The sequence below is a fragment of the Lathamus discolor genome, chromosome 4, assembly GCF_037157495.1.
Source record: "Lathamus discolor isolate bLatDis1 chromosome 4, bLatDis1.hap1, whole genome shotgun sequence".
Classification (NCBI taxonomy): domain Eukaryota; kingdom Metazoa; phylum Chordata; class Aves; order Psittaciformes; family Psittacidae; genus Lathamus; species Lathamus discolor.
This window is the reverse complement of record NC_088887.1, coordinates 126,414,446-126,625,634: the sequence shown is the minus strand read 5'-3', so window position 1 is coordinate 126,625,634 and position 211,189 is coordinate 126,414,446. Positions and strand designations below refer to the sequence as shown.

At 50.9% G+C, this 211,189-nt stretch overlaps 3 protein-coding genes across 9 annotated transcripts; 1 reads left to right on the top strand and 2 right to left on the bottom strand.

The window, feature by feature from the left end:
* Window positions 1-5,325: 5,325 nt before the first annotated feature.
* Window positions 5,326-18,266, bottom strand: PLEKHB1 (pleckstrin homology domain containing B1). Of its 7 annotated transcripts, none has more exons than XM_065678930.1 (9): window positions 18,137-18,266; window positions 17,758-17,824; window positions 11,889-12,891; window positions 10,714-10,776; window positions 10,089-10,241; window positions 8,861-8,963; window positions 7,287-7,326; window positions 6,330-6,435; window positions 5,326-6,164 (listed from the first exon to the last, which is right to left on the bottom strand). In XM_065678930.1, the coding sequence occupies exons 4-9, from the start codon at window positions 10,748-10,750 to the stop codon at window positions 6,028-6,030; spliced, it is 576 nt and encodes a 191-aa protein (XP_065535002.1). In that variant the 5' UTR covers window positions 10,751-10,776; window positions 11,889-12,891; window positions 17,758-17,824; window positions 18,137-18,266; the 3' UTR covers window positions 5,326-6,027. The 7 variants fall into 7 exon arrangements, with proteins under 7 accessions (XP_065535002.1, XP_065535001.1, XP_065534999.1 ...); XM_065678929.1 differs by lacking the exons at window positions 17,758-17,824; window positions 18,137-18,266 and adding an exon at window positions 14,983-15,738 and having other exon boundaries at window positions 11,889-12,260; window positions 12,681-12,891; XM_065678927.1 differs by lacking the exons at window positions 17,758-17,824; window positions 18,137-18,266 and adding exons at window positions 14,983-15,122; window positions 15,316-15,738.
* Window positions 18,267-18,522: 256 nt separating this feature from the next.
* Window positions 18,523-201,856, top strand: FAM168A (family with sequence similarity 168 member A). Its single transcript, XM_065678926.1, has 9 exons — window positions 18,523-18,638; window positions 65,816-65,906; window positions 107,828-107,915; window positions 173,574-173,654; window positions 185,075-185,200; window positions 190,353-190,495; window positions 192,349-192,523; window positions 194,511-194,641; window positions 196,588-201,856. The coding sequence occupies exons 3-8, from the start codon at window positions 107,846-107,848 to the stop codon at window positions 194,621-194,623; spliced, it is 708 nt and encodes a 235-aa protein (XP_065534998.1). The 5' UTR covers window positions 18,523-18,638; window positions 65,816-65,906; window positions 107,828-107,845; the 3' UTR covers window positions 194,624-194,641; window positions 196,588-201,856.
* On the bottom strand, window positions 201,547-207,878 carry RELT (RELT TNF receptor). Its single transcript, XM_065678925.1, has 10 exons — window positions 207,821-207,878; window positions 206,628-206,717; window positions 206,391-206,551; window positions 206,220-206,305; window positions 205,805-206,041; window positions 205,539-205,619; window positions 205,386-205,461; window positions 205,114-205,299; window positions 204,915-205,029; window positions 201,547-202,870 (listed from the first exon to the last, which is right to left on the bottom strand). Exons 1-10 carry the CDS (start codon window positions 207,863-207,865, stop codon window positions 202,832-202,834), a joined length of 1,116 nt encoding a protein of 371 aa, XP_065534997.1. The 5' UTR covers window positions 207,866-207,878; the 3' UTR covers window positions 201,547-202,831.
* Between the last annotated feature and the right edge of the window lie 3,311 nt (window positions 207,879-211,189).

Genomic DNA, 211,189 nt, shown 5'->3' with positions numbered 1-211,189 from the left:
AAGGGTTCACACCCTGTGGAGACGAGGCCTCAGTGCCATGGGGCAGGGGTGGCCTTGGCAGTGCTGGGATAAAGGTAGGACTGGATGAGCTGAAAGGGCTTTTCCAACCTCATTGACTCCATGATCCAATCAATTGGTTGGGAAAATTGACAGGCCAAGGAACTTGGAGCATCCTCGTGCGGCTCTGGAGATGCGCTGGGGTTGGTGACATGGGAACAGATGGTGAGAGGTCACTGGAGAAGGGTTGTGTCACCACAAGGACCTTCCATTACCCACGTGTGAGAGACGGGAGCACTGCGAGCCCCACCTGCACCGCTGGCAGCGGGGGGATCTGTTGGAATCATGGAATCCCAGCCTGGTTTGGGTTGGAAGGGACCTTAAAGCTCCTCCAGCTCCAACCCCTGCCACGGGCAGGGACCCCTTCCACTGGAGCAGCTTGCTCCAAGCCCCTGTGCCCAACCTGGCTTAGTGTCCCTGGGCAGCACTGGCACGCGATGGTCTCAATTCCTTCTGCTCCCTGTTGCTGTGGAATGACCTCAGTGCTGTCACCTCGCAGACAGGAATCCCAGTATCCCACCTGTAAAAGGGGTTGGATTGAGCTGTGGGGAAGGTGCTGAGCGAGGCTCAGGCTGGGGACACCCATCAGGGTGCCCGTGGGTCCAGCTCTGCTCCCGACCTTCCTGGTTTGCACTGAGCTCCAAAGTCAGACAGGGAGCATCGGGATTAGAGCCTGCCTCCGCCTGGGGCTTGCCCCACTGGGAGGATCAATCCTGCAGGAGCGGAGGAGCCGCAGCATCCTCCTGGAGCAGCATCCGCAGCGCTGCTGCAGCACCAGCGCCATCCTCTCACTGCACAGCACCCATCCTGCCTCCGGCACCCGAATCCCCAGCAAACACCCAGCGAGAGGGCTCAGGGCGCTGCTGCAGCTCCTGGGCATGTGCCAGCCCGGCCGAGCAGGGATTGTGTCCCTGTGCTCCCTGCGGCGCTGGGGAGCAGCCTCTTCCATCTGCAGTGCTCCTCCTCCTCCTGGCAGCGCCTGGGCCTGGCTTCGCATCGATTCCTGAAGGGATCTCTTCTGTTTCCCTCTTTTTCACCCCTTTTCCGCTCCCTGAGCGTGTGCCAAGGTCGAACGTGGCTTTCGGGAGGGGGTTTGGGATCCTCTTGTAGCTGGATGTGACAGCGGCTCAGAGGATGCTCGGGTGCGGCAGGAGCTGAAACAGGGACGAGAGCTGCTCCCTGCAGGATCAGCTTGGAACTGGATGATCTTGAGGTCCTTTCCAACCCAAACCGTTCCATGAGTCCGTGAGGACAGGGGCAGGGCTGACGGCAGCAGCCGGGCGAGGAGGGATGCGATTTCCCGGTGTTTCCAACCTGGTCCCAGGTTAATTCCAAGTTCATGCGAATGAAAGCCTCCGATCACCTCCCATCCGCCCCGTCAGAGCCCACTGCTGCATCCGCGGTGCTGCCCGGCCTCGGATCCGGGTGCAGGAGGCAGGAACTGGTGTGGATCGATGCTCCCAGCGCTGACCTTGGCCATGTTCACCTGGCCCCGGGCAGAGGGGATGGGAGGGAGGGCAAGGCTTGATGCCGACTTTTCCGGCGCTCCGTGACCTGTGGCGCTCCGCTTCCGGACGAGTGGGGCTTGATCGGAGCGAGATTCCGGCAGCTCCAGCTGCTTCCTTCGCTCTGACGCACCAGGACTGATGATGCCCTGGGGCTGTTTGGGCAGAACTGCTTGTGCCTTCTGAATGCAGATCCCCCCGCGTTATTGCAGGGTCCTACACCTGGGTCGGAGCAACCCCAGGCACAGCTACAGGTTGGGCAGAGAAGAGATTCAGAGCGGCCCTGCGGAGAAGGACTTGGGGGTGCTGGTCAATGAGAAAATGAACATGAGCCGGCTGCAGTGTGCGCTCGCAGCCCAGAAAGCAACCGTATCCTGGGCTGCATCCAAAGGAGCGTGACCAGCAGGGCGAAGGAGGTGATCCTGCCCCTCTGCTCTGCTCTGGTGAGACCTCACCTGGAGCATTGTGTGCAGTTCTGGTGTCCTCAACATAACAAGGACATGGAACTGCTGGAACAAGTCCAGAGGAGGCCACGAGGATGATCAGGGGCTGGAGCACCTCCCGTATGAAGACAGGCTGAGAACATTGGGGCTGTTCAGCCTGGAGCAGAGAAGCTGCGTGGAGACCTCAGAGCAGCTTCCAGTGTCTGAAGGGGGCTACAAGGATGCTGGGGAGGGACTCTTCATCAGGGACTGTAGTGACAGGACAAGGGGTGATGGGTTCAGACTGAAACAGGGGAAGTTTAGATTGGATCTAAGGAGGAAATTCTTTACTGTGAGGGTGCTGAGGCACTGGAATGGGTTGCCCAGGGAGGTTGTGAGTGCTCCATCCCTGGCAGTGTTCAAGGCCAGGTTGGATGAAGCCTTGTGTGGGATGGTTTAGTGTGAGGTGTCCCTGCCCATGGCAGGGGGTTGGAACTGGATGATCTTGAGGTCCTTTCCAACCCAAACCATTCTATGATTCTATGATTCTGTTCCTTGGTTTGGAGTTGTCCTGGGATGTGAACAGCGTTTGGGCCTCCAGCTGCTCTCGCTGCTGGGAGAGAAGGGTCCTGTTGGCTCTCTGTTGGGTCGGGAATGGAGCAGCTCCACCCCAGTCGCATCCCATTGCTCTGCTCCTGCTCAGCATCATTCCCATTGGCACCGGGAAGCCTTCTCCATTGGGTGAAGCCCTGAGTGGAGCAGAACCCCAGCCGGGCGCTTTGGGGGACGCTGGTTTCTGTGCCCCCAGGTCGATTTGGCTCTGTTACCGCTGCTTCCTTTGGCTTCCTCGCAGGGAAGGGAGGGTCTGGCTGCCACCGACGGCGAGGACACCCCAGGAGGCACGTGCCGGGCCGTCACTGCCCTCCTCCTGCCCTTACCCCATCACCTGGAGGCCCTGGGTCCTCAAGAGCCCGGCACAGCCCCGCTTGGTGGGAGAGAAGCGGGATCAGCCCTGGGATGTTCAGGTACCGCAGGGATGGGGAGCGGGGGGGGGGGGAATGGGGCTCCTGCAGGCCAGCAGCCGGCTGTGGCACGGGAGCAGCGCAGCTTCCAGGTAAAGGATTCCAGGTGTTTCCATCTCCCCCTTGGGATTTGCACCTTGTGTGGGGAATGCTGCTGGTGGCTCCTGTCCAGGGAAAGCTCCGGCTTTCCCCAGACCATAGAATCATGGAATGGGTTGGGATGAAGGGACCTTAAAGCCCATCCAGCCCCAACCCCTGCCATGGGCAGGGACCCCTTCCACTGGAGCCGCTTGCTCCAAGCCCCTGTGTCCCGAACACGTCCCCGCTGGGTTTGGTGCCATTGGCAAACTCCATCAGGGAACGCTGGATCCCATCACCCAGGTCACTCGTGGAAGACCTTGACCAGGGTCGGGCCCTGGGGCAGCCCGGGCAGAGGAGGAGGTGCTCAGCCCCAGCCTCAGGACTGGCCCATTCCCTCACCACCACCCCGTGGAGCACGCGTCAAGGCCACGACACATCCATGTCTTTAGGGTGAGGCTGCGGGAAGCCATATGGAAAACCTTGGAGAAATCCGGACGGACAACGTCCAACACACCCACACCGACCGCGAGGGCTGCTTGGCCATGGATGGAGATGGGCGCCATCCCTCCATCCCTCCCTCCATCCCAATGCCCTCACATATCCCCAGCCACACGCAGGGAGCAGCCGTGGCTCCATTGGGATCAGGGCTGGGAGCACCCTGCAAGGAGCCCTCTGATCCCGAGGGACAGGTTTAGGTGGAGCTGGTGGTGGAAAGCAGATGGGAAGCGGCGAGGCGATGGGATGGATGCTCTCGCTCCTGGACCTGCAGGGATCCTCACACACCGGTCCCTTCCCGACCGGAGCCGGCTCATCCCACACGGTCTGGATTTGGGAATGGAAGGGAAGGAGCCGCTCTGCCACTGCAGGATCCTGGTTCTCCAGCACGAGGGGTTTCTCCCTGCCCCATCCCATCAGGGCCCTGGAGCTGCTCCCGATGGACAAGGAGGGAGGAGAAGGGGATGGGGAGCAGGGGGCACCCTCACAGCTCCAATGGGGAGCAGGACCGAGCCCGGAGATCCCTTAGGAAGCGCCTGCCCCGCATCCTCCCTCACCCACTGACCGGGGCTCCTTTTCCGCTGCCTTTATTCACGTGCAGAGCTTTGGTTTTCCACGTTTTCCCTTTTCCAGACCGGGCTGTAGGGAGCGGGTTTGCAGGCGGGGAGGATGAGGATGGAGTTTGGGATATCCCGATCCCATGCCAGGCGCTGAGGATGAAGCGATCCGGGCGCTGCCGTCGCTGGGGTCTCTTGGGGGGGTTCCAATGCAGCCATGGGATTTCATTGGAATTCCTGGTGTTTGGAATCAATGGATAACATCCTGCCTCTGAGGGGATGGCGGCAGAGGCGCCTCTGCCCCCTCCATCCACTGATCCCCAATGCGCGTCCGTGTCCCCTCAAGCCACCCAGAGGGACTCCGTGCCCCCCTCATTCCCAGATCCCTGCTTCCCAAATCCCTGATCCCGGCTTGGCTGCCGGGAAGGGTTTAAGGAAAACTGCTCTGGGCCCCAGGGACTCCTTCCCCTCCCAGACCGCAGGGTGCAGCAGAGGATGCTGCCTGCCCTCCTGTCCCGTATTCCATGGGCCCTTCCCAGCCCTGTTCCTAAGGGTTTACCCCCAATTCCCATAGGCTTAGCTCCACTTTCCAGGGGTTTAGCCCCCCATTTCCAGGCCTTTAGCCCCAATTCCCAGGGGTTTGGCCCCAGTTCCAAATGGTTTCGCCCTAATTCCCAGGGGTACAGTCCCCCTTCCCAAGGGTTCAACCCCAATTCCCAAGGATTCATCCCCACTTCCTAAGGGTTTAACTCCTATTCCCAAGTATTTAGCCCCAATTCCCAAAGGTTTAACCCCCATTCCCAAGGGTTTAACCCCCATTCCCAAGGGTTCAACCCCCATTCCCAGGGATTTAGCCACAATTCCCCCCTTGAGCAGCCTGGGGGGGGGGGGGGGGGTGCCTCTCATGGCAATTCCCGTTCCATGGCTCCCTCCCCAGAACAGCCCCAGCTCCCTGCTGTGCCATTGGCTTCACTTGGCCAAGCTGGGGCTGCCGAACCCCCATCCGCTCCCCCCGCTCCGAATCCCGGGATTTCCGCCTCCAGCTCCCTGCGGAGGTTTGGGATGCGGAACTGAGCCCGTTTCGGGGGGGGGGGGGGGGGGGGGGCAGTGTGCCCCCCCTCTGCTCCTGATCCTGTGCCCTTGGCAATGGGAATGGGGTTCTGTGGGGTAGAGTTTGGGGCATCTCCGTAGCACAGGGGGGTTGTTTAATGCACAAGCTGGAGCTGGGAGCAGGGGATGGGATGGGGTTGGGGCTGGAAGGAGGATACAGGAGGGGGTTGGGACTGGGAGAGGGATATAGGGTGGGGTTGGGGCTGGGAATGGGATATGGGATGGGTTTGGGGCTCGGTGCAGGACATGGGGTAGGTTTAGGCTGGAAGCAGGATATGGGATGGGTTTGGGACTGGGAGAGGGATATAAGGTGGGTTTGGGGTTGGGAATGGGATATGGGATGGGTTTGGGGCTGGGAGTGAGATATGGGATGGGTTTGGGGCCTGGTGCAGGATATGGGGTAGATTTGGGGCTGGAAGTGGGATATGGGATGTGTTTGGGGCCAGGAATGGGATATGGGATGTGTTTGGGGCCGGGAATGGGATACGGGATGTGTTTGGGGCTGGGAATGGGATATGGTATGGTTTGGGAATGGGATATGGTATTGTTTGGGGCTGGGAGTGAGATATGGGATGGGTTTGGGGCTGGAAGTGGGATACGGGATGTGTTTGGGGCCGGGAATGGGGTACGGGATGTGTTTGGGGCTGGAGCTCTGTCCCCAGCAGGTCAGGGGTTCCGCGCAGGCTGTTCCAGGTGGGCACCAAGCCAGGGGCGAGTTAAACCAGGCTGGGGAGGTGACAAGGGACCCGCTGGGGTCACATCCTGCGGGAGGAGGCTGCTAAAACCAGCAGGGCATCCACATGAAGGAGCCGAGGGCAGCGCCGGTGGCGGCCCCCGCCAGCAGCCCCAGGGCCATCTGGTCCCCAGAGACCCGGTAGGGATCCTCGCGCACGATGACGTGGGTCACCCCCGGAGCTGCAAGGCAAAAGAAAGGGGGGGGGAATGGGGGGGTGCCGAGGGGACGTCACCCCCATGGACCCACCCCCCCGGTGTCACTGGGGTGGGAGGCCCCGTTCTGAGCCACCCCCAAATGGAGCCTCAATGGGAGGCTCTGGTGGGATGGGGACGGGGGGCACCCACCTCCATGCTGGGGGCCGTAGTGGCCGGAGCTGATGTAGGCGGCCTGGTGCGAGTCGAGGGGCACCGTCTGGTAGTAATCATCGTCATAGGGGTCATAGACATGAACCTGGAGCGGGGATGGAGGGCGGGGGTGAGCATTGGGGGGGGGCTTTGCCCCTGTCACTGCCTCAGTTTCCCCTCTCTGTGTGTGGTGGGGGCCTGAAATGGGGCCCTGGAGCATCTGAAATGGCTCAGGCGCAGGCACCTGAATCACTTGCGTGTGCTCCTGGTACCTTAACCCTGCCTCCATCAGCTTAACCCTGCCCCTGGTACCTTAACCTTGCCCCTGGTACCTTAACCCTGCCCCTGGTACCTTAACCTTGCCCCTGGTACCTTAACCCTGCCCCTGGTACCTTAACCTTGCTCCTGGTACCTTAACCCTGCCCCTGGCACCTTAACCCTGCCCCTGGCACTTTAAACCCTGTCCCCATCCCCTTTGCTGTGTCCCCCAGCACCTGGTGTCCCCATGAGCCTGTGCCCCCATTCCCTTCTCTGCTCCCATTCCCTGTAGCTCTGCCCCATCCTCCTACCTGTCCCCTGTCACCTCGGCTGTGTCCCCTCAGCACTGTGTGTCCCCCCATACCCCTCTGGACCTGCTGTCCCGGTAACTTTGCCCCCATTCCCCTTAATCCCACCCCTGTCCCCTTGAGTCGTGTCCCGTTTGCCCCCTTGACCCTGCCCCATCACCCCTGAGCGCCGCACAGGGTCACCCTCAGCTCAGCGCTGGCATCTTCAGGACACCAAGGTCACCAGCGCTGCCGCCCACTTTCCTGGCTGGCTCAGCGGGATTCCCTGAGGATGCCCGGCAGGCACAGGGGCTCGGGGAGGGGATGTTGGGATTGGCTGGGACCTTCTCCCGCATCCTGCCCGGAGCCCAGGCTGGGATGGGGGCTGCTGCTGTGCGGGACGGAGCCTCACCGGGGTGGATTTAGCCTCCAGCACGGCCATCTTCCAGGCACTGTGAATGGAACAGAGGGGCCTGGGTTAGAATGAGAGAACACAGCGGGGTTTGGGTTGCACAGGACCTCAGAGCTCATCCAGTGCCAGGAGCTCCTCATCTCCAACCTGAACTTCCCCTGTTTCAGTCTGAACCCATCACCCCTTGTCCTGTCACTGCAGTCCCTGATGAAGAGTCCCTCCCCAGCATCCTTGTAGCCCCCTTCAGACACTGGGAGCTGCTCTGAGGTCTCCCCACTACCCAGCACCATGGGGATGGGCACAGGGCTAAACGCTGTCCCTGGAACATGGGCAGGGGGGAATTCGACACCAATTTGAGGGGGAAAGTGGGAAATGGATGATTTTCCATTCAACTGGGATTAAGCTCAGCTTGGCCACAGCTGAACATCTCCCTCTATGTTCAGCTGAAGGTTTCCTGCCTTTTATTTCCTGTATTTTAATATATAAATTTAAATCTATTTTTATAAAAAAAAATCTTGATTTGTATAGAAATGAATAGAAATGAAGCTCGATAGACAGGAATGGAAGGGGAACAGTGCTAAAAGTGGCTCTTTCCCCCTCCTGGGCACAGCCTGCAGCCCATGAGGACATCACATTCACACTGTTGATCCCCAAATGCCAATGAAAACCCCTCCCAGTGATCCTCAGCCCGGCCAAGAGGAAAACCCACCCTGCAGGAGACCAGCGGCTTCACAATAACCAGTCTGGCTCTAAGTTATTCAGTGGGAAACCCAACAGCCCCCAGTCTGTGCCCATTGTCCTGTAAGTGAATGTGGATGTGCCACAGAACAGGGGCTCGTGTGGATTCAGGGCTGGGGTGGGAGCGGGATGGGGCTCTTTCCACGCTTGGATTTAAAGGATGAAAGATTGGGTATGAGCCGGCTTCAGTGAGCGCTTGAGCCCAGAACCCCCCCGTGTGCTGGGCTGCACCCCCAGAGCGTGAGCAGCAGCTCAGGGAGGGGATCCTGCCCCTCTGCTGTGCTCTGGGGAGACCCCCCCTGCAGCCCTGATCCAGCTCTGGGGCAGCAGCACAAGAGGGACGTGGAGCTGCTGGAGCGAGGCCAGAGGAGGCCACGGAGCTGCTGCGAGGGCTGGAGCAGCTCTGCTCTGGAGCCAGGCTGAGAGAGCTGGGCTGGGGCAGCCTGGACAAGAGAAGGCTCCTGAAGGGGAGACCTGAGAGCAGCTCCAGTGCCTAAAGGGGCTGCAGGAAAGCTGGAGAGGGGCTTGGGACAAGGGCCTGTAGGGCCAGGCCAAGGGGAATGGCTTGAACCTGCCCGAGGGGAGACTGAGCTGAGCTCTTAGGCAGAAGCTCTTCCCTGTGAGGGTGCTGAGGCGCTGGCCCAGGGTGCCCAGAGAAGCTGTGGCTGCCCCATCCCTGGCAGTGCTCAAGGCCAGGTTGGACACAGGCGCTTGGAGCAAGCTGCTCCAGTGGAAGGGGTCCCTGGAACTGGATGAGCTTTAAGCTCCCTTCAACCCAAACCAGGCTGTGACTCTGACTCCGATGACAAAGCCACTGCGGCGGTTTCAGTGCTTACACAGCATCGTCCTCGCTCTCCGCACACAGCGTGGTCTTGGAGCCGTCCCGCAGCACAACCATCAAGAGGCAGTCGCGGCTCTTCCCCTCGGGCGGCTGCACGTCTGGAAAGGGAAGGGGCAGGATCCAGCCTCAGTGATAGGGAGGTACCCAGGTCCCTCCCCATGCACCTCTCGGGAGAGGCCGGGCTCCAAATCACCGCTGGGAGCAGCTCCCACCCTGTGTGCTGCCAAAGGATGGAACCATTCTGGACCACCAGGACACCATGCTTGTAACTCGGGTTTAATTCGGGCTCCAGCTCCACTTGCAAGGCAATGTCAGAGCGATTGTGATCCGAGTTGGGATCTCAAAGGTTAAAAGCCAACAGGAGCTCAGAGCTGACAAGCAGAAACCTCCACCCCCACAGCAGAAAGCAAGTGGAAATGCAGATAATGGCCCCAGATGGGAGGCCAGGAGGCTGAGCTGCGCTGCCTTTGAGCGTGCCCGATTGCAGCAAGCACCCAAATTAGGTAGAACTATGAGGTTTGTTTGTTTCCCCCCATTCCCAAAGTTGTGTGGGACCCTCTGGAGAGTGGGACCCTTTGGGTTTGTGCTCCCAGTGCTGCATCCCAGAGCTGCCACTGCCACTCACAGCCCAAGAAAGGCGCTTTGTGCGCAGGCCGTGGGCTGCTGAGGCTGAGCTGAGCTGCTGCTTTGTTCTGCTTGTTTGTGCTAGACAGCGATGGGAGGGCTGTGGGATGGTGCTTAGAACAGGCACAAACCAGGAGCAGAGGTTCCCCTTCCTTCCTTCCCTCCTTCCTTCCTTCTTCTTCTTCATTAGGCAGAAGCTCTTCCCTGTGAGGGTGCTGAGGCGCTGGCACAGGGTGCCCAGAGAAGCTGTGGCTGCCCCATCCCTGGCAGTGCTCAAGGCCAGGTTGGACACAGGGGCTTGGAGCAAGCTGCTCCAGTGGAAGGGGTCCCTGCCTGTGGCAGGGGTTGGAGCTGGATGGGCTTTAAGCTCCCTTCCAACCCAAACCATTCCATGATTCCCCATGGAAAAGCAACAGAAGATGCAATGTGCATCTTTCTGGTGCTGGCTGGGAGCTAGAAAGGGGCGAATTAGGCAGCCTGGATTGCTTGGACGTGTGCAAGTACAAGCAGAGCATCGTTTAAAAGGTTACAGCTCCATGGAGACCCCTGCACGGGGCGGGTCTGGGGACACAGGACTGTGGACATGGGTCTCTGCTCACCTCTGCACTCGCGGCCGGTCCTCACGTCCCGGCAGCTGTACTTGATGTGGATCCGTCCGTCCATGTCGCGCTGCGTCTCGTCATGGTAGTACACCAAGCTGCCGTCCAGGTACAGCACGAACCAGTTTCTCTTCCAGCGGCGCAGGATGGAGCCTGGAGGGATGGGGAAGAGGGAAAAGACCCCACTGAGGCCCAGCACCCAACACCATCCCCTTAATTTGCGGCCGGATCCCACTGCCCCATCCAAGAGCCGCTGCATCCCGCAGGCCACCCGTCCCTGGCACGAGGAGCTGGGGCAGCGTGACCAGGTGGCTTTAAATGAGATGGGGCTGCCAGGAAGAGCCATCAGGATGTCCTGGTGCTGCCCCGCTGTGTGCGGGAGCAGATCCAGCCCCGGCCATGGAGCCGCGCGTCTGTGTTCATGGCAGACGGCCCCGCTCCGCGCTTACATAAACCCACGGGCGGCTGAGCCATGATTCCCTCGCTGCTGTGGATTAAGCACCCGGGATGGGGGGTGTTGTCCCCCCCACCCCATCCATGCTTCCTCCTGGCATTCCATAGCCCAAACCTCTCCAGGTGTTATTTGGGGGGCTCCCAACACGGGATGCTCAAGGGTTGTACTTACTCTGCCGCCAAAGCCAACCGCTCTTCACCAGCGCCATGGCTGCGGGAGGGATTTCCGGACCTGCTGCTCTAGGAGAAATAATGGAGTTAGAACAGCAGCTCCCGGCTCAGCTCCGGCTCCTTTCCCAGCTTTCCCCTCCCCACAGCCCCATGGAGTGAAGCGGGATGGGGATTCACCCTTGTTGCTCCTGGGTTTTGGGGGGGATGAGCCGGGCGCGTGGGTTAATCGGGGTTAGAGAGAGATGTGGGATTTCATCCTGTGGGAGATGTGCAGGGGGAGGAGGAACTCCAGCACCTTTCTCTCTGTCATTAATCTCATTGGGATTTAGGGATTATCATCCCGTGGAGGTAAAAGGGGGAAATCCAGGCCACGTATAAAACAGGCAGCAACTCCCCACGGCCCCAGTAACTTTCCATGGCAAACCACAGCCCTGCTGGTGCAATATTGCCATGAAGTCCCCTGCTCCCCAAGCAGAGCCAGCACCCCAGGGTGCTGTTCCCCGGACATGGCACCCATCAACCAGGGACCCCAGCGCCCTGGTGGTGGGACCTTGGCATCCCACGATGGATCCAGCACTGCCTGGCTGGGTCCCCTCCTGGCCTGGGGGCACAACAAGGCTCAGACATCCCCCCCCAGGTGCCTCTGTACCTGTGTTACCCAGCACCCAGCTCCTTGGAGACACACGTTCCCCTGGAGTCCTCAGCTCTGGTGCCTGTGTCTCATACGCTCCTGGTACCCCTGTCGTCCCCAGATTATGGCCTCTGGGTACCCCATCCCCTGGCACCATCACCCTCCTGTCCTCACACCCCCAGGTACCCCATCCCTTGGTATCCCCATCCCTCGGTATCCCCATCCCTCAGCACCCACACCCCCCGGCACCTGCATCCCCCTGTATTTGCAGGTCCGGTACTCACATTTAGTGCCCTCATCCCACATCCCCTTATCCCACATCCCCTTGTCCCACACCCCTGGTACCCCCCTGCCTTGTACCCACGTTTTGGGCCACCCCCTTTCTGCATCCCTCTGGTACTCAACTCCCTCAGTGCCGGCACCCCCCGGTACCCTCACTCCCCAAGTACCCCCATCCCGGTACCCCCATCCCCTTCCCCGCCGTCCCCGGTGCTCGCACCCCCCTATTCTCACCCGGGACCCCCCCCCCAGCCCCGGATGCTCACCGGGAGGAGGCGGCGCGGCGGGTCCCGCTGCGGGCAGCGCTGCGCTCCGCTCCCGCTGCCCGGCGCTGCCCGCCCGCACGGCGCGCCGGGAGCTGTAGTCCGGTACCGGCAGGGGCGGGCAGGGGCGGGCAGGGGCGGTGGAAGCATCCTCAGGTACCGGCCAGCGGCAAACGGCGCTTTCCAGCCATTCATACCCAAAAAGCAGACGCCCGGGGTACGCGCGGCCCGGCTGGTGGTGGCCGGGCTTGATCCAGACGTGACCCGCTGAGGATGCAGCCCCTTCGAGCCCCACTTTCTCCCCTGAGCCCCGCTTTTCCTCTGGAGATGGAGCGCGGCTGGGAGAAGCCAAGTGATGAAGCGGGACTGTGGGGGCTGCAATTAAGCCACACGGTGGAGGCAGAAGCTTTGGGAGAGCTCAGCCCAAACGGGAGCCCCAGAGCCATGCCCAGGGAGGTGAGGGGGTGCCATGGGGTTTCCTGCTTCACAGAGCAGAGGGACCAGGGACATGAGATGCTTGGAGGATACAGGATCAGGTTGGACACAGGGGCTTGGAACAAGATGCTAAAGTGGAAGGGGTCCCTGCCTGTGGCAGGGGTTGGGACTGGAGGAGCTTTAAGGTCCCTTCCAACACAAACCAGTCTCTGATTCTATGACCCTCGGCTGGTGCTGGGAGTGGTTCTGAGGAGCTGTTTCATATCCCAATGGGCTCTTGCTGGATCGAGCACCAGGAGCATATCACTGGCAGGAGTATGAATAAGGCACAACCCCAATTTTAACCAGGTAAATGCTCACCTGACTTAAGTTTCTGAGTGGAGTGAGTTTTCCTTTGGGATAAAATCAAGCTCTGACCTGGCTCCCGCTGGAGTTAAAAGCAAAACTGTCTCTAGATCTGGATATAGATGGGCTCACGTCACAAGTGCTCAAAGGACACAGGGCTGGAAAAGTGGCCGGAGCTGTGGCTGTACATGATGGGAACCCTTCACCCTGACAGAGACGGGTAAACCTGTTGGGAGAGAAAGCACAGGGAAGTCAGGAGTGGAGGAGAGCCTGGGACACATCCCTGTGTCTGCTGCCAGCCCTCAGGCAGCTCTGGAAGTCACCACCTGGGAGGAAAACACGAGTGAATTATCCAGGGACATCAAGAGCCAAGAACCACCCAACCCCTCATATCCACTGCTCTTCCACAAAATGAAGAAGTGTGAGCAGCAGATGAAGGAGGTGATCCTGCCCCTCTGCTCTGCTGAGACCCCACTTGCAGCACTGTGTGCAGTTCTGGTGTCCTCAACATCAGAAGGACATGGAGCTGTTGGAGCAAGTCCAGAGGAGGCCACGAGGATGAGCAGGGGCTGGAGCAGCTCCTGTATGGAGCCAGGCTGAGAACACTGGGGCTGTTGAGCCTGGAGAAGAGAAGCTGCGTGGAGACCTCAGAGCAGCTTCCAGTGTCTGAAGGGGGCTGCAAGGATGCTGGGGAGGGGCTCTTCATCAGGGACTGCAGTGACAGGACAAGGGGTAACGGGTTCAGACTGAAACAGGGGAGATTTAGGTTGGAGATAAGGCAGAAGCTCTTCCCTGTGAGGGTGCTGAGGCGCTGGCCCAGGGTGCCCAGAGAAGCTGTGGCTGCCCCATCCCTGGCAGTGCTCAAGGCCAGGTTGGACACGGGCTTGGAGCAAGCTGCTCCAGTGGAAGGGGTCCCTGCCCGTGGCAGGGGTTGGGGCTGGATGAGTTTTAAGGTCCCTTCATCCCAAACCATTCCATGATTTTATGATTCAATGAAAATAAGGGCCAGCAAGGCACAGCTATCTATTTCATACCTCTGCATACACAGATGTGGGGGCATGCACAGGGAACTGTGCAGCATTGTGCTTGGGCAGGGACATGTTCCCATTGAGACAAACCCGAGGTGGGAACCCAGAGCCTCTCCCAAAGCTGTTTTTGCTGCCCAGGGAAGGAAACAGCACATTTCCTATAGCTCCACATGAGCACCGGAACCAGTCAGGTCTGAGACAACCTTGGGAGCTGGTGCTGGCTGGTGTTACACTGCTTAAAATACACATCAGGTTATTTATAGTCGAGGCAGAGCTGATAATAAAGATGTTTATTAAGCATATGGCAGCACTTAATACAGCAAAACCTCATCTACTGCAGCAGGCTCTTAATGTAGAGTGTCTTCCCTCCCCTTCCTCCAGCACCAGCTTTGCAGTGGCCAACAGCAGAAGGAATATGATGCAGCCCAGGACCCCCCCGTGTGCTGGGCTGCACCTCCAGAGCGTGAGCAGCAGCTCAGGGAGGGGATCCTGCCCCTCTGCTGTGCTCTGGGGAGACCCCCCCTGCAGCCCTGATCCAGCTCTGGGGCAGCAGCACAAGAGGGACGTGGAACTGCTGGAGCAAGGCCAGAGGAGGCCATGGAGCTGCTGCGAGGGCTGGAGCAGCTCTGCTCTGGAGCCAGGCTGAGAGAGCTGGGCTGGGGCAGCCTGGACAAGAGAAGGCTCCTGAAGGGGAGACCTGAGAGCAGCTCCAGTGCCTAAAGGGGCTGCAGGAAAGCTGGAGAGGGGCTTGGGACAAGGGCCTGTAGGGCCAGGCCAAGGGGAATGGCTTGAACCTGCCCGAGGGGAGACTGAGCTGAGCTCTTAGGCAGAAGCTCTTCCCTGTGAGGGTGCTGAGGCGCTGGCACAGGGTGCCCAGAGAAGCTGTGGCTGCCCCATCCCTGGCAATGCTCAAGGCCAGGTTGGACACAGGGGCTTGGAGCAAGCTGCTTCAGTGGAAGGGGTCCCTGCCCGTGGCAGGGGTTGGGGCTGGGTGAGCTTTAAGGTCCCTTTAACACAAACCATTCGGGGATTCTACAGTCTGTGAATTAAATTCCCCCAGCTGCACACAGATTGATTACACAGGAGTTAAGCTGCAAGTACCCATCAGTCAGGGCACACTCACACAGCCCTGTGCATCCCTCCACACTGGTTATCAAGCTACAAAACTTCCTAAACATTTCAAAGACACACATTTGGCAGTCAGGGGCAGGGCACAGAGTCTGTTCTGCAATGAGGTAATATTAAAGTTCCCTTAGGAAGGGATTTGGGCTGAAATTTGGGTTACTCACTGGTATTGGGCCTCCCCTCTGCAGGTAGATGCATGCCATAGTTTGGCACAAACTGTTCTTGAAGCTTTTCTGCCACGTTGTCGTGAGCTCTGCCACAGGACCTGCATAATTTGTCTCCTTGGCAGCAAAAGGACACACTGCTGAGGGAAAGAAAGACATGTTCTATTTCAAATAGCAGTACATTTTCATGGGGTGGAAAACCTACAGCTCTGCACTAATGGGTTCTGCTTGGCTGCAGCCCTCGGTCGCTTGCAGAGAAGACATTGAGCTTAGGACAAGGAGGAGAGGAGGGAAACAGCAGCGACAACAATGAAAGAGCAAAAATCAACCCACCAGGGAACAAACATTGAGGCAGCCACGTGCTTGTGAGGGACAGGGTGGAATGGAGGTGCTGGGCATTGCAAACCAAAGCAGTAAAGCATCGCAGCATCACTCTGCTTTCCTCTGGAGGAGACAATGGTGCCGGGGTGGGATCTGGGCCTTGCTTTATTTATTTTGTGTAAACTGGGTTTTCTGGGCAGTTAGATGGGATAAATGTAGGGCTCACCGGGGGGAAATGGTAAGCTGCAGACTTAGGAGGTTATTTCCAGCTAGCAAAGCTGTGCAAGTGGGAGAAGGCAGAGGATGTGACATGGGAACAGGCTCAGCTCCTCACCTGGGGGAGCCAAATCATGGATTTCCCAGTGTTTTCTTAGAACTATGGAATCCCAGCCCAGTTTGGGGTGAAGCGACCTTAAAGCTCATCCAGTTCCAACCCCTGCCACGGGCAGGGACCCCTTCCACTGGAGCACCTTGCTCCAAGCTCCTGTGTCCAACCTGGCCTTGAGCACTGCCAGGGATGGGGCAGCCACAGCTTCTCTGGGCAGCTCCCACAGCAACTGGGTGCTGCTCAGCAAGAGATGGAGTTGAAACTTCCACCTTGGTTTTCTTCCACCTGGGCTCTGTCCTTGTCTCACCCGGGCAGTTGGTACAGGAAGGAGCTGTCACCGAGCAGTGGCTCCGTGCGTGGTGGAGAACTCCCCCTGTTGTAGCCAAAGCTTTGGGTTTTGTGTAGGAAACCAAGGATTTTGGAAAGTCTTTGCACGTCTCACATGATGCAGGAAACCAGCATCCCCTGGCGGGTCTCCCCTGTGTCCATTTGCTGTGGAGGCAGATGGGTGAAGCCCTGGGGGTTCAGATAGAATCATAGAACAGTTTGGGTTGGAAAGGACCTCAAGATCATCCAGTTCCAACCCCCTGCCATGGGCAGGGACACCTCACACTAAACCATGGCACCCAAGGCTCTGTCCAACCTGGCCTTGAACACTGCCAGGGATGGAGCACTCACAACTTCCCTGGGCAACCCATTCCAGTGCCTCAGCACCCTCACAGTAAAGAACTTCTTCCTTAGATCCAATCTAAACTTCCCCTGTTTCAGTCTGAACCCATCACCCCTTGTCCTATCACTGCAGTCCCTGATGAAGAGTCCCTCCCCAGCATCCTTGTAGCCCCCTTCACACACTGGAAGCTGCTCTGAGGTCTCCACGCAGCTTCTCTGCTCCAGGCTCAACAGCCCCAGTGTTCTCAGCCTGGCTCCATACAGGAGCTGCTCCAGCCCCTGCTCATCCTCGTGGCCTCCTCTGGACTTACTGCAACAGTTCCATGTCCTTTTCATGTTGAGAACACCAACACAATGCTTGAACCTGAGGTGAGCTGCAGGTGAGGACACGCCATCAATGGCTCTTTCTCTTACTAACACACGTTTGCTGTTGGGACAGCTTGGTACCTGGATTGCAGGGGTGATAAACCACCAATATAGCCTGTTAGAGACCCCAAATCGTGCTGGAGGCTTCCCTTACTGTACAACACTGGCCATCATAGAATGGTTTGGGTTGGAAAGGACCTGAAGATCAGCCAGTTCCAACCCCCTGCCATGGGCAGGGCTGTGGTGTATTTGACATGGTTTTCACAACAACTTCTTCCTATCAGTATGTTAAGCAGTGAGAAATGAAGTGAGCAGCTCGGGTACAGCCCTTGCTACCCCTGGGACCCTCCTGTCCCAACTCCCTCATTCCCCGGGGGGGGGTTCCCATTGCTTGGGAAACAAGCGTGAACCTTGACAAAAAGCAAACGGCTTCGAAGAGTGAGGAGGGGACATGGGATAGAATCAATCAGGTTGGAAAAGCTCTTTCAGCTCATCCAGTCCAACCTTTATCCCAGCATTGCCAAGGCCACCCCTGCCCCATGGCACTGAGGCCTCGTCTCCACGGGCTGTGAACCCTTGCAGGGCCGGTGCCTGCAGCCCTGCCCTGGGCAGCCTGTTCCAATGCCTGAGCACCCTCTGGGGCAGGAATTGTTCCTCAGCTCCATCTAAACCTGCCCTGGGGCAGCTTGAGGCCGCTTCCTCTTGTCCCATCCCTTGTTCCTTGGGAGCAGAGCCCAGCCCCTCCTGGCTCCATCCTCCTGGCAGGCACTTGTAGGGAGCCATCAGGTCCCCCCTGAGCCTTCTCTTCTCCATCTGAACCCCCCAGGTCCCTCAGCCGTTCCCCATCACACTTGGGCTCCAGGCCCTGCCCCAGCTCCATTCCCTTCTCTGGCCCCGCTCCAGCCCCTCAATGTCTCTCTCGCAGTGAGGGGCCCAGAGCCGAGCAGGGGCTCCGAGCCGCTGTGCCCGGCGGGGTCAGGCCCTGGGTGAATCCCACTCAGTTCTTCCTCGCAGACACCGGCACGTCCCAGGAACGCTCACTTCTCGCCCCACACCGGGGCCCTGAGCTGTGGGACTCAGCCTGCACCCACCTTGGAGCCGTGCGCACCCACGGGTGCTGCTCACCCCTCCGAAAAGCTCCGTTCGGATTTATCGCGCCTGTGACAAAAGTTCCCGCATTAAAACGTAAACCACTCGTTTGTGCTCCCGGAGAACGGACCTTCCCCCCCCCCCCAACCCCGGCCTATGGGGGCCAGCAGCCGCTGCCCACTGAGGGGGTTGTTCCCCTCGTTGGACGAGGGCTTTTGGCAGGGAAATGGGGGTTGTTTTGGGGGGCCAGGGCCGGTTTGGGGCACGGGGGGAGGGCCGGGGCCTGGCCGCGCTGTGAGGAGGAGGCCGGGCTGGAGAGGGGCAAGGCCAGGCCCCGAGGCCGCGCATCCCGCCGCGGGCACGGCTGCTGCCGGAGCTCACCGGGCGGCCCCAGGGCAATGTCCGGGAGCCGGGGCCGGGCCACGGGAACCGCCGGAGCCGCGCTTGGCTCATCCCGGTAGGGATCGCGGCCGCGGCCTCCGCGTTCCCCTCAGCCCGCGCGGACTACAACTCCCAGCATGCCCCGCGCTACTACAGCTCCCAGCATGCTCCACTCTACCCCGCCGCACTACACCTCCCATCGTACCCCGTGCCCACACGGGCCCTGTCTCCCTCCCCGCCCGTCGCTTGAACTACATTACCCAGCGTGCCCCGCGGAAGGCGGCCAGGGCCGAGCCGCGGCAGCCGAGCGCGGGGCATGCCGGGAGCTGTAGTTCTGGCGGCCACTGTAACGGTCCCGCTGGTGGTACACCCCCCCCCCCCCCCCGCCCCTTCCCTCAGCGGCTGCGGGCAGAGGCAGGAGCCGCGGAGCGGGCGGAGGGCGAGCGGGAGCGCTGCCGCCGCCGCACCGGCTGAGGGGACGCCGCCGCCCGAGCAGCCGCAGGTGAGGGGGGGGCACGGCGGCGGGACAACGACACCCCCGGAGGGCGCTGCGGGGGACAGCCGGGGGGGGGGGGCTGTGAGACACCCCCCCCCCCCCCCCCCCCTCCCCGCCGTGGTGGGGGGGACGGGGCCTGGGCTGCGATGGCGGCGGTGGAGGGGGGGCATCCTGTCAGCGCTGTGGGCCCCCTCGAGTGGTGGAAGGGGAGAAAGGGGAGACCACCGCCCTGGGGGGGCGAGACCCGGCCCCGCTGCTTGTGCCCCCCCCCTCCGCCTTAGTGACGGGATTTGGCTTCACTGTGATGGGCACTGGGGCTCGGTTCACCTCAGCCCCCCTTTGCTTGGCGCCGGGGGGGGGGGGGGACACCCCGCTGAAGACCCCCCCCTCCATCGTGGCCAAGGCAAGTTCTGTTGGTGTGGAAGAAGGGAAATGGAGCGACCGCGCTTCCCTCCTGCCCTGAGCCCTCGGGAGACGCCGGGGTGGGGGCACCCCAAGGGGGGTAGGGGTGGCACCGCTTCACCCCATCGCCACTGCGAGCAGCGAGAGGGGCACGTGGGGATGGCGATGGGGATGATGGTGATGAGAGCGACAGAAGGGAATATTAAGGAGCCCGGCAGCAACTTTATGGGATGGGAAAGGCCGAGTTGTGGCCGTGTCCCTCATCCCCGCTCCCTTTGGAGCGGGTTGAAAATGGCCCAGGTTTGCTGAGAGAGAGGGGGGGGGGGGGGGAGATGTCGGGGTGCAACATCGGTAGCCTGAAAGCAGAGAGCGCAAGGTGCCGAGACGTGAGGCGGCGTTGTCCTCCCTGCCTCTATAAAATAGTGGGTTCTGTGCCTTTTCATCAAAGGGCTGCTTGTTTTCTTCCCTTTCCCTTCACTAATAATTGCTTTGAATACTTTGGCGTTGGGGTTTTCGGGGCGGTGAAGTCCGTTGCTCTACAGCGGGTTAATAATACCCCCAAAAAGATGCCTTTATGGAAAGCTGAGGAGCCCTCAAGTAATGGAAATGAAATAAATACTCAAGAAAAGGGTTTGTGCTGCGTTGGGTTTAGGGGGGGATCCCCCCCCCCCTCCCCCCGGCTCCCTGCACGTAGTGATAAGCTTTCAGGTTATGGCTTGGATTTCCATAGCTGGAATTTCATTCAAAAGGCATTTGTTTAGTGCTGAATTCTGACAAATGCAGAAAAATGAGCAGGTTGAAGGAGGCTTTTTTTCCCCTTCTCCTGGACAAAGGCATGTTGTGCTAAGCAGAGAGAAACCCCCAGTGCTTCTATCCCTCTTTTAATCCAGATATGATTGAAGACGCAGGGCTGTGTTTGTTCTTGCTGTTAAAATCAGGATGGAGGAAGCGAGAGCTTTATTTTTCCTAAGGAATGGGAATGATGGAAACATCTTTAGGGAGACGTTTTGCTGGACTTGGTTGCATCGACTGCGTTATTTCATGGAATGTGGGCTGTGAAGTGGTTCTGGAGGAGAACTCCAATTGAGGAGTGATATGGAGCAATGTAAAGAAAAGGGGAATTCGCACTTGGCAGCCAAATGCTTTATTTTATGATGGATTTTTTTAATCCGTTTTGCTAGCGAGTTTGGGTTTTTAACTGTTTCATGGCTTCTCCTGACCTCTTTGGTTGGGTACATTAAAAAACCCTCCCCGAACAGCACCTATGGTCTGGTTATTTCTTCTTTCTACACACATGTAGTCATTAGAAGGACTGGTATCACTTAGCAGTGTATTTTTTGGTTGAAATCTATATTTTTTTTGGTTGAAACCTGTATTAAATCTGATTAACTTTTGTGCTGGAAGTTGCAAATATGAACTTCGCTTCTTATGCTTCTTAACTTTTATATTATTGTAGTCTTCCTAAAGTAAATGTTCCCGTTTATCAGAAGGAATCTCTCCCACCTGATGTGCTTACAGTGGCCTTTGGCTTTAGTGAGTGTGTGCTGAGTGGTTCAGATGTTACTGTTCAGATTTAGGGGGGTGTTTTTATACTCTTTAGTTGATTAAAATCCCTGGCTGTTAGGAAGGACGCTTTTGGAGAGGTACATATATAACCCTTTCCCTTTGGAACAAAGGGATCCGAAGCAACCTGATTCCATGCCGTGAAGGTGGCTTGAATTTGTTGTAATGGGAGTGGGAACCAAAACGAAGCACCCACGCTGTGTCCAAATGAATGTGAAATAATTATGGGATACGGTGCTTTAGGGAGAGTATCTTGGAGAGGTCCTTTGTGATCTTGGGTGATACTCATCTGTCAAGTTCAATGCTAAGTCTGCATTGCAGTAGGTGAACTATTAAGGACGTTTAAAAGGTTGGCAGTGAAGTTTTCGTGCTTTCCTATGGATATGGGTTCCCCTATGGAACCCACCACATGGAAAATGCGGAAGAACAGGAAAGAAAGGCGATGCTGCTCTTACTGTTCCTGAAAGCATTTCCCAGACCAGTGAAAATGCTTCAGAGAAGCATTTCTGCGTAATTATAATGAAATTTGGTCTAAATTTCATTAGGTGATCTGTGCAGAAGAGCTTCTGAACCTCACTTTAGGAGTGTAGGTGCAAATGCAGCCACTTCAGTGAGGGAAGTGGGTGTCTGATGCAGGAGAGCATCTGCTTTTGGGAAGCTTGCAAAGGCAGCCGCGGTCAGATCGGCACAGATCTCCTTTTCTGGGAAGTGGGACATTCACAGCTGGAATGGAGCTCCTGGATCACCGAGGCCTGCCCACCGTAAATGCCAGCAGCTGTGGCATAAACAGGATTCAGTCCTGGTTTAAATCCAGGTGGGTTTCTGCTGCTGCCTGTGGCACAGGAACGGTTTCAGACCTTTCTCCCCTGGTAGTTGGAAACCTCCTGTTTCCACCCAGAGCTCTCAGCCGATTTGCAGCTCTCAGGTGGTTGGTAGCAGTTGATGAGGCTGTCAGAAGGGAAACACAACTTTTATATCTTCCTTTCTGAGCTCACTCTTCCCTTCAGCCCGGGTTATGATCTTCATTTGTCTTCCACTGATGCCTTTTGGGCTCGATTGTATCTGTAGAGGCCCTGATTTCCCTTTCCGCAGCACAAGTGCTCCATGTACTTTCTGTTTCCTCTGCAATTCATAAACTCTCCTTAAACCACCACGTTCTAACTGTGCATTTCAGCCCTGAATTAGCTCCCTTTGTGCTGGCTGGACGATGCTCTGCTTGCTTGGCTTCTCCTCGGGGGTCTGTGGAGGGTTGAACACCATCTCCCCACGCTGTGGAGGTGCTGGGTGACCCTTGTCATGAGGTGACAGACGTGTGAAGTGCTGCCAATCTCCTCCTCCCAGTGCTGGGCTGAATCAGAAGTATTTGAAGCATCCCCATGAGAACTGTGTTCTTAGCCAGTGTGCTCAGGGAGGAGGGACACTTGCCTCACTCTCAAAGTGCAAGTGAGGTCATTTTTGTGCAGCACCAGCTCTGATTTATTTGCTGGTGAGATCGTGTGAGATCTGAGAAGAAGCTGGGTGGGAAGTGGAGGTTCATAACCAAGCGTGGTCTTGTTTGTTAATGTACTGTGATCTTTCTAATTAATTAGACTCAGTTTTGTTGCTTAAAATGTCCAAGTCACCATGGTCAGCTTCGGTATATGAAGGGTGGGCTTTGAGGGTGCTGGAGAGGGACCATTCATCAGGGACTGCAGCGATAGGGCAAGGGGTGATGGTTTCAAACTGGAACAGGGGAAGTTCAGGTTGGAGATAAGGCAGAAGCTCTTCCCTGTGAGGGTGCTGAGGCGCTGGCACAGGGTGCCCAGAGAAGCTGTGGCTGCCCCATCCCTGGCAGTGCTCAAGGCCAGGTTGGACACAGGGGCTTGGAGCAAGCTGCTCCAGTGGAAGGGGTCCCTGCCTGTGGCAGGGGTTGGAACTGGATGAATTTTAAGGTCCCTTCAACCCAAACCAGTCCGGGATTCTATGTTCAGTCCATAGAAATAGTCGATGCAAAATAAGTGAATGTGAAAAGAGTTCTTGTTATATTCTAAAGTATTTCCCAAACTATGTAAACAGCATTTTATTGTTGATTTCAGAGTCAGATTGATCAGTCCCATCTGACATTCTGAATTCTTGTGTGCTGTCGTGCATCTCTTCAATAAACAGATGAAGATTTTTGCTTTGGTGACCATAAATAAAGTCCACCTCTCCATTTTTTGCCTTTTCACAGTCTTTTAACTCTTTGAATTAAAAAATATTGCCTCTTAATCTGTCACTTTTTAGAACTAGGAATAAATTTTTGAGAGTTATTTCCACACGGCTCGACTACCTGTCAGTCATATGGATGATGCTGTGCAGAGGCATCAAGTGATGTTACCTTTTTGTTCCTTCCACTCCACTAAGTCATAATGTTCCTATTTTGGGGTTTAAAACACTGATATCACTAAATATGGGAGGAAAATGGTGTCCCAAACGTAAGAAGGGTGTGGAGCTGTTGGAGCAAGTCCAGAAAAGGCCAGGAGGATGATCAGGGGCTGGAGCAGCTCCTGTATGGAGCCAGGCTGAGAACACTGGGGCTGTTGAGCCTGGAGAAGAGAAGCTGTGTGGAGACCTCAGAGCAGCTTCCAGTGTCTGAAGGGGGCCTATAGGGATGCTGGGGAGGGACTCTTCATCAGGGACTGCAGTGACAGGACAAGGGGTGATGGGTTCAGACTGAAACCGGGGAAGTTCAGGTCGGAGATAAGGCAGAAGCTCTTCCCTGTGAGGGTGCTGAGGTGCTGGCACAGGGTGCCCAGAGAAGCTGTGGCTGCCCCATCCCTGGCAGTGCTCAAGGCCAGGTTGGACACAGGGGCTTGGAGCAAGCTGCTCCAGTGGAAGGGGTTGGGGCTGGATGATCCTTTCCAACCCAAGCCATTCTGTGTATTCTGTGTGTGGTCTTTTGCCAGACTAAGAGGGGTTGCAGGACTGAGTTTGGGAGAAGTTTTGAGTGGGTGGGGAAGAGCTTGGAAGTGTCTATGGGTGGTTGTGTAAAACTTGATATGAAGTAAGTGCTTGTCTTGCTGATTTTGGAGCAAGGTGTATGTATTTTCATAGAATCCCAGGCTGGTTTGTGTTGGAAGGGACCTTAAAGCTCGTCCAGTCCCAACCCCTGCCATGGGCAGGGACCCCTTCCACTGGAGCAGCTTGCTCCAAACCCCTTCCAACCTGGCCTTGAATGTCTCCAGGGCTGTTTTGTGTTATGATCTGATATACTGATGCTTTTCTTAGTTGAGGGCATTATTTTGATGTGGGATTTTATGTTTATTGACTTATGAATCAATGGCAACAGAAGAAGTGAATTTTCAGGGCTTTCTGTTGTTGAGAGGCAGGTGCTTTGTGATGGGTGTTTGGAGCAAGAATCCCAGAGCCAAGGTTAAGATCCCATCAGGGAACGTCCAGCTCTTAAGGTATACCCAGCATTTGCACATCATCTGGAATTTATGGAAGCTCTTGAGTAGGAAGCAGCTTTTAGGAACCAGATTTCTTTTGGGACTTGGGCACCAAACAGGAACATGAGCACACAAATCTGATTCATTTCCAGGTACATTTTTAATACAGAACTTCACTAATTATGAGCATTTTGTTCTTTATCTCTTTCTAGAATCTCTTTCTCAGTCTGGAAGCAGATGACACAGTTCATTGTGCTTGTATTGAGCTAAACCTTATATTTCATTCCTTATTCCTGTTGGAACCCTGTAGGGAAGTGATGATGAGGATGATATTCATGGCATAATACTGTACTTTTCAGTGAAACATAGAAGGAAAGAGGTTCCTTTGAGACACGTTTGGTTTCCTCACAGTGTGAGTAATACTTCAATACTTTTTAAGAGTTCCTCTGAGTTGTTTACTATGGATGTGCTGGAAGCCCTGTGCACTGCAAAGGAATTTCAAGTGACTGTGTGCTTTCTGTGAGGAACAAAATGTGGCTCTGTGGACTCTCTCCAGCAAGCCATTTAGGAGGCGATCGTGAGAGGATTTGGAGATGCTGGTTTGTATTTGGCTGTATTTTCCCCTGTCTTCACTTCCTCTCTGTGGGTGAAACAGTCACATGGAAAAACTGGAAGGTGGGAAAATGGAAAGTGAGAGCAGAAAAATGGGTTTATCATAGAATTCATACAATGACTTCCCCAATAGGAAGATTAATGCTGAAGTGTATTTGTAGGCTGAACGTTCTTGCCTTTCTTGCCTTGGCTTTGGGAGGATTATGAAAGACAAGCTTAGAGTGTTTTATGAGAGAAAAAGTACTAAATTGGCAAAAAAAGCAAGCCTAGATGCCATCGTGCCTGCTGGGCATGTCTAATTCTCTGATAACATGGATAAGGATTGCAGACAGCAGCAAAAGTTGAACTAGAGCAGCGCATCTTGGGTTCTGCAGGGTTTTTTCTTGCTTCTAATTTAATGTGGAGCTTAATATAGAAGATCTGCCTCTTTTATGGCATCAGACACTTTAGTTTATCTGCCACGAATTAAAGCAGTGTTTGAGCTTTTCCTTTCTTTGGTGTTAGATACTCAGCTCTCTCAATTTGATAATGTGTGGAATTTGATGTTGGAAATCTATCCTGGAGACAAGTGAGTGTTCTGAGCACAGTTTGCTATTCCCTAATTTTCCTTTTGGTGCTTTATACTTGGATTTGTGGGTGATGACAGCTCGCTTCTTGAATGGACAAGGGAGTTTATGTGGTTATTCAGGTTATTGTCTTACTCACTCCCTACTCTTCCTAGAGCAGGTTAAAGCTCAAGCTTGCTCTTGATTCAACTTAGATTCACAACAGGGGTTTTGAAGTCTTAAAATGAAGTGCCAGGAATCTGAGAAATGGTTTCTTTGTCTTTACTGTAGCATCTGAAGCCCAAATGCTGAACTTTCCTGGGTAGCCGAGTTTCTGCATTTGGACTGATCTCATTTCTTTCCCTAAGAATTCTTTCTCTGTCTGTATATAACGCACACACATGCAAATGGAAGTTGTAGAGAAGATACTTGGTTTGAGTTGGCTACTTCTGTGATAGTAGCCTTATGTTGTGGGCTCAGGAGATAAATGTGGTATCATCATCTGTTCTCATCTGAGCTTAAGCTTTCCTTGCGTAATTCCTGGAGCTGGATTTCACATATGTGTTTGTTGGCATTCACCATCAAGAAATCATGTCTTAAAGTGCTTTAGGCTTTGTAACACAAAAGGCGAGTGCAGGGTCCTGGCCCTGGGGAGGGATAACCCCACACACCAGCACAGGCTGGGGGCAGACCTGATGGAAAGCAGCTCTGTAGAGAAGTAAATGGGGGACCTGGTGGACACCAGGTTGTGCATGAGCCAGCAATGGGACATTGAGACCAAGGTGGCCAATGGTGTCTTGGGCTGCATCAGGAAGAGCGCTGCTGGCAGCTGGAGGGAGCTGATCCTCCCTCTGCTCACCCCTGGTGAGGCCTCCCCTGGAGCAGTGTCCAGGTCTGGGCTCTCCAGTATGAGAGACCTGGAGCTCCTGGAGCAAGTCCAGTGAAGGGCTGTGGGAGCGATGAAGGGTCTGGAGCATCCCTCCTATGAGGAAAGACTGCGGGAGCTGGGCCTGTTCAGCCTGGAGAAGAGAAAGCTCTGGGGGAATCTGGTCAATGTGTACAAGTACCTGAAGGGAGGGTGTCAAGAGGATGGAGCCAGACTCTTCTCCGTGGTGCCAGCAATGGGATGAGAGGCAACGGGCACAAATTAAACCACAGAAATTCCACCTGAACACGAGCAAGAACTTGTTTACCATGTGGGTGTCTGAGCATTAGAGGTTTCCCAGAGAGGCTGTGGAATTTCCTTCCCTGTAGGTATTCAGGAGCTGCCTGGACACAGTCCTGAGCAAAGTGCTGTGGGTGACCCAGCTGGAGCAGGGAGTTTGGATGAGATGATCCGCAGCCTCAGCCATTGGGTGATTCTATGAAGATGCTGTTGTGTGTTTTCCAGCAGATGGGTGTCATCTGGAGGTTTTGTCGTTGTGACTCCTCATTTGATGGTACAAACAACTTCTAAAGAAAAGGCATAAACCCCACAGAGCTCTTGGTTGCTTTCACATTGCCATTTAGCAAAGTGTTCAGCACAGCTCATGTTGTCCTCTCCTCTTCCGCAACACCACTGCCAAGGTCAACCAAGAGATTGCCTCTTCCCTTTCTGATGCTGCCTCTATCCCAGTGACCTGTAGCTGTGTATGTACCACTGGGGCTGCTTCTGTCCAAGCTTCTTGGAAGGTCTTTGGAGACCTCCGTAGGTTAAGCCTTGCAAGATCCTTGTGTGTAGATGTGCAAACTCTGTTTTCACCATGGAAATACGGAGCCTGGAGACTTTCTCCTGCCATTGCACAGCAACGTTGGGTCAGATGTTGTCCTGCTTCTCCCCAGTGGAGGAAGGGAGATTTACTTTGTATGCTGTTGGGATGATGCTGTGTTGGTGGCTTTCTGTATGGACTTAAGAGGAGAGTTCCTAGAGCTTAAGGCTGTATCAGACTGACCCGGAAACCACACACTTAGGTTTTCCCTGGTAAAGGAGCCCAATGACTAGTTTGGATGCTCTTTACCTTCTACCAGGACAGTGAGTTTGAATTTGAAGATCTCAAGTCATTAAGAGGCCACCACTTTTCTTGTTATATTTTCAGCAATTAATTATCTTCTCTGATTAAAAGTTGAGGTCTAATTTGAGTTAGTTTCTGTGGCAGAGGGCTGGAACTGCCTGAGCTTTAAGGTCCCTTTAACCCAGACCAGTCTGGGATTCTTCCTTGTATCTTCCCGTTGTTTGCAAGGGGAGTTAAAGCTCTCATTTACTTTAGAAGCTTTTCCAAACTCTGCTCTGTAGCTGTTTCCTTTTTGATCCCAAAAGCACTTTGAAACTTCGTGGTGAATAGAAGTGGATCATCTATATGCAAATTCCTTAATTTTTTCCCTCTGCTAAGTTATATTTGTGAGAAACCAGCATCTCAAGTGATGCCTATTTTCATTACGGTCAGACTTGATTATCTTAAAGGCCTTTTCCAGCCTCAATGATTCTGTGATGCTGCTGATACTTCATTAAGATGATAATTAAAAAGTACAAACATCACACAAGTTAAAATCAATTATTCAAATCAAGGCATTTTGCAATCCTGATTGAATTACTAGACCTAGATATATTTAAATGTGAGTCTGTTCTTTCTCTCTGCTGTCAAGGCTTCCAGTCCAGTGATTGCCACAGTTTTACTGGTTATAATGAGGTCCATAGAAGTTACTTTGTGTTTTTACTTGTCCCCTGTGATTTTAGGAAACTAATCCCCTGTCATCACTTGCTTCTCAGAGTTTCTGTACCCATCCTGTGTCCTCCCCATGGCTTCCATGCACCCTCTTTTTTTCTCCCTATGGAGTCACGTACCCAGCTCTTTGTCTAGTGGAAGGTGTTCCTGCCCATGGCAGGGGATTAGAACTGGATGAACTTAAGTTCATTTCCAACCCAAACCATTCTATGATTCTAAGTTCCCCTGAAAATCCAGTTCCTCTGCAGTACTGATAACTGACAGAGTTGAGGCTTCCCCCCCCAACCTTTTTATAGGGCCACGTTGCAGCCATCACTTCCTTTTCATTTCTGAACACCATTGAACTAATGATTTTAAAGTCCACTTGCTCATCACATCAGATTTTCCTTCTCCTTACTGGTAAGGATTTGCTTTGTGCCTGTTGTAATTCAGCCTCCTCACATCCCTAGATAGCAACAGAGCATCCATTTTATCCATGGATGCTCTTGTCTGACTTTGAACCTCATTTCCCCTTCTAAGTGTCCTTCTCTTGTGTTTAGCTTATTCCTTTCCTGGCTGCATCAGCAGTTTCAGCTGGGAAGGTGTCTTATTAGTTGGAAAGATGCTGCCTTTGCAATTCCTGCTCTCTCTGTTCCCTGCAGTATCATTCCATCACTCAAATCCAAATATCTCATCAGTCGTGCAGCCTTGTTCAGTTCAGTGACCTTTTTGTGCCTCCTATTGCATCAAGCGCTGAATGTGTGTTACAGCTCGGGGATCAGCTGCCTGTGGATGTGCAGTCAGACTATGATGGGGTTCAGGGCTAAGGACATTGGTGTTTTGAGGCACTCAACTGCACTTTCTGGCTCTCCCTGAGCTCTGCACTCAGGAAAAGCCATTGTCTCTTGTAGAAGATCCCATTGACTGGCAGATTCCTGCCTGTTTCAGAGGCAGCTTCTGCCAGATCTTCGGAGCTTCCTCTTAGTATACTCAAGCACAGGGAAGAAAAAGCCTGGCATGGCACCACACAAAGGCTGCCAAAACCTCACTTAGCCTTTCCCTTTCAGTTCTTTTCCAGGATCCCTGAAAGCTTTCCTCATCTGCTTAGCTCCAGCTGATGCTGAGTTGCTGCTCCCGGTCTGTATGGTTGCTTGTGACCAGAGTTTAGCCAGTATTTGTGATCGTATGTTGAAAGAGGAAATCGATGCCAGGCAGGTATTCCTCGGATGCAGTTGTGCTGATTCCCAGAGCATATTTGCAGAGGCTGCTTTTCCCCAACACAGGCTGAAGCAAACAGCAGGAGACAGGTCTGCTCCGGATTCCAAGGTCGTTCTTTCCTGCCAACGCTACATCCATGCACACGTATGTGTGTGACTTACACCGTGGGGGTTTGTTTCTCTGCCTGTCTTTGACTTTCTTCTGCTTTCCAGATGCTCTTCCCTGTCATTCTGGCTCTGTAAGTGCTCAAAGGTGTGGGTATCTCCTGTTATCAGTGATAGATACAGTATCTCCTTCTCCCAAAACAAAGCTGGGTGCTCTGTTTTTGTGTTCAGCCCTTGGGAAGCTTGTTTTACTCACATCTGCTTTAGGCCAATTTGTGACTGGCCTTTTCATCCAAAACTCCATGTAACAGAATTGTCTTCTTTTAGGTCCCTTCCAACCCTTGGGATTCTGTGATTCTGTGATTCTGTGATTGGGAATGGATTCATAATCTGCTTCAGCCTTGTGCTTTCACCTCAGGGGAGATCTCCCTGCTGGAGAACCCAAATCATGGAATCCCAGCCTGGTTTGGGTTGAAGGGAGCTGCGGTATCTCCCAGTGTTTAATCTGTCTTGGGAAGTATGGGAAGTACAGGCATTACCAAGCCTTTTTTGCCATATTCCAAAGGGGAAACTGAGGCAGTGCTTGTGCAGTTGGTGAACTGAAGGGAAATTGCGGGCGTGAGAAGAACCAGATTCTGGTCTCCCATGATCTGACCATGAGATCGTCATTCATCACTAGCAAAATACCACTCATAACAAAAAAGGTTGGTAGATATCTATGAGCTCTTAGGCAGAAGCTGTTCCCTGTGAGGGTGCTGAGGCGCTGGCACAGGGTGCCCAGAGAAGCTGTGGCTGCCCCATCCCTGGCAGTGCTCAAGGCCAGGTTGGACACAGGGGCTTGGAGCAAGCTGCTCCAGTGGAAGGGGTCCCTGCCCGTGGCAGGGGTTGGAGCTGGAGGAGCTTTAAGGTCCCTTCATCCCAAACCATTCTATGACTATGATTTTGTATGGAGTTTTTCAGCACCATATTATTCCACTTCCATGGAAATGGCTCTCCCAGAAAGTGCTGCAGAGACTGTTCTGGTGCCTCACTCGTTTCGGTTCCCACTTCAGGCTGGTGCCTTTGATCTGAGAAACTCCTGATTTGAATCTTATCTCCTTGCGAGGCTCTGTCCCCAGGCCCATGCTGGCAGCCAGGATTGGTTGGGCTTTACTCTGTTGACAATCTTGGTTTTAAATCTGAGAGGACTTTCAGCACAGCTTTCTCCTGGGGCAGGGAGGAACATTGATTCTGGAATATGTTTTTCTCAGTGTTATCAGGATTTTCTGGCTATCAAGATAAGCTGCAGAGCTTATGAATCACGGAGTTTTCTTCCTACAGCATCAGCTGGAGGAGGTTGTGTGTGTCTTTGGTGGGTTTAGGTTTTATCTGACCTTCCTATGGTTTTACCTTTTTATTATGTCATATTTCTTGCTTTGTGTGTTTGTATTAATCAAAAGACAGTGGGAAAACATTGAGGAAAACGATCCCTTATTCTTTGGCTTTTGGTTTGTGCCCTTCTGAGATGCTGGAGAAGGGACCTTAAAGCTCATCCAGTTGCAACCCCCCGCCACAGGCAGAGACCCCTTCCACTAGAGCAGCTTGTTCCAAGCTCCTGTGTCCAACCTGGCCTTGAACATTGCCAGAGATGGGGCAGCCACAGCTTCTCTGGGCACCCTGTGCCAGGGTCTTGCCAAAGTCGTCTTTACTCTTGGGGAGCTGAAGAGCTGCCCGTAAGTTCTTGTTGATGCTAAAACAGTCCTCTTGATACCAGAAGATGCAAGCGCAAGTTCTGAGATCCTCCAGGGCAAAATACACTTGAAAACAAAGGGACCCTTGGCTGTGATCTGCATCTACATCTCAGCAAAATAAGAATCATGGTTGTATTTCATGACTTCAGGTTCCTGAAGAGAATCCAGAATCCCAACTCCAGCAATCCTGAGCCTGTTCTTTGAAGGCAAGAGGTTTTGTGTAGGTGTCTTGCAGTAATTTTAGCTCATCCCCTTGATACAGCACACTCCGAAGGCTTTTGCTTGCCTCCTGGGAAATACAGTGTGTTCTAAAGGCACTGATAGCCAAGTATCAGGAGATAGTATTTGATGATGGAGCATTTAGACTATGTACTAAAACCACCTGAAGTACGTTTATGGCTTCCTTCTCACTTCTGTAGTTAACATAACAGTGCTTTTAGAGGTAGAGAAGTATCATTTAGACCTGTTCCTCCTCTGTTAAATGTGCACCAGAAGGGCTGAGAACCTGGTTTCATTGCTGGTTTAAGTGGGTGCAAGTCTTTGGTCTATGAAAGCTGCCATTCTGCCCTCCTCCTGCTGCACACTAAAGTATCTTGTGTCAAAAGCATCCTTTCAGGAGGTGCTGATGGTGCTGACACCTTCTTGGAGCTGCCCAGTGATGTTTCCATCATGATGTTTGGGGACACACGGCCAAGGAGAAGGGAGGAGAGGTGAGACCTCACCTTCTGGTAATACCATGAATTTATTGACTTAAGCGAGCTTAAGTTTGGCTTTGGAAACTGAAACAGCATCCTGGAGGTGTGGTTTCACCATGTGTTTGAGGTAAGGGAATGGGACACTTTGCTACTCCGTCTGTGTTGCTTCTCTGTGTGCAGAGGTGGCAGGAAAATAACTGACATGGAAACCTTGCAAAGCGTGAATTGGAAGAGGAAGAGTGAGTTCAGGGATCGTTTCTGGCCAGGTTGGAGCAAGCTGCTCTAGTGGAAGGTTTCCCTGCCCATGTCAGGGGTTGGAACTGAATGAGCTTTAAGATCACTTCCAACCCAAACCAGTCTGGGATTCTGTGATCTTCTAGGACTTCTAGAAGCTGCACCTTCAATCCTGTGCTCAGCTCTGGGCCCCTCACTGCAAGAGAGACATTGAGGGGCTGGAGCGGGGCCAGAGAAGGGAATGGAGCTGGTGCAGGGCCTGGAGCCCAAGTGTGATGGGGAACGGCTGAGGGACCTGGGGGGTTCAGATGGAGAAGAGAAGGCTCAGGGGGGACCTGATGGCTCCCTACAAGTGCCTGCCAGGAGGATGGAGCCAGGAGGGGCTGGGCTCTGCTCCCAAGGAACAAGGGATGGGACAAGAGGAAGCGGCCTCAAGCTGCCCCAGGGCAGGTTTAGATGGAGCTGAGGAACAATTCCTGCCCCAGAGGGTGCTCAGGCATTGGAACAGGCTGCCCAGGGCAGGGCTGCAGGCACGGGCCCTGCAAGGGTTCACACCCCGTGGAGACGAGGCCTCAGTGCCATGGGGCAGTGCTGGCCTTGGCAATGCTGGGGAATGGTTGGACTTGAGGGGATGTTGGCTCTATGACTTGAGCAGGACAACTCCCTTTTATTTATTTAGTTCGTTTTGAAGTGTTTCTTTTGTTGGCTTGAGAAGACACCAGGAGCTGACTCAGTTTTGTTGTGCTCTTGGGGATCTTTCCATTTAGTAAAAAGGGGTCAGAAGAAACATCAAGAGAGATAATTTGCTTAAGATGTGCTCTCAAGACGAAACCCTGATGCTTTGTTGCAGATCAGTGGCCTCTGCAAATCTTTTTATAGTGAAATTATTGAATGGGAGTATCCATTTTAAGATTATTGGGGAGTATCCAGAGTCTATTCCTGATACGGAGAGGGGAAATCTGCTTCAATTGGAGCTGTGCTTCCTGCCACAGTGGTAACGGTAGACGGTGATCAGTAGCATGAGAGCTGGTAAACCCCTCAGGCATTTTCCATCCATTTCAAGCAGTACAGTGAGAACCCACAAAAATACTCAGTGTATTCCAAAGTACCTGAATCAACTGGGACTTGTTCCTGGCATCACCTTTTGGGTTTGTTTTCTTGAGTATCTCCTATTTAGAGAGAGGAGAACAATCCATTGCTGCCAGAAATTCCACTCAGGATTTCTTTGTTCCTTCCATATAATTAACCCTGAGGATTTTTTCCTGATTGGATTCATTCTGTATTTGTAGGCACCACACAAGAGTGAAGAAACAAGAACAGTTAAAACCAGGAAAGGAAGCCAAAATGCTCTCAGATAAGGCAGGGATGTTTGATAGCTGGGAGCCTTTAAAGATAGGTTTTGAAGATAACTGTATCCCTCTAATTTCGGGAGATAAGAGGCTGCAGGTACCTGATTTTGAAAACCAATTCTGTTTTCCAGGAGCTTAACCATGAAAAGTGCTGCTTCTTCAACATTTAGACTTACAAATACTGGTTTTCAGGGCTAATTTCTTCCTGTTTGACACTGTAATACACATTACTAACAAACCCTCAGGATTCTGTTGCCACTTGCTAACCAGGAGAGGAAAATGAAAAGGCTCTATTCAAAAATAAATAGCTAATCTGGGATGGCAGACACAAAAATATCTCAGCTCTAAACATGTTTGTTGCCACAGCAGGAAAGGCTCTGTGCTGTAATCTTTAGTTTCATACCCTAAGTATAGCTTGAGTCGTAAAATTTACCTCTTAAGTTTCCTTAACTCACTGTTTGTTTTCGGGATGATTGCACCATCTCTACTGTATCAGACCTGAGTTTATCTTAGTGCTGATTTTCATCTGGGTGACTGTCTTAAAGGCAACTATAGTGCATTATGTTCTTAGTCCCTGAATCTTCAGCTCTTACAAGTGACGTGATTGGACTCAATTCAGGAAGTGATACAGCACAGAGTCGCATGTTCTTGGACTAGAAGCATGGAATCGTAGAATCACCATGGAATGGTTTGGGTTGGAAGGGACCTTAAAGCTCATCCAGTGCCAACCCCTGCCACAGGCAGGGACCCCTTCCACTGGAGCAGCTTGCTCCAAGCCCTTGTGTCCAACCTGGCCTTGAGCACTGCCAGGGATGGGGCAGCCACAGCTTCTCTGGGCACCCTGTGCCAGCGCCTCAGCACCCTCACAGGGAAAAAGAATACATTCTTTTCATCCATCAGGTGTCTATGGTAGCTGCACTCTGACAGAACCTGCAAGCAAACTCCATAGATAGATAGCATTTATCTGATAGCTGTTTAGATAAGATGTTTGTCTCAGTAACAATGTAGTTTGCAGGACTCAGATTGCTGTGATTTGATTCTCATAGAAATAACAACATGTATTTGGACTTGCAGGACGTTTGTTGTGATGAATTTTGGTGGCAGGTTGTCTGCTGTGTGTGTGATGCATGTGTTCAGGGCCAGGTTGGGCAGGGCTTGGAGCAAGCTGCTCTAGTGGAAGGTGTCCCTGCCTGTGGCAGGGGTTGGAGCTGGATGAGCTTTGAGGTCCCTTCAGCACAGACCATTCTATGCTACTCTTCATCCTTGGTGGTGCTGGACTTGTTCCTTCAGTAGCCCTGGGTGATCAGTTTGGTCACTCGGTAACTAGTTGGTCTTTGCAAAAGCACACAAAATGGGTGAGAATCCATCATTAAATGTTAAAGACACCACTATTTTCACTTCAGGCTCTTTAGCTTCTCCAAACTTACATCGATTAAAGCCATAGATCAGGAAAGTTCTGGAAATCCACTTTTCCAAGGTTATTATCAATTTATCTGTTTGGGATTCTGTTTTAAAACTTAAACAGGGGAAGTTTGGATCTAAGGAGGAAATTCTTTCCTGTTAGAGTGGTGAGGCACTGGAATTGGTTGCCTAGGGGGGTTGTGAGTGCTCCATCCCTGGCGGTGTTCAAGGCCAGGTTGGATGAAGCCTTGGGTGGGATGGTTTAGTGTGAGGTGTCCCTGCCTGTGGCAGGGGGGTTGGAACTGGATGATCTTGAGGTCCTTTCCAACCCGAACTATTCTATGATTCTGCCTTGTATCCCATGGCATGCAACAACCATCCCTTAAAAATACCTTCATATAAGAACATATATAACATCCCATATAAAAATACCTTCATATAAGAGACACAGCCAAACCTCAAACAATGCGATAGCACTTAAAGTCTTGAACTCAGTCTTGTTAGAGCTCATCTACATTATCACTTATTGTCAAGTTTATATGAAGTTAAGTTAATAATGCCTAAATAGGTTTATTTTCTCTCTAGGAAATTAAATAGGGTTGACTGGGCTCAAATTGCTGTTTTCAGATGAGTAGCTCAGAGGAGAGCAGCAGCACTGAGAAGAAACCTCAGCCCTGCAGCATCTGCAGACCTGGTGCTGTGCTGAGACCTCAGGGGATGTATCACCAAATGAAGCTGCTCTTTGAACTGTGTTCCATGGAACTGTGACTTCTGAGCTGTTGTAATATCATGTGATGCTTTGATAAAGCAAATTGGCAGTGTGTTTGCAGAGAAAGATGGTATTAATCAGATTAAAACCAGGAGGTTGTCATGGGCAAGCAGATTGAGTTTGGAAGGGTTTCAGCGGACCAACAGTGTATTTATTAGTCACCAGCACATATGTCATACAGAGGGGCAGAGCAGTAAGGGATGGCCCATGAAATAGAGCAGCTGATGAACACCTTGGTGTCTCCTGGTCCCCAGCTGCCCAGCCTAGAGGGACAGTGCAGTGTTCTCTTGTAAGAAACCCTACAGGGTGCTGGGGAACATCAGCAAGTGCATTACCATGGGGATAAAGGTGTCATTGTCCCACTCTGCTGGATGCTGGTACAGGTTAAGATTGGGCTGGACAGGGTGCTGGGGACATCTAGTGTAGGTCATGCTTTGCCAGAAAGGTTGTAGTAGGTGATCCTTGAGGTCCCTTTAAGCTGGGATTCTGTGGTGTGGAGACTGTTTATCTCTCCCCTTTAGACGTGCTCATCAAAGGCAGGTATCATCACACGAGGTGGTTCCAATAGCTTGGTACCTTGAGCTTGTCATCTTTGTGTTTGATTTAGGCTGCATTCAGAAAGGAAACTAGAATAGACATGAAGCAATGCTGCTGGAGGTAAGAGTTGCCTCCAGAGCAAGAGTGGAATTACTGTTGAGAGGAGTCATGCTCAAAGGGATGACAGTGGTGTGCAGAGCAGGTTTGTGTGAACATGAGGGTTGACACTGTAGCAAAAATGCAAATGCATAGTTTTGATCTTTGTTAACTTTATGAGCAAGGAAATGTTTAGAAGAGACCAAATCCCATTCCTGTATTTGGGACTCGTGACTTTCATAGGGGAAGATTGTGTATGAGTTCCATTGCTTGAAATAGCTCTTGGGTAAGTCGTAGGGGAACAGAAGAAACGCAAAAATAGGCTGAGGACAAGAAGAAACACACAGAGAGAAGCTCAGAGTGCGGTCTGGTTTGCTTATCAGAGGGAGTGCTTGACTGCAGTAGCATCATGGAGTGAAAATTCCAGGCACTGAGTGTTCTTCCAAGGAAGTTGTTCCTCAAATCAGTGTTTTAAAGGGGAAGGTGGACAGGGCAGAGAATGTGAGGCATTATTAGGGAGGTGGAGCACCCCTTGTCATGAATGAACAGAGGAAATAATAGCACTTTCCATCACTAGAAATCCCCCTATTTGATCATTTTCTTTTAAAACTGTGTAGGCTAGCACAGAGGGTATGTTCTTGTTGAGTATTAGGTTCAGTTTGTGGGTGCTATTTAACAGCATGCGGTAAGAGAAGGGGAATTTCATTGCAGTTGTGGTATTTTTTTGGCCTTTACGCTGATGAAACCATGAAAAATCTTTTCTTCTCAGGCAGGAGGAATCACGGAAAGGCCCCAGGCACCATTAGCCTGTGGCTGCAGTGCAGGGGATGTGATAGAAGGTGATGGAGTTCGATTGAAACAGCAGTTTTTACTTAATGGGTCAACTTTTGCTTTAGGTAAATGGAGCTGGTGCAGGGCCTGGAGCCCAAGTGTGATGGGGAACGGCTGAGGGACCTGGGGGGTTCAGATGGAGAAGAGGAGGCTCAGGGGGGACCTGATGGCTCCCTCCAAGTGCCTGGCAGGAGGATGGAGCCAGGAGGGGCTGGGCTCTGCTCCCAAGGAACAAGGGATGGGACAAGAGGAAGCGGCCTCAAGCTGCCCCAGGGCAGGTTTAGATGGAGCTGAGGAACAATTCCTGCCCCAGAGGGTGCTCAGGCATTGGAACAGGCTGCCCAGGGCAGGGCTGCAGGCACTGGCCCTGCAAGGGTTCACACCCCGTGGAGACGAGGCCTCAGTGCCATGGGGCAGGGGTGGCCTTGGCAGTGCTGGGAATGGTTGGACTGGATGAGCTTAAAGGGCTTTTCCAGGCTGATTGGTTCTATGATTCTATGGTTAAATTGAGTGCTTCATTCCATTAAAAACCCCGTGCAGGATGGCACTCTGGGAAGGCCAGCTCAAATTAACTGCAAGCAGAAGACAAGCCCTAAAAATGTTGTCGCGCACATGGTGGCCATGGGAATGGAATTGTGTTGCTGAGAGTTATGGTTAAAATCTGGTATTTATTTATAGTAGAGAGTCTCTAAAAGCTGTAAGTCACTCGCGGCAATGTGGTCTGCGTTGAAGTGAACTACTGGTGCCATGGACAGTGGGATAGAGCACCATCAGTAGGTTTGCTGATGACACGGAGCTGTGTGGTGCAGTGACGCTGGAGGGAAGGGATGGGATCCAGAGGGACCTGGACAGGCTGGAGAGGTGGGACCTTGTGAACCTCATGGAGCTCAACAAGGCCAAGGGCAAGGTCCTGCCCCTGGGTCGGGGCAATCCCAGCACAAACACAGGCTGGGGGAGACTGGATGGAGCAGGTGGATGAGCTTTAAGATCCCTACCAACCCAAACCAGTCTATGGTTCTGTGAAATCTGACGATGCTCACAGGGCAGTGGACGTGATCTCAGTTTAGTATCAGTTGAGGGGTGGATTTATGAAGTGCAACCACCTGTATAATTACTGTTTACTGTAAACTCCCTTTCTCCCCAAACTGATCTCATCCCGAGCATTTACCTTGGACTGTTCCGCCTTTGGCAGCTAATTCAGAAACCTTTATAAAATGGATTTGGATGTGCATGTCAGCTAAAACGATGCAACGAGGATACTGGAAGGCATGTGAACTGCAAGACAAAGACCCTGTTGAAATCCTCTGGCTCCAGGTGATGTATTGTGGTATCTGGATGCCTCCAGATGATCTGTTGTGGTCATTGAAGCCCGGGTATGACTCGGACTCTATTCATAGCAGCTTTCAGAACACGTGCCACATGCATCGATCAGGCTTTGTCTGCATCTGAAACTTGCTTCTGCCAGTTCTGCCTCACAGTCCAAACTGCTGGTTGGAGTGATGTTTGATGTGATCTAAGAATACTTTAGATGTATTGTCAAGGGATTCAGAGCTAAATAAATGACAGGAAAGATGAGATCCTCACAAGCGTTTGGATAATATAAGCAAGACTAATGGTTTTTAAGCTGTTGTCTGTACAGAGGGACAGGATTGATCAAAGAAGTAAAAATTGGCTCCATGGCTTCTTTGTACCAAAAGCTGAATATGAGCAGCTGAGGTGAGAGATTTAGGGCATAGGGAAGAACCTGAGCAATGCAAGAAACTGGGGTGGGAGGTTGTGAAAGTGCAGGTTGACAACTGTGTCCTCTTTACCCACATGTCCTTGTTGGGATTGGCTGTGGAAGACTTTGGAGAGGCTGGTGTAGCCTGGAAGTTTTAATCAAAGCCCTTTATTGTGCTATAAAGAAGATACGGGTTTCTAGAAGGGTGGTCTGCTTTGCCATCTGGGGATACAAGAGATGAAGATGTGGAAGGCTGGTGGTCAGGGGGACGTGAATGTGCTTGAGGAGCCTGGGAAGAATGGGAAGAGGGGATTTTCCTGTGCCTCCCTCCCTGCCTTTCCACTGTCTACTGCAAATACCATTTCTTTGCAATTCCTGCCCCTGAAGTAGGAATTGGAGTGTTTGTTTCTGTGCCTGATGCTCAAGTCAGCAGAAGGCATTTAGAATTTCCCTGTGTTTTAGTGTTCCCTGCAGCAAATTATGGTCCAATAGTGATGAAGCTCGTTAGGAGAAGGAAGGATGAGAAGAAGGAAGGCTCCTTAAGGGGAGCCCTTAGAGCAGCTCCAGTGCCTAAAGGGGCTGCAGGAAAGCTGGAGAGGGGCTTGGGACAAGGGCCTGTAGGGACAGGCCAAGGGGAATGGCTTTAACCTGCCAGAGGGGAGATTGAGATGAGCTTTTAGGCTGTGCTGGCACCAGATTAGCTCATCTGTCCATATGTTTGGAGCAGATTATTGGGTACAGTCTCTCTTCTGTCTCCAGATGCAGTGAGGTGTGAAAGATGGGACAGCTTCACTTCGTCTGACTCTGTACTGTCCATCACTACAGTCCTGTAGGTACATAGGTCAGAGACAGCAGATGTGAAATATGGTCTTACATGGTTTTGTTTTAGTTGGTTGAGGTGATGTTCTAAAATACACTGAAAAGCATCTGCTTAGGAATAAATACAAGTGTGCTCATTCCATACCAATATGAGGGATTGGCTTTGGAAAACCAAGGTGATTTAAACCCATTTGTGAAAATGGGAATAACAACGTGCAAACTGTGATCACTTGGAACCTCTCCTTCACTCCAAGTGTCAGTTGTAATCCTTTAGAAACCGCTTCCTTGTTGAATAGTACAAAAAATATAACCCCCTTGGAAGAAATCAAGGAGAATCCTGCTCTTGAGTTAATGACATCCAAATTCAAGTGTGTGTTGTTAATAAAGATTAAATGATCTGTTCAGCCATTTCAGGCTCTGCTTGAGCTACACACACCTGTGGGTTGCTTTGAGAGGGTTTTCCTCAGTAATTAAGAGCTCTTTGCGTGTGGTGGTACTCAATTGGGTGTCACAGGGAACCTGAGGAGACAATGAAATGCTTTTAATTGCAGGCAGACTAAATGCCTGCTACTTCACGTACTGGAGTATACCATGGCATGACCCCCAGGTTGTTATCACCTCTAAACAGCAAGAGTGATTGCTCAGGAAGGAAATGTAGCTGCTTCATTTAGGATAGTGTTAACGAAGCCCTTTTCTTACCTATAGTCAACATTCACCATTTATCAGACTTCTTGAAGATGATTTCTAAGGTTGCCAACGTAGAATTGAAACATCTGAATGATCTCGACTGCTGGTTTATGTTTCAGAAGAGGGAGGCGGATGTTTCCTCAGGAGCTGCAAAGGTGAATGAGTAACTGATAAAATTGTATGAAAAACTTGCTTTTTGTGAGTGTGTATGCGTGTGGATGAGGACAGTTGCCAGCCAGGGGCTTGTGTGCAAGATGGTGTCTGCGCTTGTAGGGTACAGGGAATGATGCTTTAGTCAAAAGACCCTTTTACCTCCTCAGCTGCTTTAGCCACGTTTCATGTCATAGAATCACCCAGTGCTTTGGGTTGGAAGGGACCTTAAAGCTCATCCAGGTCCATCCCCTGCCCCGGGCAGGGACCCCTTCCACTGGAGCAGCTTGCTCCAAGCCCCTGTGTCCAACCTGGCTTTGAGCACTGCCAAGGATGGGGCAGCCACAGCTTCTCTGGGCACCCTGTGCCAGCGCCTCAGCACCCTCACAGGGAAGAGCTTCTGCCTAAGAGCTCATCTCAGTCTATCTCTCCCTCTCCATAGATATATATGCTCAGGTTTGCTTTCCCAGCCAGTTGTCTTATGTTGAAATAGGAACAATTTTAAAGGGGTTGTTGAAACTGTTATTGCTGTGGTTTCTAGTCAGGAGAAATGGAGAACTGCTGGAAAATAGGGAATTGCTATCTGCTCTGCGTAGTCTGTGTTGCTTTAAGTCCATCTCTGGCTGTATTTTGATATATTTTTAGAACATAGCCGTTGCTGTGGTGGGATCCTTTGGCTGATCCCTGTTCTCTGGCTTTGCCTGTGATGCACAGCTTGATATTTCACACACTGAATGAGTGTGAAACCATAAGCCTAAGATGCAAGAGGATGTAGCTGTGGGAGCCAAAAGCAAGAAGTCTCACTGGAATACCTTCTCTTTTCCATCCCATGTGTCCCTTTTGACTATTGCCAACACAGGCAGGAGTTACAAATCTCCTTAAGGCTTGCAGCAGCCACAGACCTTCCTCTGCATCCCCTCTCCAGGGGATGCTCCTCAGTGATGCTGCTCCTTTGGGAAGGGTACAAGTTATTCTTCCTCCTAGCAAAATCCATCAAAGATGAAAACTGGTTGTGCAAATACTGAAGTAATAACCTTGTCAGGGCAGCTCGACCGCTTCTATTTTTAGGACTATTATATACGAGAAAGGGCTGCACAAGGCAGAATGTACTTTAAATATTAAATTTCTCTTAAAATTTCCTATTCATTTGGCAAAAGGGATCTTGGAGCCTTGTCTGTGGGAATGGGAGTGATTCTTGTTGCCTGTCCTCCCTTACCCACATTTATAGAGGGGTTCTGTATATATCAAGCTTGCCATTTCATTGATGCCTTCATCTTTCCTTCAGAATCAGAAGCACCTTCAGTTGTTCCTGGAGAGAGATTAGTTTTGCTGGTAATTAAAGAATATTGTGGGTTTTTGGCCCAAAAATAGGCTGCGCCTGTGAGAAAGCTGCAGGAAACAAGGAGTGTGCCTGTCACAATATACAGGTAACCCATGTGAGAGTGGAACAAAGGCTGTTAGAACAGAACAGAGCTGGAAACACACGCTGGGGCTTTGGAAGGACCATGGCTCATCTTCTAGCTAAGGAGGTACCAACAGGGCAGGGTGCAGCTTCTGTTGTGTTGAGGTATTGGCTGTAACAAGAACAACTGTTCGAAAAGACGACCAAGATCCCTGTAACTTTTAGGCTTGATTTGCAGTAGCCATGTGTTTATTTAGTGCCCACACATTGTTCTTGGGTGTAAATTCATAGAATCCCAGCCTGGTTTGGGATGAAGGGACCTTAAAGCTCCTCCAGCTCCAACCCCTGCCACGGGCAGGGACCCCTTCCACTGGAGCAGCTTGCTCCAAGCCCCTGTGTCCAGCCTGGCCTTGAGCACTGCCAGGGATGGGGCAGCCACAGCTTCTCTGGGCAGCCAGCTCCTGCAGCATCTCCATGGCCTCCCCTTATGTCTCACTGAAGCAGGTGGTTTGTGATGTGCAGGAATTCCAAGGGAAGTGCTGCAGAATCTCTGTATTGAATCTTCTTGTTTTGTATTTAAAACAGGAATAGAATTTTGTTGTATCCTTGAAAACCCACTGTGCCAGTGTGAGTCACGGCTGTGCTGCTGTCGGCCTGAGCCTGCAGATACAGGTCTCCATTTCATCCATCCCAGAGCTTTCCTGGTGTGCAAACAAGTCACATAGGTACAATGAAACAGTGAAAGCTGTGTCTGAGATGAGGAGCATGACCTGGGAAACTGAGAGTGCACCTATTCACTAATCCAATTAGTTTGAATCAAGTTGATGTTATTGCTGATTTTAATTGCATTTAAGCCAAGGATCTCAGATCACCGATTGCAAACACTTGGTTGTAAACTTGGGTTTATTCTTTCTGCTTCTGCTTCCCTAAGTTTTTACAGCCTTGGTACAGCCCTTCTGATATTAGTCCTAAATTGTTGCCTTTTCATTACAATGAGAACTCCTTTGTTGTGGCCATTGCTTCTGTGCATGCTTATGAGTGACATCTAATCAGTAATGTGAGAGTCTTTAATATTTGATGATGTAGGAAACAGAGAAAGGTACATTTCAGTGATGACTTGAACTGATGTCAAGCTTCCCTTGGAAACTGGAATTCAGTTTAATACAGTGTGGGATATCTTAATAGAGCTACTTGGGATGGATTCCCGAATGAAACAACAGACCTTTCCCAGAGCAGATGTGATGTTAACAACATGTATCAGTTGACAGGGTGGTTCTTGTCACTGGGTTTTCAAAGCGATTGTGTGGTGCTGTTGCTTTGCTGCCCTGCCTCATCCCCAGGGGCAAGGAAAGATCTCAGCTCCATCCTGTGACTGCTCATTGGATCAGCATCCTCATCCTCACTGCTTCCACTGTGTTCTGGGCTGCACCCCCAGTGCGAGGAGCAGCTCAGGGAGGGGATCCTGTCCCTCTGCTGTGCTCTGGGGAGAACCCCCCTGCAGCCCTGATCCAGCTCTGGGGCAGCAGCACAAGAGGGATGTGGAGCTGTTGGAGCGAGGCCAGAGGAGGCCATGGAGCTGCTGCGAGGGCTGGAGCAGCTCTGCTCTGGAGCCAGGCTGAGAGAGCTGGGCTGGGGCAGCCTGGAGAAGAGAAGGCTCCTGAAGGGGAGACCTGAGAGCAGCTCCAGTGCCTAAAGGGGCTGCAGGAAAGCTGGAGAGGGGCTTTGGCCAAGGGCCTGTAGGGCCAGGCCAAGGGGAATGGCTTGAACCTGCCTGAGGGGAGACTGAGCTGAGCTCTTAGGCAGAAGCTCTTCCCTGTGAGGGTGCTGAGGCACTGGCCCAGGGTGCCCAGAGAAGCTGTGGCTGCCCCATCCCTGGCAGTGCTCAAGGCCAGGTTGGACACAGGGGCTTGGAGCAAGCTGCTCCAGTGGAAGGGGTCCCTGCCCGGGGCAGGGGTTGAAACTGGATGAGCTTTAAGGTCCCTTTAACCCAAAGTACTCTGGGATTCTGTGATTCATCCATGTGAATTCTGCACAATGCAGGTGCTGGGAAATAGCAGGTCCCAGTGAGAAGTGCTGTCTTGGGGCTTGTTTAAGAAGGTCCTGTGGGTAAGCAGAACCAGGACCTGATGCTGATATCGAAGTGTTTGGAGTCCTCAGGTCCTGTAAATAAGCCTTTTCTCCCTCATCATTAGGCAGATGATATCTTCAATAATTGCACTGTTTTAGAGAACTAAAGGGTATGTAAAAGCATCAACAGGTCTCAGCTTGTTTGCTGTAGAAGATAAACATCACACTCACTCAAAGGAATGATGCTTCTTTCTCTCTGTTCTCCTCAGATGTTTAAGTGCTTTCTTTGCACTTGGATTTTGCATCCCCAACTATGCCTGTATCCATTTTAAGGTTTTTATAGCAGGCTGTGTGAGCGGAGAGCTGAGCAGCACAGCAGTAGGACTGAGGTAGGAACACAAGGCCGGATTAAAGCCCCATGCTTTGTCAGAAGCTATTTTTCTTATACAGCAGCAATAACGACAGCTAAAGAAGGCAAAATAGTGTTGCTGTTCCACTTTATTGACACCAGTAACTCCTGGGAGTCAAAGTAGAAAGCAATTCCAGCATCTGTTTGAGATGCAGCCTCCAGATCTGTTTGTCTTGTGATACATCAAAACGCAGCCGGTGAGTTTGTCTACGCTGATGACTTGTTTCCTCTGTGGGGAGATGCTTCAAAGGCTGTTGTACAAGTGGTTGACATTCTTCTTCACATGATGTGGTTGTTCCAGGAGGTTCATTAATGCAACACTACTTACAAGCTTGTTGGGAATTTAAGGGGCTGATTCTCTTATTTACACCAGCGCGGAACCAGGTAGGAATTGTAATGACTTGACCTCTTGTAGTGTGTGCGCATAGCCAAAAGGAGAATTAACTTGATGGGGTTTGTGGAAATTAAGGTCAGAAGGGAAAATTGTATCATCTGTGCTAGTTATGAGGAAGTTGGGGCTTTTCAGCCTGGAGAAGAGAAGGCTGCGTGGGGACCTCAGAGCAGCCTTCCAGTACCTGAAGGAGGCCTATAGGGATGCTGGGGAGGGACTCTTTGTCAGGGACTGTAGTGACAGGACAAGGGGTAACGGGTTAAAACTTAAACAGGGGAAGTTTAAATTGGATATAAGGAGGAAATTCTTTCCTGTTAGGCTGGTGAGGCACTGGAATGGGTTGCCCAGGGAGGTTGTGAGTGCTCCATCCCTGGCGGTATTCAGGGCCAGGTTGGATGAAGCCTTGTGTTGGATGGTTTAGTGTGAGGTGTCCCTGTCCATGGCAGGGGGGTTGGAACTGGATGAGCTTGAGGTCCTTTCCAACCCTAACTATTCTATGATTCTATGATTCTAAATCAGGTGGTGTAAACTATATGCGCACAGTCAATCCTTATGGGCTGAACTCTGAGAAAAGTAAGTGATGTGAGAGAAAAGGGTAGTAATTCATAGAATCAGAGAACAGTTAGGGCTGGAAGAGACCTTAAAGCTCCTCCAGCCCCAACCTCTGCCACGGGCAGGGACCCCTTCCACTGGAGCAGCTTGCTCCAAGCCCCTGTGTCCAACCTGGCCTTGAGCACTGCCAGGGATGGGGCAGCCACAGCTTCTCTGGGTACCCTGTGCCAGCGCCTCAGCACCCTCACAGGGAAGAGCTTCTGCCTAAGAGCTCATCTCAGTCTCCCCTCGGGCAGGTTCAAGCCATTCCCCTTGGCCTGTCCCTATGGGTCCTTGTCCAAAGCCCCTCTCCAGGTTTCCTGCAGCCCCTTTAGGCACTGGGACCTGCCTGCCCTCATCATCTTGGTGTCTCTGTTGGGTTTTTGTTGACTGGTTGAATGTTAGTCTTGGACAAGGATGTCCACCACCAGCCAGGTGCTGCCTCACCAGTGCCAAGCTGGGAGCAATAATGACTGCTCTTGACATGAGGAATGTGATAAAATGTGAGCCTGTGGTGTCATTCTTGTCATTGATGAAGCTTTTGGACAAACACTATCCCAAGTATCAGCCCCGCTTTTCTAGTTACTGGCTGCCAAGTGGATGTTGAGCCGTCAGTAGCTTTCTGAGCACCAGTGGTCCAGACTGTTTTATGCCCATTTAGACACATATCTTTGATTGGAATTACTGCGTTAATATATAGCTGCAAGATTTTTACAGACGTATTCAGGGCCTCCAAAAGCGAAGGAAACGGAAAATGATTCTGTGATTCTATGAAAATGGATTTACAGGTGCCAAGGTAAGGAGGAACTGACATGGACATGTGGTGGGATGAAAAACCCTCCTAAGGCTCGGAATAGTGTTTTGTCTTTTGGAAACACCGAATATTCAAGTTACGACACAAAGCAGTGGTGAGCCCGTCATGATTCCTAATACATGTTCGCAAGGTTTAGTTTCTCTGCCTCTTCTTTTTAAGGAGGTCCCCATAAAGGAGAGGATACCGCTTCCGGAAGGTCTGAAACAAGTGGAGGCTTTGCAGGAGTTGTCTTTCAGACAGGAGGTCTGCAGGAAAGGAGCTTTCACTTGCACTGAACCAGGGTGGAGGAACAGGGTATAGCCTGATGCTGATAAATACTGGGTGGGAAGCGGGATAGGGTCTGAAGCTGGCTAAAGGGTTGGGAAAGGAGGAGAGGAAATGTGAGTGGCTCCGAGATGAGTGAGGAGCTATGTGGGGGCCCATCTTTGCAAGGGGAAGGCAGCCAAGCTGCCAGTGCTCTCCACCAAGCCAAGTTTCATGTAGAGGAGAGGGGAGAAAGGTACGTGCCTTCACCCTGCTCCCTCCTGCCTGCTCCTGGGGAGGGTAGAGTGGTCCAAGCTTCATTAAATCCTGACAGGTCCTTCTGATGTCCGCTTGGGAAGCTCTTCTGTGTTGGCTCAGTCTTTTATCTGCTGAGTCCTCAGATACTCCTGTGTTATCTACTTGTGAACCTTGCAGCACTCCAGGAAAGTCTTTGACGCCGATTTAATATGGACTAAAAGACAAATGCATGGATTGATTTCAGCCTGAGTCGGTCAGGCAACGGTTAGTGAAGTATAATTAGATTTGTAACTGGGATGTGTCTGAGAGAATTAGGTTTAGTAAATGGTGTCATTTAGTCCAAAGTAAAGGGTCAGGAGGAACTTGCAGAATTTCAAGGTCTTTTGCTGCTCATGTCTCACATGGCTGGAGGGGAGCACGTCTGTCCCCTCAGTGACAACAAAACCCAGCCTCCAGAAATGATAGTGGTGGGACAAGGGTGATGAGTTCAAGCTGAAGGGAGGGAAAGGTCAGGTTAGACCTAAGGCAGAACCTCTTCCCTGTGAGGGTGCTGAGGCGCTGGCACAGGGTGCCCAGAGAAGCTGTGGCTGCCCCATCCCTGGCAGTGCTCAAGGCCAGGTTGGACACAGGGGCTTGGAGCAAGCTGCTCCAGTGGCAGGGGTCCCTGCCCAAAGCAGGGGTTGGATCTAGATGAGCTTTAAGGTCCTTTCCAACCCTAACATTTGCATGATTCTATGAAACTTGGAGGTGTTTGTGTCCCAGTATCCATTCCAGTATCCATAGGGAATACCATGGCAGCAGTGATTTAGCAAATCCCCCATTAAAAAGAGAAATAAAAAGCCTGTCTGTGAGGCAACAGGGACCTGCTCCATGGGAATCCATTCAGTTTCAGAGGAGAAATGGGTGTATGTAAGGGCCTGAGCTGTGCTTGCCGCAGTTGGATCCCATCTTATCCCCCCACCACATGATGTACATTCTTTATGCCAAAGGGATGCAGGCTGTTTCCCATGTGGTTACATAGCTGCAGTCGGGATGCTTTATTCCCTGCAATCCTTTTGTCAGGAAAGGGGCAGCCGTTGAGCTCAGAGGTCAGCTCAGGAAAAGGTTCTGCTTCCCACACATGTGTTCCTCATTTGCTTGGCATTTTTTACTCCACTTCTCACAACCCCGTGCAGCTGCTGGTTCCCAGACTCTTGTTTTTGGGGGTAGCATTGAATGGGGAGAGAGAAACGTCAAAACCTCGTACAGGAATCTCATAGCATCGCGTGCATATGGAGCGGGGTGTGCAAGGAATGTGTTCCCAGGATTTAACATCATTATGCTTTGCATTTAGAGCTTTACAGGAACAACTCCCAAGTGTGGTTTGAGTCCAAAAGCATTCATTGATCAGTGGTGCTTGGGAGCGGCTGCACCTGGGTTGTACCAGCATTCTCTGCTTGTTATTTATGGGGCACAGTCTGCACTGTGCATGACCCAAGTTTTGTCTGCACATATGGTGGGGCTTGGGATGTATTTAATGGGTGATATGTGCAACGGAGCCTCACAACACGAGGTAAGGGTAGGTATAGTATCAGTACTGCATTTTGCAGTGCTAACAGTAGCAGTCTCCCTCTGAAGGGAAGCCCCCAGCATCCTGGCCTGGATCAGCACCAGTGCGGCAGCAGGGCCAGGGCAGGGATTGTGCCCCTGCACTGGGCACTGGTGAGGCCGCCCCTCGGATCCTGTGCTCAGCTCTGGGCCCCTCACTGCAAGAGAGACATTGAGGGGCTGGAGCGGGGCCAGAGAAGGGAATGGAGCTGGTGCAGGGCCTGGAGCCCAAGTGTGATGGGGAACGGCTGAGGGACCTGGGGGGTTCAGATGGAGAAGAGAAGGCTCAGGGGGGACCTGATGGCTCCCTCCAAGTGCCTGCCAGGAGGATGGAGCCAGGAGGGGCTGGGCTCTGCTCCCAAGGAACAAGGGATGGCACAAGAGGAACCGGCCTCAAGCTGCCCCAGGGCAGGTTTAGATGGAGCTGAGGACCAATTCCTGCCCCAGAGGGTGCTCAGGCATTGGAACAGGCTGCCCAGGGCAGGGCTGCAGGCACCGGCCCTGCAAGGGTTCACACCCCGTGGAGACGAGGCCTCAGTGCTATGGGGCAGGGGTGGCCTTGGCAGTGCTGGGAATGGTTGGACTGGATGAGCTCAAAATGCTTTTCCAACCTGGTTGATTCTGTGATTCCTTCAAAGGAAAGCCTCAGCTTCACATGATCATGAAGCCTGTGCGTGAGGTAGATGGAGCTTCTGGCACCAGCGTTGTCTGTGACCTGCTTGAAACTGGATTCTATAAAAGACTGTTTACCCCATACTCAATTACTATCTGTTTTAAAATCCTATCCCATTTTGGTTTAATGTGATGCTCTGAACAGGGATTGGCAGACCAATGTTCTCCACAGACAGTTTAAGCAGTTCCTGTGTCTTAATTTTCCCTGCTATGAGCACTGAGGTTTCCCTTCATCCGTTGCACAAAACTCCCACCCCAAACCCCCGTAACCTTTTCTATCCTGTATCTCATATTTTACAGAGCCATCACAAAGCATAGCAAATTGAGTAAAACATCTACCCTTGCAGGGATCTCCCTTATGACTGCCTTCAGTCTGAACAAAGAGGACAAGGGCAAAGAACTTCACTTATTCAGGTCATTTTTCATCAGGATGCTAAAAGTTAGATAGAAAAGGCTTATTAGATGATCTCTCTTCCATCGTGGAGTTCTGGGTTGTTCTCTTCAGTAACCTTGGCAAATCTTACTTGTCCGTATGGAACAAAGATGATTTGCCGCCTGATCATTATTTTTACAGTGGGAAAGGATGGATGGGTTCCTGTCTGGGTTACCAAATGCTTCTACAGGGCTTGGTGTTAATACCTACAGCTATCTCCTCTTCAGTACTTTTATGATCCTCTTCTGGAGCACTGTGATCATGTTTTGAAGCCTGATTCCTACCCTTTGGGCCTCTCTTTTGAATTGCACCCCGTTATTCCAGTTGTTCAAGTATTGGAATAACCCTGAGGCTGCTGTAACAATTTCACCCCATTGTGTATCTGCCCTTCAAGTGCTTGCCAGGATTAACATAGGAACAGCAGCAGATTGTTCTTCCTGTAGAGTGGGAAATGTGTCTAGTGCTCTGCAGATTAAAATGCTCTTAAAGATAGGGGGTTTTAAGATAGCAGCCCCTAAGAGAGCTGCTAAGGAAGTATATGTAAGATGAGTTAAAAGCCCTCAAAACAATTCAAACAAAGCCTCTTAGCAGTGGTAAAAGAACATGAATAGTTGGATAGAAGCTTGTCAGTGCTGTATCTGTGAAGCTTGTGCTGTGTGGCTTTGTCACAAGCATAGACTGGTTTATGTTGGAAGGGACCTTAAAGCTCACCCAGCTCCAACCCCTGCCACGGGCAGGGACCCCTTCCACTGGAGCAGCTTGCTCCAAGCCCCTGTGTCCAACCTGGCCTTGAGCACTGCCAGGGATGGGGCAGCCACAGCTTCTCTGGGCACCCTGTGCCAGCGCCTCAGCACCCTCCCAGGGAAGAGCTTCTGCCTAAGAGCTCAGCTCAGTCTCCCCTCGGGCAGGTTCAAGCCATTCCCCTTGGCCTGGCCCTACAGGCCCTTGTCCCAAGCCCCTCTCCAGCTTTCCTGCAGCCCCTTTAGGCACTGGAGCTGCTCTCAGGTCTCCCCTTCAGGAGCCTTCTCTTGTCCAGGCTGCCCCAGCCCAGCTCTCTCAGCCTGGCTCCAGAGCAGAGCTGCTCCAGCCCTCGCAGCAGCTCCTCTGGACCCAGCACCCCCAAGTCCTTTTTCTCAGGGCTGCTCCATCCGGTCTTCCCCAGCCTGTGTTTGTGCTGGGCTTTGATTCACATTTAGCATATTTACCTCACCACGTGTGTTAATTGCTGTGCAGGTGACAAGCCTGTCACATAGGTGAAGAGAGAAGTGGAATGTTTTTGGCATTTGTTGCTGTCAATGACAGTTGAATTTGTAGCATTAATGTGTCCAAACTAATACTGAAATTAATATGAGGGTTTGGAAGGAATTCACATGTGAGAAGTGTATCTGCTTATCTGCCAGCTAAAAAGTCAGCAAGCCAGTCAGTTCTCCTGTGATCACAGTTATGGTCATAGAATCATAGGATCACAGAACAGTTTGGGTTGGAAAGGACCTTAGGATCATCCAGCTCCAGCCTCCTGCCATGGGCAGGGACACCTCACACTAAACCAGGTCATACAGAGGAGCTGGTGAAATGATAGCTCTCACCTTGTGTTCACAAAACATCTGGCTTGTGCCTCTCCAGCAAATTGGGATGTGTCTCATGTCACCGGGAAACAGGGAATCTGGGTGGTTTGATGTAGGAAAGTCATTTGGCACAATGCTGGAGCATAAAGAGTTGTGATCCTACACAGGAGTTCCAGGGACCACACACAGGGGTCTGCATCTCTTCAGCACCTCTACCGGAAATCACTGGGGATTTGATTCTGGAGGGACAATAAGGGAAAGGAAGGAGGCCAGCGTGGTCTGGGGGAAATTAGGTGCCTTAGTCTGTTAGCATCCTTAATGAAGTCCACCATGTATCCTTAGCATCTTAAAAACCCTCAGCAAGCCAGTGTGTGGATCTCTGCAGCCTCTGCTGAGTTCCTGCGTTACTGTAGGCGCTTGGGTGATGTCAGGAAATCAGGCAAGTCCATAATTTATGAATGCGGGATGTATTGAATGTGACAGGGAAAACAACTGAAAATTAGGAACTGCAGAATGAACATTAGTGAAGGCAACAGAGGGTTCTTGGAGCTGGCTGTGTGTCTTAATGGAGCTGATGTGCTGCTAAAACAAAGAGAAATAAACCTTCAATGTCTCCTTTTACCTGGAGTACTGCAGGACCTGCAGTCCTGATCCTACTCAGGGGCAGCAGCACAAGAGGGACGTGGAGCTGTTGGAGCGAGGCCAGAGGAGGCCACGGAGCTGCTGCGAGGGCTGGAGCAGCTCTGCTCTGGAGCCAGGCTGAGAGAGCTGGGCTGGGGCAGCCTGGACAAGAGAAGGCTCCTGAAGGGGAGACCTGAGAGCAGCTCCAGTGCCTAAAGGGGCTGCAGGGAACCTGGAGAGGGGCTTGGGACAAGGGCCTGTAGGGCCAGGCCAAGGGGAATGGCTTGAACCTGCCCGAGGGGAGACTGAGCTGAGCTCTTAGGCAGAAGCTCTTCCCTGTGAGGGTGCTGAGGCGCTGGCACAGGGTGCCCAGAGAAGCTGTGGCTGCCCCATCCCTGGCAGTGCTCAAGGCCAGGTTGGACACAGGGGCTTGGAGCAAGCTGCTCCAGTGGAAGGGGGGTCCCTGCCCGGGGCAGGGGTTGGGGCTGGATGAGCTTTAAGGTCCCTTCCAACCCAAACCAGGCTGGGATTCCCTGATTCTTTATACAACAATGTGGCTTTTTTGTATAATGGGTTTTCATGATACCTGAGTGTAGCTGTATTTTAGTCTAAGAAATGATACATCCTGAGGCTGGGTCTCCTCATCAGACACTTAAACCCCCAACATCTTATGCTTAACAACATACATAATATCCCTTCCTCCATCTCCACATCTGTATCTTGTGTCTTGATGCCAATCCCAGCATCCTGCACTCCACTCCCCATGTAGAGCACAGTGCTGGGGAATGTTGTCCCTGTTCTCTGTGGCTCTGTGAAGATTGTCTTTCAGAACAGAAGAGGGGCCAATGGTCCATGGTAACACACAGGGATTTTTACTTCAAAATCCTTATTTTTTGGGAGAGTGGTTTAACTGTAGGTTGGAGTGCACCCCTGACATCCTTTCATTCCCTTCTCCATCAAATACCTGGTTGGAAGCGTGACCGTGTACAGGCTTGCAGTAAATTAATGCTGTTTGCAGAAGCACTGGAATTACACACAGTATTCCTGCCAGCTTGGCACAGGAAGACAAGTCAAACCTCAAGTGGAATGTTTTCCCCATGAAAACTCCTTCTGTATGGGGTTCTTTTTCCCCTTGTAGCTTGAACATAATAATCAGATTGGCAAATCTTGTTTAAAGTGAATTGCATAGCTTATAGCATGAAATATTTACCTGCACAGGAATTATCCACTTTGCATCCGTGGGGAAATAAAAAGCCAAGTGTGTGCTGCTGAGCTCCGGGTTGTCCTCTTTGGGATGCTGCAGTGACCTGGAAGGCATCCAGCCGCTGTGTCTCCATTGCTGCCAGCAAAGGAGATGTATTTCTTCATCTTTCAACTCAATTCCTGCGCTTGGTGGCAGCTGTTTCATTCTTCTGCCAAACAGAGTTCCAGGGGAAAAAGAAAAGTGCAAAGGAAGGAATTGTTTGGAATGTTGGGTCTAAACATAGATGATGTTGATGATGGCAGGTTCTGTTTTTAGCCTGGCTTCCTAAAGAAAGGAGGTTTGTGCTGCAGGAACATCTGTTTGCCTGCTGCATCCTCACAGGTTCGGAGTGCACGGGGCAACTTTAGCCAAATAGTGATGAAAACGTGAGGTTTGCTCCAGGTTTTGATGTTTGCTGGATGGTGACAAGTGGGAAGGAGCATTGAGCTCAGCAGTGATCTCTGACTGCTGGACTGCAGGCACTGGCAGTGGGACACAGGAGGGGGGTTAAGTCACCACTACTTTGACTTGGTAGGTCTTGCAGTACATGGGGTATTGCAGTGCAGGGGAGCAGGAGAGGTGGAGGAGAGCTCTGTGCCTCACAGATGGGTGAGCTGTGGTGCTACTGTTGGGGTAGAGAATTAAAAGGATGGGGAAAACCAGGTTGCGGTAGCTCCCTGGCTCAAAAAGTGGCTTTTCCTGTGTCACTACATAGGCTTCCACAAGAGCGAGCTGTCTTGTACTCTGCTCCCACCTCCCCATGTGCTAGTATGAACATTTGTGGATCATTGTTCATTCTAAGGTGGAAGTTGTTCCCTGTGAGGGTGCTGAGGCGCTGGCACAGGGTGCCCAGAGAAGCTGTGGCTGCCCCATCCCTGGCAGTGCTCAAGGCCAGGTTGGACACAGGGGCTTGGAGCAAGCTGCTCCAGTGGCAGGGGTCCCTGCCCTTGGCAGGGGTTGGAGCTGGATGGTCTCAAGGTCCCTTCCAAACCTTTCTATGATTCTACTTAGGAAATGTTTTTGGCCATGTTCTTTGGAGTTTAGACCAGCTTACAGCAATGTGGAAGGGAAACTCAGCGAGGCAGTGATGGGGAAGCCTCTTTGTGCTCTGAGTCATTCCTCCCATCCCACAAAGCTGCTGTGATGTGAGGAGCCTGGCTTTGGGCAGGATTAGTCCTGCTGGCTGTGCAGGTTGTGGAAGGTCCAAGAGAGGCAGCAAGTGGCACTGGCAGAAGAGTATCAGCCAGCAGCTCAATGTCAACCGTGCTGGTTGAGCACAGAAGTGAAGGTGGTGAAGTCCAGCAGAGCTTCTCACCTTGAGTCCTCGTGTTTTTACATTGGATACATGGAAGAAGTTCTTCCTTGTGAGGGTGCTGAGGCACTGGAATGGGTTGCCGAGGGAAGCTGTGAATGCTCCATCCCTGGTGGTGTTCAAGGCCAGGTTGGACAGAACCTTGAGGTGTCCCTGCCCATGGCAGGGGGTTGGAACTGGATGATCTTAAGGTCCTTTCCAACCCAAACCATTCTGTGATTCTTTGTTTTCTCTGCTGCTTTAGAATAGCCTATGCCAGTTGGAAGGGACCTACCTGCAATGATCATCTAGGCCTGATTACTTCAGGGCTGACCAAAGGTTTAAAGCATGTTTTTAAAGGCATTGTCCAAATGGCTCTTAAACGCTGACAGGTTTGGGATGTCAACCACCTCTCTAAGAAGCCCGTTCCAGTGTTTGACTACTCTCTTGGTAAAGAAATGCTTCAAAATGTCCAATATAAACCTCCCCTGATGTAGCTTTGAACCATTTCCATGCATCCTATCATTGGATCCCAGGGAGAAGAGATAAGATCACTTCCCCATCCACTTCCCCTCGTTAGGAAGCTGTAGAGATCCAGGAGGTTTTCCATCAGCCTCCTCTCCAAAGCAGACAAGCCAAGGTCCTTAGGCACTTCTCATTGGACATTCCTTCCAGCCCTTCCACCAGCTTCGTTGCCCTCTTCTGGATGCATTCAAGGACCTTCCCATCCTTCTCAAATGGTGAGGCCCAGCACTGCACACAGTGTTCGGGGTAAGGCCACGTCAACGCTGAATGCAGCAGGAGAATCACCTCTTTAGACCTGCTGGTCTTGCTGTGCTTGATGCACCCCAGGATGTGGTTTGCCCTCTATTGAGCCTGCTGTCAACCAGCATCCCCAGATCTCCCTCTGCAGGGCTGCTCTCCAGCCACTGCTCTCCCAGTTTCATAGAATCATGGAATGGTTTATGCTGGAAAGGACCTTAAAGCTCATCTAGATGGGGACTGGAGCAAGCTGCTCTAGTGGAAGGTGTCCCTGCCCATGGCAGGGGTTGGAACTGGATGAGCTTTAAGCTCCCTTCCAACCCAGACCCTTGTGTGCTGCTCTGCGTTCTGTGTCCATAACCCATGCAGAAGCTGGTTATTTCTTTTCAGCACTAGATAAATTGATGAGAGAAAAAATACACACTATTGATTTGCCTTTTCCTGTGGCTTTGAGAGGCTGTTAATGCAGCGAGTCCACAAGAGCACTTGCGTCTGCCTGCACAGTCCGCTCTAATAAATTGACTTTGTAAAGAACCCTTTTTAGTCTGTAGTCTCAGTGACTTGATTTGTGCAGTAGATGATATCTCCTGGCACATAATTACTCATTTTGGGTTGTGGAAAGGGTTGGAGGAGAATTGTTGATGCATTCTCTGCAGCACTAAACGTCTCTCCTATTACTCATACAAGTGTTTTTCTCTCCGTTGTCTTCTTTATTGGAGCTGCGTGGAGAGGTTCTTAGGGATATATTTGTTTTCAGTGTTCAGATTGATAGTGCAGACACTGTATAGAGGCAATTCCTGCACATCATGATATGGAAATGGTCAGGATCATGGCAAAGGCGATGATTTATATTCAGGACACCAACTATTTCTCTCTCTCAGGGTCACCACTGCGTAAACAGGTTATTTACCATAATGAGTTGTGACCCTTTGCTTCTTGTTTTAGGACAGAAATAATAACCTGCAGCAGGACACGTGGTGATAGTTGCATTAATGGTGGAATGAAAGCAATTTGATAGCATCTAAGGGAATAGGATACTCAAGGAGCTGTCAGTCTGGTGGTGGTCGTGATTGGAGGATGCCAAGGAAGGCAATGGGGAGATGCTGACATGCAGAGCCGTTGGATGCTTGTCAAGAAGTTTGCTTTTGTGGAGAGGTGCTTCATGCAAACACCTCTCTTATCATGGTACTCATGATAGCTCCTGGATTGCTCTGGTAGGGGAATGACCATCTCTGCAGATGATGAGGGCACAGTGTATGTCATTAACTTATATTTACCAAGGCTCTCCATGTCTTTGTGGCCATACTGGGGAGCAGGAGGCTACAAGATGGGTGGAAAACTGGCTGCAAAGGCCAGTGGTTTAACGTGTTTTGAACACTGGAACAGTCTGCTTGGTGAAGTTGTGAATGCCCCATCCCTGGCAGTGCTCAAGGCCAGGTTGGACACAGGGGCTTGGAGCAAGCTGCTCCAGTGGAAGGGGTCCCTGCCTGTGGCAGGGGTTGGGGCTGGAGGAGCTTTAAGGTCCCTTCATCCCGAACCAGTCTGGGATTCTGTGATTCTATGGTTGTGAGCTGGCTGAAGTGATGAGCTGGGTCTGCTCAACCTGGAGTAATCGCAGGGAAAACCTTACTGTGGCTGTTATCTTCATCTGCGCAAAGGGGAGATCACACGGGAGGTGGTGCCTGATTCTCGGAGGTGTGTAGTGATAAGAGGCAACAGACACCGGTTGGATTTGGGTTACATGTGGTGGGGGAGGATAAACAACCCCAAACCCTCAACTATTGCCTGAGGAAACATGGGAATCCCCATCAGGAAGATCGAGATTAGAAAGCCAGGAGTAGATCCAGTATTGTTCTTGCTTTGCCTCTGGGACTTCATGAGGGAAGTGTCACCTTCTCTTCTTATAAATTAAAAAAAAACCCCAAATCCAACAAAAGCTATCCTGGAAATAGGTTTTGTGAGTGTATTGTTTGTGCTGCTACAACTAGGCATCCTCCTGCAGTCCATCCGTATCTTACAGGATCATATATAGAATCCCAGCCTGGTTTGAGTTGGAAGGGACCTTAAAGCTTATCCAGCTCCAACCCCTGCCACGGGCAGGGACCCCTTCAACTGGAGCAGCTTGCTCCAAGCCCCTGTGTCCAACCTGGCCTTGAGCACTGCCAGGGATGGGGCAGCCACAGCTTCTCTGGGCACCCTGTGCCAGCGCCTCAGCACCCTCACAGGGAAGAGCTTCTGCCTAAGAGCTCATCTCAGGCTCCCCTCGGGCAGGTTCAAGCCATTCCCCTTGGCCTGTCCCTACAGGCCCTTGTCCCAAGCCCCTCTCCAGGTTTCCTGCAGCCCCTTTAGGCACTGGAGCTGCTCTCAGGTCTCCCCTTCAGGAGCCTTCTCTTGTCCAGGCTGCCCCAGCCCAGCTCTCTCAGCCTGGCTCCAGAGCAGAGCTGCTCCAGCCCTCGCAGCAGCTCCATGGCTTCCCCTTGGCCTGTTCCTATTTGCTCTTATAAATAGTCCCTGAGATGGGCACTGGTGTATTTCATGTCCCAGCTTGTTGGAATCAACTTGAACATCACTGGGGAAGGTTTTGCTGCCCGGTTTTGCTGCTCAGTGCAACACAAACGACCCCTTTTCAAGAAACATTCGAGTCTCATTGGAGGAATAAAAGTGCAGTGCCACATTTAGTCCTAAACTGAAGATTTCCAACACCGTGTTGACTACAAGCATATGTTAGTGAAACGTGTCCCTGCTTTGCAGATGCTTTTTGTACTTCTGTGGCAAGCACATTTAAAACAAGCATGGAAAATGTGTTGCTGGAACAACCCAGCACTGATGCTTGGGTCATGTCCATGACTTAATAGGTCTTTCTTTTCCCTTGCTATCTGTATTAAATCAATGATTCATCTAAATGATGCTGAAGGGAGTTAACTGTTATTACATGGGATCAAAAGCTGCCAGACTCAAAGCAAAACTTGCAGTGCACGAACTAAAATGGAGTTTTGAGTTCTGAAAGCATAAAATGGAAACCTTCACCCCAACCAAACTGCATGAACTGGAATTGCCATGATCACAGCCAAGGGATTTTGGAAGCAAAGGTTACGTGGTTGTGGCATCTTTGGAGGCTTTGGCCCATTTGGAGGCTCTCCAGAACATGCAGTTGAATGTGAAATACCAGCTCAGGGAGAATAATTGTGCTTCATTGCCCAGATCTGCAGAGGAATTTGGGAATTTAACACCATTGCTCCAGTGGGAGTTGAGCTCCTCAATCTCTTTGAGAGATTAGACTCGTGTCTATGTAATATGGGTTGTTTCTTATCTCTGCAAGAGGGAAACAGCTCCTCTCTTGGCGTGATGTTCTAAAGCAAAACACTTGAGCTATTCCTTTTTGTGGTCAGAGGTATCTCAGTTGCACAGCTCTGGGCAGGGTGATGGTCTTGGCTCACAACATGTTCTCCAAGCACGTTTTCAGGCCTGTTTGGAGATGAATTGGAGCCTCTGTGAGAGAGGGTGCATCAAGGATGCTTGAGCAGAAGATGATAAGCTTTGGTGGTGGCTCTCCCATGCTATTGCTTTGGAATATGTCTCACTTTGGTGAGTGGAGAGGGAAATATCTGTCATGTAGCTTAATTTTGCTGTGTGCTTCGCAGAGAATGTGATGTGGCCCTTTGCAAGTGGCATTTGGAATGGCAGAAGAGATTCCAATAATGAGAAGAAAATGAGAGAGTGGAAGCACTGGATATTGTGTAAAGGGAAGTGGGTGAAAGGTATATTTTTAGGAATTCTTTAGAGGAAAGTCCAGGATTTTTTGTGCAAGGAAAAGTAGTTTTCAAAGCAGGAAAGAACACAGCAGAAAACAGAGGAGGAGGTGGAAGGTGTAGGGTAGAGAAGGGGTCATGGGTGGGATGGAGAAGGGCAATTGCAGTGGACGTGTTGGTATGGCAGAGCTGCTGAGAGCAGCCTGCAGTGACTTGGACTGAGTGTGTATTTGTTAGAGTTGATGTGGAAGTTCAGGAGTACCAGGACTCACCAGAAACAGGAATTTTATCCAGGTTGGATGGGGCTTGGAGCAAGCTGCTCCAGTGGAAGGGGTCCCTGCCTGTGGCAGGGGTTGGGACTGGAGGAGCTTTAAGGTCCCTTCCAACCCAAACCATTCCGTGATTCCATGAAATGCATTATCAAACTGGGGAAACTCCACAATCTCCAGTTACTAACCAATTACAAACAGATAATTTCTGGCCCGCTTAGTGAGCTGACCTGATTGCAAGACGTGGGATGTGTGGAGTGAGGATGAGAGTGCTCTTAGGCCTAGCTTTTGCTGTGATTGGCCAGCAGTGGAGCAGTAAACGATTAAAGTCCTTTACAAAAGCTGATACAGGGCTGGAAGGAAGTGTTTTGTTTCTCTCTAATATTATAAAGAATTTCTTGATCCATCTGCAGTGTGATCGCTGTAAGAATTGCTGGATATTGCTCTGAGTTTTGGCTAGCTTTTCCACTGGTGCTGCTGTAATACAGAATCATAGCATCAAGTGGGTTGGAAAAGCCCTTTAAGATCACCAAGTCCAACCATTCCCAGCCCTGCCAAGGCCACCCCTGCCCCATGGCACTGAGGCCTCGTCTCCACGGGCTGTGAACCCTTGCAGGGCCGGTGCCTGCAGCCCTGCCCTGGGCAGCCTGTTCCAATGCCTGAGCACCCTCTGGGGCAGGAATTGTTCCTCAGCTCCATCTAAACCTGCCCTGGGGCAGCTTGAGGCCGCTTCCTCTTGTCCCATCCCTTGTTGTGTGGTTCTATTACAAACTCCAGACCTGGAGCAGATGTGGATGTAGGAACATTTCCTTGTGAGCTGGCACATTTGAAAGGTTGGCCTTACAAGAATCACTCCTTTTAAGATAGATGTAAATATGAAAGCAAACCAGATCGCACTCTAAGTCTGTCTTATCTGCTGATGTGAGTTCAGGTTGCAGTAGCTGACTTGAGTATCTTGAATCCACCCATCCTGCTGCTGTGTCAGCTCCAGCTCCGTACGTGGATCCTCCCCAGGGGCGAAATCCAGAGCTCAACTCAGTAACTGGTCAATAAGTGAAAGTATTGATGGGATTTGCTGCTTTTCCTCATCTTGCTCTGCCCTTCTAGCCTTGATGCAGCATCCTTCAAGCAGAAAAGTGATTATCATGGAATCCCAGCCTGGTTTGGGTTGGAAGGAACCTTAAAGCTCCTCCAGCTCCAACCCCTGCCACGGGCAGGGACCCCTTCCACTGGAGCAGCTTGCTCCAAGCCCCTGTGTCCAACCTGGCCTTGAGCACTGCCAGGGATGGGGCAGCCACAGCTTCTCTGGGCACCCTGTGCCAGCGCCTCAGCACCCTCACAGGGAAGAGCTTCTGCCTTATCTCCAACCTGAACTTCCCCTGTTTCAGTCTGAACCCATCACCCCTTGTCCTATCCCTACAGTCCCTGATGAAGAGTCCCTCCCCAGCATCCTTGTAGCCCCCTTCAGACACTGGAAGCTGCTCTGAGGTCTCCACGCAGCTTCTCTTCTCCAGGCTCAACAGCCCCAGTGTTTGCAGCCTCTCTTCATCTGGAATCATAGAATCACAGAATAGTTTGGGTTGGAAAGGACCTCAAGATCATCCAGTTCCAACCCCCCTGCCATGGGCAGGGACACCTCACACTAAAAATCCCTCCTTTGTGATGCTGTGAAGGTTTGTGTTGCAGTGTTTGTCTTAGATTTAGTTTTTATATAGACATAAAGGTCAAACTGAGGCTGCTGTCAATGAAAGGTGAGTTTTTATTCATAAAATGATGGCTGTGTATCATTTTTTAACACTAAAGCTTTCTGAAGGCTCAGTATTGTCACTAGTGCAGTCAATTGTTTCCTTCTATCAGCACTAATCTTAGATAATGAAATTGCTTTCTTTTGGATGCAAAGTCATCTGGGACTTAGAAACCTCCAAGTGTCTGCTAATAAATGAATTGCTCAAGTGAGAATAGCTAATCCAGAATCAATACTTGAGGAACTGGCGCTGAAATATGGATGAAGCAGGAGGTGAACAACTTCAACATCTACTTCTGAAGGATTTCTCCTGCTGGAATTGAAAACAAAGCGGACTACATCAGAAGGCGCATGAGCAGGAGGTCGAGGCAGATGATTCTCCCCTTCTACTCTGTTCTGGTGAGACCCCACTTGCAGCACTGTGTGCAGTTCTGGTGTCCTCAACATCAGAAGGACATGGAGCTGTTGGAGCAAGTCCAGAGGAGGCCACGAGGACGATCAGGGGCTGGAGCAGCTCCTGTATGGAGCCAGGCTGAGAACATTGGGGCTGTTGAGCCTGGAGAAGAGAAGCTGCGTGGAGACCTCAGAGCAGCTTCCAGTGTCTGAAGGGGGCTACAAGGATGCTGGGGAAGGACTCTTCATCAGGGACTGCAGTGACAGGACAAGGGGTGATGGGTTCAGACTGAAACCGGGGAAGTTCAGGTTGGAGATGAGGCAGAAGCTCTTCCCTGTGAGGGTGCTGAGGTGCTGACCCGGGGTGCCCAGAGAAGCTGTGGCTGCCCCATCCCTGGCAGTGCTCAAGGCCAGGTTGGACACAGGGGCTTGGAGCAAGCTGCTCCAGTGGAAGGTGTCCCTGCCTGTGGCAGGGGTTGGAGCTGGATGGGCTTTAAGGTCCTTTCCAACCCAAACCAGTTTGGAATTCTGTGCTTTGTCTGTCATACAGAGGAACATGTGGATACAAGGACAAGCCCCCTGTATGAGGCTACACAAGCTCAGTGTTGTCTCTCCCTGTTACCCAAAGGGACATTTATCTCCAATCTCAGCCAATTTAATTGTATTTATTGGAGCCCAGAAGATCCCTTTCCATGTTGCTGGGTTTGGATACTCAAAGGATTAAACTCAAAATTCTGCAGAATAAGATTTAAAGCAAAGTGCCCAGCTCCAGACAAGCATCATTAGACTTTGTCCTACTGGATTTTAGCTCCTAATGTTTTTTCTTCCTTAAAAAATCCCAGTCTGAGTGAGTGTCCTGATGGATGGCTGTGCCATTCGAGGGACTCAAGCGATACAGAAGGCTTTTGAGACAGAAAATTGGCTCATAGGAAAGTTTTGCAACTGAATCAAGTTATTTGCTCAGTGGATCATGTTTAGTTTTACTCTCCAGCATGTCAGACACTTAGGAAATGCTTTTATCTCCTCTTGATAAGTAGTTGTGGAGTGTATTTGTATTGAATTCTGCTAACACTGCTGTATCAGAGCGATCTGCAATCTACCAAGGCAGGTCTTTAATCACCACATTCTAATTAATTCTTAATCTGTTTTATAATGTGTGTACCCAGCTCCTACCACTGGAGCCCACTTGTGCAGAAAGAACGAAAGTCATGGATAAAAAAGGGGAATTACAGAAGAATAATGGTGATAATGGGTTGAAATTTGAACAGGGGAGCTCTAGGTTGGATCTTAGGCAGAAGCTCTTCCCTGTGAGGGTGCTGAGGCGCTGGCCCAGGGTGCCCAGAGAAGCTGTGGCTGCCCCATCCCTGGCAGTGCTCAAGGCCAGGTTGGACACAGGGGCTTGGAGCAAGCTGCTCCAGTGGAAGGGGTCCCTGCCCGTGGCAGGGCTTGGAGCTGGATGGGCTTTAAGGTCCCTTCCAACACAAACGGGGCTGGGATTCTGTGATTCCATGAACATGGTGGTGCCAGCAGAACCTCCCAATATGATATGTCCCTAAATTTTCCAGTCTGATACCTCCTCCTGTTTTCCCTCTGTGACATGTATTTTGTTTTCCTCATTCTCTGATGAATGTCTGTACTTCTGCTCAAAGGCCTTGCTTGGGAGTAGCTGTGTTTCTGCCAGTCCATCTCAGTTTTGTGGTGGTTGGCATCACTGTGGTCAGCGAGCGTGGCAGTCCAGGGCTGCAGTTGAAGAACGGTAGGATATTGGGGTACAGCATGAAGGAAGCTATGGCAGCGGCAGCAGTTAGATCTGCATCCTGCATCTTCTCACTCACTGAAGTGGAAAATCCGCTTGAAACTGGATTTCGTATAGGATCATGGAATGATTTGTGTTGGAAGGGACCTTAAAGCTCATCCAGTTCCAAGCCCCTTCCTAACCCCTTCCGCTAGAGCAGGTTGCTTCAAGCCCCTGTGTCCAACCTGGCCTTGAACACTGCCAGGGATGGGGCATTTCTGTTGTGTTAGTACCTGTTTGAATCATTTCCCTTATATCCTGACCATTTATGACTGGTTTTTGAATGGTGATGGAGGGCGGCTCAGTGCAGCTTCTCTCTGCAGTCCAGTCATTATGTACCTAATAGTTTTGACTCCTGGTCAAGCTAAAGCAGAAAAGGGACCAAAACCCACCTCCAAAAGGGTGATCTTACTGCGCTTCTGCGTGGCAGCACAATACAAGAAGCTATTGATGCTATTGCAGCTAAAGAATGATCCCACTGACAAGGTTAATGGGAGCTGGTACAATACTTCCCTCTGTCTCTTTAGCAGCTAGAGATGAACAAAAGGTGAACTTCCTGATAATCCCATGGCATTAAGGTTGTTTCATACTGTCCTCCTGCTAAATTGAGGTGGTGCCTTGAAACCCTCACGTATTCAACCCACGTAGCGGTGTTGGATGCATCCAGGGAACCTTTACTATTTGCTGAGCTGAGTTTATTGACTTCCTTCCAAGTGTAAAGATGTAAAAATGTTCCAAAACTTGGACTTGAGAAGCAAATGGAGCTGTCAAAGCTGCTCTGCTAAATGAAATCATAATGGCAAAGGCATTGGGAGTGTGAAAGCAGTGGAAGGAATGATCATCGATGCCGTGCTTGATGCCGAGTCTGGGGTAGCTGCACGTGGTGCTTATCCAAGGTCACTAAAGGTGGAGGAAGACCTGGAGGAGGTGGTTTTCTCCCCCTTTTCCTTGACCCCAGGTTATTTTCTGCTTCTTTCTTGCCACAAAAGGAGCCATTTGTTTGATTACATCAAATGTTACTGAAGCTTTTGGAAGTGAAACTGCAGCCCACGTATCCTTGAGAACTGGCTGTGTGTATTCCTGGAAGGGAGTTAAAATGGGGCTGGGTTATATTTGGTACCTCTCGAAGCACTGAGGCTACTTTGGAGTACAGAATGTGCTCAAAGAGACACTAATTTGCCACTGCAGAGCTTGATGTGATGGGATCTGTCAAGTCCTTGTTTCTGCTGGAATTCTCTTAGTCTTTCCTCTCTTTCCTAAGGATGTTTGTTATCCATTATAGAGTTATGTCTTTGTGTTGGGGACCAGAAAGGGGAGTCAAAAAGCTTAAAACCAAGGTGAAATACAGGGCTTGGAGCAAGCTGCTCTAGTGGAAGGTGTCCCTACCTGTGGCAATTCAATTGGAACTGGATAAGCTTTAAGGTCCCTTCCAACAGAAAATTCCATGGTTCTATGGAATTGCAAGTACTGAATATGCTTTTCATAAGGTGGAAATACAGAAGTCAAGCAGCTTTGCTACAGGTGGAAATGTTGCTGAGTTGTTTTCCCAAGTGCATTCATGCTCTTGGTAGCGAGTGTTGGGATTAATTGGACTTTGGAGCATCAGTGTAGTAAGTTCCTCTTTCTCCGCAAGGATGCCATCTCGGGTGGTGGTTTCCTGCAGCAGGAGATTCAAGAAACTTCAGTAAAAATGAAGATTTATCCTTTTATTAATTTTTGATTTCATGCTGTTTCATTTGCTGGGCTTGAAGAACCTCTCTCTTGATGTTCTGTTGCAGGGAAAGGTGGGATGGATCAGCATTCCCAAAGGAGCTCAGCATTTTCATTGACATGCAACCAAAGGAAGGCCATGGAGCTGCTGTGAGGGCTGGAGCAGCTCTGCTCTGGAGCCAGGCTGAGAGAGCTGGGCTGGGGCAGCCTGGACAAGAGAAGGCTCCTGAAGGGGAGACCTGAGAGCAGCTCCAGTGCCTAAAGGGGCTGCAGGAAAGCTGGAGAGGGGCTTGGGACAAGGGCCTGTAGGGCCAGGCCAAGGGGAATGGCTTGAACCTGCCCGAGGGGAGCCTGAGCTGAGCTCTTAGACAGAAGCTCTTCCCTGTGAGGGTGCTGAGGTGCTGGCCCAGGGTGCCCAGAGAAGCTGTGGCTGCCCCATCCCTGGCAGTGCTCAAGGCCAGGTTGGACACAGGGGCTTGGAGCAAGCTGCTCCAGTGGAAGGGGTCCCTGCCCGTGGCAGGGGTTGGGGCTGGAGGAGCTTTAAGGTCCCTTCAACCCAAACCCTTCCATGATTCTGTGGTTTTCTGTGTCCTTTCTTCTCCCCAGGGGTGTTTCTGAGGGAACACAAACACTGGATCTGTGGTTCCAAGGAATGGAATATATATTTAATGTAAACCTTTTGGTAGCGGGCTGATTAAAATAAACAACTGTTAGAAGGAGCAGGGGTCCTGCCTTGTGAACAGTGGGGTTTCTGTTCCCCTCTATAATGCATAAAGCATGTGGAGCTGCTCAAGAGCTTTTTTTGTGCTGTACTTATTCCGAGGTGTTTGTTTTCAGTCCTTTGAGCTTTTATGTCAGCTGGGAAGGGAGGTGTAGGAGGGATGTGTAAAACTTGGGCTAAATCCTGTTCAGTCCCAGATCCTCATTAACAAGTAGGTAAATGGAAGCTTGAGCTTTGTTTTCTCCCTTTTGAAAGCTGAGAGGACCCTTGTTCTGATTTCATCCCCTTCTGATGCTGTTTGCTGCTGGTTTCTACTCTGTTCTTCAGCAGAGTGTAGGCAAAGCATAGTTGGGGTAGTCTGTGTGCAAGATGCAGGGGTGAGTGTTGCCCCCGGAGTCACTGAGCTGTAGCATGGAGCTGGAGGAGGATTCTGTGTCGTGATTTGAAGGTGCTTGTGTTGAATCTCATAGAATCCCAGACTGGTTTGGGTTGAAGGAAGCTTAAAGCTCATCCAGTTCCAACCCCTGCCACGGGCAGGGACACCTTCCACTGGAGCAGGAAGGGAAATGGAGATATTTGTTTGCAGGAGAGGTGCGGCGTGTTTGTGTATCTGTGTTTAATGGCAGCAGGTAGGAAACAGGAGCTGCAGACCACTCACATCAATCATGCTGTCTTTGTCCAACTGCAGGTCTGGTTGCCAGCTCCGGAATCCCTTCCCTCCCCTCCTCCTATCCTTCATCTCCATCGCTCCTCCTTTTCTGACTGCACTTCTTACATGTGCCCATTGCTCCTTCTGCTCTGGTGGACATAAAGACCTCTCATTGCTCCAGGAGCCGAGGTTTCCATCTGACAGGTTTGTCTTTGGATCCTCACGGCGTTCTCTTCCTCTTGTGTCTCTTGCAGAGCTGTGGAATGCTGTGAAGACTCTGCCCTTCAGCCCTAGGCACGCTCCTCTCCGGATTATCTCCATCCAAAGGAAGCTCAGATCCAAGAGGTATCAATCCCTGTTTTATGTGTGCTGTTCATTTGAGTTTAGATACTTCTCCAAACACCTTTTTCCCTCCACAGGCAGCAAAGCTTCGGATGCTGTGGAGGTTCAAATGATGATTCTGAAGTGTTGGTGTTTGCTGTGGGTTGGACCCTTCTTTATGTTAAATGACCTTTGGTACAGGATCACATGTTTTAAAAGCAGCAAGTGATTTTGGGGTGAAGAAATGCATAAACTGAAGTTCCAGCAGCAGTGTCTGGTGCGTTGCATTGTGTTGATTTCTAAAGTTAATGAAGCTGAGGTGCTCAGCAGGCTGGAGTGGAGCACACAGCACGAATGTGCTGCTCCCATAAGGAGCTGTGAGAGTGAAGGGGTTTGTAAGTGTTTATGAGTCTCGGTATCTTCTTAGTAAATGATTTAGTCTTGGTTTGTAGTAAGAAGAAGGTGAAGAGCACCGTTGTGTTCACTGCCTGGGTCAGAATCCCTGCCGTGGCAAAGGCAGGATTCTTGGCATGAGTTTGTGCCATGTGCCTGTGGACAGGGAAATCCTTTGCGAGTAGTTTCTGTTGCAGCCTTTTGTAAAGGAAAACTAGAAACAGTTTTTCTTTAAATACCAGCTTTCAGTGTGTTGTGCTCTGCAGAATGGTCTGAGCTGCTTCTACCTTAGCCATTTATTTCTGTGTATGGTGTCTAGTGTTGTAAGACGTGAAAGCATTTATATAGAAAACAATCAAATACCTTAATGTAGTGGTGTAAAATCATGGAATCGCAGAATCCCAGCCTGGTTTACATTGGAAGGGACCTTAAAGCTCATCCAGTTCGAACCCCTGCCACGGGCAGGGACCCCTTCCACTGGAGCAGCTTGCTCCAAGCCCCTGTGTCCAACCTGGCCTTGAGCACTGCCAGGGATGGGGCAGCCACAGCTTCTCTGGGCACCCTGGGCCAGCGCCTCAGCACCCTCACAGGGAAGAGCTTCTGCCTAAGAGCTCATCTCAGTCTCCCCTCAGGCAGGTTAAAGCCATGCAGCTGATGGCTAAAAATGAACATACACTTGAGGAAATCCCTGTGCTGCACACAGTTATGGGCTGGAGAGTTTGCTCAGCAAATGGCACTGTATTGCTGCCCTGGGCTTAGCTTTTCCCCTAGGTATCCACACTTGCTGCAGAGAAGACACTGGGATATCCAAAGCATCACTGACCCAGTCCAGCTGTTCCTGTGCAGGAGGATGGGAAAAACAGGGTTGACTTTTATATGATTTGCTTTCTGCTTAGTCACATGAACTTTAAATGTCAGCAGCCAGGATCGCCGCTGAGTGCTCTGCTCCCACTCAAGGCAGATTTCCTGGAAACCAGTTGCAGGCAGACAGCAGCAGTGTTGAGGGGTGCTCTCTGCTCCGTGATCCACCACATTGCACAGGGATGGAACGTTTGGGCATCCTGTGCTCCTCATCCTTGAGTCCAGAGGAGGCCATGGAGCTGCTGCGAGGGCTGGAGCAGCTCTGCTCTGAAGCCAGGCTGAGAGAGCTGGGCTGGGGCAGCCTGGACAAGAGAAGGCTCCTGAAGGGGAGACCTGAGAGCAGCTCCAGTGCCTAAAGGGGCTGCAGGGAACCTGGAGAGGGGCTTGGGACAAGAGCCTGTTAGGAAGAAGAATGAGCTTGGAAAAACCTGCTCTAGTGGAAGGGGTCCCTGCCTATGGCGGGGGTTGGAACTGGGTGAGCTTTAAGGTCCCTTCCAACACAAACCACTCTGGAATTCTATGATTCTCCCAATATTTTAGCACACAGAAGCCCTTCAGCCCTGCTTTGGGAGCAACCCTGCCCTGATTAGGTGCTGCTCTTTGGTTATGGACAAAGCAGACTATTGCTGCTGTTTCTTCCTCATCCTACCTCAGCGACTGAACCCATCTTGGGTGGAGGGGACAGAAAGTTCAAAGGGCTTCTGCTCCAAACAGGGGTTGGATCTGGAAGCTTTTAAGGTCCTTCCCAACCCAATCCATTCTATGATTCAGCTCCAGATTAAGAAATATAGGTTTGTATGTGCTGGTTTGTGAGCTCCCAGCCTGCTCCATGGAGACCACAAGTAGAATTGATGGAGCCTGTGGAGATGGGGTCCACCAGCTCCTGGTTGTCCTCTTCAGGCTCATCAGGGTTGCTCTGCAGCCTGTGACTGTCCTGCTTGGGATCTCCACCAGCCACTTCAAACATTTATTTTCCATGTGTCTTTATCTTGGATTGAGCTTCCTCCTTTTAGACTCATAATGATGAGCAGTGTTCAGAAATCCTGTTGAGGTAAACTCTTTGACTGTGGGTGTGTGCCTGTCCTCCTCACTTAGTTTATCTAAGTTAGGTTATTTCCTGCTTGGGAAGTACCCCACTCCCCCAAATCCAAAGTGGAATTCCAGCTATTAAATAATCACTCTGTGTGTGTAAAATCCACATGTATCTAAAAATACCTTCTTATCTGTGTAGTGGTTTGGGTTGATGTAAGCGTTTCTAAATGAGCTTTTACATTAGGGTGGGTTTATGCAGTGTGTGTGACATGAGTGGATACCTGGGCCTGGACTTTATATTTCTGCTCCATTCACCTCAATGTTTCTGAATCCATATGGAAAATCCCAGATCGTTAGTCTCCTGATCATTTATACTGGGTTGGTGGGGTCCATTTGGTGGTCTTCAATGGTTGGGAATGCACCAAATCCAGAGCTGAAGGGAAGCAACTTACCAGCAGCTGATGGGCATCTCTTTGCTGTTGGAGCTTGGGTACATTGGGGGATGTTTGTAGCGCATGAGCAAATGTCATGTTCACAGATCTTGAGTTTTCTTCAATTGCCAGCTCTGCTTTAGAGATTAGATCTCCTTTCAGAGAGCATGGGATATGGAAGGTGATCCCTGCCAAGCCAAGTTACGTGCAGCATCCAGCTCTGGGGTCACTGATATAAGAAAGACATGGATGTGTTGGAGCAAGGCCAGAGGAGGCCATGGAGCTGCTGCAAGGGCTGGAGCAGCTCTGCTCTGGAGCCAGGCTGAGAGAGCTGGGCTGGGGCAGCCTGGACAAGAGAAGGCTCCTGAAGGGGAGACCTGAGAGCAGCTCCAGTGCCTAAAGGGGCTGCAGGGAACCTGGAGAGGGGCTTGGGACAAGGGCCTGTAGGGCCAGGCCAAGGGGAATGGCTTGAACCTGCCCAAGGGGAGACTGAGCTGAGCTCTTAGGCAGAAGCTCTTCCCTGTGAGGGTGCTGAGGCGCTGGCACAGGGTGCCCAGAGAAGCTGTGGCTGCCCCATCCCTGGCAGTGCTCAAGGCCAGGTTGGACACAGGGGCTTGGAGCAAGCTGCTCCAGTGGAAGGGGTCCCTGACTGTTGCAGGGGTTGGGGCTGGATGAGCTTTAAGGTCCCTTCAACCCAAACCAGGCTGGGATTCTGTGCTGCATGCGAGAGGGTGTGACACACTACAGAGATGCTCCTGAAGGGCCCATCCAAGTGGGTGATGGTAGGAGATACACTTGAGGAATGATTTTCTGTTCCTGCTGAACAAGTGTGCAGTACAAGTGTGCTCAGTCCTTGCAGTCTCTGTAGCTGAGATGAGATTAGAGGAAACCATCCAGTATGTTCCCTACACCCTTACTGCCTCCCTGCAGCGTTTGCTCCACATTTCCACTCTCACAAAGCCACTGGAAGCGGTGGCCTTTCTTTCAGATGTATAATTTACCACCTCCTCCCGGTGTGCCAGCCTTGTTTGTATTGATAAATGCATGTTCTCTGTGTACACCCTGCAGATAATTCTGCTCATGGAGCGCAGTGCCTCCTAAATATACCTGTTTCTGATGAAGTGCAGTTGAATTTGTGGGTCTGGTTAAGCTGCACCTTGCATAGATCCTTTGTTAGCTCATAAAAGCTGTGTATTCTGATTTATAGTGCCAAAAGGGGTAAACTGACATTAAAAGCATTAATTGCTCTTGGTTGCCTGCATAAAGAATAGAGTTGGTGTGAGCCAGCTTTTGATCTAGCCCTTTGTGGGCTTTTGATTTTTGCCTAAGCTGGTTCCAGGGTCTGTATCTGTGGTTTATTTGTGCTGGAGATTGTATAATGAGAGTTTAGTGTGAGATACAGTGACTGGGCTTGAAGAGCAAGAGCCCTGGGCAATCAGAAGCAATAGAGTTATAAAGGAATTGCCCAGAAATTTATATATATATTAACAGAGAAATACTCTTTTTCACATCTGGATGGGATGCATTGGTGAGCGTGAAGGGCCAGGCCAAGGGGAACGGCTTGAACCTGCCCGAGGGGAGACTGAGATGAGCTCTTAGGCAGAAGCTCTTCCCTGGGAGGGTGCTGAGGCGCTGGCACAGGGTGCCCAGAGAAGCTGTGGCTGCCCCATCCCTGGCAGTGCTCAAGGCCAGGTTGGACACAGGGGCTTGGAGCAAGCTGCTCCAGTGGAAGGGGACCCTGCCCGTGGCAGGGGTTGGAGCTGGAGGAGCTTTAAGGTCCCTTGCAACCCAAACCATGCCATGATTCCATGATTTTTGTGTGCACTTCACAGAATCACAGAATCACAGAATCCCAAGGGTTGGAAGGGACCTAAAAAGATCATCTAGTCCAACCCCCCTGCAAGAGCAGGGTAACCTACAGTACATCACACAGGAACTTGTCCAGGCGGGCCTTGAATATCTCCAGTGTAGGAGACTCCACAACCCCCCTGGGCAACCTGTTCCAGTGCTCTGTCACTCTTACAGTAAAGAAGTTCTTCCTGATGTTAACGTGGAACTTCCTATGCTCCAGTTTACACCCATTGCCCCTTGTCCTATCACTGGATATCACTGAAAAAAGCCTAGCTCCATCATCCTGACACCTACCCTTTACATATTTGTAAACATTGATGAGGTCACCCCTCAGTCTCCTCTTCTCCAAGCTAAAGAGACCCAGCTCCCTCAGCCTCTCCTCATAAGGGAGATGTTCCACTCCCTTAATCATCTTTGTGGCTCTGCGCTGGACTCCTTCAAGCAATTCCCTGTCCTTCTTGAATTGACTGAGTATCATCCTCTCACTCATTGTCATCATTGTTCCTTCTTTCTTGTGCTTTCTCTGCCATAATATAAGCATTTCCTGATGGTCTCTTCCTTCCCTGCTCTCAGATAATGGGAAAAGACATCAGTAACATCTGAAAACCTGTTTTTTGTGAGGTGGGCTGACTTTTAGAATACAAATGGTTTCTCCTTGCTTGCTCAGTTGGATTGTGATTAATGGTAATTGGTCATCTCTGCAATATTTGCTTTTCAGAAAGAGTTTAAAGCATTTGCTTCTGCTTTATGGCTCTCAGTGTGGCACAAGATGTGTGCTGTGTGATGGGGACTCTCCAGGGGAAGATTCCCCTTTCTTGGGAAGCTTGTAACCTAGAGCAAAAGAGGTGAGCTAGGAATTTGGGCTCATTTCATAGGCTCATAGCATCAAAGAATGGTTTGAGTTGGAAAGGAGCTTAAAGCTCCAACCCCTGCCGTGGGCAGGGACACCTTCCACTAGAGCAGCTTGCTCCAAGCCTTGTCCATCCTGGCTTTGAATCATTGGTTTATTAGAGTTTGGGATTAAAAACAGCCTTTAACAGGGCTTGGGGAATGTGCTCACTCAGAGGAGGACTGTGTGGACTGGGCAGGTAGAGGATATGGGCAGAAGAAGGGTGAATAGGACCTGGGACTGAGTCTTGGCAGGAGGATGCTTTGATTTTCATGAGCCTTGTCAGCATTGCTAACCTACTTTCCTCAAATACATCGCAGAGCTTGGTGGTAGGGAAAGCAGAGCAATTCTGCAGGGAGCTTAGTCTGAGATTCATTTAGAATCAGGAGGTAAATGTAAAGCAATAACTAGGATTTAACCATTTCCTAACCCCTGGTATTTCAGTGAGATCGGGTTTATGGCTCATGCTGTCTGCGAGCAGTTCCATCTTGGCAGCTTTGGAAGTCTGGTGAGGGAAGGAGAGGTCTTGGAGGTGATTCAGTTCTTCTGGGTTTCATGAGTTAAAGGCACAAGAGTTCTTAGTGGATAAAATAGCACAGAAGGTGCCAGAAAATCTTCAGTGATGTGATAGTGCCCCGCTCATGGGAGAAGCTTCGAGCTTCCACTTGATCAGCGTCACTCGACATAAGAAACAGCTCCTTGGGAAACCAGGGTTCAAGTTGCTCCTTGTTTTCTGTTTTCTTTAGGAGTTTTTGTGTCATTGAATCAGTGCAAATCTGTCTCAAGCCTGTTTCTCTAGGGAAGAAGGTAAAAGGATATATTGAGTGATGAGTTATCGTTATGAGGGCCGGGCTGAAGTGGAGCAGATGCATGTTGTTTCAGAAGTGGTTTATCTGTTCGCAATGCACTCTCCAAGAAACCTTAAAATAGATGTTTGCTATCTCCTTTCCTGCAAAAACCCAAACTGAGACCTGCTGCTGGGCCGTTTTTCAGGAAGGGGTAGTGGAAGCAGAATTCCCAGAGTTGTTTTTAATGGATTTAATTAGGCTTGGGAAGATGTTGGTCGATGAGAAACTGAACATGAGCTGGCTTCAGTGCGCACTCACAGTGCGGAAACCAGCTGTGTGCTGGGCTGCATCCAGAGGAGTGTGAGCGGCAGGTTGAGGGAGGTGATCCTGCCCCTCCTCTCTGCTCTGGTGAGGCCCCACTTGCAGCACTGGGTGCAGTTCTGGGGTCCTCAGCATCAGAAGGACATGGAGCTGTTGGAGCAAGTCCAGAGGAGGCCACGAGGATGATCAGGGGCTGGAGCAGCTCCTGTATGGAGCCAGGCTGAGAATCACAGAATCACAGAATCACAGAATCCCAAGGGTTGGAAGGGACCTCAAAAGATCATCTAGTCCAACCCCCCTGCAAGAGCAGGGTAACCTACAGTACATCACACAGGAACTTGTCCAGGCGGGCCTTGAATATCTTGGGGCTGTTGAGCCTGGAGCAGAGAAGCTGTGTGGAGACCTAAGAGCAGCTTCCAGTGTCTGAAGGGGGCTACAAGGATGCTGGGGAGGGACTCTTCATCAGGGACTGCAGTGATGGGACAAGGGGTGATGGGTTCAGACTGAAACAGGGGCAGTTCAGGTTGGAGATAAGGCAGAAGCTCTTCCCTGTGAGGGTGCTGAGGCGCTGGCACAGGGTGCCCAGAGAAGCTGTGGCTGCCCCATCCCTGGCAGTGCTCAAGGCCAGGTTGGATGCAGGGGCTTGGAGCAAGCTGCTCCAGTGGAAGGGGTCCCTGCCCATGGCAGGGGTTGGGGCTGGATGGGCTTTAAGGTCCCTTCCAAAACAAACCCTTCTATGGTTCTATTTTGGTTTCCACTCTCAGTCAGCACATCCTTAGACATAAACCCAACGTGCTGGGACCACCAGTGCACAGGGACTGTTGTACCATGTGCTGGGGCAGCCAGGGAAATGTGAGCCCATCACCTCTTCACAGCTACAGCCTGAGGATGGCTCTTCACAGCTACCACAAATGGTTCAGTCTTTGATTTGCCATCGTTTGTTTTCCTTCCCCACTTGAAGGAAGTGGCTTTTTCCAGTAGGAGAAGCATTAAATTGACTCAACAGCTTTGTTTGCTGAAGTAGGGCTTTGAAGTGAATCTTTGAAGTTTCTCCTATGATCTGGGATTCGATTAGAGCACTTTTACCCAGCAGTCTCATAGCAGGGATTTAGTTTGGGAGAATCTCACCAGCAATTGCAGCTCCAACAAGTATAAGCAGCCCTTCCTTCAATTTTGAGGCTATTACCTGCTCAGATAGTGCAGTAATTGAGGGAGTGGAATCATACCGGTGGCTAATAAAACCAAGTTCGAGCTCCAGTGGAATTGAATCAAATAGAGGAGAGGCCCTGTGTCCTGAAATCTATGTAATGGCCACTCTGTCCTCCTACCAGAGGTCTGTGCTTAGAACTGAGCTTAGGATTTGGGGTGTTGGGTGAGGAGCAGCTCCCCATGACCCGGCTTCAGTGAGCGCTTGAGCCCAGAACCCCCCCGTGTGCTGGGCTGCACCCCCAGAGCGTGAGCAGCAGCTCAGGGAGGGGATCCTGCCCCTCTGCTGTGCTCTGGGGAGACCCCCCCTGCAGCCCTGATCCAGCTCTGGGGCAGCAGCACAAGAGGGACATGGAGCTGTTGGAGCGAGGCCAGAGGAGGCCACGGAGCTGCTGTGAGGGCTGGAGCAGCTCTGCTCTGGAGCCAGGCTGAGAGAGCTGGGCTGGGGCAGCCTGGACAAGAGAAGGCTCCTGAAGGGGAGACCTGAGAGCAGCTCCAGTGCCTAAAGGGGCTGCAGGGAACCTGGAGAGGGGCTTGGGACAAGGGCCTGTAGGGCCAGGCCAAGGGGAATGGCTTGAACCTGCCCGAGGGGAGACTGAGCTGAGCTCTTAGGCAGAAGCTCTTCCCTGTGAGGGTGCTGAGGCGCTGGCCCAGGGTGCCCAGAGAAGCTGTGGCTGCCCCATCCCTGGCAGTGCTCAAGGCCAGGTTGGACACAGGGGCTTGGAGCAAGCTGCTCCAGTGGAAGGGGTCCCTGCCCATGGCAGGGGTTGGGGCTGGATGAGCTTTAAGGTCCCTTCAACCCAATCCGTTCTGTGACTTTATGATGATTCTGTGGTTGCTGTTCTCCTGCTGAGATGTTGGATAACCTGATAATGCCAGGTATGCAAAATAATGAGCTGTTTTTTTCTAATAGATATGTATTTAAGACAAGGGGAGGGAAGGAAAAGGCACTTTTTTGTCGTGCCATTTTTGATCCTAACTCTCAGCATTCACTTCTAATTCCTGACCCGTGCTTGAGCATCCTGATGTGATGGGGTCATCCCTGCCATCAGCAGAATCTCCCTGGTCAGCTTTTCGAAGGCTGTCTCTAGCATTAAGCCTCAAACTGAAAAGGTAATCCCCCTGGAGCCTTGACCTACTCTCACAATGACTTCCTCCCGCTCCTTTGAGCCTTTGGGGTCTATTCCAATGTTTTTTAACTCTTCATCAAGGCAGCTCACTTAATTGCTGTGACTGCTGGGCAGGAATCTGCTCTCTTGTCTCACAGACCTCCTTTGCTTCAGTTGCTTCAGAACAAAGTAGTTTCTGGAACCAGGCCAGGCGTTTGGTCCAAAGAGTCTCCCAGCTTTCATGTCAAACCAGGAGCAGCGCAGCCGGATTGTGTCCTAATTCCCCTTCGCAAAGACAAAGGCGCTGCCACTGTCTAGACATCGGGGTTGGGAAGATTTAATTCCCTTTTCCCATGTGTTAGTTCAAGGCTGAGGGTTCCCTCTTTCCCCTTTTCATCCCACAAAACCCTTGCCAGAGCCTCTCAATCTCCCATTGCTCAACGCATGAAATCCCACAGACCATTTGGGACAGAAGAGGATGATTTGGGAGTATGTGGTCTGTGCCCCTTGGGAGTGGAGTCTATGAAAGAAGATGAGTGAGTTCTGGCTGGTGGCCCTTGGTTTTAAAATGTCATCTTAGTTTTCACATCCAGTGCTGTATTCAGGCACAAAATACAGCACAGCAGCTCCCCTTAACCTTATCCACTTCTTTTATGGCTTTACATTCAGCAGCCTTTCCTTGGGTCCATGCTGCAGAGCTTTTCAGTGGGGAGTGGATCCTTGCAAGCTATACATTCTGAGCAGGAAACGGTATCAGCTCAGCTGGTTTCCTGCTCCTTTGAAGTTTTCCTTCTACTGAGGGCAAGTTTTGACCTTCTTTTTCTTTGGAAGTGTTCTGCTGGGAAGTTCAGCTCCTGAGAGATCATTGGGATCCTATTTACCCTTGGATGTGGTGCAGTTACGTGATGAAGAGAAGGTCAGGTACAAAAACGTTGGGACAAATTGGTAGGGGAGCAAAAGCTGCCTTCGGAATGTTGTGACAAGTTCTTTTTGCCCGATGTTCTCCCTCATTTTGGAGATGGGTTCCGTGCACATATTTAGTTTCCATGGTTCGTATTAAAGTGTGGAAATCAGAGGATCATGGAATCCCAGGTTGGAGGGACCTCAAGGATCATCTGGTTCAGCCTTTCCTGGCAAAGCCTGACCTAGACTGGATGCCCAGCACCCTGTGCTGCCCAATCTTAACAGTGTCCAACGCTTGGGAGTCACCACTTCCCTGGGGAGATTATTCCAATGGCTGCTTGTTCTCATTGGGAGAAATGCCTATGTTGGTGGCTATTACTGGATATACACATGTGCTTATTGAAGGTATGTAGTGAAAATTAGTCTCCTTTATAGGAACCTAAACCAGGTGTTGTAGATGAAGTGATCTATCCGGGAATTGTACAGTGATGTGAGGAAGAAAGATTTGTACACTAAGGGTGGTAAGGCACTGGCACAGGTTGCCCAGAGACGTGGTGGTTGCCTCATTCCTAGAGGAAGCCAAGGCCAGGCTGGATGTGGTTCTGGGCATCCTGATCTAGCTGAAGGTGTCCCTGCTCATTGCATGGGGTTGGGATAGGGTGAGCTTTAAGGTCCCTTCCAACCCAAACCCTTCTGTGACTCTATAATAGGCTTGGAAGCAACTTTGGGCGGCCAGTATCCTATTTACCTTTCCTTAAAGGAGGCACTGATTGCACTTGGATCTTTCACAGGGAAGGAAAACTGATCAAGGGGATAACGTCAATGCATGACCCTCCAGAAGTTGTCCAAGACACATCTATTAGCACAGTGCGAGCTTCAGTCTTACTTCTGAAGGGGCTTCAATACAGGCACTTTGGGAAGGAGCATGGCAACACTGCATTCACAGAGGTGCCTTGTCCATGGGTAGGTCAGATTTGAAAGGAATTTCTTCGGGACAAAGGCCTGGAAAAGGACTGAACCCTTTGCTATGCATCACTGCATAGCAATAAACCAGTGCGTCAATGGGCTGTGAGGGTTGTTTCACAGGTGCTGCCTGAGGATTATGTTTGTCAGTTCATTAAAAGTTTTGATGGGGATTTATGAGCTGATAGCTTCAGTTGCTCGGGTGGACTTGGTTTGGGGTTCATAAATATGTTGTATTTAATGTTCAAATAACAGGGATTTCAGGATTGGTAAGCAATTCTCTTGTTCATTTAAAAGGGATTATAGGTAGAAAGCTTGCAGACTCTGGAAAGTAATCGTGGAATCACAGAGCGGTTTGGGTTGAAGGGACCTTAAAGCTGATTCGGTCCTAATCACTGCCACAGGCAGGGACCCCTTCCACTGGAGCAGCTTGCTCCAAGCCCCTGTGTCCAACCTGGCCTTGAGCACTGCCAGGGATGGGGCAGCCACAGCTTCTCTGGGCACCCTGGGCCAGCGCCTCAGCACCCTCACAGGGAAGAGCTTCTGCCTAAGAGCTCAGCTCAGTCTCCCCTCGGGCAGGTTCAAGCCATTCCCCTTGGCCTGGCCCTACAGGCCCTTGTCCCAAGCCCCTCTCCAGGTTCCCTGCAGCCCCTTTAGGCACTGGAGCTGCTCTCAGGTCTCCCCTTCAGGAGCCTTCTCTTGTCCAGGCTGCCCCAGCCCAGCTCTCTCAGCCTGGCTCCAGAGCAGAGCTGCTCCAGCCCTTGCAGCAGCTCCATGGCCTCCTCTGGCCTCGCTCTAACAGCTCCACGTCCCTCTTGTGCTGCTGCCCCAGAGCTGGAGCAGGACTGCAGGGGGGATCTCCCTGTAGCGCAGCAGAGGGGGAGCTTAAGTGTAATGATGCTGGATAAGAAAACCATTGCAGCTTCTTTACCATCACTTCCTTCCTCTGCTGCCTCCCCTCCCCTTACCAGTCTCTCCATACAGAATGATGATGCCAGTATGTGCCTGTAGCATCCTCACTCTCCCTTCCCCCAGCTCCCAGCATGGAGCAGTGGCGAGTTCTCCACTCGCTGCCTTCCCGTGCATCTCGCTTCAATTCCGTTAGGAATCACGGCTCTATTTGTCACGTCGGGCTCCAGCAGGCTGCTGTAATGTGCTTTTCGTCGGCAGCAGGTTGAGGAATGCTGCCAAACGTTCCATTGCTGTCGGAGCCGGCGCTGGCTGCAGCTGATCCGATGCTGAACGCGTCCTGACTGCAGATTCCTGCCGGAGCAGCGGGAGGGGAGTTCAGTTTTCCATGTACAGGCAATCGGAGCTAATTAACAAGGCTCTGAATTTGTTGGGGTTTATCCCTAGGGATTACAGAGGGGGGGAGGTATTCCCAAGTGTTCCTGTCCGTGTTTCACTGTCTTTTACGGCTTGCAAAATTCATTTTCCAGAGTTCTTTTGCGCTGGAAGTCTATCAGCACAATATAGGTCTCTGTAGAGCAATCAGTGTTTTCCACACGAGAGGAAATGTGCTTTCCATTTTCCTCCTCAAACAGAAACTTGCTTGAAGGGAAAACCAAAATTACTCCTTTTGTTGCCTTGAAATAATTTGCTGGGGAAAAAAAATGCCTTTTTTTGGGGGTGAAGGTTTTGTGTCTGCAGGATCCCAGCTTAATGCCATACAGGAATGGGAATGTTGATTTCAAACAGGATTGCTTGGGAGCAGGTTATCACTCAAATAGTGGTCAGAGGAGCAGTTGTGATGGGCTGCCTCACCAAGAGGGGATGGATGGGCAAGTAGCGTGAGTAGTGTGAGCTACAGTGATGAAGTCATTCCTTTTCTCCTGATCATTTGAGTAAATCCATGTATATTTAGGAATATTGAATTTAGGAATATGTAGTTTGTATTTAGGAATATCTGTGCTGGGAAAATGAGAGGAAACAATTACCCACATACCTTTGTTCCTCCTGTTTTCATCCCCTGGCTCCAGAGATTGCTGTGGATGCAAGGGGAACATTACAGGATTCCTTATGGCTCTGCCTTCAACAATATGTATTTGTTAAAAGAGTTCCTTCTCCTTTCTGCTGCTTTAATTCTTCTTTTCCCTTTGAAAGGCAGACACGGAGCTGAACCTTCAGTTCTCATCATGATTGGCATCTTTTGTGTGCATCTGCTTCTATTTCTTTCAATCCCACCTGCGAAACCATAGAATCCCAGCCTGGTTTGGTTGGGAAGGACCTTAAAGCCCATCCAATCCCAATCCCTGCCACGGGCAGGGACCCCTTCCACTGGAGCAGCTTGCTCCAAGCCCCTGTGTCCAGCCTGGCCTTGAGCACTGCCAGGGATGGGGCAGCCACAGCTTCTCTGGGCACCCTATGCCAGCACCTCAGCACCCTCACAGGGAAGAGCTTCCTACTGCCTGTCCCATCGGACACTGCATCTCTGAGCAGATGTCAGCGGCTGCACTTCCATCAGGGCTCTCTGAAACTCCCAACTTAATGGTGACCATTGTGGGTAATTTCACCTCTGCAAACATCGCTGTATCCCTTTCACTCTTTCCCACTTTCAGCACCATACATGCAGTACTGCTGGGCCTTGTAAAGGAGCTTGGAGCACCTTGCTGTGACCCTTTTGGGAGCCTCAAAATCCAGTGTTTAATACTAGGCTGTTTCCTACGGCTTCACCGCTCTCTAATCCATGACAGTCCCTTGTCCTCTTATCTTCTAACTCTGTGTTTTAATAGTGTCTTGATAAGGCTTTTATTAATAGCTTTCTGAGGTCCTCCCCCCAGTTTTGCGCCTTTTAGGCATTACTGTATAGCCACAAGCAGAGGATTTAGCCTGAGTTCTTTTGCTTCTCGTGCTGTGTGTGTTTATCTGAGCATTGTGGGACAATGCATCGTTCCAGCCGGTTCACTTCGTGTGAAATGAGACTTTGGGTAATTCCATGATAATCCTTAATACACTTATTAACGATAAGTACAATCTCCTGCTGTTCTGTAATGAGCAAACTGAATAGAACAGTGGATTTATGAAAACATCATGGACGGGTCATTCCAAGCTTTTCCTGAAGGAAAGAAGCTCTGGCTTTGTAGCCTTTAGTATGTATTTACTCTTTCTTCCACCTTGTATTCCTCCAAGAGCTCTCTGGAGGTGCCTGATTTTTCTATATCTGGAAAATAGGACCTGTGGAGTAGATCTATATCTGATAGAAACATTTTCTGGGTAGTTTGTGGTGTTCTGTGTGTGCTGCCCTTGGTTTGGACTTTGACTCATTTGCTCCCATTAATCTTGTTTCCTGAGGACCTTTCTCCATCTCTTCCCATTGGAGGTTCTGGTGCATCTCCTCAGGCAGAATCTATTGTCTTTAATTTCCTCACCTTTTCCCTTAAGGCTCTTGCATGCTTTTGTCTTATGTTAAAGTCCTCCTGGAAAGAAATGCATCACGTTTCCATGTCACTGTGCTCATTTGGACTTGGAAATCCTGGCTTCCGTGACACTGTGACTGTTGGCTCTTAGTGACCACAGCAGTTGTTCTTTTCACATACAGCCTTGTTAGTTCTGTTGTATTGGGCATTTGATGAAAGGAGCCTCAGTTCTTAAATGCAACAGAAATAAGGGTTTGAAGATGAAATCTTGAAGTAAGAAATTGCTTCTCTGAGCTTTGCTGTGACAACTGAAACCGTTTACATCCTCACGTGTCAACCAGTGCCTATTGCCCAACCTTGAGCAGTTCCTTTCCCAGTAACTTTTATGGAGAAAGCGTTGAGAGCAGCCCTGAGGAGCAGGACTTGGGGTGCTGGGTGAGGAGCAGCTCCCCATGACCCGGCTTCAGTGAGCGCTTGAGCCCAGAACCCCCTCCGTGTGCTGGGCTGCACCCCCAGAGCGTGAGCAGCAGCTCAGGGAGGGGATCCTGCCCCTCTGCTGAGCTCTGGGGAGACCTGAGAGCAGCTCCAGTGCCTAAAGGGGCTGCAGGAAAGCTGGAGAGGGGCTTGGGACAAGGGCCTGTAGGGCCAGGCCAAGGGGAATGGCTTGAACCTGCCCAAGGGCAGACTGAGCTGAGCTCTTAGGCAGAAGCTCTTCCCTGTGAGGGTGCTGAGGCGCTGGCCCAGGGTGCCCAGAGAAGCTGTGGCTGCCCCATCCCTGGCAGTGCTCAAGGCCAGGTTGGACACAGGGGCTTGGAGCAAGCTGCTCCAGTGGAAGGGGTCCCTGCCCGTGGCAGGGGTTGGGGCTGGATGAGCTCTAAGGTCCCTTCAACCCAAACCAGGCTGGGACTCTATGAAAATGGTTTCATTTTATACTTCTTCACCTCCCCACATGCGCAAGCATTGAGTCGTGGAGGTCAGAATTTGACTCACGAGGTGGCTCTGAAACAGGAATAATGGAGCAGATATTCAGGATAGAACCAGACAAGTTATGTCATACGATGTAACCATGTCACTCCCAGCAGAAAGTCCTTGGCAACAGCTTCAGTCACAGTTTTTCCCTGTCCCAAAAAAGCCTTTATTCCTGGCAGCGAGGATCTGAAGTGCTGTTTGGTAGCAGAATTCATGGATGACTGACAGCATGCTCGGTCCTCCGAGGCCTCATATTAAAGCCAGTTCTTCCTATTGAATAATATATAAGAAATCCATTAAAAGCGCCCCAAAACCAGGGAATGTACAATATTCCCAAGTTAGGAACAGCACACGTGGCTTTTAATGGGGGTTGGTTTGATTCTGGGATATGGGACAAGTGAGATCTTGCAGATGCATTTCAGGGAGAGCCAGAACATTCCTGTTTCCTTCTCCTACTCATCCGGAAACACTTAGAAATGAGGAATTCCATCCATTTGTCTTGTTGACGGCTGCTTTCTTCTACTGTAGGAAATAGTTTCCATGTATATTAGACCATTATCTCCTATGGATGTGCAGTGGGTTTCTATTCACTGCTCTTGGCTAAGAGAGGAAACAGTGAAAGAAATCCAGGGGAAATCAGGGGAAGGAAAGGAATGCTGGAAGTAACTCAAAGCACTGAACTATGTCTCAGGCTTAGCCTGAGAATTCCTCATTTTTGGGGTAACATGATGAGGATAACTAAGGAAAACGGCGCCAGGGCTCACTGATGGCAGTAGGTGAGTGATGTTGTGTGAACAGTTTTGCTTTGGGCTGACAAGTCTCTTCCTGCTTATAAAATACTGAGTTATTGGGATGTGAGAGTGCTTTCTGTAACTGTCAGTGTTCATTCTTGTCATTATTGTTTAAAGAGGTATATTGGAGAAAGAGGTCTTGAAGTCAAACAGCAAAGAACTAACGTTGCTTCAGAGCATCAGATGCACCAAACCCGAACTCTATCTCTCCTTGCTAATATGGAACTTGGAAAAGACTCAGTCATTTGGGTGGTCTGCAGCTGTTTGTAAATGCCTGAGTCCTCTTTTTGCCTGTTAAAGTGGTAGAAGGCTTCCAAACACGTAGGTGAAACCTGATTTTCCCTGGAGTGTCATGTTTTCACAAGCCACACAAAGTGATGGTCCACTGGCAGAGGTAAGGCTAATCTAATGACCCGAAGCTACTGATGCCATTAGGCCGGATGAAGGATCAGAATGATGCCAGTTGGTCTCCAGCTATGGAAATAGCACATCTATACATTAAAAATAATAATAAATTATTAATAGACTGCCTTTGGGGTCTCCTTTTACCCCAGAACCATTAAATCCCTCTCCCATACCAACTCCCAGCTCTTACTTCTGTGTTTGGGAGAACCTTCCAACAGGCAACGCGGATCAGGTTTTCTTCCTGCAGGACCCTGTTGATGACTAGAAATCCCATGGGATTTCTTGCTAAGACCCTGCAAGATGTGCCTCTGGTGTAGGGACCCAGCAAGCACTAACCTTGGACAGCTGGGAGAGTGGAAAAGGGGTAAGTAAATAGGGTATTGAAATCACATGTGAAAATGGGCTTAGGTTTCATCTTTAATGTATTGTGAGTAGTTAAATCCGGGTTAAAGAGTCTGGTTTTCTTCTAGTTCTGCATACAACAAGTTGCCAGAAGTGACCTGGTGGTGATGGGTGAGGTAGGAAACAGCCTCTGAGGTGGCATTGCTGAACTGCAGGCTTCATTGACACACGTAGCCTAAAACCTAATGGTGGTTTTAAAACATTAACAGTAAAACTTTGCACAGAATGCAGCTGAATCATAGAATCATGGAATCAACCAGGTTGGAAAAGCTCTTTAAGCTCCTCCTGTCCAACCATTCCCAGCACTGCCAAGGCCACCCCTGCCCCATGGCACTGAGGCCTCGTCTCCACGGGCTGTGAACCCTTGCAGGGCCGGTGCCTGCAGCCCTGCCCTGGGCAGCCTGTTCCAATGCCTGAGCACCCTCTGGGGCAGGAATTGTTCCTCAGCTCCATCTAAACCTGCCCTGGGGCAGCTTGAGGCCGCTTCCTCTTGTCCCATCCCTTGTTCCTTGGGAGCAGAGCCCAGCCCCTCCTGGCTCCATCCTCCTGGCAGGCACTTGTAGGGAGCCATCAGGTCCCCCCTGAGCCTTCTCTTCTCCATCTGAACCCCCCAGGTCCCTCAGCCGTTCCCCATCACACTTGGGCTCCAGTTACTGTCTGTCAGATGAAATTAATTACTCCTCCCCCATCTGGATCTCCCTATGGTTAAACTGAAATGCAGGAGGAGGGTTCATGCTTTTTGAGTTGAAGAACCTGTCTTTGCCAGACTCTCATCTGAACTGTATATAGCAGCGTTGGGTCTGAAATTCATCCTGGGTTTACGGTCCCCTTCTACAGACGAGTAAATGAAAGGTGGATTTGGGAAGTGTTGTCTCTTTTCCTGGTGGTTTTTATGAAACAGGCGACTACTGCCCATAAAACCCCACCAGCGTCGAATTCCTTCATGTGTTTTGTGTTGCTGCAAGTTCAGATTGTGCTGGTTGGTTTCAGGTTGGACATTGAAATCATATGTTGGCAGCCGTTTAAAAGCACCGTGTTTACTTGTCATCGGAGCTGGTTTCGTCCTGGAAAACATGGAAAAGAAGGAAAACATGGACTGTTCATTCACTCAAACCACTGTGTGAAAGACTCCTGAAGTAGGGGGGATCTTGCAGCCTGGCTGGGGGCTGCAGCAGTGGGGGGTCACACTGGAGCCATCCCAAAGTGACATCTCAGTGAAGCACAAAGGCACATTATAATGCCCAGGATGATGCCTTGGATGTAATGTAGACGTTTTAGGTAGTAGGGATCAGGCAGAGTAAATTCCAGCAAAGCTTTGACATCCCCCATGTAGCTGGTTTCTGACATTTGGAACTTGAGAGTAATGCTGGTGTCTGAATTTCTCTTCGTATTATATTAGCTTAATTTAGCACATGTTTTCTTCTTGCTTTTCTACTCTCAACCAAAACCACTCTGAAAAGAACAAGAATTAATTGTGTAACTATTGTATTAATGTTGTACCCTAAAGTCTCTGTCCTCAGAGATGCTAAAACTCTAGTTGCATAGCCCACAAGCAACCTGACACAGCTTTGGCGTTGTCCCTACTTGGAGGTGGCGGTTGGAGGAGATGATCCCTTCCAACCTGAATTATCCTGTGGTTTTGTGATCCCAATGAAATTATTCACTGAGCTGCTGTTGATCGCTTCTCAGCAAAGCAGTTGGAGATGGAGATAGTGGGACTTTACCCTTAGAACCTCTATTGACTGTGAACGTGTGTCATAGAATCACACAGTGGTTTGGGTTGGAGGGACCTTAAAGCTCATCCAGTTCCACCCCTTGCCACAGGCAGGGACCCCTTCCACTGGAGCAGCTTGCTCCAAGCGCCTGTGTCCAACCTGGCCTTGAGCACTGCCAGGGATGGGGCAGCCACAGCTTCTCTGGGCACCCTGTGCCAGCACCTCAGCACCCTCACAGGGAAGAGCTGATGGACAGGGATGGAAGAGCTGATGGACAGGGATGGACAAGCACCTTGGCTTTGGGTTGCAGATTGGGTTTATACCAGCAATTAGGATTTTTATACATGAGGATGTGATCCATATCCTCCAGCCTCTGCTGGGGTTGCTGTGCGGTGCTGCTGTCCAGTAGCATCCCAATTAGTCCCAAAGGCATTTTAGATGAGGAGTCTTTCTCCATATGTGAAAAAACTGTGGGATTTTGAATAAAGGAGAAAAATGAACGCACTCTTCTCAAATGGGCATCTTTTCTGCAATGGTCCGTAAACGATCCCTTCCAACCCAAACCAGTTGATGATTCCATGATCCTATTAATAAGGAATAATAACTCTGCTATTAATGCTAAAATAGGCTGGTAGCTGTTCAGTTTGGCCATCTTAGATTGCTGCCCAAACAGTTTCATCTCTTCCCGGTCACCTGAAAGCAGTTAACGTGGAGTGCTTTAGTTGTGGTGTGACCTGCCTAGTCTCAAAATGACGCTTTCAAAGAGGTTGCCAAATGCATCCATCTGCTTTCTTCCACTCTCATTGCTTACTCAGCCCAAACAGCTCAGCGCGTGGAAGGAGCCAGGCTAGTGAGGAGGCCGAGTGTTGATGCGCCACTCTGAAGCTATCTCAGTAAGAGTCAAGAGCCATCATTCAATGCCTCTCTTTAGAGGATGGGTTGCAGGAAGGCACATGAGCAGGATCAGGAGCCCTATGCGCTCACTCATTCCCCCAGGCCCATGTTTTTCCATCACGTAGGATTACACAACCCCCAGCCCAACAGGAGTTTGCCCTGTCCATGCTCAGAGCTGACCAAAAGCCCACCAGTGCCTTTAGTGCTGTCCTGGGAGCAATCACTGTGGTGGCACCAGGCACTGCACCAGCAGCGTGAGTGGTTTGAGCATATAGGGATGCTGGGGAGGGACTCTTCATCAGGGACTGCAGTGACAGGACAAGGGGTGATGGGTTCAAACTGAAAGAGGGGAAGTTTAGATTGGATCTAAGGAGGAAATTCTTTCCTGTGAGGGTGATGAGGCACTGGAATGGGTTGCCCAGGGAGGCTGTGAATGCTCCATCCCTGGCAGTGTTCAAGGCCAGGTTGGATGAAGCCTTGGGTGCCATGGTTTAGTGTGAGGTGTCCCTGCCCATGGCAGGGGCGTTGGAACTGGATGATCTTGAGGTCCTTTCCAACCCGAACTATTCTATGATTCTATAAGCAGAGAGCAGCCTCGCGTCTGTCTGCAACTTTCTGTCTAGAGACAGGCTCTTGGCAGGCTCTGCTCTTACTGCAGATGAGGAGGGGGAACAAAAGCTCTTTGCATTTCCTGCCTTGAAGCAGTGGAGGGAAGGAGAGGGTGAGGCTGGTGGCACCAGGGTCACTCATCTGCTCCATGGGGGACAACCTCGCCCTAGGGCTGTTGCTCCTTGCTGTGCAGTGTTTGTGCTTTCCCTCATCTGGGAACAAAGTTCAGAGCTATTTTTATCTGTATTATGGAGTGTTTAGTGGAGCTTTGGGTGCTGGAAGAGGCGATCAATAGAACTTGTTGACTGACCTCTGAACAAGGCTTCCTATTGCTCACAGAGCACCACATGTTGTAAGCAGCTTGCTAAAAGCAGCTGTGATTCCACAGGAAGCCTGGGGGAGAACCACAACAGAAGCTGCTACTGGTTCTGAAGGGTTTCTCCTGTTGCTTGGTGAAGGAGGTAGCAAGTGGAACAAGGCTGGTGTGTTGTCCTCAGGGTGGATTCCTGCTGCTGTACTTCCTAGAATGGCATCTTGTGCTTCTGAAGGCTTCTTTTGGTGGAGGTTTTGAGTACCTCATCCGTGCCTTGCTGGGGGAGAGCTCAGTAGCATGGAAAAGATTAGCCGGGATACTGTGTTTTCTGTCCTCATCCATGGCAGGGGATTGGAACTGGATGATCTTTAAAGCCCCTTCCAGCCCAAACCATTCTATGGTTCTATGATTCTGTGTTCTAGTGAGTGCCCTCCTCTATTGTCTGAGGAACTTGGGTTGTAAACTGCTCCACAAATACCCTTTGATTCAATCTCTGCTTTGGAAAGAGGTTGCTCAGCTTTGCAGGCATCCAGCCATACTTGGTTGTTGGAATCACAGAACCCCAGAGTCATTTGGGTTGGAAGGGACCTTAAAGCTCCTCCAGCTCCAACCCCTGCCCCGGGCAGGGACCCCTTCCACTGGAGCAGCTTGCTCCAAGCCCCTGTGTCCAACCTGGCCTTGAGCACTGCCAGGGATGGGGCAGCCACAGCTTCTCTGGGCACCCTGTGCCAGCGCCTCAGCACCCTCACAGGGAAGAGCTTCTGCCTAAGAGCTCAGCTCAGTCTCCCCTCGGGCAGGTTCAAGCCATTCCCCTTGGCCTGGCCCTACAGGCCCTTGGCCAAAGCCCCTCTCCAGCTTTCCTGTTGGCCCCTTCTGAGGACTCTGTAAGGTTCTATCTACCCTTTGCACCACAGAAATCATTCTTTGGTTGTTCTTTGACCAAGTCATTGCTCCATTGCCATCTGCTCACTGCCTGCCCTCCACAGGCTTCTCACACATAAGCCCTTTGCAGCCTGTCTTTGCCCTCTGTGTTTCTCAGTCTGGAGGAAAGGCCATTGCCCATCTCCAGTTGCTCTTTTCCTCCTCCTCCTTCACCATTTGGCTTCATCCTGCTGTCCTTATGGCCAGATTGAGCTTCCTGGCTGCTACCTTTGCTCCTTGAACGTGCCTCCTCACTGTGATGCGGCCAGGGTACCAGTGCACGGTGACAAGCATCAGTTGTGCTCCCCAGAGGTAACCTGGTTATTCTCACCTCCTGTCTCCCATAAACCAGGTGGGTGGTTGGTGTGTGACAACTGTCCCAGAGCTCCAGCGCTGGGATGGAGAGCATTCTGCTGATGCAAACTCGACTCTGTGGGGTTTATTGTTCATGCCTCATTGAAGAATCTACTCTGCTCTGGTGAGACCCCACTTGCAGCACTGTGTGCAGTTCTGGTGTCCTCAGCATAAGAAGGACATGGAGCTATTGGAGCAAGTCCAGAGGAGGCCACGAGGATGAGCAGGGCCTGGAGCAGCTCCTGTATGGAGCCAGGCTGAGAACATTGGGGCTGTTGAGGCTGGAGAAGAGAAGCTGCGTGGAGACCTCAGAGCAGCTTCCAGTGTCTGAAGGGGGCTACAAGGATGCTGGAGAGGGACTCTTCATCAGGGACTGGAGTGATAGGACAAGGGGTGATGGGTTCAGACTGAAACAGGGGAAGTTCAGGTTGGAGATGAGGCAGACGCTCTTCCCTGTGAGGGTGCTGAGGCACTGGAATGGGTTGCCCAGGAAAGCTGTGAATGCTCCATCCCTGGCAGTGTTCAAGGCCAGGTTGGACAGAGCCTTGGGTGGGATGGTTTAGTGTGAGGTGTCCCTGCCCATGGCAGGGGGTTGGAACTGGATGATCTTAAGGTCCTTTCCAACCCAAACCATTCTATGATTCTATGATTCTAATCAGTGCAAGGCCACAGATTAGCAAGGAAGAAGTGATTGTTCACAGCACTGGAGCCAAATTAAAAGCATCCATAAGCTCATAGGGAAACTCTCCAAAGGAAATGGCAGGATCTTGGCTGCTCCTCTTGGGGTGGTTTATTTTGGGAGGCTGATTAAAAGCCACCCTGGTTATGGGATGTGATGTATTTCAGGGCAATGCTGAGTGAAGAACTCGTGCTTCTTGTTGTCCTCCTGCTGAATCCAAGCCTAGAAATGTCTTTGTAGTATCTGTGGGGGAATTATCTGCTCTTGGCACAGTGCTGCTGATCTAGCCAGCCAAATGATAGGAAGATTGGAGCTGGAAAAACGATCCTTTGTTCTGAAAGTCCATGGATCCATAAGGATTCATCTCCAGCTTGTTTGCAACATAGGGAGCAGAACAAGCCCTGATGGTCTCTGCTGGTGAGTGTGGGTGATCTGCAGGGGCTCAGGCAGTTGCGTTCCCTTGTGGGGAGGATTTCCTTGGCTTCTCCATGGAACAGGTTTAATAGGATGTTGGAAACTTGAAGGCCCTACTCAGCACATCTAGCCTGGCTTCCTCGCAGCCAGGATGAGGGGCTTCATGCGCTGATGTCTCCTGCCCTCCTGTAGCCTTCAAGGAAACTAGAGCATGTGCTTCACTGAAATTGTATATTTATTGCGTGTTTTCCCCCATAAAGGATTCATGAGACAGGTCAGGAACTGGGGTTAGTTTGATGACATGGAGCACCTTTGGATTAACCAGAACCTCTGGTAGTTGGTGTCTTTGGAGTGATTGGTGATGGGTCTGTCAGGGAATGACACAGACCCATGTGAAGCCTCCAACCTTCCCCCCTGGCAGTGCTCAAGGCCAGGTTGGACACAGGGGCTGGGAGCAAGCTGCTCCAGTGGAAGGGGTCCCTGCCTGTGGCAGGGGTTGGACCTCGGGGGAGCTTTAAGGTCCCTTCAACACAAACCATTCCATGATTCTATGTCAGGGATATATGTAGGATATATAGGCCATGGAGCAGCAGATCACCTCATTAACCAAATCACCTCAAGTGGTGGGGAGGGAGCTAAACCCACCCGAGCTGCAGCTCAGCTTCCAGCCTTCCCATGGGAAGCAGGACGTGGCTGTAGACCTGAGCTTAACAAACCTGCCCCAGGATAAGATGTGTAACTGCAGAGAGCCTGATGCTGACGCAGAAGGGGCCTGTGGCCTGAATGAGCCACCAGCTAACAGTGATCTGCCAAAGTCGTGCAGGATGCGAAGCCTGATGCGAACGGAGAACAGGCGGTGAAGGATGTGTGCAGGCAACTCTCTGGGCTTGTGGGCTGTTACACAGCAGCTCCTGCTAGCTCCAAAGGCCACCCTGCAGCAGCTGTGAGCCCCATCTTTTGGGGAATACTGAGAATTCCCAAACCTTTCCTGGGCTGCATGTACTTCCATGGTATCATTACCCTTGGGAAGGTTTAAACCCCAGAGTTTGTGCTGCTGCTGTTTGAAAACCACTGAACAGCCGTAAACCATCCCCCCCCAAACCAGGAGGTTTTTTTCTATTGAAAGCAAGTGTTAATACTGGATTACAAGACTGGAAATGGAGTCGTGGTTTTATGTGGTTCTTTTGTAATTCCAGGATTATGTTTAACAAAGATCCTCTTCAGCTCCACCAGTGTTTCATCAGCTTTGGATGCTGGTGACCCCAGAGCTCTCCCTAGCACGTTAAACTCTCGGAGATGAAGTTTTTCTCTATATGTTCATGGTGGAATTTCCTTTTTCTCCTTCTTCGTATGTTGTTAACCTATTTTAGGAATGATTCTTCTGGATTTGTACCAAATATAGCTGCTGTGACTCAGCCTCCTCTGTGCCTGGCTTTGGACTTGGAGATGCTCTGCCTGCTTTTGCATTTCATAGCACTTCCCTCCACCTCTGTAATTTCCCTCTTCATTTCTAATCTGATCCTCTTGTATTCCTCAAGGAGCACTCTGCAGTTCAAATGGCTTTCCTATTGAACATGGATTCACAGAATCCCAGACTGGTTTGGGTTGAAGGGACCTTAAAGCTCATCCAGCCCCAACCCCTGCCACGGGCAGGGACCCCTTCCACTGGAGCAGCTTGCTCCAAGCCCCTGTGTCCAACCTGGCCTTGAGCACTGCCAGGGATGGGGCAGCCACAGCTTCTCTGGGCACCCTGTGCCAGCGCCTCAGCACCCTCACAGGGAAGAGCTTCTGCCTAAGAGCTCAGCTCAGTCTCCCCTCGGGCAGGTTCAAGCCATTCCCCTTGGCCTGTCCCTACAGGCCCTTGTCCCAAGCCCCTCTCCAGCTTTCCTGGAGCCCCTTTAGGCACTGGAGCTGCTCTCAGGTCTCCCCTTCAGGAGCCTTCTCTTGTCCAGGCTGAGCAACCTGGATTCAATAGCCATGAGACGGACACGAGCAGGCTGGACATAAGATGATGCAGAGGGATGTTGGGGCACAGGATGTCAGTGATGTCAGCTCAGATTTGGAGGATGATACAGACACCTATGAGTATTTTTCCTTGCCTCTTCCTTCCCAATGTGCTGGCAGCACAGGCTTAGCAGTTCTCTCTCACAATTGGTTTTCTGCTTTCCCCCTTCAGTGCCTGCAGAAGAGTTTCAGAATCAGATGGCAGCGCTGAATTGCAAATCAGGAGGATTAGCACTGGCATCAAACACTCGCCAGCACAAGGAGATTACAAGTCCTGGGTCAGCGATAGCAAGAGCTGGGGAGTGTAGCTATGGAGCGGGTGCTGCTGGAAGGGGTGAGGGGGAGCAGAGGGTGGTGACCTTGGCCCCCTCATGTTCAGATCTGCTCCTTCTACAAGGCTGCCTTACAGATGTTGCGCCTCTACCAAGGTTTTGTGTTCTCTTATGGAATGCTTGGTGGTTTCACCTCTCTCTGCGGAATCAAATCCTTCTAAATGTCATTCCTCTTCCTCAGTATCCTGCCTTTCCTCTTTCCTACTTGAACAAGTATTTTGCATCAGATGAAAAACCACTAGAGGTGCAGGCATATGCTTCATCTTTCTATGGCTGCTTTCCATTTAGGCTGCTCTGAATGAAGATGTGAGACCAGTGAGCATCAACAGCGGCTTTGCCAAGGGAGGAGAAAGGCCCAACTCATCCATCAGTCTAAAGAACGTGAGGTTTTGTATGTGCTCAGTGTAGTGTTGTGTTCACGTGAAACCAAATGCTGCTACCTGGGGGAAACCTGGGCTTCCCCTGCTCAGGGCTTTAAACCCTGAAGGTACATTCCCTTAGTTGCTTGCCTGTGGCAAACAGCTTGCCTAAGGGTGGAATTAAAATGCCACTCCTGGCAAGCTTTCTAATTCCATTGCCGTAGACTTCAGCCACATTAGGAGGAAGGGTCTGATGCTGTCGTGCTGCTCTCTCAATCTACGCTCTCTGGGGTTATTATTCCTGGAGAAAACAGGGAAGTGTGAAGCGCATCTTCCTCTCTGTGTGTCGTGGGTCTTCCTCTGGGGTTGGATTAGGAGCGTTGTGCGCACTGAAGGATGCTGGCGGGGGAATCCCAGCCCTGGTAACACATGGAAGTGTGTGTTGAGATGCTTTATGGGGTGTCATTCACTGTGCTCTCAGTTCTAAACACACAGAATCATAGAATGGTTTGGGTTGGAAGGGATCTTTAAAGGTCATCTAGTCCAACCCCCTGCAATGAGCACGGACATGCACCATTCTGTCTAAGTGCATTCATATACATAAAGAAATTGAAATATAACATTAATATCTAATTACAACATTTAATATATATAATGAATTGAAGAGGAATAACCAGATTATTTGATAGTTATCGAAATACGTCTCTTTGGGGAGGGGAAGAAAGAAAGAAGGAGGTACCTTGAGCAAATGCTCTGTCTGTATCAAATGTATGTTCCCAGGCTCTCCTGGTCGTGGAGGTCATGATTACTCTCACCATTTGCCCTCCTCTTCTTTCCACCAAGGGCATTTTTCTCCCTCGTGTTGCCTGGCAATTGATGTGAAGATCACTTGGGTCCTGCCCGGTGCTCTCCCTCTGTTTTCTGTGCCCATTACATTGTTGAGTGTCTTAGCGCTGCTCTTCCAGAGGATGCACATCCAGCCTGCAGGGCTGTGGGGGATTCGCAACCCTAACTGTGTATTTAACTCTTTCTAGATCTCAGGCATCTTTATTCCAAGTTGGAATCATCTCTTACAACTGAATTAATCATTCAGTGGGAACCAGGAACCCTTTTTCATAGAATCATGGAATCAGCCAGGTTAGAAAAGCCCTTTAAGCTCATCCCGTCCAACCTTTACCCCAGCACTGCCAAGGCCACCCCTGCCCCATGGCACTGAGGCCTCGTCCCCACGGGGTGTGAACCCTTGCAGGGCCGGTGCCTGCAGCCCTGCCCTGGGCAGCCTGTTCCAATGCCTGAGCACCCTCTGGGGCAGGAATTGTTCCTCAGCTCCATCTAAACCTGCCCTGGGGCAGCTTGAGGCCGGTTCCTCTTGTCCCATCCCTTGTTCCTTGGGAGCAGAGCCCAGCCCCTCCTGGCTCCATCCTCCTTTTTGTGTTTGCACCCAATATTTTATGGCACCCTGGGAATGAGTTTCTTTCCAGGCATGTAAAACCAGACTTATGCATTCATTCAAGTGCATCTTACCAAGATGAGGCCCCTGCCAGGCTGTGTTTGTCATCACAGGTAACATCAATTTGGGCATTGTCAGAGCAGAGCAAAGATTGAGAGAAAGGGAATCTCTTGAGGAGGTGGTGTGTACCTGTTCTGTGATTGATGGAGCTAATTTAAGAAGTGAATTGAATTGTTATGAAGAAATGATGGCAGGAGGGTTATTATGTGCAGAGATGATGCTTATCAGCATGAAAATAAACGTGGCACAAATTGGTTGCAAATCAAAGGCCTGATTTTCTTCTTTTTGCTGTTTCCAAATGCATAAATAAGGGGTGTGCATCTGTAAATCCTGTAATTACTGTCTAATGGATGCTGGGGTCTTTGTGGAACGTACAAAAGACTTTGTTCTGTAGAGTTTAGAAGGTAAAGCTGTGAGGCTTTAGACATGTCTGTGTGCCTAAAACCAGGTTTAGGGATGCCTACACCTAAGTGTGTTGTGAAATAGCACTGAAATCTAAGAACAGTTAAATTATTGATCATGGGTAATCATAGGATCCCAGCCTGGTTTGGGTTGGAAGGGACCTTAAAGCTCATCCAGGCCCAGCCCCTGCCACGGACAGAGACCCCTTCCACTGGAGCAGCTTGCTCCAAGCCCCTGTGTCCAACTTGGCCTTGAGCACTGCCAGGGATGGGGCAGCCACAGCTTCTCTGGGCACCCTGTGCCAGGGCCTCAGCACCCTCACAGGGAAGAGCTTCTGCCTAAGAGCTCAGCTCAGTCTCCCCTCGGGCAGGTTCAAGCCATTCCCCTTGGCCTGGCCCTACAGGCCCTTGTCCAAAGCCCCTCTCCAGCTTTCCTGCAGCCCCTTTAGGCACTGGAGCTGCTCTCAGGTCTCCCCTTCAGGAGCCTTCTCTTGTCCAGGCTGCCCCAGCCCAGCTCTCTCAGCCTGGCTCCAGAGCAGAGCTGCTCCAGCCCTCGCAGCAGCTCCATGGCCTCCTCTGGCCTCTCTCCAACAGCTCCACATCCCTCTTGTGCTGCTGCCCCAGGGCTTGGTCAAGGCTGCAGGGGGGTCTCCCCATCATGCAGCAGAGGGTCAGGATCCCCTCCCTGAGCTGCTGTCTGATACTTCCCTCCTTATCTGTTTGAACATGCACAAGCTCTTGGTTTGCTGTTGGCTTTGCTACAAGGCAGCAGCAAGTGCACGTTTTGGTGTCTTCTGTTACATTATTTATGGTGCAAAGATGTAGGTAGATGTTAGAGTTGAATTTCAGTGGATTTGGAGAGGGCCGTTGCCTGAACATATGTGTTCTGTCTTCAACGCAACTTTTGTGTTTGTACTTATGATACTACTAAAATGATCTTACACATGCAGAAAGCTGAGGCAGGCTGATCATTGAACAGGCTTTGTAGACGCATATGTCAGTTGCGATGGAGCTAGTGTAAAATTTGGGCTAACCTGTTGTCTGTAGGTGATATTTAAAAACCAGAAATTCCCTCCTTCCTTTGAACTTCAGAATTGATTCCTTATGATAGGAATTAACCTGAAACGAAGGCATTTTGTGGCAAATGGAAACTTTAAGACATTTTTGTTGTGTCCGCGATGGAGTTGTTGCATCAAATGGACATGGATTGATAGAAAAGAGGGTTTTTATCCTGCTGTGTTGAAGGTGGCGTGGCTCTTGGTGTGGAGGCTCCAGCATCCTTCAAGCCAAAGCAATCATGACTGATAGATCAGTGAATTAAACTAATCCTGTCACTGCTGGGTGCTCTCTGGAGTTTCAACACTGCACAATATCTTTTGACAGGTGAACATGGAATCATGGAATCAACCAGGTTGGAAAAGACCTTTAAGCTCATCCAGTCCAACCATTGCCAGCACTGCCAAGGCCACCACTAACCCATGGCACTGAGGGCCTCATCTACACACGTTCACTTACTTGCTATGGCTTTTATCGTAGATACTGGTAGTTGTGATTGGAAACCCAGCTTCACTCTTAGCCACTGAGAGCATCATCTGTATTGGATTTCCTTACCAAATTAGGACTGTTTTAAGCAAAGACTGGTGTTTTTCCTGTGCATGGATGCAGGAGCTCTGGTTGTTCAGGGTATCCTTGACCTTACAGTGGGAGAAATCAGTTTGAAGTGAATAGAAATGTTCACATATGATGACCAATATTTGCTGAGCTGCATCAGAGTCAGCTTTGCCTTTTAAACGTTTCCCAAAGACCCAAAAGACCTTTTTTAGGTGGTTTTTAATGTCACCATATGCTGTTATTTGAAGGAAGGAGTGAATAACTGCTCTGCTTTGAGTGCCATTCAACCCCCAAACTGGCCTTATCCCCATGGATGGGAAACAAGAAAGCGAAGCTGGGTCTGACCAGTCCAAGTCGTAGGCTTGGAATTTAGCAGTTCTCTCCTGCTGATACAAACTGCAAGCTGTAAACTCCGTCAGGCTTCATTGAATCTCTTCCCACTCTTTAGTTTGGGAAGGAGAGTCCAGAAATCCATGCAAAGTGTGGATTGTTGACTTGCTGTGGCCTTTCAGCCCTTTGCTTTGTGTGTGCTGCAAAAGCATTCCTGGGTCTGGCCTCCTGGGCTGGGGATATTCATTGGAAACCTGACTGTTTAGGTGAATGGAAGCGCTGCAGAATCCTTGGGAATGGCAGGCTGGACAAGAATTCCTGGCTTTTACGGTGATTATGAAACAAATACACAAATTGAATGTATACTGCAGGCGTTATAGGCCCCTAGCATGCATCTGCAGTCGTGGTGTCCTGTCTCTTGTGTAGAGGCTGCTACTAGCCTTTGGTAGGTCCTGTTTTGAATGTTTAACTTGTGTTTGAGACCTACTACAGCTTTATAACCATGTTGCCTTCATTTAAAGACTTTGGGTGGTTGATCATGGCCATCTGATGCAAACTTCCTTTCTCTTATGCTGTTATAGGTCGTTTTACCATGTATTTTTCCAGCATCAAACCGTAGAGGCTCAGAGTGCATAGAAGAAATATTGAGGAGTAAAGAGTTTAGATATGATGTGAGTTGGATACGTACTAAAACAGTAGGGCATATGTGCAGAGGGAGGGATGATGGGGATAGAGATACGACGGAGGTAGGATGCTGAAGGTTGGCTCCTTCACAGGGTGCCCAGAGAAGCTGTGGCTGCCCCATCCCTGGCAGTGCTCAAGGCCAGGTTGGACACAGGGGCTTGGAGCAAGCTGCTCCAGTGGAAGGGGTCCCTGCCCATGGCAGGGGTAGGAACTGGATGAGCTTTAAGGTCCCTTCAACCCAAACCAGGCAGGGATTCTATAGATCTGGGGTCTGCAGTTCCATGTAGATTGATTGATTTCCAAGCAGAGTGAACAATTCCAGTGTCTGCCTGTCCTGTGGGTAGGAAACGCTTTCAGTCTCCTGGGCTCTTAATGCAGTTCCTCTTGCCAACACGAAACTACGTAAAGGGGATGATAAACAGACCTCTTGCCAAAGCTCCCTTTCTGCTCATAGCTTCAGCCTGCGCTCTCCTTCATCTTCCCTCATGCAGCTTTGTTTTACAACAGAGATTGCAAAATACTTAAGGAGGAAGGGGCTATTGGAGAGGATTCATCCCCTCCATTTGCACTGTGCATCCTTATTTCCCCAGTGTCTATACCCCATCTTTGTTCCTGCATCAACATGAGTAAGGGAGAAGAGATGGCAGGGAGGGATTTGTGGTGCTGCCTGCCAGGAGAATGGGGCTGGGGTGGAGGATGGCTCCATCATCCTCCTGCTTCTGAACCCAGCACTGGGTTTCCAGTCTGAACCACAGAAGAAAGCCTGCAGGAGCTGGAAGGAGATGGTCAGAGGACCAACCATGGCTGGAAGTCATAAATCACACTCAGAACCTGCAGCGTGGTGGGTTCGACCAGCTTGAGCCAAGAGGCTTCTGACCCATGTGTAAGTAAAAGCACATATCTGCCCTCGTCTGATTTGAATTCCAGCAGTACTGCATTTGTGGTGTGTTGCCTTTATATGGCGTAGCCCACTCTGAAAACAGATTTAGCTCTTCCTCCCGTTGCAGTGCGTGGGAAAGAGTGCTGTTTCCAATATTCGGGATATGGTTGGGAACTGATTCTCCCATACTGAGGGTTCTAATTGCAAACAGAGAAGGAGGGTCATTAGTGGTGGCGGTTGGAAATTATGGAGCAAAGCATAAATTAAAGCCTGTCTTCGAGGGTAGCGGGGCCTTTTCTGCTATTGAGAGTTTCTTCTGTTAGAAGTTGGTTGATGCAGTTTCGTTTGACCCAGTGGAAAAGAAAACGAAATGAAAACAGGAGTTAGTGCAGCCGCCGTGATTTGGATGCACTGTTCACGTCTTCAGTTCGCTGTAATGGTGTCATAGAGTGCAGGATGGAAGGGACCTCAAGGATCAAGCACAGACATGGGCTGGGGGAGACCAGATGGAGCAGCCTGAGAGAAGGACTTGGGGTGCTGGGTGAGGAGAAGCTCCCCATGACCCGGCTTCAGTGAGCGCTTGAGCCCAGAACCCCCCCGTGTGCTGGGCTGCACCCCCAGAGGGTGAGCAGCAGCTCAGGGAGGGGATCCTGCCCCTCTGCTGTGCTCTGGGGAGACCCCCCCCTGCAGCCCTGATCCAGCTCTGGGGCAGCAGCACAAGAGAGACGTGGGGCTGTTGGAGCGAGGCCAGAGGAGGCCATGGAGCTGCTGCAAGGGCTGGAGCAGCTCTGCTCTGGAGCCAGGCTGGGAGAGCTGGGCTGGGGCAGCCTGGACAAGAGAAGGCTCCTGAAGGGGAGACCTGAGAGCAGCTCCAGTGCCTAAAGGGGCTGCAGGGAACCTGGAGAGGGGCTTGGGACAAGGGCCTGTAGGGCCAGGCCAAGGGGAATGGCTTGAACCTGCCCGAGGGGAGACTGAGCTGAGCTCTTAGGCAGAAGCTCTTCCCTGTGAGGGTGCTGAGGTGCTGGCCCAGGGTGCCCAGAGAAGCTGTGGCTGCCCCATCCCTGGCAGTGCTCAAGGCCAGGTTGGACACAGGGGCTTGGAGCGAGCTGCTCCAGTGGAAGGGGTCCCTGCCCATGGCAGGGGTTGGGACTAGAAGGGCTTTAAGGTCCCTTCCAACCCAAAACCATTCTGTGATTCTATGGTAACTGGTTTAATCAGGGTCATAACTGACCCAGCCTGGTGCTGGTGAAAGCCCTGTCCAACCTGGCCATGAAAACTCCAGCAGATCTGGTCCAGTGGTACAGCACCCACGTAACCAAAAGGCTTTTCCTAATGGCCAGCCTGAATCTCCCAGCGCATCATTTGTGGAGTGAAAGGAGCAGAAAGGAGTCTTCAAAGTGTGTCCTGTCTTTTCAGTCCAATACAATAAAGTGGGATTGGGAAGATGAAAGAATTGGGATAATCAACTGGAGGAGGATGTGCTCAGTTGGAGAGAGCAAGAGCCCTGAAGCTATAGCAGGTTCATTTCAAAGGGGAAAGTCAGCAAGGCCTCAAGTTGAAAAAGTTAATAGGGATATATCAAGGAAGTCATTTGAGAACGGAGAATGGGTTTGGACACACAGGGTCAGGTCTGTTAGATACATAAAGAATACCTCTATGTATTGGTTCCCTGCTGGTGGATCCCATCAGTCTTACAGCTACAAAGCCCAGCATCCATCAGTATACAGATATTTCCTGCTCGGGAAATAGGCCCATAGCACGTCAGCTGTGCTGGCATCAGGTTTTCTCATTGCTGAACTGGTTTCTCATCTTCTGAGGCCCATAAAGGTGTTTCTGTGAGCTCTGCCCAATTCAAATAATGCAATATATAGATATGTTTAATATATGCCATGTTCAGGCTCCAGATGCTCGTGGCTTCCTTGTCTGTCTCTGCCTTTCTCAGGCTAGGACAAGGATTTCCTTCCCTGTTTTGTAACATGCTGTTTGGCATCATCCATCGTTACCTTTTGGATCCTCTGGTTTTTAAGTAAATCATAAACAGCAGCAAAAGAAAGGTCAAGATTTTGCCTGCCTCAGCATTTAGTGTTGGGCGGGCTGAGATCAGCACATTCCAAAGTCAAGAGCTGCTTCGTGCTTATAAATTACCCACTTAATTTGTCATACAGTGAGGACACGAGGGCTGGTTCCTGTTAGAGATGAATAACTTCTCTCCAGTGAAAGGTGTGGGGGGTTATTAAGTTATTTATCTTACAGGAGGCAGTAGGTGATGGGAATGTGGCTCCTTAAGGGCTTGGCTAGGTGTTCCCAGTTGGCCCATGCCACCCTCCTGTGTCTCCCCAGTGAACAGATGGGTGCTACAGCCTGCGTTTGGAGGGGGATCTGTAGAAGAGATGCTGTGAGACTGTAAATGGTCCAGCTCATTTGTGTTTTCCTTTTGCTGCTCTTTGACATTGGGTATGTCAAGTGCTGGGCTGGAATCCCTCTCTCTATGGCATTTCCAGTTGGTTTAATTCTTTCCTTCCATCCGGGTCAGCTTCAGCTGAACAGCTTGGGTTTCATCTGGTGAGCCCTGTACCACTGGTGGTCATCAAGGCCAGGTTGGACAGAGCATGGAACAATCTGCTCTAGTGGAAGGTGCCCCTGCCCATGGAGGAGATTGGAGCTGGTTGAGCTTTAAGGTCCCTTCCATCCCAAACCATTCCATGATTCTATGATCTCACCATTCCTGTCTCCTCTCTCCTGTTGATGTAGTCCTCACTGGTGACATCCCTGGCGGAGGGGACAGCAGGGGACAGCAGCTCATTGCTGAACTCCTGGCTGTGTGTCTTTGTATGTGTTTGCCACTTACAAACGCCTTCCACTGCTGCGTGACACAGAGCATCTATGAAGATAATACAGCGTCAGTGTAAGTCATGAGTAATGCCATTAAGTCACGTTCAGAGCCTCATGAAAGACTGTACACAAATGATGTTGTGTTTATCACCAGCTGCATTACAGTCATGGGATCCCAGCCTGGTTTGGGTTGAAGGGACCTTAAAGCTCATCCAGCTCCATCCCCTGCCACAGGCAGGGACCCCTTCCACTGGAGCAGCTTGCTCCAAGCCCCTGTGTCCAAGCTGGCCTTGAGCACTGCCAGGGATGCGTCAGGCACAGACGGATGCAGACGTGCATCCCAAATCTGGTTCACATCAGTGCAGACGCGCCTGCGTGCAGTAACATCAACTGCTAAAGCGTTCCGAAACTGCTGCTTCTCTGCACAGCTTCATTTCCACTGGGAATGCTCCCAGAAAAACAAAACAAGGCTCCAGGCCATGACTGGGAGCTGGAGAACAAGCCTGAAATCCGATGTAGAAACCCTGTCTGAAATAGCAAATGTTTTCTTAGGATAGAAGAAAAGCTTCTTGCCTGGCCTTTCCTGTTAGGTTCCACTGCATTGGGGCTGTGTAAATGGAGATGTCAATACATGAGTATCAATAGGTACCAACAGGTCGAACGAGGTGATCCTGCCCCCTCTACTCTGCTCTTGTGAGACCTCACCTGGAGCATTGTGTGCAGTTCTGGTGTCCTCAACATAAAAAGGACATGGAACTGCTGGAACAAGTCCAGAGGAGGCCACGAGGATGAGCAGGGGCTGGAGCAGCTCCTGTATGGAGCCAGGCTGAAGAAGTTGGGGCTGTTGAGCCTGGAGAAGAGAAGGCTGCGTGGGGACCTAATAGCAGCCTTCCAGTACCTGAAGGGGGCCTATAGGGATGCTGGGGAGGGACTCTTCATCAGGGACTGCAGTGACAGGACAAGGGGTAATGGGTTAAAACTGAAACAGGGGAAGTTTAGATTGGATCTAAGGAGGAAATTCTTCCCTGTGAGGGTGGTGAGGCACTGGAATGGGTTGCCCAGGGAGGCTGTGAGTGCTCCATCCCTGGCGGTGTTCAAGGCCAGGTTGGATGAAGCCTTGGGTGGGATGGTTTAGTGTGAGGTGTCCCTGTCCATGGCAGGGGGTTGGAACTGGATGATCTTGAGGTCCTTTCCAACCCTAACTGTTCTATGATTCTATGATAATAGATGCATCCATAGGATGGTTTGAGGACCAGGATGACCCTTCTGCTCCGGCTGTGTGAGTTTATGGAGTGCTGCAGGTTTGGGGGAGCTGGAGTTTGTGGCGCAGAGTTTGCAGTGATTTAGGTAAAACAGGGCTGGAAAAGAGCTGAAATTACCTTTGAAAGTGAAAACCTAGGAGAACTGCAGGAAAAAAGCAATATTCCGGCTCTGGAATGATGCCCTGCATCGATTGCTATAAACATCAAGGTAAAGCTGGAGCAGAGTGGAAGAGGTAAAAGTGAATATTATATGGTACAAACAAGAGGAGCCATTAATAATTCACTGCTAATGGAAGCCTCAAGTTTCTTGTGGAGTTTGGCTTTCCGTTGCTTTCCCTCTTCGAATTGATTTGGTTTTAAAGGGTGTTTTATTGTGTTAATAAAAGCGCAACTAGTATTGTGTCAGCTTTGACTTGGTTCTTCAACAAGGTCTTCAAAGGTCAAACGTTTTCCTTCAGATGAGATTTGTTCACTCACATTCTAGGTATGGCATAGCTAAAAAAGGAGGGCATTAATAAGGAGGTGTTAATTCTGGGAAATCACACTGTGTTACGGCTCATCCTTACTCTTGCAGGGGAAAGAAGGGACATACGCAGGAGGGAATGGAAGGGATCCAGAGAGACCTTGATACGCTTGAGAGGTGGCAAGTGCCAGCCTCATGAGGTTCAACAACGCGAAGTGCAAGATCCTGCCCCTGCATCGGGGCAAGCCCAGGCACAGCTGCAGCTACAGAGAACACATTGAGAGCAGCCCTGAGCAGAAGGACTTGGGGTGCTGGGTGAGGAGCAGCTCCCCATGACCCGGCTTCAGTGAGCGCTTGAGCCCAGAACCCCCCCGTGTGCTGGGCTGCACCCCCAGAGCGTGAGCAGCAGCTCAGGGAGGGGATCCTGCCCCTCTGCTGTGCTCTGGGGAGACCCCCCCTGCAGCCCTGATCCAGCTCTGGGGCAGCAGCACAAGAGGGACGTGGAGCTGTTGGAGCGAGGCCAGAGGAGGCCATGGAGCTGCTGTGAGGGCTGGAGCAGCTCTGCTCTGGAGCCAGGCTGAGAGAGCTGGGCTGGGGCAGCCTGGAGAAGAGAAGGCTCCTGAAGGGGAGACCTGAGAGCAGCTCCAGTGCCTAAAGGGGCTGCAGGGAACCTGGAGAGGGGCTTGGGACAAGGGCCTGTAGGGCCAGGCCAAGGGGAATGGCTTGAACCTGCCCGAGGGGAGACTGAGCTGAGCTCTTAGGCAGAAGCTCTTCCCTGTGAGGGTGCTGAGGCGCTGGCACAGGGTGCCCAGAGAAGCTGTGGCTGCCCCATCCCTGGCAGTGCTCAAGGCCAGGTTGGACACAGGGGCTTGGAGCAAGCTGCTCCAGTGGAAGGGGTCCCTGCCCGGGGCAGGGGTTGGAACTGGATGGGCTTTAAGCTCCCTTCCAACCCAAACCATTCCGTGATTCTATGATCAGTCAGCGTCACTCTTCTAAGAACCCATTTAAATGTTTTAATTTTATTACGATTTTATTTGCTTAGTCTGAAGGGAAAAAGAGAATAACTGCATAAACCTGCTGAATCCTGCGTGCCAGGTTTGTTCTTTTCGGAGTTTTTGCGTCTTCAATGTCATGCTTCTTTGCCTCTGCACGGTAGAAGTGGGAAACACCTTTAGTTCTGTATATCAGAGTGGAGGGGGGGATGCAAGATGCAAGATCCAGCAATGTGTGCATAGAAACCCTTGAGTTAAAGCTTGTTTATATGTTCAAATTCCCTGGTACCCACTGGTATTTGAAGGTGTGAAGCAGCCAAGGTGGTCATGGTGTTTTCAATGGCATGAAGTAACTTAACAAGAACCAGGGTAAGATCATAGAATCATAGAATCACAGAATAGTTAGGGCTGGAAAGGACCTCAAGATCATCCAGTTCCAACCCCCCCTGCCGTGGGCAGGGACACCTCACACTAAACCATCCCACCCAAGGCTTCATCCAACCTGGCCTTGAACACTGCCAGGGATGGAGCACTCACAACCTCCCTGGGCAACCCATTCCAGTGCCTCAGCACCCTCACAGGAAAGAATTTCCTCCTTAGATCCAATCTAAACTTCCCCTGTTTCAGTTTGAACCCGTTACCCCTTGTCCTGTCACTGCAGTCCCTGATGAAGAGTCCCTCCCCAGCATCCCTATAGGCCCCCTTCAGGTACTGGAAGGCTGCTATTAGGTCTCCACGCAGCTTCTCTTCTCCCGGCTGAACAGCCCCAACTTCCTCAGCCTGTCTTCATACAGGAGCTGCTCCAGCCCCTGCTCATCCTCGTGGCCTCCTCTGGACTTGTTCCAGCAGTTCCATGTCCTTTTTATGTTGAGGACACCAGAACTGCATACAAGATGTTCCTTTCGAGTTGAGTCTGCAGTAGATGGAAGGCGGTGGCGATACCTGTGCTGGTCATTGAGTGCTCCTCTAGGAAGAGCATCGTAGAATCATGGAATGGTTTGGGTTGGAAGGACCTTAAAGCTCATCCCAGCACACGCATTTTCATTTCCCTTCTTGTGCTGCTTGGAGATGCCCTGTGCAAACGTGCTTTGAGTGGCACATGGGCCTGCTCATGGCGTGGTGGCCACCCGACCACCGACCTCTGTTGTATTGCTGTTTACCCTTCATCAAGTCATTTCCTAGTGCAGTGGGAGCATGTCATGCACTTGCATAGGAAAGAGAAAAGCGATGAAAATGTAACCGGGTTACAGCCAGAAAGTATCCCGAGACTGTTTGCTAACAGCTTATTCCCATGGAATTCCTGCCGGAGCTACTCCTTGCTGGAGGCTCAGCAGCTTGTGAGCATCGCTGTTGTGGGGATTAGGATGCAGGGGAAGCTCTGTGCAAGAGACATACTGGTGTTTGCCTGTTTATAATGAATTTCTGTTGGTCTTTTTGTTGTGTATTCATGGCCACAAGCAAGTGCTGCAAGTTATTGGAGTGAAGGAGGTTTAATTTTGCTAATCCTGTTTTATTCCCATTCCATTGTAGCTTTTCGAATGGCACAATGTGGTGCCTGTAATGAATTTTAAATGGATTTTGGGATGATATTGTCTTGCAGGATATATTGGAAGCTCATCTAAATGTGCTTTAATAGTAGATGCTGGAAAGAAAGAAAAGCATCCATCTGAAATGCTGTTTGCATGAACTCCTTCATGCTGGCTGGAGATAACACCCTGCATACCAAGCAGGGACGAAGCACCAGCCTCTTCCTCACAATGCTCTCAAGCCCTTGTAATGATTATAATCTTTGTATCCTAGCTAGAAAGCATTTTCTTTCAGCCTTCTCGCTAAGAGTGTTTTACCATTTGGTACAACCCCTGAAGCAAGCCAGATGGATGCAGTAGTTCTCACCAAATTATGATTTATTTGTACTCTTGACACCCAGAAAATCATAGAATCATGGAATGGTTTTGGTTGGAAGGGACCTTAAAGATCTGAAATGGTGTCACAGCTGCATTGCTTAAGTGCCTTGTTCAGTGCTGTTACCACTTTGTCGGGGCTGCATTGGCCTTCCAGTGCCTATAGGGGCTGCAGGAAACCTGGAGAGGGGCTTTGGCCAAGGGCCTGTAGGGCCAGGCCAAGGGGAATGGCTTGAACCTGCCCAAGGGGAGACTGAGCTGAGCTCTTAGGCAGAAGCTCTTCCCTGGGAGGGTGCTGAGGCGCTGGCACAGGGTGCCCAGAGAAGCTGTGGCTGCCCCATCCCTGGCAGTGCTCAAGGCCAGGTTGGACACAGGGGCTTGGAGCAAGCTGCTCCAGTGGAAGGGGTCCCTGCCCATGGCAGGGGCTGGGGCTGAAGGAGCTTTAAGGTCCCTTCATCCCGAACCAGGCTGGGATTCCATGATTTAATGGTACTTTCATACTGGTGTGGGGATCTCCCAGTGTTCCCAGGCACAGAGCGCCGTAGGCACATTTGTTGGGAGCATTGTCCCATGTCAGGCATCATACTCTTAGTTGGATGTCCAGGCCATGAAAACTGAGCCTGGATATTGATTTTCCTCCTGGGAACACAAGGATGGCTGGATAGTTAAAGGTCCTCGGTGCCTAAGAGCCTGTCTGGAAGGGTGTCCGGGCAAGAGGAGGAATTGCTCTATCCCTTGGGATGCTTTCCAAATGCCACCGTCTTGGCAGCAAGGCACACACTGAGGCAAGCAGCTTGTTTTGAACCTACAACACCCTTACTTCTAATGTCTCCTCTTGCTTGGGTTACGAGAAGGAGTGTGTGACTGCTGCCTCCCCACCTTCCACAGGGCATTTGTGGTTTAGTGTCTATAAATGCCTGTCACATTCCCTGTCCCACCGGGCATTTCTTGTCTGGGCTTGAAGAGTCCTAGTAGTGATTGAACAGTTAATTATAGCCAGGAAATCTCTGCAACCCTCTAACACCTTTTTCTCTCAAGTCCTGTTTGTGGCATCTATTACTTGAAGCATCTTGACTAGTAGTAACCCTGGGCTATGTGTGTTCCCAGTGTTTCACTTCAGAACTGAACTGCCCTTTGAGGGTGACTCCCACTGCTTGTGTTGTTTCTGTCTGTGTTGTTTGGTGTGTGGGGACCAGATTCCTTTCAGAGCTTCACTCCGGTTGCCTATCACACGTTCTTCAATGTCTCATGGGACCCAGAAGTCCGTACCAGTGGTGGCCATACTGGTGATGTCCCTTAGGCAATGTCAAGCCATGTGTCAGCTGGGGACCAGGCTGCAAACCAGACTAAAGCTAGTTCGAAGGAGAACCTCGGTGTGCAGAGGGTGTAACCAAAGGAATCTTAGCACAAAATGGTTTGATTGCTTGATCATGTCTGATTGAGTCATTGAATCCCAGGTTGAAGGGACCTCAAGGATCATCTGCTCCAACCTTTCCAGGCACAGCATGACCTAGACTGGATGCCCAGCACCCTGTGCAGCCCGGTCTTAACAGTGTCCAACGCTTGGGAGTCACCACTTCCCTGGGGAGATTATTCCAGTGGCTGCTTGTTCTCATTGGGAAAAGTTTTCCTCTTGTGTCCAGTGGGAATCTCCCCAGGGTAACTTTGCCCATCACCCCTCAGCTTTCCCATGGGACTCCTTGTCCAAAGGGAGCCTCCGTCTTCTCTGCAGCCCCCCTTTCACTCCTGGCACAGACTGAGCTGAGCTCTTAGGCAGAAGCTCTTCCCTGTGAGGGTGCTGAGGCGCTGGCACAGGGTGCCCAGAGAAGCTGTGGCTGCCCCATCCCTGGCAGTGCTCAAGGCCAGGTTGGACACAGGGGCTTGGAGCAAGCTGCTCCAGTGGAAGGGGTCCCTGCCCGTGGCAGGGGTTGGAGCTGGAGGAGCTTTAAGGTCCCTTCCAACCCAAACCAGGCTGGGATTCTATGAAGATGTAATTTGTTGTAAGTAGGGGTGTGTAGGTATCACATAATGCATGTTCCCCATCTCAGAGACAGATGACGTTGGGTTTTATCTTGTAAAGGAGAACTGAAGCCATAAGGCAAGGATCCATTTGCCAGGGGCTGGCTCACAGCACTGCCTGGTGACACGAGGACCAAATGGCCATAGCATCCTTATCCTGGAACGTAAATCCCAGCTCTAGTGTCTCATGGATGTAAAGCTTTGTGTTCATTTCCCTCTTGATCTTAAGAGCTCCCTTGTATGTTAGTGATTTACTCATGAAATCTATGTCCTCTTCCAGCACATTTTATCTCTGTGATTCCCTTTGCTTTCGGAATTGCTCCTTCTGTGTTGGCTTGGGGGTGGAGGGATGGCCAATTAATTTAGCAGTAATTGTTGTCAAGTCACTTGGTGCCAGCGTTTACCGTTTGACTCCGTTCCTATCCTGAGGTAAAGAGGAAGGAGGAAATGAACTAACAAATTGCGCATCCATCAGGAGAGGCTTGCTCGGAAAGAGTGGTTTTATGTAGGAAGTGTAAAATAGTACATTCAGAGACAAACCCCTCACGTTTTGCAGCAAGAGCGTTGAGGTTCTTGTGTGAAGTTGTCACTCGATAGCGGTGGAGACAAATGTGGAGCCTAATAAAGCTTAATGACTGATTTTCCCATTCATCAGAACTGAGAATGTGCTTCATTAAGGTAATTAACTGAGCCGCTTGCTTCGCTGACAGCGAGGAGATGCGAATTCCCAAGTTCCTGGCTTTCCTCTAAATAAAACAAGGAGCAAACCCAGCGCTGCCTCATCGTCGGTACTGGGGAAGAAGCACAAGGGCTGTTAAAATCTCATTGCTCCTCAGAGCAGCTTCCAGTGTCTGAAGGGGGCTACAGGGATGCTGGAGAGGGACTCTTTAACAGAGACTGTAATGGTAGGGTAAGGGAGAATGGGTTCAAACAGACACAGGGGAAATTTAGGTTGGATCTAAGGAAGAAGTTCTTTACTGGAACAGGAGCAGCCTGCCCAGAGAAGCTGTGGCTGCCCCATCCCTGGCAGTGCTCAAGGCCGGGTTGGACACAGGGGCTTGGAGCAAGCTGCTCCAGTGGAAGGGGTCCCTGCCCGTGGCAGGGGTTGGAGCTGGATGAGCTTTGAGGTCCCTTCAGCCCAAACCAGGCTGGGATTCTATGGTTCTGTGCTTGTGTTCGATCTGTGACTGCATCTCCGCATCTGGGACGTGGGATGTGGGCCCTGGTGGTGGGGTGTGATGGGGGCACTGCGCACCCTACTCAGCCTTGCACAGGACCCCAGCCTTGGGCTCGAGCTTATTGGAGCCAGCTCACACTGAGAGCTCACAAATGTTTGCCACTCTCCATCTCGCCAGCAGCAAATGGTCTTTTATCCGAAAGGTCAGGTCTGCACTGGGGTTGTTCTTGTCACCCAGGAATGATGAGCTCCTCAAATAGGGAGAATTCCTTGCCTGAATCTCTGCCTTCTCCTCTTTGTTCTTCGCAAGCCAGAAGTGGGGTCATGAGTCCGCACCCCCTGAAGGCAGGGATGTATAAAATTAACCTGCTCTCGTACATTTGTAGGCAGAATATGCAGCAGTGGAGAAGTTTGGGGAATTAACGGAGAGCTCCATAACCTGAATTATTAAATACGCTGTGTGGTTGTAATGTCTCACTGTAAACCCTTCCCTTCGCAGCTCTCTGTGTCCTGAATTATAACACAGTGATTCTGTCATGTAGCAGAAGACTGTGCAAGACGATACCTCTGGAGCTGACGTAAGGCAATCATCTCACCTCTGCTTTTCTTTTGTCCTCAGAGTTCCCAGTCTTCCATCATGAACCCTGTTTACAGCCCCGTCCAACCTGGGGCTCCCTATGGAAACCCGAAGAACATGGCATACACAGGTAGGACCAGTGTCCAGTGGCTCTTCCATCTATGTCTGTATTCAGTGGTGGGAGCAGATGATCGTTAATAAGTGATTGATTAATCCCTTAATGAAGGGAGAGAGAGTTCCCGTAGGGAGCCAGATGGGAATGTGGCTTGTAGGGAAAGTTCTTCAGCAGAGCCAGTGCAGTAGAGGCTAATGAGGAGAAATGGATCTGAATTCATAAGGTGAGGATGTCCTGGAAATCCTAAAGAAAAGGGTCAAAAGGGGGTTTCTTTAGACCAACAAAACACACAAGGGGTTGCTGGAGGTCTTGTATATGGACCTGAACTGAGTGTGAGCGTGTGCTGGAGTCATCCTGCTGTGGAGATGCAGATCCCATAGACACTGGGATGTATTATTGTTACAGGTGGTGAGTTAAGTGACATGATTACGGATCTCGTTTTGCTTTCAAGTTACGCTTTGCTTGAGTTCATCTTCTGTTGATCAGCAAGGCTGAGGTCTGGGTCAAGTCTGTCTTTAGAACCGAGTTGTCTAAAATGTCTATTTGAACACTTGAAGAGGACGTTGAAATGCGTTTGCCATAATTATGTTACTAGTGGGGAATTAAAGTGTAGGGTTAGGGAAAGAACTGAGCTCAGAGAGAAACAGTGCTTCGGAAGAAGAAAACCCCAGCTTAGGTGTATCTGTGGTTTTCCCTGTGGATTATGTTCATCATGTCTTCTTCTGATCTTGTAAACTCCCTACTAAACCAGCCTTGGGAGACTCCTTCTAACACTCTGGGGAATGTAATTAGCTGTTAAATGTCACGTTCTGCTAAAACTTCCTTTTGCATTGCCACTTGTATGTGTTGGCTTCTACCTAACATGTGAAACCGCTTGGGAATGGGCTTTTGTGGAGGAGGGTGGTCAACAGCAAAGGGAAATCAGCATCAGATGCTCTCAGCTACTTCATTTGCAATATATCCTCATTGACTTAGGTGGCTCTTTCAGCTGGTACATCCGTAGGGCTGTGAGGAGACCTGTCTGAGACCCTGTGGAGCAGAGTTCCTCAAAGGTGTTTTGCCCTGTTCTTACTCACCCTTTCTTTTCCCCCATCAAATGCTGCTTTGTTGCAGATGCAGTAGCTTGAGGGACCTTTGGTCTCACAGTCAAAACACAAGAGGCTTGCAAATGAGAATGTCTCTGTGAGTAACAGTCTCTTCAAAACCATCCCTATTGTGAGAGGGCCGCAGGCTCCAGCAGTGCTTGGGTGATAGAAGGAGCTCAGGAGTGCGCAGTTATATTCCTACACTAGAAATAAAAGCAGTTTTGTGCTTTTCAGCACAAGGAGGGTTTGGACAAGAGTCTGCTCCTCTCCCACTTTTCCTTTCTGTGTGTGCTCAAGGCTCCTCCTTAATATCCATTCAGAGTAGATTTTCTCTATGTGCTTTCGTACCAAAGTGAATGTTTACGAAGCTGCTTTCTGGCACTTGCTGAGACAATTCTGTTTCAGTATTGAGGTGTGGGTTGGATGGAGTTTGTACCTTGAGCCTTCTGGAAGGAGAATTTCAGAGGGTGATCTCAGGTTTAGATGAATGAATTCCACATGATTGCATTCTGCAGTCATGGCCCCTCACTGCGAGAGAGACACTGAGGGGCTGGAGGGGGCCAGAGAAGGGAATGGAGCTGGTGCAGGGCCTGGAGCCCAAGTGTGCTGGGGAACGGCTGAGGGACCTGGGGGGTTCAGATGGAGAAGAGAAGGCTCAGGGGGGACCTGATGGCTCCCTACAAGTGCCTGCCAGGAGGATGGAGCCAGGAGGGGCTGGGCTCTGCTCCCAAGGAACAAGGGATGGGACAAGAGGAAGCGGCCTCAAGCTGCCCCAGGGCAGGTTTAGATGGAGCTGAGGACCAATTCCTGCCCCAGAGGGTGCTCAGGCATTGGAACAGGCTGCCCAGGGCAGGGCTGCAGGCACCGGCCCTGCAAGGGTTCACACCCCGTGGGGACGAGGCCTCAGTGCCATGGGGCAGGGGTGGCCTTGGCAGTGCTGGGGTAAAGGTTGGACGGGATGAGCTTAAAGGGCTTTTCTAACCTGGTTGATGCTGTGATTTTATTCTAAGTTGAGCATTAACATTAATAGGATGTTAGCTTCTAAAGTAACATGTTGGTCAGTCACCATCAAGACTACTATACTGTGCACTTAAATGCATAAAGCTACTGTCCTCCTTGGCCAGCTTGTGCCACCTCTGGTAGTGATCATGGTGAGGTGGCCCCCATGAGACTGGTTTCACCCCAAACCATTGGACTTGAGGCATTTGTCTTCCAGAGGTTGTGGTGTATGAAGAGGAATCAGGGTCAATGTGAAGGAGGAGCTTGGAGGATTAAAGCTGGAGGCAGAGGAGACTTGAAAATCTATAAGAAGGTCCTTAGTTATGTCAGTGGAAATCCAAGAGGGAAGATTCAAGCGACTGCTTAAACATAGGACATCGAAGCAGGAACTGAATCATGTTAATGCTTGTTTTTCCTATTGCACAAGTTTAAGGTAAGGAGTCAGGGGGCTGAATTCCTACAATTAAGTCTCAAAGTAGAGAATAGGTTAAGAAGTGTTTAAACAAAGAACTATTTTCCTTGCAAATAGAATTACAAAAGCATTTAAATATGAATTTGTTGGAATACTTAACGAAAGACCTAAAGTTGTATTTTCTCCCCTTCTTTTGCAGTATAAGTTTTATCCTTTGTAGAGAAAAGAGGCAACTCCTCTTTTGAAGTTATTGAAAGCAGGTTGTTGCGTCTCCTGCATGACAAGTGCCAGGCTCTGTCTACCTAATCCTTGCTGTCTATGCTCCATTTCTATTGCTTCAACTTGTGTCGTTTAGCTGTGGATCAGTTTCTAATGTAGCCACAAGCTGTTCTGCAGGATAATTAAACACATGGAGCCAAATAAAATAGACCTTTCACAGGAGAAGCATCAGGTTAAGGGTTGGTAGCTGCTTCCACCTCAGATTGCTTTGAAAATTGCTTTTGGGAATGGCTTGAACCTGCCTGAGGGGAGACTGAGCTGAGCTCTTAGGCAGAAGCTCTTCCCTGTGAGGGTGCTGAGGCGCTGGCACAGGGTGCCCAGAGAAGCTGTGGCTGCCCCATCCCTGGCAGTGCTCAAGGCCAGGTTGGACACAGGGGCTTGGAGCAAGCTGCTCCAGTGGAAGGGGTCCCTGCCCGTGGCAGGGGTTGGAGTGGGATGAGCTTTAAGGTCCCTTCAACCCAAACCAGTTTGGGATCCTATGACATGGAGAGAATAATCTCACTGCAGATGGAGCTCCATGTGTCCAGCACCAGGTCTGTGCTTCTGCAAGTCCTGGTTCCTTGTGCTTGGCTGGTGACTGCTTCCACTTCGCTACTTCAGTGTATTTTAGGCCATCAGCAGCAAACAGTATTTGAGTGTTATTTACTGTTTAATTAGACCAGACTGTAATTAACGTGGAGCTTCTGTAAACCATCATTTTAATTGAGTTTAAGGACTCTCATTTGTTTCTTCCTTACTGGTGGAATTCGCTTTACCTGCCCCAGATATGAGCTCCTGAACCTCCTGTTTTTCCATTCAGCGTTCTCCTTGGGTCCTCTTTTACTTAGGCATCAGTCCTGCAGGAAATAGATCGGCTCGATGGTGTGGAATCAAGGATGTGGAATCAGGGATGAAGAATCAGTCTGTCCTGTAGCTGGTTTGCCTTCAAGCATGAAGCTCTACAAGTGTTTGTTATAGCTCACACTATTATCATTTTCCCTACCAGAAGGTGATTAATATGCAGATGAGCTGCTGTGATTGATGAACCTTCAGTAGACTGGCTCTGGAGCTGTCATAGTTATTACTGAGTAATAAATGATACCGAAATCCAAGAGGCAAAGCTGGGAAGCTGGGTAGGAAATCTCCAAGGAGTGTTCTCCAGCTCGAGAAGGGGGAATGGCTTTAACCTGCCAGAGGGAAATTGAGGTGAGCTCTTAGGCACAAATTCTTCCCTCTGAGGGTGCTGAGGTGCTGGCACAGGGTGCCCAGAGAAGTGGTAGGAATAAAGCCCAGGAATCCCAATGGCGTTATGTGAATGGGATGGATACCCTCGTTCCTCCTCCCAGGGCTTTTCCTGGTTTGCCAGGTGGAGCCCCCAACCTCCCCATGTCTTTGCAGCAGGAATTCCCTTGTCTCCTTTGCTGCTCAACCTTGTCTCTTTTACTCAGTTCCTTTTTCTCTCTTGTATCTATCATGGTTTCAGGGTTGTGCCATGGATCTTCTGCTGCTTCTCCACTTGTTTTTTGCCATAGAAAGGGCTGGAACACCCCCTTCCCTGCCCTTTGAGGAAGGATTCTCAGGCAAGCCCCTCTGCTGCCCTCCTGGTCCTTCTCCTTCTTGCATTTCATTCCCTGGAGTCTCTCACTCCATCCCAGCTCTTTTCCCTTCCCTCTTGCAGCCTGACCCAGCTGGCAAACACTTGGCAGGTCTGGGAGAGCTGGATTCATTTCACCAGGAGGAACCTGATGCCTTTTAACAAAAGGGCTTTGTGTGAGTGGGGTCTGTTTAGCTGCAATTCCCAAGTGGATTAGCCTGGATTGCCCAAGGGTGCTTGTAGGGAACCTCTGCAGCACATAAATGTGCAATAACTGTTCAAGGGGAGGTGCTTGGCAAGGTTCTGGGAAGTATTTTGGGAAGCAGAGGAGCCTAAAGCAAGGAAAACTTGGAATCACATTTACAGTTCATCTGTGCAAGGCCCAGTACGTTCTTCCTCAAGTAATGAATGTGTCACCCTCATCCGAAAGCATGAAATAGTCTTATTTCTGACGATTCAAGGGGAAGTGGTGGGGAAAACCCTGATCATTTGTATGTAAAGTCTGGTGTCTCCCTGAGTCACTTGTCACCCTGTGTTACGCTGTCTGCAAGGTCTGGGTTCATTAGCTTTCCAATTTAATTGCTTTTCCTGCTTCTTTTCAATGGCAACCTCTCTGTGGGGCTCTTGAGATCATTGAGAAAGGTATGAGAGTAATGTCATTTTACTTGGTGGGATAATGCACGTGTGGGGTTATAGCTACAAGATTCTGTGACAGAGGATAGGTGAGGCTGGTAGGGAAGTAGCTGAGTCATGGACTTCCAGACTGGTTTGGGATGAAGGGACCTTAAAGCTCATCCAGCCCCAACCCCTGCCATGGGCAGGGACCCCTTCCACTGGAGCAGCTTGCTCCAAGCCCCTGTGTCCAACCTGGCCTTGAGCACTGCCAGGGATGGGGCAGCCACAGCTTCTCTGGGCACCCTGGGCCAGTGCCCCACTGTGTATTAATTGCCATGGCTTTATGTTGGTAGGAAGCATTGGTTCAATATTCTCCTTGTGGGTCTGAAACCTTGGAGATCTTTTGGAAGGAATCCCAAAAGGGTTAAGGATTTGTGTGCTGATGCTTTCATGTTTGTGAACCACACTTGGCAGGATGAGCAAGGCTGTAGCCAAATTTGTATAGGCATCAGAGTGTAATTCTGTCTAAATCCTTGTAGAAAGGTGGAGAACAGGAATGTGGTCATGGTCAGAGCTTTTCTCTGGGCTCTGCGTTGACCAGTTCTGCTTCCTGAGGATGGGTTTCCTCTCCCAACCTCTGTATCTTTACTACTGCGTGAGAGAGCCCTGCTCTGCCCTCTTTGGACATGCTCCATCCCTGGCAGTGCTCAAGGCCAGGTTGGACACAGGGGCTTGGAGCAAGCTGCTCCAGTGGAAGGGGTCCCTGCCTGTGGCAGGGGTTTGGAGCTGGATGAGCTTTAAGGTCCCTTCCAATCCAAACCATTCCATGATTCTATGGCAAGGAAAGCTCCAGGTCTTCCTCCAGCACATCAAGCTCTCCCACTTGTGATTCGGATTCTCTGCATAGGACCTCTGTGCTCCGGAAGAGCAAGATGCATCCCTGAGGGCTGTTTCCTGCATTCCCAAGTTGCCACCTCCCAAGTTTTGTCATTTTTTCTTTCCCCAAAGGTGAACCCCCCACCATTTGTTTGGACATAATGGTTAACAGAGGGAACTGGCATCATCTGCCCTCCGGTCATTGGCTCTCTTGTCAGGACACGAGATGCAAGATCCTCACGTGTTTCCATCCTAATCTCTGTCATTTGTATTCATTGGTGAACCTCAGACACAAATGACCTGATTTGCACTTGCCTCTTCATTTAATTCAATGCTGTGCTGGAAGCTGGTCCCCTCCCATTTTGTAGAAGACAGAAGGATGTTCCAGTAGGGTTTCTACAGTCGGTTTTTACTCTTCCTTTGCATGTTCTTTGTGGGCAAAAGTAATTCTAGCCTTGATTTCAGCCTTTCTTATTAACTTGAAATGAAAACTTTGCTGCATTATTCTCTGCAAAGGCCAAACCTTTCAGAACAGTTCCTTGGACAAGAAAACCCTCAGTGTATTTATGCCTTTGATGCTGAAGCAGGCAGGGTTGTGGTGCTTCCTCCTCACTTCTGCTTGTAAGACCTTCACGCGTGTCTACTGCTTCCATGTACTGGGAAATGCCACTTGTGGATGTAATGAGGTGCTCCATTGCTTATCGGTTGTGTAAACCAGGACTTTTAAACTGTGTTGAGGGTGCGGAATTGATTTCAGGCTGCTTAAAAATGGATGAAGCGGGTGCAGTGAATATTTTCCCTCTGGCGTTTCTTCATGTTTATTAATCAGTGCGTATGGAGCAGGCAGGCAGATCCTACTTGACTGGGGGAAGAACGAGCTCCGCCTGGGTAAACTCTTGTTATTTCGATGTTTAAATGCATCATTTTCATCCAGGAATACGTCCAAGCAACTTGCTGAATTCCTCGGTGTTGGAAGCTCTTGGAGTTGCAGCGCTCTGCTTGGCTGATCAATGATGGATAATTCACCATCTTCCTAACAAATGAAGTCGTGGAGTTCCTTGATGTTCTAAAAAGCAGAAAATCCTGAAGGAAACAAGGATGAATTTTCTTTTTTGGGGTAGTGAAGGAGAAGGAGCTTTGGGTGAGATTCATAGAATGGTTTGGGTTGGAAAACTCATCCAGTTCCAACCCGTTTGCCGTTGGCAGGGACACCTTCCACTAGAGGAGGTCACTCAAGATCAGGGTTATTCATGGGTGTGTTCAATAGCTCTAGGCTGTATTTGGGAGGTTCTCCTGCCAACAGCAGCACCGTTGGATGATGGACATGGAGGTCACCTCACTTCAGTCACCTATAGATGGATGTTGGTGGTGGGGCACAATAGGTCTTGGTAGACAGAAGCGTGGGTGGCATCTACCTGTGTCCCAAGACATGCTTTGAAGTCTTTCAGTGTTAGAAATGGAGGCACATAAAGCTCCTTTGAAGAAAATAATCCATAACATCTCCTTACGGATGCTTGTAGGCTCAGCTGCTTTGGAGTTTGGTCCAACTGATGTCAACCTTCCAAGGAGTTCCATAGGAGCTTCAGGGAACAGCCTTCACCCCTGGTTTTGCGACTGTGTGCGGAAGGTTTGACACGCTTTTGAGTTCCCCTGGGTTGTAAATAAACGCAAGAGCCTCAGATCTTAAAAGCAAACAAGCCCCATGTTCTGTGCTCCTGAATGCCCCCGTTGTGTGTCCTACGTGCTCGGGGAGGACGTGGAGCTGGTTTATGCTCTGCCTCATTTCTTGGCTACAATATTGATTCTGTTTTTCCCTATAGTGCAAAAAGAAATGAAAGGATTAAATGACTGGGGCTGAAGAGAGCTGCAGGAAAAGTGTATAACGCAGGGAAGAGAAAGAACACGTAGATGGAAAGAAGAGATGCTTTAAAAACATGCTTTGAAGGGGAAATTACTCCGTTTAAAGGAAATAAAAGGTGAATGGAGAATTTTCTTGTGTGTTGGTTACTTCTGGCAAGTATTGGCACATAAATGGGAATTTCATAGCAACCTTCCAGTGTCTGAAGGGGGCTGCAAGGATGCTGGAGAGGGACTCTTCATCAGGGACTGCAGTGATAGGACAAGGGGTGATGGGTTCAGACTGAAACAGGGGAAGTTCAGGTTGGAGATAAGGCAGAAGCTCTTCCCTGTGAGGGTGCTGAGGCGCTGGCCCAGGGTGCCCAGAGAAGCTGTGGCTGCCCCATCCCTGGCAGTGCTCAAGGCCAGGTTGGACACAGGGGCTTGGAGCAAGCTGCTCCAGTGCAAGGGGTCCCTGCCCGTGGCAGGGGTTGGAGTGGGATGAGCTTTAAGGTCCCTTCTACACAAACCACTCTGGGATTCTATGTTCCCTTCACTTCTATGTGTTTTCCTACATATTCCCTTTGTTTTGGAGCCTCTTTGTAGGCAGTCAAAGGTCAAGTTGGCATCATGGTATCATCTCTGGGGCACTTCGATTTCCATGCCTCTTGGACATATTGCCAGGTCACTTTTGATATGCCATACATCAAATCTTGCACTTATTTAGGCCTCATTGCTTTCCAACCCCCCATAATTATATCCTCCTTCCCTGTAACTATCTCTGGGTGCCCAGTTTGCTCTGTTGAGAAAGCTCCTGGTGTGGGTGATGTTCCTACTATAAACCGTGTACCATGAGGCTGTTTTAGGGACCTTCCTCCCCTTGTTCCCAATCTAACACAGCTCCTTTCACAAAGCTATGGTGTCCCTCTCCAAATTATAGCATATATGGAAAAAATATTAGATCAAGATATGTTGTCCTCAACATGAAAAGGACATGGAGCTGTTGGAGCAAGTCCAGAGGAGGTCATGAGGATGCTCAGGAGCTGGAGCAGCTCCTGTATGGAGCCAGGCTGAGAACACTGGGGCTGTTGAGCCTGGAGCAGAGAAGCTGCGTGGAGACCTCATAGCAGCTTCCAGTACCTGAAGGGGGCCTATAGGGATGCTGGGGAGGGACTCTTCATCAGGGACTGCAGTGACAGGACAAGGGGTGATGGGTTCAGACTGAAACAGGGGAAGTTTAGATTGGATATAAGGAAGAAGTTCTTTCCTGTTAGGGTGCTGAGGCTCTGGAATGGGTTGCCCAGGGAAGTTGTGAGTGCTCCATCCCTGGCAGTGTTCAAGGCCAGGTTGGGCAGAGCCTTGGGTGGGATGGTTTAGTGTGAGGTGTCCCTGCCCATGGCAGGGGGGTTGGAACTGGATGATCTTAAGGTCCTTTCCAACCCAAACCATTCCATGATTCTATGAAATCCCCCTTTCTGGAGGTGCAGAGCATCAGCACCAGCATGGGCTGGCGGAGTCCATCAGCGGTCACTAAATGGGTCAGTGCTTCTCCTCAGAGCGCTTTGGGAGCCTCTTCCATGGGCACCATGGAGCTGGAGTGTGACCTTGTCATTGTGTGGACTGGAGATGGGGGTTGCTCACAGGACAAAGTGGGAATGTCTCCCAGCACTGCCACCCCCATTCCTGCTCTGAATCTCTCCGTTGTAACGTGGTTGTAACTTAAAATCTCACCCAGTCTGAAAGAAATGCCTTTTCCTGCCTGTTTTTCCTGCCCTTGGCAGCTGCATTCATGCCCTTGCTGCTGTTTCTCTGTGCGTTCCTGCACACCGCATTCAGTACCTCCGAAATCCCCAGGTGCTCCAATTAAATGATTGGAAACAAGCTCCAATGCTGCCTCGTGATGAAAACACTTTAATATTCGCTGCCTTCCCTCCCCTTTCCCCCTGCTTTTTCCCTGCCACAGCAAATCAGTGCTAAGATCCTGGTTCTGTTTGTGCAGGCTGAAGGGGAGGAAGTCGCATTTAGTGCCTTGGCTTCTAGAAATGGGTTTGTAGATTAAATCTGGAGTTTCTCTCCTGTCCTGGTGCACTCTGAGCTCTCACGTGTGCCACCGATGCGATACAGCGCAGGGGTCTGTGCGTACACAAACATGATGTGGTCCAGGCTCTTAAAAGCCTTTTATAAGCGTTAGAAAGAGTTGCTTGGTCTGTACAACATCCGTAAGTCTCTTTTTCTACTGTGCTCGCTACCTAACGCCTTACTTCTGATTTAATGGGCGTCACCTTGCCCAAAGTGATGCAGTTGAGCTCTGGCTTGCGAATCTGTTGCTGTTCTTTGTGTTAGATTTAGCCTCCTCTGAAACCAAAAGCAAGTCTGACTTAGATGCAAACACGTTCACACGCTGATTTGAAAGTGCCTTCCCCTCTCCCTGTGCTTGCTGGCGCTCGGCCTCATTTCATCTAACGCAGGACTGGGTTAGAATTTTAATGTCTCTGTGGCCAGCAATGATTTATTAGATCCCAAAGCCCTGGCTCTGAGTGCAGGAAGAAAATATTGCATCAGTGAGCTGGCTTGGCACTGCTCAAATAAATGAGTCCTGAAAGAGTCCTTAGTGTTGCAGCCTCTTTTTGCCTTCCCCTTCCCTCGTCCTCGAGCGCTCGCTTTCTGCTCATGTTGACAAGTGCTGGTTTCCTTGCAGGAATTGCCATCTCCGGGTCTTTCTCCCATAAACACATTTGTCAGCAGGCTTGTCCCATAAAACCCTTGGAATCTTCGTGGTTGCTTTGAGGCCAAGAAGGAGATGGAATCCTCCAGTCGGGGAAAAATGAAGCTTTTGTGTGCGAGGTTGGGCTCCTGGTGGTGAACTGGTGGTGCTGGCGCATTGTAGTGCATGGGAGGGTGTCCCTGTGGTCCTTGTTGTGGGTGTAAGGCCATCAGCTCTATGCTCGGCTTAGAATCATGGAATGGTTTGTGTTGAAGGGACCTCAAAGCTCCTCCAGCTCCAACCCCTGCCACGGGCAGGGACCCCTTCCACTGGAGCAGCTTGCTCCAAGCCCCTGTGTCCAACCTGGCCTTGAGCACTGCCAGGGATGGGGCAGCCACAGCTTCTCTGGGCACCCTGTGCCAGCACCTCAGCACCCTCACAGGGAAGAGCTTCTGCCTTATCTCCAACCTGAACTTGCCCTGTTTCAGTCTGAACCCATCACCCCTTGTCCTGTAACTGCAGTCCCTGATGAAGAGTCCCTCTCCAGCATCCTTGCAGCCCCCTTCAGACACTGGAAGCTGCTCTGAGGTCCCCACGCAGCTTCTCTGCTCCAGGCTCAATAGCCCCAATGTTCTCAGCCTGGCTCCATACAGGAGCTGCTCCAGCCCCTGATCGTCCTCGTGGCCTCCTCTGGACTTGCTCCAGCAGCTCTGTGTCCGTCTTATATTGAGGACCCCAGAACTGTATGCAGCTCTGCAAAGACTGGACCAGATGATCCATGATGTCCCTTCCAACCCATTATTCCATGATCGTATGACCTGTCAGGGGTGGCACGCTGCTGGGGGTCATTGCATCTCAGAGCTGGGCTCCCTTGAGGGCTGTTTTACCTACTGTAGGTTTCGAGAGTCCTTGGAAAACGTGGTTTCTCTATTGAGCTTATTGTATCCCATAAATCTTTGTTTAGGTGGGAGGAAATCACGTTCCCTGAGGTCACGGCCCAGTGAGTTACGGGTTATCTGTCACCACGTTCTCTGCTCTTGTATGTGCAGCTGGAGAGGTGATTTAATTCTCAAAGCATGTTTTTCCTCCTTCAGAGGATGGGAATGAGAACAGTCAATGTCACTGTTGTCACTGCTCCTCCACTGCAAGGGCTGGGTTCGGGTCATCTCTGCTGCTGTGTCGCTGTGCCCTTTGCCTCCTCACTGACATGTCACTGCCGTGGGCTTGCCCATCTCTGCTTGTGATTTAAAGTAGAGCATAAAGGAGCTAATCCCAGTGCTTACAGATAAACTGGCTCTGCCTGCTGCTGGTGTTGGTTCTAATGATGCTCCTCATGTCACCAGCTGAAGGCATGTGTTGGGTGGAGGTGATCAGTGTCCTGTGAGCAGAGAGGGACAGGAGAGGTGCATTAGGTGGGCAAAGCTGCTCGCTGTCCACTGCTTGTCCGAAATGCTGGGGGCACTTCTCACATCTTCAACAGATGTGTTGGAATTGCAGTGGTTTGGGTTGGAAGGGACCCTAAAGCTCATCCAGTTCCAACCCCCTGCCTTGGGCAGGGACCCCTTCCATTAGAGCAGCTTGCTCAAGGCCCTGACAACGGTATGAGTGTGTATCCATCTGAACTTCTGTTTACCCCCAGTTCCTTCTTATTTCCAATCAGCAGCTGTTTCTTGACGTGAAGACCCTTTTGTGCTGTGTTGAAGGCATGGGTAAAGTAATTCCAGAGGGAATGGAGCAATGTTTCATAAGCAAAGACACTGTAAAGAACTGCTGGAACAAGTCCAGAGGAGGCCACGAGGATGATCAGGGACTGGAGCACCTCCCGTATGAAGACAGGCTGAGGAAGTTGGGGCTGTTCAGCCTGGAGAAGAGAAGCTGCGTGGAGACCTAATAGCAGCCTTCCAGTACCTGAAGGGGGCCTATAGGGATGCTGGGGAGGGACTCTTCATCAGGGACTGCAGTGACAGGACAAGGGGTGATGGGTTCAAACTGAAACAGGGGAAGTTTAGATTGGATCTAAGGAGGAAATTCTTTCCTGTGAGGGTGCTGAGGCACTGGAATGGGTTGCCCAGGGAGGTTGTGAATGCTCCATCCCTGGCAGTGTTCAAGGCCAGGTTGGATGAAGCCTTGTGTGGGATGGTTTAGTGTGAGGTGTCCCTGCCCATGGCAGGGGGGTTGGAACTGGATGATCTTGAGGTCCTTTCCAACCCTAACTATTCTATGATTCTGTGATTCTATATTATCTATAGCCAAGGCATGGTTGGCTTTGATCTCTTCCTTATAATTCACGTTTTGGGACTTCCGGAGTCACAGCGTGCACCTACAGCATCTCCTTGATGAAGGGATGAGCAGCAGGTTGGGGACTCTCAGGTCTCTTCTATCCATCTGAGACAAAATTGAGAGCTTAGATGGGGGGGTCATTCTTTGCAATTACTCATCTCTTTCTAGTGGCTTCAGAGAGGTCAGGATAACAGCACTTCTCCTGCAGGGACCTCAGTTTGGAGCTTGACCTTTGGACATGCCTTTGAACCTGGGAAGTTTGTTTCTTCTCCTCCAGCCCCCGATCCCAACATGCAGAGAGTTAAACCATAAAATACAGTGGCTGATGTCTCTCTGTCTAATGGGATGGAGAGAGGAGGAGTGCATTCCTGCTTCTGTGTCCAAGCAAACACTTGAAGGTCAGTGCTGCTACCTACGTGATGGAGGCTACAAGAAAGTCCATGTCTGTATTTGATACCAGTTTCCAAAGGTGGTAGGAGTTGTCCATGTCATACAGCTTGTTGCATCCTGCAAAATGCAAGTGAAATATATATAAGGGGAAGGTGAGATGGAAAAATCCCCATGCATCCATCATCTCCCTCTTGCTTATTGCGAAACTCACATGCTTACCCCACTGAGACAAATGGGTTTGCAGAGTCTGCCAGGACCACATGCAGGCTGGATGGAGAAGGTGTGAAGCTGTCGAGTCCTCATCACATCTCCTGGGTCCCCCTTGACTGCCAAAGACCAGCTGGATTTCAGGTGTGCCATTTGAGCCCTTTAGGAGTTGATGCCCGTTGAGATTTTTCTCCCCATCATCCCCTCTTGTCAGTCTTTAGTTGACATCACTGATTTACTTACTGGCTCTTTTTATCTGGAGGTCTTATGGCTCTGCTTCTTTTCTCCCCCTGTTTGGGTGTCTTGAGGAACTGGCCATACAGGGATTTTTAATGTGCTATGATGTGAAAGACCTTCTGTTAGCCATCCTTCTGCCCTTTCTTCAACCAAGAGCTGTGTTATTCTCTCTGGCAGCCATGGGAATGCCTCCATTGAGAGAAAACACAATCTTAGAGGTTTCAAGTTATGCTGAAACTAGTGAAAATAAATGGCGGTGTAAAAACAAGTGCCTGGTGATGGGTACATATGAAGGAGAACACTCATTGTGTTCCCACTCCTATTGCAAGGGGGAGAGTCCATGGGCATGGGGCTGGAGCTCCCTTTCCAGCTCACCCAGTGTTCCCATGCCAAAATGCACCTGCCAAAACACAAGGACCCCGGATAAAGAGGCTGGAATTGGCTTCAGCATGGCCACACTGGCTTGGTGCAGTTAATTTGGCTCCATTAAAACGATGTCGTTCAAGTTGCTGCTTCTCTGGAAGTGCTTCTGCCAAAGTGGTTGACACAAGTGACCTGCTTGCTCCCTGCCAGCTTGTCCCGTAGTAAAGACAACGTTATCTAAGGCCTGAAGGGCAGAGGAGAGCATCTCCCTCAGCAAAGCATCACTCATCTCCCCAAGGAATAACAGGTTAAAACTGAAACAGGGGAAGTTTAGACTGGATCTAAGGAAGAAGTTCTTTACTGTGAGGGTGCTGAGGCACTGGAATGGGTTGCCCAGGGAAGCTGTGAATGCTCCATCCCTGGCAGTGTTCAAGGCCAGGTTGGATGAAGCCTTGGGTGCCATGGTTTAGTGTGAGGTGTCCCTGCCCATGGCAGGGGGTTGGAACTGGATGATCTTGAGGTCCTTTCCAACCCAAACCATTCTGTGATTCTATGGTTCTGTGTGTTCTCATCTCTGGGCTCTTTTCCACCCTTTCACTGATTCAGTTTGGCTGGGGAGTGTTTAAAGCTCGTTTTGACCTAGACAGCACATTATCCCTCCCTTGCTTCTCCCCAGCTGTCTGCTTCCTTAAAGGCACTAACGTGGAATTCTCCCATGGTGGATGTTGGACCCAGTTCTGCATAAAGATGGAAGTGGAATGCTTTCCCGTTAGTTGAAACCGTTGGTTATCATGACAACAGGTTACAGCTTTCCTCATTGCCATGACACTCTCCTGCGGAACTGTTCAAACACCGTCTCCTCGTTATTTTTAGTGTGTCCTCTATTCCCATGGAGACAGCCTTTTCCTGGGAGTGTTTGATGCTTTGTGCTGGGAGCCTTTAATGAGCCTCGCACAAGTATGTAAGTCAGTAACAGCAGAGACCTCCGAGGTCAACCGATCCCTCCAGCAGCCCCTTGCAAGAATGGGCTCTGCAGTGGGGGTTTCTGCTGCTTTGTTGTTCTGTGTGCGCTTCTTCTCTTGTTATTATTATCCTCTCTTGTCTGATATGTAACATTTACAGTTGCTGTAGTGCCCGAGCACTTCTGTTCTTTGCATCGGCCCCTACTTTATGCATTAAATTCTGTAAACTTCAGAGCTGCAAAGGACACTGGAAAAATATCTACAAGGGGAAAAGAAAAACTAAAAGAGACCGTAAACAAGACACTTGCAGTGGGGATTTTGGTTTCTTTGCTTTGTAGTTGTTCTGGGGGGAAAGAAACTGCTCAGAAATGATGTTTTCTCTCTGTCTTTGGTGCTGCGAGGGCTGGAGCAGCTCTGCTCTGGAGCCAGGCTGAGAGAGCTGGGCTGGGGCAGCCTGGACAAGAGAAGGCTCCTGAAGGGGAGACCTGAGAGCAGCTCCAGTGCCTAAAGGGGCTGCAGGGAACCTGGAGAGGGGCTTGGGACAAGGGCCTGTAGGGCCAGGCCAAGGGGAATGGCTTGAACCTGCCCGAGGGGAGACTGAGCTGAGCTCTTAGGCAGAAGCTCTTCCCTGTGAGGGTGCTGAGGCGCTGGCCCAGGGTGCCCAGAGAAGCTGTGGCTGCCCCATCCCTGGCAGTGCTCAAGGCCAGGTTGGACACAGGGGCTTGGAGCAAGCTGCTCCAGTGGAAGGGGTCCCTGCCCATGGCTGGGGTTGGAGCTGGAGGAGCTTTAAGGTCCCCTCATCCTAAACCCATTTGGAATTCAAATATTTGTTCTGAATATCGATTCTACTCCAGTGACTTTTGGAGTAAACAAAGAGTGAGAGATAAAAATAAGCTGTGTAAAATCCTTTCATCTCCAGGGCATTTTGTCTCTGTGATTACACCCCAAAAAGCACCAGCAGTGGCTTGAAGAACGGGCTGGTAACGATTTGGTAGATATATAAGCTACCTGAAGCTATTTCCAATAGGTTTTGTTTAAAACACCCCCAAAACAAGTAACATGCGAGAGCTTCATTCTCTCAGTAAGAATGGCAAACAGCTCCAGGCAGCTGGTGCATTTTTGCATTGGATACCAAAGAAATCATCCCAAACAGGAATCTGTTCTTGGTGTCTCCTATAGCAAACACATCTTTGAAGCCTTGAGATCAAGGAGCAAGCAAAAGCATCCAACAGTAACTTAGGAAATACGATGTTGTTCATGCCCCTCAAAGCATTGCTGCTGTTTCTTACAGTAACCTTGTGATAACATGAGGAGTTCATGTAACTGTGGCCTAATTCTGCTGTTGGTTGGGTTCTTGGCTGCTTCTCAGCAGTGTCAGTTTTAGGTGCTGTCTGTGTATGGGTGTTTTATCGGGCTCTGAAAAGAAGATGTGTTATCAGGGTGCATTTTGAGTCATAGAATCATCATAGAGCCACAGATGGGTTGGGTTGAAGGGAGCCTAAAGCTCATCCAGTTCCAACCCCCTGCCGTGGGCAGGGACGCCTTGCACTAGAGCTGCTTGCTCAAGCTCAGTGCAGGTTTAGCCCTTGCATTGGCTGGGACTGTTCTTGGTGTATGTTCTTCTCAGTGCAGTAGTTTGATGAGATGGATGAGGGCAGCTCGCACAGCACTGGGGGCTTATTCAGAAAACAGAGTTGGGGAAATAGGTACAGGAGTAATGATGGTAAATGGAGCTTTTCAGCTCTCCAGCATCAGTCGAGCTTCCATCCAGGCAACGGCTGGGACGCGAGGATCATCAGACAAGTGGTTGTTGGCCTGTGTGAACTGAGCGGGTGGTGTTGGAGCTTCAAGTTCTTGTACTAAACCAGGAAAAGACCCTTTATTCATGTGAAGAAAAGCATTCACATTGTAGTCTGGTATAAAAGAGCAGAGGGAACCGGTGTGGGAGACCAGGATGAGGCAAGCAAAGGGCAGTTCCGGAGGCATTTGCTGTGAACTTTGTATGAAATGCTGCGGCCACTGACCCAGAGATTGGTTATCCCCAGCCCCACTTGTTTGCCTCCCAGCTCTTACATTAACCAATAGTTAAACCATCCCTGGAAGTCCCTGGGGCTTCCTTGACTGATTGCCTCGCTCAAGGTGGTCCAGGTGGTTCTCTGCAGGTCCATCTGGCAGCAACTTGAACCCATCTGGTCCCACTTTGGCCTTGGAGAAAGCTCTCCTGCTTCCCCTGGGAAGTGTATCCTCAAATCCTTGCTTTCAGAAGTGTTTAAGGAATGAAGCAAGATGCTGCAGCTACCAGCAGCTCCTCCGTGTCAATGACTTCTGCTGCAAGATGGTGCATGACTTCTTTGTCATGCACAAGAAGAAGTGGGAGCATACGTCATCCTTTGAGGATGATGCTCATATATATTTAGGAAGAGTAATGTGTGGTCCTATGGAACTTGGATGTTAAAGCTTCTGGCGTATGCATTAAAAGCAGCTCTCCAAAGAAAATGCAAAGCTGGGCATCCTCAAAAGTCAAGGCAGGCATCCTGCATCTCTGTATCCAACCTTGCCAAGCGGGAGGACTTGGCCATTCTCCCGGCTGGAGAGATGTGGTGGATCTGGCATGACTTCTGCTGTTGCTGTCCAAGGGGACAAGTTGCATAGAATGTAGGAATGTTAGATTATTATATTTCATCCCTTATTTTGAAGTATTTTGTTTGTTTTCCCCTTGCTCCTGGTGTAAATCCAAAGGCTTTTTAGGGAGGTGTCTCCAGATACTTGTATGCACCTACATGCACAGGGACTCTGTGGCATCAGTGTCCTTGCTGTAGGATTACAGAATCCCAGACTGGTTTGTGTTGAAGGGACCTTAAAGCTCCTCCAGTCCCAACCGCTGCCACGGGCAGGGACCCCTTCCACTGGAGCAGCTTGCTCAGCATCAGTTCAGGTTTAGTCCCTGCCTTGGCTGCCTGAAGTTAGGATGATGCTGTTCCATGTGGTACCCAACACGAGGAGCTCTGGGTTTCCTTCCAGCATCACCCTTGTGCCCGTGCCCCCATGGCTCATGTGTACAGAAAGCAGATTTCTGCACCTCATTTGCTGCCCCTGTGTAATCATTCTTAGCTCTGCATTAATGTGCTGAGCAAGGGAAACAGGTTAATGAGAGGAGGAGAAAGGAACCGTTTTTCTAGGTCTAATGCTCTTATTCCTGGAAGCAGAGGGCAGGAATTAGCATTCCAGCCAAGGAAGCAGTTACTATGGCAGTGTGTATTGATGAGACACCGTTGATACAGGTGAATTAATTCAAACCAGCCACAGGCCATATGTGCAGCTCTGTCTTTTCTGCATTAACAAGTTCTGAGGTCTTAAAAAGAAAGGCTGAGTAGAAACGACCTTCAAGGACTGGGTAAAATAAGGAAAGCCGACATCCTTTTGGTATGAACACATAAACTCATTAGTTACATAAACAGGACAAAGGGTTTCAAGCTCCTTTTGAAGTTATTTGCCTATTTATTGAGATTTACTGTGCCCTTTTCAGTTGGGATTCCAGTCATCTGAAAGGGGAGGACACACATGACTGCAAAACCCACCACCTTTCCCTAAGGTTCGTATCATAGAATCCCAGCCTGGTTTGGGTTGAAGGGACCTTAAAGCTCCTCCAGCTCCAACCCCTGCCACGGGCAGGGACCCCTTCCACTGGAGCAGCTTGCTCCAAGCCCCTGTGTCCAACCTGGCCTTGAGCACTGCCAGGGATGGGGCAGCCACAGCTTCTCTGGGCACCCTGTGCCAGCGCCTCAGCACCCTCAACACAAAACATCTGTTCCTTATATCTAGTCTGAACCTACCCTACAAGAGATTCCTCATTGCTCTTAGGTGGCCTGAACCCAAACTCCTCTCCTGACCCTGTTCTGGTGCAGGTGAGCTCTGCTGCCAGCAGCTGCAATCCTGGTGCAGGCCAGATGTGACTGTCCTCTGCCAAACAGGAGTTTTCTAACAACCTCTGCAGTTTGAGGTCTTTCACCATCTCATCAGCCCTGGCTTCCGATGACAATACCCTTTGATCCAGAAGAACCCCTTTCCTCATATTCCTGAATGAACTCAATAGACTTCATTTCTATCTGCACTGATTTAAATAAGATTAATTCCAATAGGGAAGTCTACTGGGGCAATACACTCAGAGATGGGGTTTGGAGAAGTGGCTCTTCATTTTGCCCCTTGCTTTGTCAGTAACACCATTGCTAGACTCCACATTCATAGGATGATTTCATGACTGAAGATGCAGCAAGAGCCAAGTTGTCCCCACTCCACTATGCCCCAGTGGTGCTGCTTCTCCTTGTTCAGCTGGATGGAGTCAGTGCGTTCATAGCACCAGTTCTGGATGCTCTGTTTCATGTAACCATCTCCTCTTAGGTATATCCCAGCCCTACACATCACATGTGCAGGTAGAAGTGGTACCACGCTAACTGTAGCTTCTGACAATTGAAGTCATGTTAAAGAAACCCCAAACCCCACAAACCAACCCAAAAGCATTACCCCCAAAATAGATGTTCGTTAACCACCTCCTGCCAGGATGGAAACTCCATAGGCTGCAGGTTGATGAGGATGCTATGGACCAAGCCAGGAGCGTGATAATGGAATTGCACAGTGCACCTGAATGTGAGCTATCGCCGTGATTGATTCGAAACGCTGGCCTGCAGTTGGGAGTGAACTCTGTTCTCTGCAGCAAGCTCTGTGCACAAGCAGCACGGGGCTGTTCTGCATTATTGGCTTTGGAGTAGCTGGAAGAAATTCAAAACATCTTCATATAAATTACATTTTGGTCATGGTCTGCTCATCCACGCTGCCTTTGTGGGCACAAGATCCCCTCGCTGAATGCAGCTCCTGGCTATGCTGCAGCTTCTCTGCTCTCTGTTATCAACACGTTTTGTTTCCATCACCAGCCAGGAGGCTTCCTTCAGGATATCAGCAAGGTAACTGGGGCTTCTCATCCCCATCCCCACTTAGATCCCATCTGAGGTGCATCCATCCTGTCCCTAAATGTATACAATCATAGAATGGTTTGGGTTCAAAGGGACCTTAAAGCTCCTCCAGCTCCAACCCCAGCCACGGGCAGGGACCCCTTCCACTGGAGCAACTTGCTCCAAGCCCCTGTGTCCAACCTGGCCTTGAGCACTGCCAGGGATGGGGCATTCCCAATGCATTTATTCTTTTCTTTTTTATTCTTTTCTTTTCTTTCCTTTATTATTTTCTTAGGTAAGAAATAGAAACTGGTGCAGGCTCTGTTGGGTGTTCATCTGGGCAAGAGTTCCTCATAAAGCATTCATAACATTGTGCTCTTTTGTGAGTAATGTGGTGGCCCAAGGACCTCTGTACCAGTCGTGGCAGAAGACAGAATCATAGAACCATAGAATGGTTTGGGTTGGAAAGGACCTCAAGATCATCCAGTTCCAACCCCCCTACCATAGGCAGGGACACCTCACACTAAACCATCCCACCCAAGGCTTCATCCAACCTGGCCTTGAACACTGCCAGGGATGGAGCACTCACAACTTCCTTGGGCAACCCATTCCAGTGCCTCAGCACCCTCACAATAAAGAACCTCTTCTTTATCTCCAACCTGAACTTCCCCTGTTTCAGTTTGAACCCGTTACCCCTTGTCCTATCACTACAGTCCCTAATGAAGAGTCCCTCCCCAGCATCCTTATAGGCCCCCTTCAGATACATGCTCATTGAATGTGTTGCAATAAAGAGCCCTTTATAGAGAGGGGTTTTTATATATCGATACTTTATTCTTCTCTATTTATGTAGAATCCCCCTGAGAATCCATGAGCCTTTTGCTTGTTCAACCTTTCTTGGCCATTTTGCCACTTCTCTCCCATCAAAGGGACATTAAAAGGTACTTAATAGTTATTTACTTGATGTGCTTTGCCAGGGGTTTGCTGTTACAATAACATCCTTTGCCTTGATGCAGCAGCTCCTTGCTGCTGGTGGATGAATATGGTTGTGGTAGGGTTTTGGAGCTGGGGAGGGTTGCCTCAAGGCTTGAACCCTGTGTCTTATGGTTAAAACCACGCTTTGGAGCCTCATCCTGCTTAGTAGCTGTTGCTTTTGGTGCTCCAGGACTGGGTAGTGGATCAGATCAAAGGACTGTGATGAATTTGTGCTCTATACAACTCAGTGTGGGACTTTTTGACTTAAACTCCTCATTTCTCTTACATATGAACCATATCAAGTTACTTTCAGGCAACATTTGCCTGACTCTTAAGTGTTTTCCTCTTCTTTTAATCATTGACTAATTTATAGCAGAAGCTGAAGTAGATGTTGGAAGTCTATTGGATTTAAAGCAAGCTTGGAACGTGGTGCCTGTCATAAAGAATGAGATGTCCATAGATCCTCTGTTTAGTGGGAATAAACCTGGCTTTCTCGTCTGGACACATGCTATGGCTAAACCCAAGGCATTAGAGATAAAACATGACGCTGGGATGCCTGACTCCTCTCATGAGGGGTGCTGCTGAGATAAGGAACTTGTGGTGGTTGGACATGGTTATTATTGTTAGGAAGAGGGACCTTGCAGGGCACAGGCTGACAAAAGCACCTGATAATGTCCTGCAGGAGTGGTACCTATGGGATGTTCCAGGCTTTTCTGTGCATGTCACAATAACCTAATGAATGCCCCATCCCTGGCAGTGCTCAAGGCCAGATTGGACGCAGGGGCTTGGAGCAAGCTGCTCGAGTGGAAGGGGTCCCTGCCCGTGGCAGGGGTTGGAGCTGGATGAGCCTTAAGGTCCCTTCAACCCAAACCAGGCTGGGATTCTATGATTCTAATTGCACCTGAAAAAACCCAAAGGTCAGCTCTGTTATCCCACATTTGGTTCCTCCAAAGCCTCATGGTCACAGTGGAGTCACTCCCTGCAAAGGCAGGCAGGGAATTTCCATGTTTCCTTTGAAACCAGGAGGTTTCCTGCAAAGAGGCCCTGCAGGCCCTTGTCCCAAGCCCCTCTCCAGGTTCCCTGCAGCCCCTTTAGGCACTGGAGCTGCTCTCAGGTCTCCCCTTCAGGAGCCTTCTCTTGTCCAGGCTGCCCCAGCCCAGCTCTCTCAGCCTGGCTCCAGAGCAGAGCTGCTCCAGCCCTTGCAGCAGCTCCATGGCCTCCTCTGGCCTCACTCCAACAGCTCCACGTCCCTCTTGTGCTGCTGCCCCAGAGCTGGACACACTTTTATCCCTTCCTATAGCACCTATAAAGCAGTTTCAGGGGCTGAGCACCTCCTTTTAGAGGTGCCTTCCACCTTGTAGGTATTATTCCCTACAGTGTCATACCCATGCAGAAGATCAACAGCCTCCTTCTCTTTTAATCCCATAGACTGCTTCCCCCCCCCCCCCATGTATTTCCATGAGCCTTTATAAATGTTTTATAAAACACTGTATTTGTTCTGTGGGAACAAATCATCAGGATAAAGAACAGGACATGACATCGCCTCAGAAATGAAATAGAGCATTACAAATCGGCTTTCTTCCCTTAGAAACTTTTCAGGTGTACTCACCAGGATGGGCAGAAACAAGGAAAATGCATCACAGTGTAAAAATGAAAGAGAAATCTTTGCCGTCACAATGATATGGGATAGAAAAGATGATTTTATTGGGGCAAATAAAGGTGGGTTTCTTCTAGTTTGGGACTTGGGTAGCCAGTGTCTACCTGGAGGCATTACAGAGTCATGGAATGGGTTGGGTTGAAAGCGACCTTAAAGCTCATCCAGTTCCAACCCCTGCCACGGGTAGGGACCCCTTCCACTGGAGCAGCTTGCTCCAAGCCCCTGTGTCCAACCTGTTTTGAACACAGCAAAATCCATCACTCCTGGAGCACTTCAGCAGCTTTCCCAGGGCTTCCTCAAGGCCTTGCCTCCAGGCTTAGCTTCCTCCATCACCCCGTTTTATCCCCATTCTTTATTCCCAGCTCTTCCTAGGTCTTTTCCAGCCTCTCCAGCCCAGGCTGTGGCAGGGAGATGCTGTTTAATTTGGCAAACGAATGGAAAACACAGAAATAATTCCACTCAGTTTGATTAATGATTAACATTTATCCTTCCCCAAACACCCCGTTTTCCTGCCAGCCTCTCCGGTGGCTTCTAACACAAAGCATTTCATCAACCCCAAAATGTTTCATTTCGGTCATTTATGAGAAAATTAAAGGAAACAAAGAGTGAGGAGAGACGCTGATGTCCCCCTTCATCCCGGTAGTCCCAGGGTTAGGATTTTAAGGGGGAGGGATATGGAAGAACCGGCTTTAGTTCTGTCTGAGAAGGTTGAACCTTACGCTGTTGTTTCAAGGTTTAAGGACATTTGGGGATGCTTTCCCTAGTTATTTAGAATCCTGCTTCATTTTCTGTTAAGACCGGAATGGGCCCAGAGTCCAGATGAATATCCAGTGGGATCAGTGCTCACTGTATTGTTCCAGTTGAAATGATCAGGGGACTGGAGCACCTCCCGTATGGAGCCAGGCTGAGGAAGTTGGGGCTGTTCAGCCTGGAGAAGAGAGGCTGCGTGGGGACCTCAGAGCAGCTTCCAGTGTCTGAAGGGGGCCTATAGGGATGCTGGGGAGGGACTCTTCATCAGGGACTGTAGTGACAGGACAAGGGGTGATGGGTTCAGACTGAAACAGGGGAAGTTTAGATTGGATCTAAGCAAGAAATTCTTTCCTGTGAGGGTGCTGAGGCACTGGAATGAGTTGCCCAGGGAGGTTGTGAGTGCTCCATCCCTGGCAGTGTTCAAGGCCAGGTTGGATGAAGCCTTGGGTGGGATGGTTTAGTGTGAGGTGTCCCTGCCCATGGCAGGGGGGTTGGAACTGGATGATCTTGGTCCTTTCCAACGCAGACTATTCTAAATTTGAAGGAGGGTCCTTGAATAACCGAGGTTGGAATGGGCCTCTGGACGTCATCAGCTCCAGCGTGAGTCAGTTTGCTCCGGGCCGTATCCAGTTGATGGAAGTGAATGAAATGCCTTTGACCGGTGGAAGCCACATGCGTTGGCAGGTTTGCAAGTTCTCCTGCCTCTGTTGCCGGGCTGCGAAAGGACAGGAGCTCCAGAGGATCCATGGTGTTGTAAAGCACTCGCTCCTGGATGCTGGAAAGATGACAGAGCCTCGAATGAGTGTAGCTGAAGGGGAACAAGTAGATCAGGAAAGCTCAGTGCTTCAGTGGGGATGCATACACTTTCATATCCCATTGCAGGGGGTTGGGCAAGATGAGCTCTGAAGGTCCCTTGCAGCCCAAACTACTCCCTCATCCTGTGATTAGCTGGAGAGTGGGGTACATATGGCCAAGATGAGCCCACGCTTCTGGGCTTGAGGCTGCCTGGAGACTCTTGCCATGGGAGTGCATTGAAGCAGCTGTTACTGGCGTGGACTGGTTTAGATGATCCTTAGTGCTGACTTGGTACCCTGGCAGCTCAAATACTTCATTAGAACAGAATAGACTATTATATAGAACCATAGAGGCGCAGGCTAACTTGTGTTGGAAGGGACCTTAAAGCTCCTCCACCTTCGACCCCTGCCACGGGCAGGGACCCCTCCCACTGGAGCAGCTTGCTCCAAGCCCCTGTGTCCAACCTGGCCTTGAGCACTGCCAGGGATGGGGCAGCCACAGCTTCTCTGGGCACCCTGTGCCAGCGCCTCAGCACCCTCACAGGGAAGAGCTTCTGCCTAAGAGCTCAGCTCAGTCTCCCCTCGGGCAGGTTCAAGCCATTCCCCTTGGCCTGGCCCTACAGGCCCTTGTCCCAAGCCCCTCTCCAGGTTCCCTGCAGCCCCTTTAGGCACTGGAGCTGCTCTCAGGTCTCCCCTTCAGGAGCCTTCTCTTGTCCAGGCTGCCCCAGCCCAGCTCTCTCAGCCTGGCTCCAGAGCAGAGCTGCTCCAGCCCTCGCAGCATCTCTGTGGCCTCCTCTGGCCTTGCTCAGAGGTTTCAGCCTCAACCAGTCTGTGTTCCTGTGAATATCAGGTTGAACACTGGGTTTCTCCATTCACATCTTTGTGTTCTGTTGGGTTTTTTTCTCCCCGAACTTTCCAGGCTCTGTGCGCACAAAGCTTTTGCAGCTGGTGCTGCTTTGTCAATGGGTTTCCACATCCTCCCAAATTCAGGATGATGAGTCACTTGGAAGAACAGGAAAGGAGGAGCGGTGCTGCCTCATCCCAAACACATCCCTATTCATGCTTTGGGATGCTGCACGTTATGCGTGATGAACTTTCCATTGTTTTGTTTTCCTAGAATGTGCAATTAGTGGAGATACAAAAGGCTGGTGCTTGCACGGTTTCTTTGATAGCAGGACGAGAGGATAACAGCTGAGGCAAGGCGAGAAACGCAGGAGGTTTCCCTATAGGTATCTCAGCTCTTCTGTGTTGGGACCCATCTTTGCTTTCCAGCTGATTTCTTGTGAGACCATTTCCAGTGTTTTTCTTAAGTTAACTCCTAAAAGGCACATTTTGTGGTTCTGAGAGTGAATAGGTATCAGTTACAAAAGTTCAACTCAGTTTTCCTCCTGGAAAGCTGGCTTGGTCTTGCAGTTGGGCTAATCTGGACTTGAATCTCCTCATGAAATGATCTTCTTCATAGGAAGCAAAGTGTGAATCAAAGAAAGCTGATGATGATCACATCGACAAAGGGGAATGGCTTGAACCTGCCCGAGGGGAGGCTGAGATGAGCTCTTAGGCAGAAGCTCTTCCCTGTGAGGGTGCTGAGGCGCTGGCACAGGGTGCCCAGAGAAGCTGTGGCTGCCCCATCCCTGGCAGTGCTCAAGGCCAGGTTGGACACAGGGGCTTGGAGCAAGCTGCTCCAGTGGAAGGGGTCCCTGCCCGTGGCAGGGGTTGGAACTGGATGAGCTTTAAGGTCCCTTCAACCCAAACCAGGCTGGAATTCTATGGTCTCTTGGTACACGTAAAGCAAATACAGTTGAGCTGGAGGAAGGATCTCAAAAGCAAATGAGTCTTATGGAAGTTGTAGTGATGAGAAATGGATAGTAATAAAAATGAATGGTGCCATCACTTCCTTTTCTAAACTTTAGGGTTTTACTCTGTGGCTTTAAAGTAAAATGTATGGTGATGCTCTTTAGGGTTAGTTTTATTCCAGTAGCACAGATTGGGTTTCTCTTCTGTTGTGATTTTGTTGTTCAGCCTGGAGAAAAGGATTGGAGACCTCTGTATGATGATATTTAAGGTGGCAAACCTGTTTGGCAGTGCTAATTTTAACAAGCAAGAATTAAAAATAACCCCCAAAACCCACTGAAAGATGCACAGAAGACACAACGGTTGTGGGGGGATTGGTGCATGTTGAGATTTGGACTAAAAATGCCCTTTCTTCAGCTACTTCACGCAAGATTTTGCTGTCATGGAAAATGAATTCAGCACTGACGCTGATTGTGTTATACACTCCACTAAAAGAGGTTATTGAGTTACCCAGGTTATGTATAGTTGTAGGAGACAGATACTGTAGGAAGCACAGAGCTTTCTTCTTTTTCACTCTTATGAGGGAGAATTGTAAGCTAGAATCATTTCTGATGCCTTTAATCATGAGAGTAACGCCTTGCTCAGCCGAGATGTAATGATGCTGAGATGCAGCTTCGTTGCCAGTCGGTGCCCTTAACTACATCCAGAGCATCTCCTCTTCTACCAGTGGCTGTATAAAATAACCCGCACAATGTATTGAGTCTGCTTCCAAGGCATGGTTACCAGACACAGCAGTTGGGATTTTCTACTGCAAAAAGGTGGTTCTTTGTGCTAGCAAAGGATAAATGCCATGCAAGGAGCTGGTGTCACCTGCAGGTTGCCCCATGGTCGGTCTGTGTGTAAGCAGGACATAAATACCTGGTGCTCCTGAGACACACCAGCTGAAATAAGAGGTTCAGTAAGGAGATGAAATACTGAACTAGCCTGATTTGGGCTATTGGGTGTCGCTGTTGGGGTTTTTCAGCCTGGAGAAGAGAAGGCTCCTGAAGGGGAGACCTTAGAGCAGCTCCAGTGCCTGAAGGGGCTGCAGGAAAGCTGGAGAGGGGCTTGGGACAAGCGCCTGTTGGGACAGGCCAAGGGGAATGGCTTGAACCTGCCCGAGGGGAGACTGAGCTGAGCTCTTAGGCAGAAGCTCTTCCCTGTGAGGGTGCTGAGGCGCTGGCACAGGGTGCCCAGAGGAGCTGTGGCTGCCCCATCCCTGGCAGTGCTCAAGGCCAGGTTGGACACAGGGGCTTGGAGCAAGCTCGGATGAAAATCCTAGGACGTATCAGGCTGCTAAGTGGGAAAGTAGAGGAAGGTGGTGCACGTAGTTTGGGGATGAAGAGAGCCAGCTACAGCGTTAAATACATGTATTGAATGATGTCACATTCAATGCTGTAATGATGAGGAGAGACAGAGAAGAAGAAATTTAGACAAAAATATAAAGACAAAGCCTCATGGTAGTGTTCAGTCATATTTCTAATTGTGGTCAAAAGATGAATTCGTGTCTGTGTGAGGAGCATGTACTGAAGCGGACGGCAAGCCAGGAAGGCTCATGTGCGATGAAGCAGCCAAGTGCTGCACTGTTTGCACCAATTTAGACAAGGGGTAATGGGTTCAAACTGAAACAGGGGCAGTTTAGATTGGATCTAAGGAGGAAATTCTTTCCTGTGAGGGTGCTGAGGCACTGGAATGGGTTGCCCAGGGAGGTTGTGAGTGCTCCATCCCTGGCAGTGTTCAAGTCCAGGTTGGATGAAGCCTTGGGTGGGATGGTTTAGTGTGAGGTGTCCCTGCCCATGGCAGGGGGTTGGAACTGGATGATCTTAAAGTCCTTTCCAACCCAAACTGTTCTGTGAGTCTATGTGTTCTCCAGCTCTGTGTGGAAGATCATTGCCAGGCACATGAACCATGGCAGGCATCATGTGAGGTAGAAGTTTGGAAGGATCATAAAGCACTGAAATTACAAAGACCCAAATGAGGTCTTTTTGTGCCCTTTGGAAAACTTCTGTGCTGTTGCAGTAGCTTTAGGAGGACTTTTTGATTGTGCTGGAGCTCTTCAGATCTTCACTTTCATCTTCTTTTTCATAATCTCTTTAGCTTTTGATAGAACAACACCAAGAAAAGCTCTCTGAAAGCATAAAAAAGAAGCTGCCCTGTTTATTGACCCTTGCTTGAATCCCAGCTTCGTCGCCTTAGGTGTCTTCCTCATTTCATCTCCTACACTGTAATCATTGGTCTTTCAAGTGTGAGACACGCTGAGAACCTGAGAACTGTCAGTCTGAGGCAGGTCCTCATGGTCCATCTGCTTCCTTCTCTCCATGGCAGGCCCAGATGCTGCAGACAGGCAGGAGACCTCCACAGCAGGAAGACATGGAGGAACCTTCCTTTCCCTTCTACAGGCACATGGATGTTAAGCCCCATCAAGAGCTTTGATTTTGGTTTAAGCTCTGTGGTGCGATATCTCCTAACTCCTGCCATGATGGATGTATCCTGTGCTTATTATTGTCCTGGATTTGAAGACTCAGAACAGACCTTAGAAGTATTCCCATACCTAAAGGGGCTGCAGGAAAGCTGGAGAGGTGCTTTGGCCAAGGGCCTCTAGGGCCCGGCCAAGGGGAATGGCTTGAACCTGCCCAAGGGGAGACTGAGCTGAGCTCTTAGGCAGAAGCTCTTCCCTGTGAGGGTGCTGAGGCGCTGGCCCAGGGTGCCCAGAGAAGCTGTGGCTGCCCCATCCCTGGCAGTGCTCAAGGCCAGGTTGGACACAGGGGCTTGGAGCAAGCTGCTCCAGTGGAAGGGGTCCCTGCCCATGGCAGGGTTGGAGCTGGATGAGCTTTAAGGTCTCTTCCACCCAAACCAGTCTGGGATTCCATGATGATTCCATGTGTTAGATGAGTACTAAGTATTTGTTACCGTGTCATCCTGATGAGGACTTCCACAAATAAGTGTTTCTCATACCTTTTATTTTCACTAATGCTGGCTTGTTCCTTTTGTGCCAGACTGAATTCCCCAGCCAGTCCCTCCATCCTCATGCCAATCCCTCCCCTCCATAGGCAATGGCTTAAATTTCCTCTTTCTATTCTTTCTCATCTCTTTCCTCAAATGAGCTGCCCTTCCCTAATCACCATTAGTTTTGCAATCCTCCTTCGGAGCCGGAGCTCCTGGCACCATATGGAGCATCCAGAGCAGAGCTGAGCTCTGATTAATGGAGATGGGTTCTGCTGCCCTTCGTTATGGGGTGTAATATCTTACTGGCTTTCCTGGACCCCTGCTGCTCATTGAGCAGATGTTTCTCTTCCTTCTGCCACTGTAGCAGCAGCCCCTTTTGTGAGTGGATGTCGTTCATGTCATACTTCGGATGGGTTCTTTTTTCCCCAATATGTGTTACTTTAATTCATCTGCAGTGGATAATTTTGGTTGTCTTTACTCATGTATAGAATCCCAGACTGGTTTGGGTTGAAGGGACCTCAAAGCTCCTCCAGCTCCAACCCCTGCCACGGGCAGGGACCCCTTCCACTGGAGCAGCTTGCTCCAAGCCCCTGTGTCCAATCTGGCCTTGAGCACTGCCAGGGATGGGGCAGCCACAGCTTCTCTGGGCACCCTGGGCCAGCGCCTCAGCACCCTCACAGGGAAGAGCTTCTGCCTAAGAGCTCAGCTCAGTCTCCCCTCGGGCAGGTTCAAGCCATTCCCCTTGGCCTGGCCCTACAGGCCCTTGTCCCAAGCCCCTCTCCAGGTTCCCTGCAGCCCCTTTAGGCACTGGAGCTGCTCTCAGGTCTCCCCTTCAGGAGCCTTCTCTTGTCCAGGCTGCCCCAGCCCAGCTCTCTCAGCCTGGCTCCAGAGCAGAGCTGCTCCAGCCCTCGCAGCAGCTCCATGGCCTCCTCTGGCCTCCCTCCAGCACCATGCGTTGTGCAGGTTTTTCCCCCCATTAAATTCCCTGCTTTCCTCACTGATGGGGCCACTGCTGTTAATACATTTTCCTCTCGGGTTTGTCTTTCCTACTGCTCTCTTTCCATTAGCAATGCATACATCACGCATTGGAACGGCTTTCTGGTTTACTTCTGTAAATGATAAAGGTATGGTCCTGCAGTGGATTAATACATAATATAGACCCTCCTCCATGAGGCAAGGGATGTGGTTGGGGATATTTTTACCTTCCCCTAGCTCAGAGCCGGCATTGCCCTATGGCCACAGGGCAACGTGTCCATTTTAATGAGCATCATCAGTGGCTTTTCTGAAGGCTGCAGCCTCCCCCCTGCTCTCTGGCTCCTATCACTGGATCAGGATGAGACCAAACGGCCTTTCTGGGCTGTTGAACACTGCCCGTTGTTATCAAGCCCTTTATCACAGCAGCGGCGCAAATCAGTTCCATTGGGACGCACAAAGTACACCCTGTCCAGGACACAGAGCATGGGTCAGTCCAGGCAACGAGCCTTTCCCCCCCAGCCTTGTTTAAACCAGCAGTGAGCTGATATCTTGTAGTTGAAGTGCCCACTGATAGCAGCAGCACGTGTGCAGGAACATTTGGTGGCTGGGGCTATGGGAGGGGGTGAGGATGCTGCAGATGGCAGATGCTCGTCTGCGCGCTGAGTATTCATCACTTTGGAGTCTTAACTCTTCTCCCCTTGTTTTGCCTGTCTGTCCTTTATCCCCTGCCAAAGGATTAACTGAAATCCATTCTCATTTCACTCCCTTTCTCTTTTTCTTCCTGCCAGGCTGCCTCTCCGTGATTTACAGTTAATTTTCCAGAGGATGTGCAGCTTCTTGGCCAGGGAGGAAAAGTCTGATTCTTTATTCTTGCATTGAATCATAAAGCTCCGTTTTGTGTCATTTTTTGGCACAGGTAATTCACTGTGGGAATGATGTTTGTGGATCCTTGGGTCCAAGACAGCTCTTTCCTATAAATCATTAGCAAACAATCCAGAAGCTGTGTTTCTGGTTGACGGCTCAGTGTATGTCATTACTCCACACTGGTTTATTTACCCTTTTCATTAAGCTGAGGTGTAGAACTGCCCACGTATACAAAATAAAGAGTAAATTAGCTTCAGCAGGAAGGATTAAAGCCATTACCATCGTCTGATTTATCACCCATTAGCAGACAAATGAGCACACACTGACTTTGTGCTCTCCCTGCACCACGCTCTCCATTGCCAGAGTTGCTTCTAATAACGGAAGGTACTTGACACCACTTAGATCGCAGTGTCCAGAATGAATCCGGCACCTTTCAGCATCCAAATTCAGGTGCAAAATAGGACTGCTATCTCCCATACGTAAAGCCATGCTTGTAATTGCAAGTATGGAATAGAAAGATACCACTCGAGGGGGGAGGAGACAGAAGAAGCAGGAACTGAAATGCAGGAGAGGAATAGGGAAAGCATAAAATAGCAATTACGAAATAATTCTGTGTCAGGAACTCTCTGGCTAATATAAATCCCAGAATAATTCCATTTGGAAGGGCTCTCTGCAGAGCCCCTGGCTCAAATCAAAGCCAACTTCAAAGCTGGATGCAGAGTCGTAGCCAATCGAGTTTCCAATTTAGCCAAGAAAGAACCATTTCATCCCCATCTCTGGGCCTCAGTTCCTCCTTCCCTGTGGATTTCTTTTCTCCCAGTATTGAGCTGAAGTTTTCCTGCAGCAACTTGTGCTCGTTGCACATCATCCCTTTGCTGTGCACCTCCAAGTCCATGCTTCCATCTTCCTTCAACCCCCCCAGCAGGGAACTGCAGATGGCATTAAAGTCTCCAACTTGCCTTTTCTTCTGGCTGAGCAAACCCAGCTCCCATCCTCCCCTCCCACTTTCTATGCTCCAAGCCTTGGGAATACCAGTTTAACTACAACCCCCTGACTGTTACCCTTCCAGTCTGATGATCCAGGCAGTTTTTCACCTATCCACTCATTAATTCCCTGGGTCTGGAGGAGACCATGCAGGGACATGATGTGGTTGGGGTGAGCCGCATCCACGGCTTTCCTATCTGCTACTGAGCCACTTGTCCCAGTAATAGAAGCCATGAGAGTAGCTGGGCGTGATTTGTGCTTCACAAATCCATACTGGCTCTTCCCAACCACCTTCTTACCCTTCATGTGTCTGATCGTGGTTTCCAGAAGGATTTGCTTCCTGAACTTCTGTGTATGGAGCTGAGGCTGACGGGGCTGACCTTCCCCTCTGCGTCCTCTTTGCCCTCTCTGAAGGTGGATGTGATGTTGCCCTTCCTCCAGTCATCAGGGAGCTTCCCCATCACCACGACCGCTCAGAGGTGACAGAGAGTGGCAGTGACATCAGCCAGCTCCCTTGGCACCCTCAGATGCATCTTGTCTGGCACTAGGGACTTGTCTGTGTCCACGGTGCTTAAGTGGTCCATAACTCATCTGTCCTCTATCAACAGTTGTGCTTCACCCCTGTAGGCTCTGCCAAGGCAGCCTGCTCGCAGGCACAGCGGGGCAGAGGAGGTGAGAAAGACAAAGCAAAGGAGGAGCTGAATTATCTCACTCTTTGTTGTGTCCTTTGCTGCTAGGTCCTTTGCCTCCTTCTTCAGTGGACCCTTGTTCCCCTTGGTTCTCCTTTTGTTGCCAGTGTATCAGCAAAAGGCCTTCTTGTTGTCCTTCTTGGCAGTGTCAACACCAGCAAAGCACTGGATCATCTGCCAACACTCATAGACCCTCTAAGGACAGCTTTCCATGGGATCCCTGACCCATGGGATCCACTGACCCAGCCAAAGTCCATTCAAGAAGAATTTCCTATATATCTAATTTGTGATACTGTACCTTCTTCCTTACCTTTGCACTCCTCATCTTCCCTATAGTCAGTCCTGTATCATTGCCTACATCACTGAGTAACTTCACTTTCCTGGTTCTCCTTTGTGTTCTCCTCCAGGTCTTCCATGTCCCACCACCCTGGGACATTAAAGTGAGATGGGAAGTGCACTCCCGACCCAAGCTAAAGCACTGACGTGGGTACATCTGTGCTACTTGGGGTCATAGGGTGGCTTTGCTGCTCCCTACAGTGTCTGTATTCTACCCTTGTGACTCTCAAGACACCCAATAAGGTGGCTGGTGAAGGTCTTCAGTCCCATGGGAGAGGTGATCGGGAAAAGCATCCAAGATAAGCAGGAAGGCAAGATGGATGAAGGAAATGTGTGTGAAACTGGATGAGGGATAGACAGGCTGAGGATTAAACTGATTCAGCCTTGGCTGAGGATTAAACTGATCCAGACTTGGCTGGGGCTTTTAGTAATGTGAAAAGATGCAGGTTTGGGTGAAGTTGAGGGAGGATGTGAAGGAGCTTGGCCGGAAAACAGCTATCGACAGAAAAAGCTCGTTGGTGCTATTTAAAGCTACAGGTTGGCTTCTTGTTGTGGTGGTGTTTGATTTGTTTTGCTGTTGATGCCTGACTGATGTCTCGCAACTCCTACTCTGGAAGACTCTGAAATGAATTCCTACAGGGTTTTCTTAACAGAGATGTGTGACAGTGGGGAATGTATTTAATAAATCTCAAGACCGACACATAGAGATGGAGGGGATCCTGCCCCTCTGCTGCGTGAAGGGGAGACCCCCCCTGCAGCCCTGATCCAGCTCTGGGGCAGCAGCACAAGAGGGACGTGGAGCTGTTGGAGCGAGGCCAGAGGAGGCCATGGAGCTGCTGCAAGGGCTGGAGCAGCTCTGCTCTGGAGCCAGGCTGAGAGAGCTGGGCTGGGGCAGCCTGGACAAGAGAAGGCTCCTGAAGGGGAGACCTGAGAGCAGCTCCAGTGCCTAAAGGGGCTGCAGGAAAGCTGGAGAGCGGCTTGGGACAAGGGCCTGTAGGGCCAGGCCAAGGGGAATGGCTTGAACCTGCCCGAGGGGAGACTGAGCTGAGCTCTTAGGCAGAAGCTCTTCCCTGTGAGGGTGCTGAGGCGCTGGCCCAGGGTGCCCAGAGAAGCTGTGGCTGCCCCATCCCTGGCAGTGCTCAAGGCCAGGTTGGACACAGCGGCTTGGAGCAAGCTGCTCCAGTGGAAGGGGTCCCTGCCCATGGCAGGGGTTGGAGCTGGATGAACTTTAAGGTCCCTTCCAACCCAAACCATTCTATGATGAAATTGGTCGTGTGCCATTCAGTAAAACCTCTCCAGATGTGCTCTTTTCCTTATTACGTTTCTGGATGTGCAAATCTTCAGCTTCTTCACTGAGTTCAGGGTGGTTTTTTCCTTCTCCCATGAGAAAAGCATCCAACAGTAGAGCACAGACACCACAGAAGGCAGACTGGTGTTTGCTGTACTCAGTTCATTTACTGCAAGCAGCTTGTAGCCATTTAGGAGGCTGGGTGAAATGCGGCAGCTTCTGTCAAGACTGAAAGCAAACACATGATTAAGGCAGAATTGACACCTCCTGGGTCACCAGCACTTATTTATCACCGCGCTTTGGTGAATGACACTGAGATGAACAGACATTGTTCTGATGTGGATATAGATGGGATTTATTTGCGCTGGCCTGCAGTGGCTTCATCTGCTTGCTAAATGCCTTGGAAATCCAAGATGAATCATGGCTGTTGTTTAACTCTTCCTCAGCTGGGCTCCTCCAAGGATTATACAGTTCAATTGGGAAGTTCAATTGTATGATGTATGTAGGGGAGGGAAATAAGCAGTGTAATGGCCCTACTTGGGGAATGCAGGACAAAGTGTGGTTAAATGGCTGTTGGCTTGCCCAGGCCACTCCTCATCGTTGAACTACTGGTCCTGTAATATCCTGGCAGCGTTTCCATTCAACAAAACATGAATTCAAAGCAGTCTTTGGGGAAAAGGACATTTTAAACCCCAAGAAACGCGCCAACCCCCTTGTTCTGTCTGCACAAGGAGCCTTTCCGCATGAAGGAAGCTGGTGGCTTCTCTCGGAATTCCCTGGTTCTTCAAAGTGGCAAATTAAGACTTAATGTGGCATCTGCTACCTATTGACGTTTTTCCCGTTCCAACAGAAATGTGAGCGTGTGTGATGGGATCGGATTAGTGCAGAGGTTTCTCTGAGAAGTGGGGATCTTCTGGAAAACATCCCTCCTGGAGCCTGTAAGCTGGAGCGGGGCTGCTCCGTGTCTTTGTTTCAGGAACATTTGCGTTTCCGAACTGTAGTTATCCTAAAGAATGATGGAATGGTTTGGGTTGGAAAGGACCTCAAAGTTCCTCCAGCTCCAACCCCTGCCATGGGCAGGGACCCCTTCCACTGGAGCAGCTTGCTCCAAGCCCCTGTGTCCAACCTGGCCTTGAGCACTGCCAGGGATGGGGCAGCCACAGCTTCTCTGGGCACCCTGTGCCAGCGCCTCAGCACCCTCACAGAGAAGAGCTTCTGCCTAAGAGCTCATCTCAGTCTCCCCCTGGGCAGGTTCAAGCCATTCCCCTTGGCCTGGCCCTACAGGCCCTTGTCCCAAGCTCCTCTCCAGGTTCCCTGCAGCCCCTTTAGGCACTGGAGCTGCTCTCAGGTCTCCCCTTCAGGAGCCTTCTCTTGTCCAGGCTGCCCCAGCCCAGCTCTCTCAGCCTGGCTCCAGAGCAGAGCTGCTCCAGCCCTCGCAGCAGCTCCATGGCCTCCTCTGGCCCTGCTCCAACAGCTCCAGGTCCCTCTTGCGTTGGGCACAAGAAGCCCTGGTTGAAGCCTGGTTTGGTTTCAGCCTCAGACAGAGCAGTCGGGAGGTTCACACAGGCTCTTTGCTGCCTGTCAACACTTAGAATCAGTTCACCTCTGTGCATAGGGAAGATCACGTGCATCAGTGATGGAGCTGTAAGATGCTGCTGTCTTACATGAATAATCTCACAGACGGGGGAAGGCTGGAACAGAGATAAAAATTACACTGTTAATTTTGTTTTCCCTTAATCCTGAAGGACGAAGGAACTTCATTATCCAATAGGCTGAAAATTGAGTGACCTAATGAAATTTCACACCCACTAAATCTAATCACGGATTACTCATGCGGGATTTGAATCAGATAAAAAGGAGGCCGCAGATATTTGGTAGCCCTTGCATAAGGTAATGAAAAAGCTGCAGTGTTCTTTGTCCTTCTCAGCTGCTGTCAATTGCTTGACCTACTTTTCTGCTCTTTACTTTTGTCCTGGGGTTTTTGTGGCGTTCATGGACCTGACCCCAGCTTCCTCCTGGGCATCGGTGAACAAGCGGTCCCCCCGCTCACATCCAAGCAGAAGGATCTCAGGGATGCTTCCTCCTGGATGTTGTTCATACATGGTGGAATATTGCTTTTGCTTCAGTTGGTTGAGGCTGGGAAATGAAATAAGTGCTTTAGCTTATGTACTAAAAGGCCTTGGTGATAAGAAGATGTCATTTGGAGCAGGGGATGGTGGATGCTCAACTAAGGTTCTCCTTAGGGCTTTGTTTGCAGCTGCTGAATGTTCCTTTGCAGATCACTTTATCCCTCCAAACCTTCAATGTAAGGACTTAAATGATGTTTGACTCACAGGGATGTTCTGAGCCCTCGAGAAGTGATGGTGCCTGTAGCAACCTGGAGGCAACACACGCTCTGTGCTTGCAAAATGGGGCTTTTTATCACTCGTTGGGTTTCTGGGTGAGCAGCCACTTATTGCCACTGTTGTAAGTCTTAGTTCTGGTAGAAACCAAAGCTTCTGTTCAACCAGCAGAGTTAGACCTGGGGATAGGAGGAGACAAGCACAAAGACTGCACTTGAATTACTCAAGGATCTACTTGTTGCTTGAGCGAATGCCCAAACAGACCATGTGCTGTTTAACAAGCACATTTCCAGTCAACAGACTCTGGGTTCTCACAAGCTAAGCGCAGATCTTAGAATGGTTTGGGTTGAAGGGACCTTAACGCTCACCCAGCTCCAACCCCTGCCACGGGCAGAGACCCCTTCCCCTGGAGCAGCTTGCTCCAAGCCCCTGTGTCCAACCTGGCCTTGAGCACTGCCAGGGATGGGGCAGCCACAGCTTCTCTGGGCACCCTGTGCCAGCGCCTCAGCACCCTCACAGGGAAGAGCTTCTGCCTAAGAGCTCATCTCAGTCTCCCCTCGGGCAGGTTCAAGCCATTCCCCTTGGCCTGGCCCTACAGGCCCTTGTCCCAAGCCCCTCTCCAGGTTCCCTGCAGCCCCTTTAGGCACTGGAGCTGCTCTCAGGTCTCCCCTTCAGGAGCCTTCTCTTGTCCAGGCTGCCCCAGCCCAGCTCTCTCAGCCTGGCCCCAGAGCAGAGCTGCTCCAGCCCTCGCAGCAGCTCCATGGCCTTCAAGTTTAAACTCACTTTCCTGAGCGGATGAGGCTGGAGCAGGCAGCGGTAGTCACTTCCGACAGATCCGGAGCCTGGCTGTCCACAGGACAGCAAAGTCAGGCGGCAGACATCTCAGGATAGAGAGAAACAGCCTTTGTTGTCTGCTTTTAGCAGAGCAGTTGTTTTGAAGCTTGCCTGGTCTCTGCCTGGTGCCCATTGGGTGCCCTTCATCTTCAGGAGGAAAGAAAAGCAGCAGCAGCTTCTGCTTTGCGCGCAGATACATGACAGGATCCATCGACGACCAGCACAGCAGCTTCAAATGTTTCATCAAGGAACAGGAAATCTCATCACAGCTGGATTACCCCCCAGCTTCAAAGGTCCTGAAGGTCAGAGAGCAGTTAAATTGTACAGAAGAGCATGAAGCAAGGGCTCTGAGGCTTCCTCTGGAGGCACTGGGGATCTGCTTGGTTTGAGAGTTGTCTCCAGCACTTGGCTGAGTGGATTTTGTTCCTATAATCCCTTCCTACCAGCAGTTTCTAGGTTTGTAGGGGTTTATTCCCAAGCGTTTCACACCACAAGAGTTAATGGAAGGGAGTTTTCTGTTGAGTAGAACCAAGATGCTGTTCAAATACAAATGCTGTTCTTTAGTATTTGCTAATGCCGTGGTGCACCTTTATATTGGTGAGAGCTCCTGCCACCGGTATCTCTCATGTTATAAGGTGATGTGGTTTTGTAGTGGACTGCTGGAGTTTCTGTTCACTTCTGCATGTGCACATCTGGATATAGGGGCCATGGAAGGCAGGGAGCTTCTTGGCCATGTTTATCCAGGGATTGCATCTCCTGCTGCAGCAGACCTCTATGAATTGGCCTCCACTGTGCCATCAAGGGTGTGAGTTCCAACTGAAACAGGGGAGATTCAGGTTGGAGATAAGGCAGAAGCTCTTCCCTGTGAGGGTGCTGAGGCGCTGGCACAGGGTGCCCAGAGAAGCTGTGGCTGCCCCATCCCTGGCAGTGCTCAAGGCCAGGTTGGACACACGGGCTTGGAGCAAGCTGCTCCAGTGGAAGGGGTCCCTGCCCGTGGCAGGGGTTGGAGCTGGAGGAGCTTTAAGGGCCTTTCCAACCCAAACCAGGCTGGGATCCTATGAGGAGCACAAGGAGCTATGGAAGAGGAAGGTGCTCTGCTGGCAGGGGATGGAGAGCCCAGCGGTGACACTTGGAATGGCTGGCATGAAATATGCTTTGCATTCATTTTATCCAGCAGCATTTGACATGAATTTAGATCCGAAATCTGTGTTTGCTCATTACTGAGCGCCTGATGAATGCCAAATCCCTTCATTACTTCCCTAGTGGCTGTTTTATCTTGTCCCATTATCCGGGGTCGCTCTGATCCTCTTCCTTCAGAGTTGCCTTTTCTGGCTGTAATTGGGTTTAGGCAAGTCAGATCCGAACTGAAGTGTTGATAACAAGAAGCATTGTTCATCTTTCCAAAGATAGTTCCAGACTTGTCTTTTTCTGTGCTTTCTCTGGCTCACGGTGTGCCGAGGGCTGCTCAGCAGTAATTGTTCTGAGCTCTCTGCATTCAGATGTGTTTCATCACTGTCACTGGGTATGTACTGCCCGTACCCTCGCCGCTGGAGCGCATGATCCGTAGGAATTTGCCTGTGGAGCTGAAGTGTTCCTGTCGTGATTCCTGAAGGCTGATACAAGGCATCAGCCAGTGCCCAAGGGAAGGAGAGCAAAATGACCTTAATACCTTTGAGAAGTTAACTACCGTGTGGAGCTCCAGAACACGGGAAGGAAATTGGTTTCCCTTCCTAAAACCATCTCCTCTCTCTCCCTGAGGGAATGAGGAGGGCTCCATTTATCAGCGCAGCTCAGATCAACAGGAAAACGTGGCTGAGTTCTGCAGGGCTTTTAATAGAAGGAGGAGGCAGTGCCCTTAAGCTGTTCCCTACCCAAACAAACTGGTGAGCTCTGTAAATCCAGCCTGGCAGGAGCAGGGGCACCCAGCAGCAGGAAATGGCACAAGAGCCAACTGCTACAGAAATGAGAGCTACAGCATTTGTGTTCCCCTGGAGAATGCAGGGAGTGAGGCTGGACTGGGAACTGGGAAAACTGATGGAGAATCTGGTGTCCCCGACATGAGAAGGACATGGAGCTGTGGGAGCGAGGCCAGAGGAGGCCATGAGGATGCTCAGGGGCTGGAGCAGCTCCTGTATGGAGCCAGGCTGAGAACATTGGGGCTGTTGAGCCTGGAGAAGAGAAGCTGCGTGGAGACCTCAGAGCAGCTTCCAGTGTGTGAAGGGGGCTACAAGGATGCTGGGGAGGGGCTCTTCATCAGGGACTGCAGTGACAGGACAAGGGGTGATGGGTTCAGACTGAAACAGGGCAAGTTCAGGTTGGAGATAAGGCAGAAGCTCTTCCCTGTGAGGGTGCTGAGGCGCTGGCCCAGGGTGCCCAGAGAAGCTGTGGCTGCCCCATCCCTGGCAGTGCTCAAGGCCAGGTTGGACACAGGGGCTTGGAGCAAGCTGCTCCAGTGGAAGGGGTCCCTGCCCGTGGCAGGGGTTGGGGCTGGATGAGCTTTAAGGTCCCTTCCAACACAAACCAGCCTGATTCTATGATTCTGTGAATTGGGAACCAGTTCAATCATTAGACCTGGGGAGGTATCCCTGCACCATATGGTCTAATTCCCTTTTTTTTCCCCAGATAAAGTGATGTTCACCCTTCTGGGGGGGGGGTTTCACTCTCTGTCTCAGCTTGAGCCCTGTTTTAACTATATTAAGCTCATCTTTCCGTCAGAATAGATTTAGATGTTGCTAAGCATCTTCATTGTCCCAGGTTGGAAGCTGTGTGTGCTGCCAGCTCGCTCTCGTTACCTTCAGATCTGTAATTCCCCCGAGATAAAGTAGCATTAGGAGCAGTCCCCAGTTTTCTCTCAAAAGCCATTTCTGATTTCCATATAAATCAAACCTAGCTTTCCCTTCGCCCTGCCCTAATCCCAGAGCCAACACAGGGAGGAGATTACATCCTGGAGAGGGCAGAAAAGCAATTAGAATTTGCACACCAGAATCGAGAGGGGAAGGAGCATCACCTCTTTATTCCCTGAGCCGAGCAGGGAAATACCCTGACCTCAGATGGGTTTGTTGCTTATTGACTCCTTCTCTTTTGAAGTTCCTGATAGAAAAGTCTAATATTCAGCGATTAAAATGCAGGTATTTGAGGGTTATAAGTGATGAGATGTTTTAAGAAGGGTGAGGATTGGCTGCAGAGAGCCTGAATTTGCAGTTAGGGAGGAAAATGACTATTTATAGCTCTGTCAGCATGGATTTATATCCACTGATCTTACTGATGAGCTGAGAAGATCAACCTTGCAGTGGCAAACTGAATGCGTGGCAGTAGGGTGAGACTGCAGCGGTCAACGTAGAGAAGAGGGATTGCAGCAGCGAAGGCGGAAGAGGAAGCACGTGCCTGTGTGGCTGGGTGGCAAAGGCTGTGCTTTAGAGGTGCTGAACAGCAGGAATTTGGAGGTCTGGAGGAGCAGGATCTGTCCTAGCTGAGGGGAATGGGAATGGGAAGACCATGCAGAGTGACAGGAAGATGTGGTGGGAGTGGCTTTTGTGGAGGTGAGATGGAGCCTGATTGTCTATGGGGTGTCAGCTGCTTGGGGATATTGAGGGTATTCTGTGGACAGGCCGTAGGAGTTTGCCCCGAGGTGGTACATACATCTGCACTGCGGGATCAGGTTGTACAAGGGAAAGGTTTAGAAGAAGGGAAAGCTGCAACAGAGTCCTTGGAAGTCGTGCGGAAGCTGTGAACTCGGAAGTGGCAAAGGAGGATGTACCTATACACTGCTGCAGTACGGACTCAGTGTCGAGGAGATGTATCTTCTCAGGGTCGCGTTGTTGCCTTTGATCATGGAGAAGAGAGGAGTTTCCTGTAGCTGCTCCCATAATGTCTTTTATTCTCCAGCTTTCCAGGGTATTGGAAAGGATACATTGAATTTATCTTGTATTTAATGCAGTATCTGACATGGCAAGTGCTGAAGATATCATTTGATACCATTTTCTGGTGTCAACATCAAAAGGACAAGGAGCTGTTAGAACAGGGCCAGAGGAGGCCACGAGGATGCTCAGGAGCTGAAGCAGCTCCTGTATGGAGCCAGGCTGAGAACATTGGGGCTGTTGAGCCTGGAGCAGAGAAGCTGCGTGGAGACCTCAGAGCAGCTTCCAGTGTCTGAAGGGGGCTGCAAGGATGCTGGGGAGGGACTCTTCATCAGGGACTGCAGTGATAGGACAAGGGGTGATGGGTTCAGACTGAAACAGGAAAGTACAGGCTGGAAATAAGAAGTTCTTTACTGTGAGGGTGCTGAGGCACTGGAATGGGTTGCCCAAGGAAGCTGTGAATGCTCCATCCCTGGCAGTGTTCAAGGCCAGGTTGGACAGAGCCTTGGGTGCCATGGTTTAGTGTGAGGTGTCCCTGCCCATGGCAGGGGGTTGGAACTGGATGAACTTGAGGCCCTTTCCATCCTAAACTGTTCTATGATTCTATTCTAGTTTATGATAATCACTGAACCCAGTCTGCAGTTACAGCAGATGATTGTTGTGTCTTCCAACTGAACCCTTCCCTTCCCTCCTGTCCTGTTATTCTAGTCCGCATATAGAAGGAGTCTCTGGAATGTGCCCCATCCTCTAGAGAATCATGTTCTTCCTGATGGGCTTCTGCAGATAAATAGACCCACTGTGGGAACTGGCTTCCTCCATCTGGCTAATAACCTTGGACCAGTCCAAAGCATCCTTATCAGACCTGCATCCCAGGATTTGCTCTGCATCCCGGCAGGCTCTTGCCTTTGAAAGACGTGTATTTGTTTGCCTGAATTTCTCCACCACCTTGCCGTGTGCCTGGTGACAGCACTCAGCACCTTCAGAGTCTGCTCCTCCGCTTTCCCCGTGCACCACAACCATACCATGGGCAGTCAAGGAAAACCATCTGATTACTTCCCGCTCTATCCCAGCAGTGGTGTCCAAATGGTGTTCCTGGGCCTTGCTCCTCAGTTCGGGAAAGCCTGGTACCACAAATAAAGAGGAACAAATACAGAGCACAATCACTTCAGCCGTTCTAAGCATCTCCATCTCTCTGTGCTCTGCCTTGTTGCCTGCGCTGGCATTTTTCTTGCCCTAAGCATGCAGAAGGCAGCTTATTCTGGAAGAAGAGTGGCTTCCTCCGTTACCTTCATCTTTTAGCTTATTTGAAATGAAACCCTCTTTTTGCACAAAAGGCTCTGCTATAAAGCTTTGCTTCCTCTTTTGAGTCATTCAGAGCTTTTCAAATTGTGCCTGATAGCACATGGGGCCCTTTGGAAATGTATTTTAGATTAAAACTCTTCAGGTATTATGCATTCGTTTGGTTTTGATAGGGAAAACCCATCTTCTGCAGTAGGAGATCACTGTCTTCAGGCATTTCTTGTTCTTCAGCAGGAGGTTGCTTGGGGGGAAAGTTAAAACTTACTCAAGCAGAGCTGTAACAGTCACAAACTGCCCTCAGGTCATTTCTTCTCCTTGACATTGCCAAGACAGGCAGTTGAGGGGCTTTAGGTGTCACTACCGAGCTCCCTTGCCTCGAAACCACATTGCAGGGGGACTTCAAATGTCACCATTCGAGTGTATCCAGCTTGAAGGTCTGATTTTCCTGGTTCCCTTTGTGTTGTTTCCCTGTTCAAGTCTCTTTGCTGTTCCTCAGGAGAGTGTCTGAAATGCAGAGATGCTCACATTTGTGTGCAGTCACCCTAAGGACTCTCCAGCTCCTATAAACGTTTGTAGAATCCCAGACTGGTTTGTGTGGAAGGGACCTTAAAGCTCCTCCAGCTCCAACCCCTGCCCCGGGCAGGGACCCCTTCCACTGGAGCAGCTTGCTCCAAGCCCCTGTGTCCAACCTGGCCTTGAGCACTGCCAGGGATGGGGCAGCCACAGCTTCTCTGGGCACCCTGTGCCAGCGCCTCAGCACCCTCACAGGGAAGAGCTTCTGCCTAAGAGCTCAGCTCAGTCTCCCCTCGGGCAGGTTCAAGCCATTCCCCTTGGCCTGTCCCTACAGGCCCTTGTCCCAAGCCCCTCTCCAGGTTCCCTGCAGCCCCTTTAGGCACTGGAGCTGCTCTCAGGTCTCCCCTTCAGGAGCCTTCTCTTGTCCAGGCTGCCCCAGCCCAGCTCTCTCAGCCTGGCTCCAGAGCTGGAAGGGGTTGCCCAAGGAAGTTGTGAATGCTCCATCCCTGGCAGTGCTCAAGGCCGGGTTGGACAGAGCCTTGGGTGCCATGGTTTAGTGTGAGGTGTCCCTGCCCATGGCAGGAGGTTGGAACTGGATGATCTTAAGGTCCTTTCCAACCCAAACCATTCTGTGATTCTATGATTTATGATATTTAGAGCAGAGAGAAGGAATCACCTCTCCGTTTGGGGAACTTTCATTCACCATCAGTTTTCCACCTAAAAGACCGGATTTTTGAGGGGGACCCACAGCTGTGTTCATGCAGGCCCCAGTGATTTCCCATTTCTCTGAGGCATCCAGAGCCTGCAGTAGAGGGAAGCGTTGAGTGGCACCACATTTACTCAGTATTTTGAAGCAGTGCTGGATCTGAGGTTGACACAAGCCCTGGTGTGCATATGGGAAGGGCCTGGATGCTCACAGCTCCTTGTGGCTGCTGGTGCTAGGAAGGCAGCTATCCAGTTACAGCCTGACTATGAAGGGTTCACCACTTGGCTTTTGATAGGAGGTCACTTGTACCAGTCTTAGCACAAGCAGGGGCAGAAAGCCCAGCTATTGATAGGGCTGCTCTTAACTGCAGCTGTACTTTGCATCTCAGAGCTTTTCTCTGTGTTTTAAGATCTCATTTTACTTTGTCCTGGGACAAAAGCTGAGATTTGACTCACTGGGGACATGAGGAGGCAGGGGATGAGTATTACACCTTCGAGTTCCACCTGGAAAATGAAGCCGTGGTTTTCCCTGCAATTGCTTCCTGCAGGGAGATACTGCAAAGAGAATGACTCAGTAGAAATGAATTGTTCTGCATTGATTTTCTACTTGTAAATCGACAGAGGTTCATTAGTATTGAGCAGGACTGCAGGGCCCCCGGCTGACCCCGGGCTTGGTGCTTATCTGACCAAGCTTTAGTCTGCTCGCGCCGGTAAGGAGATGGAAGATGTCACCGTGCACTGAGAACAGCCTCTGCCTGTGACTCACTTGATGTGATGGCCTGGAATTGGCACCTCCTTGTGCTTAAAAGAAGGAGCAAAATCTCTTAAGATCGTTCCATAAGGATGCTCCATCTTCAACCAGCCTGGGGTTAAGGTTGGACTTGATGATCTTGAAGGTCTTTTCCAACCTCGTGGATTCTATGGGAAAATCAGCTTCCTATAGGGATGCTGGTGGTTGATTTCTTTAGGGCACAATGTACATGGCAGTGCTTCCTCAGAGCCCTTCTTTGCCATCACACAAAAGCCCATTGTCAGGTGATGGGTCCGGGGTTTTGTTTCAGCTGATGCTGCTCAGACAGTTCATTTCTGATGAGTTTTAATGAAGAAATGTCCCTTTTGGTTCGAAGGAACAGCCTCTGCAAACCTCGACTTCATTCATTTGGTAACTGAGAGGATGATCTCAGCTATGCTTGATGAGAAGAATGCTAATGCAAACCATCATTCCTGTAGTCAGTCCCATGATAAATAGCAACTGCTTTGTGTAATGATGCTTGCTAAAATATTGCAGGGGAAATAATTTAACATGAAGGTATTTTTAATATGCAGTTTCCAACCATGTGAGAAAGAAATTGCATCCCTTGTGAAAGGAATTTCTAGCTTGATGCATATTTATTTTTATAGGCAGATATTAAATATCTCACATCTTTTAAAGCTGAAGTGAGGATGAAATGAGTAACACCTCACAATGTTCTATATGGAGAACAGGTCCTCCAGGGAGACCTTCTTTAGCCCTTATCCTCAAACTTGCTGGCCTCTTTGTGCCTCTGCTGCTGGTCCCTCCATCAGAAACCAGAGAAAGGTCATCGCACACAACAGAACCCCCTGTAACTCGTGTTAGTCCCATTGGGGCAGTCCTCCTCTTTGGGGACTTGAAGCCTTCAGTTCTTCAGTGGGGAAGGTGACTGAAGAATTGCAGTGGATGAAGAACAGAAGTGACTGAAGAACTGAAGGCTTCAAGAGGTGAAGGCTTCCATTAACCCCCTCCTCTGCTCCCTTGAATCTACTCTAGGAGATATTTGGAACCTCTTCCCCTTGTGTCCATCATCTTTTGATGGACCATTGTACCTTGTCCCATCTGACCCCTCACTGCCAGATACCCCAACAACCTGAAGCCCCATCTCAGCCCTGCTTCTCTGCTCCATCCTTGTCCCTGCAGGCCCTTTTATCCTTCAGGCTGGACCCCTATATCCATCATCTCACATCACAGGGACCCCCACTGAGGCCAGGAGCCAGCCTAGCTCCTTTTTGCAATGTGTGAATCCATCAGGAGGTCAGGGAGATGAAGAAGGATCCCCTCAGTATTTTATATCACTGAAGCTTTCCAGTAATTTAAATATGTTCTTGGGAAGGCATGCTAAGGCACATGAAAAACAGCAAGGTGCTTGGTGACAGCCAGCATGGCTTCACTAAGGGGAAATCCTGCCTGACCAATTTGGTGGCCTTCTATGATGGGGCTACAGAACTGATGGACAGGGGTAGAGCAGCTGATGTCATCTGCCTGGACTTGTGCAAAGCGTTCGACACTGTCCCACACGACATCCTTCTCTCTACATTGGAGAGATATCAATTTGATGGATGGACCACTCGGTGGATAAAGAACTGGCTGGATGGCCGCACACAAAGAGTTGTGGTCAATGGCTCGATGTCCGGCTGGAGACCGGTAACGAGTGGTGTCCCTCAGGGATCGGTGTTGGGGCCGGTCTTGTTTAACATCTTCATCGCTGACATGGACAGTGGGATTGAGTGCGCCCTCAGCAAGTTTGCCGATGACACCAAGCTGTGTGGTCCGGTTGATGCGCTGGAGGGAAGGGATGCCATCCAGAGGGACCTTGACACGCTTGTGAGGTGGGCTGATGCCAGCCTCATGAAGTTCAACCCTGACAAGTGCAAGGTCCTACACCTGGGTCGGAGCAATCCCAGGCACAGCTACAGGTTGGGCAGAGAAGAGATTCAGAGCGGCCCTGCAGAGAAGGACTTGGGGGTGCTGGTCGATGAGAAAATGAACATGAGCCGGCTGCAGTGTGCGCTCGCAGCCCAGAAAGCAACCGTATCCTGGGCTGCATCCAAAGGAGCGTGACCAGCAGGGCGAAGGAGGTGATCCTGCCCCTCTGCTCTGCTCTGGTGAGACCTCACCTGGAGCATTGTGTGCAGTTCTGGTGTCCTCAACATAAAAAGGACATGGAACTGCGGGAACAAGTCCAGAGGAGGCCACGAGGATGAGCAGGGGCTGGAGCAGCTCCTGTATGGAGCCAGGCTGAGAACATTGGGGCTGTTGAGCCTGGAGCAGAGAAGCTGCGTGGAGACCTCAGAGCAGCTTCCAGTGTCTGAAGGGGGCTACAAGGATGCTGGGGAGGGACTCTTCATCAGGGACTGCAGTGACAGGACAAGGGGTGATGGGTTCAAACTGAAACAGGGGAAATTCAGATTGGAGATAAGGAAGAAGCTCTTTCCTGTGAGGGTGCTGAGGCACTGGAATGGGTTGCCTGGGGAGGCTGTGAATGCTCCATCCCTGGCAGTGTTCAAGGCCAGGTTGGACAGAGCCTTGGGTGCCATGGTTTAGCGTGAGGTGTCCCTGCCCATGGCAGGGGGTTGGAACTGGATGATCTTAAGGTCCTTTCCAACCCAAACCATTCTATGATTCTATGATACAGCTTTAAAAATAACCATATCCAATAAACCAGGTGTTATTTATACTTGCCCTGCTTGGAAATAGACCAGGCCGTTGTGCATGACGGGAGGTCTTTGGCGTGCTGAGATGGAGTGGGAGGCAGAGGAGGATTTGAGGAGATCTGAAGAGAGAGGAGCACCATTGCCTGCTGAACCCTTGGAGCGGGAGCGTGCGCTCTGTCTCTCACGTTGATCCTGGAAAGCCATGCCAGGATAAACACATCCTGCCTGCATGGTGCCCAGAGAAGCTGTGGCTGCCCCATTCCTGGCAGTGCTCAAGGCCAGGTTGGACACAGGGGCTTGGAGCAAGCTGCTCCAGTGGAAGGGGTCCCTGCCCGTGGCAGGGGTTGGGGCTGGATGAGCTTTAAGGTCCCTTCCAACCCAAACCAATTTGTGAGTCTGTGACTCTCTTTTGTAGGACGAGACTTTTCTCATATGAAGTAGTGTAGGAAAAATACAATTATCTCTATAATTATGCAAATAAAATGCTGTTTTTTCAGGTTCAAGTGCCTCAGATTACCTCTCGTGAAGGTATTTTGGTGTGATGAATTCATGACAGTTTTCTACTGTTGGCTGTTTGGTGACAATTCCTTTTTGGGTAACAATCCCATGTGAGAGATGCCTCTGGACATCTCCTCTCCGTCTCTCTGCTCCTTACTTAAACCCCTCAGGCTCTGCTGGTAAATCTGTAACATGCTGCTATTTTGAATCCCAAGCCATAAGTGCTCACCCTCCTCTTGTTAAGCTAATTCATCCACTCAGGAGCTCACACTGCAGGAGGAGGCTGACATGAACCATCTGACTTTTATTTTGCTTGACATAATGCCTTTGGCTCCTCCAACTTTGGAGGTTTTCCCTTTTTCCCTTCCCTTTTCCATCCCAGCCCATTACTATAATTTGCTATTCCTGGAGGGAGCTGGTGACTCTTTAGCCTGTTTCCCAGACACGCTGGTGGATGTGTTAGTTTGAAGCCGGTTTCACTACCTGAGGCACAATGACTCATTATGGATTTGCAAAGTCCCCTCTGGTTTTCCATAGCAGATGACTTCTGGATTTAATCCTTGAGGGGATTGTTGGAGCACAGCATAAAATGCCCAAACCCTTGAAGGCTGTTACAGTCCTAACATCCTCCCTAAACCCAACGCAACCATCTCCCCGTGTAAAATGAGGGGGCCTACAGTGACCCGAGGACCTTGTCTTCAGGTTGGGAGCCGCTTCCTGGGGCAGAGGGAATGATGCGGCTTGTGAGGTGGCTGATGCCAACCTTATGAAGTTCAACCATGCCAAGTGCAAGGTCCTACACCTGGGTCGGAGCAATCCCAGGCACAGCTACAGGTTGGGCAGAGAAGAGATTCAGAGCGGCCCTGCGGAGAAGGACTTGGGGGTGCTGGTCGATGAGAAAATGAACATGAGCCGGCTGCAGTGTGCGCTCGCAGCCCAGAAAGCAACCGTATCCTGGGCTGCATCCAAAGGAGCGTGACCAGCAGGGCGAAGGAGGTGATCCTGCCCCTCTGCTCTGCTCTGGTGAGACCTCACCTGGAGCATTGTGTGCAGTTCTGGTGTCCTCAACATAAAAAGGACATGGAACTGCTGGAACAAGTCCAGAGGAGGCCACGAGGATGAGCAGGGGCTGGAGCAGTTCCTGTATTGGGGCTGTTGAGCCTGGAGAAGAGAAGCTGTGTGGAGACCTCAGAGCAGCTTCCAGTGTCTGAAGGGGGCTGCAAGGATGCTGAGGAGGGACTCTTCATCAGGGACTGCAGTGACAGGACAAGGGCTGATGGGTTCAGACTGGAACAGGGGAAGTTTAGACTGGATATAAGGAAGAAGTTCTTTCCTGTGAGGGTGCTGAGGCACTGGAATGGGTTGCCCAGGGAGGTTGTGAGTGCTCCATCCCTGGCAGTGTTCAAGGCCAGGCTGGACAGAGCCTTGGGTGCCATGGTTTAGTGTGAGGTGTCCCTGGCCATGGCAGGGGGTTGGAACTGGATGATCTTAAGGTCCTTTCCAACCCAAACCATTCTGTGATTCTATGGTTCTATGACTTAGATTTGTGGGGGAAAAGCAATGCCTTAGGTAGGGTGATTTACTGGGGAGCACAATGATGTTCCTTACATTTTTATACCTTTTCTGGAAATCTAAGTCTGAAGGCTTAAATATTTCATGTGTTTTGGAATTTCTTCTTTGGTAGAGCTCTGTTTGCTCTGCAGTGAGTGCTTGTAGGGAACGGAGAAGGAAATCAGCTGTGTTGGGACATTGGCATGAATGTGGTAGGAAGTGCTCTTGGGATGCTTTTCTGATTTCCTCCCAACTCAGAGAGGTGTCCAGAGTTCTGTGTTTTCCTGAGCTATCGCAGGGTGGTTTGGGATGGAAGGGACCTCAAAGCTCCTCCAGCCCCAACCCCTGCCACGGGCAGGGACCCCTTCCACTGGAGCAGCTTGCTCCAAGCCCCTGTGTCCAACCTGGCCTTGAGCACTGCCAGGGATGGGGCAGCCACAGCTTCTCTGGGCACCCTGTGCCAGCGCCTCAGCACCCTCACAGGGAAGAGCTTCTGTCTAAGAGCTCAGCTCAGTCTCCCCTCGGGCAGGTTCAAGCCATTCCCCTTGGCCTGGCCCTACAGGTGTGCTGGTGGAAGGTGTCCCTGCCCATGGCAGGGGGGTTGGAACTGGATGATCTTGAGGTCCTTTCCAACCCAAACCAGTCTGGGATTCTGTGATTTCAGGGCTGTTGCTCTTCCTTCCTGGTTCTTGGTGAATTGGGCAGGAGCGGCATTTGCTGTTGGGTTTCTCTAGGGACTGGTGTAGCAGTCGGGGATCTCATCCCATCTCTTTGCTGGAAGAAGAATAGCAAACACCTTGGGATATGGGGGTTTTGTGGCATCTCTGTGTTTCTCCTCTCTTCCCAAGAGAATCTTCGCCCTTTTGAGCTGGTGAAATCAGGTTTTAGTTTCACGGGAGCCCGTTTTGAAACCCCGCTGTGGAGTTTTGCCAGGTCAGATATTGGGTATTCCCAGCTTCCCCCAAGCACAATTTGAGTCTCATCTCCTGGCCCAAATACATCCAAGAGCCCCATTAAGCCTTTTAACACCCAAACCCTGGTTTTGCTAATACTCTGTGTGTGCTCCATCTGCTGCTCTGTTTGTCCAAAGCTGATGTCTTTGAGAGCAATTCACTTGCCTGGTCCAAGTCCAAACTGTCCAAAATGCCATATGGGCATTTTAAAGTCAATTAGCCTTTTAACAGTCAGGATCTCAGTTGTGATCCCTAAACCCTCGGTCTTCCTGAGTTTCCCTCAAGCTTGGCCTGTTCTTACAACCCCAACTGGTTTATCATAGGGAATTTCTCTCTTTCCTACCCTCACAAATGAAAATTGTTGGGTCCATCCTTTAAAACTGGTTCTTTTGGGCAATAATTCAATCCTGTAACATTGTTGTGATCATCCTGGAATTGCCTATTGCTAGAATTAGCTGAAATAGGAAATTTGGTGTCTCCAGAGATCTTGTTTAAGGGTGTGAATGAAGAATAGATCCGGTAAAATGAGGAGAATGCCGCTAATGTTAAAGGGGAATATGTTAGAGGTAGGAAGCAGGTCAAGGCTTGTGCTATAGGAGAGACTTAATTCCTGGGCAGTTTTGTTGTGTTAATCCTTGATCATGGTCTGAGGATGCCAAAATGGCAGCACTGGGGACATGGGCTTTGGCGGAATACCTGGAATAACACTTCTAAGGTAGGTCCAACTCAAGGATGCTCAGGGGCTGGAGCAGCTCCTGTATGGAGCCAGGCTGAGAACATTGGGGCTGTTGAGCCTGGAGCAGAGAAGCTGCGTGGAGACCTCAGAGCAGATTCCAGTGTCTGAAGGGGGCCACAGGGATGCTGGAGATGATTTTGGACACGTATCTGCAGGTACCTAGCACATGTGAAGCCCTTTCCAGATGCTGCTGTTCATTGAAATAAGGCGTATTTTGGACCTGGTTCTTGTAGACACCAACCAGGCCAGAAGGAAGGAATTGTGACAGATACGAAACAGGAGCAAATTCCCAATTCCAGAGTCTGAAGAGGCATCAGATATTCACACTGAAGCTGTTCCCTTTCCATAGCACAGAGGTCTTGCACGCTCTGCTTTGTGTGTCACGGAGCAGGAATTAGATCTGGAGCAACACGGCAAAGCTTGCAATGATTCTTTTATTCCTCCTGGCTCAGCGGCAGAGCTGAAAAGGCTGAATTGGAAATGAACCAGATGAACAAGTGCATTTGGAAATCACAAAGGGCTCTTTTCTGAGCAGTTTATTGTAAATCACAGAATCACAGAATCACAGAATCCCAAGGGTTGGAAGGGACCTAAAAAGATCATCTAGTCCAACCCCCCTGCAAGAGCAGGGTAACCTACAGTACATCACACAGGAACTTGTCCAGGCGGGCCTTGAATATCTCCAGTGTAGGAGACTCCACAACCCCCCTGGGCAACCTGTTCCAGTGCTCCGTCACTCTTACAGTAAAGAAGTTCTTCCTGATGTTAACGTGGAACTTCCTATGCTCCAGCTTACACCCATTGCCCCTTGTCCTATCACTGGATATCACTGAAAAAAGCCTAGCTCCATCATCCTGACACCTACCCTTTACATATTTGTAAACATTGATGAGGTCACCCCTCAGTCTCCTCTTCTCCAAGCTAAAGAGACCCAGCTCCCTCAGCCTCTCCTCATAAGGGAGATGTTCCACTCCCTTAATCATCTTTGTGGCTCTGCGCTGGACTCCTTCAAGCAATTCCCTGTCCTTCTTGAATTGAGGGGCCCAGAACTGGACACAATATTCCAGATGCGGCCTCACCAAGGCTGAGTAGAGGGGGAGGAGAACCTCTCTTGACCTACTAACCACTCCCTTTCTAATGCACCCTAAGATGCCATTTGCCTTCTTGGCCACAAGAGCACATTGCTGGCTCATGGTCATCCTCCTATCCACCAGGACCCCCAGGTCCCTTTCCCCTTCACTACTTTCCAGCAGGTCAACCCCCAACCTGTACTGGTACATGGGGTTGTTCTTCCCCAGATGCAAGACTCTACACTTGCCCTTGTTAAATTTCATCAAGTTTCTCCCCGCCCAACTCTCCAGCCTGTCCAGGTCTCGCTGAATGGCAGCACAGTCCTCTGGTGTGTCAGCCACTCCTCCCAGTTTTGTGTCATCAGCAAACTTGCTGAGGGTGCACTCAGTTCCCTCATCCAGGTCATTGATGAAAATATTAAACAGCACCGGTCCCAGCACCGACCCCTGAGGAACTCCACTAGTCACAGACCTCCAGCTAGATTCTGCGCCATTGACCACAACTCTCTGCCTTCTTCCTTTCAACCAGTTCTCGATCCACCTCACTACTTGATCGTCAAGCCCACACTTCCTTAGCTTATCTATGAGGATGCTGTGGGAGACAGTATCAAATGCCTTACTGAAATCAAGAAAAACTACATCTACCGCTCTACCATCATCCCTCCACCTAGTCACTTCCTCATAGAAGGCTATAAGGTTGGTCATACATGACTTCCCCCTCATAAAACCATGTTGGCTGTTCTTAATGACCCCCTCATCCTTGATATGCCTAGTGATGGAGTCAAGAATAAGTTGTTCCATCACCTTTCCAGGGATGGAGGTAAGGCTGACCGGTCTATAATTACCCGGGTCCTCCTTCTTGCCCTTCTTATAGATTGGTGTGACCTTTGCCATCCGCCAATCCTCAGGCACCTCGCCCGTTTCCCACGACTTACCAAAGATGATGGAAAGTGGCCTAGCAATGACCTCCGCCAGCTCCCTCAGCACCCGTGGGTGCATTCCATCCGGACCCATCGATTTACAGATGTCCAGATTGCATAGCTGATCCCTAACCCAATCCTCATCTACCAAAGCAAACTCCTCCTTTGTCCTGACTCCTTCTGGGGCTATAGAAATCCGGGGCCCTCGGGGAGAGTCTGCAGGAGTAAAGACAGAGGCAAAGAAGGCATTCAGCACCTCTGCCATAAAAATGCCCTGCCATAACCCATAACCTGAGGGCACGGGGAGCCTGGCCTTGCTCTCCTGGCTGCCTGCATTTGCATTACAAACTGCTCCAGAGCGAGCCGACCAGATATACTCCCTTCAGGACCCATCCAGTGTTGCCATAGAAACCTTGCCAGAGCAGAAGGAGACCGGGAGCACCTGCTTCTGGAAGTGTGAGGCTCTCCTCACCTCCACAGGACTGCAGGGATGAGCAGATTCCGGATGGGAAAGGATTTGCACTTTTGTATCACCATGTATGAAACTGGAGCCACTTGAGGGTGCTTGTGGGATAGAGTCCAGATTACCAGAGGAAAAGGAGTGTCTGTGGGGCCAGAAGGATGCTCTGTCTCCTCCTTGGCTAGGGAAGGATCTCAAGGAAGATCCGATGCTTAAAATTCACCATGGTGGAGCCTTGTTGGAGTCGCACCAGGAAACCTTCACTTGAAAGGGGAAAAACAGGACCAGAAATGTGGTCGTAGAATCCCAGCCTGGTTTGGGTTGAAGGGACCTCAAAGCTCCTCCACCTCCAACCCCTGCCACGGGCAGGGACCCCTTCCACTGGAGCAGCTTGCTCCAAGCCCCTGTGTCCAACCTGGCCTTGAGCACTGCCAGGGATGGGGCAGCCACAGCTTCTCTGGGCACCCTGTGCCAGCGCCTCAGCACCCTCACAGGGAAGAGCTTCTGCCTAAGAGCTCATCTCAGTCTCCCCTCGGGCAGGTTCAAGCCATTCCCCTTGGCCTGGCCCTACAGGCCCTTGTCCCAAGCCCCTCTCCAGCTTTCCTGCAGCCCCTTTAGGCACTGGAGCTGCTCTCAGGTCTCCCCTTCAGGAGCCTTCTCTTGTCCAGGCTGCCCCAGCCCAGCTCTCTCAGCCTGGCTCCAGAGCAGAGTGTGACCACGATGTCCTCATTTTCCTTCTCTTCATGTGTATCTCCCCAAAGTTCAGGTTCCTGCACTTCGGGTTCCTCCCAATCTCTTCACTTCAGTGCAGATTTCGGTTTAGATGAAGAAATGCATGGGCACTAATGAGAATACCAGTAATTATTCCATTAAAGATGCAGGAACTGAGCAGGGCTCTATCTCATTTTCCCCAAGCCACGTCCTATCAGTGAGAGCAGGAGGTGATTTCTGCTGGTGAAATGAGCAGATTTGACTCTGAATGCACAAGGAAAACAGCTTTTCAGTAAAATAAAGGCCACCCCATTGCTTCTGTGAGCGTAACCTCCCTTTAGGCTGTCATTCTGGATCAGTTCAGCTGCCAGCTCAAGAGCCCTCCTGTGGCATCTCCTCACCTGCCCTGCTGACCTTCCAAATGTTATAACAGCCCTAGAAAACGTGTTCCATCCTACTCGAGGAAAGACAGAGGGAGAGACCCGTGGACAGGAGGAAGGATGAGCTCTGTGCACTCGCTGTGTGCAGGAAGAGGAGCAGTTGCTCTCTTTTCCTTCTTTAAGGTATTGGCTAAGGGCCTGATGAAGTTGTGCTTCATCCTCATTGCTCTGCAGTAAGGAAAAACTCATTTCCTTGTCTTTTGAAGTAATGGTATTGAAATAGCAAAGAATAAGAAGGGAAGAAATCGCTTAGTCCTAAGGCTTAGTCTTAGGTGCCAAAGCCTCGCAAACCTACTGCTGTTCACCAAGGACATCAGCAGGATGGAAGTGCTTCGTTGAGGTTCCTCAGCAAAGATCTGTAGAGAAACTAAGGATCATGGGAGCAAGGGGAATGTCCTTTCCAGGATAAGTAATCCATTAAAGGTAAAAAGAGGGGGTTGGAGTCAGTAACAGGCTCTTTGGTGAAGGGGACCTGGTGTTTGGCAGAGGTTGGTGGTGGGAGCTGGGCTTGTTCAGCACTTTCAGAAGGGACCTGGGAGAGGGAAGGGATGGTGAGAGCTGCTGATGTTAAATTACTCAGGGCAATAAAAGATGAGGGGTGATGAATGTGAAGTTTGGCAATGGCTTCTCATGAGATTACGCTAAAGAGGAAATTCAGTGTAGGTGAATGTGAAGTGATGCATGGGAGGACCAGGAGTCTTTATCTCGCATGTAAAGTGCTGAGATTCGGGCTGACCATTCCCACTCAGGAGGAGGGTCCTGGATCATGACAACCACATCAGCTCAGTGCTCAGCATCTCCATGGTAGCTATAAATCATAGAATCAAAGAATAGTTTGGGTTGGAAAGGACCTCAAGATCATCCAGTTCCAACCCCCCTGCCATGGACAGGGACACCCCACACTAAACCATCCCACCCAAGGCTTCATCCAACCTGGCCTTGAACACCGCCAGGGATGGAGCACTCACAACCTCCCTGGGCAACCCATTCCAGTGCCTCACCACCCTAACAGGAAAGAATTTCCTCCTTAGATCCAACCTAAACTTCCCCTGTTTCAGTTTGAACCCATTACCCCTTGTCCTGTCACTACAGTCCCTCCCCAGCATCCCTATAGGCCCCCTTCAGACACTGGAAGGCTGCAATGAGGTCTCCACGCAGCTTCTCTTCTCCAGGCTCAACAGCCCCAGTGTTCTCAGCCTGTCTTCATACGGGAGCTGCTCCAGCCCCTGCTCATCCTCGTGGCCTCCTCTGGACTTGTTCCAGCAGTTCCATGTCCTTTTTATGTTTCCCAATGAGAACAAGCAGCCATTGGGATAATCTCCCCAGGGAAGCGGTGATTCCCCAGTGTTGGACACTGTTAAGACTACGCTGGACAGGGTGCTGGGCATCCAGTCTGGGTCATGCTGTGCTTAGAAAGATTGGAGCAGATGATCCTTGAGGTCCCTTCAGCCTGGGATTCTGGGATTCTGGGATACCTGGTCTTCTGCACAAGGAACTGATTGGTGCCACGTTCTCCCGAGAGGGCTGCAGATGGATTTCTAGGCCTGGAAAAGTTTCCCTTTCTTTGCAGTTATTTCTGCTTCTCTAATAATATTCTCTAATAAAAGATGAGTCCTTACCCAGTAACTCTGACCTCATTGGTCTTCTTTTGGGCTCTGGGCAGGCTTATTAGTGGTGGCCCAGGACTTGGAGCTGTGAGCGGCTTTAGCTACAGACCAGTGACAAGTTTAGCAGGCTTCCAGTGTCTGAAGGGGGCTACAAGGATGCTGGGGAGGGACTCTTCATCAGGGACTGCAGTGATAGGACAAAGGGTGATGGGTTCAAACTGAAACAGGGGAAGTTTAGATTGGAGATAAGGAAGAAGTTCTTTACTGTGAGGGTGCTGAGGCACTGGAATGGGTTGCCCAGGGAGGTTGTGAATGCTCCATCCCTGGTGGTGTTCAAGGCCAGGTTGGACAGAGCCTTGGGTGGAATGGTTTAGTGTGAGGTGTCCCTGCCCATGGCAGGGGGTTGGAACTGGATGATCTTAAGGCCCTTTCCAACTCTAACTATTCTATGATTCTAAGTTGGTTTTCACCACGACAAGGATTCCTTTGAGGAAGAATGAAAATCATTATTCTTCAGGGCTGATTTTAGGGTGAATAGAAGAAATACCACTTGGGCTGCTTCAGGTTTAGCAGTCATCTGCTATTGTAACTTATCTTAGAATCATAGAATCACAGAATGGTTTGGGTTGGAAAGGAGCTCAAGATCATCCAGTTCCAACCGCCCTGCCACGGGCAGGGACACCTCACACTAAACCATCCCACACAAGGCTTCATCCAACCTGGCCTTGAACACTGCCAGGGGTGGAGCACTCACAACCTCCCTGGGCAACCCATTCCAGCGCCTCAGCACCCTAACAGTAAAGAACTTCCTCCTTAGATCCAATCTAAACTTCCCCTGTTTCAGTTTGAACCCGTTACCCCTTGTCCTATCACTACAGTCCCTAATGAGGAGTCCCCCCTCAGCATCCTTATAGGCCCCCTTCAGATACTGGAAGGCTGCTAAACTTGTCATCTTAATCCTTCCAGCTAAATATTCCCCTGGGGAACATGATAGGATAAGGTGGAGCCACAGTTCAGTGTTTAAGGTAGATTATAATGGTTTCTTTATTAAGGGCTCCCACTTTGGAGCAACAAACAAGTTTATTCTCTCATTTGAGACTATTCATTTCTTGCTTTGGACTGGTCAAATACAGAACGCTGTAAGTAAGTGAATGGAGCATTAACATTATGTGACTTAAATGGTTTTCTAGAGCATCTTTCCCATAGAGACCTGTCTCATAGAATCAACTGGGTTGGCAAGTGTAGGGAAGGATGTGACACATGTCTCTTGCCTAGAAGTGGTGGTGATTGACAGTCTGTCAGGTCCTGTCACTGCGCTTTATTTATAGCTTGTGCCTTAACTGATCAAGCTATCTCACTGATATTCTCGGGCAGTTGCTCCTGGTTTTCAGGATGAGTTTTGCTCGTAGGGATGCATCCTGCAGTAAGGCCTGGGAGGTTTCTGTTGGGCGTAGATGGGAAGTAAAACTGAGGTGGAACTGAAATAAGAAGGGAAATGGGGATAATCTCTTTTGGCCAAGAGCTTGCAACTATATTGGACCTTAATACAGGCCGGCAAGCAAGTTTGCACTGAGCAAGAGAAAAAGGAAGGCAACAAATGGCCAAAACGGTGCTTCGGTCATGTCCTGATATCCATTTGGCCTTGTGAAGTGTCTCAGTTCCCTGGCTTGAGGAGGGCAAAAGCTTCCAGCTGACACATTGCATTGTCCAGCCAGAAGGCCCCATGGAATTGCTCTGTGCTTTTCCTGCCTAATTCCCAGGAAACCAGGGAAACCACAGGGCAGGGGGGCCCTACCAGCCATTCGCTGCCATTGATCTCCAGTAGGGAAGATCTCTTCCAGGTGGGCAGGACCACGTTGTGTCAGCGTTGTGACCAAGTGCAAGGGAGAAAATGGACCACATCACATGGCCGTGCTATCATGCCACCAACAGAAGGGGTTTCTCTCCATCACCTTTCATGTCAAAGTCATCTCTGCCACTGCCATGCCTTTCAGTGGTGCCTTCTTCTGAGTCTGCACAAGATAAAGGAAATGGTCCTAAAAAGAAGCTATTTTTTGCCAGATTCATGTCGTTTTTGTCACTTTGGGGGGGGGGGGGGTGAGTTTATATTGAAGGTTGCAGAGGCACAGTGGTGTTGTCTGTGATGCCTGTAGAGCTCCTGTCTGTGTAGTCTCCAGGCTTTGTGCTTAACCACATAAGATGTGGATGTACCATAAGAAAAACTCCTTCTTCAGAGAGGGTGGAATTCACCACCCTTTGGGTCAAACTGTGATCCCCTCAGGGAGAGGAAGGAGAGGGAGGGAGTTACAGAAGTTTTCACTCTGGTTGATGTGCACTCATCCTTCCTCATGGAATGAATCATAGCATCCCAGCCTGGTTTGGGTTGGAAAGGACCTTAAAGCCCATCCAGCCCCAGCCCCTGCCACGGGCAGGGACCCCTTCCACTGGAGCAGCTTGCTCCAAGCCCCTGTGTCCAACCTGGCCTTGAGCATCTTCTACTCTGCAGATCCAGAACTGCCTCCTACTCCTGCGGAACATCTTCACAGTCCTGGAAATGAGGAGCTGGAGTGAAGGCAGGGGGACTCGTGAAGCAGGGAGGCTCCATTATTCCCTTGTTTCACACAAACGTTAGACCTGAGCTGGCAACGTGTGCTTGCAGCCCCCAAAGCCAGTCATGTCCTGCTTGAGGGTACAATATGCAGGTTAAGGGAGGTGAATATCCCCTTTACTCCCCACTCGTGAGATGGCACCGAGACTAGTGTGGGTTTCCAGTACAAGAAAGACATGGACTTGGACAGAGCCTTGGGTGCCATGGTTTAGTGTGAGGTGTCCCTGCCCATGGCAGGGGGTTGGAACTGGATGATCTTGAGGTTCTTTCCAACCCAAACCATTCTGTGATTCTATGAGCTGTTAGAACAGGTCCAGAGGAGGCCACGGAGCTGCTGCGAGGGCTGGAGCAGCTCTGCTCTGGAGCCAGGCTGAGAGAGCTGGGCTGGGGCAGCCTGGACAAGAGAAGGCTCCTGAAGGGGAGACCTTTTTGGAGGCTTTAAGTGTATAAATGGTGGAGAAGGCTTTGGTGGAGCTCTGCCTCCTCACCTCGGGGGTAATTCCTCAAGTACCAAATTTCCATGTCCCTGTCACAGGATGTGACTTTCGGCAGGAATGAATTCCCAATCAGTCTACAGGGAACGGATTTGCAGCAGCGTGAATTGAAGACATGAAGTTTCTCATGTTTCTGTCCAGAGAAGATACTCAGAAATACGACTTGTGAGGAGTTTCTGAGGTCTGGGCAATAAAGAATGAGAAATAGTGGGTGAGGCACTGGAATGGGTTGCCCAGGGAGGTTGTGAGTGCTCCATCCCTGGCGGTGTTCAAGGCCAGGTTGGATGAAGCCTTGGGTGGGATGGTTTAGTGTGAGGTGTCCCTGCCCATGGCAGGGGGTTGGAACTGGATGATCTTGAGGTCCTTTCCAACCCAAACTATTCTATGATTCTATGATTCTATGACATGAGGTATTTCGTAGGTGAAAATAGTTTGGCTTCATATGGCTGAAGAGGTGACTGTAAAGGCAAAACGTTCCTGGACCTGTTGGAGCTTCAAAGCTCTCGGTCAGCGGAAGGGCATCGTGTTTTAGGGCTTTAAAATCACAGAGTCATGAATGGGTTGGGTTGGAAGGGAGCTGAAAGCTCATCCACTTCCAACGCCTGCTGCAGGCAGAATGTTGGCAGTCAATGAGCTCTCAAGAAGTGCCTGAGCAACAGTGAGAGGAGCCCTCAGTAGCAGTGGTTCAAGGAGTTCAAGTGTGGCTTTATAGTGCCTTGTCCTGCGCTTAGATAAGGGACGTGATTGTCCTTCCCTATGAAAGTCCTTGTGATCCGTCCGCTCTAATCGAGTATTGCAGCTCGAGACTTGCTGGGAATAAGCATGCAAGAGGCTATTTTGTCTTGCAAATTAATTTAGGCTGCTCGTAACGATTTAAGCTCTAATCAGATAATGGCCAACAGGAACTATTGCTGACACATTCAACAGCACGTTTGGAAATCAGTGTTCAAAGTGACACTGGTGCAAGGCCCAAACAGGGACCAAACCACCTGAGCTCTCTAACTAAAGAGAAACAAGCTCTTTTCCAAGAGTTTCAAGGGTGCCTAAGGCCTGATGAGAGCCAGCACTTGTGGGTCTTCACTACTGCAAAGGCTGGTGTGTTATTGAGATGCTGCTCTCAGCTTGGCTTGTGATCGGAGGCTGGAAGCGCACCCACACATAGTGTGCAATCGAGGGTGGACCGGTTGTGGTTGATGCTGCTGGTAGATGCCAGATCCTGGGTAAAGGTGTTGAGTTTGGGCTGCTCAAAACCAGTGAGCTCCTTTTGAGGAGGACTTTGGTGTGTGATGAACAGACCAGTTCGTTGTAACAGGTTCAGATGATCGCACTGGTTCCTTTTCTAAGCGTTATCAAGTGCTTTGCTCTGGTTTTTAATGTCTGTGAGCCCTGGGTGTGCGGACACGAGTTGTCTCCATTTCATCACTGGAGGGAACAGCTGAGATGCTGGGCTGCACCCCCAGAGCGTGAGCAGCAGCTCAGGGAGGGGATCCTGCCCCTCTGCTGCGGGAAGGGGAGACCTTAGAGCAGCTCCAGTGCCTAAAGGGGCTGCAGGAAAGCTGGAGAGGGGCTTGGGCCAAGGGCCTGTAGGGCCAGGCCAAGGGGAATGGCTTGAACCTGCCCGAGGGGAGACTGAGATGAGCTCTTAGGCAGAAGCTCTTCCCTGTGAGGGTGCTGAGGCGCTGGCACAGGGTGCCCAGAGAAGCTGTGGCTGCCCCATCCCTGGCAGTGCTCAAGGCCAGGTTGGACACAGGGGCTTGGAGCAAGCTGCTCCAGTGGAAGGGGTCCCTGCCCGTGGCAGGGGTTGGGGCTGGGTGAGCTTTAAGGTCCTTCCAACCCAAACCAGGCTGGGATTCACTGAGTCTGTGGGTGCAGGCTGCTTGTTTACAGCGAGGATGGGCAGTTTCTGTTAAAGTCTCATTTAAAGGATGCAGACAGATGGGGAGGAGATCTCTGAATTGCGGATTCCCCTCTAAACTTGCCAGAGGTGCCTTTGCAGTGGGACTTTACGTCCCTTTGTCCCTTGTGCGTGGTCCTCCTGTCCCTGGCAGTGGCCTCCAGGGTGTCACGAGGCTTTTTCTGGTGGCCCATGGGCAGGAAAAGCTGGAGCTTGTTTGTACCTGGGGCTGGGTCTGAGCGCCCGGAATTTCAAATGCCAAAGGGAATAACAAATCTAATCCTCGAATGAGCCCAGATGCACCCTTCCCCTGTATCACTGCCTGCTCAATCCTTTAATCCTCCCTGCCCTGCTGTCAGCCTTTCCTCCAAGGGCAGCCCTTTGCCTGCTGATGTCTCGTTTTCCCTCCTGCCTTTTCATTCCTCCCTAGTAATTCAGCTTCTTTGCTGTACAGAACGACCACAGGAGCTTATTCCATGAGGACTATTCCATAAGGAATAAGCTATCCCAGAAGGCTGGAAAGAACACTCTTAAACGCTCCGTCCACCCATCTCTTGTCTTGTGCAGAAGAGGTCTGTGCTGAGCTTGTGTATATGGTTCCACATACCTCTGTGTTGCATGTAGGCAGTAAAATATATATGGCTGGAAATATAAGCTAACTGCTTTATTATGGGCGTTCTGAGTCTGATTATGAAGGAAACAAAGCTGGTGCTTAACCCCATTTTAAGGCTGTGTATGCTGCTCATTTTGAATGTATTTCATGGACTCCTTCCCTAGCGCATCCCTAAAGCTGTGCGTGTTAAAAAGAGCGGGTGGGTAGCTGGGACTCGTAACCTAAAAGCCATTCATCAACAGCAGCATTGCAGCACCAGAGAGGACAGGGCTGAGCCGAGCTGCAAGGAATGGTCTAGAAACGTTTAGAGATACATGGAAAATGAAAGGAGGCTTTAAAATCCCTGCTTGCTGCAGCCCCAGGAGCTCTTCCCTTCGTTATTGAGTCGTAATTCCTGAAGCAGTTCAGTTAGTGCCGCTCAGAGCGGGAGTGCTCTGGGTATCCCTTGGGGAGGACACAAGATGAACACTGGCTTTGCTACTCCTATTGATTGTGGGCATGAGATGAAATTAAACTAAAGCGAGAAACCAGCTCCTGAGTTCTTCGCTGAGGAATCTAATGGATTTTATTCAATAGGGTTTCATCTCCTTTGCTTTCCTTCTGCATCATCGCTGTAATCGGGCCCCAAGCCTCAGCAGAGGCATGGTCCCATCATGTGCAGATCCATAGAGGTAGAAAATAAAGGATATCTCCTTCGTGCCCCTCACTTTTCCATGTCTCCAGCAGGAAGCCCATGGAGATTAGCAGCTCTCAACATAAAATGAGTGGGTTTTACCTGCTTGCTGTTATCTCTCATGCAAGGTGAAGAGAACCATAGAATCAGCTAGGTTGGAAAAGACCTTTAAGATCATCAAGTTCACCCAAGAGGCGACAGAGACGCGGCAGGAGGGGAATGGGGTCAGCAGGAACATCAGGGATTTGCAGGAGGGCCCTTAGGGTATCCATGGGGAAAATCAGAGCAAGATGCCAGATACTTGGGTGCTGCCACTCTCCTGGCTCATCCCTGGCCAGTGAACCCGGGCTTTGCCTTATGCACCAGGGGATGTAAGACATGGGGACCATCATGGGGGGATTGCAGCTTGTTTGTGGTCATTTGGGGGATGAAGAAGAGCCAACAAACCTAAATCCTATTGAAAACCAATAAGGTGTAGAAATACCTCCTGTATTTCTAAACCCAGTGTTGAGGTTTTAAAGCCAGGGGTTTGAGTGCTGGGAATTCTCCAGGCTGTTTCCCCGGCACACATTGTCACAGATCCTGCTTCTCTCTTATCTTTCAGTATCTCCCCAAAGCAGCAAACCACCAGTATTTTCCCTGCCCTTTTCCCACCTCTGTTTCCCCTTTAAATAGGAAGGCCAGGTTTTCTTACTGGAGATCAGCACTTCCCAAAGGTTATGAGATCAGAGAGGAAGATAGAGCAGAGCAGGGCTGGCTGCATCTCTCCACATCCGAAGCTATTAAAGCTTCCTTGATAGAAGTGGTATTTATCTGGAATGAAATGATCCTGAAAAAGGCCATCACTTGCTTTCAGGACAGAAGATGCCGCGATAAGTGAGATGCAGTCCTACCAAGCAGAAGTTAAACCCAAAACAAAGAGAAAGAAGACCTAAGTACACAGTTACCCTCTGCCTGAAATCACAGAACCATGGAATGGGTTGGGTTGGAAAGGACCTTAAAGCTCCTCCAGCCCCAACCCCTGCCACGGGCAGGGACCCCTTCCACTGGAGCAGCTTGCTCCAAGCCCCTGTGTCCAACCTGGCCTTGAGCACTGCCAGGGATGGGGCAGCCACAGCTTCTCTGGGCACCCTGTGCCAGCGCCTCAGCACCCTCACAGGGAAGAGCTTCTGCCTTAGATCCAACCTGAACTTCCCCGGTTTCAGTCTGAACCCATCACCCCTTGTCCTGTCACTGCAGTCCCTGATGAAGAGTCCCTCCCCAGCATCCTTGCAGCCCCCTTCAGACACTGGAAGCTGCAGGTGGGGTCTCAGCAGAGCAGAGCAGAGGGGCAAATCTACACCCAGTTACAATGCCATGGCAGGGGGTTGGAACTGGATGATCTTAAGGTGCTTTCCAACCCAAACCATTCTATGATTCTATAACTACTGCAGTAGTTCATGGGATTCAGGAGTTCTTTGAGGGGATTAACCAGCAGCAAAGACCAGAAGAACCTCTTGATGCCCCAAGAGGTTCTCATCTTGATCCTATCCCTAGATGATGAGCAAGGGACTTCCCAACACCATGGCATGCACACAAAGCTATCAGCACCTGAACTGTCCTGAGGAGGTAAAACCCGGTGTAGAAACACAGTTGAGAGAATTACAGGGTATATAATTGACCACTTTTGTGGTCAGGAAGGGAGTTGGAGTTGGTTTAACACCCCCAGCCAGACTGGTCAGGAGGCCAAGTGGCGTCATTGAGCTTGAGAGGCAACCAGAGGACCTCGGAGCATTGGATATACTGGAAAAGAAAGGGTTATCTTCTAATGAAGCAGCGAGGAGGCAGGGATAGTTCTGATTTAAGATCTTCCTCATTAATGTTCTGCTTGCAATCACAGGATCTGCAAATAACTGTGCAAGGAGCTTCTTGATTGCTGTGTATGTGCCTGCCTCCGATGCCAACATGGTTTTATGTAGCCTAAAAAAGCCAAACAGAAAGTCTGTTAAACTGCTGCTTATCCAACATTAACTACAGCAATTTTTAATTAACCTGATTTAGAAGGCAAATATATCACTGATGAAAATGAGAGGGTAGAACACAGTCATTTATTCCAGTCCAGTGGTCAGGAGTGGTGCATTAGATTTATTCAAATGAACCTCCACACTTTGCCGCAGGGATCGGCTCTGCGCCAGGTGCCAGGTTTGAGGAATCTGCCCCTTGCTAAGGAGCAAATGAGCTTTGGGCCATGGGAGGGAGGGATGGAGCCGGGTTTCGTCTTCCTGCTCAGAAAAGGGGAGGAAAGACCCACCCCTGCTTGTGTTTAATAAAGCAAACTCAAGGCGATGGGTGTGAATGGATGCTAATTGCCGCTTTGCAGCCTTTGCTGGCAACCAGCAGACAGCGTCAATGGAGCTTGGCGTGGAAAGACTCTCCAAGAGTCGTTTTGTCTGTCATGGGGTTGGTTGTGCTCTGGGATGGTGGCCAACGAGATGCACGGATAAAGCAGGGCAGTGGCCGTGGCAGGGAAGCACAGCAGAGCCAGACTCTGCCCGCAAAGGAAGACGGACGTGTTCCATTCGGTGTGTCAGAGGGATTTACGCAGGAGCACGTAAGAAGGGATGGAGTTATTTGAGTGTTGCCATTTCCAGTCGGGAAGACTTCCAAGAAATGGAAGTAAAGCAGTAAACAGAAGCAAACCGGAGCAGATTGAGGTGTGGAGGTTGTTGTCTGTGGTCTTAGCATCGTCGAATGGTTTGGGTTGGAAAGAACCTTAAGATCATCCAGTTCCAAGCCCCCTGCCATCATGGAGGACAAGAACTTCTAGCTCGGTGCCGGACATCTGCACCGTGCATGGGTGCACGTAGGGCCTTGGCTCTGCAGTGATTTCCAGGTCTCCATGCGTCTGAGTGCTTTGATGATTTGCCCTGACCTCCCTGTGACCGATGCGAGTGAGGATGATGAGAACTGAAGGTGCTCTGCAACCTTTCCTAAAGTGCCCATTAAAGCCTCCTGTGGCTTCCAAGGGTAGGAGCTTCCATGTGTGTTCCTTCCAGGTGGCCTGGCAGGTAATCGTGTCCCTCCCAGGCTGGCACTTGTGCAGCCATGAGTGAATATTGGGGCTGGCAGCTTCTCATGCAGCGTCTTTACCTTCCCTTTAGCAAGAGGCTCTGGTTAATGCAAGTGCTGAGCGCTGAGGACTCGAGGGTGCTGAGCTCTGCTAATGCTCCAGTGGTCAAACCGCGATAGCTGCGAGCAGCCAAGGGGAACCTTTCAAACAGGGCTGTGCTGGTGGCTATCCCATAGCTCCATTCTGCATTCAGTGTGTGGATTTCCTCAGTGGTGTTCTGCAGAGCACATTGAGCGTTCCTGTGTTCTGCATTCTGGTTATTGCCCTCCTTTTCTAGAGGAATAGAGATGAAATATTGATGGTGTCACTTGTAAGCCTATGGAGCACATTCGGAGTCCTTCCCATACCCTGAGAATACATCTGTGCTTTGCCTCTCAGCTGTGCCCATGGCATCGTTGCACACACAGGTTGTTTGCTGCTCCCCAAGGATGCTGTCCTCTTCTCTCCGCGTTATGAGACCATAATGTCTCCTCCTTTCTCATTGCAGGTTATCCGACGGGCTATCCCACTGCTGCTCCAGCCTACAACCCAAACATGTATCCAACCAGCAGCCCCGGCTATGCCCCAGGTAAGGGTCTGTGTACAAAGACAAGATTGGGAATGTTGTTGAAGGGTCCAGGAGGATTTCCCTTTTGCTGCTCATTGGTCAAAATCCAGCAGCCCCATGTGTTTGACAGCAAATACTTCCCAGGGAAGGGGCCCGTGTTGAGCTCTTCCCTTCCTAACTCTCTCATTAACTTCATGCCATGCGTTGGGAATATTTGTCTGTGTTGCAAAGTATTTTTGAGCCAGGAATTGTATCCTGATACTAATCCCAGGGATTTTACAATCCTCATCACTGTGATACCTGCACACTTGGTGGCTTTTAATATCTTCTGAATACTGCCTGGTGTCTCCCCAAGACTGCCTTCACCTTCCCTCTGCTCATCCTTCCCTCCTCCTTCCATGTCCTAGATACAGAAATGATAGCAACCATGTCCTGCTTGGTGTATGGATCTCCCATGCTGTGTCTTTACTGTCCCTTCTTTTCCTGGCAGACCCTAGTCCGTCCTAGTGTCATCTGCTGGCCAGCTCCCACCCTTCACACCACCCCAAAGAGGCAGCAAGCTCTTCCTGGCCAAACTTGGTAACCCTTGTGCCTTAGCCTTGCTGTGCTGGTTGTCTCTGACAGCACCAGCTGCACTCTTCTCCGTAAGATCTTGTTTCCCCTTGGCATTCCCAGCTTGGCCACTTGTTTTCCACCTCTGTTGCAGCATGTCCATTCAGACATACTTGTCATCTGCCTCTTCCAGCTTGCCATGAACCGCCCTACCAACCAGGCTGATGGGTAACGTGTTCATCCTCCGTAGCTCAGCCCTACCCTGGCACTCTGCTCTCTGCCATCTCCAGCCATGGCAAATTCTCCTCCATCCTTCTGGAGAGCTGGTACAAAACTGATTTCCCCAGTCCACTGCTTTAACCATGTCATAGAATAGAATCATGGAATGGTTTGGGTTGGAAAGGACCTTAAGAGCTCTCAGTTCCAACCTCCTGCCATGGGCTGGGATGCCTCACATCCCCCTCTTTGCTCCCTCTTGCTCGTATCTAGGACAGGCTACTTGTCCTTACTTAGAGAAGCGGTGTCCAGTCCATTCGTTCTTGGTGTCTGGAGCCTTACAGCTCTTTTGGCTCAGCCAACAATGTCTGTCCTCTTCACCTCTTCCCAAACAAGCGTCTCCCTTGTTCCTTTGCTCCTCTCCTTGGAAGGAGGCTTCTCCTGTCACCCCAAAGCCATTTTTCGCTTGCATTCCTCTATTAGCCGTACAAAAGCCCATAACGAGACTGCCCAAGCTCCTTCCTTTCCCTGCTGAGCACCATTTCTCCACACCTCCCTTCTGGCTGGTTTCTGCTGTTCTGTCTTGGCCAAATACACAACCATGGCTCTGGTTGCTCTGTGGATGCAAAGAAAGGTCGGGATGGGGAAGGACACTCGCACATCCACAACCTTCCTGCCTGGCTGGAGAGAGCTGGAGAGGGAAGAGCCATCAAAGCATGTGGGTGCCAAACCCAGTCCATCACTTTGGGGTCAAACACCTCATCTGCATGAGGTGGAGAGACAGGGGAAATGCTTATAGCCAAGGACTGCCAATGGTAGGAGATTGATGTAGGTTAGGACAGAATCTGAATGAACCACAGGAGCTGCTGTCAAATAGCTTCAAGGATACTTCTTATTCCAGAACTGAACCTCCCGCTGTTTTGAAGTCAGAGCAGTTACTCCAAAGCAGGATTCATGGAGTCATTCCCACCTTTCCAAAAGGAGTTGTCTTCACCACAGCATGGACTCCTGTTCTGCGCTTAATAAGGAGTATTTGAGTTCCTCTGCTGAAACAATCCATTGCTTCTTTATGCTTTTGAGCCCGAATTTGGAAACCTTTACAGGAGTCCTTTCCTTTTTGCAATTGAAGGCTTCTGGTAGGCCTCCACTCAGGAAATCACTGAAGTCAAAGCCACATTTAAGCACTTTACTGAAACCAACCCTTCAGAAGGACCAAGTTACACGGAGGTTTTGAAGCCTGGTTTAAGTTCTCTGCTTTCAGCCGGATTCCCTGGGGGATGGAAGCTCTTGGCATGACAAAGGGTGGGAGAAACCCAAGGGCTAAGCAGCAGTTTCGAAAGGTATTTCCTATCCGGAGTGAATGAAGTGAAAAAGAGTAGAAGAAAAGGAAGTCTCCTATTGAAGAGTGGTTTTGTTGCCCAGAGAAGCTGTGGCTGCCCCATCCCTGGCAGTGATCAAGGCCAGGCTGGACACAGGGGCTTGGAGCAAGCTGCTCCAGTGGAAGGGGTCCCTGCCCGTGGCAGGGGTTGGAACCGGATGAGCTTTAAGGTCCCTTCAACACCATTCTGTGATTGTAAATCATGACTTTTTACATGTTTCTTATGAAAAAGGCCTCCAAAAATCTCTTTCTCACCCATTTCACACATTGGAGCTGAAAGATAATATCTCCCCCTTCGCTTTGACTTTGTGGCTCTTTAGTTGGTAGAGATGTTTATTGTGAATGCTTAGCCTCAGAAGAGCTGTGGGGTTTGCAGCCTCGTGAATAAAACCTCTTTCAGCTGAGTGTTCAGTAGTCATTGGAGTGAAATAACCGCTTGCATAAGGAGCACAAAGCTGGACGTTGTGTCCATCTCGCTAATCCCTTTCTCCTCTCCATTGCCAAGTTTTCAGTCTCCCACTTGTCATAAATATCCATGGATTCCAGGCTCTGGAGCTTTCCAAGCTGAAGAAGCAGGCTTGAGGGTTTCATTGCCGAAACCTTTTGGTGCTCTCTTCTCCCCATTACAGTTTCAATGCAGTTTTACTTTGCAAGGTTGCTAAATAAAGCCATTTCCTGCAGATGATGCTGTGAGGGATCTGTTGGGTTTTACTTGGGTTTATTGGCTTCTGGTAGGGTCTTCAGCTGCATTGCCTATGGCAGGGGGTTGGAACTGGATGATCTTTAAGGTCCTTTCCAACCCAGACCATTCCATGTTTCTATGATTTCTTCCCATTAATGTGTAATATGAAACAAGTTTTCCTCCCCTACACGTGTGCTGGCCACCCTCCGTTTCTCCTGAGGAATATAACACTGAATGGGTAAAGTGAAAAGAGCTCCCTAGCATTAAAACCCCCCCACATTTAATAGTAGCTTGTCCTGCCAGAGGCTGGGAACATCCTCCCTGCTCCTGCAGCATTCCTGCCTGTGGGCCTGGGCTTAGAATCCCAGACTGGTTTGGGATGAAGGGACCTTAAAGCTCCTCCAGCTCCAACCCCTGCCACGGGCAGGGACCCCTTCCACTGGAGCAGCTTGCTCCAAGCCCCTGTGTCCAACCTGGCCTTGAGCACTGCCAGGGATGGGGCAGCCACAGCTTCTCTGGGGGATTCTTGTCCCCAGCCACTCGTGCAAGGAGCAGCTCCACCACTGAGTGAGGAGATGCCCAAAGGGACACCCAAGTGAGAGTAAGCACCAAATCACTGCAGGACATGGAATTCGGGGGGGTCTGTATTGCTCCTTGTACATCTCCAACACCATCCTTGGGAGGCTGGAGCTCCAATTGGACACCGTGTGGAAACAACCCTCAGGAATGATGTGTTGCTATCCAAACAAAATACTTCTCTTTGCAAAACCTTGATGGAATCCACACATTCCCCTGGAAAGATTTAATTTCAGCTCGGTTTGATTTTCCAAATTAAAAACAAGAAGAAAAAAACCCAAGTAGGAAATCTTGCAGCAATTGCCACGTTTGGGAATATTTGGTTCCCTTCAGCTATGTAGACCTTAGGTCTCTAACCCTTCGAGCCCAGGTCCTTCTGTATTCAGTGGAGAGAAATAGAGACCTCCCTATAGAGGAGGTTTAGCCTCTCCATGGGTTCCTGTCTGTCCTACCAGGAGAGCTTGACTTGCATCCTGCCTGGATGTCCTTCATGCTCATGAGGAACAGGAACCCAAGGGGGCTTGTAGATGCATTCTCAGGTAACTCTGATGCATAGTCAAGATACCCCCAGAGAAGGAGACTTTTAGGGTGATGTTTTATGGGGGTGTTTTCTTGGCATGGGTTAGGATAGTAGGAATACATTGAGAAATGGGACCAGGATGATGTGTGTAGTTCTGGGGTGGGCTGGAGGACAAGCCTCCTTCTACTGAACAGAGAAGTTGCTTGCACTCACAAGAAGGGCAAGAAAGAATGTCCCATGGCAGGCAGCAAAGAAAGGGTCAAGAAGACTTAAGAGCAAGGAAACACAGGGGTAACCCTGGCAGTTGGGGATCACTCAGGTGAGCAGCAGCGAGCCCTTGGGCTGCTCTTTGTGATCCCCATCATTCCTGCAATGGCATCTGCAACCTGTGTCCTCCACCCAGCAGAAAGGAGCCCCCACACTCAGCAAGGGCCAGGTTGTCCGTCCTCCTTGGTCTGTCCTCCCTCAATACAGCCAGATTTGCCTTCCGAAGATGCCTCACATTGTTCAGGATGGAATAATCCACCCCAAACCTTCTTAGTCAGCCGCTCTTATAAGCACTACCCCACATAGACTTTGATTTTCCCCTACCTTTGTCCTGGTGGCTGTGGCTGTGGGTGTCCTCTCCTTCATTAAAGATGCTTCGCCTCCCCCGTGCTTTGATCCTTGCTATATTTTATCACTACAGCACTTTGCAGCAAGCAGTGCCTGCAGATTAATTAAAGCTCCAGTTCCTCACGTATTCCTTTCTTTAAAGCAATGCAAATCATTGTCTGTTGCTTTACATTTGCATGATGTGAAAGGGGAAAGGAAAGCCCTGGTCAATCTGCTTTGTGCCAGCCAGCCTTTTATTCACTCCCTTTCTGAAGTACAAGCCTAATCTGAACCCACTTGCTTTCTCTCAAGGAAAAGCCTCTCATCATTTATATGTCCCCTCCTCGCCACATCTTTTTGTTACATTGCTTAATACTCAAGCGAGGAAGCCTGGGCAGCACCTTGGCATTTACATTTCATTGCTCTGTTTGTGGGTCTTAACAAATGCTTTTAGTAATTCCTATATTAGAAATCTCCTTATTTCCAGTAGGCTGACAGGTCGTTGTGCATCAAAACCAACGCTCTTCCAGTGCATAACCCCACGTAGCTAAGCACTACATAAGTGAGGAAATGGGGAAGATTGAACTTGGTGCTCCTCAACCCAACTCCTTGTGCAGAAACCTCCTTCTTCCCCATAAATAATGACACAGCTCTTGAAATCAGTGCAATTTAATATCAGGGCAGGGGTTTTTCCCCCACTCTTTGGAGATTTATCTCGTTGGAGGCATGGTTCAAAGCCTTCAGCTTGTTCGTGTGCAGCCAGGAGAAAAGATGCTTTCATGCATGCTTTTTCATGGGTGATGCTGGGAGTGAGGGCAGCGTCCATGAGTGTTATCTTTAGAGGCAGAGCAAAGGCTACAGAGGCAATCCAGGCTCAGAGCTTGCTTAAATATAGAGGCTTTTTCAAGCTACTTGCATCTCCCTGTTTTTATTGAGTTATGGGGTTTAAGATCCTGATTCTGCCGCAGGGAGATGCTGCATTTCCAGCTCTGGGAAGCAGGTCCACTGAGGAATGGCTTTACCCTGCCCGAGGGGAGACTGCGCTGAGCTCTTAGGCAGAAGCTCTTCCCTGTGAGGGTGCTGAGGCACTGGCACAGGGTGCCCAGAGAAGCTGTGGCTGCCCCATCCCTGGCAGTGCTCAAGGCCAGGTTGGACACAGGGGCTTGGAGCAAGCTGCTCCAGTGGAAGGGGTCCCTGCCCGGGGCAGGTTGGAACTGGATGATGTTAAAGTCATTTCCAACCCAAACCATTCCATGATTCTAAAATAGGCTCCATAAATCGTTCCAGCAGTGGGTACATGCAGCAGAGCGAGCAGTGTCCTCAACTGTGTTAAATGGAACGGAGCTGAAGTCATACTGTGGTTCAGTGGCTGAGTTAAAACCAGTTGTCTGTATCGAGGCGGAGAGCATTTACTCAGATTGAATCAGCTGCTGTCATACAGGAGGCTGGGAATAACTCCACCATTGAGAAGAACCTGCTGCTGGGGTTCCGGCCACCCATCAAACCCACTGCAACTCAGAGGGGATCAGCTTTGTGTTGAAAATCTTGGGTTCAGAAAGAGCAGGCTAATTCCAACGTGTATTTAAATGGGATTGTAGATGTTGAACCTGCAGCTGCCTCGCTGCACAAAGAGATGCTCCATGTTCCCAGCAAAACGGCTGCTTTCAAAAGCATCTCATCCACCAGCAAAGTTCTGTTTCAATCCTCCAGGCTGGGGGGGGGGATTGGTGTCTGCTGTCAGAAATCCCTCCGGATCACTATAAAAGCAGTCACAAACCCAAGTTTCGTCTGCTGGGCTAGCTGATTCTCCATATGCAGGTTAACTGGGCAGATGTGCCTCTTAATGTGCCTTGGAATAGAGGTTGAAAAGGGTGGGAAGAGCATCCTTTGCTTGTGACTGATGATCTTGTGGGATGGAGCTGGAAGTGAGCTGTCAGTCTTGAAAGAAGCTGTTCTGGACAAGGTTGATCATCCCCTCTGGTCCATCCGAAAGGTGTTCCTCAGCTGAGTTCTCTCTGGTTGGGTGTCTCTTGCCCCAGACCTCTTGAGTTTTGCTTGGCTTCCATGCAAAATCATAGCAAGAGATGAACCACCAAGTGAAGGTGAAAGCTGTCCTCTGCTCCTGCCCTTGCTGTGGTTCACCCAAAGGGAAGGACATTGGTGGTGGTTAGTTTTCAATGTCTGGTTTTCAAATAGCTGCTACTTACTGTGCCATCTGCTTCCATCCTTGAGGGCCTCCAGACACTCACACTGCAGTCCCTGATGCCACACTAGAAGTTGGTGATGCTCATCCTCTTCTGTTGACCTCATGGTTCCCAAGACCTTGGGATCCACATGGAAAATGTTGTGATTTAGCGTTCTGAACTTTTCAGTTGCCTCAACCACAGCCTGGTTTGGGTTGGAAAGGACCTTAAGATCATCTAGATCCAACCCCCTGCCATGGGCAGGGACACCTTCAACTAAAGCAGGTTGCTCCAAGCCCCGTCCAACCTGCCCTTGAAGCGTAAGGAGACACAGAGAGGAGCTTGGAGAAGTCTACAGAGACCTTTTGGTCCCTGCAGGTCCAGCAGCAGTGAGGAAAGGAGGGTGGTAACTGGACCCAGTCTTGTTTCCTCCCGTTCTCAGTGTCATAGAATCAGAGAATCACAGAATGGTTCGGGTTGGAAAGGACCTGAAGATCATCCAGTGTCAGGTACCTGGTGAATATCTGCTAAGGTCTGAGCATCAAAGGGTGGTGAATTCTTCACCAGGATATTTCAAAGTGAACATTCCCAAGGTGCAGATAACAGCTCAGCCAAAGGAGCCCTGTGTCAAGCAAGGGAATGAACTTCTTCCCATCCACATTGAAACCCGTTTCTCCCTTATGTGGTTCTCCTGTTGTGTTTCTCCACATTTTTGAGAGGGAGAGACACAAGAGAAACTCCAAGATCACTACAAAACACCAGCATTGCATAAAGCTGCTTGCAATGAGCCTGCTTATTTAGGCCAGTGTTATTGAAACACAAGCCCTTCTGAGCATATAAAAACGAGTGCCTCAAATCAGTGCTGCAGAGACATGAGGCATTCCAGTTTAAAAGTTCATTAAGCCTGGAGCATGTTCCCTCCCAAGCATTCTGTCTTCCTGAGCTCGTTTAACTTCCTTCATTAAAAATAAGCCTTTTTCTTTTCCTGAAAGTAGGACACACACATCTCACATGGAGGCTGGCTCATGCTCCAACTGCATTTATTAATAATGCAGGGAAGAATAATGCTTCTCATCCATCACTCCGGTGTCCTCACAGGGCTGAATAGATATTGCTAAAATCAGCTCGGGGAAATTAAGGGTGTCCATGGGGATGCTGTGGGGCAGGATGGAGGCTCTAAACCCCCATTCCTGCTTCTGGGTCCTCCCTGGAGGAAACGTTCTGTAGGGGGAAAGCGTAGGCATCATCTTTCCCCACGTAAGTGCTTGGAGCTGTCCTCTGTAGGTGCCCATTGGCTGTTTAGAGACATCAATAGGTCCCCTAAGGGGGGTATCTTGAGGTGCGAGGGGGTGAATATCCTGTAGAGCCTGAAAAGCTTCCTAAGAACAAATGATCCCACCAGTTTGAGGCACTCAAGAACACAGTAATGGGGCTGCCTGGGGAATTAAGCTTATTGCAAACCTTGTGGGAGGCTCATGGCTGTATCCATCCCAGATAGAATCCCAGAATGGTTTGGGTTGAAGGGACCTTAAAGCTCATCCAGCTCCAACCCCTGCCACAGGCAGGTGCTGTGAGAATCCTGCTGCTGTCAGAGCTGTGCTGGTGGGGATGCAGCATCACCTGTCACAAGTGATGTGATGGCTGCAAACCCAGTGCACGGACCAGGGGAATTATCATGGAATCACAGAATCCCAGCCTGGTTTTGGTTGGAAGGACCTTAAAGCCCATCCAGCCCCAACCCCTGCCACGGGCAGGGACCCCTTCCACTGGAGCAGCTTGCTCCAAGCCCCTGTGTCCAACCTGGCCTTGAGCACTGCCAGGGATGGGGCAGCCACAGCTTCTCTGGGCACCCTGTGCCAGCGCCTCAGCACCCTCCCAGGGAAGAGCTTCTGCCTTATCTCCAACTTGAACTTCCCCTGTTTCAGTCTGAACCCATCACCCCTTGTCCTGTCACTGCAGCACCTGATGAAGAGCCCCTCCCCAGCATCCCTGTAGCCCCCTTCAGACACTGGAAGCTGCTCTGAGGTCTCCACGCAGCTTCTCTGCTCCAGGCTCAACAGCCCCAATGTTCTCAGCCTGGCTCCATACAGGAGCTGCTCCAGCCCCTGCTCATCCTCGTGGCCTCCTCTGGACTTGCTCCAACAGCTCCGTGTCCTTCTGATGCTGAGGACACCAGAACTGCACACAGTTAATCTGATATTTATGGTATTACATATTCATGGCTGGATTGTAACCTCTGTGAATCGTTGCTTTTGCAAAGGACCAGGAGATATTAATGTTCCTAAAAGCCTCCTTGCCTCACCTTTTGTGTAGCTTTAAGTGATGGATTCTCCAAGGATCCATGATTTAATGCAAGCTCCTGGCCATCTCAGACCCAAATTGCTGTGATTTTTTGGTAGCTCTGAGGTGGAGAAACCACAGAGGAAGGATCCATATAACACCTAAATAAATTGTCTCGTCAGTCCTGGATATTAAAACCTTTGTGAAATGCAGAGGCACAAATGAATCTGATCTTGAAGAAAAGCCTAAATGAAAGAGTGGTTCTGTCTCAGTGCTGGGAGTTAATCCTCCAGTGTGATGTTCAGGAGGGCAACGTACCATGGAAAACTAAGGAAGGCGGGCTGGAAATCCTTAATAACTCACAAACCTCTGGGAGAGGGCACATGCTCGGAACAGAACGTGATCAGTGCTTGAATGGAGGAGAAACTGTGCTTTAAATCTCTCCAGAACCTCTTGTTTTCTCTTCAAGATGATGAGAAAGCAGCAGAGCATCATCCAGGCAGATCTTGCACCCGTGACCATCTCCACACAGCTCATGATTGCCATGCTGTCCAGGAGAGCATCACTGTTGGTGTCCTCAATGCTCCTCTCTTTCTGTCCCACATCAGGAGAGTGGGCTCATGAGTTTTTGGTGGACCAACAGACCTGCCGCAGTGCTTCTTTGCTCTCTCTGTGGTGTCCAGCCATTAGGACCCGTGTTGCTGTTGCCATGGGCTGTAGCACCAGCACCGATTCCTCCTTGGCCTCCTCGATTCATTGTGCCCTACTTCCAGCCCTGTGCACTCCACTGTCATCTTCAGAGATGGTTGGTTAAGAGTCTGAGCAGACACAGAGGTGTTGGAGGGGTTTGAAACATCATTGCTCTTGCCTTTGGGATGCAGAAAGGTTTGCGGGCCCTGACCAAGTCATAGAGTCCCTTCTTTGGGGCTTAGCACTGATCTCAGGGTAGGAACGTGCTTGGCAGAAGGAGTTGCAAAGTCTTCATAGAGCCACTGGGAGGATAAGGAACCCACCACCTCCTCCTTTAGGCCATGGTGTCTCTCCCAAAGAGCTCCTCTTTCTGCTTTAACCTTGGCTGGTTCTGCTGTCAGAAATGGTTCCCTTCCTACAGAATTCCTGTGTTTTCCCTTTCTTGCCCAAAAGTCCTTTGTTTTGACTCCTGAAGTCTCTTGAGTTGGTGGATCCACAACTTCACAGCGAGGTCTGATCACTGAGTGCCTTGTTGAGGATTGATCAGCCCTCGCTTGGTTTTCCTTCCTTAGTAGCTGGGGCTGTGAAGTACATGGGAAACCTGGAGCTTTTATAACGATGTCCTGAGCAGCTTGTGGTGAGCAGGGAGCTGTAAGAACTGGCTGAGGCCTTCAGAAGGTGGATGAGCTCCGCTGGGAGGTGGTGGGATTTCAACCAGGGCTGGTTAATTCTTTGACATGAGCCTGGCACAAGGAGTTAGGGCACATTCGTAGTTTCAGGGGGGAAGCGAAAAAGAGAAGCAGAAAAAGATCTGGTAAGGCTTTCCTGGAAGCACCACCTTTGGGAAGGAGCCTGGCTTGTGTTGGTGATCTGCCTTCTCCATAGATGTGCTCCAAAAGCCTTTGGTGTAACGGCAGTTCTTAGACAAGCGTTGGCAATGTGTTTGGATGTAGGATAACTGGCACAGGGTGCCCAGAGAAGCTGTGGCTGCCCCATCACTGGCAGTGCTCAAGGCCAGGTTGGACACAGGGGCTTGGAGCAAGCTGCTCCAGTGGAAGCGGTCCCTGCCCGTGTCAGGGATTGGAATTGGATGAGCTTTAAGGTCCCTTCAATCCAAACCATGGTTCTATGATTCTATAAGGGTATAGCAAGTGCTGGTTCATTGGATTTTGTTGGTTGTGTCTCAAATCCCACAAGATTTGACTCTTGATGTTCTTCTGGATTATCATACTTGGCTTTATACATTACTTTCCATAAACTGAAATACATACTGACCTGCCCAAAGCCGCTGCTTCTCCTCACTGACCTTTCCAAAGCTGTGATGGCACAGTCACAGCAACCAGTACCTTGTCCACTGGTGGCATCTGCCATGCAAGCATCTCAGAAGGTTTTACTGGGAATAAAATGCACACCCAGCTCAGCCTGTTTTCCAGCTGGGAAAGGACAAGGACAACCATTACTGGTTCATATGCACAGAGGTGACCAGTGGTAGCTGGGGAGGGCTGGTGGCTTTGCTAGCAGTGTCCCCCTTGGTGTAGATCTTCATGCAGGTCTCTTAGCTCAGGAAGCCAAGTAACTGGTTTGCTGCAAACCATCCCTCCATGGGGATGAGGTGGGACAAGAGGAGCCATGGTGCGACATTCCTATGGATATTTGTCCTTAAAAGGTGGGAGGGGAAAGGGAGAGAGCAGCAAAGTGGTCCAGATGTGACCTAAGCATGGGAAGTTTGGTCATTGCCGTGTGTGACACCTCTTCTCTGTCTCCATGCAGCTACACTTCTGATGAAGCAAGCCTGGCCACAGACCTCCTCCTCCTGTGCCACGGAGGGCACCTTCCACCTCCCAGTGGACACTGGCACCGAGAACAGAACTTACCAGGCTTCTTCTGCAGCATTCAGTAAATAAACCTTTTCTTCTGGGGTTTTCCTTGGTTGCTTTGTGCCCGTTTCCCTCCCCTCTTGGGGATTACTTTGGGATGGGGTTATTTGGGATCTGCCTGTTTGAAATGGATGGGATCATTCATGTCCATGTGTCCTGCCTGTGTGCTGACACAATGAGGGTGCTGCAGGTCCTGCGGGTGCTTGCACTGCGCCATGTAGCAGATCCATCACCTTCTGCTGCCGGAGATGTCCAGTGGGAGCTGCAGTTCCCTTCTGGGCTGAAATGTTGTGTTCTTAACACTCAGAACAAGGTAGCATCCTTTGTTCATGTGTTCAAACCATGAAGGAGCATGAAGAGGAGAGCACCGACCCTCCCAGTGCTCCTTCAGAGGAACAAGTGAAATGGAGAAGGGTGAAGGCCTCTTTCAGCCAAGTGTTTGGTCCGCAGGAGCAACCTGGGCTTGATTTCAGGTGTATACTGCAGCAGTGATGCTCTGTGGTTGAGCAGAACAGTATATGTAATAAAAACAAAGGGAGATTATTTCCTATTCCCTTAGAACAGAGAATTCCAAACTCCAGGTTGATTTTCAAGGAATCCAGGGTGAAATTCCCACCTTTTAACTCAAACTGGCTGCGCAGAGGCAGGGGGAGGAGATGCTGCTTATGGATCGTGGTTAAACAGGCTTTTCCAGCTGAAGCCTTGTAATCTCATCCCCTAAGAGGCCCAACAGTGCCTCCAGGAGGGATGATAAGCTCCCAGATAAGGCCCCTGGTGCTTCCCCTGCTATGTGGTGTGGCCCCTGGCCCCTGCCCGACTGCTCTTGCCCGCTCTTGCCCTCATGTTGCCTGTTAAAGCTGGGGCATGGAGTGTGCTGCAAGCACAAGTTGGGACCGCTCCTAGGTTCTAAGGGGCTGGAGCAGCTCCTGTATGGAGCCAGGCTGAGAACATTGGGGCTGTTGAGCCTGGAGCAGAGAAGCTGCATGGAGACCTCAGAGCAGCTTCCAGTGTCTGAAGGGGGCTGCAAGGATGCTGGGGAGGGACTCTTCATTAGGGACTGCAGTGACAGGACAAGGGGTGATGGGTTCAGACTGAAACAGGGGAAGTTCAGGTTGGAGATAAGGCAGAAGCTCTTCCCTGTGAGGGTGCTGAGATGGAGCCAAAGGACAGATCCAGTTTGGGATGCCCAACCTGAAATGCTTCTGATTATTCAGAGCCTGTGCTTAAGGCAGCATCTCCCAGCAGAGATCTGGCAAAGGCACCACAGCGATGGGTGAAGCATCTCTGAAATCTCAGGGCTTTATCTCTTAAATTTGGTTTCCCAATTCAATGTGCCCAAGCCAGTTCTCTGGCAATGAGACCAGCCTGCATGGGGCTGCCCAGTGACCACACACTGGTGGCCATGGCCAAAGTTTGCCCCCGAGCCCATTTCTACTGTGGTATCTGCTCTTGCCCCCTCTGATTTTGAAGGAGGAATCTCCCCTGCAGCAGCCTGGAGGTGCAATGGGGAGGAGAAAGCACATCCAGGCATGGGTTAAATTCCAAGGGAGTTTTGCCAAACAGTATCCAGGGTTCTACTAACTGCAAGCTGAAAGTTTCCAAACACTTAAAACTTGGTCAGATCCGATCTGGCATGAAATTAGATGTCATGCAAAGCTCATGCACTGTGTGAGGGATAGTGTCATAGAATCATAGAATAGAATCATAGAATGGTTTGGGTTGGGAAGGACCTCAAGATCATCCAGTTCCAACCCCCTGCCATGGGCAGGGACACCTCACACTAAACCATGGCACCCAAGGCTCTGTCCAACCTGGCCTTGAACACTGCCAGGGATGCAGCACTCACAACCTCCCTGCGCAACCCTTTCCAGTGCCTCAGCACCCTCACAGTAAAGAATTTCCTCCTTAGATCCAATCTAAACTTCCCCTGTTTCAGTTTGAACCCATCACCCCTTGTCCTATCACTGCAGTCGCTGATGAAGAGTCTGTCCCCAGCATCCTTGTAGCCCCCTTCAGACACTGGAAGCTGCTCTGAGGTCTCCACACAGCTTCTCTTCTCCAGGCTAAACAGCCCCAATGTTCTCAGCCTGTCTTCATATGGGAGGTGCTCCAGCCCCTGCTCATCCTCGTGGCCTCCTCTGGACTTGCTCCAACAGCTCCATGTCCTTTTTATGTTGAGGACACCAGAACTGCACACAATGCTCCAGGTGAGGTCTCACCAGAGCAGAGCAGAGGGGCAGGATCACCTCCTTCGCCCTGCTGGTCACGCTCCTTTTGATGCAGCCCAATGTGTCCCTAACCCAATGAATGGTAGGGACGTCCCTTTTCAAAGAGAATCATGGAATTCCATTCATGGAATGGTTTGGGTTGGAAGGGACCTTTAAAGCTCCTTTAGTCCAACCCTAGATCCCCCTGCAGCGATCAGGGATATCTTGAACTGGATCATGTTGCTCCAAACTCCATCCAGCCCGACCTTGAGTGCTTCCAGGAATGGGGCATCCACCACCTCTCTGGGAAAACATGGAAGATTCCATCTCCCATGGGCTGTTACGCTTAATACCTTTTTTAATATCATAGATAAATTGTCCATGATTCAGCAGTCGGGAAACCACATCAAGTCTTAACATTCAGGTGGTGAAACCACACAGCCTTGAGCTGGTCCCCAGCTCCAGACGCCCATCAGAAATGAAGCGTGATGCTGAGAGCTGGCATCCAAGGTCTTTGCTTAAAAAAATGAGTTCAGAAGAGAAGAAAATGGGTCAAATCCAACAGGAGCTTGGTGGCTCTGTAGGTGACGTTGTTGGGTTCCTGGAGGCCCTCATGGTGTCTCTATGGTGAATACAGCCATTCGGAACCTGCAGTTCCATCTCTCCTTTAAAGATAGCTGCTCTCCTGCTAATGTGAGTCAGAATAAAAGGTCACAGCTCTTCTGCTGTTTAATTAACACATCGGATCCAATGTGCAGCGAGCAGGAGGCGGTGAGATGCTGTTTGGGAGTTCCTAGAAAGCTTGTTTTCTTCACGCCCTTGCAGTGCTGGGCGGATAATGTGGGCTATTAGCAGCCTTGCAATCTTTGCCTTCATTAATTGCTGCCCTGAATAGTGCTTGAGTAAATTACTTCATTATGTTTGAGTGCTTGGATATCTTACTGCTGGGCTGAGCCTTCCTTGGCTTCTCCTCTCCATCCTACAGAGTCTTTGGAGCCTGTTTGCTCTAAGGTTGGTTTCTCCCAGTCCTCTGCAAGATCTGGATACCATTTCCCAGCAGCTGTCCCATCTTACATGTTTTTCCTTGCTTGTGTGTGCAGATTTCTTACCATTCCTATTTTACTTGTTCATTAAGCTGTGACCAGCACTTTGATGCCTTCATGGCACACTTGATGCAGTCTGGGGCATCCCATGGCAGCAGCTCAGCTTTTAGGCTACCCTAAAAGAAAACCCTTAAAGCACAACTTCAAGTATTCTTGAGGATTAGATTGGGAAAACTCCTACTTTATGGTCTAGACAAGTGCTGTGTGTGGTGGGTGGGGAACTACTGCCCGAAGGTGGTGGTGAACATTATGACACCCCATGTTCCTTTTCCAACTGGGGACCTGTCACTGATGGGGTAGATACTGGGCCCAGCGCTGCTCGATGTGTTCATAAGTGATCTGGGTGATGGGATCAAGTGCTCCCTGATGAAGTTTGCCAATGGCACCAAACTGAGTGGGGAAGTGGACACTTGGGAAGGTGAAGCCACCCTGCAGGGTGAGCTGGACAGGCTGAAGAACGGGCTGGGAACAACGTGATGGAGCTCAACAGGACAAGTGTCAGGTTTTGCCTCTGGGCAAACCCAGTCCTGGAGCAGCACGGGCTGGGATGTGCCCGGCTGGAGCAGCTCTGGGAAAGGGACCTGGAAGAACCAGCTCCATAGGAGTGAACAGTGAGCGGCTGGGGCAGAGAAACCCAGCAGGGTGCTGGGGAACATCAACAGGGGCATCACCACAGGGATGAAGGTGTCATCGTCACACTGTGCTCAGCGCTAGTCAGGCTGCCCCTGGAATACTGTCATCAGTTTTGGTCCTGCTGTCTGTGCCTGCCTCCCCACTGTCCTCCCAAGCCCCTCTGCTCCTCCTGGCTTGGCAGCAGCCTGTGGTGCTGTTGATGGAGCAGAGAAACGGCTTTTCTTAATGGCAATAAAGCAGATTTGCTGCTTTTGTTGCTAATGCAAGTAGGCTGAGGGGAGCAGGAGAGATGCTTGAGCATCACTTGGGGTTGCCTCTTCAACCTGGAGAGTGAGCTGATGGTCACAGTCCTCCTTTGCAGGAGAGGAAATTGCTCAGAACTATCTACCTTCATGGAATACTTAAAGGTATCCATTGTTTTCACCTAATTAATAATCATGGAATAGTTTGGGTTGGAAGGGACCTTATAGTTCACCCAGTTCCAACCCCTGCCATGGGCAGGGACCCCTTCCACTACAGCAGCTTGCTCCAAGCCCCTGTGTCCAACCTGGCCTTGAGCACTGCCAGGGATGGGGCAGCCACAGCTTCTCTGGGCACCCTGTGCCAGCGTCTCAGCACCCTCACAGGGAAGAGCTTCTGCCTAAGAGCTCAGCTCAGTCTCCCCTTGGGCAGGTTAAAGCCATTCCCCTTGGCCTGTCCCTACAGGCCCTTGTCCCAACCCCCTCTCCAGCTTTCCTGCAGCCCCTTTAGGCACTGGAGCTGCTCTCAGGTCTCCCCTTCAGGAGCCTTCTCTTGTCCAGGCTGCCCCAGCCCAGCTCTCTCAGCCTGGCTCCAGAGCAGAGCTGCTCCAGCCCTCGCAGCAGCTCCATGGCCTCCTCTGGTCTCACTCCAGCAGCTCCACGTCCCTCTTGTGCTGGGGGACCCAGAGCTGAATGCACTGGTTTGGACCATTGGGTTTGGGAAGAGCCACTGCTGGGCTGGGTAGAGCATGTAGGCCTGGCTGCTGTGATTGATTAGCCAGGGGCTGGATGCTGGGCTCAGGTCTCAGCTTGGTGGGTTTCGTGGCACATCAGATGCTCATCCAGCTTGGTGTCTCCTCCATGCTGAGTGATGCCCAGCGAGCAACTGGTGCATCATGAGCAGCAGTTTGGGTTGCTTGTGTTCCCCATGCGCCAGCTCTGCAGCTGTAAATCCTCACCCTCACTTGGACTCCTCTTCTCTTTGGCAGGGTACACTGCGGGGACTCCCTACAAGGTCCCACCGACCCAGAGTAACAACGCACCTCCTCCCTACTCGCCATCTCCGAACCCGTACCAAACCGCTATGTACCCCATCAGAAGTGCCTATCCACAGCAGAACCTGTACACCCAGGTAGGTGCCTCCTCACCCACCACCTCTCTCCACAGCATGCAAATACAGTCTGAGGTTCCTACAGGGCTTCATCTTTGGCTGTCAGGGCTGAGCACCCATGTCCAGGTGGGATGGAAGTGCTCGTGGTGGGGCTTGGTGGGTCTCTGGGGTGCTGGGGTCTCTCTCCTGACTCCTCCATTGGAACCTCTGGATGAGACATGGTTTTACGTGGTTGCTGGTGTGTAGTGGAGTTAAGACAGTGTCTCGATGAGGTTGGGAATCAGGTCCCTTCCTCCAAAACCACATGCTGGGACCCATGGCTCCAGGATAGTTCCTGCACCCCCCTTTACCCACCTTCCCCAGTGCTTAATGTTGCTCTTCCCAAGGGCCACAAATGAGTCTGGGTCACCCCAAGGTCCATTTCCTGGTGGCTATTGGCATCTCATTGTCTTGCATCACCCTCCTGCCAGCTCCCTTGGAAAACCCTTGTGTCTCCTTCACCAGCGCAAGCTACTTCAGGCATGACCCAGATTTGTGTCCTCGCAGAGCAGCTCCTCCCCTAGCACCTGGATGGGTTTCCAGTGCCATCTTCTCTGCTCCTGCATTGCCACCACCTCCAGCTATGTGCTGGGGCCAAGATCCTCCACAGGGATGTAATTTAGAGCAGATGTCCTCTGAAAATCACCTCTATGCCCCTTCCCACTGAAGATCACAAGCTCCTCAGGGGTATCTGGCCCTACAGCCTCCATGGCTTTTCCCCCAACGAGCTGATTTTCCAGGTCAGGATGGTGTTCCACTCCCTTCCCATTGCCTCTTTGCATTCCAGAGACCACCCCACATGTCCTCAGGTTCAGTTTCATTCTTCCTTATCCAGGTCTCCAGGCAGAAGGAGCTGGCTCAGGGGAAGGACCTGAAGCGCTTTGGCAGTGCTCAAATGGTGTCCCGTGGGCAGCTCTTTGTACCAGCAGCTACACGTGACACCAGCTTGTCTTCATTATAGAATCTTCACAGACTGGTTTGGGTTGAAGGGACCTTAAAGCTCCTTCAGCTCCAACCCCTGCCCCGGGCAGGGACCCCTTCCACTGGAGCAGCTTGCTCCAAGCCCCTGTGTCCAACCTGGCCTTGAGCACTGCCAGGGATGGGGCAGCCACAGCTTCTCTGGGCACCCTGTGCCAGCGCCTCAGCACCCTCCCAGGGAAGAGCTTCTGCCTAAGAGCTCATCTCAGTCTCCCCTCGGGCAGGTTCAAGCCATTCCCCTTGGCCTGGCCCTACAGGCCCTTGTCCCAGGCCCCTCTCCAGCTTCCCTGCAGCCCCTTTAGGCACTGGAGCTGCTCTCAGGTCTCCCCTTCAGGAGCCTTCTCTTGTCCAGGCTGCCCCAGCCCAGCTCTCTCAGCCTGGCTCCAGAGCAGAGCTGCTCCAGTCCTCGCAGCAGCTTCTCACCCAGCACCCCAAGTCGTTCTCCTCAGGCTGCTCCATCCAGTCTCCCCCAGCCTGCGTTTGTGCTGGGGATTGCCTCAACCCAGATGAAGAGCCTTGTGTTTAAGACTGCTTGTGCAGCTGATCTAGAGGAGCTAAACACTTGAAGTCTCAGGGTGAAGGACTGTCACAGTGGGGTCACTTTGGGCTCACGATACAGGCTGGGTTTGGGAATATCCTATGTCCCATCTCTGCAGGGGGTAACTATGGGGCTGTGATGCTTCATCACTTCTCACCCCATAGCAGGACCTACAGTATCTCTCTGCCCAGCTGACACCCCCTGCACACAGAACTGGTCTTTGCCTCTACATAAAATACTGGCCTTCAAGTCACTGCTTTGGCTTGTGCTGTCAATCCAATGACAAAGACAATGGTGGTTTTTATCCCTTCTCCAACAGGGAGCTTATTATACCCAGCCAGTGTACGCGGCACAGCCTCACGTTATCCATCACACCACCGTGGTTCAGCCCAACAGCATCCCATCGGCCATCTACCCGGCCCCAGTTGCTGCGCCCAGGACCAACGGTGTGGCCATGGGCATGGTCGCTGGGACCACCATGGCAATGTCAGCAGGTAAGAAGGCAAATCTCCCATTGTTCTGAGCCAGAGTTCCATCTCTTGTTTGGGATGTATCCAAACAAGCTGTGCCAGAGATTTATCCTGGATGAAGAACTCTCTGTGCTGCCTGCAGCCTTGCAGGGTGTATCTGGACATGGCTCCAGAAGCACTTTGAACACAGCTAATTGCTAGTTTTGCTTGCTGCCACCTCTGCAGGCAAAAATGCTCCTGATACTGATGGAACTCAGCTTTTAGGTTAGCAGAGAGACCTTCACTTCAGAGACATGAACTCTTGCATCCTTAAATACATTATCCTTCCTCCATCTGCCCCATAATCAGAGGTATAACCAGGTTTGTCCATCTTCAATATTGTATTTCTATCCTCAGGTTCCTTTTTGAGGACACTTAATGGTCTTACTTTCATTTGACAAAATGAACATTAACCTTGCTTTCTGCATCCTAAATCCTTCGGAGTTTATGCGCAGGATTGCTTTCATTGACAGCACATTAAGTAAGGATATGGGCTGGGTTTATTTTTCCCAAAGCCTGTATTTTTCTCATTAACAATTCCTAGGATTGTATATTGAATTATGCCAAGAAACACCTCATTCATCCTTCTGCATCTGCATGAGCTGTGAAACAGGGCTCTGTTATGGGCCACAGTCCTTGTTGCGAGCAGAGATGCAGCAGCCTGGGTTTGACAAGAGCCTCTCAGAGATTTACTGTTGCTTATACTGAGAAGTGGGGAGATGCACGTGGGATGCTTTAAATTCTCTGTAGTAGCATTTGCAGTAGCCAGGAACTGAGAAGTTGTTTCGAGCACCCCGTTACTCACAGAGCAGAGTAGTTTAGGGCTGTATCCTCCCTCCCCACGTCTGCTGAAGGCACTGTGCAAATTCCCACTTAAAATCCCTCTCTGTATCAGCTGAAGACTGAAAGAAAAGAGGATGCATGGGGTAGTTCCTCTGCTTCGGGGCTGGGAGCGGATCACTCCTGCTGCATCCCAAGGCTCTCAGCTCTGGGGGTTTAAATCATAGAATCATAGAATAGAATAGTTAGGGTTGGAACGGACCTCAAGATCATCCAGTTCCAACCCCCTGCCATAGGCAGGGACACCTCACACTAAACCATCCCACCCAAGGCTTCATCCAACCTGGCCTTGAACACCGCCAGGGATGGAGCACTCACAATCTCCCTGGGCAACCCATTCCAGTGCCTCAGCACCCTCACAGGAAAGAATTTCCTCCTTAGATCCAATCTAAACTTCCCCTGTTTCAGTTTTAAACAAAACAAAAAATGAAGCAAAAAAAAAAAAAAAATGAAGCAAAAGCACTCCCCTGCCCTAGGGAGATGAATGGCAAAGCTCATCTTTATTTTCCCTGGAAGTTCTTGGCTTTTTCTCATCTCCTTTTACAATCCTCATCCCATGCAGTTTCCTCCTTAGATGTTTGAGATCACTGCAGTGATTTGCTGGTGCAGCTGAGCCCAGTGCCTTTAGCAGGTGGAAGATATCAGCAGATTTCTGGCTACTTCTAGTCTTCAGGGACAAGGGAAATTAGAAAAAGATGAGTTGAGGCCAAAACCAGCACGGAAAATATGCTGGAGCTTCAGGTGGGTTTATTCTGTTCATGGCGTTGGCTGATACCAACCACATGGCTCAAACAGGTCTCACAGGCTGATAATATTTGGGAGAATTGAAGAAGGGGAAAAAAAGGCAGCTGATGCTGTGCCTGCCCCTTAGAATCACAGAATCAACTGGGTTGGAAAAGAGCTCTAGGCTCATCCAGTCCGACCCTTCCCCAGCACTGCCGAGGCCACCACTGCCCCATGGCACTGAGGCCTCGTCTCCATGGGGTGTGAGCACTTGCAGGGCTGGTGCCTGCAGCCCTGCCCTGGGCAGCCTGTTCCAATGCCTGAGCACCCTCTGGGGCAGGAATTGCTCCTCATCTTGTTTAACCTCTCCTAACAGAGCTCTTCTCACTACTTCTCCATGCTGTTGCAGGAACCTTGTTGACCACCCCACAACACACTGCCATCGGAGCACATCCAGTTTCCGTGCCAACGTACAGGGCTCAAGGAACCCCCACCTACAGCTATGTACCTCCACACTGGTAAACCCACTGGCCAATTCATGTAAGTGCTGCCTTGGCAGGCCTTGCTCTGCTCTTGTTGATTAATTAACCACCAAGCACTGCTATTGCTTCTCTCCTTCCTGCAAAGCTGCTGAATCCCTTTCTCAGGGTGATGCTTTGACTCCAGAAGAGCCTTTTAGCACTGCTGCCTAGTAGAGATAGCTGCATGGTGCTGTCATGGGGCTACAGAAGGTTTTAGCAAAGCATAGTGTACCTCAGCCTTACATAGAATCATGGAATGGTTTGGGTTGGAAAGGACCCTAAGGTAATCCAGTTCCAACCCCCTGCCAGGGGCAGGGATGCCTCACGCTAGCCTAGGTTGCTCCAAGCCCCTGTGTCCAACCTGGCCTTGAGCACTGCCAGGGATGGGGCAGCCACAGCTTCTCTGGGCACCCTGGGCCAGCGCCTCAGCACCCTCACAGGGAAGAGCTTCTGCCTAAGAGCTCAGCTCAGTCTCCCCTCGGGCAGGTTCAAGCCATTCCCCTTGGCCTGGCCCTACAGGCCCTTGTCCCAAGCCCTTCTCCAGCTCTCCTGCAGCCCCTTTAGGCACTGGAGCTGCTCTCAGGTCTCCCCTTCAGGAGCCTTCTAAAACATCCTGTTCATTATCATGGGCCTTGTGTGCAGCTGCCTTCAACCAGCTGCAGGTTCCTGTCATGCTCAGGATCCCCAAAGTCCCAGCTGCTCATTTAAACACCCTCCTTGTGTTGATGGAGCTCTTGGTCCTTCATACCCAATTAACAGGGAGCGCAGCTGATGGGAACACATGATGCTGCACGGGGAGGCAGCGAGGATCAACCAGCCCTGGAGGCTATCTGAAATCTCTCCTTGCTGCATACATTACACTGAGCTAATCCTTCCCATGACAAATCGTTGTGCAATTAGCACAGAGGATCCCATCTGCACATTTTTAATCCTCTGCAATGGATACCACCACCGAGCTGCTGCTTCGTCAGCTCCCTGCCCAAGAAACTGTGCACTCAGTGGCACGAGAATGGTTAAATCCCATGTACATCAGCTATAGGTGCTGCTGTAGGGGTGCAGAGGAGAGGAGAACAGCTCTGTCTGATCATAGAATCATAGAATCAGCCAGGTTGGAAAAGCTCTTTAAAATCATCAAATCTAACCTTCACCCCAGCACTGCCAGGGCCACCCCTGCCCCATGGCACTGAGGCCTCGTCTCCACGGGATGTGAACCCTTGCAGGGCCGGTGCCTGCAGCCCTGCCCTGGGCAGCCTGTTCCAATGCCTGAGCACCCTCTGGGGCAGGAATTGTTCCTCAGCTCCATCTAAACCTGCCCTGGGGCAGCTTGAGGCCGCTTCCTCTTGTCCCATCCCTTGTTCCTTGGGAGCAGAGCCCAGCCCCTCCTGGCTCCATCCTCCTGTCAGGCACTTGTAGGGAGCCATCAGGTCCCCCCTGAGCCTTCTCTTCTCCATCTGAACCCCCCAGCTCCCTCAGCCGTTCCCCATCACACTTGGGCTCCAGGCCCTGCCCCAGCTCCATTCCCTTCTCTGGCCCCGCTCCAGCCCCTCAATGTCTCTCTTGCAGTGAGGGGCCCAGAGCTGAGCACAGGATCCGAGGGGTGGCCTCACCAGTGCCCAGTGCAGGGGCACAATCCCTGCCCTGGCCCTGCTGCCGCACTGGTGCTGATCCAGGCCAGGATGCTGGGGGCTTCCCGGCTGCCTGGGCCCGAGCTGCTCACGCTCAGCTCCATCACTCAGCACCCCCAGCTCCTGTTCCATGGGCAGCTTCCAGCCACAATTCCCAAGCCTGGAGCATTGCGTGGGGCTGTTGTGGCCCAGTTGCAGAACCCGGCACTTTGCCTTGTTGAACCTCATCCCATTGGCCACAGCCCAATTACCCAGCCTGTCCAGACTGCTCTTCAGAACCTTCCTACCCTGCACTACTTACTCCTAACCCCTTGTTTTCGATATCTCTGCTCTCTTCCAGATCCAGAGTCAAACATTGTATGCAACTACACAAGTCTTACATCGGTGCTGTGGCCGCTGTCCTGCAGCACCTCGTCTGTTTGCAAGAACAAAAGAAAACCAACAAAAGTGCAAGGGTCACTTTATGCATTCTTTAGTGGTTTTGTAAAAGCTGCTTTTTCTAATCTTCTGCCTCCCTTTTATTTTATTGTTTTCTCCTCTCCCCTTTCCTCCTCCCCACCCCACATCCATTGTGTAACACACGTACTGACACTGAGCAATAGTCGAGTTCTCTTTGGAGTCCTATCATTGGAAAGCTCAGAATATTCCACTTTTTCTGTTTTTCCAGCATTGCCCAGCTGAGTGGTGCAAAGATCCCCCCACTTCTTGTTCGTTTTGGGTTCTTTTCATGATCTTTCTGTTGTCGTTGTTGTTGACAAGAGCCTAGATTTCCTTTGGCTAGTAAGAGTGGTTGATGTTCAGGGTACTACGTGAAAAGCACAGCGCTGGTAGGCAGGCTTCTTCTTCCCGTTTTGGTTTGGGTATTTTTAGTTGAAGAGTATAAATTATTTAATCTTCCATAACATATTACAAGAAAAAAAGAAAACACTTGGTGTCTTCCAGATAGCTGTTGTGATAGATTATAAATGCATTATCTGCAGTGAAGTTCTGAACTCATCCCTTCTTTTGTAGGAGTTAAGAGAATATAAGTATCATTAGCGACGTAACACACTTGTCTTAGGAAGTATGAGGAATGGTCACCATCAGGTCTTTGGGCTGCTTTTTCCGACTGGGCAAACGGATCTTGTGTGATGGGAAGAGAGCAGCAGAGACACACATGCCCTGGTAGCATCTTGCACCTCTTGGGTGTATGGGATGCTCCCCATAGGCCACGTCCTGGGGCTGCGTGAGGGAGAAGGCAGCTCCTTCCTTGTGTGGCTACTGTTTGCAGGCAGAGACGGGCTGGGTGGCTGTGGAAGGAAGCAAGGAGATGTTCAAGGGTTGGTCTGAAGAGCTTCTCCAGGTCCAGGGTTTGGTTTGAAGAGATTCTCCAGGTCCAAGAGTTGATCTGAAGAGCTTCTCCAGGTCCAAGGCTTGGTTTGAAGAGCTTCTCTAGAGTCTCATAGTGTGGGAAAGGAGGAGAGCTGATTGATGGAGAAGAGTCTTTGAGGTAGGGCAAGGGGGAAGAGTGGTGGCTTCGCCTTTCACCTGTGTCATTGGCAGGGCTGAAACCAAACTGTGATTCCTCCATGGCCGTCAAGGTGCCCCCCTCATTCTTTGCGTTACAGCTGAGACTTCCAGGAGAAATGTTCATCCAAGCACAAATCCTGGCACCATAGAGAAAGGCAGGAGAGGGGGATGAGAGCGGCTGCTCTGCTTGGCCTTTGGGGAGAAGTGGAGGGCAAGAGGAAGCAATAGCAATAAACATGTCACCTTCCTCATGGGAAGGCACCTGAGGAAAGGCAAGAGCATGGAAGGTGGTCCACAGTTGACGTGGACCAGGCTGGGATACAATGGGCACGTGGAGGCTGTGGGCATTGGGGTAATTTCAGGGGGTTTTGGCTTTCCCAAGGGCATGAAGATGTGAGGCCAAGTGTGGCCGGTGACATCCCACCTTGGGGTATCCGAGTGGAGCAATAAGTTGTATGGAGGGCAGTAGAGAGAGGTTTTGCAGACAGTACTTGAGGCCAGTTTAAGTCCTTATCACTAAACCCAGAGTCGAAACAAAGTTTTTCTTCTGTTTTGTGTTTCCTAAGACAAAACCACTGTTGGGTTTTGAGTTTTCCCTCAAGTGTGCCAAAAGAGTTGTGTGCACCAGCAGTGTGTTTGCAGCTCGCATCTCTTGGGCTTCAAGGTTGTCGCAATGGACCAAATCCAGAGCCTTTAAAGCAGTCGGGTTAGGAGATGTGGGTGAGAATCCCTCCTGCCATTGCCTGTCATGGATTTCTGACCCATGCATGGTGTTGAGTCGGTGCCCAGATGTCTCTTGGTTGCTCTGCTTTGGATATGCCATATCTCCATATGGAGGTGAGGGTAGTGGAGAGCAGCACTGGAGGGTCACCTTGGCTGGGACATGGCGGTGTAGAGATCAGACTGGAGGGTCTTTCAGAAGAGCAACGTGACCAGTTGTTGGTACCAGGGTGAGACCTTGCTCTTGGTTGTGTCTCCAACTTGGCTTCTGCTGCCATTGGGAGGAGTTATGGAGCTCCTTCCTATGAGCATGGTCCAAATGGGGAGAAACAAGCTTAGGGACCCAAGAGGACTTCTGTTGGTTGGTCCCAGGTGGTTTGTCAGGTTGGGTGTTGGAAGCAGCACTTCTGTATAGGAGTCATTTAGTTGCTCATGGGGGTTTTAAAGATCTAGCAAAGCTCTGGTTGACCTTCCCAACCTCAAGGGGAGCAGAGTGGGGGAAGGCTGAACACCAGTGCTGTGGGGTTGGAAGGTGGATTTCTCCTGTGTGGTACTTTGGGTTGCACTTTGGGTTTGTATAAATGGAAAAGAGAAGGAAACATCCCCAAAACCTAAGGGTTTGCTTTGGCCAAGCCAAGGATTAGCACATAAAGAGCACCAGAACATTTGGAACCAATGTTACTACATCACCCTTCCACTGTTTGTAGCAGTTAAGGCTGGGTGGAAAACCACCCAGTAGATCACAGGACTTGAAGACCTCTCACTACCCTTTCCTCTCATGTTGACTTCGTGCTAGGTATTAGGAGCTGTCAGCATGGAAACACAGAGGGCAGAGTAAGCTCCAGCCAGAGTAATGGCACTATGACTTGCAGGGTTCAGTGTCATCACAGCCTAGGTTCTGCAGAGGAGGTCCTTCCCAGCAGACCTAGGCACCCTTCACCCTTAGCTGCTTTAGGAATGAGTGCCAGTACTTGGGTCCATGGCCAGGAAGGAGATGCCAGGCTTGCTGGTGAAAGGAAAGAGAACACTAAAGGTGGGGTAGAAAACTCCAGGAGGATCACCCAGTGTTACCACGACTGAGATGTGACAGGGGTGGTTTAAACTCCTTCCCTTGGATCAGCAGCAGATCTGATGCTCCTCATCCTGTTATGCCCGGGCAGAAATGCCCATTAACTCAACCAGGGTGTGGAGAGGTGAAGCATTCACTGCCTGTCAGGTGAGAGGCTCTAGCGAGCACGTTTGGAAACTGGTGGTGGGTTTAGGCTTGGACACAGCATGGCTCCAGGACCACCGCTTGGGTGACTCCTTCCCAAGGTGTCTTCATGGGTCCATGGTGGTGGTGAGATGCTCCCTGCTACTGCATGGGGATGTGGGGCTTGATGCCCCTCAGCTCATGCCAGCAGTGACCTGCAGCCCTGTCCCCTCCGCTATGGAGGGATATGGGGTTTTGGGTAGATGGAATGATGAGAGGAAAGCCCATGATCCCAAGCTCTTTCCTTGGCCAAGTCATGGCTTAAGTGAAAAGGTCCTGGGGAGGTTGCAGCCTGGTGGGGGACTCCCTTGTGGGGAACACTGATGGTGGCCACCAGCTTCTCAGATGCTTCACTCCAGCAAAGCTTTGCTGATGTGAATTAAGCAAAAGGGTTTCCTGTGGTGGAGGATCACACTGAGCACTAGCAAGGAAGAGCAGGAGGGGCTAAACCATCCTTAGAAACCTCCAAAGTATCTCAGAGATTGATATTGCAGCTAAAGAGGAAGGGAAATCACTCTGAAACCGCTGTTACGCCCATGAACCCATCCCTGCCATTATCTCTGCTTGAAAACACGAGCTGTAACCCAAGATGTGGGGAGGGAAAAAGGCAAATTGGTAGTGGTGGTGACCCCCAACCTGAGTGAGCTCCTGTATCCATCACCCCTCCAAGGGGTTGAACCCTCCAGGTGACCATTTGCTCTTATATTTAGCGAATAACAATAACCCAGGTCAGCTTTTGCCATTCCAGGATGTACTTACCAGGAAGTGTTATTGAAGGGCTTGGTTTGAAGGATGGATGTTCTAGGGTATCCGTTTTCTCCCCATCCACCAGCATCCCACTGAATGGGGTCCTTCCCGAAGCCCTCTCTCTTTGCCATCCTCTCCCTCCCCTCCTCCATCCCAGTGGATGCAGGGATATGGGATGATGTGGTCCCTGTCCGGAGGGTGTGAAATGGGATTTGGCTTCCTTAGAGGGATACACATTTGAGGATATTTTGAGGAAACCCACATTTAAGGGATAATTTTCCATAGGGAAACCCAACCAGCCGACAATAGCAATAAGAGCTGCTGGATATCCATAAATCCAGGGCTTTTGGGTTAGTTTTTATTAGTTGTCAGTATTTTCAGGCCCTCCATCCATCACCCCCAAAACACAGTGACCCTCTGCCCATCTTCCTTTCACTTTGTCCTGAGCCCATGGGGCTGCCAGCAGGATCAAGCTCCAGATGGTTTCTCTGCCCTGCACTAGCATTCCCATAGGGAAAAAAGGAAAACAAAGCCTGTTGGGAGCCTGAGAGGGAAGAGAGCTTGGAAAAGGTGTTTTCCCAGCATGTTGCACCGTGGCACTTAGGGATTTACCTGTAATCAGGCAAAATAGCCTGGTACAGGGATGTTGGCAAAGCAGGAATAGCAAAATCCATGCTTCAGCAGCAGCAATTCCCAGTTGGAAACGCTCAGTTGTGCTGTTTGTAGGGAAAAGCCTATTGATGCAATACAGCCACCTGCAGCATCGCTGCAGCTCCCTGCAAGGGATGGAGCTGGGGTTTCCCAGGGTGAAGGAGGTTTGGGATCAGAGAGGTCGGGAAGCATGGGAAGGAAGCAGAACTGAGCCAGTGGGGTGCAGGATAGCACCCAAACCCTCCCGTTCCCATAGCACTGAGCAAACCCACGTTGGGTTTTACCCTTCTTTCTATGGAATAAGGTTTTTAATCCCATTTTCCCCCCAAACCAGCTCATTTTTAAATAGTATTTGACCTCTTAAGCAAAAAAAAAATAAATACATCAATACCAAAAAAAGTAAGAGAAATAAAGACGAAACCCAGGAGTAACCATGTCTTCCAAGTCTCAAAAGGTGCGGAGGGAACATGGCCTTGAAGTGATGCCCTGGAGAGCCCCCCCCTCCCCAGCCTCGGTTTGTCCATCTGAAAGTGTCCATTTGGGTTTAGTTCCCTGGTTTTGGGTTTTGTTCTGGTTTTGGTTCTGAAGATCAGGTTGCGATCTACCCCCCCCCCCACCCCGAGTTTGTAACTGTCCGATATTTCCTGTCAGATGTAGAACATTGGAGACCTATGAACATGTTTCCAAAAAAAAAAAAGAGATAAAAAATAAATAAAAGAGCCCAAGAGGGGGTTTGTGGTCGGTTTTTTGGGGGTGATGGGGTGGAGAAGTGAATGGGAGCAGCCATAAACCCATTTCTAGGTTGGTTGTGGAGCTTGATGGTCGCCAGCTCAACCTTGGGTGGGTTGTTCCGCTGAGCCCAGCATGGCCATTGAGGAGGTCAATGTGATCCTATAGGAGGAGTGTGTGAGCTTCATGGTGAGCAGAGTGGATCTCCTGGGCTGATTGAGACCGTGGATAGAGATGTACATGCAGGAGACCAGCTTTGGCCATGTCAACCCATGCCCTGGGTGGGTTGTTGTAAGGTGGGAGTTGTTCCGTGATCCGCAGACTGTCATTAGACTGCGGCGTTGAGTGCTGGTACCTCGTGGTGGAAGGAAATCAAGAGCTCAAGATGTGCCTGGAGAGGCTTCAGTTCAACAGACCAAGAAGGTGACCATGAAATGGCATCCCAGCTGCAGGACATGCTCCACTGCATGGTGTCTCCAATGGGGCTGTGCTCTGGCATCATGGCTTTCAAGAGATGTTATCCATCAGGGCACCACGACGTGGCCACCACCATCAGCATCATGGCTCCCAGAGGTGCTCTCCATCAGCCCACCATGATGTGGCCACCACCAACAGTGCTGCAGCTCTGGGAGATGCTGTCCATCAAGGGACCACAATGTGGCCACTGCCGCTGGCATAATGGCTCCCAGAGATGCTCTCCATCAGGGCACCATGGTATGGCCAGCACCACCAGTGTTGCAGCTCCAGGAGATGCTCTCCGTCAGCCCACCATGCCATGGCCACCACCAGTCCTTGGGGACAGGGAATCCTTCTCACCAGCTGGGCCAGACGCTGGCTTTGCCATGCTCCTGATGGACACCTTGGTGGCAGGAGCAGAAGCCAAGCTGCTGCCTCCAGCACTTCATGGCTCCACGCAGGACTGGCTTTCACGCAGTGCCCAACATCCTCTGTCCCCTCCATGGGGTCTTTGTGGGTGTCACCGTCCCCCTGAGGCAGCCCCCAGGCCTGGTGCCAGCTGTGAAGGACAAGGGATGGACCATGAATGAGGCTGGATTGGGCCCTCTGCACCCCCCCAAGTGGCTGGGGCCACTTGTGTCACTCCCTAGACCAACGTCCATGGTCCTGCCAACATCCCTCTTGCTACCCAGGGACATCCCTGTTGGAGGGGACACCTCCTGCTGCTAAAAGCGGCCACCCAGGTTGTCCCCACATCACCAGTGCCCCCCCATAAGGATGCTGAGGCCCTGCAGGACTTGGCCACGGGCTCAGCAGGGTCAAGGTGACCCCAAATGTGTGGGGGGGTGGAACCTGGGGTGACAGGGGCTGGAGGGGACACAGTGTCCAGGATGCGCTTACAGAGCTCCACGTGCAAGCGTCCGCATGTGTGACTGAACATGTGCGTGTGGGTGTGCGTGCGGGGGGGTTGCATGTGCACATGTACATGTTTGTCCGTGCATACGTGTGCATGTGCAGTGGTGTGTGAATGGTGCCTGCCTCTGTGCACGCTTACAAAGCTCCATGTGCAAGGGTTGGTTTGCGCCTGTGTGACTGCATACGTGTGTGTGACTGCATACGTGTGTGTGCGACTGCATACGTGTGTACATGCGATTGTGTGCGACTGCATACATGTGTGTGCAACTGCATACGTGTGTGTGCGACTGCATACGTGTGTGTGTGACTGCATACGTGTGTGTGACTGCACACGTGTGCAACTGCATACATGTGTGTGCGACTGTGTGTGACTGCATACGTGTATGTGCAACTGCATACATGTGTGTGCGACTGCATACATGTATGTGCGACTGCATGTGTGTGTGCAACTGTGTGCGACTGCATACATGTGTGACTCCACACATGTGTGCAACTGCATACATGTGTGTGCGACTGCATACATGTGTGTGACTGCATACGTGTATGTGCGACTGCATACATGTGTGTGCGACTGTGTGTGACTGCATACGTGTGTGACTGCACACGTGTGCAACTGCATACACGTGTGTGCGACTGCATACGTGTGTGTGACTGCATACATGTGTGTGCATGTACATCGGTGCATGTGCTTTTGCATGTTGCAGAAGTGGGTTTGTGTGTGCATTTATGCATGTGTTCATGCATATACATGTGCATGTGCAGCAGGGTGCTAACAAACCCATATGGGCACATCTGCGTGTGTGTGCACGTGAAGACACGCTTGGAGAGCTCCAGGTGTGTGTTTGCATGCATGTCCAACAGCATTCACATGTATGAATGTACATGCATGTGCACACATGTATGTAGATGTGCAGAGGTGGGTTTCCATATGCACATCTCAGTCTGTGCCTGTGCAGTGATGCGTGCACACCCCTGTGTGTGCGTGCACATCTACATGCTCACACATACGTGTTTCCATGCAGACACGTGTGGCTGCAGCCCGCCTGCGGCAGCCCCATTGCAGGGGGTTGTATGTGCGTGTGTGAGGACACGTGTGCCTGTGCAGCTGCCCCTGTGTCACACAGCAGCCCCATAGCCGGGCCAGCACCCTGCAGTGTGTGCCACCCGCTCCGTCACCTCTGGGTGCCCTGCTCTCTGCATGGCTATAGGCGCATGTATAGGTGCATGCACATGCATGAGTGCACGTGCACATACATGTATCCTTTTGTGCACATATGGGTGCACATTTATACATGTAAATGCATGTAAATGTGCTCTATGGGGTGTTGAGCCATAAATGCTTTTTGCATGCTGTAGGGGTGCATGGGCAGATACATAGGGGATGGGGTGTAAAAAGCAGAACCATCCGCAGCACCTCTTTGCACCAGCACCCCCCTATCAGCACCCACTCCTTAAATACAGTGGGTGGGACGAAGGGGGGAACTCACCAAACCCCATTTAGAAGCAGCCTCCCAGCTGCTGGAATAGGCTCAGGGGCGTTGGGCTGCTCCATCCTGGATATCACCAGATGCCCTCAGTAGGTTTCAGAGTTAACGCTCTCCCCGCCACCTTCCTGAAGCCCCATTTTCCCCCATGATGGACCCTCAGAGGCTCCCCCCCACCCTCCCATCACCCCCCCCCCCCCTTACCTTGGGGGGGCCATCAGTGCTCCTCAACCACATCCCACTGCCGGTGGGCAGGGGTCCATGGTGGGGTTCACCCCCTGCTTCACTCCTCATCTCCGGGATGCGGGACACCCGGAACCTGTTGGGGGGGCATCGCATCAGCTTGTCCCCACCCTGCAGAGAGGGGGACACATGGGGGGGGGGGGGGGTGTCCCCCACTCACCTGCCCACAGAGAGGATGGTGACCTCACTGGGCCGACCCCCGGGTTTGGGGCCCTTGGTGGCACCGAGCGGTGGCCGCACCTCGGGCCACTTCTGGCTGCAGCGGGCGCACGGCGCTGGGCCCTGCACTGTGTGCAGGTGCTGCTGGTGCTGGCAGGCGGGGGGAAACTGAGGCAGGAGGTGCAGCCTGGGGAGGAGGGGGAGATGGCATCAGCTGGGGGGGTGGTGGTCCTACCGTGGGGGTCCTCGGTGCAGCTTTGGGGGGGTCCTTACTTATCTGGGGGGGTGCAGCCCGGTGGCTGTTGGCTGTGATGCTCCTTCAGCAGCTCCTCCAGCGCTGCAGCGTTCTCTATGGGGGGGACACCAAAAGGGGGTCATGGGGGGGGTCCAACCCTTGTCCCCCCCACCCAGGGACCCCCCCCCGACCTTTCTTCTCAGTGATCAACCGCACCAGCACCCCGATGGTGTCCTCATTGGCATCCTCCAGCTGGTAGATGGAGCTGGGACCTGGAGGTAGAAGTAGGGGGGGGTTCAGTGATTGGGGGATAAACCCCAGCATGGATGAACAGGATGCCCTGGGTCAGTGAGGAGCAGAAGCCATGAGGATGGGTTGGATGGGAGGAGATGGATGTGGGATGATGGATGCAAGATGATGGATGCGAGACGATGGATGCGGCACATCCAGGGCTCACCGGTGGCTCCGGGCTGGGGCTCCTTGCTGGTGGTGCAGTAGTAACCCTTCCTCTTCAGCAGGTTGCAGACCAGGATGCCCAGCAGCCCCATGGCACAGAAGACCGGGACGATGGTCAGCACGGCTGCCTGTGCTGCTGCTGCCTCCTCCTCCTCTTCCTCACCCATCAGAGCCACCCATGTCCCGTTGGTCCCCACCGGCTGCTCCAGTGCTTCAGGGCTGCGGGCTCGCCGCCGGCCTGGGGATGGAAAGCACCGGATCAGCCTCAGGGAGGAGTTTGTTGGGATCAAATCCCGTTTTCCCAAGAGCTCTGCTGCCCTTAGGGAAGCAGAAACCACTCGCGTCAGGAGTGGAGACATCCCAGCATCCCTGCTCTGTCGGTACCCACAAACCAAGGCGACAGCTCCAGCACCCACCTTGGCACCCCGGGGTGCTGCGGGGAGCGCTGGCGCAGGGCAGGCACCGGCCCCGGGGCTTCTTCTCCCCTTCAGGGCTGTAAAACCTGCAGGGTGGGACGGGAGGGTCAGGATGTGACCCACGAGTGGCAGCGGGGCTGTGGGGCTGCAGCATCCCCTGGCAGGGCTCACCCCGGCAGGCAGGATCCGCATTGGCTGTCGGTCCCCGCGGTCCCCGGAGCCACCAGGATCCTGTTCCCATCCCGGCAGCGGGTGTGAGCGGAGCAGGATGTGTCCCCCCGGGAGAAGGTGCCGGGGGGACAAGCTCGGCACATCCCCACGGAGCCACATTCCTGCACGGAGGGAGAGGGCGGTGAGTGATGGACGGATCCAGCACCTTCCACCCGCGGTGCATGCACCGTGTCTTACCCCAGTGGGCTCCTCTCCGGGCGCGCATCCTGGGGTCCCGTGCTCCCGGGGACCGCAGCTCCCGGCCCCTGCACCACGGCTGCTCAGCACCTACAGGAGAAGCAAAGTGCTCAGCACCAGGTGCTGTGAGAATCCTGCTGCTGTCAGAGCTGTGCTGGTGGGGATGCAGGAGAGGAGAACCCGTCACAAGTGATGTGATGGCTGCAAACCCAGTGCACGGACCAGGGGGGTTATCATGGAATCACAGAATCCCAGCCCGGTTTGGGTTGAAGGGACCTTAATGCCCATCCAGCCCCAACCCCTGCCACGGGCAGGGACCCCTTCCACTGGAGCAGCTTGCTCCAAGCCCCTGTGTCCAACCTGGCCTTGAGCACTGCCAGGGATGGGGCAGCCACAGCTTCTCTGGGCACCCTGTGCCAGCGCCTCAGCACCCTCACAGGGAAGAGCTTCTGCCTAAGAGCTCATCTCAGTCTCCCCTCGGGCAGGTTCAAGCCATTCCCCTTGGCCTGGCCCTACAGGCCCTTGGCCAAAAGTGACGTGATGGATGCAAACCCATTGCGTGCATCGTGGTGGATGCAAACCCATCACTGCTGACATGATGGACACAAACCGTCACCAGCGACATGATGGATCCCAAGGCACTGCGTGCACCACGGTGAGCCCAAGCTGTCACAGGGGATGTGACAGATGCAAGCCCGTTGCACGCACGCGCATCACCAGCAATGTGATGGATGCCACCCCCATCACAGAGACGATGATGGATGCAAAGCCATCACCAGTGACATGGTGCTGATAAACTGACTGTGGCTGATAAAACCCACCACGACGCTCGCTCAGGCCAAGGCACCCCAAGGAGCAGCCCCAGCCCCTGGGGTTCCCTCATGGTCCATCCTGAGAGCACCTCCCAGACAGGGGACAACACAATGGTCCCAGCAGGAGCTGTGAGGGAGAAGCCACGTTCCCAAACAGAAGCTTCAGCAGAAGAGAGAAAAGGAAGAGGAAAAATGTGGGAGGGAAAGGGGGAACCTCAACCCAAACACCAGGGCCGGGCTGCTGCAAGCTTCCGGGTAGGAAATGTATTGGGGTGCCCTATTGCGGCCATGGGGTGGTGATGCTGGACTGGGCTGCAGCATCAGAGGAGGCAGCAGCAGGGATGCAGGAGGATGGGATGGGATGGACAAGGCCGTACTCACCCCCAGGACAGTGACAAGCCACCAGCGCATCCCTCTCCTCTTCATCACCAGGGGAGACCTGCCCGGGGGGAAGCACCAGTGTCACCATCCAGGGGGAAATCCCAGTGGGGAAGCAGTTTGTGGATCCCTGTTCCCTTCCACTGGGATGCTCCAAGGCATCTGCCTGGATACCCCTGCAGCAGCGGCTTCCACCGCCCCCAGAAAGCTTCATTAGAGGATTTATGGGATGCTCGGCATCCCAAGGCCAGGTTGGATGAAGCCTTGGGTGGGATGGTTTAGTGTGAGGTGTCCCTGCCCATGGCAGGGGGTTGGAACTGGATGATCTTGAGGTCCTTTCCAACACAAACCATTCTGTGATTCTATCATCTCCTTCCCTTGCAGACCCCAACTCCATCTGAAAGAGAGAGGGACCGATGCTACAAGGGAACGATACCAGGAGCAAGGGAAGGAGCAGGTGAGGGTGAACACCTTTAAATGGAGGTTTTCCTGCTCTGGAGGTGGCTCTTGCGCATCTGCCACAAGGAAACGAAGTCACTGAACACTAAAGTATAAAAATCGAGTGAAATGAAGCGCGGTTCCTGCAGGCTCACCCCCGCTTTGGGCTGTAATTCCTCAAGGAGTGGCTGAATCAATCCGTGCTGGCAGCACCAGGAAGGGAGGAGTCAGTAACATCCCAAAGGCAGATCCAGCCACTGCGCCCGCATGGAAACTGCCCCGGTTGTCACGGTCCTGTGACCACACCAGAGCCTTGTTACAGCCTCGGCTTCTCCTCATCAGTGCTTGGCATCATCCATGGGGGATGCAGCCAATGACCCACGGGAGGAGGGATGCTGGGGGTGAATGGGGCCGAGCTGGCCAATGACAGGACATGGGTTGGGATGTGATGGCCCAGCCCAGAATGAGCATCCTCTGTGCTCCAGTTCCTCCCAGTAGCTCCCAGTAAGGGAGCACCCATCAAGGTGCCAGCATGGACCCCTTCTGGGGGCTGCATCCCCAAGCTAAGAGCCACCAAGCCCTATCTGCACCAGCAACATCTATGCCAAGCTGGGACCGCATGATTTTGGGGGGGGGGAGGCTGAGTCTGCTGCCACCACCACCCCATCATGTGCCACCTCCCCACTGAGCATCCTCCCAGTGCAATGGCATTCCATGGGGACACCTCCAGAATCCCCGTGGGGCTTGGGATGTGCCCCTTGACTGTGGAGGGAGGATGAGACTGGTGCAAAGCCTCCACCCCATAAACCAGCACTACTCAAACTTGAGCTTAAGGTTAAAGCCTAACATCAAGCTTATTAATCCTTGGGGGGGGGGAGGTTTGAGTGTTTAATAGCAGCACCTTAGGGACACCCTGAGATGTTTGGGGTGCTGCTGTGCCAGGAAAGGAGCAGCAATGGCCTTGGAAGGGGATGAGCAGGTCCCACTGTGCCCAGGGGGACCGCGAGCTGTGGGTAAGTGATGCCATGGGCCAGCAGAGCCCGTATCACTTGGGTTGGAAGGGACCTCAAAGCTCTTCCAGCTCCAACCCCTGCCACGGGCAGGGACCCCTTCCACTGGAGCAGCTTGCTCCAAGCCCCATCCTGGCTCTCTGGTCTGAGACAAATGGGTTTAAACCCTAGCAGGAACAGCGTTGGCCCCAGGTAAAGCAGATCTGAGGCCAAGCTTAATACCCAAGGATTAAGAACATCCTTTGGATGACCCAGACCCTACCATGGGGATGCAGGAGGTCCCTGGACCAGAGAGCTCCAGGTCCTGGTTGTCAATGGAGCTTTTTGGGGGCAGCTCAGAGCCACCGCAGTTGGGGATGCGGGCACAAACCCATCCCCTGCACGGTGGGATGCCCGGCACAGCAGGGAAGCCCGAGGCTCCAATAGGAAAACTAAACCCAGCACAATTTACTTGCCAAGAGCCAGAAGGAACCAAAAATAACCCCACCGGTGGCTGCCCTTTGGGGCCACCGCAACCTCCACCAGCTCCAAACCCCACTCGCATCGATGCAAACACAGCGGGGAAGGCAACTGGGGTCTGGAATTCCCCCATTCCCCCTGGATCACGTAAGCCTTTTATTCCCAGCATGCCCTTAACAGAGCCCGTAACCCAAAGCTGCCCGCTGGGATTCCAGCGAGGGCTTCCCCTCCCCATGGGGGAGCCGGGTTTCAGCCGATGGCTCCTGCAGATAAAGGGGCTAAAAAAGGAGCAGCCGCTCGGGAACACTTTGGGAACGGCTCTCGGAGGCAACGTGGGACAAGGAGCGGGGGGGATTACCCGGTAAACTCAGCGCTACCGCATCCCTCCGGGCCCCATCGGGACAACGAAACCACCGCAGAAACGCAGTCTTAAAGGGGAATGACGGCAGGAGCACCGCTATCGCGCTGAGCCCAGGCAGCAGCATCCTCCGGCCCCGCTTTGGGGGGCAGCCCCCCGCCCGCTGCAGGGGCTTGGCTGCGAGCCCTGTGATTTTCCAGCTCTGCCGCGGTTCCCATCCCGTTTTCCAGGCGGCGGATGCGGAGTTTTCCCTTAACCTGCTTCTGCCCTTCTCCACCCTTTATCCTAACCCACACTCGCGCTGCGGCAGCCGGAGCCAGCACCGGCGGGGCTCCAAATCACCGCATCAGGCGACGCTCCCCCCGTATCTCCTTAAGGATAAAATCAAGGAATAACCCCCCCCCACACACCCCTTATTGCAAACGCACCCCCGAAAGCACCCCTTTTACACAGCCCGAAGCTGCAGCACCCCCAAACCACCCCCCAAGGGGTATTTAACCCGTTAAAGGGGGTGACCCCGTATGCATGAACCCCCCCCCCCCCCCCCCCCCAGGGCAAAGCGGGGGTCCCGGGGTTGCCCCTTACCTGCCACCCCGCTGCGGGGCGGCCGCGCTCCCCTCCGGCTCTTTATGAATGAACTCGCGTGCGCGTTACTCCGGCTCGCCCCGCCCCTTTTCCATGACGTCGCGCAGCGAAGCTCCGCCCATACCCCTGCGCTTAGCCCCGCCCTTTCCTCCGCTAGCGCCCCCTGCCGGGCGCGGAGGGAGCAGCGGGAGGGAAGGGTGATGGGAGGGGGGATTGATTTGGGGGTGCTCGGCTTTATCCTAAAGGAGGACGGGTTTTGGGGGGGGAAAGGGAAAAACAATTATTTTACATGTGGAATAGGAAGATTGCAAAGAAATAAGGGGGTTTTGACCCATATGGGCACCGTAGGGGGGCACCCATGGGTGCTGCACCCTGCTTTCCTATGCGCCCTATAGTGCACCCCATCCTGGACTCGTCCCCTTCCACAAGGGACAGGTTTTCCACGCTGGGACACCCCCGTTGCCTTCAGGCCGGGTGCTCCCAGTGCCCCCAGTCCTGGCTGTTTGTCCTTCCGTCATTCCC

Coding starts and splice junctions, on each gene's coding strand:
- RELT (XM_065678925.1), bottom strand. CDS start 207,865: ATGAAGAGGAGAGGGATGCGCTGGTGGCTTGTCACTGTCCTGGGG. Junction 206,552..206,627: donor CCGGAGAGGAGCCCACTGGG/GTAAGACACGGT, acceptor CCCTCCGTGCAG/GAATGTGGCTCCGTGGGGAT. Junction 205,300..205,385: donor GGCTGCACCCCCCCAGATAA/GTAAGGACCCCC, acceptor CCTCCTCCCCAG/GCTGCACCTCCTGCCTCAGT.
- PLEKHB1 (XM_065678930.1), bottom strand. CDS start 10,750: ATGGCGCTGGTGAAGAGCGGTTGGCTTTGGCGGCAGA. Junction 8,964..10,088: donor GACCGGCCGCGAGTGCAGAG/GTGAGCAGAGAC, acceptor TTCCCTTTCCAG/ACGTGCAGCCGCCCGAGGGG. Junction 6,165..6,329: donor CTACGGCCCCCAGCATGGAG/GTGGGTGCCCCC, acceptor TTTGCCTTGCAG/CTCCGGGGGTGACCCACGTC.
- FAM168A (XM_065678926.1), top strand. CDS start 107,846: ATGAACCCTGTTTACAGCCCCGTCCAACCTGGGGCTCCCTATGGAAAC. Junction 173,655..185,074: donor CAGCCCCGGCTATGCCCCAG/GTAAGGGTCTGT, acceptor GTCTCCATGCAG/CTACACTTCTGATGAAGCAA. Junction 192,524..194,510: donor CACCATGGCAATGTCAGCAG/GTAAGAAGGCAA, acceptor ATGCTGTTGCAG/GAACCTTGTTGACCACCCCA.